This window comes from Phocoena phocoena, chromosome X (assembly GCF_963924675.1).
Source record: "Phocoena phocoena chromosome X, mPhoPho1.1, whole genome shotgun sequence".
NCBI lineage: Eukaryota > Metazoa > Chordata > Mammalia > Artiodactyla > Phocoenidae > Phocoena > Phocoena phocoena.
Window position 1 is genome coordinate 9,541,058 of NC_089240.1, and position 285,955 is coordinate 9,827,012.

Sequence of the window (285,955 nt, forward strand, 5' to 3'; positions counted from 1 at the left end):
CTTAAGAAGACATTTCTTGCTCTAATCTCTTCTAAAAGTCATGTGTGTATTGAAAACAGTGAGATTTCTGGATGAACTCCACAATACTGTAAGATTCCACATTGCAATTAAGAATAATCACATGATCATGGGCTATAGCAAATTAAATGTCAAAGAGTGGCTGGAGGGATATTTTGCAAAGGAAAATGACCTTTTGATTATCAAGACCAGTTCTGCCAACATAGGTTTTACAACAAAAAAAGAGAGAAGCAAGCCCACGTGAGGAGTTATTTTCTAGACGCATCAGTGAGGGTTTCTAATAGAACTTAGATGTTGAGCTTTGCTGGTGATTATGGGGGATACATTCTTATCCCTCACTCTGAGTTGATCCATCCAGTATAATGCAAGACCTCCTTTTTCAGAGACAGTAAGATTCAGTGAGATGAAAGAAAGCATAGGATTTGGAGTTAAGATGTCAGGTTTTCCTATCAGCTCTGCCTATTGGACCAAACTTCAAGAAGCCACAATTCCCCTGTCTTTTCAGTGAAGTATCATTAGCCTACCGATCTCACTGGGTTGATGCAAGGCCACAGAAGTTTGTGAAGTGAAAAATATTTATAAACTCTGTAACATTCTGCACATTGTCTTATTATTTGATTAACACTTGCTACAAGGTCATTTACTGGAAGTAATAAGCGGTAAAATTTATCTCATCAAAGGACACAAGACCGTGATGGGTTCCCTTAAATAGCTTTGAACGGTTCATAACTTGGATGGAGCACTTCCCCTGTGCAAACTATTGTGTCTTGTGCTGTACATGTGGTATATTATCTCAGCCATTCCTCATACAACCCAGCAAATTAAGAACTGCATTTCTGAGGCTGCGAGAGGTGAAATAACTCGTGAAAGTTAGCTCAACTTGTATGGGAGAGGTATATTTCCAACCTGGGCTGTCTGACCCCAAAACTTGTGCCCTTAACTCTCACCACATACAACAGATCTCTTTATTGTATAACTTTTACTAAACCATTTTGTATATAAGATGCATGTCTCTTTCATCTTTGAAACCCTGTAACTGTCATCTTTTGTGAAATTATGCCATGGTAACAAAAAAAAAACCCCAAAGTTTCATTGACTTATAAAAACTAAGATTGTTTCTCACTCACATCCAAGACATTGTGGATCATCTCTGGCTTTCTACCATGCTACCTTCATTTTGGGAATCAGTTAAAAGAAAACAGAAGGAAGGTAGAACCACCTGATGATGGTTACACATTTTTACTAGACAGTGTTTTGTCACTTCTGCTTATATTTCATTGACCAGAGCAAGTCATTTGTCCAAGCCTGACTCCACTGGGGCAAGGAGATAAGTCTGCCCATAGAGAAGGATAAGGAATACAATGTTCCAAACCACTCCCCCATATTTTGTAGATAATAGATAATCTGTTTAAGAATGAATGAATAAATGCAAGAAAGAAACATTAGAAGAATTAGAAGTAAATTCAAAGCAATATAGCCCTATCAGCCATCAATTTGAACCAGGTGGTTGTTTTCATAGAGAAGAAGCGATGAGAACGGATATCATATTTTTTTTATTGTTTCATGCAGAAACTGAAATACTGAACCTTTAGAGAATTTATGGGCCCTGCTCTGGTTGAGATCCTTATATTTGACCATAGGATTAAACTCATCATGACCAACTTGCTACAGTTACAGATCCTTTAATGCCGTTCAGGAACATAGTCAAATATTTGCCCACTTTCCATATTCCTATCATTCAATAAACCTAAATAGACAAAGGCACTCTCTTAAAGTGGAGTTTTCTCAGTGCACTCAGTCATATCTGGGTTTCAGTGAGTGAAACATTTTACTTAAGTGTACGTCTATTAGAAAATCAAGTTCAAGTTGAGATCATATCTAACAGTTCTCAAAGGAAGAATAGTGTATTTTCTCTGTTGCTATTATTATAAGCCAAAAGAGGTTAGGTAGTGCCAAACCCGAAAGCACCCTCCATCCATAATCAACAGGCAAAAAAAAAATGAATTCTAAGAATTTGATGAACTGAGAAAAGGATCAGACAAACCATTAAGAGGCCTCCTGAGGCTGCCGTTTCCTGACTTCCTTGTTTTCAGCCCCCTCTCATTACTGCTCACTAAATCCTGAGAGTGCGTATAGACCAGCTCTTAGCAGAGTTTTCTGGAAGGACTGCTTGACAAGCACACGGCCTGCAGTCAGCTCGAGGACTCTTTCGCCAGTACTTATTTACCTAGTAGCGCTCTACTTCCCAGTCTATAGCCCTTCATGAGCCAAATGTGTTCCTTTGCCATCATTAAATAAATGATGATGATGAGACACGGAATATAAAGATGATACAATTTATTCCAATACTAGAGTAACACACGCCCTGAACTTGCTGCCTTATCTTTATTGCATCGTCCAGTAAGCGCCTGTTTCTGCCCAGGCACCGCAGCCACTGTACAACGATCACATTTTATCACGCGTGCTTCCTTCGTGACTGTTGTCAAAAGACGTTGAGCGGTGCCTGGGCCTGCTACATCAGATAAGGATGTGAGGGCAGGTCGTTTATTTTGGGAGGTGTTTGGAGGAAGTGGGAAGAATGAGAAAAGCAAGCAAAACAGAGCATTAGGTTTGCAGTGTGGGCATCTGGGGCTCAGACACACTGGTGAATTTCTAAAACTTCATGTAGAACAGAGGTCAACGAATTATATCCTGTGGGCCAGACCTGGCCTGTTTTTGTAAATAAAGTCTTATGGGCACGCAGCCCCACTTACTTGTTTACTTTTCAGCTATGGTTGCTTTTGTGCTACAAGGGCAGAGTTGAGTATTCGTGACAGAGACCACACAGCCTAAAAGAGCTAAAAGTACCTAACAATGTCTAGCTCAGTACTGACAGAGTGTGCTTACGCCTGGTGTAGAACTTAGCCCCACCTTGTCCTGATGGATGGAAGCTGGAATATTTATTCACTGACCCCTTCCTATAGGTGAAGGGTTTGCCCCTGCAGCACCTGGACTGCATCTAAGCAACTTAAAAGAAATCTCTGATGCAGAAAACTGGGAGACCACTCAACCAGGACCCTTGAAGTGAGACCACTGGTGGACATCGAACTCCCCCTATAACTACACCACAAGCACATGTTGGCCAACGAGGACATATCAAAAGCAGCTGCTACAGTGCTGGTACCCCGCAGGGATTAGCTTTTTCTCACCCACTAATATTTGTTTTCCTTTGATCTACAAGAAAGCTTCACTATTGTCCCTTTCCCATCATCCAGAAGGTTCTGTTTATCCCAGACATTTCAATTTCAAAAGTTACGGGTGTGTATGTGTGTGTGTACATGTGTACAACTGTGCCCCAACAGTCAACAGAGAATTTAACCCAGTAGGAACCCCCAGTAGACACAAAGGGACAGAGCTCACAGGGGCCCCCCTCCAGCCAATGTCTTGTAAATAATGTCTGTAACCTGACAGCAAGGGCAAGCTCCATGGAGCTGAATGTCTCCTGAGAAAACCATTTGCCATTTGATGTTACTTTAGATGTTCCTGATCAGTAATTATGTACAAAACTGTAACTATTTCCATAATCTAATTAAGAGACATTTTAGAATTGAGTTGTATGAGAATGACAGGTGTGGGCTTCCCTGGTGGCACAGTGGTTAAGAATCCACCTGCCAGTGTAGGGGACACGGGTTCGAGCCCTGGTCCAGGAAGATCCCACATGCCAGAGAGCAACTAAGCCCGTGTGCCACAACTACTGAGCCTGCGCTCTAGAGCCCGTGAGCCACAACTCCTTAGCCCGCGTGCTGCAACTACTGAAGTCCACACGCCTAGAGCCTGTGCTCCACAACAGGAGAAGCCACCGTAATGAGAAGCCCGCGCACCGCAACAAAGAGTAGCCCCCGCTCGCCGCAACTAAAGAAAGCCCACACGCAGCAACAAACACCCAACGCAGCCAAGAAAAAAAAAGATGTGTACTTAAGATTTAATAAAATTAATAATTAAAAAAAAAAAAAAAAGAATGACAGGTGGTTTGGGGCCACAGTGCTGTACCGGGACCAAAAATAGAGGTTGTCATTGCAAAGCAATGGGCCCAAAACGAAAAGTGAAGATGAAATTCAGGAAATGGAGCTCCCTTCTCTAACATCACCCCAGATGAGAGTCTCCCGCCAATGATCTCTTCACCACATCCTTGACTGTAAGTCATAACCACTTACGTCATTAAGTGTACTGTCCATTTCCCAGTAGTAAGTATTTTGAGTCTATATGGACAGCATTTCTTTTAAGTGATTGCCTCTGAAAAAAACAGAAGACAGAACCTAAGGAATCTAGGGTTAGAAGGACTCTGTCACATACTCTAACGCTTTCCGCCTTTCTAAAGTTTTCCAGCTTTCGTTCATCCACCAACTCTAATGGATGAGCAGAGGAGTAGCAAAATGTGGTTGATTTGGAAAAATTATATAATTCCAAGCTTGGAAGCATTTCTACTCTTAGAATTGATGATTGAAGGGAAGGATGTAGTGAAATGGTCCCTGATTGTATTTTGCTTGGGGGTTAGTGTCCTGATGGCCACATGGCTCCCAGCTCAGCTGTACTGAGGGCTGAAAGTTTCGGTGACAGAAAACAGAGGGGTGGTTGGATTTTATTGTAAAACACTCGAGAAAGAAGCCTTCCCAAACCCTAAAATGAATGTCCCAACACACAGCTTTTCAATGCCCTCTGTGCCTCAAAACAAATGTTCTGTTGGATTTCAGTTAGGTTTTCTAAGTTCACTTGAATCATCTTTGATGCTGTACTTCTGATATTTGAAGACCTAAGTTTTAATAAGCATTTGCTTGGCAGAGTTGTGAGCTTTAAGCTTAAATGAAGGGATAGATTGAGTAATAAATGCAACGCCTAGAATACGTGATTATGGCGGGTTGTGTAACTGTTGAGAACAAGCCAAAATAAAGAAAGAAATATTTAGTGTAAGGAACAACTTCTGACAATAAATCATTCCTGCCACATCTATTTGAAAAGACAAAAAGCATACAGAGTATGGATATCTTTTGCTGTTAGATGGAAACCCTGGGTCCCTTGCCTGGGTTGAGCCATCAGCTTCCCTGCCCTCATGCTTTCCCTGGAGAAAGGCCAGTAGACAGTTGCATTTTCTTCCTAAAACGTTTTAGGAATCTATAAAACATTTTGAAATTAGATTTTCTGTGGGACTTTGTGTGTTTTTTTGCGGTACGCGGGCCTCGCTGTTGTGGCCTCTCCCGTTGCAGATCACAGGCTACGCACGCGCAGGCTCAGCGGCCATGGCTCACAGGCCCAGCCGCTCTGCGGCATGTGGGATCTTCCCGGACCGGGGCTCGAACCCGTGTCCCCTGCATCGGCAGGCGGACTCTCAACCACTGTGCCACCAGGGAAGCCCTGTGGAACTTTTTGACTTTTTATTCCTGAAAGAGATGGTGGTCCCGGTTGGAAGAGGTGGATGTCAGGGAAGCAAGAATGGTAAAAGCCTACTTCCAGGCTGAATATTTGGGGATTTATCAATACAAATCTCATTCATACAAGTGGAGAATTAGGAGTGAGAATAGAACCCTTTTTTCCCCTGAGAATAAGGCTTTTGGGTTTGTGTTTTCAGAAATGCCTGTGAGACTAAACAATGAAAAATGAAAAAAAAATGGTAAGGATCATACTTTTACAGCGTGTGATTAGAACCTCTTTTGTCTCTCCAAATGCAGCCCTGGTCTTCACTCAGCAGGGCTAACTGAGATCTTCCAATTCTTCTTTTTAATTTCCATCTCTCCCAAAAGTTTTCTTCCTGTGATCTGTTCTTCCACCCCTCTTCTGTGATCTCTGAAAACACGTTGGTTTCTTTAGAACTTCACGAGAGTCAAAAGAACTTGCATTTCTGAATCCCTGCAGTCTTCACATCACAGGGGAAGGAAGCAAGAAAAGAGCAAGAACCCCTGTTAGCGAGGGACGCGGCGAACCCAGACTTTTGCGAGTGCCTGAGGACCATGCTTGGGGGGATGGACTGTGAGGGCCAGATCAATGTGCAGAGCTGTTGCCTTCTTCCTAAAGGAATAGGTGGGAAAGAATGGCTGGAGTTGAGCAAGAGATGACTCGGTCGGCATTTGGGGGAAGGTAGGGTCCATTTAAGGAGCATTGAAATGTTTTTTTAGAAGTGTGGATGTATTTGAACCACCTCATTTCTGGAGGGTTCTAGTTAGTTCCATCTTCTCTCTCTTCCTGTATTTGTCTCCAAAAATGGGGGGAATTATGTGTGTTCATCTATGTGTGTGTGTTGCTATGGAAACTTTTACGTGTGCCTGCTACGGGGATGCATGCTTGATTGCTTGCTCAGAAATATTCATGATGCAGCCCTAAGGCAGTTAGAAATATCAGTGTGCAGACTTCTAGTCTTACCATCGCTATGTTCTGGGGGGTAAAGAGAAAGCAGTACCCACAGCCCTTGGCCAGTTCAAGTATCTACGAGAGTTTTACCTCCAACACGCGGTCCATTGTCCCTGGCCAACTTGTGCCGTGCAATATAGCTTGTTAATCAGATTTCCAACATGGTCTCCCTTTACGGCTGAAGACTGCATTTCATCTCAGGCTGAAGGCCTCAACGAATGAAACTCACATTTTGTATAGCTTTATGTGGTGTCTCCTAAAAAAGGTGTTTATCTCCTAACAATTGTTCCTTCACATTTTAGTAGCAGACCACTCTGATTGACATTTTAACTGCTTTTTCCTGTTGGTCCAGGCTCTGTGCTGGGAAATTGTCCAAATGTTAGGGCTTCATTCTCACACGAGAAGTAGCTGGTCCACAGCTCACATGGACCCAGTCTGACTTTTCAAAATAGATTAAGATAAAATTGTAGTTTATGAGCCATCAGGAAAAATTATCTGTTTACTTTTGAGAAATGGAGATGGTGTGTTGAGTTTGAGCCAAAAGTCTAGCACTACTATGTTGTAAGGTGACACCTCACAGGTTTTCATGCAACATTAAGTGAATCTATTCCAATTTAATGCAAACAACGGGGAAGGAAAGCATGCATGCTTATTCTACATAGGGTCCTTTCCATGGGTAGTGTCTAATGGAGGGATCTGATTTTATACCGAGTGAATGGTTTAAACTGACACTAGTCTCAGAGACCTCTGGGACAACATTAAACGCACCAACATTCGAATTATAGGGGTTCCAGAAGAAGAAGAGAAAAAGAAAGGGACTGAGAAAATATTTGAAGAGATTATAGTTGAAAACTTGCCTAATATGGGAAAGGAAATAGTTAATCAAGTCCAGGAAGCACAGAGAGTCCCATACAGGATAAATCCAAGGAGAAATACGCCAAGGCACATATTAATCAAACTGTCAAAAATTAAATACAAAGAAAGCATATTAAAAGCAGCAAGGGAAAAACAAGAAATAACACACAAGGGACTCCCCATAAGGTTAACAGCTGATCTCTCAGCAGAAACCCTACAAGCCAGAAGGGAGTGGCAGGACATACTGAAAGTGATGAAGGAGAAAAACCTGCAACCAAGACTACTCTACCCAGCAAGGATCTCATTCAGATTTGATGGAGGAATTAAAACCTTTACAGACAAGCAAAAGCTGAGAGAGTTCAGCACCACCAAACCACCCTTACAACAAATGCTAAAGGAACTTCTCTAGACAAGAAACACAAGAGAAGGAAAAGACCTATAATAACGAACCCAAAACAATATAGAAAATGGGAATAGGAACATACATATCGATAATTACCTTAAATGTAAATGGACTAAAAGCTCCCACCAAAAGACACAGATTGGCCGAATGGATACAAAAACAAGACCCTTATATATGCTGTCTACAAGAGACCCACTTCAGACCTAGAGACACATACAGACTGAAAGTAAGGGGATGGAAAAAGATATTCCATGCAAATGGAAACCAAAAGAAAGCTGGAATAGCAATTCTCATATCAGACAAAATAGACTTTAAAATAAAGACTATTAGAAGGGACAAAGAAGGACACTACATAATGATCAAGGGATCGATCCAAGAAGAAGATATAACAATTGTGAATATTTATGCACCCAACATAGTAGCACCTCAATACATAAGGCAAATGCTAACAGCCATAAAAGGGGAGATCGACAGTAACACATTCATAGTAGGGGACATTAGCACCCCACTTTCACCCATGGACAGATCATCCAAAATGAAAATAAATAAGGAAACACAAGCTTTAAATGATACATTAAACAAGATGGACTTAATTGATATTTATAGGACACTCCATCCATAAACAACAGAATACACATTTTTCTCAAGTGCTCATGGAACATTCTCCAGGATAGATCATATCTTGGGTCACAAATCAAGCCTTGGTAAATTTAAGAAAACTGAAATTGTATCAAGTATCTTTTCTGACCACAACGCCATGAGACTAGATATCAATTACAGGAAAAGATCTGTAAAAAATACAAACACATGGAGGCTAAACAATACACTACTTAATAATGAAGTGATCACTGAAGAAATCAAAGAGGAAATAAAAAAATACCTACAAGCAAATGACAATGGAGACACGACGACCCAAAACCTATGGGATGCAGCAAAAGCAGTTCTAAGAGGGAAGTTTATAGCAATACAAGCCCACCTTAAGAAGCAGGAAACATCTCGAATAAACAACCTAACCTTGCACCTCAAGCAATTAGAGAAAGAAGAACAAAAAAACCCCAAAGCTAGCAGAAGGAAAGAAATCATAAAAATCAGATCAGAAATAAATGAAAAAGAAATGAAGGAAACAATAGCAAAGATCAATAAAACTAAAAGCTGGTTCTTTGAGAAGATAAACAAAATAGATAAACCACTAGCCAGACTCATCAAGAAAAAAAGGGAGAAGACTCAAATCAATGCAATTAGAAATGAAAAAGGAGAAGTAACAACTGACACTGCAGAAATAAAAAAAATCATGAGAGATTACTACAAGCAACTCTATGCCAATAAAATGGACAATCTGGAAGAAATGGACAAATTCTTAGAAATGCACAACCTGCCAAGACTGAATCAGGAAGAAATAGAAAATATGAACAGACCAATCACAAGCACTGAAATTGAAACTGTGATTAAAAATCTTCCAACAAACAAAAGTCCAGGACCAGATGGCTTCACAGGTGAATTCTATCAAACGTTTAGAGAAGATCTAACACCTATCCTTCTCGATCTCTTCCAAAATATAGCAGAGGGAGGAACACTCCCAAATTCCTTCTACGAGGCCACCATCACCTTGATACCAAAACCAGACAAGGATGTCACAAAGAAAGAAAACTACAGGCCAATATCACTGATGAACATAGATGCAAAAATCCTCAACAAAATACTAGCAAACAGAATCCAACAGCACATTAAAGGATCATACACCATGATCAAGTGGGGTTTATTCCAGGAATGCAAGGATTCTTCAATATACGCAAATCTATCAATGTGATAAACCATATTAACAAATTGAAGGAGAAAAACCATATGATCATCTCAATAGATGCAGAGAAAGCGTTCGACAAAATTCAACACCCATTTATGATAAAAACCCTCCAGAAAGTAGGCATAGAGGGAACTTTCCTCAACATAATAAAGGCCATATATGACAAGCCCACAGCCAACATCATCCTCAATGGTGAAAAATTGAAAGCATTTCCACTAAGATCAGGAACAAGACAAGGTTGCCCACTCTCACCACTCTTATTCAACATAGTTTTGGAAGTTTTAGCCACAGCAATCAGAGAAGAAAAGGAAATAAAAGGAATCCAAATCGGAACAGAAGAAGTAAAGCTGTCACTGTTTGCAGATGACATGATACTATACATAGAGAATCCTAAAGATGCTACCAGAAAACTACTAGAGCTAATCAATGAATTTGGTAAAGTAGCAGGATACAAAATTAATGCACAGAAATCTCTGGCATTCCTATATACTAATGATGAAAAATCTGAAAGTGAAATCAAGAAAACACTCCCATTTACCATTGCAACAAAAAGAATAAAATATCTAGGAATAAACCTACCTAAGGAGACAAAAGACCTGTATGCAGAAAATTATAAGACACTGATGAAAGAAATTAAAGATGATACAAATAGATGGAGAGATATACCATGTTCTTGGATGGAAAGAATCAACATTGTGAAAATGACTCTACTACCCAAAGCAATCTACAGATTCAATGCAATCCCTATCAAACTACCACTGGCATTTTTCACAGAACTAGAACAAAAAATTTCGCAATTTGTATGGAAACACAAAAGACCCCGAATAGCCAAAGCAATCTTGAGAACGAAAAAAGGAGCTAGAGGAATCAGGCTCCCTGACTTCAGACTATACTACAAAGCTACAGTAATCAAGACAGTATGGTACTGGCACAAAAACAGAAAGATAGATCAATGGAACAGGATAGAAAGCCCAGAGATAAACCCACGCGCATATGGACACCTTATCTTTGATAAAAGTGGCAGGAATGTACAGTGGAGAAAGTACAGCCTCTTCAATAAATGGTGCTGGGAAAATTGGACAGGTACATGTAAAAGTATGAGATTAGATCACTCCCTAACACCATACACAAAAATAAGCTCAAAATGGATTAAAGACCTAAATGTAAGGCCAGAAACTATCAAACTCTTAGAAGAAAACATAGGAAGAACACTCTATGACATAAATCACAGCAAGATCCTTTCTGACCCACCTCCTAGTGTAATGGAAATAAAAACAAAAATAAACAAATGGGACCTAAGGAAACTTCAAAGCTTTTGCACAGCAAAGGAAACCATAATCAAGACCAAAAGACAACCCTCAGAATGGGAGAAAATATTTGCAAATGAAGCAACTGACAAAGGATTAATCTCCAAAATTTACAAGCAACTCATGCAGCTCAATAACAAAAAAACAAACAACCCCATCCAAAAATGGGCAGAAGCCCTAAATAGACATTTCTCCAAAGAAGATATACAGAATGCCAACAAACACATGAAAGAATGCTCAACACCATTAATCATTAGAGAAATGCAAATCAAAACTACAATGAGATATCATCTCACACCAGTCAGAATGGCCATCATCAAAAAATCTAGAAACAATAAATGCTGGAGAGGGTATGGAGAAAAGGGAACCCTCTTGCACTGCTGGTGGGAATGTGAATTGGTTCAGCCACTATGGAGAACAGTATGGAGGTTCCTTAAAAAACTACAAATAGAATTACCATATGACCCAGCAATCCCACTACTGGGCATATACCCTGAGAAAACCAAAATTCAAAAAGAGTCATGTACCAAAATGTTCATTGCAGCTCTATTTACAATAGCCTGGAGATGGAAACAACCTAAGTGCCCGTCATCGGACGAATGGATAAAGAAGATGTGGCACATATATACAATGGAATATTACTCAGCCCTAAAAAGAAATGAAATTGAGCTATTTGTAATGAGATGGATAGACCTAGAGTCTGTCATACAGAGTGAAGTAAGTCAGAAAGAGAAAGACAAATACCGTATGCTAACACATATATATGGAATTTAAGGGGAAAAAAATGTCATGAAGAACCTAGGGGTAAGACAGGAATAAAGACACAGACCTACTGGAGAACGGACTTGAGGATATGGGGAGGGGGAAGGGTGATCTTTGACAGGGCGAGAGAGGGTCATGGACATATACACACTAACAAACGTAGTAAGGTAGATAGCTAGGGGGAAGCAGCCGCAAGGCACAGGGATATTAGCTCGGTGCTTTGTGACAGCCTGGAGGGGTGGGATAGGGAGAGTGGGAGGGAGGGAGACGCAAGAGGGAAGACATGGGAACATATGTATATGTATAGCTGATTCACTTTGTTATAAAGCAGAAACTAACACACCATTGTAAAGCAATTATACCCCAATAAAGATGTTTAAAAAAATAAAATAAAATAAACTGACACTAAATCCGAGCTACCAAAAAACAAAGAAACAAACAAAAGAAAAAAACCAAAATCAAAATTAGGACAGATGAGTCCCTTGTTTTCATCACAGTAGCATGATACAGTTTCTATTTACTTTTGCACTAAGGTACTAAAAAGCACTGATGTACTCTTCACATTTCTTTATGAAAAGGTCCATTTGTGTAATGACAATCACATCTGAAATTGAATGGTCAAAATAAATGAGTAGAGATGTGAATCAGTGAATTCGTAAGAATGAGTGAATTTTGGTGAACTATTCAGAAATTCCATTTACTAGAGTTACATCCACACATCATGTTTGCCTTTGCGGATGTGTATGAATTTAGTCTCAGTGTACTGAGTGAATTGAAGGAGCATTTGCCTCCTTTCATTTTCAGCAAATGTGTGTAAATTGTTTTTGTCAGGAATAAATAAGTGGTTTGGCTCCAGCTGTATGTACTTGAGATGGTATCAAAGCACTAGAACAAATTATACTTTTAAAAAGGAAGTATTTTTGAACAGAACACAAAAGAGGTAGCATGCAGAGGCAGGAAAAACTAACATCAAGATCGCATAAAATGGAGACGTAACAAAGGAGCTGCTAGGAAGGTGTCATCTTGTAAGATGATGCTGCCATCATTATGCCTGTGCTGAAAGGAGGATTAAGTCGCCTGAAGCTCAGAGCTTATTGTGTGTCTGTGCTCTGGCTCTATGTAGAATCGGCGTGATGGAAGTTCTTGCAGAAAGGAAACTGTTCATTTCGGTGAAGTTATTTAACTTTCAGAAACTGCTCATCTACTGTGGCACATGCATGACTTGAGGTTGACAGGTGACAGATGTGCCCTAAGTGGGGCCCAAGTGAAGTCCTATTGTCACCCTCTTACCATGGGATCCCAAGTATGAGTCACCTTAATACCCTGGACCAGGCAGACATCTGTTCTTTCACTCCCATGATAGGAGTATAGAAATTTATGAACAGACGTTCATAGAGGAGGAAATGTCCTAAGAGCCCTCTTTGATCTTACAAGGAAAGGTGCATTATAAATATGTGTTTGACCCTGCTGCTTTCACACTGCCTGTATAGCGAACATAGAAAGTGAGCATGATCAAATCTAAGTCCTTTAAGATTTGATACACCCTGATGATAGCCTGCAACCAAAATTGGTGGGGGGCGGGGAGCAGTGCCTTGATTCCTTAAGAAAATGTTAATTTTGAAAAGGATTTTTAAAAAGCATGTTTTTTTCTACTTTAAAATTAAATTGAGTTGTGTCATTCGCTTAGAATGACCTGGACAATTGGGTACAGCGTTCCAGACCTAAAATTTTGCTTATCTCCAAGAAATAAGAAAGTACAGCTTAAGGTGCTTCCCTGGTGGTGCATTGGTTAAGAATCCGCCTGCCAGTGCAGGAGACACGGTTCGAGCCCTGGTCCAGGAAGTTCCCACGTGCTGCGGAGCAACTAATCCTGTGCGCCACAACTACTGAGCCTGCACTCTAGAGCCCGCGAGCCACAACTACTGAGCCCATGTGCCACAACTACTGAAGCCCACACGCCTAGAGCCGGTGCTCCGCAACAAGAGAAGCCACCGCAATGAGAAGCCCGCGCGCTGCAACGAAGAGTAGCCCCCGCTCACCGCAACTAGGGAAAGCTCGTGCGCAGCAACAAAGGCTCAACGCAGCCAAAAATAAATAAATATTTTAGAAAAAGAAAGAAAGTACAGCTTAATAGTTTGGATATTTGGAATTAACATAGATTTATTTTTCCCTTCTTCAATCCTTCCTTTCCTTTCTTGCTTTTTTAAAAAAAATTTTCTTGGCAAACTATCTCTCCAGGAAAAAAATCTTATTCCTAGAGGTCATGATTTTTCAGGTTGAGGTAGACTGGCTTTTACAATTACCTTCTTGAAGCTAAGCACTGGCAAACATTCAAGATGAAGCAAGGTGATGAGTATTTCAAAGGCAACCTTAAAATAAGCTAAGGAGGAGAAGAAAAAAAATCTTTGAAGTTGTTTCAAATACATTATCCATAGTTGCCTTATAATTGGATACCCTAAGCAGAGAAATATGAAGTCATCCATTAGGTAAAAATATCCAAAAATGTCTCACCTATTATTGGGCTTCTGTTCTCCCAGATAGTTGACATGGAATATTGGGAATTCTGCTGCCCTTCGAGACAAAGACTATCAGCCATTGAACATGGGACCAGTCATTGCAACATCTCTGAAATGGAAATGCTGATTTACCCTCCTGGGTCTGATGGTTAGGGGCAGATGAAACACTTTTTAAAGAGGAATCTGTGATCCAGGATGCCAGTATTACAAATATCAGTACTATAGTTTTACTCCAGCTACAAAGATGCCATTATTTTGAAATCCAGTAAAGCTCCAGTCACAATGGAGCCACAGTTAAAACCAGTGAGACTAAAGCCCTGCCTTCTGAGCTGTGTAATGACTAGTAAAAATCAATATCTTTGAGTAGGTAGCATTCTCTGTGTCTTTCTGTTTAAACATACTTGGAAATTGTGGTAACATCTATATATTCTTTATTTGTTTACCCCTATGTGATAACCATCTAACTAGTGACCAGTATGCCTTTTTTTAATAGTAAATACGTGCAGTTTCAACCATTAGTGGGCCCATGTTCAGGAGTGCTTAAGACCCAATTTTCGCCTCGGTATTACCCCATCCATTCAACTGCAGTTACATAGAGAAAAAAATGAATTATTCATTAATATTGTTGACTGACTACAATAACTATAATGTTTTTCTCCCAGCAAAAAGGATAGAATGGCCTGAGGTCTTTGTGACTAGGCTCACACATGTTATTTATTTATTTATCTATTTAATTTTTTGGCTGCGTTGGTTCCTCACTGCTGCGTGCCGGCCCTCTGCTGTTGCAGTGAGTGGGGGCCACTCCTCGCCGCGGTGCACGGGCCTCCCATTGCGGTGGCCTCTCCTGTCCTGGAACACAGGCTCTAGGCATGCGGGCCTCAGTAGTCGTGGCTCGTGGGCTCTAGAGCGCAGGCTCAGCAGCCGTGGCGCACGGGCCCAGCCACTCCACGGCACGTGGGATCCCCCCAGACCAGGGCTTGAACCCACGTCCCCTGCATTGGCAGGCAGACTCTCAACCACTGCACCACCAGGGAAGTCCCAGGCTCACACATGTTAAACATGAATTAATTATATCCGTGAATGAACATAAACATGTCACTTTAATCGTAGTATTGTTATAATAATTTGTGTTTATTTAAAATATAATAAACCCAATGAGATAGAAAATTTTCTCCAAAATTTCTTTAGGAAAGTACCATTATATTTTCCTGAGACCTAGTATGAGAGGATGAAGCTGAGTTAATAAGGTCTATCGCTCAGATATTCCTCCCTGAAGATGTTAAATGTCTCTTCTACGTCTGTCACATTAGATAGGTCTTCTTCCTCATCAGAATGTTTCCATAGCTCTCTGTTACTACTGAGAACAAATCCAGAAACCTAGCTTTAGGCTTCTAAGACCTTCATTGGTTACCCCTCTCGTGTGTGTTTATCCATCCAACCATTTAAGCAACAAATATTTATTGAACATCTAATGTGTTCTGCTAGATACTTTCAAAGACCCTAGTTCAAGGCCTCCTCCTCTTGTTCATGTTTTCCTCATAGAAACTGTTCTCCCCTGTGCGTTCCATTAAAGAAGCTGCCAATCTCCCAATTAACTCAGCACGTGGACCCTCACAAACATTCTCCTCAACTTTTCTTTCCATGTTTCTGTGGGTAGAAAGATATTTCAGGACCCGAGTGAATCCGACCTTCCTGACTATGAAAAGAGCGTAGCAGAAGCAGCCTTGTCAGTGCCTGAGCAGAAGCCTCTCTCTGTCACAAATCACATGCCATCTTAAAGAAAGATGCTCAAGAATTAAGAAACACAAAGCCTGCTTTTAAGGAGTTTATAACTAATGGAGCAAGGATAAAGACTATGAGAAACACATACTCTCCAAGGACATCTGAAGTGAAACTAATACAATTTTAAAGAACTTTAGTAAAGCACACAAGATGGGTTCTGTCATAAAGTTAGGTGACTGGATATCAGGGCTGATCGAAAAAGACTCCGTAAAGGAAGGGTGATGCAAGCAGGGTTTGGAATGGTAGGGGAAAGGGCAAATTGGATTTGGCGGTTCCTAAACACAGATGAGAATTGAAGCAAAGCCCAAAGCACATATGAGCAGCAGATTCGCTTGGCCGGAGGAGCAAGGAGGTCCGAGGAGGGTGTGTTTGTGGTGCTCGCTGTTGGACTTTTATTCAGGGGAATCGTGCTCACCCCTTATTTGCTATCACCGGAACCCTGGGAGGTTGGAGATGGCAATGCACATAGTTGAGGACACATTGCTGTGGTTTCATTGACTACGAAGGTTGTTTACCCTGAAAGTAAGGGAAGAATACCTATCTCTGTACTTGGCGTTGTTCATCTCATTTAATTCAACCACAACGAAAGGAGAAGGGACTTGTCACTTTGCAACAAGAAACTGAAGCTCAATTACATGCCAAAGACAGAGCCCAGACTCAACCTCCAGTCTCTTGGACTCCCAACTCCCCTCTGTCTACTTTTTTGTGCCCTCTCTTTAGAGCAGGGCTTCTCGGTCTTGGCACACTTGCCATGGGTGGCTGGATCGTTCTTTGTGTTGGGGGCTGTCCTGTGCACTGTAGGATGTTTAGCAGCATCTCTGGCCTCTCTACCCACTAGGTGCCAATGGCAGCACCCTGCGCACACTTGTGACAACCAAAAATGTCTCCAGAAATTGCCAGATGTCCCTCGGATGGGAGTGGAGGTAGGGACAAGCAAAACCATCCCTAGTTAAGAACCGCTGCTCTAGGGTATTGTTAAGAGTTTTGAAAATTTTTATGTGAACTTTTATTCTCTTCCACTTTTTGCCACACTCAGAAGTGCAAAAGAGAACGTGGAAACCAGTGTGAAAGCTAAGTTGTACAACTCAAAATTCTTAAGACCATCACTCAACTTTTTTCCCCAAACCTAATCGTGATAACTTGGAGGTGCTCTTAAAAGAAGAGTTGCTGCATGTAAAATATCTGTTATGAGCTCAGCATGGAGCCTGAGAACTCAAGTCACAGAGCAAAGCCAGGCACAGGCTTCTCCTGGGGTCTTCCTTCATAGAGCTAAAGAAGCTGCTGCTTTAGCCATAAATGATTTGTAAGCCCCTCCTCTCTGGGGGTGTAAGAAGACCCGCTGGGCAGGCATCAGTCTTTTCAACTGAGTTGTTTCTGGCTGCCTTGCTGAATACAGAGGCAAATTCTGATTACTGAAAGCTCCTTGTGATTAGGGACCATGTGTTAGACACAGTGGGGTTATTTAGAAGCACAGCTCATCATTAGCAATCAATGAGTCAGTGATGCAGTCCTCTGCCAGCAGATATTTATTCAGTGCTCCCGCCTATAGGTGTAATAGTCCAATGGGTGTGGATATTCCTGTTCAACGTTATGATTATTTGATTACTTAGCTACAAAACTTTTTGCTTTTGCTTTCATGGTTATAGAATAAACAGAGTTTGTAAAGTATTTTCAGGTTAAAACAAAATAATTAAGGAGGCAACCCTAGAATGTTGCCCCAATCTCATCCAACCCAACTCCTGCTACATAGAATTTGCCACATATGGTAACCAGAGTGGGCTGGCACCGTCACTCCGATCACACCTAAAACATGCCGAGCAGAAGAACAGTCCTGTATTTCAGCCCTTGGTAATGGGTAAAATAAGGGGCTTGAACCATAAAATTTATAAGGTGTCAGAGCACACTTTTAATATGAAAATACCTCATTAAACTTGCCACCTTAACGTGTTTCCCCTCTTCAGCAAGGGGTAATTAGAAAATGGTGGTGATGCTTCTTCAGAACGTAGATCTCGAAAGTATGGCATATTTCTTAGTTTTGGTCATATCTCAGAGTCCTCATATGTAAACTAGAAAATAGTAGTTATGTGCTGGGATTGGTTTCATCCACTGGGTTACAACGTCCACTAAAATACCGAGCCTGGGCTCCCTTTGGCAGTGTTATGAACACCCAGGCTTAGAATGCTGGCCGAAGACGTGTGTTTAAAAGGACTTAATTTTCTGCAGTTCTCTCTTGCAGATAACCTGCCCGTAACTAATTATTGAGCTATTACATCTTTCAGGGAATACTGCCCTTGTAGATAATTCCAGGGGAGGCTGGATGATGAGATAATTAGATCAGTAGGGAAGCAAAATTTCTTCTTTCTCCTTCTCTCTTAAAGATTATATGAAAACTTTTCATATTTACACACTTCCCTTTTTACTGCATTGTTAATAATTATTGGCCATCTCTTATTTATAGCAGCACAGTGGTTAATCTTCTTTATATGAAGTAACGTGTGTGCATATAAGGGGCCTTGTTTACAGATTAAAGGGGCCAAAAAGGGTCTTGGGGGACTTGTAGTGTTTTCTTTGTTTTGTTTTTCCTGTCTCCAAGCAGAAACCTAAAGAACTACACATTTGCATTCCCAGTAGAATGCTAAAAAAGTTCCTGCCCTAGGGAACCTCCTGAAAAATTGAAGCACTCAGCAGCCTGTGGCAGGGTAGGGACAGGTGGCACAGGAAAATGTCCCCAGACTCTAGGCTTCCCATGTGCTCTTGGCAACACCTGGCCCAGAGAGAATGTACTGGCAGATCGTGCCTCTTGGGAGCATGCATTTCAAGTTTCAAACAAAATGGTGTGCATGGCGTGTCCCTTGACGGGCATTTCCTGCTCACAGGAAGGTCTCCAGTAGGCAAAGCTCTGAATTCCCATGGAGGGAGCCTTCCAAGGTCAGGTGCTTGCAGGGGGACAGGCTGGGTGAAGGGGGCGAGGGAGCAGGGGGAGGTGCTAATCCTTTTCTTTAGTGTGTCAAGAAAGAAACAGTTTAAAAGAAAAAAATTGGGGCTTCCCTGGTGGCGCAGTGGTTGAGAGTCCGCCTGCCGATGCAGGGGACACGGGTTCGTGCCCCGGTGTGGGAGGATCCCACATGCCGCGGAGCGGCTGGGCCCGTGAGCCATGGCCACTGAGCCTGCGCGTCCGGAGCCTGTTGCTCCGCAACGGGAGAGGCCACAACAGTGAGAGGCCCGCGTACCGCAAAAAAAAAAAAAAAAAAAAAAAAAAAAAGAAAAAAATTGTAGACCCAGGATATGAATTAGACAAACCTACCTTGAAATGCTGGCTCTGTCCACTTAGTAGCTAGATTACTTTGGGGAACAGATCTAGCAGTTTCCTCATTTGTGAAATGGGTATAGGAACAACCTTATAGGGTTGTTTAAATCATTAAATATAAAAATTCTTCCACCAACAGTGCACAAGTGTTCCCTTTTCTCCACATTCTTGGTAACACTTGTTATTCCTTATCTTTTTTTTTTTTTGTGGTACGCAGGCCTCTCACTGTTGCGGCCTCTCCCGTTGGGGAGCACAGCCTCCAGACGCGCAGGCTCAGCGGCCATGGCTCACGGGCCCAGCCGCTCCGTGGCATGTGGGATCTTCCCGGACCGGGGCACGAACCCGTGTCCCCTGCATCGGCAGGCGGACTCTCAACCACTGCGCCACCAGGGAAGCCCTCCTTATCTTTTTGATAATAGCCGTTCTGACAGGTGTCAGGTGATATCTCATTGTGGCTTTAAATTGCGTTTTGCTAATAATTAGTGATGTTGAACATCTTTTCTTGTGCCTGTTGGCCATCTGTATGTCTTTGGAAAAATGTCTCTTCAGATCCTCTGCTCAATTTTTTTTTTTTTTTTTTTTGCGGTACGCAGGCCTCTCACTGTTGTGGCCTCTCCCGTTGCGGAGCACAGGCTCTGGGCGTGCAGGCTCAGCAGCCATGGCTCATGGGCCCAGCCGTGCCCCAGCATGTGGGATCTTCCCGGACCGGGGCACGAACTCGTTTCCCCTGCATCGGCAGGCGGACTCTCAACCACTGTGCCACCAGGGAAGCCCCCTCTGCTCATTTTTTAATCTGGTTGGTTGGTTGTTTATTGTTGAGTTGTATGAGTTCCTTGTATATTTTAGATATTAGCCTCTTATCAGACACATGATTTGCAAATATCTTCTCCCATTTAGTAGGTTGCCTTTTCATTTCCTTCGCTTTGTGGAAGGTTTTTAGTTTGATGTCCCATTTGTTTATTTTTGCCTTTGTTTCCCTTGCCTTTGGAGTAAGATCCACAAAAGCATTGCTAACACTGATGTCAAGGAGGTAATGTTTTCTTCTAGGATTTTTATGGTTTCAGGTCTTACATTCAAGTCTTTAATCCATTTTGAGTTGATTTTTGTGTATGGTGTAAGATAGTGGTCTAGATTAATTCTTTTGCATGTGGGTGTCCAGTTTTCCCAGCACCATTTATTGAAGAAACTGTTCTTTCTCCATTGTATATTCTTGGCTCCTTTGTTGTAAATTAATCGTCTATATGTGTGTGGGTTCTTTTTTGTGCTCTCAATTCTGTTCCACTGATGTGTTTGTTTCTATACCACTACCATATTGTTTTGAGTACCATAACTTTGTAGTGCAGTTTGAAATTAGGGAGTGTGATACCTTCAGCTCTGTTCTTTCTCAAGATTTCTTTGGCTATTCAGGGTCTTTTGTGGTTCCATACAAACTTTAGAGCTTGTTTTCTAAATAGAACTATAGTTCTATGAAAAAAGCCATTGTAATTTTGGTCAGGCCTGCATTGAATTTGTAGGTTGCTTTGAGTGTTCTGGTGTTCCTTGTTCTTTAAGGCTCAGGATGCAGCTGTTTTACCCTCTCATGTCTCTACTAGGAGATGAGTTCCTCCTTGCAGAGTTTAGGGTAGATTGATGAGATTATATCTGCAGAGTGGCTTTATTTCTTTGGGTGAGGCCCCCTTTGCAAGTGCACATTTTCCTCATCATGACTATTTGTGCCTCTATGAAATACTGCCAAAGGGAACAAGAGGAGCCTGCCAGAAAGAGAAATTTCTTAGGGCAAGAGATGAAAAAGAAATGGAGCAAAGGGTAAGATTTTTAAAAAAAAAGAAGAAAAAGAAGGAAGAAAAGTAATTGCAAGAAAGAAATTAGAACAATTATATAAGCAGAGATTGGCTTCAAGGACACAGGGCTAAAATCCCAGACTCAGAGGAAGGCAGGCCGTGGGTGAGAAGAAAAACACAACAAAACCCTCAGAGTTAGAATGGCAAATTCTCCAGGGGTGATTGGAGAGGTTCCAGAATAGGAGCTTTAGGCAGGCTACATTTAAAGAAAAAAAAAAAAAGAAATGAAAATGGAAAAGCAAAATTCCCGGTATGCCTTTGCATTTTTGACTGTATCTCCCAGAAAAGAGTTTTTAGCCGTAAGATATTGGATATCAATGGGAGAGTAATACACATGCAATATAATGGCATAAATAGAATATAAATAGTAATTATGGATTTTGCAGCCCACTAAAGAAGTTTATTATGTTTCTTTTTCTTTTTTAAGAAGAACCCTGAAGAACCTTTTTTTAAAAAAATTAATTATTTTTTATTTTTGGCCGCATTGGGTCTTCGTTGCTGCACATGGACTTTCTCTAGTTGTGGCAATTGGGGGCTACTCTTCATTGCGGTGCGCGGGCGTCTCATCGTGGTGGCTTCTATTGTTGCGGAGCCCAGGCTCTAGGCGCGTGGGCTTCAGTAGTTGTGGCGTGTTCTTGTATGCAGTTCCTCTTCCTTTTCAACTCATTCCTGTGTGCTCTAGACAAAGCTACTTTCAGCTCACTCCTTCTTTTCACTAAAATGAGAGTGGCCTGTGTTAAGTTGTCTTGTGTGTCATGATTGATGGCTGGCATCCTTTCTGTGAATAAAGCCTATGATCTTAATGACTTCAGGAGTTCACATCAGAAACATGTATCACAGCGTGAAGCTAACTTAGACTTTGAACTTGCAAGTGATGATGAATTCGACAACTGGGTTTGCAGTTAAATGTTTTTTTAAAGCCTATGAACAAAACATGTTTTGATGTGGATGTTTTCATTAAATAAACTGAGCAGTTGATCACTATGCACTTTTTTGTTGTGGGTATAAATTAAGTTTCTGTTTTTCTATAAGAAGCATCTTGAGATCACAGAACAGGTGACTTAGGGGTCCTGAGGCACTGTTATGGAGTTAGATGGTCAACTCAGGTAGCAATACCGAGTACTTTGGGGGCAGTGTTGCTTGCTTACTCCTTACTATCTGGAGGTGAGAGAGAAAAGAGGGTGTCTCTGGAATCAGCCATTCCTGAATGCTGGCTTCTTTGGGAGCTTCCCAGTGGTGTGGCGTGTGGTGAATTTGCCCAGCTGCTTTAGGGAGCTTGCCAGCCCCACTGTAGCTATGTCTTCTGCTCCCCTCACCCTCCCACCTACACCCCCAGGCCTTGCCCTGAGCCTCTCCCCTCCCAGGAGAGAGGTTCTGCATCTGTGCCTGATTTAAATATCCATGCTAGATATTTGCAGTCAGTGAATGTAGAAGGGCCAGTAGGGACACGCTGGTGTAATTCCCACACCAGCCATGGCCCAGGGACTGCAGCTCTGGTCTCTTGATTCTTAGTGTAGTTCTTGTACTTGTTCAGCAAACATGTGAGTACCTACTGGACATCAGTTATGGGTATAATACTCAACAAGACCACGAATTTCATGCTTCGGGCAGCCAACGGAGCCCAGAACATATGGACAAGTCACCAGGCAAATTAACAAAAAGAATGGGGGGTATAAAGAAATCTGGGAGGAGCACGTGATCCTGTCCCAAGGGTCTGGAGCAGTCCAACAAAAAACTATAATGCGAGCTACATATGTTATTTTAGTTCGCCTGCTAGCCATATTTTAAAAATAAAAAGAAATTGTGAAATTTAATAGTATATTCTGCTTAACCCAATATATCCAAAGTAGTATCATTTCAATATGTAATCAATTTTTAAAAATTATTAATGAAACATTTTATATATTTCTCCTATTAAGTGTTCGAAAACTGATGTGTATTTTACACTTACAGCACACCTCAATTCAGACTCGCCACATTTCCAGTGTTCAATAGCTGTATGTGGTGAGTATCTACCGTATTGGACAGAGCAGATTAGTAGGCTGTTTCTCGGAGGATGAACCATTAAGCCAGAAGGATAATAAGTCAGCTGGGAGAATGAATGGAGAGCTGGAGAAGGCGTCTAGGCTTCAGGGGCAGAAATCTTAAACCCTCCAAGAGAAGGCAGATATCTTTCAGGAAATGTGTGGAATTCATTGCAGCCTCTCTTGGAGTACAAGGGTTGCCATGTATAGGGACTCAGAAGTCAGGCACAGGAGTAGGTTGGAGAGAATGAACATGAGTTCAGTTTTGGATGTGCTGAGTTTGAGTTGCCTGTGGACAACCAAGTGGAGGTGTGAGATGGTAAGGAATTCAGAGACCTCACTGTGGACTGGACTAGAGTGCAGAAGCTTCCAGAAGGAGGTGAGAATGTAACCAGCATTTTAAAGGATGGCTAGAGTCAATGCCTTGTACTCCACATGGAGTATAGGTTCCACTGAGTTGGAGTTCTCAGTTTTTGTCATTCAACACAGAGGAGCAGACACAGCAAAGTTCATTATTAGAACCATCACAAGTTTAGGCGCACCAATTCAGCCTGTATGTTTCCTTCACACCTCATTATCTTCCATAAACAAAGTAGGGCTCCTTGTCATGCTGCAATGGCATTTGGATGTAAGATACCAGAGCCTTTATTGGAATATTTATATTCTAATCTTTCATGAAATGAAGGTCAGTTCCCCTGTGCTTTAGGGGAATTGTGTAAATTTTAAAGTTTTAGGAAAGAACATTCACTGAAATGCACAGTTTTTACCGTGTAGTTTTGTGGTCCATGCCTAAGTCAAGTATACTGAATTTAATCACACTTATTAGTCTTTTTCACCCAAATTGTTTCTAAGTTTTTTTTTTTAATCCTCTAAATTTACATATAAACTTCTGATACAGAATCTGGTTTTGGGCAAAAGTACAATTTTTTGATTTTTTTTTTTTTTTTAGTGGGAGGAAAGTAAATAGCATGCTATACCCATAAAAATTAAATACATTTATTTGAAAGGGCCAATGACTCACCAGCATCTTGGAAACTCCTTTCTGCCATGATCGTAGCAACTAGTAGGAGTGGTATGGACTCACAATTGCAAAAGTATGGAATTCGTTGCGCCGGTAGAATGATAGTAAATGAATGTAATGCTGAGCATCAGAACTTACGGTGGACGAATATGATAGTTTGGAAAGGATTTGACTTAATCTCCTTTCCAGATGCAATGACAGAAGGTGTATATTTTTATTCCATTCTTAAAAATTGATGAACCTAAGGGATGAAATTTTAAAAGAAAGAAAGAAGTTAATTGCTTACAAAAGGCAATTACTGCCTCTTCCTGCTGGGTCCTTGGAGCCCAGCTAAGACTGTAAAATACCAGATGAGTGGGGCTGCTGGGGCAGAAGGAGAAATACACAGCCCGCCCATAAACCTGCGTGCCAATGGCTGTGTTTCTGGGTTGTTTGCATTGGAAAGGGCACGGACTGTGCTCTTTATCTCTGCTATGGCTTGGAAGTAAAGATTCACCAAGGATTGGTAGTGCTAATATCATGTATTTTATGGCTGCAATTCATTATGGAGCCTCTTGTAAAATCCCCGTCAAGGGGCTTCCCTGGTGGCGCAGTGGTTGAGGGTCCGCCTGCTGATGCAGGGAACGCGGGTTCGTGACCCGGTTCGGGAGGGTCCCACATGCTGCGGAGCGGTTGGGCCCGTGAGCCGTGGCCGCTGGGCCTGCGTGTCCGGAGCCTGTGCTCCGCAACGGGAGAGGACACATGGTGAGAGGCCCGCGTACCGCAAAAAAAAAAAAAATCCCCGTCCAACAAAATGGCTGTAAGAGCCACTTTTCATTTTGCTGCCAAAAGGACCATTTGGTTTCTGCTAATTTCGTTACAGGTATAATCAGATGATGTTTCCTTATTGCTCTTGGTAATTTCACTGTCCTAAATACCAGAGCTTCAACTGTGCCCTAGAAAAACTCCAGAGTTGAGTTTCATTCAACTCTGTTCATTGAGCTCCAAGTTTAGGCAAATCCTGTGCTGGTGGTCCATGACTTACTCGGATATAAGGAAGTTTGGAACCTGTGAGAGAACTGTATCCCTGTAGGATACAGGGTCACTTATGCCATAAAATGAATGACGTCAACTGGACTTGTACTACTCTTCGTACAAGTAGGGTCTCCAGAGAGACCCTAGAGATCTCTCTCTCTTTCTCTCTCTCTCGCCGCCCTCCCAGCCTCCCCACGCCCCCATCCCCCATCTAGAGTGCACTGTAATATAGGAGCAGTAGAAGTGATGTCCGGAAGGTGCTCATTACTCTGGAGCAGAGGTTGGCACGCTTTTTCTGTAAAGATCCAGATAGCAAATATTTTAGAATTTGCAGGCCACATAGTCTCTGTCAAATTATTCAACTCTGCCATTTTCACACCAAAGCAGCCATAGACAATACTTCAATCAATGGGCATGGCCACGTTCCACTAAAATTTCAATTACAAAACAGGCAGTGGGCCGAGCCCATGAGCTGTGGTTTGCTGACCACTGATGTGGGGAATAGAGGGAGCAGACAGCACCGCTGGCTGTGAGAGTCCAGCCTCCTTTGGGAAGGAGGCAGCAGAGGAAACGGTTCTAACAGGATGGATACGATTTCCCTAGGGATACCTGTTTTCAATCTAGTTTGTTCTTGGTTGCTTTCAAATTATTTTATGGATACGTCTCCTATCATCAGCTTTTGTACATGTTCCTGGAGAACCATGACCAAGTGATCGTTTTGTGTTCTTACAAAGTTTAGGTGAGTTCTAAGGCACAGTATGTGCTCAGTAAATCATTTTGGAGGGAAGTAGGGTAGAGGCTTTGAGGAAAGTTTCCCAGAGCTTTCAAACTCTGCTCTGCTAAAGAATCAATATCTCAGACAAAGATTAGGGCCAAGCCATGGCTTGTGTACCTTGTCTGGAGTTGTGGCTGCTGCTATGGTTTCTAAGATACTGACCCCAGGATACTGCCAAGAGAAGGGAGCCCTTTGATTCCAGATCGTAAGGGAGGCTCTCTGCTCATTTTGAAAGGAAAGGAGTTACAGCTCCATTTAATGGAGATGACCTTGAATGTGAGGTGCCACCTTTGTTCAGGGGACATACTTTGTTATATTTTCCTCATTCAGACCAGTCCGCATGGACTCTTTTGCCTTGATCTGGGTCTCCCAAGGTCAATGTCAGATAAGGAGTAGGTTCTGACGTCCATCCAGACTGACCTCAATGGCGTCACAGACACCTGTCAACTGCTATCCATCTAGGAGCCCCAAGTTGAAACCTCCAACAGAAATAGTTTACTTCCTGTTTCTAAAACATGCTAAGGCTCACTACTCAAAGTGTGCTCCTGGGACCAGCAGCATCAGTACTACCTGAGAGCTCTTTAGAAATATAGACTCTTGAGCCCCACCCTAGCCTTGCTCAATCTGAACCCGAAGCGTAACAAAACGCTCAGCTAATTCGTGTGCACCTTAAAGTTGGAGAAGCTGTTTTTTAAGAGGCACTTTCCATCATAAAAGGCTTTTCAGCACTGTTCTAATAGATGTATCATCTAGTTGCTAAAATCTCTTTCCTGGAAATAGTAACAGTTGTAGTATTTATTATCATTGTCAGAGGAACAGATTTTTAAGACTTGTCTAATAAAAACTTAGCGTGTCCGACATGGTTACAATATAGATCTTTCCCACTTGCCAGTCTGCATGCTTTGTAAATAAATGTCTTCCTTGTTGTGGAAGTAATTACTCCAAGATATAGAAATACTGAGCGCTTACTGTCTTCCCAGTATTTTCAGCTCATTTCTTCTCTATGACGCATCTTGGGAAATACATGACGATTTTTGTCCTACTTTATAAAATGATTGTGTTTGGACATAAATATGTAGCAGAGCTTACATGTGGCCATTATTTGAGTTAGGCAAGGAGTTTCTGGATCTTTCTCTGTCTTCAGTGATAACATGCCCACCTGTGGAGCAGAGGAAATGAAAAATATGAATGAACTCCAAGTGGAAGCTGGGGAAGATGGACAGAAACTAAGCAACCCTAGTAGTGTTACTCGGCACCATTTAGAATATGTTTTCTCCTTCGGATCTTCCCAGTTGTTTCAAGACCAAAAAAACAGTAGTAGGGTGGTGCCGAGTGGCAGATAGATCTTTTCAAGTGTATCTCTTCATGTCCTCTATGAGGTTTCTTGTGTTCTCCACCCTTATACATTTTGGATGCCCTTGAAAATGTGTAGATATTGAGAAATCTAGGGAAATAATGAATTCCCCTTTGATATCTGGGCAGGGAGTATTTTAAAAATTTAAATTTCTACAGTTTGCATCATGTACACAAATTTGTTGCTTCTGTATTAATCACTGAGGAAAATGAAGAGAAGCCATGAAACTGCCTGATGCGTTCAGACTTGTGACAGGGCGAGGCGATGGTCATGTAAATGCGGGAGCAAAGCCATGCGTCTCTGTATGAAATAGCACTAAATGAAAAGCCACCAGAAATCTTCCTAGAATTAGAGAAAAATAAAGCATACTAGGGAATTCCTTGGCGGTCCAGTGGTTAGGACTCTGCGCTTTCACTGGCAAGGGCCCGGGTTCCATCCCTGGTTGGGGAACTAAGATCCCACAAGCTGTGCGACATGGCAAAAAAAAGCACACTAAGACGATGTGTCTTGTTGATATTATAAATAACCCATTAAAAATATCACACATGCAGTCTAGCTCTGGGGAAGGGAGCCAGACAACACATTTTCGCATTCCAGCATGCTTAGGTGTGCCAGGGTGTGCTGTAACTCTCTGGCTTCCCGTGTTAAGGGTGTGAGCAGGTGCAGTCTAAACATCTGTTCTTTAAGGATTAGAAATCAGCAGTAAAGGAAGAAGTCTCCAGCAGGCACTGAAATAGCAAACCAAACTCAAGCGTATTTTCAATGGAAAATGGACACATTTTAGCTTGGAAAATGAATGGCCTTTGGTGGTTTAAAAATGTGAATAAGGCTAAAGCAGTGGTAGATATTATTAGGCATCGTACATCTTGATATTAAAACCCTCTTATAGCATCACATTTGAAAACCCTAAGAAAAATCAGCTCCTGATACTCTTTCTACAAGCCCCCCAAAATCTTGATTTGAATTTTGGAAAGCAGCCACTATAGCCAGTTTTTCATTACGATTTTAGACTGCCTACATATTACATATTTGAAACACCACTCATCCAGATAGTGACCCTATTTATAAGACAAGATCAATGGTTCACAGGTTTAAAACTCCCCATAAATACTCAGCTATGTGATGGATTGAACTATAATGTTCTACCTTTGGGTCAAATGCTGTGAAAAATACGAATTTTGCGGAATTTGTGTATCTGGGTTTCTTTCTGTCCTGTTAAAGATTATGGCCTTTTAGAAAGAGACCTGTTTAGCTGATGGAGGTGAACATTTTGGAGCTTGAAGGGACCTCAGAAATCATCTAGTCCAGCGCCTTCATGCTACAGATCAGAATCTCGAGGGACAGAAATATAAATGACTTTTCCAAGGTGCCACTGTAAATCAGGGGCCAGCAAACTGTGGCCAATGAGCCAAATACAAATCTTGGTGGGCGGCGGGTGAATAACGTTTTCTTGGAACACAGCTGTGCCCGTTAGTTTACACATTGTCCGTGGCTACTAAAGATCCAGCGGTAGAGTTGAGTAAATACCGCAGAGACCACACGACGCTTGAAGCTGAAAATATTTACTATCGATTCTTTATAGGAAATGTTTGCTGATCCCTGCTATAAACGGTAGACTTAGAACTTATTCTCATGCCTTCCAGGCCGGTGTTCTGTATTCTTTTTCACTTTTAGTTCCCCAAAGGTACATATATAGTCAATGCACTTTCTTCTTCTCTCTCTTCACTTTTATAATCTGTTTCCTTTTATTCCTGCTGGTACCTAATTGAGGATAATTTTTAAGTAATATTTAATTATCTTACTCAGAATGAGAAAGAAGACTTAATGGAATGAGAGATAGCTCTTAGGTACACTTTTAACATAGGATTCTAAAGTCATTAAGCGAGTCTAAGAAGATTAAGAAAACTACAGTCCATATAAGTACATACTTTATATGTTAATCCATAAAAATTTTAAAATGATCAGAATATATGTGCATGTCCCCAACAGACAGTGCAAATATAATTTTCACAATGGAGAGCTAACTCAGAAAGTGTTTGAATTGTTCGTATATGGTTCATGAGGATGTTCCCTGGGAAGCCAGTTGGACTTGGCTGAGCTGGTGAGTAGCAGTATTAGGTCGTGAGTCATCTATAAAATAAGTCAAATATGAACATGAATGCTGCCTCTCAAAATGATGTGTTTGCAAAAGCGTTTTCGCAACACATTTGAAAATTAGATTAGGCCATTTGGTAGGTGCAGCCAATGCTGGGTTTCATTACTCATATAATCACTGTTCAGTTTTATGACATGATGCATTTGCTGGGTCCTGAGGGTGTGTTCGGGTTCCATATTACAGCTCAGAGCGAAAGACTGGGCCCGAGGTGAAGGAGGAAATGTATTTAATGGTCAGTATGGATGAAATGGTTGTCCATGTGGGCTAAATAGAGAGTTGTAAGGAAGACTTCCCTGTTTCCTGATGCCTGAATTTCCCAATGTGGGACTCCTACCTGAGGAGTTTCAGTGAAAGCTCAGGACAAAGCCCAGTGTCCAGACCGTGCCTAGGTAGGGTGAGCCACGAGGCCAGCCTTCCTCATCAATGTTACCAACTCCTATCTGCTTGTCACAGCTCTAGCTCTGCACCAGGACTGGCACAAAAGTCTTCAAAAACATGTTTTGAATGATTGAATGAATGAGTGAATGTAGTCTCATTAGGGCACCTGGTGCTTGGAAAAGAAGAAGAGTGCTCAGACTACATTATAGCGCAGAGAGTAAGAACTCTACTCTAGGGTTGTGACATCATACGCAAGGCCGACCCCAGAAGCTTGCAGAGAGGAGTCCATGCTCAGTGAATGTTTGTTTATTGACCTCACAAGTCTCTCTTTGTAGAGGCTTGGCTGTACAATGCCCTTTGTGTCCACTCGGAATCCTCTCTTCATCTGGATGGGCCAATCTTCCCTCCAGTAATTAGCTCAACGCAACTGTCCTGTTTTTTCAAGAGATTCCTTTGCCATCTCAGATCCCTTCTGGTCTGGCGTTCTCCAGCAAAGGTGAACAACCAAGTCCGGCTGTGCCCAGGCTCCTGGCACATCAAGACATCTGTGAGGGGCTTTTTAGCTGGGGTAGAATGTTCTTTGATGTCAAAACCCTCGTTGCGATGCCTGCTGTGTGCCCGTGCCGGCTCCCCCTTGCCCATCCTGCCCTAACAACCAGAGAGTGGGAGCCTCTCATCTGTGACTGGCTCGTTTCCTCATCATCAATTCTAGGACCCTTTTTGTTCTTTCTTCTGGTTGCTGCTAAGTTATTAATTTGTGTTCCCATCTTGAACTCTGCCCTTTGAAAAATCCTAGGAGTCTTTGGGGCCCAGTTCCAGCTGCCTACAATTATGGCCCTTGGATAAAAGATTCTAAGGACTTGTGTGTCACCTCAAGTCACACACAGTATCTGGTGCACAAGTACCATTGCCAGACCCTGTGTGAACTCCTGGAGTCACATTTGAAGAGGCTCTATGGTGTGATTTATATACAGTGACCATTATCGATGGATTTTAAAGCAAAAGTTTGCATCATCGTTTCTCGAGTCTTAAATTTATGATAATGTTGCACCTTTAAAACATGATTGAATAAAGAGACAGGATAACTGAATGCACAGGGTAAAGCTTGATTGGATACCAAATCAAATCCCCCAAAAATCTATGAAGGAAAAGTATTAGGATAATTGGGGAAATTTGAATATGGACTATATATTAGATAATATTGTATCAATATTAAATTTGAGTGCAATATGGGATTATGGTTTTAAAGGGGAATATCCTTTTTCTTAAGAGAGAGTTGCTGCAGAATTTGGGGGTGAAATGTCCTGATGTCTGTTGGTTCAAGTAAACATTTCACATATATAAACGGAGACAGAGGGAGTGGACAAAGGAGTGAAGGGAGAGGGGATAAAACCAAATGTTGAAAAATACGAGTAATTGATAAACCTAGGTCGTAGTTTCTCTGCCTCCACATTATTGACATCTGAGGCTAAATCATTGTTTGTTGCAGGGCCGTCCTGTGCACTGTGGGATATTTAGTGGCATCCCTGGCCTCTACCCACTAGATGCCAGTAGCACACCACCACCCCCAGTTGCGACAACCAAAAATGTCTCCCGTCACTGCCAAATGTCCACTGGGGGGCAAAATCGCCCCTTGTTGCGGACCTCTGCTCTAGGTGATGAGCACAAGGATGACTGTTGCCCTCAACTTTTCTGTGACTGGATTTTACAGAATGAGAAGTCGGGGGAGCACACAATCCTGGTAATGATGGGGAGCTTGTCATCGGTGAAGAGCCGTTTCCAGCTACGGAAACCTTGAACTAGAAAAATGAAAACGACCTTCTATCAAGGACACTGATCAAGGCTTAAACATTTGGCGTTAGTGAGGTTTAGATTTAAGGCCTTTGATTTTGATCTGGGGCCTCCAAATTGCAATTTTGTCTTCACAAAAGCAGGAGGCTTTCAGGAATGCCGAGGCAGCATGTTCCTATCTTGGCGTTGCCTTCTGGGCTGCAGGGTCCTGTCTGTTGAAATCCTGGACCTGCCTAGTCACACTGTCATATGGCTCCTTTTGGAGGATGCTCCAAAGTTTGACTGCTGTTCATTCATTCATTCGTCTATTCAAACAAATGCTATTATAAAACAGTTTCCGTGTGCCAAATCCTGCCCTCAGTTCTGATGTAAAAAGGGACTGTGGTTTTGGATCCAATTACGTCGAGTGTGGGCTTGTTGGTCATGGCTGAATTCCGTGAGGCAAATCCCGTGAGTCCCACGTCTGTACATTTTCATCATGCAGAGACACAGATTCCCCCTAGCCATTCAACAATAGAGGGTGACATGCAGAAGTTATATTACTGCTTCCATGCATGTATGTGCCCCATCGAAAGCAATGATAAAATTCCTATTTCTGTACTACTTCATAGCCCTCAGTAAACCAAGTATAACAGGACACGTCAGTTAACAAACAGTATATGTTGCACACCTACCATTGCCAAATGTGGATTCCAGGGATCTAAACATGAAGGAGACTCGCCCCTGTCCTAAGGAAATCACAGTTGGGTAAGAGAATCACAATTGGCAAGAGAGAATTCCAATTGAAGGTGGCAAGGCTAATTAGAAGAGTTCAAGTTGCAATGACTGTATTAACAAATAAGTGTTTGTTGAGCACCAACTATGTGCAGTAGGTAGAATTTTGTAAAGTGGTATTAACGCTCAAGAGCTTACAATCTAGGAAGACATGTATTCCCAGTTATCGGTAATTATACAAGGTAGATGCTACCTCAGTAGTGCAAACAGTCGCTTCCCACGAGCATAGGGCAACAAGGTAATGATTTTAGGGCAGGGGGTTCAGGGACTGCTTTCTGCAGTGGTAGCATTTGATATGCATTTTGGAAGATTCATCATTTTTGGACAGATATGGAGAGGTCAGGGAGTTGGAGTGGGGGAAGGAGAGCGTTTTAACCAGAGGGAATAGCATGAACGAAGACCTGGAGATATGAACATGGGAAACATGCGTGTTCAGGGAATATAGGTGAGTTAGTTTAAAAGTAGCAGCATATTCTTAGCAAAATTAGTGGGTTGCTCGGCTGGAAAAGAAGATCTGGGCCAGATGATTGAGGGTGTTTATTTTCTGTGTTGACGTGATATATTACGAGCACCTAGAACAGCACGTGATACATACTAGGTGCTCAACCAGCATTTGTTATATGCGTTGATTAGGCAGGGAGCTATGGTGGGGTTTGTTTTTGTTTTTGTTTTGTTTTGTTTGCCGCGCTGCGCGGCATGCATGGGATCTTAGTTCCCCGACCAGGGATTGAACCCGTGCCCCCTACATTGGAAGTGCGGGGTCTTATGCCTAAGATTCTAGGCCAGGACCATCATGTACCTTGGATTCCTTTATGAGTGCAGTTTCCATTGAACATCTCCTGTGTGCTGACACTAGTCTGAGTAACAGAGATAGAAAGATGGAGGATACATGGTCCTGGCCTCACGGGGGTGCACCGAGTGTAGCATCTGTACCTGGCATCACGTGCTTACCCGGGAGCCACACCTACAGGCTCGTGAGCACATAGTCCAGCGTTCCAGTGAGAGGGGCTCCAGAGCATTGGCTGACTGTTCCCACATTTAGCTCTGTAATACCTCTCAGGGCATCCCTGGCCAGCCCGGCCTGTCTGCATCTATTTTCTCCTGTACAATACAGGGCTAATTATAATTGTCCTCCCAGATTCACGGTCGGCTGTGTATGTGGCCTCAGAGTCTTAGGATGTCTTGAGTGTGTCACCGGCTTGTTTACAGAGTGAGGCTCAAGTGTGTATGTGCAAATTTGGAGAAGGAGAACCAGTTAGCTTAAATTTAATTCTCCTGGTAATTCTCCCACATACGCAATTGGGAAACAAGTAATTCAGCAGGCTGGTGAGAGGTTTGCAGTGAAAACCATGGATATATAATCGCACAATTAGTTTTCTTGTGTGGGTTGGTAAATTATTCAACCAAGCAGATGAAAATAATCAGAAAAATGTTTAAATTTGGTAATGAAAATATACATCCAAATGTTTTTACTGTAGTTAAACTCCTGATTAATAATACATTTCTGCTTGACTAAAATGATTTTGTAATGAATATATTTTTAAGTTTCTGCTTTTATGAGGCTTAGTATTAATATGTAAATTAGTTTTGAATTGCCTGCTTTTCCCCCTTTACTGTATTTTCCTGTCCTCCTTGTCAAAACAGAAGTGAAATCTTCACAGTAGTTGGTGGGATGATTCTGTCTTCTGTGTGTGCAAGGCCTTGATGTTATTTTCACCCTATCAACATTGCTTTCTTCACGTGCACTTGCCCTAGGAGCTGCTAATAATGGGCTATAGGATGGAAAGCTGTTACCTCTTGTATAAGATTGCGATGCTGTTAGTACTGTAGTAAAGCCTGATTGCATGAAGAGGTTTAGTTCTGAGACGGGAGAGAATACACCTAATTCAGAAGGTGTCTGTGTCTCAACGGCATGATTAGCTGGAACCAAAAGGCTGGGGGGCGGGCGGATGTCAGTCTGTTCCTCACTGATCCATGGGGACAAGAAACCTTGAAGAGCAGGAACCCCTCCAGCCCCAGTGGGGCCCACCAGGCTGGTCACCAAAGGAACAAGGCTGCCACCAAATTTGGAGTTTTTAAAATTCATCCAGAATCATCTTTTGTTCATTTTTCTCACTCCTTCTGCTTCCTTTACCTCAACCCACATTGCACGTCAACCTTGAAGGTCATCTGCTTGCATGCTGTGTGAAGTTCTGAATTCTGTAGGTTTTCGGGTACCGTAACCCTGCCACCATTTAGAGCAAAATAAATGAGGAAGTGCTTTAAGTCTTGTAATACCATATTTAGCACTCTATAACTTGGGTTATTCTGAAAATCATCTTTGTGAGTCCAAAGAGATAAGGATAATCAAATTCTGGGTCACGTTTTATTTTACTGGATTTGTATAGAGTCATTCGATATCGGGGATGAATAACTGTGGCTTAGGTTTTCTCATACATGAAACGGACCTGAAAATTCATTTCTCAACACCAAGTTCAGAGGACGCAGCTTCATCCTGGCTACTGGTCCTAAGTATTACCAGGTATATGAGGAAGCCCATGAGTTGAAGTTACACTTAATTATGATACAGTGTGATTTAGAGGGAATTTGAATCAGGAAGCCTCAGGGTTCAGTCCTGGATACCCTTTGCATCAGATGAGTTTGGATGGCCTCTGCCCTTCTCTGCCCGTTTCCATCCCTCGTACATTCTATGTGAAACACGGTGTTTGTCTCCCAGCAAGATCGCGGTGCCTATTTCCCCCAGTGAAGAAAAGCTGGTAACTTCACCAAACGCTGGACAAGTTATACCTTCTCTCTGCGCCTCGGTTTCTTCCTCTTTATAATGGAAACACTAATGCTTTATCAGGCATTTTGTTACATGTTGAGACAGGCTTGTGAATATCTAAAGAAATGATGTATATAGAAGTGCTGTTTAAACTATTCGGTCAAATACAAAAGTTATTTCCATTACTATTATGACTGCCACTTATAACACAACATACCATTTATTGAGACTATTGTAAATGAGTCAAGCACTGCAGGGCTGTACGTATCTCATCTCTGCATAACATCACCATGAGGTGGATATTATTATTTCCATTTCACATGCAAAACCAAAACCCAGAAAGGCCAAGTAATTCACCCAAAGCCGAGAAGCTATTAAGTGACTGTGAATTCTGATGTAAAGATGGATTCTCTGTGATGTAAAGATGCATTCTACTTATCGTGATTAGGCTTTCAGTGGAAACATTGAGAAGGCTTTTTTTCCCCCACTAAAGTGTATTGAGCACCTACAAGAACCGTGCTAAGAACTGTACATTCATCACTTGGTTTATTCTTGGCGGCAACTCTATGAGCTAAGCAGGGGCACATTTGTCATTTGTGATGGGGCCATCCTGTGCATTGCAGGATGTTTAGTGGCATCCTCAGCCTCTACCCACTAGATACCAGGAGTACCGCTTCCCCTGGTTATGACGACCAAAAGTGTCTCCAGATGTTGCCTCGTGTCTCGGGGGGGAATCATTGAGTGAGACCAATTCTGTTTTACATGTGAAGAAAATAAGACCCAAAGAATTGAGAGTCCAGAGTCACAAAGCTAGTAAGTGGCAGAATTTGAGTCTGTCTGACTTGGGAGTTGGGAACCGGACCTCACATTCCTTCTCCCCTACAGCATCCCTTTATCTGTTACTGAGGTGTGTTTCTAGCGGCCCGCGGGTGGTTTCTAATAAACTGCTTCTCCCAGAGAAGATTTGCCATCAAGATTTGGCCCAGGATTTAGAGGCATGCACGCCGGAAGTGACCATGGGTTGCTTCCTCGAATGGTCTCAGCATAAAAAGTTCTGTACCTTTGCCTGTGCCCTTCATAGCTGCTCTCACTTCTTATGAAATATAAAGACCTTTGTTGTCCAGGACAGTTTCAATCTCTTGCAAACATAACACAAAGTTGCAAACCAGTTCAGTCAGTTGTTGGGAGTCTCCGGAATGACTTAAATAGCCCTGCCAATGTAGGTCGCTATTTTTAAGGCTGAGCTAAGCGTTTGAAAGTGGTTCACACAGCCATGATCTCAGGTTGAAGTCACAGAACATGAGAGTTGCAAGGAATCTCAAAGCCTGGCCTGAGACAAGTGGAAATTGACCCTCGGCACCATGGATCCACACACACACATGATTCCTGGTTAAAAAACAAAACGAATTTCTGATATTTTCTTCTACTTCTGCTGAACTCATCCACTTCTTAACGTATAGGAAGGTGTAACTGTTTGCTTCAGCCCCTTCCTACCCTGCTCTTGCCAGACTGGAAAAAAGTAGATGACTGAGCCTTTCACCCTTCTGCTGTTTTGAGAATGGATGAAGCCATTTATACTTGTGTAACCACCCCAAGTCTTATATTCTCTTGAGGGTTAGGTAGAGATTTACTTAGCAGAGAATTTATAGCACATACTATAATACTATGTGGCGGGCAGCATACTGAAATCTTTACAAAATGCATTTTGCCACCCCAAGATGCGGTCCTATTACCACCATTTTACAGAGGAAGAGCTGGACTGAAGGGTTTAGAGAGGTTGAGTAACGCACTCGAGATTATGAAAAATAAATGCCTGAATTGAAGAGAGTCTGATTGTAACCCGGTGGTTCTCAAACTCAAGTGGGCGCCGGCGTAGCCTGGAGGCTGGTTAAACCCAGATTGCTGAGTCAGCCGCATCCCCAGAATTTCGGGTTTAGTAGGTCTTGGATGGGGCCCAAGAATTTGCATTTCTAACAAGTTCATGGGTGATGCCGCCACTGGTCCACAGACCACACCTGGCAAACCTCCTGCTCCAGCTTGCGTGCTCTTGACCGCCACAGGCTGCCTCTCCTACGCCTTGTGAGCTAAAAGCAATGGTAGAATGACTGGGCAGTAGCAGCCGTGTCGGGCTATAAATCCCTGAGGCCTGGCCTCATCCGCACATATTCTGACTCGAATGGCGTGGCCTTGGTCCCAGGCATCTGTCATTTACAAGTTCCCCCATGTGGTTCCAGTGTGTGGTGAGGCTTCACAGGCTTTGCTGATTTAGGCAGCACTTAGCAAACTTTAGTGGGTATATGAATCACCTAGGGCTGTTTACTGAATGCAGATTTTACATTTCACACAGACACCCAGGAGAAACCCGTGCTGCTGGACTTCAGCCCAAACTTGGAGTAGCAAGGACTAGTATTTCCCAAACCTCATGCTTGCCAGGTAAAATATAGGATGCCTGGTTCAATTTGAATTTTCGATAAATAGCAAATAATTATTTTTTAGTATAACTATGTCCCAAATGTTGCATGGGATGTACTTATACTAAAAAGTATTTGAAATTCAATTTAAGTGTGCATTCTATATTTTGTTTTGCTTTTTGCTGAATTTAGCAACCCTACTTTAAGGTAAGAGTCATCGGGATTACTTGTTTCAACACACACACGCACACACTCACACAAACGCACACACTCACTCATGGATTCCTGGTTGTAATTCAGACCTGCTGAATCATAATTTCTAGAGCCTGGTAATCGTTAACAAAAACTGCAAGATGGGTTCTTGTCAGCTCAATTTGGGAAATACAGAAAATGCTGGCTTTTGACCACTTGTAATCCTCATGCACCCCCAGACGCATATTAGGAGGTTGTTGTCTGTTTTGAATCTAGTCAAGTAGCTGAGGGTACTTCTTTTCACATTTTAGACTCATTGGTAGCAGTATTCAGTCCTGCTACTAAGGTAAAGACAAATCAGAAAGACTCTAGGCTAAGATATTTTAGCCTCTTTGATACTCCTAGAGAATCTGGGTGCTCGTTTATTTGAGGGGCTGGAGTAGGGTTTGTAGATAAAATACAGGATACCCCGTTAAATTTGAATTTAAGATAAATGATGAATAATTTGTTCAGTGTACGTATTCCTCGATATTATATGAGATACACTGATGCTAAAAAATTGATATTTGTGTGAAATTCACATTTAACTGGGTGTCCCGTGTTTGTAGTTGCTAAATCTGGCAAACCCTAGGCTAGAGGGGTCCTTTCAAATAATCTCCATGGGGCCAACCTGCATGCCGGCGGCTGAGCAGAGCTGCAGGGTTCCTATTTACAGGACAGTCTTTAGCCTCCACAGAGGGAGTCAAGAGAACCTTTGAGGCTAATAGGTTTTTGGACAAGAAAAGTAAGACCTCATTCAAAGAGGAGAAATTTGAAGAGGCCTCAGCCCCTGGGAAGGATGCCCAGGAACTCAGAGTGGACCTTTTCTGAAATGGGGGGAAATAAAGGGCATGCATCTCACACTGGGACACCGGGTCAGTGTTACAGCCAGAAGTGAGGAGTTCTGCACAGGACTGTATTTTCATAGCAGCACCTGGTCCATCCTGAGGATAACCTCTGCATCTGAGGCGGCTCTAAAGCAAAAGGCCCAGAAGACTCTACATTTATGTGCACTGGCCCTGCCGCTGCTCTCCAGGGGCCAGGTCTTTGCACTCCTGGTAGAAAAAAACCTGTCTTTCCGTTGCACTGGGGTGGGGGGCAGTTGGGAGTGGTAGACAGTTTGGTGCAGCCACAGAGATGGGAGCCAGGAAAGGAGGTCCCCGGAGCATCTTCCCAGTGGAGAGCAACTGCCTGCTTCCAAGGTTGTATATTGGGGTGAACTTCCCAGTAACCACACCACACAGACATAGGAGCCAAACTCCTCCTTAATTTTGACCTTCGTCGTTGATTTGAGGATGTATGCTTAGATACTTAGAAAAGAGGTTTTTTGGGTTTTTTTTTTCCTACTGGCACTTTAATTTGCTTTTAATTTTAATTTGCTAAGTTCTGTGAATGTCATTCCGACCCATGTATTTTATGTCAACATATTAACAGGTAAACATGTAGTCGTGTCTGATTCTGATTATTCAGTGATTTGTTTTATATCAGTTGATGTCCCTTGCCCCGAATTAACTCAGTGAGTGTTTTTTCCAGTATTAGCACTGTATTTGGTGTTTTATGACAAAAGGCTTTATTTGAAAACATCTTGCTGAACTGTTGTTTTTTTTTTTTTACTATTTCCTGAACACACCTTACGGGACAGAATGTAGTTTATAATAAAATTCAGGCTCCCTTTTGCTCATTATTATAACCCTGTATTTTACATGTAAATTATATTAGGAAGCCAGCATCTTTCTTTTAGTGATTTAGACTTCAGGGGGAAAAAAGAGAATGAAAGGAAAGAAAAGAGAAAAGAAAAGACAGTTATATTTGTTTTTAGTAAGTTCGCCCCCTCTGGGAAAGATGAACATTCTGATACTGGACGTAATTTAGTTATCCGGAATAAATTGTTGCATTCTCTATATAGGCCTCCTTTCACTTACAGGAATGTTCTGTGCATCATCTCTTACTGTAGCTTTGCTTTTGCTTTTGCAAAACGTTTTAACAACAGTATACACTGTGTTCATACCACGAAGGGCTTGGTCCGAATGTGTCCTCTGCTGCTGTGGAGAAATTGGCGGGCTTTTGGTAGAACCTCAGGGGGACCAAGCCATGGGCTCTCGCTGCAGGCAAGCAGCTCGCTCTTCAACACCACCAGGGGAGACTGCCACTGCTGGCTTGGGTGTAGAGAAGAGGAACAAAAACTTGGCATGTCTGTTCGTGTAATGGTCCACGGGTGGGAATTAGCCCTGTGGTGGGCCTCTAAGTTGGCGGGACCTGTGTTAAATTTGTGAACTCTTTTGCTCCCCACGCTTTCTGAAGGATGTGGGAAAACTGAAAGGAAGTTAAAGAAAGGCAACGAAGGTCATTAAAATTCTGCAAACTAGTTCCTCTCCAGAAAACTTACGGGAAGTGGGGCTGGTTTCCGTTGAGGAGAAGCATCGGTTCATGGTCAGCTGTGTGAGTTGGGTGAGGGTGGAGGTCGGGGGTGGGATGCCCTGCATCCTGGGAAGTTCAAAGCCTCCCCTCCTCACAGACAGGTTGACACCCCTGATTTGGATGTTTGCTGCAGGAGGGCTGCCATGGACAGTTGTACAAGCTGTGCATGTTATGCCTGGTGCGGGGTGGGGGGGCCTCTTTCTAAGGGCTCCCAGGTTCACTATTGAGATGCTGACTGTGAGGCCCTGGAAGTGTCCTCACTGCCTCCCGAACACACACATATACACTTTGGTTCCTGTCTGCAATTTGGAACCGCCTAGAACATCTAACAGGCCATCGAGAGTGGGGAACTTCACCTGGAGCCAAAGGACAAATGACGGCGGATGTTGCTTGAGCCTAAAATGGCAGCATGTATTTCCCCCCACGGTTGAGCTTTGAAGGAGTCTTTGGTGCTCATGAGAGAACACTGCAATTTCTGCAGGTCCCAGGCCGCAGAGCAGCGGCCAGGATTCAGCAGTGTTCCAGAAACTGGGCTTAGGCCTCTGGATGGGCATTGTCACTGTGCAACGCTGCCCATCACAGCTGCTTGTCACGTGAAGTCACTCCCTTTTTCCTCTTGTTCTTGGAAAGGCTTCTAGAAAATTCTCCTTAACCTACCCTTTCATGTTGCTGGCGAGTCACATTTCAGGTGTGGACTAGAAACTGTAAAAGTTAATGTGTGGATTTTCATTGCCGCATAAATGGAGAGTTTGTCTAAGGTTTTATGACCAGTCACCTTGACTGGAGTATGGTTAATATGAGTGGAAATTTTGTATTTTGGTCACAGGAGTCCAGAAAACTGAGGCTTGGGGTTATTTGTTTAAGATCCATAAAAACAGGAATCTATTTTCATTTGTGCATTTGTATTGTGGTGTGATATCTGTTTATATGCCAAACCGTCTTAATGTCTGGTCCCAGGAATGCCTAGTGTCATGGAAAGTGTGCTAAACGTTTGTTCAGATTTGGCGTCTGTGTCCTCAGGAAAGTTACCTAAGCTTTGTGAGCCATTCATCGTCTCCTCATCTGTAAAACGAGATGAGTATACTTAGCTCACAGGGCAGCTGGGAACAGCTTGCAGGATACTATAAAGAAAGATACTGAGCATGCTACCTGACACAAAAACATTCTAATCGTTCATTTTGTCAGCTGAGGACACAGCCCGTAACGGAGACGAGCAAGTCCTGTGCCCCTTCTGGGGTTTGTCTCAGAAGAAGTGTTCCGGAGTCAGGTGTAATGATGCCTTGCTTTTCTTTTTTCCAGCCACAGGACAAAGTCTTCAGGCTGGCCACCTCCCTCGGGAACCTGGGGCTTGAACCAGGTGCCGCCCTATGGATGGGAGATGACGGCAAACCGGGATGGACGAGACTGCTTCATCAAGTAGGTTGAACACACGGCATAGATAGTTTAATCTTTGGCTTTGGGGATGTCTCTGTTTGGACCCTTAGCTCAGGAGAATTAGCATACTTAAACTGAGGACTCCTAGGCACTTGGAGGCCATGACTCAAGCAGGTGATCCCCTGGGCCTTCCATATCTTGTGACATGAGGTTGCTTTGTTCTTGGACATGCGCCATTTTAGGCTCAGAATTCCCAGGGTATCAGGTACTCCTGGGCCAGAGCAAACATGTATGTTATTGAATCCTGGACCAGTTGTACTGATTGTCCGAGGCTAGTAACTAAAGTTTGACATGGAGGAGGGTCATTTGGAAAGCCTTGTAGAAATGGTTAAGACAGGAATGTTACTGGCTCATCTGCAACTAGAAGAATCAGCTGAAAGGATTATGTGCATTACAGGTTGTACTATAAATTGGTCCCACTAACATTGGCTAAGGTTTTGGATTTTTTGTGGTGCTCTTTTTTTTAAAATTGTGGTAAAATATATATTACATAACGGTTATGTTATTTATGTTATATATATAATGGTTCTATTGTATGTAACATAATGGTAAATTTTATATACCATCTTAACTGTCTTTAGATGTACAATTCAGTGACATTAACTACGTTCACAATGTTTTGTAACTCTCACCACTTTCATCTTCCAGACCTTTTTCATCTTATGCGACAGAAACTCTGTCTCTATTAAACAAGAGTTTCCCACTCCCCCTCCCTCCAGCACCTGGTACCTCATATAAGTGAAATCATACAGTATTTGTACTTTTTTATCTGGCTTGTTTTACTTAGCATAATGTCCTCAAGGTTCATCCATGTTGTAGAACATCCATGAATTTCATTCCTTTTAAGGCTGAATAATATTTCGTTGTGTGGATAGATTACTTTTTTTTATCCATTTATCTGTCAGGGGACATTTGAGTTGTTTCCACCTTTTTGCTCTTGTGAATAATGCTGCTGTGAACGTTGGTATACAAGTATCTGTTTGCATCCCTGCTTTTAATTCTTTTGGGTATATACCTGGCAGTGGAATTGCTGGGTCATACGGTACTTTGATGTTTACTTTTTCCAAGAATGACCAAGCTGTTTGTCACAGAGGCTGCGGTGTCTGGGTTTCTGCAGTTGTATGAAAAAAGGGCTTATATTGCACCTCTCAAAGCAGCAAGAGTTCACACTGTTTGCTTCTCCAAAGTGAAATATTCTTAATTATGAGAAGTTAGTGAAACAGATTTGAAATCAGGAAGCATGGTTGGCCTACCCTGATACAAGTGAGCAGAGGTTGGAGGCCACGGGGGGAAAAATCTTTCAATACCACAGGCTTGATTCTTTATTCCAACCAGGCTGACTATGGACTGATAAGCAAATATAGGATCTATGTGATGTAGGGGATCATTTTTATAAAAATAGAAATATCTGCCAAGATTGATTTTTGAGTATTTGGTCTTTCAGACAGCCCAGCACCTCTAAATTAGGACTGTTGGAAAGTAGCTAGGGAAAAACTCACGTGAGTGTTGTCAGTGGTTTCTTTCCTAGTCTCTGCAGCCCAGATCTCTCCCCTTCCTGGATTTGCAGAGGGGAGAGGACCTCTCTTAAGAGTACAGTTAGTGGCTGAGGGGCTTGTTTCCTGGGTCCATCCTGGAAAGATTAAAGTTGACCTTGAATCTGATCCGCTCCAGGGAGCCTGTGTGAAGTGACCCTCTGGCTCTTCAAGGCTTTCCTGAGGATGTGCTCATAGAGAAATTATGGTGGAAATCTTGGCAGTGGGGATAGAATCTCTCAGAAAGCTCAAAGACATGGAGAAAGGCCAACCGTTTGTTTACATCCTAGATTCTGATTCGTTAATTTTACTTTATTGTTGTTATTTTTAATTAATTTATTTATTTTTGGCTGCATTGGGTCTTCGTTGCTGTGTGCGGGCTTTCTCTAGTTGCGGTGAGCGGGGGCTACTCTTCACTGCGGTGCGTGGGCTTCTCATTGTGGTGGCTTCTCTTGTTGCAGAGCACGGGCTCTAGGCGTGCAGGCTTCAGTAGTTGTGGCACGTGGGCTCAGTAGTTGTGGCTTGCGGGCTCTAGAGAACAGGCTCAGTAGTTGTGGGGCACGGGCTTAGTTGCTCCACGGCATGTGGGATCTTCCCGGGCCAGGGCTCGAACCCGTGTCCCTTGCATTGGCAGGCAGATTCTTAACCACTGCGCCACCAAGGAAGCCCTAATTCATTCATTTTTTTTTTTTTTTTTTTTTATGCGTTACGCGGGCCTCTCACTGTCGTGGCCTCTCCCGTTGCGGAGGACAGGCTCCGGACGCGCAGGCTCAGCGGCCATGGCTCACGGGCCCAGCCGCTCCGCGGCATGTGGGATCTTCCCAGACCGGGGCACGAACCCGTGTCCCCTGCATCGGCAGGCGGACTCTCAACCACTGCGCCACCAGGGAAGCCCTGATTCATTCATTTTAATAGTTTGCCTAAGTCCCTCATAATGGTAGAAAGATGATATTATTTGATATTATATTGTGCCATCTATTTTGTAACATGGTTATGAATTTACGTAATTGGCACAGTTGAGGTGGCCTAGATGCTTTAAGTCAAAACAATAAAAATTTCTGCCAAAGAAATGTAGTTTTAAAAGACATGGATTATGAAGTTAGGAAGGTACAGCTCAGTCTTCTCTGATTAAGATGGATTTTTCCTTGTCCCTGGTTGGATTGAGGTTCCTGTGTATTCCAAGCCATTTGATCAATAGCCAAAAACCCAAACTATGGCCCTATTGTTTAGAGATTCTGGGATCCCCAGCTAGCTCTACAGGTATGCATTTCCATCAATGTCATTGACATTTTTAGGGGCCAGCCCAAGTGTCAATTTAACATTTACACTGGCCGGATGCCAGCTGTTGCAACATGAAAGAGCAGATCAGCAACTTCATAGAGAAACCTGCACTGATTACTAAACAGCAAGTTTTAAAACCAAAGTCACTGGTGTCACTTTTTTAAATCCGTGGAGCTTTTTTACTTGAAAAGTAAATTTCCGCAGTCCTGTCAGAGACACTGTTTTAAGATGTCAAGAATGGTACTTCTGGTACAAGTGCTTGTTGTTTCTTTGTCACTAATGAGTTTTATAAATAATGAGAATCATTCTGATTTTTTCTCTTACCTATTGAGCGATGTCCGTTACAAAGAGATACTCTAATTACCAAAGTTTCCAGGGAGCCTGGTTTGCGGTATGGAGTATATCTCTACTCATTAGTTGTAGAAGTTAAAAGAACAATTTGGAAGCTAATCTGTGGTTGGTAATTAGCACCTTTGCATTTAATTTCCCACTCTTTTACATTTTCTCTTTGAAAGAGATGTCTTCTTTTTTTATCTTGTCTTAAGATCTAAATGATAACACACATCAGACAATTCTTTCTGATGGAGGTACAGCTACTTTTAAGTGATGGACAAAGCTATGGGAGGAACCAGGGTCCACCTATTCAAAGTTAGAGTGTCAGAGTTGATAATGAGATAATTCTATTGTTATGAATCTTTCAGAATATGACCCAGGGTAGTTCAAAGTATGTTCAAATTTCATCTTTCCTCTCCTATCCCCAGTTATTTAGAGTAGGGCTGGATAATCTGTCTTCTATTGAGTTACTAATCCATAGGGTTAAAAAATTTTTAAATGCCATTATACACATGATAATGTACATTTGTATGATTTTGTATAGTCTGCAGACTAGTGATTCTCAACCTTGGCTACACATTGGAGTAGCCCAAGGAGCAGTAAAATATCGTGATGCCTGGGTGTCTCAGTCCATTTGGGCTGCTATAATAAAATACCAGAGACTGGTGGCTTAAACACAGAAATTTATTTCTCACAGATCTGGAGGATGTGAAGTCCAAGATCACGGTGCTAGCGTGCTCGGCTTCTTGGTGAGGGCCCTCTTCCTGGCTTGGAGAGAGCTGCCTTCTTGCTTTATCCTCACATAAAGAGAGGATAGGAGAAAGAGAAATCACCTCTCTATGTCTCTTCTTATAAAAATACTAATCTCGTTATGAGGGCTCCACTCTCATGACCTAATTACCTCCCAAAAGGCCCCATCTCCTAATACCATCACATTGGGGATTAGGGTTTTAACGTAAGAATTTGGGGGAACACAAACATTCGGTCCATAGCACTGGATCTGGGATAGAGCCTAGGAATAGAGTTTCAGAAACTCCTCAGCTGATTCTAATGAACAGCTACTGCGGCTGCTCTGAAGCACTTTTTTTGCATTAATGCGGAATAATTACCCCATTTTCTAGATGCTAAAACTGAATCTCAGACTAATCAGAAGGCTTTCCCAAAGTTTACACACGTGTACCAAGTCGCAAACTACTGCTCGTTCAAATACACTGGATTCTCCATTAAGAAAGGACAGGTTTTGTTGGTATTCTTAGAGAAATACAAATTACAGTTTTTTGAGGAGCAAAGAACATTGTGTAAGAAACATGACAGATACAAAATAAAAATCTCTTGGTCCTTATTATTACCAGTTAAGAGAGCAGAAGAAGGGAAGGGAGAGAAGCAGATGGGAAGAGAGAAACTACCAAGAGAAGAGTCTCGGGAAAGAGAGTGTCCTGGTGAGAAATGGCTAATAGAGGGAGCAATGGACGGCCAGAGAAATTAAGAGAAAGTGAGGTACTCTGAGATGGTTCTTATAATAATAGCATCAATAAATAATAGATGGAGGTGGATATAGATATAGTTGTAGATATGAGAAGAGATACAGATGTAGATAAAGTTATGGAGTATAATTACAGAGATATTGATACAGATATAGATGGCTATAAATATACAGAGTTGTAGATATAGATATCAATGGATATAGAATATAGATAGAGATGGATGGACAGACCAGTGACCGTACAACCAGCTTTGCCCAGGAGGGTCCTGGTTTATGGGTGTTGTTCTCACATAATTACTGATGGCACCTCCCTTTGCTCTCAGAGTGTTCTGATTTAGATAACATAAGGTAACTCTATATATCACGCTACCAACGTTTAGAAAATTCTTGCAAGACGTAAGCTTGCATTTAATCTTGACAACTGTCCTGTGAGGTAGTTAAAGCACATAGAGGAATCTCCTTCTTGAAGAAGAAGCTGAGGTTCACAGAGGCTGGTATCTCCATGTCCTTATGGGTGGTCAGACCCGTGTTTGCACCACACCGTCAGACTCAAAGGCCTCGGTTCTTTTGGCTCTGTTACGGAGCTTAATCCGTAGTAAGCTTTGATCACCACCCCTAGAATTCCCCAGCCCAATCAATGTATGCTCAGCTCTGCTCATCTCCACCTGTGTCTGCCATCCCCTCCCCTCCTCCGCATCCTTAGAAATGGCCTGGGCAGCCTGGTTGTCTGGTCATGCGCAAAAGCACTCCTTGGTTACACCTAACGTGTGTTCCCCCCAACATTTACTGAGCACTGCTAAGTGATGAAGTTACCAAAATGAGCAAGATACAGTCTTACCTTGCAGGATCTTAGAGTGTGGTGGAAGTGATATATGAAATAATACAATATGCTGTAGATACAGGGGAAGGCCCCAAGGAGGAAACAATCCTATCCTTTGGGAGTGGGTGTGAGGATGCAGGTCGTTGCCACGGGCCGCACACTACCACTACTAACCATTATTCTCAACCAAGCGATGTCTTTTTTAAGCTCTTTATAGACACATAGTATGTTTCGTAGTCAGAGAATAGGGAGCGCCGTGAGTTCCTTATTTTCCATTTTTGAGTTCAGTGGAGTAATACATGCTTACTTAACTGTGGAGGTGGGTAGAGTTAATGCAAAAATAATGTGCTTCGTAAATCTGGAAATTCGGTTTTTGTAGATTGAAGAAAAATTTAAACGTGAGCAAAATAAACATCAAAACACTACCTGGCAAAATACATGATTAAGATGAGCCACGTTGGAGTCTGGGGAAAGGGATGGGGGTGGATAGTGGGAGCAGAGGCTGGAGGGTCATTTCCCAACCACATGTCCTCGTTTGTCAAGCTCGAAAATGAAGAGGCTTTTTGTCTTTTTTGGCCTGCTGGTTTTCTGGCTACTTTCACCCTGTAAGTCCACAAATGTAGTCCTGCGAGCGTATTGGACAAGACACACTGTTCTCTTATTCTACCAGCAGTTCCCACGGGGGGCAGTTGAACCAAGTCACTATCTTCTTAATGCAGAAGAGTTCAGTTCTGAAACCTGAATATTGGGGATTAGTAATGAGGTGTGGAAACTTCCACTTTGTTTTGGGAGATGTTTAGCCATTGCTATCTGCCCATCAGTTCAGTGGCCAATGTGAAATGTGTTTTTGGCTCATCTATCTCCAGAAAAGAATAATCTGAAGAAATACAAGCACTGTATGTGCCTTTTTATTAACCAGAAGACAGTCAAGTCAACGTGATAGGATTCTGTCATCATGAAAATTACAAATGACAAAACCTTACATCATCCTAAAGTGTGAGCCTCTAAGTATTCCCTCCAGGCTTTATCTAGTCCAACTGAAATGTCCCAAAGAGGAAAGAAGTAATTGATTATTTTCAAATATTGTTTGGTAGTTCTAGGGCCTAGTCTTTGCTACTTTTTTCTTGATTTTTACCCCAAGGTTTCATAAGAGAGTCTTACTGTTATTCTGTGGATGAGTCCAGTAATCAGTTATTCTGTGATGAGTGCCCTTGAACTTTTCCTTCTGTAAAAATTAAAAAAAAAAGTCAAGAAGAGTTAAGTTATAAAGTTGGATGTGGGTATTGTGGTTGTACCACCCAACCCCTGGGTTAATTTCATATTTGAAGCAGATGTCAGTTTCCTGCTTTATCAAGCTTACATTTTTAACTCACATTCAACAAAGGACAAACGAATCTGAGAGGTTACTCAAATTGTGACCCTTTGTTTCTGGTAATAAAACGGCAGAGCATCGTTGTAGAAATCAACAGTTGTGACAATAAAGGCAATAGGAGAGATCTATTTGAGGTGGGTTGCTTTGTTATTTTGTGTGGTTTTAAATATCCAAAGAGTTAAGAACTAGCCTTATATTAGAGAAGAGGCAGTCTGCCTCATTTTCTGTGTTTTTGATGAAGAATTCTTAGATAAAATGTTTCACTTCCAAGTGCACACAGTGAATTTTGCATAAAATGCAAATAATTGCCTCATTGCAAGAGCAAATGCCATTTAGGTAAATGAGTTCCTTAGGATCCCAAGCACCCAGTCAAGGGAGGGAGGTATATTATAATTTTGGAATTGGAGGAACAAAGTAAATGTGATAGTATCATTACATGAAATGAAAGGTAATTATGTCATGTCAACGCAGAAGCTTCCCAGGCTGAACATTAGGGGCTGTTTATTCCCTTCATTGAAGCAGATTTGTTTTCTTTCAAATCTGACAAAGCACCTCTCCGCTGAGTTAATAATCACTGCTCCCAGCTGGAAGGGAAGTTTGCAGAGCTGATGGAAGGGCTTTTAACAGGAAAGCTCTGAAATGACCCCTCCCTCCCAGCTCTGACTTAGCACATGGCACACCGGACTGTACTCAGCAGACTTCTCCCTTATTGGTGGTGGTTTCATTTTCCCTGCACATTTGTTTTTGAAGCTTTGCTGGTGGACTTAATCTGGCCATCATTCTAGGACAACTCCCTAATACACTTGGCGTATTTGTCCAGCAGGCCAAGGTATCTGAAGGGATTGTAATTATCTGAAGTTCCTTGGGCCACTTGATTCCAGCAGATATGGGACATGCACATTCAGGCGGAGCTATAGACAGCAGGTTAGCTGCTGGACGGGGTGGGTTCTGTCTTCTCCTGAGCTTTTATGTAGCCCCTGGGGATGTACATGAGGTGGGTCACAGAGTCCATTTGGAATCACAGGAACAGCCAGCCTGTGAAAATGAGAAGCACCTGGATGACCAGGTTTCCATCACAGCCTGTAATTAAAATACTAGCTTGGGGCTGCCTACCACCCCTTGGTTCCTTTGAGTGGCCTTTGCATGTCTTCTTTCTGGATTGAGCCAGCCCTTGCAGAGAGCAATTTTGATATGATCACCTAAGGCTGGGACACAGGCAGGAAATTCTGGCCTGTCCCAAATGCCAAGTGGGGCCTGTGGGTATTACTGCCAAGTAAATGGGCTGAACTGAAGAGGAAAAGGCATCACCTTTGCGGCAGGTGTCCTTTCATTACTGTCTGCGCTGCTACCTAAGAGGAGTGGCAGAAGGCTGGTGACAGAGTGCCTTACTGTGCTCCACCAGAGGGTAGGAGACAGCAGTTCCCTCCCAAGCCCTGTCCTCTACTTCCTTGCAAAGCTTGAGTAAAACCTTGCTATCAATAGCCACTTTCTAGGGAAGAGTCTCTTCAATTGCAAGGATGAGGGATGGTGGTCCTTTTTGTGGCAGTGGACGCTCAGATGGGCACGAGTCAAGAGTAGCCGTGTCCCATAGCTGTGTCACAGGGTGCGCCACTCAGTCGTTGCCGGAACACAGGTTTGGTGATAGCAGTTCCAATGTGGAAGGCCGGGAGAGACTCTCAAATCTGTTGGATATTAAAGGATATGGCTAAATATGCAGGGCCAGCTACTGAATTTTTGGTACCCATTCCAGAATGAAAATGCAGGCCCCTTGTTCAAAAAGCAGGATAAAAAGTGCTCATAAAGGTACTAAAATGTAAAGATTTTCCCTTTCTTCTTGTCTCTCTGTCAACATGTCATAGTCTTTTATATGCTATTGAATGCCATTCTAAGTAATGAAAAACTAAATTTTTCAATTATTAACATGAATGTTACCAATCATTTATATATTGTGCAACGTGGGTTTTAGATGCAAATATAAGAGCATGTAACTCATGAGGAATTGCCGAAATCACACAATTGTGTTTCGTAAGGTACACATGTATATGTGTTTCATTCTTAAAAGAAAAGTAGAAATGTTGCACAAAACTAACTCGGTAGTTTTTGTTTTACTTCTTTTTTTTTTAAATAAATTTATTTCTTTATTTATTTTGGCTGCGTTGGGTCTTCGTTGCTGCACGCAGGCTTCATCCAGTTGCGACAAGCCGGGGGCTACTCTTCATTGTGGTGCGTGGGCTTCTCATTGCGGTGGCTTCTCTTGTTGCAGAGCACAGGCTCTGGGCGCTCAGGCTTCAGTAGTTGTGGCACACGGGCTTAGTTGCTCCGCGGCGTGTGGGATCTTCCCAGACCAGGGCTCGAACCCGTGTCCCCTGCATTGGCAGGTGGATTCTTAACCACAGCGCCAGCAGGAAAGTCCTGTTTTACTTCTTGATATGAGCACACTCTACCAAATCTCCCTACCTGTGGCTTGCTGATGGATGAGAATAACTGAAAGGAAAGGAAATTACGTGTGCCTCTATCTTTCCCTTGCCTTCTGTGTCATCACTTTGAGTGTCAGTGGATGACCAGTACAGGGCGGTAACACGACTAAGAGAGTATATGGCAGGATTTCCTTGATCATTCATGTTTCTAAGAGGGCTACATCTGTTAAAAACTAATTAGCCTTCGGCCTTCACCTCCCAACCTCACCTCTTGAGGTTTTTAAAAAACATTTCTCATGTGGCTTTCTCAGTAAAGGTCTAGCAAAGAGGAAAGTTTGCCTCTAGCTATTGGCTCCCCCGAAAGCAATCTCCATGCCCTGTCAAGGATGGCTTTTGTCACCCTAAGATACACACTTCCCCTCCTCCCCTACCCCCAGCCCTTACTTCTCTGGGCCAGGTCAGCAAACCTTTTCTATAAAAGGTCGAACAGCAAATTATTTTAGGCTTTGGAGGCCGAGTGGGTTCTCTTGCAAATCAACACAATGCAGCTCTGCCACTGTATTGAGAAAGAAGCCACAGGAAATGTGTAAGCAAATGGACATGGTAGTGTTCGAATAAAGCTTTATTTACAAAAATTGCCTGAGGGCTGGATTTGGCTCGTGGGCTGTAATAGTTTGCCAAACCTTTCTCTAGAGCATCATGCGTTTGACCCCATTCTCATGTTTTTATTTCAATAATTAATAAATTTTCAAAACCCTCCCGTGGAATGGAGAGCTGCCACTTATTTCATATATGTAAGAAATTAGAAAAGAAACCTTTTCTGAGGTTGCACTCTGAGTCATGCAGGGAGTTAAAAAAGGACTCCAGAGCCCCATTTTTTCCCTAGTTGTTGCCAGAAAGCTCTATGATGTATCTATTGTCAGTAAGAGTTCTTGTACAGCTCTGACATTCATGACCTACCTCTGAAAGGCATTCTAGGAATAGCATTGTTAAAATCCATGAGAAAAGTAGAACTTTTATTATGTGAGTATCACGATTCCCTGCCCCCCACCTTCAGCCAACACCTTCGTGGGAGGAAGATGGAGGGACAGGAAATGACAGCATTATGAGGCCCAGTCACAATGGAATGCTGAATGCAAGTACAAATAATTATTAGGGAGGTGAAAATTACATAGCAACTTGCTCATACTAATGGTCTACGGAGAAAGAGCCCCATTGTACTTTCAAAACGTTAATTGTCCATAATGTTTTAAAGAAATTCTACTCGTTATCTTTTTGGAATTTTATAAAGCTCCCATATAAAGGTCCCCAGTTTATTTTTGTTCTGTTCTCCGCGGTTCTCTTGGCTTCCATGACACCATCCCCCTTCCTTTGTTCCAAACTCACTGAGGATTCCTTCTCATGTCTCCTTAGCTGGTTCTTTTTCAGCTCAACATTCAAACTTTAATTTCTCACATATTCAAGCCTATGTTTCTACGTAGAACCCACAAAAAATAAAAAGGGATTCATGAACTTAAATATGTTGATACCATTTGGTTTGAATCCAAAAATTGCTGGAGACGCATGACTGTTCCACTACAGGAGATAAAAGAGGTCAACAGGGGTTGCTTTGCACTGCCCAGAGTATTGTCTGGGCAATAGCAGGTGGTCAATAAATGTTTGTTCAATAAATATTTAGATGTGTGTATGTATGAGTAGGTGGATGGATGCATTATTGGATAGATGAATAGACCTTTTCCTAAAGCATTATATATTCAGTACATTGTTAGGAAAGATGCTGATATACAAGTCAGTGAGTGAAAATTATTTCTCTTTAACTTAATTGATATAGAAATTTCACTACCAAAATTTGGTCTTATTATAAAGTTCATCGAGGCCTTGTCAATGATCCATATCTTAGTGTGGCTGTTTATAAGAGCTCCAAAATTCAGGATATAATGAAGGTACCTTTCTGGGGTAGTTTGATTGCAGTGTTTCCCAGCAACAGGTGGCACAGAATCATAAAGCACGGAGATTAAAGAGTAAAACCACTTGGGCTAGGATTCTAGCTCTTAGTACTAGCTGTGTGATGCTGGGTAATCATTTGGACACTATGGGCCTCACTTTTCTCATTATATAAAATGATCTGTACTAGAAAACTGTGTCAGCTGGGAATCTTGTGAGTTACAAGAAACAAAATTCTTAACCAATTTATCTTAAACAATAAAAAGAATATCTTTTGGGTTTATGTACCTAAAAACTAGTGGTAAAACTGTCATAGCCTAAGGAGACATGACGATATTATAATCAATGTGACAAACAGAAAGGATTATACAATCGGATAACCCAGAAGAAGTAGATTAATTCCTAAAAACATACAAACTTACCAAGACTGAATCGTGAAGAAATAGGAAAATCTAAACAGAGCAATAACTAGTAAGAAGATTGAATCAGTAATGAGAAACCTCCCCAAAGTGAAAAGCCCAGGACTAAATGGCTTTACTGGAGAGTGCTACCAAACATATAAAGAATTAATCCTCCTCAAAGCCTTCCAGAAAATTAAAGAGGAGGTGACAATTCCTAGCTCATTCTATAGAGAATTCCTGCAACTCAACAACAAAAAATCAAATAACTAAATTTTTTAAATGGGCAAAGGACTTGAGTACACATTTCTTGAAAGATGATATACAAATGGCCAACAAGCATATTAAAAGATGTTCCACATTACTAATCATCAAGGAAATGCAAATCAAAACCACTATGAGATAATTAGGATGCCTACTCGCAGAAAATGGTGGCCTCATAGACTGTGGAGAAAAGGGAATCTTTATGCATTTCTGGCAGTATTGTAAAATGATACAACCACTGTGGACAACAGCATGATGGTTCCTCCAAAAGGTAAACATAGAACTACCATATGATCCACCAATCCCATGTCTGGATATATATCCAAAAGAATTGAAAGTAGAGTCTCAGAGAGCTATTTGCCCACCCATGTTCATAGCAGCAGTATTCACAATAGGCAAGAGATGGAAACAACCCAAATGTGCATTGACAGGTAGGTGGATAGACAAAATATGATAAGTAAATACAATGGAATACTAGGCAGCCTTAAAAAGGATGGTAGTCCTCTGACATGCTACAACGTGGATGAACCTTGAGAAAATTACTCTATGTGAAGTGAGCCACTCACAGAAGGGTAGATACTGTATGATTCTATTTATATGAGGTATGCAGAGTAGTCAAATTCATAGATACAGGAAGTAGAATGGTGGGTACCAAGGTCTTGGGGGAGGGGACAAAGGAGAGTTGTTTTTTAATAAGTATTAAGTTTTAGTTTTGCAGGGTTAAAAGGTCCTAGAGACTTGTTTCACAACAATGTAAGCATACAAAACACTAGTGAAATGTAGACTTTAAAATGGTTAAGATGGTAAATTATATGTGTTTTTTACCACCATTTTATAAATACCCAGAATGCCAGGGACAGCTTCAAAAGAGGTTTAAAGAGCGTCTCCGAGTCATCAGAGCTCTGCTCCATCTCTCTGGGCTCCCTCTGTTCTGCCTTCCTCCTCAAGTTTCGTTCTTCATGGCTGCAGCCCTTCCCATCCTCACACTCACCATCCAGAAGAGAGAGAAGCTGTGTCCCAGCATTCTCAGATTCAGCCCCTGGGTTCTCACTGAACCGACTGGAGGCCACACAGCCACACCTGAACCAATCAAAATGGCCAAGGGTCATGGGAGGTGCTGATTGGCTTACACCAAACAGAGCCTACCCCCAAAGTGTGAGTTGAATCATTTTCATTCCTACCTGGACCACTTGGGAGAGAGATGGTTTCCCAACAGGAATAGGGATCAGCAAAGTTTTTTTGTAAAGGGGCCATATAGGAAATAGCTCAGGCTTGATGGGTCATATGGCTTCCACTGCAACAATTGAACTCTGGCATCATGGCATAAAAGCAGACATAGACTTTTTTTTTTTTTTTTTTTTTTTTTTTTGCGGTACGCGGGCCTCTCACTGCCGTGGCCTCTCCCGTTGCGGAGAACAGGCTCCGGATGCGCAGGCTCAGCGGCCATGGCTCACGGGCCCAGCCGCTCCGCGGCATGTGGGATCTTCCCGGACCAAGGCACGAACCCGTGTCCCCTGCATCGGCAGGCGGACTCTCAACCACTGCGCCACCAGGGAAGCCCATGACTTTATTTTTTATTTTGTGTGTGTGTGTGTATTTATTAGTTTATTGTCTGGGTCCCCAGTTGGGTGGCAGATTTCATGACAGTAAGGAAAGCATCTGTCTTGTTCTCTGATGTATTCCCAGCATCTAGCCCAGGACCCAAATGGAGTAGGTGCTCAGTTGACACGTGTGGAATGAGTGAATAAAGGAGGTTTATTCGTCCACTCTGTGAGGTTGATGCCATTAGCTCAGAGTGGTTTAGCGACTTACCAAGCAGCCGTAGACTTTAAATGAATGAGCATGGCTGTGTTCCAATAAAACTTTGCAGACACTGAAACTTGAATTCCATATAATTTTCATGTATCACAAAATATTATACTTATGTTGATTTTTTTTTTTTTTTTGATGTGGACCTTTTTTAAAGTCTTTATTGAATTTGTTACAATATTGCTTCTGTTTTGTGTTTTGGTTTTTTGGCCCCAAGGCATGAAATCATCTTAGCTCACAGAGGCTGGTAGGATTTGGCCCACAGGCTGTAGTTTGCAGATCTGGTTCAAAATAATCTCTCTTAGCTCAGTGATGATTTTTCTTCATAACTTTACCTGGGTCACCTTCACTCCTCTTTTCTGTAATACCTGTAATGAGATGACCCTCGGCTCAAAATCCTCAACCTGTCTTGCAAAAAGGCATTTGGAAAGCCATGCAGTCTCTTTTTCTTTTTCCGTGGGTCCTAGTAGTCATAATACCTTGCTTGCCATAGAATACTTGGGACATACAGGACAGTATACTGTTAAATATTCAAGATAATTACTCTTTCCCTCCACCATTATTAGAAATTAAAGATGCCTCCACATCTGCAGTACAATTTGTAGAGGGGTTAAAACTCCGTCATGTTGCTAAGCAATTAGTCCCCTATTTTTATTCACCTTTAGCTCTGTCTCTTTTTTTCTAGGTTAAATATTTATTAGACTAGAACTGTCTCCAGGATGACATATTTCCTAAAGGCTTTATTTTCCAGTCATTGGTCAGAGTGCTATTATGTAAATGATTGAAGTAAGTATTAAAAATATGGGTTTGAAGATCTCCAGGGTCAGAGGGTGACCCTGGGGAAAGAGGGATGGGAAATAGAACTGAACCATAAAGGAGCAAAGGGAGGATAAAGTAAAGGAAGCTTTTAAATTCCTACAAGGAGAGGAGGGGTTGACTGGATCTCTGGAGGAAGATGAAAAGAAAACAGGCTTGGGAGAAAGTAAAATGCATGGGAATAGCGCGGGGCTGTAGGAAGGCAGTGATCTGTTTTATAACTAAAATGCGCAACAATGGAATGATTTGTTCAAATGTATTTTGGCAGCCTTTGAATTATAGTCCAAATACCTTTAGCGCATATGATAACTTTTAAAATATGTTCATTGTTTGCTTGTGATCTGCCTACTTCTTAAAAAACGTCTGAGCCTCATATAGCCTGTGCAGCTCTTATGTGAATTACAAATGGTACCCGCTTTGGGCTGTTGTGTCCCAGCCAGTGGCATCTTTGTGCTGGGTTTCAAGGGTCTCAGAGCTCTGTGAGGCAGCTAAGTTTCAACCCCCATTCGGCGTTTTCACCAGGTCCCACACACAGCCATTTGCACTGGCCTGGGTCTGAAGTAGTTTTTGATAAGACACCTGATGGGGTGGCAGTGCATTCGAATAATTGTTCCCCAGGTGGAACTTCCAAACATGGTCCAAGGACCATTTAGGAGAGAGGGCTATGAGGGACCAGGGGAATTCACCTGCATTGACACTAATGCATATATCAAATTCAGGGCTCATTTGTCTAATTCCTCACAAAACTAAATTATTCTAATACTGGCAGGCTAAAATTATAAACTCTAGAATTTTATTGTAGCCATTGGTTTAATGGAAAGATTTCCAAATGTACGATTCCCTCCTTTTATGCTCTTGAGCCACACTCCAGGTTCAGAAGGGAGGGTTCCCTTTGGTCCTCCTTCCGAGCAGGTCCATTTTGCCTTTGCTGTTTGTTTGTTTTCTGTCTAGGGTCTTGTTGTTGTTTTGTTTCTTTTCCTTTCTTTTGTTTTCTAAATTGGAGGACTACCACATGGCAAACTGCTCGCTTCGAGCTTTAAATCTGCCTTCCAATCATAGCAGCCCCTTCCCCAAATATCTTACTTCCTCATTCCCTTTTAATTCATACTTTATAATCTGCTCATGACCAGGAAACCAGTTTACTGAGATAAAAGTTAATCAACTCTAAGCAAGGGCCTCATGTTCTCTCATGAAACATACGAACCTAAGTTTTAGCGCTCAGGTTGTGTGATACCTCCTTGAGATGCTCAAACACTCTTTTGGTTAAGATTACCCATATCCCTTCTAACACTTGATTGTTGTGTTCCATATGGGTGCATTTACAGGAAAGTGTCCTCCAAATAATGTTATGATGGAGGAGTTTTATTACCTGTAGAATAAAAACTAAGGTACAGGAAAGCCAGGTGGTTAAGAGTGTGAGCTCTGGATCTACACTGCCTAGAGTTGAATCTTCTGTGTCATTCCCCAGTCACATTATGGAGGGCAAGATGCCTAACCTTTTGTGCCTTCTTTTACTCATCTGTAAAATGAACATAAGAGTAGCACCCACTCTGTTGAATTGAAGAAGGGTTAAATGACTTATTCATGTAAAGTGCTAAGAACAGGAAGTACTTAAGTGTTAATTATTTTATTTATTATTATTATAGTTATTAGGAAGAGAAGGAGGAGGAGAACAAGTTAGGAAGCAAGCTCTCTAAACAGACTTCAAGTTGAATTTCATCAGTGGGACTGGTGCGTAGAAACAGATGTGTATTTTCCATCCCTCATACCTGTCACTTTGAAATGTACACAGTTCTAGGTGTGGCGGTGTATTAGTCGGGGTTCTACAGAGAAGCAGAACCAATAGGGTATATAGAGATATATGTAAGAAGACATTTATTACAAGGAATTGGCTCACAGAATTATGGAGGCTGTCCAAGGAAGGACAGGAGAAGAAATGGATATTCCCTGTCAAGCAGAAGGAGCAAATTCACCCCTTCTCTTCCTGTTTGTTCTATTCAGACCCTCAATGGATTGAATGTTGCCCACATTCATTGTTGAAGGTGATTGATTTTACTGGGTCTGCCAATTCAAATGCTTACATCTTCTGGAAACACCTCCACAGACACACGCAGAAATAATGTTTTACCAACTATGTGACCATCCCTTACACTCAAGTTGACACATAAAATGAACAGAGCTGAGAGGAGAAATGGACAGCAATTCAATGATAGTAGAGAGCTACAATGCCCCACCTTCATCAGTGATCGGATCATCCAGACAGGATCACTGGGGAAAACAACAGACTCAACTAACACCGTGAGCCACGTGGACCTAGCAGACACGCGCAGAGTGTGCCATCCAGCAGCATCAGAGTGCGTGTTCTTCTCAGGCACACATGGAGCATTCTCTAGGATAGGTCATGTGGTAGCCTGTGGAACAGGTCTTGACAAATTTGGGAAGACTGAAAACATATCAGATGTCTTTTCCAACCACATTGGTATGAAATCAGTAGCAGTAGAAAAATGGGAAAATTCACAAATGTGTGGAAATTGGACATGTTCCTGGACAGCCAGTGAATCAGGGAGGAAATAAAGAAGATCAGGGAGTATAATGAGCATGGATATATACAACTATAAAAGATGTTTTTATTCTACTTTTTTGAGGTGTAACTTACACACTATGAAAGTCACTTGTTTTGAGTGTATAATTCAGTGCCTTTTAGTAAATTCACAGTTGTGTAACTGTCACCAATATCTTTTTCTAGAACATTTTTGTCACTGCCAGCATAATTTTGTGCCCATTTGCAGTCGCTTCCTGTTCTCACCCCCCAACCCTGGGTGTCTACTAATCTGCTTTCCGTCTCTATGGATTTGCTTTCTCTGGACACATCATCTAAGTGAAATCATATAATATATGGTCTCTTGCAGCTGGATTCTTTTACTTAGCATAATGTTTTCAAGTTTCATCTATATTGTAGCATGTATCAGTAGTTCACTCCTTTTATGGTTGAATCCCATTTCATTGTATGGACACATCACATTTTATTTATCAGTTCATCAGATGGTCGACATTTGGGTTATTTCCACTGCTTGAACACTCCTGTGAAAATCTTTCTGTGTGAACATATGATTTTATTTCTCCTGGGTAGATACCCAGGGGTGGCATTACTGGATCATATGGTAACTCTGTGTTTAACTTCTAAAGAAGTTGCCAACTGTTTTCCATTTTACATTCCCACCAGCAATGTATGTGTTCCAGTTTCTCCGCACCCTCATCAATACTTGTGATTATCTGTCTTTAATTGCACTCCCCTAATGGCTAATGATATTGAGGGTCTTTCCATATGCTTATTGACCACGTATCTATCTTGTGTGGAGAAATATCTATTCAGATCTTTTGCCCATTTTTAAATGGCATCATTTATCTTCTTAATAATTTGTAAGAGTTCTTTATATATTCTGGATAAAACATCCCTTATTTATTTCCTGAAACATTTTGTAGTGCATGTTTTTCTGTCTGAGAGTGCTATAGAGGAGATGGTTTAATGTTCTGGGGCCTTTGAGGTGCCTTGTCGCAGAAGCAGCCCTGAATAACAATTCCCACAAGCATATAGCCCTCTGTAGGCTACCCTGCTGGGTCACCTCCCTCTGTGCGACCAGTTCATCAAAGTGTAGTTTGTCTGTGTCAGTCTCCCAACAGCGAGAGCTGGATCTAACATTAGCAGTCATGTGCCCTGAATTGTAATTTTGAGCACCTTCGGTCTTAATGTTTGCTCCTGAAATCTAGAGCAGCCAGAATGAGTGACAGGAGCCTATACTGAGATCCTATCCTGGTGTATGATTCTTCATACAATCCCAAGTTTGCCTCTTGGTTCACAAAGAGCCCCTTGGGGCAAGTGGCAGTGTTAGCTGTTGAGGTGAGGTGTGCAGAAACTGCTGACTCGGAGAAGTCCATTTCGAAAGGACTTGAGCGTAACCCAAATGTCACTCGCACTCCTCAGATGTCTCTCTCTGGACCCTTTTCCCTGGCCCTCCAGTGCCAACCTTCATAACACACTCTCTGTATCTTCCTCCTGCGCGAGCAGCAGCCGTATGGTGGTCAAATGAGCCTTAGAAGTGCCTCTGACAACATTGTGGAAATTGTAACCGGTGAAGCACCTTGTGTTTTCAAGAGAGATCATCTATGGGTGACAATAGAAAGGTTTTAAATTTCCAGAAGAGGTTATCATATGAGAAAGCAGTCTAATTTTCTACTGAGCCAAAAAGATTTCTTATGCTTTAAAATAATATTGTTGCCTTTTACATCAGCGTACATATTAAGAAGAATTACTCACAGGTGGCACTTCTTAAATTCTTCATCTTTCACAACACATTTGGTTGTTAGTGCAGCTCCTGAGATTCAGTCCTAGAATTAGATGTCAAAAACCATGGAAGAGGGCTTCCCTGGTGGCGCAGTGGTTGGGAGTCCGCCTGCTGATGCAGGGGACGCGGGTTCGTGCCCCGGTCCGGGAAGATCCCACATGCTGCAGAGCGCCTGGGCCCGTGAGCCGTGGCCGCTGAGCCTGCGCGTCCGGAGCCTGTGCTCCGCAACGGGAGAGGCCACAGCAGTGAGAGGCCGGCATACCGCAAAAAAAAAAAAAGGAAGAATGGTTTTTCTGATCTACAGTCTGTCTTCATCTGCTACATACAGTCAGCTTCATGGGTTATCATATAACCAAGATCAAATTTTGGAAAGGTAGGAAGAAATAGTCAAGCAAACCCTGAAGAAAAGACTGGCCTTAGTTGATTATTTTGCCTTTTAAATTCTAAACTCATAATTGGTACATCTCTTGAGGGATTAATATCCGTTGAATAACTACAGTGGTCCCGGATACCTCATGGTGCTTTATTAAAGCTGTTCGTGATTTTTCACTTGCTGGAAAATGACATGCTAGTGGCACCTCTCTGGTTGAGTCCTCGCCTAGAGAACTCACTAGAGGTATTTCCACTTATGTCACCTTGTATTTAGCTTCATTTCTTCCTTTGTTAATGTTTATCTTAATGGTACTACTTCTGTTACTGTAAATGATCCTTGTTAATCCTTGTGCTTAGGGCTTGCAATATTAACTGGCCCTTACCCAACATCAGAGATCTGAGTTACAGTTTGTATTTTGCCTTCCTTCTTTGTGAAGTACAAGAAAAACACCATGCCCTTGGAATCTGGGTGTTTTTTTGTTTGTAGTTAGTTGGTTGATTTTCCCTTGCATTTCTGAGAACTCTTCCACTCAAGAAAAATAGCCTTCTCCCATTTTAACTATCTCCTGTAGGACAGTCAGATGTAGATTAAAGCCTAACCTTCATTGGGTCAATACACCTGAAATACCTACGCAAAGATTAGTTCCAAACTGTCTAGAATGTATCACCACAGTGCTTTGCTATATTTATTTGTTCTACTGGTCAACTTCCTTACTGAGCTGAGATGCCATGGTTGGGATTTTTCCTAAGGTGTTAGATGAGGCTTCTCAAATTTTCATTCCAAAGAAATTTTAAAGCATCATAAATCTCTTTGTCTTAGTGGGGAAATTGAAATGTTTTCCCATGTTATAACTTGTGGCATTTAAAAACTTTTCGTTGTTACCCAGCAACCTATCAGTCAACAGGAATTTATTAGGCAATTACCATATGCCAAATGATGTGTTAGGTACCTCGAGAAGTAGGAAAAAATATGAAATGTGGCGCTGGTTTCAAGAAGCTTAAATTTGTTCATCTATTTACTTATTTATTCATTCAACTAATGTTTACTAAACATCTAGTGTGTCCCAGGCACATAATCTAGTTGAGGCAAAATAATCATAGCAATTATATCTAAGAGCAGTGCAGGAGGATATCAGAGAGAGGACAGAGCCTCCAGGAGGAGGTAGCAGACAGAGCTAAGATGTCTCATCTGCCTCACAGTAATAAATCTTCTGGTGGCTTCTGTCACTTCTGATATGATTGCAAAGCCTCCATGACCTGCCCCAGACTGCACTGGGCTCCTCCTATTAGAAACACTTAACCAAGGTGAGAAGAAAGATAGCAAGTGTTTCTAAGTGGAAGATTCCTCTTTGAAGTATCCTGACCTTTGTTCCAAGGGATTATTCTTTATAGCATGGATACATTATGTATAAAAATCCAGCATTAGGAGTCCTTAACTAAATCTCACCTTAAAAAGACTCTTTTTCATACTCACTTTTTTAACCGAGCATCCAGGATCATCCGTAAGTATTCTTTCTTTTTTTTTCAAATTTATTTATTTTATTTTTGACTGCGTTGGGTCTTCGTTGCTGCACGCGGGCTTTCTCTCATTGTGGCGAGCGGGGCTACTTTTCGTTGCGGTGCCCGGTCTTCTCATTGCGGTGGCTTCTCTTGTTGCAGAGCACAGGCTCTAGATGCACAGGCTTCAGTACTTGTGGCTCGCGGGTTCTAGAGTGCAGACTCAGTAGTTGTGGCGCACAGGCTTAGTTGCTCCGTGGCATGTGGGATCTTCCCGGACCAGGGCTCGAACCCATGTCCCCTGCACTGGCAGGTGGATTCTTAATCACTGCGCCACCAGGGAAGCCCTTCGTAAGTATTCTTGAGTCATTATTATTTATCAACCCACCCAGCTCACTGTATTAGTTATCTATTGCTACAATAACAAATTACCCCAAAACTTAGCGGTTTAGAACAGCACACATTTCTTATCTCACAATTTCTGTGGGTCAGGAATTTAAACATGACTAAGGTACGTCCTCTGCCCCAGAATCTCTCAAAAGGCTGCAGTCAAAGGGTTGGGTGGGGCTAGGGGTCTCATTTGAAAGTTAGACTGGGGAAGGATGCACTTCCAAGCTCATTCAGTGGTTATTGGCAGGATTCAGCTCTTCCAGGTTTGATGGACTGAAGGTTTCGGTTCCTCGTTGGCCGTTTGCCTGAGACTATCCTCAGCTCCTTGCCATGTGGGCCTCCCTAGCAGAGCTGCTCACTTCATCAAAACAGGCAATCCAAGAAGTCCATAGAGACAGTCTGCTAGCAAGATGGAAACCATACTTTTTACAAGCTAATCACAAAAGTGATATCTCCTCAACATTGCCATATTCTGTCAGTTACAAGCAAGTTGCCCAAAGGGAGATTACACAAGGCAGCTAATATCAGGAGACAGGGATCATTGGGGGCCATCTTAGAAGCTGGATTCATAATTATTTTCTTCATCAAACATTTATCAGTTATGATGTTTTCAGTAGAGTGCAACTGTGTTGATAAGTGGCCCTTGTCTTTAAGGTGCTCACAATGAGCTTGGGAACATGAGTACATCAACCTTTAACTCTAATTTGACATAGAAAACCTTATAGTAGAGTCAGATTCAAAACCCAATGAGAATATGGAAAAGAGGGATGTCTTTGTTCATGATGGACCCCCCAATGGGAATGCCACTTTCTCTCACAGTTAAAAATAAACATAATGTCACTTATTCTCTGGAACTTTCTGTGACACTCAGAGAAAGTTCTTTTTCCCCAACTTAATTCCCAGAAAAGGTGACATTTGAGTTGAATCTTAAGAAGTAAGTAGGAGTGGCTTTCCAAGTGTAAAGCACAGCGTAATGAAAAGCATAGGGATGTGATGCTGTGTGATATATTCCAGGAGCTATGGCTAGAATGTTGGAGATGTGGTCAGGGATGGGGAATTGTTGTGGGAGGAAATGAGTCTAGAAAGATGAATTGGAGTCATATTAGGAAAAGGAATTTGAATGCTATACCACAGAGCTTGGGCTTTACCATTTGGGAATTAGAGAGCCCCTGGAAGATCTCTGATTAGTGCAGTAATGCGGTGAGATACATGCCTTAGAAAGGAACTGTGGAAGCAGGTAGAGAATTGGCTGGAGATATTAGATAGAGGCTAAGATAATATCTCAAGGAGAGTTGATAATTAGGTAAAATAAGATACAGAGAAAAGAAGGCCATGGTGATGGAAAGTTCAAAATCAGAAGATGTTTTCGGGGTAGAATTGACAGGATTATCAGAGCCAGGTAAGATCTGAGAAATGAGGGAGGGATGTGGGAGAGCCAAGGATTTCTCTGTAATTTCTGTCTCAGGAGAATAAAAGCCTCTTAATAGAGGGACAATGTCTTATTTACCTTTAGAATCTCAATATTTTAATGGTGCCAGGTACTTGATGGTTGGCCCTTAATGGATTGACGAGTGAGTGGATGGATGGGTGGATGGAAGGATGGTGGGTGGATGCGTGGGTGTGGGTGGATAGGTGGATGAGTGGTTGGATATGTAGATGGTGTGGTTAAACATGCAAGGGAATGCAGGATAGAAATCAGTTTGGGACAGAGGAGAGAATGGGTAGAAGGAAGTCATAAGACCCTCAGATGGCTAAGGTGACAGTACAAAGAGGAAGGCAAGTAGAAAATTCACTCGGGTTTTTTTTGTTTTGTTTTTTGCGGGACGCGGGCCTCTCACTGTTGTGGCCTCTCCCGTTGCGGAGCGCAGGCTCAGCGGCCATGGCTCACGGGCCCAGCCGCTCCGTAGCATGCGGGATCCTCCCGGACCAGGGCATGAACCTGTGTCCCCTGCAACGGCAGGCGGACTCCCAACCACCGTGCCACCAGGGAAGCCCCCCACTCGGGTTTTTTTTAATGATATCCATGGCTTTGATGGTTTTCGTCGGCAGTTTGTTATTCCACCTGCTTTAACGTTAAAATTTTAGGAAAGAATAGTTTCTTTAGAGAACAAAACTCTTTGTGCAAGTCATATCAACATTTTGGAAACCTGTTAGATTTCTCAGCGCTTTATCCTAAGACATTGTGCAAAGCAACTACTAGTCTGGCTATTGAAGCCATTTAGCATCCCTTCAATTGTAGTAAGGGATATGGGAATATTTAAAAAAATGTTCCCAGAAACTCAAATCAAAAAGTAACTTCTTTTCAGATCCTACATTACCCTTACCTTTAACTTTCTATCAATGGTACAATCATACTTCTTGGCAATTCTCAGGTTTCTTGGACTTCAGATTTTCTGAAGCAGTGCTTCTCAAACTTTAAAGCGGACCACCTGGAGATCTAGTTAAAATGTGGATTCTTGTTGAGGCCTGGGCTGGGGCTTGAGAGTCTCTATATCTAATGAGGTTCCAGGCAATTCTGCTGCTGCTGACCCATGGACCACACTTTGAATGGCAAGGCTCTTCAGGTGTCATTCAATATCAGTGACTTGGCTGATACCTCTGTTGTTGACACAGTCACCTTGTCCGCCACCTATATCAATCCAGAATTTCATTTACCTCCTGCCCTTGTTCATGGCATCCCTGGGTGACTTCTTATTACCTTTCCCCTTCCGTAATGCTTCCAACTCCTCCAACTCAATAGTAATATGTGAGGAGAGGCCAGCCTGCTATCTTTCCCTTCCTCCAGATCCCTGATGAAGCCATCAAAGCTGACCTTCTCACCACACCCTTCTGCGGCCCCTCACGTTTCTTAGCTTAATGCTTTATTTACATCCTCAGATTTAACCTTTAGTCTCTTGTTCCTTAAGGTCTTCAAACATCCACAATCAATTAAGGCTCACAGGTCAGGGATCAAGTCCAATTTTTGAGTAGGAATTTCAGGTCTGATAATTGGCAGTGTGTGGAAGGTCGGCAATGTATGTAACAAAAACAAATGAGAAAAGCAGTCAGCGTGGGTCACTGGGGGATGATGGCTTAGCTAGAAACAAGGCAGCCCAATCCCAAGCCTTCTGCTAAGCAACTGCCTCACCTTGAGGAAACCACTTACCCTACCTGAGTCAACGTTTGCTGTAATATAGCACATTAAATTAAATGATCTCTATCATCTGTTAAAATTAATTATGTACATACAGGCTGACTTATTAGTGTCATATCTTCATTATATGTCTCAACTAGAAGACAGGTTCCCAACATGAGGTTCATGGATCTCCAAGAACTCTGTGGCCAGAATTCACACACTCCATGAACCTTCACTGGGGCGAGGGGCTGGGGATGGCAAGGGGTGGAATTCCGTTTTTACTTTCATTGACCTCCGACTGTCAGTGAGCATTTTCTTCAGTCAGGAATATAAACAGGCTAGAGTAGTATTTGCAGTGCCTGCGACTTGGTCACCAATAGAAAGCACAAATATATCTGATGTCACATTAGAGTTTTTGTAAATATCAAAATGTCATGATGCTCGCCACTGCTTCACAGTTTGGGTGCTTCTTAGACCCTCCACTATATCTTCTCATTGAACCTGCTAACGAAGTAACACATCTATTAATAGGGCAGTAGTTGTCTGTAAGGGAAGATCTTGCCCCACAGGGCACATTTGACAGTATACGGAGACACTTTTGGTTGTTGCAACTGGGAGGGGACCTGCTAAACGTCCTACAGTGCACAGGACAGTCCCCTCCCCCAAGAAAGAATTCTCCAGTTCAAAATTTCAATAGTGCTGAGACTGAGAAGCCTGCTACAGGCATTTTTAAAATATATTTTTGATGGCCATATTTTAGTATAATTAATTTCCTTTGTAATTTTGTGTATTTTATGTATTTACAAACTTTGTTCTTAGAAGGGATCCCATAGCCTTGCTAGACTATCAAAAGGGTCCATGGCAAAAAAACGTGTTTAAAAACTCCAGTATGAGGAAGAGGTAGTAAAGGTGATCGGAACTGAGATCTTTTGGTTTGTAGACCGGGAAACTGAAGTCAACTACCTGACACCCCAAGGCAACATGACATCATGGAATCGGACAAGGTTCACGTGCCTGTTCCACCCTTAATGCTTATAGGACTTTGGCCAGATCATTTACCTTTTCTTTGTCTTACTACATTTGGGCTTCTATGAAAAGTACCAGAGATTTGGCGGCTGGAACAACCAAAATGTATAATCTCACAGAGCTGGAGACTGGGAAGTCCACAGTCAAGGTACTGGCAGATTCGGTGCCTGGTCAGGACCTATTTTCTGGTTCATACACAGCACCTTCTCACTGTGTCCTCACATAGTAGAAGGAAGGTGTCAGCTCTCTGGGGTCTCTTTTATAAGAGCCCTAATCCCAATCACGAGGGTAATACCTTCCTGACCTAATTGCCTCCCAAAGGCCCTGTCTCCTAATACCGTCACCTTGGGGGTTAGGATTTCAGCATATGAAATTTGCGGAACAGAGACATTCAGACCATAGAAAGTTGAAATTAGTTTTCTCATCTGCAAGATGGGTAAAATTGTCCTTCACCTACAGCAGGAGTCAGCAAACTGTGGCCCAAGGGCCCAGTCCAGCCTGTAGCCTCTTTTTGGCAGTAACAGTTATCTTGCAACACAGCCATGCCCGTTTGTTTACACATTGTCAGTGTCTGCTTTCGCTGTATAATGGCCAGATTTTGGTTACAACATGGCCATACAGCCCACAATGCCCAAAATATTTACTCTCTGGCCTTTCACAGAAAACTGTTGTTGAATCCTGACTCAGAGTATACCTGTGAGGATAAGAGACACAAAGTGTGAAGATTCAGCTCATTGCCTGGTCCAGGGTGAGCCACCTAGTAGGACTGTTATCCCCTTTCACTTATCGATATAAGGTCTTTCTGCCTCTAAGGGCATCTTTTATTTCCAGAAAAGACTCTTTAGGGGGTTGTTTTATATAAATAATTATCATTCAATGCTTTACAGTTTAAACTGCAAACTAATTTCCCTCTGGCTTTTGAGTTGAGTTTCTAAGTAGAGTATAGGGTATTTGAGCAATCAGTTTTTAGTAGCCTTTAAACAATATTGGTCCAATTTATTCACTTCAGTATTTAAATATCTTCAATAAGTTAAAGTATTTAATTTTACATATACAATTATATATTTTTTTATATATTAATTATATATATATTCTATTTACTCTTTAAATGCATGCATTATCTGAATTTATTAACAAAACCTTCCTGGGTTCAAAATAAATCTTACAAAGCTAATAAACTAAACTTATCAATATGGTGAAACAGAGGTGTGTTTTAAATTTTTTGAATATGCATATAAATTTATTTAGATTTCAACCTAAAATTAAAAAGCTAAACCAGTCATTCAATTGTATACTTTAGCTGGGAGTCACGACTATCTTCTTAACAAGCCCAATTCTCTTAACTATTACAAGACAGACAGATGCCTTAACCAAGAAATAGTGATAATATGGTGGTTTCCAATCTCTCAGTTATTGCTGCTCTCAGTTCTAAAGCCGCTCAGGGTTGAAAGATGCTCAGGCACTCAGGAAGTCAAATGCAGTGTCAATTACTGAGATGACTTTTGACCAGAGATTCTAACTGGGGTGTTGAAACTTGGAATGGACATCCAAGGTGGTTTTTCTCACACTCACTGTCATTTTATCCCCTGAAATCTGGGGGTGGCCTTCTCAGCATGCTGGAGATTTTGAACCAGCAGCAGTATCAGCCAGGAACTCACCAAGTCCTTCTCAGGAACTTTAATGGGTTGTCCCAGCGCTGTATGGCGAGCTGCTGCTGGTTGCTAGGGTGCAGTCAGGTAGCCCAGCTCCCTGCAGTTGAATTATACAAGATAACTAGTCCTTTCTTCAGAAACACTGCAACCACCGCCGCCCCCACCCCCACCCCGCCATCATTCATCACATGACTGGATTTTGCATAGTTTTGCCTCTATGGAAGTATAAATACCCTTTCTGTGTAATTTTAACATTTTTGAACTTGGTAAAATATTGCTTCTTTCATATTCTCAGGACACAACCTGTTCTTGGATATTGAAATCTGATCCGATTGAATTCTCTACCTAACCTGTCTGGCCTGTCACCACAAGTTGTAAGGCTCTTGTATTAGCACACAGAATCACAGACTTTTGTTGATTCAAGAGGTGTTCTCCCCAGCTCCTTCAAACTCAGCCATTTCCCCTGGATCAGCTGCAGAATAAGTGCTTTTTCTCATTTCTGTTTTCCTGTCATCAGGACCAAAGTATAAGATACATCAAAGCCTTCCTGGATGGTGGGTGCCCTAGGGCAGTAGCAGAGAACAACATTCAAAGAGGATAAACCCCCAAGATTTTCCAAGATTAATTCAAACGGGCCTAACTCCCTTGGAAACTGTGTGGCATGAGTTGCCCTGCCGGGGAGGAAGGAGGAGCAGTGGGGAGGAGTTGGGGGGGGAGGAGTGCGGGGAAAGTGAGTGATAATGAAAGAGCTGTCCAAATTTTGGCATATCGTTTCCTAATGAAGTTTAGTTATATCATAGTCATCATTTACTGAAATATATTGTATCCCAAATTGTGAGAGTTTTATTTCTTCCCAACTGTCTTTATTCCTGTTCTCTCAATAGCTCACAAGGCAGCTCTATTGTAGTCTGTTCTTATGGCTAGAATGTTTCCCAGTTATTGGTTTGTAAGCCAGAAGGTGGAATATGGAATGTACTTCGCCATAGAAATAATGTTAAAAGTGGTGGCAAAATTCCAGGCTAGCCCACAAAAAGTATTTGGTTGCCATATAATTTAGCTGCAGTTGGGAATACAGGGATTTTTTTCCCCCTGTTTTTCCCATGCAACAGTATATTATGATCCATTAATTTCAACTCTGCTACTCCAGGGGGGAGAAGTAGCAGATGGGTCCCCCCAGCAAACGCCGTGGAGCTGGGTCCAGCTGAACCTTGACCTGCTGCTGACCACGTCCTCCACTAAAACACTGGTGCCTGACTTGTATGATCGTGGTGGAGTTTACATGTAAATATGGCAAGACCAATGATTAAAAACAGTTCATATTCTTCAATTAAAAAAAAAAGAAAAAACCAAACAGGGGCTTCCCTGGTGGCGCAGTGGTTAAGAATCTGCCTGCCAATGCAGGGGACCACGGGTTCGAGCCCGGGAAGATCCCACATGCCACGGAGCAACTAAGCCGGTGAACCACAACTACTGAGCCTGTGCTCTAGAGCCTGTGAGCCACCACTACTGAGCCTTGTGCCACAACTACTGAGCCTATGTGCCACAACTACTGAGCCTGAGCTCTAGAGCCTGTGAGCCACAACTACTGAGCCCACGCACCACAGCTACTGAAGCCCGCGTGCCTAAAGCCCATGCTCCGCAACAAGAGAAGCCACTGCAATGAGAAGCCCGCGCACAACGAAGAGTAGCCCCCTCTCACTGCAACTAGAGAAAGCCCTCGCGCAGCAACGAAGACACAACACAGCCAAAAATAAAACTTAAAAAACTTAATATTTATTAAATGTTTATTTCGTATCCTTCATTGATCAAGTCACCCTCACAACAATCCTCCAAAATAGTGATACTTCCCCAATGCTGTTAAGTGGCTTGCCCAAGGTCATACAGCTTGCAAATGGCAGAACTAATTCAAACCCAGGTCGTCTGATTGCAGAAGCCGTGCTCTGGATCGCTGCAGCGCAGGGGCCTACAAACGACATCCCACCATCTGTTACTGTAGGTGTGCAAGCTAAGAATGGTTTCACCATTTTTAAAGGGTTGGGAGGGAATGAAGAAGAATATTTTGTCACATATTTTGATAAGAAATTTAAATTCCAGCGTCTATAAATAAGGTCTTATGGGAACACAGCCACACCTGTTTGTGTGCTTATTGTCTATAGCTGCTTTGGGGCCAGGATGACAGAGTTGAGTGGTTGTGACCCTATGTTCCGCAAAGCTTAAAATACTTACAATCTGGCCCTTTTCAGGAAGTTGGCTGATCTCCGCTTTAGTGTGCAAAAAGCTGTCAGGTCCAATGTCTATCTTATTGTAAATCCTCAGTAAATGTTGGCATTTGGAAAAACAGATTCGTCTTGCTCCCAGTGCTGGGGCTGGTGCTATAACTCTGGGGTGCCTGCTGCAAAGTCAAGGTTCTCCCATTCAGAGGATGCCAGACAGCCCAGTCTCCAATTTCACGACCCCTGTGACAGCGCGTGCTTATAAGCCCCCAGCAGCCAGCTAGGTCAGGGCTCTATCAAAGGCTTTGTCCTGGAGGCTTTGCTTGTGTACACGTGTACACGTGGAAGCCAGAATGGCAAGGTATTGTGACATGTCAGTGTCACACAGACATGTCAGTGATGAGGGCTCCAGATAGACCAACAGCATCTTCCTGGGGCACTGGAGGGGCTCGGAATCCAGCAGCCTGGAGGGGCTGAAGGTATCAACGGCAAGGGACACTTGGGACCCCTTCCTAACCAGAGTGTTTCTCCCCAGCCTGTAGGGATCGCTTCTCTACAATCGAGGGATTTGACATCTAGCAGAAGAGGTATGTACAGGTGAGAGGCTCTTGCACAGGTGTACTAGGAGATTGCACAAAAATATTCAGAGCAGTGTTCCCATAGCAAAAACTTGGGGACCACCCAAATGCTGATGGGCGGGAGAATAAATCAATAAATAAATGAGGCTCATTCCGTTGTCTTCTTCAAATGTTTACTCAGTTGATACATTTCCAAAGAGACCTACCCTGTCACACACACACACACACACACACACACACACACACACACACACACAAAGAGGGAAAGGAACTAGCTGAAGGCGCACTATCAAATACATGACTCCTGTGCTCATTCCCACTGGAGGCCTCTGGAGCCAGGGTAGAACAAACCTCACAGTTATCCGACCAAGGGGCAGGCATGCAGGGCTTTTGTCATGGATTGAAGGATGACTCCCAGGGAGCGTTAACACTTTGACACCTTTTTGTACTGTTCTCAGGCCAAGGTGCCCCTGTTTCCAAAATAAAAGCCCTCAGGCAGAAAATTTTAGGTCTGTAGGGTGAATGCCCAGGGACCCTGTGTGGAGAATAAGCAGTGATTGCTACCTTCCAACCTGAGGCCATGTTGACTGGCCCCTTCACCTCTGTTCAGCAAGCTCTCTGAAATGTAACACACTAAGATTTCATGTCAGATGTAACTTGCCTCAACCAAAAATGTCTCAATGAAATAGCACTAAATGCCTGAGCTTTGTGTATTGCCACTCTCTGCTGGGCTCCCCCTCTTCCCAGGTAAACTTTTTTATAGTGCTAATCAAATAAATGGTTCAAGTCGCTTACATAGTGTAAGCCGATTATCAAGCGTTTTGAAAACTTTGTGGCCTAAAATTATTGTTTTGATACTATATGAATAAAATATATAAAACATTACAACTAAAAGAAAAAATAATTCATTCCCTTTGGCCCAGTAGTACTACTTCAAGGGATATATCCTCTCGGTATAGTCAAGAATGTAAAAATGATTTATGTATAAAACTAAATTATTGGAATATTTTTAATAATAGAGAAAACTGAAAGCAAACTTAATACCTAACTTTATAGTAAACATTAAATAGTGTGGTAGACCTGTTACAAGCTGGTTTTCAACCATTGAAATTATTCTTATAAAGAATTTTAAATTTTATGACAAAATATTTATGACATTAGGAAGTATGATCCCACTAATTTATATAAAATGTTTAAACATAGAAAATAATGGGAAAATACTCTAACAAATTTTAATTTGGCTGTAGGAAAATGAGTGATTTTTTTAAAAAATCTATATTTTCTACCTTCTCTGCAATGATCAAGTACAGTTTTTGCGATAACAAAAGCCAACTTTAAAAATTAAGTAAGTTGGCACAGGATAGGTTAATTTGTCAAAAAATCAATAGACCTTTAATGAAAGATTCTAGGATCAGAGGTTCTGACTACATTATGTCCATTTTAATGACTTCTGGGTGTAAATCACTGTTGAGTACTTAAAAATAAGACCCATAATTATGATCTTCATATATTTCTCAGCATCTTTATTTTCCATATATTTTTGAATTCTAAAATAGGGGAAAATACAGACTTAAAATTCTGTTTGTTGTGTCACTAGTTAGTTCTCAATGTGTATATCCTCAGGTGAAAATTTGCCCCATGGGTTATACTGCCCTGCTACATTACTGTTATTGAAATGCAAGGTGTCTGCAAGGTATCGCTTTACTAAACTGTAACTAAAGATGAAGGGATCTCATTGATATCTGGGCATTGTAAGATGGGGGGAAAATGAGTTTAAATGGAAAGGGGGCTTTATAACCTTTAAAATGATTACAAAGAGGGCCTTCTTTTTCTAGTGTACAAATCCAGCTTTCTGCATTATGCTTTCACACCTTACTCCAGTCAATCATTGCAACCTGGTGGTTTAACACTTTCTGAAATCTGAGGCTCAGAAAAGCTTACTTGTTCAAAGTCATGCAGCTGCTAAATGCTAGAGTCTGGCATTATATCTCATTCTATAGAAAACGTGATTCTCAACATGCCAATATGGTGATCAGACAGAATTCTACCCACTCCTGTCTGTTGGTTCTCATTAGAAGTTGTCACTAATTCATGACATCCCTGTCAGCTTTTTCTCCACCTCTCTGTGGCCTGCTTGAATGAGAAATAATATACTGGTAACTAGTAAGGAGCTAGGCAACTAGTCTAGAGCATGGCAGTCAACAATTGAAGGCATGGTAGACAAGCTTAGGTCTTGTCTGTTTGGGCCAGGCAGAAGGTATATGCTTTAATTGTGTCAGGCCAGGCATGGGTTGGGGAAGGCTGGTTTTAAAAAAAAAAAAAAAGGCAAATAAGGCCTAGACAGCTAGGGGACTTGACCCTTCATCATGATTTTTCAAGGAGACAGCTCAGAACCATGGACAGTTCCCACAAGAGTAAATGTTTCTGAAGCACACTTTGGTTCCTTCAGAGTCCCGGGTTGATTTTTTTGCAGCACTTGTACTTCTTTGAAAAACTTCCTGTTCTCTCCTGTGTCCTCAGAGATCTTCTGTGCAGCGTTGGGAGAATGCTGTCACCAGCAAAATAAGCTTTCTTCTGAAGATGTCCACACACATAAGATTTCCCAGATTATTAGATAGAAAAGCCATCACTTCTAGCCAGTACGACAAAGGATTCCATCATGGGTTGGGGGGATGGCATATGGTCCCCCCAGAGCTTTCCTCCTCTGAGTCAACTCAGAAGTACTAACAACCCAGCCTAATTCCAAGTTTTTGAGAAGAAAAATTGTGATTTATTTCACAAATCTGATTCCTACAATATGCACATTCAAAAATTCTCTACTTCTTATATCAATATTAAGTGTTTTTAAGTTCCCATAAAATTAGATTACTCAAATTGTAGATACTTTTCCTTTATCTTCTATCGCTGATATTAATGTGCCTTTTCTTGATTAATTCTTAAAATGAGTGTGTATTTTGTACAAGGTCTCTAATACAAAAGCCCAGAGTGTATCTTCATAAATGGATTTATTCTTTACTCTAAATTTGCCAACTTCTGCATCTGGTTCAGAAAATGGAAGTTCTGAATCGGAGCTACAGAAAGATTTAATGGGCATCACGCTGCTGAATCTAATTACCTGTCGTTGGCAGTATCCAGGCACCAGCAGACCGGCATTATCCTAAATGTTTTACTGAACACTAGTCCAGCAAAAATCTGTGAAAGGAAGTGATTCCAAGGAAGACAAGTTTGGAAAACTCTGCCTTACTTTTTGCCTTTTTTTTTGTTTTTGAGAATCACAATGCTCATTAGCATGCTATATTCTGAGTGAAGAAAGCATTTTCATGCTTTTCAGCCCATCATTTTCCAAATTCTTTGAACCACAGAACCCATGCCTTTATTTTAGAAGTAATGTCCTTGATATATTATTTATTATAAAACACCTCTAGATGTAGTCCATTTACAGGGGACACAACTGCATCTCATACATAAAATTAATTAGTGAGGTTTATATCTCCTAACCTAAGGATCTATGATTTTTTTTGTTATCATAGCTTAAATATTTACATATGTGATAGGGCAATTTTAGTGAGAATCAAAAGATTTAATTTATGTCTTTCTTAAATAGAGCACTTTGGACCTTGGAGAAATGCTTTTCTAAGAGGAAAGTAACAAGCTATAACTACATATTGGACAGTGGCTGGCGTGTAGTAGAGGCTTCAGATTCATGCGTTTTTCAAACCATAATTAAAACCTATAAAATTAATAAACAGTAAGTTCTGTTAATTAATAAACAGTAAGTAAATAATAATAAACAGTAAGTTCTAGAGTAGAGTTCTATGTTAGGTATGGGAAATAACCAAGCCAAAGTGTTAAAAAAAGTTCCTGGACTGAAATGATGTGTAATGACCTAAAGATTTTAGCATCTTCTCTGAAGAATAAAAGTCTCATGAATATTTAAAAAAATGAAGAAGAGCGTTATATCTGATATCTTTCCCCAGAAAAGAGGGGAATGACTTATTTTGCGTTCACTGAGGTGTACTATTGAATATTTCAGAATAGCATGTCAAGTGCAAGACCCATAGTACCGTGTTAGCAGCTTCAAATTTGAAAGCAGTTTTCCAACTCATTTATTAAAGAGCATTCATTTTCTAAGGCAAATGATGTAGCAAAAACAATTGTTCTCTGTATATACACAGCACTTCTTTTCCTTTGGGACTTTGGGTGCAGAAGATTGATTTAGTAATATTCCTCATCTCATAGAACATTAATCATTTTTGATCCATATAAGTCTCCGTCCTGATACAAATATATATCTGTATACGTCTATGTGTTTATATTCTCTCTTTGAAAGCTTAAGTATATATGAATATAGTACATATATTCTAATATATTAATATATTCCCTTTTATATTATATCAATATATGGATATATATATGGTACACCTATATCTCATATACATATGTATTTATGTGAATATATGTATATATATATACATATTTCATTTTATTCTGTCCTAGGAAAATACTAGAAATGTTTAGTCAAATTTCTGTGCTTTAAATCTACTTGAAATGTTTCCTTTCTTTGCACATATGCCACTAACTCAATTCACAGATTCCTTTGTTTCATTATGCTTTTATTTATAAAAATTCCTTTTTAAGTGTAATCTTGTTGTATAACTATTTAAAATGTCTACCTGGTTCCAAAGTGCTATCTACAAAATAAGATGTATACAGAGACGAAACTTTCTCCCTGTTCTCTCCACCTTGTTTAGCCTCTTACTCATAGGTCATATTTTACTTTATTTTTTTTCCTACTTTTTATTCTATCCTCCCATTGTTTTTAAACATAAGCGGGCATATGTATTCGTATGTTTATATGAAAATACATAGAAGTGTACAAAGGATGCTTTGCTCCACCATGTTTTTCACTTCACAATATATTCTGGAGATCACTTTCTAGAGATCTATAGGCACAATCCTCACTCCATTTTGCAGCTACAGAGAATACTGCTGTACATTTGGGTTGTCTCTTGTCTCATGCTACTAGAAATAGTGCCGTGCAACCCTAACTTTGTGAGATCCATCTATATTCAAAGGTATATCTAGTCCACTGCTTTTAACTGCAGCAACATACTCCATGTAGTGTAGACACCACGTTTTGCCTCTCCTCCGGTCCCTTCCCCTCAACACTAGCCTTCAACCCCCTGCCACTTACCCAGGTCCGCACCCTAACCCTCCAAAGCTGTAGTTGGCATTTGTCTGTACAGGCCCTGGTCCTGCTAGATCGTATAAAAGACCAGCTCCATTAAAACTGGAGTCTTAGTTGTGTCTATAATCTTGCCCAGCCTCCTCATGAAGAAGCATTTCAGGAGAAACTTCTGTGTAATTTAAGTGTTCAGAGTAGCTGCTCGTCTCATAAATGGTCTGAGTTCATCTTATGGACAACGTGAGTTATGTACATAGCTAGATTTCCCTCAGCATTTGCTTCCAGAAAGTTTAGTACCTAATTTATGATGCACTTATAGCAAGTATATAAACCTACATAGTTACACTTTTTTCTTGTTTTTTTAAAACGATTTTTGAAAAAAATCAACATTATGGTAGATATCTTTTTTTTATTATTATTGAAGATCAAGTCATTCTAGTTCTACAAAGCTGAAGTCTTGCTGCCACACACCTATTCTGTATCTATTCTATGTCAGCATTCTAGAAGGACACATGCAAACACACCATGTTATTTCACTTAACAGGACGTTTACAAACATCAGTGCCTTTGAAAAATGTTTCTGACTGTAGCTTTCCAACAGTCTCTAAAGCATATTCTTTACCATGATGACATATTGAGGGGATTCCAGAAATAGTGACCTGACCCCAGAAGCTCTGGCTTCAGGGGTTTGATATGGGAAAATCTGAGCCACAGAAGGCAGAACCTTGCTTCGTAACTTTATATCTCAGGGCGGCAAAAAAACAGAAGTAGTTGTCTTTGGGTTTCTTTCTTTATTGTGAGTATGTGCTTACATTTGTGTATTTGTAAATCAAAAGACATATTAAGAGACATATAAGCAGATTTCAGAATTTGGCAAGGAGTCAATTCCGCTATAAAGAATGCATTCCTTGTAAGAGAAAAAGATTATTTATATGTACATGTATGTATATTTAATATTATGCTTTAATTTTGTTTATTTTCATATCAAAAATATGGCAGAGGAAAATCTATGTGTAATATAGTGTTTTATACAGACTTTTGTCATATACAGACATTATCTAGCATCATTGCTAAAATACCATATCTGTGGAAGATTTCCAAAGGCTGTCTGGGTCTTTTTTTTTTTTTTTTAAAGAAGATATTGGGGGTAGGAGTTTATTAATTTATTTTTGCTGTGTTCTGTCTTCGTTTCTGTGCGAGGGCTTTCTCTAGCTGTGGCAAGCGGGGGCCACTCTTCATCGCGGTGCGCCGGCCTCTCACTGTTGCGGCCCCTCTTGTTGCGGAGCACAAGCTCCAGACGCGCAGGCTCAGTAGTTGTGGCTCACGGGCCTAGTTGTTCCGCGGCATGTGGGATATTCCCAGACGAGGGCTCGAACCCGTGTCCCCTGCATTAGCAGGCAGATTCTCAACCCCTGCGCCACCAGGGAAGCCCCGGTCATCATTTTTTTCAGAAGGTAGCCATGACCTGTTTGTGACTCATGAAATCAATTCATTAAGTCACAACAGGCCTTTAAAAATATGACTTAGATTAAAATAGAAAAAAAAAAAGAGTACATTGTTTCTAGTATCAGTATTGTTTTGGAAAGCTTTTGTTTCACTGTAAATAAATATATATGTATACATGCATACTAGGTCAGAAAAGAAAATGTATTTCTTCTTGTGTTCTTGAGGGTGGCAATCAAGAAAGTCAGGAGGCCCCCGCTCTGGGTGGCTGTGAGTCACACCCGCCCCACTCCCTGACAGGGATGCTCAGCTTCGTCTCAGTGTGGGCTGTTTTCTCGCAGGGCCAGAGCTCCATCCAAAATATCCACCAGCCTCTTCCCTCTTCTTATTACTTTTCCTCTTTCTTTTAAAAGTTGTAACTTATCACTCTTGATTTGGGATGAGAACAGATGATCTTCTCATCCTGTCAGTGAGCCTTCACCTCCATCTTCAACTCCCATATAACTGGTGAGTCATAGAGGTCAGAGTGGATTTAGGGCCCTTTGGGTCTTTTCTACTGTGTTTATCAGTCCACACAACTAAAAGCCTCCTTTTTCCTCCCTCTGTTATAGAACTCAGGTTCAACTACTCATCACTCAAAAGCCAATAAATCGAGAGGCAAGTGTCAATAGAAAGGAAAATTGCTTTAATCAGAAAAGCCGGCAATCTGGGGAGAAGGTAGACTCATGTCCTGAGACCAATTTCTAAGATTCTGCTCAGCCAGGACAGTTTTTAAAAGGAAAAAGGGGGAAAGAATCTCAGTGAATCATCAAGGCAGGAGGTTGGGTTCTGCATCATTCTCCACTGCGCGCAGACTGGCTGACGCTTTCTTCAGATGTTAACTTGCCTGCGTGATCTGCCAGCAGGATTGCTAAGGGGACTGTTGTGGGTAGAGACCTAATCATTCTTTAACTACTTAATTCTTCATTCTTACTTCTTTTAGTCTATGAAAAGAAATGGCAAGGCATTGGTGTGCATTCAAGAGAACGTAAGTCAGGAGTTTAAATTGCCTAGTGATTTCTTTCCTGTAGTTAGGTTCTTTCAAGGTTAGAGGGGAACAGAAATGGGCAAACAGGAAAGGGGCAAAAGAGCTGCTTTTACTTTCTGGTTTAAATCCGGCTTTATGGTATTATGAATGTCAGGAGACTTCATTATAATATTATATATTTTTTGAGATTGAATATACAACTTCAGTAAAATATATATCACTCCTTTCTTAAAAGTCAAAGTGAAATATACTGGAAAAACATATTGTGTGTGGCTTCAGACAAACTGATAGATTCAGAGGCATTCCTCTCGTAGGGGAGGAAATATCATTTTGCCTGTACCCTCCTAGGTCCTTGGCTGAGACCCCCTGTGATAAAAGACAGATTTACAGGAGAAAAATGGAAGTTTAGTAACATGTATATCTCCTGTATACATGGGAAATACCCAGGAAAACTGAGTAAAACTCCCCAAGTAGCCCAAGCCATCACCTTCCATGCCATCTAAAGATAAAGACCAAAAAAAGAAAAAAGAAGTTTAGGATGAGGGAGGCCAGTTGTGGGCGGTGACCAGGAAAAGCACAGTAAACATGGGTAAGATTGTTATGCAGATTGAAGTCCTAGCCTTCTGGTTCAGGTTGTGATTTACAGTCACCCTCCACATCCTGGTACAGAGAGGCGGGCAACCTTACAAGTGGAGATTTCCCTTTAAAGGTAAATGTCTCTTACAAAAGAGTAACTTCTCTGCTTTGAGAGCTTTTCTTTGTCTGCTGTCTCTCAAAATAATCCTTATGCCAAAGAAGCATATTTTGGGGTGGCATATTCTGCTCCCCTTTGTTAAAAGTTAGACTGAGGCATATTAAAATTTTTAAGAGTCCGTCTGAGCAAAACTCAGTTCGAATCGGGCAACGCCAGATCAGAAGTTCCTAGGAGCGTGCCACAGACAGGAGCCAGGGTAAAAACTTATATAGAGAACATCCAAAAGCAAAGCAAGGAAATCATTCATTGGCTGGAGCTTAAAGACTAGGTGGCTGTTTGTGACTGGTTGTCCTTAGGTTTTGATTTTGTAAACTTGAGGCCTTTACAGGCTTAGATTTTGCTTTGCCTACATTGGCCTCTACCTCATTAGAGCCACTTCCATCTAATGGCCTCCTTGTTTCATTAATTTAACGGCTTCTAGGGACTTCCTTGGTGGTCCAGTGGTTAAGACTTCACCTTCCAATGCAGGGGTACGGGTTCAATCCCTGGTCGCGGAGCTAAGATCCCACATGCCTCACGGCCAAAAAAACCAAAACATAAAAAACAGAAGCAATATTGTAACAAATTCAATAAATACTTTAAAAATGGTCCACATCAAAAAAAAAAAAATTTAACGCCTATCTCATGAGCCAGGGATTTTACCTGTTTAGCAGGCTAGACTTGGAAGGAGAAGATAGTAAAGTTAAGTCTTCTGTAGATCCAGTTCTGTAACACAGAGTGAACTCATCTAATTTTAACAGCATCTTCTGGGTTAGGCATCATTTGCGCCCTCCCCCCCCCCCTTTTATTTTTAAGGAATGAGACAACAGGACTCAGAGATGAAGTCAGTTGAAGTCATATGGTTAGTATATGGTAAACACAAGATTTGATTATAAGTCTGAAGGATTCCAAAATTCCAGTCTCTTGCAATTAGAGATGAACGGTACATCAAGCTTTACACATTCTTCCCCAAAGTCATCAACTAACGGCCACCATTTGTACAGCCCTTTATGGGATGTAATGAACCTGTATGTCTTTCATTTGATATTTCCAAGGTTGATTGCTCATGCAAAGCTGTCATATGCTTTCCCCTTATAAAAAGTTGAAGGTACATTATGTGGAATTGAAAAAGAATGAGGTCCTGCCAAACAAGTCATTGATAAAATAGGAACAAGAAAAGAACGACCTAGAGACATCTAGATGACTGAAGTTGTCGTTTTGTAAACAAGACACTAACAGTGCATATTATCTGTCTCTGCAACTGTAAGGTTATAGTGAAAACCAGATATTGTGTGCTTTTCATTTAAGACATATCTTCAGGAAAAGTGCTCTGTCTTTAAAATATAAACTGTATTTGCTAAATGATGTCTGTTATAGCACAATAGATATCAACTTTTTTCAAAAGTCATTTTGTTTTAAAAAGGAGATAGCAGAGGGCTTCCCTGGTGGCGCAGTGGTTGAGAGTCCGCCTGCCGATGCAGGGGACGCGGGTTCGTGCCCCGGTCCGGGAAGATCCCACATGCTGCGAGCGGCCGGAGCCTGTGCTCTGCAGCGGGAGAGGCCACAGCAGTGAGAGGCCTGCGTAAAGCAAAAAAAAAAAAAAAAAAAAAAAAAGGAGATAGCAGAGACAAAGCACGGAAGCAAGAGCAGTGTCTTTCAGTAAATAGCAGCCTTAGTGACTAAATGGCTTATTTATTCATAGAAGGAAAACATTAAAATAGCCTCCAAGAATAAAAAGGCCAAGTTCAGGGCACGGTAACTATTTTATAGGTCTTATGCTTGAATTTTATACTGACATCCAGATTTGAACAAGGAGGAATCAGTTAAATGTTAGAATTTCCAATTTTGAAACTGCCCAAAATGGCCTATCCACTACCCAAGGTAATTCTTAAGCACAGAAGGGTTATTTGGGCTCCACATCCTGTACCCTGCCACATTTAGGTTGACAAATCTTTTATTGGTTAATTGGCTCATTAATAAACATACCTTCTAGCAAATCCGTAGTGCTTCTGAGAAAACAAAAGCAAAAGAGAACTATTGGAGGAAGGGAAAGAATTATTATAGAAAGGATTATTTAATTGGGAAAAGTTAACAAGAAAATGGGAGATTTGGGAAAGCAGTGAAAGAACTTTTTAGTTAGGGCCTAATTGTACACTATGTGGAAGTCTTCCTGTAAAACCATCTTATCAGGGTTTGGATGCCAGTTTCTTTTGTAGCACAGAGAGGGGAAGGAGATAAGGAAGTAAAGTAAAAAGTCCATAAATTTTGCAAATATCCCCAGGAATGGCCAGCCTCCGGGAGGGGATGTGTTAATTTCTTCCTTCTTGCAGCCATCCACAGGTGGACAGGGTCTGGATATACAAAGGCACTTGGTTTAACATTCAGGGGCAGGGTTCCCTGAGGCAGGCCATTATGTATGATTATAATAACAAAAGCAAGGAAAAGCAAAGGTTAAAGTCAAGGAAGCAGATCGAACATGGAGTCCCATTTAGCTCTTCCCTGTTACAGTTGAGCAATTATTTTAAATTGTAAATTTAGGGAAGAGAAAGTTGATGTCTACAAAATTAGGTTTTGTTCTCTGAAGAATAAAAATGTCTACTCTGTTTTCAATACGCCCTCCCTGTTTCAGTCCAGGAAAAATCCAATATTTACTTGAGAAAAAAAAAGTTTTCTTTTGCAAAATGCTTTGCGGTTACAGAGTGCATTCAAATTTATTGAGTTTAAGAAATGACAGAATTTATTTAGTAATAATTCATGATACTTTTTTCAAAATCTACTGAAGAAAATATCGATTTAACTCTCACGGTAAAATTTCAGACTGTATACACACAATTGGGAACTGCTCCCCTTTGAATATAGAAGTCTGTGATTCCATAATTAATATTTTTCCCCTTGTCAAAACCTATATTCAAATATATATGTCTGTTTTCTTATCAGAAGTTCATTTCTCTTAGAAATACCAAAACCACAGAGTTGCAAACCCAGAGGTTTGCAAAAATGAATAGCCTTAATTGATGGAGGGAAAAGGAAATCAGAAAGAGAGAATTTAGAAGGGACTCCCCAAAAAAACAAAAAACAGAAACAGAGTCACCTGAGGGGCCTCAAAGGAGGGTACTTTTTATTTTTTACTTTTTTTTTTCTTGAAGTATAGTTGATTTGCACTGTTGTGTCAAAAGAGGGTTATTGACAAGGCTTTATAGCAATTTGACTCCATAATGACTCAATTCTAAGAAAAAAAAGTAAATAGTTCACAATTTCTTTAAAAATGCAAAAGAGCAATGGTATACCGTCTGGAAATTACTACTAGCAAAACAGGAAAATAAAATAAAAATTTGGAGCTAAATAAATTGTTTCGTTAGCTGCAAATGTTGATTATGTCCAGTGAGTCTCAATAGATTATTGTTGCATCTTTATAAACCGGGCATGCCATGTGTCTGAACAATAATTGGTGTGTATATATATAGTTGCCACTTCTTAGCATCTGAGAGTAGGTGTTCTCCCTAGTGTTTGCATCTTCCCTCATCTTTTGAAACAGCTTTAAAATTAATTTCTCAGTCAAATGGAAATTGTGAATATTACTCACCTACTTTTCACGGGCCTTGAGGAAGTCAGCAAGTATGAATATCTAAAAATCTCTTTAAATATTTCTTTTTCAATGAGTTGAAGACTGAAAAATTCAATATATCATTCACAATTGAAACAATTTTTTATAAATACGTCAGTCAGTTAAAACATATTTTCCCATTGAATCCCATGTTCCCCTTGGATGTATATCCCTAGAAAAGTTTTTTAGCTACAAGTCATAATAAATTACAAACTTCAAAAATCTTGTATTTCAGCTCAGAGAATTTTCTGCCTCTGTCAAGTTATATATCGTAAACACATTTATCTGTATTTAATTTTCTCGCAGGGTGCTAAATGAGCAATCAGTTCACATGATATTTTTGACACAATCATGTACTATTCTAGGTCCCGTGAAATATATTTTTAAATAACCTTTGGGGACTTACCTGGTGGCGCAGTGGTTAAGAATCTGCCTGCCAATGCAGGGGACACGGGTTCGAGTCCTGGTCCGCGAAGATCCCACATGCCGCGGAGCAACTAAGCCCGTGCGCCACAACTACTGAGCCTGCGCTCTAGAGCCCGCAAGCCACAACTACTGAGCCCGTGCGCCTACAGCCCCGTGCTCCACAACAAGAGAAGCCACCGCAGTGAGAAGCCCACGCACCACAATGAAGAGTAGCCCCTGCTCGCCGCAACTAGAGAAAGCCCACGCGCAGCAACGAAGACCCAAGTCAGCCAAAAATAAATAAATTAAAAATTTTTTTAATTTCTAAAAAAATAAAAATAGTCTTTGTTCTCAAAATGCTTAAAATCTAGTTATCCCCAACATAAATTAGCAACGTAAAGCAGTGTGTGATGAATACCAAGTGCAGAAGAGTGGCAAAGTGTTATAGGAGTTTGAAGAAAAGATCATTATGATTATAATAGTTAATATTTATCTGTTCCAGGGCCCATCCTCCCAACAGCCCTGAAGGATAATTTTGTTAGTCAAGACTCTTCTGGTTGCAAGTGACAGAAACTCCAACTCCAACTGGTTTGAGAACAAAGAAGGCTTTGTTGGCTTGTCTTCAGGGGTAGAGCTGCATCCAAGTACTCCAACATGTTATGCTCTCAAAATTCAGTCATTTCTTGCTCTTTCTTATAGGTCTATTTTCCTCTGGGCTGGCTTCATTTTCAGGCAGATTCTCTTGGCCACCGTCAGTCTCAGGCTCACCTCTTACAAGCTTTTGGACTGGTAGCAAGAGTGCTTCTCTTTCCTAGTAGTCCCTCCCACACAAAGTGTAGGTCTAACAGTCATCTCTATTGCTTGTGTGTCTGTTCCTGAACCATTCACTGTGGCTGGAAGTATGAGATGTAGGGCCAGCTTCATGGGTGTGTGATCTGCGCAGCCTCACAGGGCCCTGCACGTAGAAGGCTCCCGTGCTTGTTTGAATCCTCTGCTGCTGTCACTTTGAAATTCTTAATAATTTTTGAACAAGGGGTCCTGCATTTTCATTTTTCACTGCATCCCACAAAGTAGGTAGCCAGTCCTGATGGAATGTGATCACTGGCCAGACCTAAGTCATACGCCTCCACAGGAGCCAGGTTATTGGGCTCACCTCAGTATGGACATAGGCTGGGGGGTGAGGTGAATGGCTCCTCAAAAGAAAACTGAGAAGGAGAAATGTCCCTGGCAAAATCAATAGCTATTTACTGCATAAACATTATCGTTATCGCCCTTGCTCAAAATCATATATCTCATCACGGTGGGGTCTAAGCAAACCCACCATCTACTCCAAAGAATGAACTCCTAAAAATTATGCCATGCTACTAGTTTATATTTGCCTGAAGTGTGTCATGGAAGAAAAGGAGAGTTCCAAGGGGAAAAAACTACCTCGCCAAAGCTGACGATGCTACGAATCAGCTGCTGAGATAGAAATGCCTTGAGATACCTTGAGGAACAGTGAGTGAAAGAATCTACTATCAACTTCATAGAATTGCTGGAGTTTATGGTTGTGGCGGTGACTTTGAGGCCAGAATATTGGGCAGTGTCCCTGATAAACTACCAGCTTGGGTAGGATTAGAGCTGGAGTGAGCGGAACCTGCAGGCAGTGGGGCAAGGCCGAAGGATTTGCTTGGGACCCTGTAGACCATGTACTTTCAGTGGACGCTGATGTCACCCCTAAGTGGGCAAAAATTGCTTCGTAGGGGACAAGCTTTGTTTTACTCGTTTTATGTATGAAGCTTATATATGACTATAGTACATAAACATCTATATGGTAAATCTTTGATGTTGAAATTTCTTGGCGTATGGGGGGTTCTATTAGGAAAAAAGGTCTAAAAGTCTCCTTAGGGATGATAATGAAATTAAGGTTGGAAAACATTGCCTTAGACCACAAGTCATTAATTTGGGTCTGATCCCCTTTTGGAGAATCTGATGACAATACTGAACCTGCCCCTAGACTATGCATACATAGGATTTTGCATATTGCTGTATAGGTTCATCCGCTCACCACTAAGGCTGGAGGCACTGGGTTGGTTTGAGGTTAAGCCTGGTGAACCTCAAAATCTTTGAGCAAAAAGTGGTGCTTTCATGGTTCTCACAGCATTCCCTTGCAGCACATGTTTTGAACCTAAGGAAGTGGTGTTTGAAAGGTGAACATTGGGGTGATCCATAGCGCAGATCAAAAGTAAGGGGAAACTAGGAGGACTTACTAAATGGCACATTATATTTGAAAAGAAAAATCAAGACATAATGCCATAGGTCTGTGAAGGTCTCTTACACTGAAAGCTCTCGTTGACTCTATGACAATTAGATGTTAAGTAGCCGTCAAGCCAGAGGGTGAGTAGACCTCCCCAGGTGTAGTAGGTATGTAGAAACTGGGGAGACATTTTTTTCTCTGATCGACGTCAACCAAGTCACGTCTACAGATCCCAGTCCCACATTCATTTATCAAATATCCAGTTCAGTCTCTTTAGGTAAGTGAAACAAAGTTGCTCACGGGACTCCACTTCATTTTCCATTAATTTAATATATGTGATTTAGGCTTAAAAACCTACCTCCTGCTTAGATGAACCTGTGTATGGGGGCGGAGTGGGCTGGTTGGAATATAAATCTTTCTGTAACTTGAAAATATTATTTTCTTATGGTTCTTTTTACTAACTCAAATGATACAGTGAACCCTTCTGAATTTTCTCCATTGTGATATCCAGGAAATGGACCCATATTGCTGGTTTCTGATACTGGCCATAGGCAAACATATCTCTGGCCCCGTTTTCTTCATCTGGACAATTATGAAAATACTTGCAGTCTAACTACCTCAGAGACTTCTTTCTTGATCTCTGAGGAACTCAGTGTGAAGTCTTTCTAACTCCTTGGGAGGAAAAAATGTGCAAAAGAAGTACAAAGTGTTATGATTAAATCCTTCATTCTTTTCAGATGGTGTTAGTTGAAAGAGGAAACAAAACGAAACACAGGAAATTGAGTTGAAAATTCACATAAACACATGCCCCATGAACTGCCCTTGCATGCTGAGACCCAGAGCAAAGACCCATTGAAAGAACAGATTTGACTAAAAGCTGTCGTGAGGCTTGTCTGGGCAGAAGTAAATCTTGATCTCTTTTCTCTTTGCATGCAATAAGGAAAAGACATTTCCCAGGTGAAACCTTAGAGCTTAGTATGTTTGGTGTTTCTCATCAGGGGTGATATCCAAAATATTTTAACTACGTTCATAGTTATGGGCACAGGCAAATCAGGGAGATAACAGTCAAAAATAACAGGTATCACCAAACCAGTGGGTGCTTATGGAAACATAGCCTGGTTTCCTTGGACTCTTGGTGCTCAGGGTTGAGTCTGAAATTGTGAAAGGTCTGAAATGTTTCTGTCGGTCTAACAGATCACCCTGTCATAGTTGCATGTATGTAAGTGTACACACACACACACACACACACACACGCACGCACGCACGCACACACACACACACACACACACACACACACACACACCCCAGACCTCTGGGTCAGAGACAGACTGCTCACAGAGAAGCTTTTCCCAAAGCCTCACTTCTTTCCAGGGCAAACCAGTGCAAGCCAGATGTGCCTACCTGTATATCTGGGCTTTGCATCACAGGAGAGGAACTCCACAATTATGAAACCCAGAGCTTATATAGGACCTTCTGCCTCATCTATCCAATCCTCAGCACCGTGGAATGTAAACACAGGGCTCCAGGGAGACACAAGACTTTATCACTACCAAGGCCTCGGTCTTGAAGTTTGCTATTCTGTCATCCTTTAACCCAGGTGCCAGTGCTGACCATGGGGAAACATGAAAATATTCATGGAGCATAATTTGTTGACACACAAATTTAGCTGTCCAATGGAAATCTCGGGGAACTTGGCTTTCTCCTAAATGCTGTCTGGTCTGGAATACTTCCCCAGTAATTCTGACCCCATCGTGTCCCGACAATGGCGTTGTGAACCACTGCTGCAAACTGCATTTTTAAGTAACGTTAGATGTGGTTAAGATCTGAGTTGTAATACGGAGGTATCTTCAAGATGCTTGTTGGATGATACTGTGTTGTCTGAGCATCACACTTGCCCTACGTGGGATTTACTCCCAGATTCGAATAAGTGTGCTGCTTCAAACATTTACAACAGCGGACATTAATTGGATGATAATTTTTTGAAATCTAAATGGCTCAGATTTCTATTTTATGGTAACACAATGACAAAATTGGAACATGGGCTGGTAGAGTTTATTCCATCTGACAAAAAGGAATTCTTCAGCCAGATGTTACTGTGTGCAGACACTGTTTAGTTCTAAGTATTCATGCTATATAAGTACAAAATTTTTCCCCAACAGGCTTGTCTCAGAACCTGCATTTGCACAATTTAGTATTCAGTTTCACTAAGTAGGTACTTATGGAATATAGTAAGTGAGTTTTATATTCAATGTCATTGTACTTGGAATCAGTAAGTAAGATCAACTTTCAAGTTAAGGCACATGACTCCTATTAAGGCCCCTCTTATACTGAGTATCCCATTTTCCAATAAAAGGAAGCAGGGCTCCTTGGAGAAATGGCTGGTTTGGGGATCAGAATGGGAAAGTAAAGCCTATAGAATCTTGTAGTGCTAGAAAGTAAGAAAATGTTAAAAGAGGAAAAAAAAAAAGGACAAGTCAGAGGGACACAGAAGCCAACCTAGAAGAGCACCCATTGGCCAAACCTGGAAACTTTGAGCAACAAAATCATCACATGGTATTGGGTTTTGTTTTAACTTTACTGATGTAGAGTTGACTTACAATGTTGTGTTAATTTCTGCTGGACAGCAAACTGACTGAGTTATACATATATATATATATATATATTATTTTTCATATTCTTTTCCATTATTGGATATATCAGGATATTGAATATGGTTCCCTGTGCTATACAGTAGGACCTTGTTGTTTATCCAGTCACATAGTACTGTGTTACAATCCAATGTAAGTCTCGACTAGACGTGAGTCCATTTATTTATTTAATAAATAAATTAATGAGAGAGGAGGAGGCAAATCTTCCTTACAGAAGAATTCCAAATAATTGATGTAAATACTTCTTCCCTCCAGGAGGGAGAGCTTAGCGGCCATGCCCTCTTCCTTGAGTGTCAGCTCAAAGAACAGAGTATGTGAAAGGGTAAAAAATAATAACAACTTTCCAGCGGAGAAAGTTGGCAAGCACCACCTTGGCCAGGTGATCAAGGTTAACATCACCAGTGATAAGTTATTTTGAGAGCAGGTACTGCTGATATAATAGAATAAGAGAGGCACATCACCTCAGTGACATTCTTTCCCCGAATCTATAACCTAGTCTCGTCATGAGGAACATGTCAGACGAGCCCAGTTTGAGAGACATTCTATCAAATACCCAACCAGTATTCCTCGCAGCTGTCAAGGTCATGAAAAATAAGGACAGATTGGGAAACTGTCACAGATGAGAGGAGACTAAAGAGACATGACAACTGAAATGCATCCTGACCAGAAAGAGGACGTTAATGGAAAAACTGATGAAATCCAAATTCGATCTGGGGTTTAGTTCATGCGTACGTACCGTTGTTGGGTTTTTACTTCGGGAAAATTGGGTGAGTGGTAAACAGAAACTCTGTTATCTTTGTGACTTTTCTACAAATCTAAAACATTTCCAAAATTAAAAATGTATTAAAAGAATGAAGTGAAGCTTTGCCCCATTAATTCTGAAACACAGTTTCCTTCATCATATCAGTCATTCCACGGGCAGAGCACTGAGCAGTTGGAGGCAGTGAGGGTGTATGAACCGCGGGGGCCTCGAAACAGTTCCAAATGTAGAGCAGTCGACAGAGGAGGAGCTCTGGACCACCTAGAAGGCAGGGACTGAAAACTGTGTCTTCTGTAGCACGACCCAGTGTCTTACGCTACAGAACTCAGTTATCATCCAGTAAGGGGTAATATGAATACAGTGGGCCCTTGAAAAGGGAAGGGAATGGAATGTGGCAAAAGCAGGAAAAGATTTGTCACTGGCTTCAGGTTTGAGTCTTTGCTGGTCCTAGACCACCCCCAACCTCCGGCAAACCCTAGGGATGACTCAGGCCTCCCAAACAATTTGAAAATTCTTGATACCATGCATTTTGTTTTCTGTTTGTGATTTCTAATCTTACTATTACCCGAAAACTGAGTTTGCCTCTTGGTGGGTTATCAAGCCAAAAGATTCAACCAAGCCAAAGATCGGAAGAAGGAACGGCTTATCACTTGCAGCAAGTAAGGAGAACACCAGGGATCTTTCCCAAAGCTGTGTCTCCCCAGACAGCAAAATTAGGCAAGTTTTAAGCTAAGGGTACGTGCATATTCATGAAGGGGCCTCAGCCGAGGGAATTCAGCATAGATTCGGGGCAAAGGTTGACAGAGTCCAAGCTTTAGTTGATTGAAGTCACAAGGGTCAGAAAAGGTCAACGTCATCATTCCTTAGGTGATCTGGCGGTGGAGCCCTAGAAAGGGGGTTGAATTCTGCAAAACCCTGTCAATAAAGTGCTTCAGGCTAATCTTTACCATTGAAACAGAACTGGGAGTCTTTCCAGCTGATGTATTATCTTTGCTGTTGTTACTTCTCTTGCCTGGTAACAGCAGCGTTCATTCCTGCATTCTTTTGTTTTCTTAAGACCATTAATTAGACCTGTTCAAGGACAAGCATTGTGGCCAGGCTTAGATCACAAAATGGCTTAGGCCAAAAATGGCTTCTCTTATGTCAAGAACGCCATGCCTGCTTCTCTTTCCCTGGGGGACCCCTAGCCTATCTGCTTACATTGCCACCGTGACTGCCTCCTGAATACTTAATATGCTTGCATTGTTCTTACAAAAGAGTTCACTTCACAATAGCACAAGCAAATATATAATATAAATTTATATACATATAAATTTAAATATATGGATTTTCTAGTGTACGATTATTTTTATCAAGCTGACAGGAATGAAATGACGGGAAAATAAATATTTTCCCATTTAACTTAAAGAAATCAAACAAAAATGGAGCACTAAAATGAACTGCCTTGAATTTCTAAAACTTGGAGATTAAAATGGGTAAGAAATTATATATTCAAAGTTTTTCTTTCACCTTCCTCTTGAGGTGGAGGGTGGGATTTTTACATAGCAGATGGTATCAGTAACTGCCCACTGTTCTTTGGATTTAGGAATTATGATTCTTTGGGCAACACTTTTGTTTGAGGAGTGTTTGGGGATCATTTAGAAAGTAGCAAAAAATAGTTTCCCCAAGATCTCACACACCAGACTGGCCCTCACAAGTCAGCTCTGAGTGATGAGAAAGCCCCCTTTCTTTTCACACTTGCAGTATAAGCATACTCTATTCTTATCTTGGCTATAACCCAAAGATCAGTGATGGAAAATAGGAATTAATGCCGGTTTTCTTCATTCTGTTTTAGTATATTCTTCCCGCAAAGATAGGTAAGCCGTTATCCATTTCCTTCTTTGTCCTGGTTTTAAAAGGAAGTACTTTTTTTTTTCCTCTTCCCTCAGCTGGTTTCCATCATGCACAGCTATATTCTGAACTGCCACGGATTTCCATTGTCTGAGCTATCACAGTAAATGACTGTGTTCTTACTTTTCTGGATTTCTGAGGAAGGTGGACTTACACTACTGCCGCCTTCAAGGGCAACAGATTTGCACAATACCAACCAGGAGCCCTCCACTTACTGGCTGTCCCAGAGCCATTTGGGTTTAAGATAAGATAAGGGTTTTATCTGAAGGGAAATACCTATGTCCCCTTGTGATGTTTCTGTGACATAGAATTGTTTTTTCTGAGAAAATAATACCTCAAAATCCTAGCTCTCTTTAACCATTCATTCATGCATACATGCATTCATCCATTCTTTAAACATTTAGGGGCTACTGTGTGCTAGGTCGTAGGATTAAAAAATCCAGTAGAGTTTTCCAGGATAGAGGAAACCCTACCCTGAAGACGTTAAGTGGAAAAGAATAGCTTTATTGCTTTGCCAGGCAAATGGGGACACAGCGGGCTCCTACCCTGAAAAACTGTGCGTCCCAACCCGGGAGGATTCGCTGAGAAGTTTTATAGCAATGGTTCAAGGGCAGGGCTGTTCATAAGGATCAGGGTGTGTGCAGGGGCTGCACTCCTTTAATCTGGCCTCAGGTGGTCTCTTGATGAGCTTCTTGAGGCTATCAAACCAGGCCCTTCTCTCTGGAATGAAGAATGCTAACATCTTCCATTTGCTGGAAGTTTTAGTTCGTTGGATTTTAGTTCTGTAGAAGAGCTTAAAGATATTGTTCTGTGCATCCCTTGAGGTGGAGCCAGGACCTGCCCCGAGGCTGCACTATTGTGTCCTGACTGCTCCTCCCTTGTCTCTGCATCTCCTGCCTTCCCTGATTAGCAACTGTTTGTAAGGCTTCCTTGCCCAGGAGCCCCACAGGGTTCTGCTTAGTTTCACCATGACAGGGCTTAGGTGTTCCCTGTGCTAGGATTGGTGGCCCCTTTGGGACAGTTCTGAAGGGCTTACTTTGCCACACAGAAGACACTGGACTTTTTTTCCTCTGTGGCTTGTGAAACATGGGACATTTTTAACCAGTAATGTTACATGGATAGTCTCAGTTTATAATAATATCTGCCTACTCTTGACTGTTTCAAGAATGACCTAATTATGTATATTTTAAAAGTTATCAGGGCTTCCCTAGTGGCACAGTGGTTGGGAGTCTGCCTGCCGATGCAGGGGACACGGGTTCGTGCCCCGGTCCAGGAGGATCCCACATGCTGCGGGCGGCCAGAGCCTGTGCTCTGCAGCGGGAGAGGCCACAGCAGTGAGAGGCCCGCGTAAAGCAAAAAGAAAAAAAAAAAAGTTATCAACATTGCTAGAAGGATTGTCTAAAAATCTAGCCATGACAGCCACAAAATTGAGAGGCCTCTTTGCTGCCCCCCAGAGACCACCAGGACATAGTGCTTTTGAAAAAATAGCCTTGAATCTGCACGCACATTTTATTTTTGTTTAGGAAGAAAATATTAGCAGTAGGAAAAGTTGAAGATAAGCACATCAATGTATAGCAACTAGAATGATAAATCGTTACAGAAAGGTACTATATGATATTGGTAATTCCTTGCATCTCAAAGTCTTTTAACTTTTAGTTCTGTAGTTCAAATAATTTTCCAGCATGCTTCATTTACCTAAGAGACTCAGCATGCTTTATAAGCCTTAAGCTAGCAATAACTATTGTGAATAACAATCAAATAGATTAAGGCTCAATACCAAAAGAATCCCTACTACTAAATGGCATAAAATAATCTCTCTTCCTTCCCCACATCCTTTCCTCATCTAAATCCAACAACTCCTTTGTAGTTCTGTGGTTTTGCCCGCGCTCTCCAAGCTGCCTTAGGTTAAAACCAGGTATCTTCTAAAAAACAGTAAATTTAAATTGCTTTAGTTATCTGTTTGAGTGTTTGCCTTATACTCTTAATTCATGTTTATATTTTGTATCACTTTAAAAATTGAATAGCACTTTGTAGTTGGCCAAGCACTTTTACATTGTTAGTTCATTTGGGTACGTGTAAATTTCCCAAGCGTTGCCTGTAGGTGAAGCCACTTGCCCTAAGATTTTAGATCAGGGCCTCTCCCATACAAATCACACACACACACACACACACACACACACACACACACACACACACACACACACACACACACACACACACACACACACACACACACACACACACCCTTCCCACCAGCCCCTTAGGGCAGTGTCCCTTTGGTAATCTCTGAAAAGGTACAACTCCTCGCTCTCGCGCGCGCGCGCGCGCTCTCTCTCTCTCTCTCTCTCTCTCTCTCTCTCTCTCTTTCTCTGAGCTTTACAGATTAAACAGGTTCCTACTTTCAGCTTTTTCTCCCCAGAACCACAGTACAAAACATAGAAGTACTGTTATCTCAGTAAATAAAAATAAGCACCATTTGTGTTTTCCATGTCTCTAAGTAATCTATTATACATCCAAACCTCAACTTTGAGTACAAGATTCTCTACCCAGCCGTTAAGCCTGACCTTAATTTATTGAACTGTTGAGCTCTCTTCTCCCACAATGAATAATACAGTCTTCAGCCAGGCAAGGCTCTGTGAAAAAATTAAATGAAAACTACACAAATGATCACAACAATAAAACCCTTGCATAGAAAACATATTTATGCTAGTTGCCGATAGGTGTTGCTATGGCAACGGGTTTTTTTTTAATTTTTGAACCTTTAGCACATTAAGTGAAATATGGACTGTGTGTAGTTTTTTTAAGTGTGCATTTACATGAAATTGAACTTGACAACGGCTTAATGGGAACGAAACAAGGGTGGGTTTTCTTCTCTCCTTTTCTGACTGTTTCTCCTTTCTCCTAAGAGCCATTTCAGGCTTCCTATTGTGATGAACTGTGTCTTAGTGATTGGAGACTGCAGCTCAGAACAGCAATTCTGTGCCATAATTATAGCTGATAAATTATAATTCCATTTTGTAATCACCCATAATCAGGCCATGTTCCGGCTTTTCTGGAGCACTCCATTAGAGACCCATGGCCTTCTCTTTCTTACCTTTCCAGCGGAAGCTTCTATTCCTGACTCATCACCATCTGAACAATTGTGTGTATAGTTACATGATTTGATACGCATTCCTAGATTTGGAGGACTTTGAAAAGGGATTGCCTAATTACTGTTGTTCACTCGATGGAAAATTTTGAAGCTCTAAAGCTATGGTCTGTTCATCATGAGGTCACCGAAGCTTTAATTTGTTGCAAAAAGAGTTATTTTGTGTGGTCAGCAGTGAACATTGGTATAAAATAATAGTGATTCTATTTCTATTTCTTTTCAAAAAAGGGGCTATTTTATAAATTGAAGAAAATAGCAAGAAAAAATCGATATGATTTATTGGATTTTTCACTTGACATATATAAAATCCTGAAGTGACGTGCTTTGCCTTAAAAAGACAGGGTTTCTCCAAGTGTGTTCCTCATTTACTCCTGCTCAAAGGGCTCCCTAAAGAAAGGAGTCCCTGGTCCCCAAGTGCCAGGCATTGCATTTGAAAATGGTTGAGGGAATTATCAATTGATATTGCCCATTGCGTGCCTACAGTTTGGTCTAGATTTTTAAAACCTCTGGTGACTTTTGCAACAACAAGGAAACACTCTGTGCGGTTTACTTTTACTTTTTTCAAGCTTGGTTAACCCATGGCCTCCCAGATAATGGTGAGTCCCTCTTTTCAAGTGACATATGTTAAACTGAGCATATAATTCCCTCAACCATTTTCGAATCTTATTATAAACACATTAAGATAATCATGTTAGGGTTCTAAAAACTCCTTAAGAGATATGATTGAAGGAGAAGTGATTAGGATCCCATTTAGAATAGATGCTGCCTTTAGAAAAAGACATGCCCACATTCTAAGATCTGAAAATTAATGTCATTCTTTAGAGCAGGGGTTTTCAGCTGCGACACTATTTTTTTTTAATATTTTATTTATTTATGGCTGCGTCGGGTCTCAATTGCGGTACGTGGGATCTTTCATTGAGGTGTGTGAGCTTCTCTCTAGTTGCAGTGCATGGGCTTCTCTCTAGTTGTGGCGTGCGGGTTTTCTCTCTCTAGTTGTGGCACGTGGACTCCAGAGCACGTGGGCTCTGTAGTTTTGCAGCACGCGGCTCTCTAGTTGAGGCGCGAGGGCTCAGTAGTTGTGGCGCGCAGGCTTAGTTGCCCCGCGGCATGTGGGATCTTAGTTCCCCAACCAGGGATCGAACCCACATCCCCTGCATTGGAAGGCGGATTCCTTACCACTGGACCACCTGGGAAGTCCCAGCTGCGACACTATTGACACCTGAGGCCAGATGTTTCTGTCATGGGCTCTGTCCAGCAGCATCTGTGGCCTCTACCCACTAGATGCCGGTAGCATTCCCCACCCCCAGTGTGACAACCAGAAATGTCTCCAGACATTGCCACAGGTCTCCTAGGGAGCAAAATTACTCCCTTTGAAAACCATTGCGTTCAAGCTTCCTAACAGTGAGTAGCTAACAATTCATTTTCTACATGAAATATTAAAAGTTGTTCTTGACTCCCAGCAGCATCTGATATTCAAGGTGGAACAAAATAAGACATTTGAAATCAGTTGCTTAATACAGTTGAATGGCAAGGCCAGGAAATTCTCAAGGCGGACACTGACGAAGTGCTTTGACTTTATACCTTTAAAGCATAATAGTGCTCTCCCTGTTTTACTTATTAAAAGGGACCTAAAAAGGAAATTGGCTTTTATTCCTAGGTCACTAGTTAATGGCTGCTTAAACACTCTTCTAGCTTGAAAACTCTCAGAACAAGATGAAGGATAAGAAGGAGACCAGACCCATGTAGAAGGAATCGTGGAGAGAGAAGGCAGAACAGCCAGAGACTCCCTGGGAGACCAGAGCCCCCAAACTGTTGCTGCCTCTTACTATGTATTTTAAAGACTAAATTCACTTAAAGTGCTAATATTTTGGAATCATAGAATAAAGCTTCACTTTTTCTCTGGCTTCAGCCCCAGCACACATTCTCTGCAGCCCATTAGTTTATTTGTCATTTATCAAGGGACCATCTAGTACTAACCCCCTGATGAATAATGTATTCGAGCAGCGGTCCTCAAAGTGGGGACCCCAGGGAGTGCCGAAGGCCCATCATGGGGTGCGTGATATCAAAACTATTTTTGTAATAATACTAAGACATTAGTAGCCCTTTTCAGTCTCATCCTGTCACAAGGATACCGAGGCATTTTCTGGATGTGTGATCTCCCAAGAGATTGAATGCAGAAGCAGATATGAGAATCCAGCCATCTGCTGTACGCCAGGCATTAAAGAGATCTGTGAAAATGAAAAGCAGTACCACTCTCCTCATGTATTTTTCTTGTTTGGGAAAATATAGTTATATTTTATAAATGTTACAATATAATGGGTATATTATTATTCTTTTATTGAATTAATAGGTAGTTTTTAAATTTCTCAGTTTTTATTTCCAACATGGTCAACATCAATTGACATTAGCCCATCTAAACAAAAGCTTTTTGAGGTTGCCAATAATTCTGAAGCATGTAAAGGGGTCCTGAGACCAAGAGTTTAAGAAGTGCCGTAGTAGAGATGAGAATATTCTGTTGGGTGCGCTGGGACGTGGAAAGATCAGGCTAAACTCAAAGAAACCTACAGCACGGAGGAGCATTTTAAATACACATTGAAAGGTAGCTGGAAGTCTCAGAGCTGGGATTCATTAACATCTTCAACCCAATAAAATGCCACATTAAAAATTAGGTTTCCCTTCTGACACCCTTCTATCTCCTGAGGGTACTCATTAAACAGGAAAATCTATCAAGACAAGTCTCCCTTCCTGACAGCTTTTGTATCAACATTCACCTTCTGATAACTCGTAAGAATTATAAAGAGAAGCTCTGATTTCTCAAGAGCTCAGCTCAGCTGTCTGGCTCTCCTCCCGACCAGATCCATCGTTCCCTGCTGGAAATGACATATCAAGGGGGTCCCTCCAGTGGTGCCCTTCATCGAGAACCTAATTAATGTGCATGATTATTTGAATGCTGAAAGCGTACTGGTTCATCAGGACTGCCTCTCAGTCTTCCATGAATCTGGCAGATCAGCTATCCTCGTTATCCTCCTTTGTTGAGTCAGTTATAAAAACCATCCAAAACACTTTCTCTTGATGAGCTAAAAAAAAGCAATTAATTTTTCTAAGTAAAGACCTATTTTTTCAGACCATAGCTCATCTCTCTGTGCCCCTCTTTATTACTCAGTCCGGATAAAGTTGAGGCCCAGGTAGATGAGCTTAAATCCTTTACCTTGGAGCATGTCAATAACATTCGTAGAATCAAACTATGTTAGAGTTTCAAGAAACCTTTTAACATCAAATCCAGTGGTTCTTAACTTCCCCCTTGGGAATCCATTGACCGCAGGTAACCCCTTCCCCCCAGGCAGATGCATTAGATTAGCTGTCCAAAGAAGTCCCTGCCCTAATCCCCCAGAAAATGTAAATATGTTACATGAAATGAGAAAGGGGAATTCAGGTTGCAGATAGAATTGAGGGTGCTGATGAGCTGACCTGGAGACACGAGAATAGGCTGGGTTACCCAGGTACGTCCAGTGTAATCACAAGACTCCTTAAACGTGCAAGAGGGAAGCAGAAGGGTTAGCGTCAGAGTGATACAATGTGAAGACGACTTGACCAGCCATTTTTGCCTTTGAAGATGGAAGGAGGCCACAAGCCAAGGAATGCAGGCAGTTTCTAGAAGCTGGAAAAGACAAGGAAACAGATTGTCCCCTAGCCTTCAGAAAGGAGCCAGCCCTGAAGACCCTTTGATTTTAGCCCAGTGAGATGCATTTCAGACTTCTGACCTCCAGAACTATAAAATAACAAGCATGTGTGACTTTAAGCCACTAAACTTATGGCAGTTTGTCACGGCAGCAGTAGGAAACTAAACAGTGCACATCTGTGCTTATAGACCCAGCCTCGTGTCCAATTCTGGGGAAAACTGACCCCAAATATGTTCCCAAATCTCATTTAATGGATGGCAGTAGACCCCAAACCCCTAACTTCCAGTCACCAATGCTCTTTCTTTCTAAAAGTAAAACATTTACCTTCTCACTCACCGCCAAGTTCAGAGTGAAAATAAGTGCTTTGACTTCAACTTGGATGGAGTTTTTTCTTAATGCAATCAAAATAAGGAAGGAGAGTCAATCCAGACATCTAATTAATCATTCTTAAGTTGAGGAAGAAAAGCAAAACAAGATTCTTGCTCTGAACAGAGCCCCCCATTCATGCAGATTCCTGATACGTGTGTTGGTCTGCAGGGTGACGGGAGGCGGTCCTTCTGTCCAGGGGAATCTCTGTTTATACCACACCACATCCTCAGCTGCTTAAGGCCTGCAGGCTAAATCTGTGAAACTAGAAACCTGTCTGTCCCTTCCTGCACTTTGGCGGCACCCTCAGGCTCTCTTCCTTAGCAAGTCAAGCAAGAAAAACAAATCCGTTGTCAGAGGTATAGGATGAAGTGATTGGAAGGCGCCTTCTCCATGGTGTCCATGGGACCCTGTGATGGAGCTCTTTCCATACCCTGGCTCTCTCCAACCCACTGCTTTGGGTGTTGGGTCTGAAAGTTTAGAAATCAGCTTCAGCACATTGTTTGGAAGCTGAAAAGGAAACTAAGATCTTTTACTTTGGAGAATTCACCACTTTGTAGCCACTTTCTGTCTGTAGTAAGAAAATGTGTAGGAGCGGGCATTCACTGTGAGGCCAGTTTAATGAGCTGTGTCTGTCACCTGGACTGGCCAGAGGTCTCTGAGGGACCAAGGATGGCCTGAATTCCATGGTAGCTCTCACTTTAAGCCTCTGATTCTTGTGAAATCGTCAATCCTTAGCCTTGTCTTAAGACACCTACTGAACTCTAAACCCCTTGAAGAAAAGAACCACATCTCAGTCGTCATCCTTCTGTTCCCACAGAAGCAAAAGCCTCGTACTTGGTGGGTGCTCAGTAGGGTGTTTATTAGTTACTGGGGAGAGATGACAGTTTGGTTTTAATCCACAACAGTTTATTCATTCCAGGCACTGTGGTAGGTGCTCTGGAGTTCTGAAATAAATTACCAGAAAACAACCTTCTCTTCCAGAGAGGCCTACACTTCAGTAGAGGAGAGAAGACCTTTATTCAGACAGCTGTCATGTGAGCAAAATATGCTAAAAGTGCAGTGGGAGAAGTAGAAACAAAGTGAGGGGGGCTTGCGGAGTGGGGAGGCATTCTTTTTAGAGTGAGGCTTAGGAAGGCTTTGGGGAAGAGGCTCCGTTTGAGATGGGTGTTGGTGGTCCGTGGGAGTTTATTTCAGATGAAGATGGTGGAAGAGACGTTCCACACGAGGGCTGTGTAGACAGAGAGATGAGACAGTATGGAGAGCCTGAAGCCATCAAATTTCACCAAAGCTGAGGCGCTAGGATGGGCGAGGAAGAGGGAGTCATTAGTCATTTAAACCCAGTACCACATAGGAGCGCTGCTTCGATGGGAGTGAGGGCTGCCCACTCTCTGGCATTGCTGATGAGATGAGATTGCGTTGAGATCCGCCCAGGATGTGCCTTAGTGACTCGTCTTGTGTGGTTTTATCCACTGCGTGAAGTGGGTAATTAGCAGATCTAAGTTGGGGCATGGCTTTTTTTTTTTTTTTTTTTTTGCATTACACGGGCCTCTCACTGTTGTGGCCTCTCCCGCCGTGGAGCGCAGGCTCAGCGGCCATGGCTCACGGGCCCAGCCACTCCACGGCATGTGGGATCTTCCCGGACCGGGGCACGAACCCGTGTCCCCTGCATCGGCAGGCAGACTCAACCACTGTGCCACCAGGGAAGCATTTTGAGATGATCATCATATTGAACTGACAGAATCACACAAAATCCCAAACTGATATAAAAATAGTTATAGATATAAAATCTCTATGTATCTATCTATCAGTTGATTGTATAATTGTAAATATGTTTATACCTAGTATGTATTCAGAAATTCAGAACTACATACATACGTACATGCATATAGAGAGTGTGTATGTTTGTATCACTGTTTCTTGATTTTTTTTTTTCTATTATCTCCCCCGCTGAAGGGAGCCTTTTTAGAAAATTTTTCCCTAATTGCCCCTCAATGAAATTTTAATACCATGGACACTTATACTTTATATAAGTTTATATACTATACGTATATTGGTGCTTTATATATAAAAAGAGTAAGATTTTTGTGCCTTTTCCCCCCAAGAACCAGTTTTTACCCTCTTGGAAGTGATATCACCCCTACAGAGAATTCATGATGTATATGTATATGGCCATGTGTCTATGTATACGTGTGTCACCTTGCTGCACAAAAGAATTAGGATGTCAAATCAGATGTTATTTATTCATTCACAATGAATTCCACCTTTCAAGGAGTGAATATCCCCAGGTTCCATCCAGGTACCAGGAAAACTGAAGTAATAGGGGGAGGAAAAACTGCTTGAAGAGTATTGACTCAAGTAAAATAAAATAAATTGGATAGTCATGGAAATATTTTATCTAATGTATAGAAATGCCTGATGAACTATCCCTCACTCTAACACAGAAAACCTTACTTAAGTGAAGAAATATATCTAACTCTATAATAGATAAAATATTGCCATCTCTTTGACAATGCTGAATGAAGTCTCAAAATCTGTTTTTGCCATCCGGCTTTATTTAAACACCCTTCAGACCACCGTTCCACCCTCTTACGGTAATACAAAAATTGTCTCATACTTGTTACAGTGCAGTTGAGTAGTTGATAGCCCTTGAGAACCATCTTAGTTTTCTTAATTGGATTAGACTGCAGAATCTAGTCTCCTCCGGGATACATTTCAGAGCCATCTACTAAGGAGCGTTACTTCAGCAGATCTATTTGTTGTTTCGAGTAGTTCCAGCTTCAGGAGCGACCTCTTTCTGACCTTGCCTGCAAATCCTTGCGGTCCCCCAGTGGGGCCCGGGTGCAGTGATCGTGAGTCGGGGACTGGATTGGGCATGCTGTGTTCCACCTGGCAGCTGATGTTTAGCTCTACGTCTTCATCCTTATATAACGATGCTTTTGATATTTCATTTTTTAAATTTCATGGATTTTGTAGACAGAAATCAGTTTTCAACCCATCAAGCCCCCTCACACTGCAGGCTGTGACCGTCCTCCTCTTCTAGGTTGCCGGAGCCGAGAGTTGACGAAATACTGGAAAACCAGCTTTGGCCAGATATTCAAAGAGCTAAAAATCCACTTGGAAGCTAAGCCCAGTCACTTAGAACCTCTGCCAACCAGCTGGTTTCAGGCAGTCATCTTTCAGTCTCAACCTCTCTTAAAGCTTGGTCTTTGCTGTCATTTAACCCGGGAAGTATGGATCCGATGCCAAGGAGATAGTTTCCTATGGTTCCTCACATAAAGTGACATCTTTGGGATCTGACATTTGCATCTTGGTCTCTTACCATGCCCTTAGTATTTACTGCAGAGTTGAACGTTCATCAGTGCTGGGTGGTGCCTGCAAGTTTGATCTGGATCAGTGGCCGATCTTTTTTAATTGAGCTATTGAAACTATTAACCAGAACTTGGAGACATAGACTTTAGCTGTCACTTGTTGTCTCAATGATACAAAGAACTACAAGGACGAAAAGCTAATTCCACAGCAAGGAGTCTGCTGCTCAGAATCACAAACATGATTTATCAGACCAGGAACCTGCCCAGACATTATTGCAAAACCTTCCACTGGCAGGTCGCACTCATATCGTCTTTTCTTCCAGATTCTTCCTTCACAGACACCCTACTCCCTCCTCCTTCTCCCACTCCCTTCCTTGGGAAAAATCATGTGCATAATGGTTCAGGAAGTTTAATGCTTGTACTTTGCAAGGGAGCTGTCATTTCTTTTTAATATTATCCTTCCTCCCAGGCAAAGCCCCATAGGAGCCCAGAAGGGAGATTCAAGGAGAAAATTAGTCCCTCAAAAGGAAATATTTCAGTGCATTTTTTTTATTGTCGTAAAATACGCATAACCTAAAATTTACCACTAGTGACATTTAGTACATTCATAATGTGTACAACTAAGATTCTGCAACCCGTTCCACTGTGTGGGAGTTCTCCCCGCACAGCGAGTAATTCTCCGACACCAGCTGGGTATTTCATTTGAACCTTTTGTTGTCTAATGATAATATTTGTGAAATTGGGCAGCGCAGTTATCTTTCCAGAGATCAAGCCACCATCCACTCAGCAGCTCCTTCCCAGATTCTCAGAATTCCAGGAAAACGCTGTGGGGACAGAAACCCAGGCACACAGGTGTGAACAATCTCAGATTTTAATATATCTGAACTTGAATACAGAAAGGGTTGCATTCCGCTTTGCAGTAATAGTCACACACAGAAAATATTTATCTTTTCACGCAGCATAGGTAAGGTAAAAAGTATTAGCAATTATATTATTATTATCTATAAACCCCTAAATTCGATATGAGCCGAGAACAAGTGCTCAAACCCTTTGCCTACCCGAGCTCCATTTTTGTGCAATTTTACCCCATGAAACCCTTTCCGAGACATGGCTATCAAAAGTGAGTCATGGCCTTTTCATGCTTAATTTGCTTCTTAATTGTGCATGATTTTATAATGCTCATAAAAGAATACTGATAGGCGTTAACATTTCAAAGGCAACACTTTTCAGAAAAGGAGAGGTAGAATGATCTCCAGATATTTCTACCAAACCCACAGTTTTCAGGGCTCAATTTGAGACATAATGAAAGTCTACTTTGCATAATTATCATGTGAAACGATCTATAATTAAATGATGAAATATGATTATGCTCCAGTGTGTAGACCGGGCTTTATGTGAACTGAAACCATAGAGGTTTATTTCTTTGCTTTAACTTTGATCTGGTGTTTGTGGGCGTTATACAAACAAGCAATTCATTTCCGACAGTTTAAATTCCCATAGGATTTTTTTTTTTTTTTTTTTAATTTCAGGAGAGAAGGCAATGTCTTGAAGAATAACAGGAAACTTTAGTATGATTGCCTCTTCCATGGTCATAGACAGTGCTCACAAACTTTCAAAAGTGCCAATTATCAACAATTACATTTAGAGTTTTGTCTTAAAAATATTTTTAACAGGTTTTTAAACATTTTTAATAGCTTTCACATACCTGTATGAAAAGACCTGTTATTCATCATGAAATTCTAAAGCCTGAAAGGAGCCTTGCAAAAATTTCTAACCTTAATTCATAATCTTGATGGATAGCTTCTCTATTCTTCGAACTAGATAAAGCCAAGTTGACTATAGCAAGTTTAAAACTAAAACCATGGTTCTAAAATTTCAAATGGGGCATGCATGACATCTCTGGAGTTCTTTGTGAAACCCCATGAAACATTGGTACATGAAACTTAAAATAACTGAAATAACTGAACAGCTATGTTGGGCTACATTATATTTGTATTTTCCACGTATTCTTTGCACACCAACTCTGTGCTCTCTACTGTGGCAGAGACTGAAAATGAAGAGATATTACACAGCCTTCCAGGGGTTTAGAATTGAGCAGTATTCGATTCTAAAATTGCCAGGAGGAGGCACTTATCAGTGATTTACCTGGAGAGATACTGGATTAAAGCTTCAATTTTAAGTACATTTCATTCATTGACCTTTCCTGTCCTAAGGATTGGGGAAAGGCTACCATTGTTTAATCTTAGTGGAGCATTTGTGCTTTTGACATGACTTTGAGAATCAAGAGAGAGGATTCCTTCTAGGTGCTAAATGAAGGAAGTGTTCATCTTTAAGGTGTCCCTAATGATAGTTTGGAAAATTATGCTCTACTGTATTTGTAAATGTGGTGATTTCCCATGTATATCTAGATCTAGGCCCAGCAAACTATGGCCCATAGGCCAAATCTGACCCTCTGCCAGTTTTTATAAATAAAGTCTTATTGAAACACAGTCATACGCATTCTTTATACATTTGTCCATGGGTGTTTTTGTGCTCCAGTGGCAGAGTTGAGTAGTTGTGACAGAGACTATATGACCTGCGAAATATAAAATATTTACTCTCTGGGGCTTTACAGAAAAAAATCTGCCAACTCCTGATCTAAATAATATGCTTGTACTGGTATTTGTAGGATTACCAACTTTAGACCTTATCTGCTGTTGCTTACTCTGCCAGAGAAGAGCTAGGTCACACTGTCCCCCACCTCCTCACACACCTCTTTTTCCAGTGTAGTTCTACCACTGATTTTAAGTGATTGATTATACTTTTATTTCTTTTTCCTTCTACTGAAAACAGCATGTTCTGATGCTAGTAATTTTCATTTAGTAGATGAAAATGGAATCCATGCACTCTTCCTGCTTACTCCTCCTAGCCCTCCCTTTTGTCTTCCATATTTTGTCTTTAATAATACAAAGGTTGGAAACATTTACAATTGTCCTGTAACCATTAATGAGTCTTTTGGGCCTTATCTATAGGTTGATTCTAAATTTTAAAACTCAGTGAAGAGTTTTAGGGCTTCCGTGGTGGCGCAGTGGTTAAGAATCCACCTGCCAACACAGGGGACACGGGTTCGAGCCCTGGTCCGGGAAGATCCCACATGCCGCGGAGCAACTAAGCCCTTGCGCCACAACTACTGAGCCTGCACTCTAGAGCCCGCGAGCCACAGCTACTGAGCCCGCGAGCCACAGCTACTGAAGCCCGCGCACCTAGAGCCCGTGCTTCACAACAAGAGAAGCCACCGCAATGAGAAGCCCGTGCGTCGCAGCACAAAGTAGCAACTAGAGAAAGCCCACGCACAGCAACAAAGACCCAATGCAGCCAAAAATAAATAATAAATAAATAAATTAAAAAAAAAACTCAATGAAGAGTTTTAATTTTTATTACTAAGAAAAGATTATTCATTGTTTAGCTAATTATTGCTGGTTATATTGCAACTATTTTACAATTTTTTGTTTTTCTAGCAGTCTCTGACTTTTTTTCATTTCCCCCCTTGCATGTCCTGCCTTAAATACTTTGTCCTTCTCAAGAGTAGAGTCAAATCTCTGAAACCACCTTCTTTCCCATTCAACTCCTTCCTCAGTTTCTCCTCCTGCTCTAATCTGAATTGGTGGCTTCCTAGGCCATTACAGACGTCATTCTGTGACTTTTCTTCTTTCTTATCCCATGTAGCAGCCATGGTTTCCTTGATCCCATGTCTTTCTCTCTCTCAATTTTGTTGGAGCACATCTTCAGATAACTTGCTTAGAAAAGATGTGTGGGAAGTAAACTTCCTAAATCTTAGCATGTCTGGAAATATCTTTATTTTGCCTTCTCACTTGACATAGAAATCTAGGTTGAAAATGATTTTCCCACAAGATTTAAGTCAAGTTACATTGCCTTCACGCCTCCAGTCCTGCAGTCAGATAATGATCTGCTTCTCATCCCATTATCCTCAATGTGTCTTTTCTCTCTGTGGCTCTAAAGATAATATTTTTATCCTTGGTATATTAAAATTTCATTGTGATGCATCCAGGTGTGAAGGTGCTTTTATTGTCAGGCTAAGGGCTCTCAGGCTAAATGAACTATTCAGATTCATTTATTCGATAATTCCTTTCTCCCATTTGTCCTTTCTATTTTCGAATTTCTTTTTTTTTTTTTAACATTTAGAGAAGAGTTAACACCTATTTTCGAAATTCTTATCATTCGTATATTGGATCTTCTGAATTGATCATCTGTAATTTTTTTCTTCTCTCTTCTATTTCCAACACTTTGTCATTTTGTTCAATTTTCTGTAAGATTTTTTTAAAAAATTCATCCTTCAAGCTTTCTATTGAATTGACTATAAAATTACATATTCAATTTCCAAGAGAACTCCTTTATTCTCGTGTTTCTATTTTTTCTCCCCAGTAAAGTGCTGTAGTGCATATCCTTGGGCACATAGCTCTACCCAGTTACCGTATAGGATACAGACCTAGAAATGAGATTGCTAAGACACATATTATATGCATTTAAATTTTGAAAGCTTATGATGGCCCTTCAGAAACAGGTTGTACCACCTTACAGTTTACTTCAGGGGGGAAAAAAGTGGTATATATTTATTTTACTTTGCATTTATTGGTGATAATGAGTGTCTTTCAGAACCTTATTGGCTGTTTACATTATTTTTATCTATGTGCCTGTTCATATACTTCACCAGTTTTTTAAATTAGGTTATTATCTTTTCTTTTTGAATTGTACAAGCTCTTTTTCTATTATGTATATTATATATTTTTCTGTCCTATATGTTGCAAATGTTTTCTTCCAGTGCATTGTCTTATAAATTTGCTTATGTTTTTACCTTTTTAAATTACAATGTAGTTGAACCTGTTTGTCTTTTCCTCTGTAGCTTCTAGATTTCACATTTTTACTTAGAAATGCCCTTCCTACCCCAACTCTAAATGTGTTCTTTAGTATTTTCTTTTAGTACTTTCATAGCTTAAATGTTACTGCTCTGTTCCTCAGTGTCCTCAACAATGATTGATAAGAATACTGCACATCTAGTAGGTTTGTTGTGAAAATAAATGTGCTAATACATATATATCATCGAGAACGGTGTTTGGCAAGCTCAGTGCATGTTAGCAGCACCTGCTGCTGTAATGGTACTGGTTGTCTTCTTCAGGGCCTAGCACGGTGCCTGATTTTAAAAATATGACTTAAAAGTTAGATAAATAAATGTAAATTATTGAAGAGAATGGAAACCACTTGCGAGGAAGAGAGAAGAGCATAAAGTTTTAATGCCCTTTTTTAAAAGCAGAGAGGGATTGGGGCAAAATCTCCCAGAGTTTTATCCTGGGTCTTTGATTTCTTTCTGGCTTGTGTGGCTCAGAGAATAAGTGTCACATTAATAAAGGTTGAAAGTAGTTTTCAGTTAAATTGAATTAAATGGATACTATTGTGACAATTAGGCATGCATAAAATTGCTAAATATGTGTCATTGAAAATGCCTATGTTCCATATTTTGTTAAACGTCACTTATGATCATAAGAAATCTGCATCTGGTAAAATGGATACTGCTGACACATATGAATTATTCTGGAAAATAATTGAGCTCTTTAAAAATTTCAATATGCCATTAAGCATGCATGGCCTCTGAAAGCCTGAGATATTTTGAGCTTATTCCAATGAATCTAACAACATAAAATGAAGTAAAATTTTCCCAGAAGTTCTCTTAGTGAGACAAAAGGCAAAGGCAAATGGCCACAGCAAAAGGTCTATAAAGTGAACTTGGCTTGGACTCCAGTTGTTCAGGTAGGAACGTTCCCAAGTCCCAGCAGCTCCAGTCTGTGTGGGAACAACACAGGAAATTAAAATAAAGCAATGAAGAGCTGTTTCCTTTGTCCACAAGATGTTAGTACATCAGTTATCAACAGTGCAACAGAAGAATTTTAAAACATATGCCTCTAATCTGTATGTTTTCCAGTCCTTGACAGAGGTCTGGATTCATACCCACATAATGGCAAATGTCTGTTCAAGCCATCAGATTGTTTGTCACCAAGAATTGCTATTGCCTCCCGTAAATGCTTCTCCATTTGGGAACTCAGATTCTCAAGAAAGTCACTGGGAATCAAGATAATATAACAGAGGCCAGCATTCCCACCAGTGAGTGGGGAGCTGCAAGGTACAAGATATATGGAGGTTGGCTGGCTGTTTCATCTCTTGAGCTCTCTTCCTGGATGTCTCCCACTAAGCCAGGGCTTTTCATTTATTTATTTACTTTTAAATTAATTTTTATTTATTTATTTATTTTGGTTGCATTGGGTCTTTGTTGCTGCACGTGGGCTTTCTCTAGTTGCGGCGAGCGGGGGCTTCTCTTCTTTGCAGTGCACAGGCTTCTCATTGCGGTGGCTTCTCTTGTTTTGGAGCACGGGCTCTAGGTGCACAGGCTTCAGTAGTTGTGGCACACGGGCTCAGTAGTTGTGGCTTACGGGCTCTAGAGCACAGGCTCAGTAGTTGTGGCGCATGGGCTTAGTTGATCTGCAGCATGTGGGATCTTCCGGACCAGGGCTCAAACCCTTGTCCCCTGCATTGGCAGGCGGGTTCTGAACCACTGCGCCACCAGGGAAGCCCTAAGCCAGGGGCTTTTCAAAGTGTAATCCTAAACCGTGCACCAGAATCACCTGGAGTGCCTTTTAAAAACACAGATTCCTGTGTAATGTTAGATTTTAAAGTATGATTTAGGTTATCATCTAAGTTGGGTCCAAAAACTAAAATATTTTTAAGTAAATAGCATCAAAGTAGATATCATGGAAAATATCAGAACATTGTTACACTTTCTTTAATTATTTTAACTTTAATGTTTTTGTTTCCAAATGGAGACAGGTGGTGGGAAATTGATTCTCTTGGAAGATAATGATCATTCTACTCTCAGTGACTGTTGTCTTCCACCTGCTGAAATGGAAGGCCTTCCCTGCTTGAATGGGGTCTGAGCAATGAAATACTCTGGTTTCCTCCCAGCGCTTTTCCCTGAGGTTGAACTTGCTCACCAGCACTTCTAGTCTAGCTGGAGTGCTCTCTTGAAACCACAGGACTACCTAACAAATGTCATGGAAGGACCATTGACATGATCTGAAGATCCATGCGCCTGGGTCATACCCAATAGCTCAGAAGTCAGGGTTGAGAATAAAAAAGCTTGGGCTTACTGCTAAATTGTTTTCTAATGTGGTTGTACCAATGAATTCTCCGGAAATTTCCCTAGTGGTATTTGAAGTACTCTATAGCCTTCTCCCGAATTCAATTCCCATTAACTTACACTCACCCAGATCTCACACTGTTCATATTGATTATTGCCAAACAGAGCATATGATTCCGAATGTTTATTATGTGGCTACCTGCCTAGATTACCAGTCTTTTAAATTTTTAATCAGCAGTAAATCTCAATCTAAGGTTGAGTGTTCTTGGGAATAATGCATATCTGGAGTTGATGGTGAGAGGCGAGATTGAGAGCTACAGGCTCTGCTCAGCATCTCAGTCAACCCAAGGATGTGACTTGACTGTTACTGCCTCTGACACATTAGAGTGTCATTAACATAAAAGTCATCTCTTAAACACATTGAATTGAACTCAATTAATGTAATTGATTACCAGCCTAGCTGGAGGGATTTTGCAGCTTTAAGGAAACTGACAAACATTTTGCCCTTTTAGATCCTACAGTTAGATTCACAAGGCACAGTCAATAAGCATCTGGCAGGCGCTAAATTCATCATCAAACACGGACAAAAATCTCTCTGAGTAGATGAACTGGATGAAAGACTAGTTGAAATGGTTTTCAGTGGTGGTACTGACAAATACTACTGAGTCCTTGAAGGATAAATTTGATCATGAATTAGTGGAATCTATTTTGGATGTTAATTTATACAAGCCCTAATAGATCCTTGATTTATTGCATCTCATTTGCTAAAGCTGAAAGCATGACTGGAAAAATTTATCAGTCTGGGTTCTGTTTTAAACTCTGTGGTCCTTTGAACTGTAACCATCAAAATGAATAATGGTCTGATTCATAAATAAAATTAATAATATGTGGGTTCAAGTTAATATTTAAGGACTATGTTTACCTTATTCTCTAAGATATCCTACTCTTCATCTTCTAGAATATGGAGAGAATTTCAGGATTTTTATTCCCTCAACTCATTGCATACTAGATCCTAATCATGTGATAGATTTTAGAGCCTCTGACCTTTCCAGGAAGGATGTGCTCTTGTGTACATAAAGGGTGTATGGCTGATATTGGACAGCATTCCAACTCTGCTACTAGTTTTCCTCTCTAACCTCCTTTCTCCTCGATACTGTGCTCTCTCCTAAACACTCTGCCCCATTACCCAACAAGCAACACTTACAGTTGTCCCAACACCAGTTTCTTTTATGCCTCTATGGCTTTGCTTACTCTTCCCTTGGACTGGAGTATAACTCCCTTCCCTTTGGTAGTTACCGCTTCACATCTCTAGACTCATGTCATAGGCATCTTGTGTGTGAAGTCTTTCCTGGTCCCCATTCACTGCCCTTGGGTTAGACTGATGACCCCCACGGTTTGTACCCTCACAGTATGGGGTGAACCCTTCCATCACATTTGCCTCTAGCAATCTGTTATACTCAGATGTTTATGTATCTGGCACCTCTTAGGGGTTTGGAGTTTCTTTGAGGGTAGGGAATTTCTCTGAAGGCATAGAACCAAGGAGAACTTCACAGTAAGCTGACGCTCACTAAAGCTTCCTTGAATAAAGGAACGAGTGCGTGATTAAAACAATGGCCTAGAGACTCCTCTCTCAAGGTCGTTATACATCTGTTTATTCTGCCTGGGATGTTTTTCTCATGGGTATCCCCCCAGCTTAGTTTCTCACTTCATTCAGATCTCAAAAATAGCCTCCTTAGAGAGGCCTCCACTCCCATCTTGTTAAAACAATCCACTCCCTCTTTCACTCTCTATCCTGCTGTATTTTTCTTCATAAAAACTACCAGCCCGTGACAGTATGTGAAATAGTTCATGTTTATTTGATTTTTATTGTATCAGTCCTTCCATTAGAAGAGGGGTTAACAATTTTTTTCTGAAAAGGACCAGATAGTAAATATTTTAGACTTTGTGGGCCAGTCTCTGTCATAAGTACTGAACTCTGTCATTATACCGTGGAAACAGCTGCAGTGCATAAATAAATGGGTGTGGCTGTGTTCCAATAAAACTTTATTTACAAAAGCAGGCAGAGATCACATTTGGCTCATGGGCTATTGTTTGCCGATACCTGAACTATAATATAAGCTTGTTGATCTAAAACATAGCCACATCCTGGGCACCAGGCAGATAGAAAGCTTTTATTAAATAGTTGTTGAATAAATGGTCGATACATTTGATCCACCATAAATAACAAAAGGGACTGGTTTTGACTGAATTTGAAAACTCAGTTTCTGCCAACTTGAAAGAAAATGGTACACGAAATCTTCAAATGAGCATATCAGCTCTTCTAAAACATAAAAGCATTAGCCAAGATCTCATCCAGCTCTCAAATTCAGTGATATTCTCTTCTTGCAAATTTGACTGTATGTAATGTCAACCAGAGATAAAAGTTTACTCAGAATACTTTGACAGAGAGACAAAGAAAGCATTCCTCAATTAAGATAAAAAGAGTTCGCATCTCATTTAAATTAGGCAAATAGAAATGGATTCCACAGTGGTCAGTACATGAATTCAAAGTCTTCACTGTCTTTAAAGGTTTATATGTGGAAAATATGTTTCATTCGGAAAGAAATGTTTTTTCCATAGGTATTTTGGGGAGGGTTTTTGTTTGTTTTTGAGAACCATTGGTGTAAATTTAAGTATGGTTGATGCATTATAAATAAATATTAGTTGGATAATTGATCTCAATGCTGCTCTCAAAGCAGACGTATTTATTATGTCTTGGCTAAGAATCAAAAAAGAGGCTAGAATTATGTTTTTCTCTGGAGGCCAGCTCAAGGAGACTCTATCTGTGCCGTCCAAGGGGCAGGGTTTGTTTCCTGGGACTTACAAGGTTGCTTCATGGAAGAGTGAGGCACGGTGCCTGGCTCTGGCAGGAAATGGATGAGTGTGGGCTCAGACAAGGAAACCAACAAGTCCCATGAAGGCACCCAGGGCCTAGCAGCAGCTGGGACCTGTTAGCACCACTGGGCTCAAGGGGCCTGGCGTGGAGCATGCTGAGCCTTGGAGCCGTGCAAGGGGCCTGATGTGACTGCAACGGTAATCAGAGTGGGTGAAGTCACTTCAGACCTGCACCAAACCAAGGACGGAGGAGGGGGATGAAATACCCTGATCTCTTTCTCCTCCTCACCTCACATTCCCCTGCCAGCACCTCCCATTGGTTGAACCCAATGGAAGCCAGAGGGCAGCGGACCCACATGTTGCCACCTACAGGATCAAAGCTCCCAGCACACAGGACACGTAGAAAAGGAGCCAGGCGTGGATCTAGGGGGTGCGGAAGTGAGGTTCAGTTCTTTTGTTATGGGGCTTAGAACAAGGGAAACATAAGCAAACAAAACCAACCCAAAACAGAAAAGATGTGTAACCTTGGGCAGTTATGTAGTTTTTTTTGTTTGTTTTTTGTTTTTTTTTTTTGCGGTACGCGGGCCTCTCACTGTTGTGGCCTCTCCTGTTGCGGAGCACAGGCTCCGGACGCGCAGGCTCAGCAGCCATGGCTCACGGGCCCAGCCGCTCCGCGGCATGTGGGATCTTCCCGGACCGGGGCACGAACCCGTGTCCCCTGCATCGGCAGGTGGACTCTCAACCACTGCACCACCAGGGAAGCCCAGTTATGTAGTTTTATGTCTAAGAAAACTAAATACTCTAGGTAGGGGGTAGGAATAATTATTTTAATGAAGAAGAGATTAAGAGATCACAAGTTTTTAATTAACACAGGACTGTTATCTTAAATCTTTGATACTGTGATTTCCTTACCAATGCCATTTAACTTCCATCAGAAGTTCTTAGTCGTCAAAGTGAGCCCTTACCACTTAATCACTTTTTGAAATCTTTTGTGTAAAGATCAGAAGATCATGAAATTTATAAAGCGCGCCTAATCGTCTCTCTAAAAATACCTCTTTTATAAAGATCAATTCATGTTTTAAAATATTATCTTACATCAGGGTTCCTGTAACACACGCTCTTACAGTTTGAATTTATAAGAACCATGGGATCGTTTTCACTTTCTAAGTATAAAATTATAATATAAATTTTCAAAGAATATGTGTAGATCACAGGGATGTACAACAGCCCCTTGGGATGGGGAGGACACCTCCTTTGTCTTCCCCCCTCCCCCCTCCAAGTACTGCACTAAAATATGCGTAGAATCCAATTTGATGGAGAAAAACTCTCAGACCTAAAGAGAAAGGCTTTGCTCATCGTTATCAAGTCTTTTGTTCAAAAATATATTTTCCTATAGGTCAAAAAAAAAAAAAAAAAGGGTAGTCAATCAAGAAGAAAAAGTCTGCCCAGCCATGCAATATTTTATGCTCTGTAAGCAACAGATATCCATGAAATCTTAGATTTGTGGTGGTTGGATTTCCAAACCCCAGAGGGTTCAATCTAGTGGAGCCCAAAGCAAGAGCACATGTAAGAACCATCAATTTGTCTGTCCCTTAGTCACTCAAACCTGGGGCCACTGTCTCATCTTGGTGGCTGGGGTAGGATCAGATAAGCAGGATGGAAAGGCACCGTTTCCCATAAGCAGCACGCTAACTTCAATTTTAGGTTTCTGAAAATGCCACTGAATGTTTCTGAATGTGAAAGCTGGACTTTTCATGAGTTGTGATGAGCTTTGTGATCTCAGCAACTCTGTCCATCATGTTTGAGTATATAAAGCATTCTTTGGGCCCACACCCTGAGTCAGGAACCCCCTAGATCATACAGAACAGAAATGTCCACATTTGGTGCTTTTGTATGCCTATTAGTAAAAATTTTAAACACGTGCCCCCTTAATATAATTTATTCATACTGTATATATATAAAACATATGTGGCTGTAAAGAATAGATGTTAAAATGAGTTGAAGGTGAAATATACATTTTAATCACTTGTAAACATTTTTGCTATCACTGCTGCATTAACAATTATGATATTTTAAATGACAGCAGAGTTATTGAGGGTGCTTATTTATTTTTGAGCATCTTGGTTTACCACTTCATGGATAAATCTTGAAGGTCTGGTTGCAATTCATCTTATTTCTTTACTTGGTTTCAGTCATTGTCGTTGGAGAAAAAGGGAACTGCAGAAACATATGAAGAGGCAAATGGACGAAGTGTTTCACCAACTTGCTTATTAGATCAGGAAATAGTGTTTTTCAATTCCATCCATGCAAGGGATTTTGTTGAAATTCAGCTGGAGGGTTTCCATATTCCTTGATGTCCTTCAACTGTTCTCACAAACCAAATGGAAGATGTTGCCATTTATCATATTTAACGAATGAGTCCACAGTTCACTGAAATGCTTTATTTGCAGGTTTTTTAAAACAGGTTAGAAAAATTCACTTTCAAGTTTTCAAAGGCTGCTGTTTTGATAGATACAGATTTGCATAATTTTCAGTAAAACAAGCACAGAATGGTAGAATCATTTCCAAACATCTGTTTCCCAATATTCTTACCACAATCCAAGTTTCTTTTACAAAATAAGTTACTTTCTCATTCATTATTGTAATATCTCCTTTACTCTGAAGAGACGACACTTTTAGTTCATTGTTACCAGGTAGCCAACAACCCCTGTGTAGGACAAAAGATTTTCATAGTCACTCTACTGTACTTTAATGGTTTTGTTTCAAAAGCAGCTGTGTTGTTGACATGCTAAAGCACTTCACTTTCTTTGGTGCCAGAGCTTGCATTAAATTCTTTCAAGCGGGCATTCATCTCTAAATTTACCGTGGAACCTTGTTTTGTCGTAGTCACAGCTGCTACTCCATCATTTGATACTTTTCTGTTTGTCCCGGTATCTCAGTATCTTGTAGGGCTCGACAACCAGAGTGTTGTTCTTGTTCAGAGTGTTCTTTTATATTATCATATAAAATTTAGAATTCTCTTTGTTGGATTCCTTAAAAGGACTGTTGGTATACCTTTATTAGATGGCATTAAATCTATATATTAATTTGAAAAGAACTGAAAATTTTCATATTTAGTCTACCCATTAAGGAAAAATTCCGTTTCTTTCAAGTCCTCCTAAAATTCTCTAACAAGTTTCCTCCAAACATTTTGCGGTTTCTAAGTTTAAGCATTCCGGATTATCTTGGCCTTTTAAGTACTATGTAGGTTTCCAAGCTTGACTAAACAGTTCTTAAGTCTTTAAATGCTCCTGATGAGGGGAGAGGAGGGTAAAAAAAAAAAAAAAAAAAAAAAAAGCTCCTGACATGTTGTGGGAATTGACTGACAGTGGCCTGTGGAATTGATTAGTGAAGGTTAAGTTCCTCTGAACCCATAATCTGCATATTCGCGAAGGCAAAAAGCCTGAGACTCACTGTGTTGTGTGACCTGGAAACACATCATGTCCAGTTATCTCTGTTTATATTAAATTTAACTCATCTTCACTGGTGGGATTTGGTTGGGCTCTTTTGATCCTAAAGGACAGAGGCTTGCTGGGATTTGTTAAAAAAAAAAAAAAGGAGCGGGGAGGGGGAAGGGGGGAGTTGAGTATAAAAATACGTACTGTAGATCCTAAGAGAGATGGAATCTCATGGACATATGAGAATGGAAATGCCGCATGGCTGAGCCTCCTAGCCTCATGGGAAGCAGCTCTAGGAGGTAGTTCCAGATTCAGAGAAGCTTCAGGACCCTCATTAGCAGGACTTCCTGGATCTCCTTGCGTGACGTCACTCCACAGTATGATTTCTCTTCCAACTACCCTTTCTCCTTTCCTTCAAAGACGCTGTTTACTCATAGTTTCTGTTTTCTCACAGAGCCAATGTAAATCCTACCCTTAAACTCGTGTGTGAGTGTCATCGTATTACATTTCTGCTGTTTGGCAATTGGAATATAATCATGTCGAATATTCAGAAGTCCCCGGAATATCTGCAGAACAGAAATTCAAACAGGCCTTTGTGTCCTTCAGTCCTAAGATACCGGCGTCTGAGCCTGCACGGTCCCCTGAAGTTCACTGACTTTACCATTTCTTTAGGCTCAGCCTATGCATCTTGGTGCTTTGCTACACTTACCACCAAGCTCTCTCTCCTGAACTTGCTGCCACCTCACAGGGGTCCTCTGCCCTTGACTCCTAGGCCAAGTTGCTCAGATTTTCATGAAACAAGTCAGGAGAGAGGCTTTCTGCCATCAGCTTTTTCTCTGGGCCCTGGTAAATGCATCTTCCCTGAGGCAAGGGACTGAACGAAGCCTATCTTACTAGACCTGGGAGAGGAAGAAGCTCAATGAGAACAAAGCAAAAATTCTTTTCAATATGTTATTTTGCCACACACATCATCGTAATTTTGACTTGCTTGAAACCAATCTTGGGGTTTCTAATCTACCTCATAGTCCCTCTCAGTTGTGACCTATCAAGCTCAGTGATTCACACTTCTGCTTTCTTTTCCTTCCTACTTAAATTCTTATTCTGGGGAACTCTAGTTTGCCTTGCACAGCACTTTTGCTCAGAGTCTTTCTTTCTTTTTAAATAAATTTATTTATTTATTTATTTATTTATTTTTGGCTGCGTTGGGTCTTCGTTGCTGTGCGTGGGCTTTCTCTAGCTGCTGCGAGCACGGGGTACTCTTCGTTGCGGTGCGGGGGCTTCTCATTGCCGTGGCTTCTCTTGTTGCGGAGCACAGGCTCTAGGCACGTGGGCTTCAGTAGTTGTGGCACGCGGGCTCAGTAGTTGTGGCTCGTGGGCTTAGTTGCTCCGCGGCATGCGGGATCTTCTTGGCCCAGGGCTCAAACCCGTGTCCCCTGCGTTGGCAGGTGGATTCTTAACCACTGCGCCACCAGGGAAGTCCAGAGCCTTATTAAGCCCCTTCACAGGCCACAACAGGGCTTATGAATTGTTGGCTTGGGAGCCACGACTACCTAAGTCCAGTTCAGAGATATGAGAAAGTCATGAAGAATGGATCATGAGGTGCCTGTGGCTGCCATGTCAACTGGGATAATAAGGGGAGAAGTTTCCTTTGGAAGTGTCGATAGTGTTTTTGTAAAATGTAGCACATTTAACCATAAATGGTGTAGAGAATAGGGGTGGTAGAGAGAATCCTTTGGGGATGTGGCATTTCAGGGTTTTTAAGTACTACTGAAAACACTAATTACAGATTGTATGAGTGAGCTTTTGGTGCATAACAAACATCCCCCAAATTCAGTGTTATGAAACAATCATCATTTGTTACCCCTCGTTCAGCTGGCTCATCTAGGTTGAGGTGCTGGACAGCTCTGCTCCACTTGGCTCCTCACTGAGTTGCCGGCTCTGGTCTGTTCTACATGTGTCCATTCCAGAGCCCAAGCTGAAAGGGTGGCAGCTGCCTTGGGAAGGTCTTCTCATGGTGACAAGAGAAAAGCAAGAGCTCGTGCCCAGCTAAACAAGTGTGTTTTGCTTGTCACATCTGGCCTCAGCCATGTCACATGCTTTGGGCAACGAGATGTTAGCAGAGTCAAGGGGTGGAGAAGTACGTACTGTGTCCAGTGGGAAGGCACTGAAAAGCAGTGTGGCGTCCAGTGGCAAATCACATCCTGGGGAGCAAATGAAGAATAACTCAGTCTGCAACTCACACCAGGGCTACCAAGATGAGAATATTATATATTGATGCTTAATGCTCTCATGGAATCACAGCTGCCCATCCCTGAAAGGTCACACCAACAATGACCTTCTCAAGCAGAACTGAGGCATGTATGTTTATTTATACTCCTTTTCATTCCAGTCTTAACTACCCAGGGGTCCCACCTGCCACCATCTTCCTAGATTCTTTAACTCTACACCAAAGGGAATGGCTTCTAAATTTGGTTCTTCCTTCCAGAATCTTTCTACTCAGCACATATTCCAAAAAAGGACCTCACTGGCTCTAATGAGTGCATGGTAAACTGAAATTACTTTACGTTTTCTTACAGGGCACATTTTACTAGTCAAAGTAATTCTTTGTGATACATTGGATGTATCAGTCTTTTATTTCTGCTGAGGAAGAAAGCCTCCCAGAGTTCAAAGGAAGCCCTTTCCTTTTGTCGTGGGGAGTTAGGCAGCAGGATTCCCATCATTCCTTTTGAAATGAATCTTTCAGAAATAGCGAGATTGCTCATTCGATCTCAATGGACACATTTTCCATCTCAATTAATGCACTCTGGATTTTTAGGTCAGAGATTTCTGGCCGATCTGTGTGTGTTTGTTGGAGAAGGTTGGGGCAGGGGCTGAAAGTTTGTGTAGCTCATCAGCTGTATTCTTCAAGGCTCAGCATCAGAATTCACTGAAGCATGTTCAGCAGGTAAAAAAAGGTTGCTTTTTCAGCTCATTATAAAAGTCCTCAAATGTTTATAAAAAATATTGCAAGGAGAGAGCCAAAAGGTACTTGCCTAACACAAAGAACAGAATGATGTTTCATGGGGGAACATTTTAGTGTGGATCCTTTCTTACTGGAAAAGAGACAGGGATTGATTATTTTTAGATAATGTATTCTGAAAATATAACCTGTTTAGCAAGAATATGATAATGCCATTGGAAGGTTATCCTCAAAGTGCAAGCAAAACAAAAAGAATTAAAAAACCATAAACAAAAAAGAAAATATTAGAACAGGCAGCGACCACATCATACGCACGTGCTTGTAAGTCTCAAACCTGTTGGGGTGGGAAAGTGATATGGACCAAGGGCAGATTCTCTGTTGACACAGAGGACGGCAGCACCTGAGGTGAAAGGGCCTGCTCCTGGGTCTCACTCCCTAAAAGGGATTTAGTGCTTCTCACTTGCCCCATGACCCGGGCTCATTCCCCAGCCCTAGACTCCAAGGTCACTTAATAGTCTTTGAAACATGGCGGAGGAAAACTTACTACCCGTGATTCAGTCGCTAGAGAAGCCTAGATTTTATTCTTCTGTATTCTGGTACTGTTTTGCCTCGTGCGTATCAATATCTATTTGCGTTTCCTGTGTCATTGAATTTGACGTGATTCTTCAGATTGAAGTCTCAGAGCTTACCTGGGATTTGTGAGGCATCTCACCGAGAGTGGGCTATAGGCAATTGAAACGTTGAGTTTGTCTTCATATTTTAAGGTTGAATGGGTTCATAATGTCTGAAACATATGCCTTTCTGTTCATTGCCCTCAAGAGATGAAAATAACAGCTAATGCTTTTTGAGTGCTTCTTACATGCCAGAGAGTTTGCTACCTGCTTGACATTTTATTCTGAGGAAACTGAGGTGCAGGATGATGAAGTTATTTGTCCACATCACACTGCTGGGAAGTGGTGGGACCAGGATTCAAACCCAGAGAGTCTGGCTCCACAGTCTCATTCCAGACTACCACACCAGTTCTCGTGTTGGCCCCATACCTGGGCATTTGTGTGTTTCCTGTACAAACCGTGAAGCATTAGCTCCAGAGAAAATGTCTCCTGCAATTTGGATCCATCGAGACATGGGACTTGCATTAGATAATGTGCTTAAAGGTCCATCTCCCTGGGACCGTCCTGTGTGTGCAGGAAGAAGGTTCCAGAGTAGGAGTCCCACCCCTGCTCTGTCAGAGTGGCTTCCAACTATGTTAAAAGCCCAATGATTTCTTGCCATATCTGCCCTCACCCTGGTCCAAGCCACCATGATATTTTGTCAGGATTGACGCAGTGGGCCCTGAAATGCTGTCCCTGCTTACCCGTGCTCCCTACTGTCTGTTCTCAGTATGGCATCTATCACATCACTTCTCCACTCAGAACCTTCAAACAGCTTCCTGTTTCACTCACAACAAAACACAAAGTCCTTCTAAGAGCCTGTGTCATCTTCAGCCCATCATCACTTCTTTACCACTCCCCTCACTGTCTCCACCCTCCCCCCACCACCGGCTGCCCGGCTGTCCCTTAGGCATGCTCTCACAGGCATAGCTCACCACAGGACCTTTGCACTGCCGAAATGCCCCTCCCCCCCAGACATTTCCTGACCCCTAGCATGATCTCACAGTACCCTCGCCTGGCAGCTCTCCAGCCTTCCTCCCTGCATTGTATTTCTCCTTAGTACTTAAAATACCTGATATGCCATATGTTTTACCAATTTATTAGGTTATTCCCTGTGTCTGCACACTGGAGTGAATATTTTATTTTTTTATTCTGCTTTTGTTCCTGTTGTACCCCCAGAACTGAGAAGCCAGTGGGGATTCAATAAACATTTGTTGACTAAATGAATAAATGAATGCATTATAGAGTTGTTTTGGAGAGTTAAATGAACTAACATATGGAAAGCATCTCAAAAAAGGCTTAGCCTGAAGTTAGTGTTTAATAAATGTCATGTATTAATAAAATAATATTGTAATACTCATTAAGTGAATGATGAATTAAAAATTGGAGACCCTTACTTTATCATGTAGTGGAAAGAGGATAATCTATCTAGAGATGCTTTGAATATTTTAACTTACATTTGCAATGGATGCTAGGGGAGGTAGTCAGGGACATCAGTCAAGTCCCCTTTTCCTGTTGTCCAGAAGGCACTAGAACACACTCTTCCCTGGGCAGGTGAATGATCCCCAAACATTGCTGCACTTTGGAATCACCTGGGAAGTCTTTTTAAAAAATTGATCCAGGGGCCTCCCTGGTGGTGCAGTGGTTAAGAATCCGCCTACCAATGCAGGGGACACGGGTTTGAGCCCTGGTCCAGGAAGATCCCACATGCCGCGGAGCAACTAAGCCCGTGCGCCACAACTACTGAGCCTGTGCTCTAGAGCCCACGAGCCACAACTACAGAAGCCCGCGTGCCACGACTACTGAAGCCCTCACTCCTAGAGCCTATGCTCTGCAACAAGAGAAGCCACCACAGTGAGAAGCCCTGGCTTGTTGCAACTAGAGAAAGCCCGCGCGCAGCAATGAAGACGCAATGCAGCCTAAAGTAAATAAATTAATTTTTAAAAAATTGATCCTGGCTTCCACCCCTAGATAGTCTCATGTGATTGGTCTGGGATGAAACCTGGGCATCAGGGCTTTTTAAAGCTCTCCAGGTGATTCTAATATGCAGTAAAGTTTGGGAACCACTACTAGAAGCTTTTCACAGTACTGGCAGCAGCATGGGGACTCATCTTCCCTAGTCCGGCTCTACAGTTGGAATTGAGAGTTATGCCAGCCAGAGTTTGATTCTCTGTAATGCAATTCCTACTACCATTAGCAAGTCACATCACCTCTACAACCTTCATCATTCAGAATGGCTTCTCTGGATTCTGGTGCAAACTCAGAGCACAGGGCCAAAAAAATGTGGATTTCCCCTCCCTTTTTTCCTTTGTTCCCTCTGGGGAATAAAAGGAGAGACTCATTTCCAAATGTAGCTAGAGCACAGCACACTCTTGTTACTGAGTCCAAGCTCGCACTGCTCACCACACGACAGGCCAGTAGATCAAGAGAGGAGTTGTTGGGGCAAGGAGTAGCGACTTTATCTGGAAAGCCAGCAGACCGAGGAGATGGTGGACTACTGTCCCAAAGGACTATCTTACTCGAGTTAGAATTCTTCTGTACGAAAGGCGGAGGGGGTGCGTCTGATTATTGCAAACTTCTTGGTGTGGTGTGAGAATCCTTTGTTCTTATATTGGTCTGGTCACAGTGTTCCTGTAAACCTCCAACAAGGCATTTGTTGTTTTCTGTTCTGCAACTTTTAATCTGGATATAAATGGGAAAGTGTTGTACCTTTAAAGGTCAGAGCCTTGAGAATGGGCTGTCCTGTATATTTCAGGCTGTAGGCAGCATTCTTTTACAAAGGTGCAGAGACAGCATGGCTAAGCACAGACAACAGAGCACAACGGTTAGAGCTGAAGGAATAGATCCAACATGGAGTCAGTTTGTTCTTCTCTGTTACACTCTGAGATGGAGCCGTCTTACAGAGGAGACAAGAGAACAGAACAGTGTCCACGACCCCCCAGGTAGCCCCACTCTCTCTCAGGCATACACAGCCGGGCCTGTTTTGGGCCTGTTTTAGGCCTGTGAGAGATCAATGTGGAAGGTCAAGTTCCGCGCAGCAGGGCCCGCTGTAGGAGTATGAGAGGTCCTCCTGGTGTCCTAGTTCCCAGCCCTGACTGCCCCACCTGTTCCCTGTGTCTCAGTCCCTCCCGCCCAGGGCCCCATCTGCAGCTCCTACCCTGGACGCTGGGGCTCACCCTACATAGGTTCTGCTGGTTTAATCAGGGTTTTGAATTCTTTCCTTCAGACTGCCAGGCCTCTCCATGTGACCTTCTGCCCACCTGAGGTCTGCCCACCTCCCTTCGTCCCAAGTGCATGTGCCACCATGGTAGCCATGTCTACTCTCTGGGTCCAGACAAACGTCTACAATTTCACAGAAGACAGCCCCTGCCCTTTTGGCCCTATAACACCACCACTCTGAACCTGGATGTTTCTAGAATGGTGGTGAGACATTGGGGATAGCACCCTACCAAGGCCAGCTTCATGGGCTTGTGACCCATGCAGTCACAGAAGGCCCTGGGCTGGGTTTCACCTTCTGCCGTCTTGAAGTTCTTAATCATGTTGGAAGGAGGGCCCCTGCATTCTCATTTTGTACTGTCCTTGCAAATTATGTAGCTGGTCAAGCACGTGACACAGAATCAGAAGACCTGGTGTGAATCGCACCTGGCTTACACCTGAGAAGCGTTTGACCTTGGCCCAGTTATTCTTCCTCTCTGGGCATTTACAAAGAGGAGGTGGGCGGGGTCAAACTCCGTCTATCTCAGCGGCTGTGAAGATGAAATAAGGTAACAGATGAGTGTTAGCACGTGGCACACAACGGGTTCCTTAGCAACTAACACTTCTCTTTTTCCTAGTGTTCCAGATCACAAACTGCTAAATCTAAAAGACATTTCCTTCCTTTCTGTTTCAAAGGGATTTTAAACTTTTATTTTCCTATCCAGCGATATATGCCAAAAGGACAGATTTAGCGGGTTTTCAATGATTTTTCTTAACTCTTACTCTTTACACTGGAGGACAATAGGATTCCTCCTTCTCTGTCCTTCTTCATTACATTTGAACAATATGTTGTCCAGATGGCATATGGGGTAGCATCTTTCAAGGTATTTTAAAATGATCTTCTTTTACTTATTGAAGAAGATTAGTGGGAAAAAAATTGAATTAAGGCCGTGTCATTGAAATAATCTTGGCTTACGTATTTAAGGAGATTTCTAGTGTTCAAACTAATAACTCTTCCCCCAAAGAAGTCTGCCTGGATGATGTGCATGAGTGAAGACTTCATTAAGAGTCACCGAAGTTGGTTTTCAACCCAACTCTCTGGCATACCAACCATGGGCCCTGAGTAACAATAAGCCACTGTTTTGATCTCAGTTTCCTCCTTGGCAAAATGCAGATAATAATACCTGCTCCGCTGCTTCGTTCTCAAGGTTGTTTTGTGGATCAAATGAGCTATTCGGGAAGCATTTTGAAAATTTTTGAGTGCTGTACATTTTTCAAGTTTGGATTATCGATAAGACTTCCGAAGTTTAAGTGTTAACAAAAAGATTCATTTAAATCATTTGAAAGTCTCTCTGGAACAGAAATGCCAAGAGTTAGTTCTTCAGCTTCTTTGGAAACGGGGACTGTATTTGACACCAGGATAACCTGTTGCCACCAAAACGATCCCCATCACTTCAATTTCACTGGAGCCAAAAGCCGTATGCGTTACCCACTAAATGCCCAGAACCCTCTGAGGTTCTTTCTCAGCACATCAGTTATAATTTGATAGTTTTCCACAAAGAAATATCTTTTTCTCTGTTTGATTCAATTATTTATTGAGAATCCACTACGTGCCAGGCACTGTTCTAGGCACCTGGGATAAATCAGTGAATGAAACAAAATTCCTTGCCATCACAGAGCTTACCTTCTAGTATGGAGAGCAGAACAATGAAAATACGCATCAAAATAAGTAGGTTCCACAGCTCGTTAGCAAGTGATTAGTTCTATGGGGGAAAAAAAAGTAGAAGAGGGTGAAGGGATCTGGCTGTGGGGAGGCAAGGCTGCGATTTTAAAACATGTGGCCAGGATAGTCCTCTTTCAGAAGCTCACATTTGAGCAAAGACTTGAGAGAAGTGAGGGTGGGCCATACACACATCTGCAGGACAAGCATTTCAGGTTGGGGGAACAGCCAGTACAAAGGCCTCAAGCAGAAGTGGGCCTAGAGTTTTCAAGGAAGAAGGCAGCCATTCTGCCTTCTTCCTTGAAAGAAGAAGGAAGCATGACAGTGGGTCTCCCCACACTCTACCAAACAGAGAAGAGAAGGTTTTACAACTAGAGAGGATGCGGTCGCCAGGCCATTGCCAAACACGTACACTGATGCCGAGTTTCTCTCCTATGTGCTTTTCCCACAGTCACATGACACAGGCAATCCCATTTGACGACCCTCGGTTGGAGAGCTGCCAGATCATCCCTCCGGCTCCTCGGAGGGTGGAGATGAGGAGGGACCCCGTGCTGGGGTTTGGTTTCGTGGCAGGGAGTGAAAAGCCAGTGGTCGTCCGCTCAGTAACACCAGGTAAGCATGCAACCCCAAGGCTCGGTCTCTGGGACCATCCACCACCCCCTGCCAGCATGACCACTGTTCCATTTCACAAGCTTCATACTGTTCTGTTTCAGGCTGTGGAGTCTAATTGAGTTTTCCCATCACCTGGATAGAGCCAGACCACCAGAGGGACAGAAATGGCTCTGCAAACGAGGTTTTAAACTTCCTAATCCATCATATCGCCAGACTTAGGAAAACACTGATCCATCATTTGTAACCATGGAAATGACCCACTTCTTAATGTCTGAATGCACACGTTAAGAGGCAGGCACGGTGCTGTTTTCAGTAAGCTCCCGACGAACTCCTTAGTGAAAAAGCAGAAGGTTGTGTTTAAGTTTCTCTAGGATTTAGATCAGCGGTCCCCAACCTTTTTGGCACCGGGGACTGGTTTCCTGGAAGGCCGTTTTTCCACGACGGGGCGGGGGCATGGTTCAGGCAGTCATGTAAGCCATGCTTCAGGCGGTAATGCAAGCGACGGGGAGCAGTGGGGAGCGGCAGATGAAGCTTCACTCGCTAGCCTGCCACTCACCTCCTACTGTGTGGCCCGGTTCCCTACAGGCCGCGGACCGGTACCAGTCTGCAGCCCGGGGGTTGGAAACCACTGATTTAGATCATTGGGGTGGTTGGATTCTTTTGCAAAGATGTGCTCCCCTCCCTTTCCACTAGAGGCAGAATGTATTTCGCCACCCCATTGCTGTTGGGCTGGACCAGGGGACTGACTTTGGCCAATGGCATATTAGCAAAGATGACATAAGCAAAGGCTTGTAATATGCTTGTGGAGTTGAGCTCATTTCTTGGGTTTCTGCCACGGCCATAAGAAGAGTTTCCCTGAAGTGGCTGTTACCCCTTCACAACCCGAGCCCCAAAATGAACACGTGGGGCAACCAGCCTGCAGTCTAGAGCTAAGTACAGGCTGACCTTCAGTGTACAGCACAACTGCCCAGCCAAGCCTGCCCTTGATCAGCCAATCCACAGTCATTCGAAAGACCCATAAGCGTGAGAGGAAACCCTACTGGGTTTTGGGGGTGTCTTGTTATACAGTAAATGCTGACTGATACATTGTGTGGCACATCTCTTAAATTCTACCATACGGTCAGATAATTAATGTACTTGTTCTCAGTCATTCTCAGTATATAGATGTTCCACCATCAGCGCAGCCGAATATAGTGGACTGTGATGCCGTTGCCTGACGTGGGCCCCTTTGCCTTCCAGAAACAGTGCTCTAATATTTATTTATTATATGTATTTATATACTTATTTTAATGGACTTGTACTGGATTTCTTTTCAGACAAAAGGAAAGTATCTTCTATGCTGTCTTTCTCCGGGATTTTGCAAATCAGTAACAGAGTTCAAAAATAAAACGCTGTAGTCAAGAGCGCAGACTATGGCGTCAGACCCCCTGGGTTTGATGGACTTGAATCCTGCCTCTGCTCCTTATTAGGTTTTTTTTAGCTTCCGTGATAACTCCCCTACATTTCAGTTTGATGTAACTTCTCTATATCCTTTGGATAATGAGGATCATAGTGTCTACCTTCTAGGGCTAAGGGAGGGAATGAAATGCATTGGAAGGGTGCCAGGTACATACTTAGTCCAGGAATGTTTATTATTATTATTATTATTAAACTCTAAAATATTTGGCCAGTTGAGTCTGTCAGTTAAGGGAAATGAAAGCCACCTAGTGAGCTAGTATAGATTATTAAAGTTGATTCCATTTTTCCTCATTTTGACACGCTCTGCCCGAGGGCAAGCACTGCAAATACAGTCAACGCCTTTAGGCTTGTGCAGAAAAGCGTAAGTTCCCTGTTCACTCCTACCACTGCCTCACCACACAACTTCTTACTTTGTCTGCTGAGCTTTTTATTTCATTAGCTATAGATCATAGTTGTTGAACTCAGTGCAACTGAGAATTTTATTCTCAAAAATAAAAGAGATTTGTTGTTTGTTATAATAATGAAATAATCCATATGCTTTCCTGAAAAAAAGAAACAATGTAGACAGTATAGAGGATAGAGTTTTTTAAAAAATCACCTGAGTTTCTACTACTGAGAGTTAACCATTATTAACATATATAGAGAGAGCATATATATAGTAGACAGTTTCACGCATACATTTGCATATAGTATGTATCTCATATACATATAATGTATTACATGTATATATATGTATATGTGTGCGTACACATATTTTTTTCCTAAATGGTGTCCCATTTAGCGTGCAGTTTTGTAACACTGGGACACTTTAACATCTCTGGTTATGGGATTCTCCAAAGTGTATGTCCTCCCCAGAGCTAACTAGAGATTTGGGTCTGGTTTTTCGCTTTCTTGTATTTATCGCGTTACTATTCCTTCATCCTTTTCCCTTCCTTGCCCTCAACTTTCCTCAGAGTCAGACTCTCTCACCTACTGTTCGACAATTTTGAGAAGAATAGAAAAAGTGCAAACTAAGGTCAAAGAGCACTGTTTTCAGTCATGTTTATGAGTGAAAATGCTGGTCACATAAACTGTGTCTATCATAAAATGACTCTACTGAGTGATTCCAATGATAAGTGATTCCAATGGTAAGACCAGATTTTTCTATAGTAGACAAGACAGCTTTCAGAGTAAAGGGCATGAGCGTTCTCTGAAGTGTGCCCCTGTTTCATGTTCTGGAAGGAACTGTGTGTTGCTTCCTCCCATAATTCTTGCTCAAACGAGAGTATTTCCATTTGATCAGAAGCATAGGTCAAATGTAAGACTAAACCCTGTTCATCTGCACATGGTTTTCTCATCAGAGGACTAGTTAACGTCACTCTCCAAACAGTTAGTTCAGACATTTTTCTGTATTTGACCAGCATCTGACGTCTAACCATTTCTCTGACTGAATTTGAGTCATTGCTCATATGTAATCCAATCGTCATCAAAACTCCCTCAAGTGATTTTCAGTATTCCTTATGTGTGCAAACACTGAATCTCAGTTCCCTCATCTTGAAATGAATATGAGTTCCATATTCTGGCTGTGAAGTGTTCGTTTCAATTACTAAATGAAGTAAAAGTGATAATATTTGAAAGATAACATTTCAGCTGTGCCTCTTACCCAGATAGACCTCTGGAAATAAAATTAAAATCCCAGTACCATATAGCACCAGATCAGTATCTGGGGAGTAATTCCATTAGACATGTGAAGGTAATCCATATTATCGAAGCATTTGTTTTTAGGTCTTATTTAATACAGATGTGTGCTTCATGCAGCTGTGTCTTTATGTGTCAAGAGACCTGGCAGTGACCAGTTTTTGAGTTATAGGAGCAAGTTCAAAAGAGATGTTGGCCACCTTGAACTAGGAAGTGTCCACACACCTAAGCTGACATCCAGTTCAACCCTTCCAGGCAATTCTTTCCCCTTTGTGAGCCTCAGCTATGTCATTATATGGAAAGGATTATAGCATTTAGAGAGGTTACTAGTTAGAACACTTAGCCTGTTGCCTGGTACACAATACATGCTCAACAAATATTCGTTCTCTACCTCCTCCTTGGAAGAACATTTGGAAGAGGCTGTGACGGATCAAGACAAAAACATGAGTCCTCTGTGGTCACACGTGAGCCCCGCCACAAACATCCCGGCACAGTCCAAATCACAGAAATGACCAACGCCCTCATCTCCTAGCTGACACAGGGGACTGCTGCTTCTTTACCAATGCCAGCTTCCTTCCTCCCACCTTTTAGGCAAGAATTATTAAAATGCTCATGATAGAATTACCCCCACTTGCTGAGAGCAAAGCCCCACTTTCTTGAACCCTCCTCCCCAAGCATGTAAGTCAAGACCCAATCCTACAAGTCCTTCCTAGCACCCTCGTGTTCAGCTGCCTTACGGGCCACCACAGAGTGCCATTTCCCTGGTTGTACAGAGTAAGTAAATGCAACTGTGTTCAAATCCAGGTGTGCTCAGGTGGTCGCAACTCTGGCTACCTGTCGGGGGAATACCTTCTTCTAAGGGTCCCGATACTCAGGGTGTGGTCAGCTGGCTGGCAGCCTCAGCAGCCCCTGGGATCTTGTGAGACATACATTATGTCACCCCGCACCCCTCCTCACCTACAGAATCGGTCTGCAGGGCAACAGGGTCCCAGGTGATTGATTCATAAGCCTGTTAAAGTATGGGAAGCACTGCCAGTCTCAGCCTTACCTGAGAAGTTTGAGGGGAATGTTGATACCTGAGTCCTACCTCCGGAGCTTCTGATGTCATTGGCCAGGGTGCAGCCTGGGCCCCAGGAGCTTCTGCAAAGCTCGCCCCTTCCCGGTTCTATCTAGTGTGGAGAAGGACGATGGAGAGAACACCCATTCTCTGGGTGGGTTTTGTTTTTGCTGAGAGCACCCATTGCTCACAAGGAATCATGACAGGGAGAGGAGGCTACAGATGGATGGATGACCAGTGGTCTGTCTTCTCACCTGCTCTTCACTCTCATTTGTCTCCAGGTGGCCCCTCCGAAGGCAAGCTGATCCCGGGAGATCAGATTGTAATGATCAACGATGAGCCGGTTAGTGCCGCGCCGAGGGAACGGGTCATCGACCTGGTCAGGTAGGCGACTCACTCACTGGGGCCCCGTCCGGTGTCTGTGCAGCTCTGAGACCTCACCCCACAGAGGAAGGGCTTCCCATGGGCCACTTCGGGGCAGAAACACCAGCTGACACGTTCATCTTGAAAGTGCTGTTGGCACTGCCCTCTAATGTAAAAAACCAGGCTAAGTAAACAGAGACACGTACTTGCCCGCTCTTGTTAACATTCGGGGTACATAGGCTGAATGAAACAGTCCTATTTCCATTGCTCCATCCAAGGGTTGCGTTTTGGTTTCCTTCCAAAATTACTAACACATTGATATTCCATAATCAAGGAGATCAGCATGCAGTACTTTTCTAAACATAATCCCATGGATACACAAACATACAGTTCACCGATTTTTCATACTTGACTGATTCATTACTGAATTTTGAAATCTTCAACAAAGGAAAAAGGATCATTAGGTCAAAAGTAGGACAGTTTTGAAAATGTGCTTGGTTTATTGGTTTAGTTTCAGCGTAGATGTACATCATTTGTTATGTGATATTCTTATGGGGGCGCCAGAAATGTATTTTATGTGATGTTAAAATATTGGTCAAGAATCGAAGCCCACCAGAGTTATACTCCCATGGTGAATTTAGGACAAAAGGGGTCTTTAGAAGTTTTCCAAATGAAGCTGTGTCTGTTAGATGAGTGGACCCCCTCATGCTGCGGGCACTGGGGGATACTGACTGGCTTGCGTGACATCTGTCTTTTATAAATGGATCTTTTGAGGCGAGGTGGAATCAGAAGTTAAGGCTCTCAGAACACTTCAAACCGAGAAGGGGATCTTCGAACATTTATGCTCTCTCATAACAAAAGGTACCTCTGTACCCTGAGAAAGGCAAAAAGTAGAGTATTTCTGGGGTTTTCTGGAGAAAGTTGCTTTCCCAAGCCTAGTTCAGCTTCTGCTTTACACTGAAGTGCTGGATGGTCACACCTCCTGGGAAGAACTGGGACAAGGGTGAGAAGACAGAGAAATAGAAATAGAGAAGGCCTACTTCCAGGGTAACCGACCGTCCCAGTTTTAGCAGCGAAGGGCCCACCCACATCCTGAGACGGCCCTCCGCCCCCAGATGGTGGGCCTGGTCACCCTACTTTAGTGTAGGCTCCAGAGAGTGGAGCCCTCGCAGCTGGCTGGCGAAGTGCCTGTCCTCATTGGGGCATCCAAATCTCTAAAGGAAGTTCCCACATGGGAGCGGGCCCTGCGCCTCGTGTTGGGCACCCGGGGGCACTCACCGCCATTCTTCCTGGGGACCAGGAACACAAGGGTCAGGAGCGATGCCGCATTTTGTGCCCTTGGGAGGGAGCTGCAGTGTGACCCACTGGAACCACTTCTCTCTTGAGATGCGTGTGAGATGCGTGTGGGTGTTCCCGCTGACACCCACCTCGTGCGGGCGGGCTCTGAGCCTTATGTGGGCTTGCATCCTGGAGCGCCATGCGGGGGCTGACGACAGGTTGCACGGTCATCGTGTTGTCCCCTAGGCGCACGCTTCTGTGATCAGTCCTATTGATTTCTGTGCTCAGAGGATGACAGAAGAAATAAACTATCTCTGTTTGTGTTTGCTGTGACTGAATTGCTGGCTGCAGGACAGAAACGGAGAAAAAGCCATCTAAGCATGTGATCATGTCCTAGCCATCCTTCCAGGGCATTTAGACAGATTTTTTTTCCAAAGGAGATTTTCCCTTCTGGTTTAACGCATTGTGGAAGAAAATGGCATCTCTGTAAACAGAAGTCTCTATCGGACTTTTTATGTAATGGAGCTCAATGAAGATTTGTTGGATAGATGAACCAATTAAAAGAAGGGAGAGCAGACAACAGCTTGTGGTCCAAATCCAGCCTGCCTGCCACCTGTTTCGGACAGCCCAGCAGCTAAGAATGGTTTTTGCAATTTTTAAAGAGTTGGGCCAAAAATAAGAGAATATTTTGTGACACAGAGAAATCATATGAAATTCAAATTTCAGAGCCCATAAATAAAATTTTCTTGGAATCCAGCCACACCTGTTCATTTACATATGATCTAAGAAGGCCTCCTCCCTGCCGTAGCAGAGCTGCGTACTCGCGGCAGAGAGCTGGGGCCCGCAGAGACGGAAATGTTGACTATCTGGCCTTGCCTGAAAAGGTATGCTATACCCTGCTTTAGGAAATATTAAGGTAACCAATCACATTTTCTTTGGTTAAGTCAGATTTAGATTAAAACCCCAAATCATATATACACAGAGAATTTCTCTCCGGATGGGGTTGTGATTAAAACAAGATTCCCACATACTTGATGACGGGGTTGTGTTTGAAATGGGTTGGCGTGGAAATCATGCATGCTTTTTAAGCAAGTACAGAAAACTCTCTTGCCCTTGTCACAACCCGTCCCCTCCCCATCCCCGGAGTTGGGGAGAGAGAGCTGAGCACTCTCTGGGTGAACTGTGGCTTCTCTGATTAGCATTGGCTGTCGCCTCCCTTCACGTCCCCAGTACCTACGTGCTGGCTCTTCTGTGAGGCTCATCTGTGGGTTCTTTGGTGGCAGGAGAGGAGGGTACCCTCTTGGCACTAGCTTTCCTACAAGACCTCTTGGGTACGGCACCAGCCAGACCGGCTATTCTTCAGGATGTCCACTTGACCTCATCCCAGAGGGGACGACGTGAACTCTCATGGCCTTGCAGCCTTCTCACAGCTCCATGGTTCTCCCCAACCCTTTCCAGAAGGAGAGGGGGAGAGGAGGAGGTGGCTGGCAGTAGCTCATCACTTTGGGCCTCCTCTTAGAAAGTTCTGGCGAATCCCATTTGTTTGCAGTTGACTTTAGAATGTGGTCTGAGTGTCCCTTGGCTGGTGTCTCACTGCTAGATGACAAGGACACAGTTTGAATCAGGAATGATGCTTGATGTTGTAGAATCAGGTGACCTGGATCCCGAGTTCCGTGAGAGCAGAGAGCTTGTCTGTGTTGTCCTCTGCCATGTCCCCACAGCCTGGCCCAATGCCAGGCCCATAGGAGGTGCCCACTAACGATGTGTTGAGAGCGAGTGTGCTCTGAAGAGCGCTCTTCGGAAATGACCGATTTAGATGGTTTTCCCCAAGCCCTCCTACAGCTGTTCTGTGAGTTTGAATGTCAGCTAATGAATCCATCCCTCAGAAAAACATTCATTTTATTCACCGGTTTATCACACGTTCTCCGGCACCTACTATAGATGCAGGCCACCAACCTAGGCACCCCATCCACGGGGACAGGTGAGCCAAAGCCTTCAGGGAGCTTACGTGACACCTGTTCAGGTGGGACCTCTCAAGACGGACAAGTCCCCCATTGGCCACTTGAGGGAATTGTCAGATTTGAAAGGATTTTGCTGGTGATAAAAACACATCGGCCCAGATGCTACTGAGATGGTGAACACGTCATCCTAAAACTTACTCCCTTTTAATCTCAAGGCAATAAATTTAACTTTATAAAAGTAACAGGGTGCTTTATTTAACCAAATAAATCTAAGTCCAGTGATACAGTGCAACTCACACAGGTGAAATGCAGCTGGTTGTGGAGTTATTGTGTTGAAGAGCAGATACCTTCAAATTCATTAAACCAGAATTTTGAAATAATGTATTTCTTCTCACTAATGAAAAAGTTAATCCATTAGAAAATTTTCCTGTGCCTTCCCATCAGTTTAGTCATCTATCTGTCGTATGTATACTAACCTGAAAATTCAGCTCTTGTAAAATAATCTCTTTTTTATTAGGCTTCTCAGCTGATATTAACATCTGTATCTTACACAAGATAAATTCCCTTTCTGTTTGAAAAAATATCTCGTTTTCTTAGCCACCGAGGGAATTTGGGAAAACACTCATCATTTTAATAACACTATAAAATTCTCCCTTTAAAAACTGGCATCCATTTACTTGCCTCCGTGGTTTGGTCTTATTTTGTTCTTTTTTTTTCCCATTGCCACATCTGCTCATGGATCATTTTTTGGTTCCAGATACATTTGTGTTTCTTTGTGGATTATTTTTCTTATCATTCGGCTGCTCTATTGTAAATTTTTTTTTCTTGAGAAAATGAAAGAGTTTCTTGGAGACCAATTTACTGCTATAGTAACCACATTTGGGTTTTTTCATGTATCCTCAAAAAGAGCTATAATTGCTGCACTGAAATTAGATGAGTTCCGTTCATTTCATAGTTTTCTAAATTTTTAACTCTAACTCATACTTTGTAGTGGTGGAGGAGTGAAATCTTTGAAGAATTCATGCCCTTTGCAAATTACCATATCTTTCTTCTTTAGAAGTATCCAAGGATAATTTCCCTTGGCTTTTCACTAGACAGGTTAACTTAAAACAGTCTCCAGAATTTTATTTTTAAAAACTATAGCGTATAATTGCTCATGGACATTATGATTCATGCTCCATCCCCCAAGGCTAGCCAATCTAATTAAATTCATTTTTTAAATTTATTTATTTAATTAATTTACAGTGCTCACAATTAGTGAGCATTACCAAGTAGCAAATGTCATGTAGAGTACTGGGAATGTATAAATACCTAAAACATGATTCCTGCCCTCAAGGAGGAGACTTCTAGTTAATTGCACCGTATTTGGGGGGCGGGTGGTGTTGGGTGGGAATGTTTGGTAGGGGTGGACAAGGACACGCAGGGATGTAGTGATGTGGTAAAGGGTAGCCGCTGGCCCAGCGTGGAAGGGCAGGTTTATGCATGGAGAGAGGGTCGTAAAGTAGATCTTCCCCTTGTCTCTGGGAGCCCCAGACCCTCCTGAAGGACACTCTCTTTCCAGCTGGCAGACATGGAAATATCCATTGCCCAGATGCCGTCCTGGACCACAGTCTCAAAATTTCCTCCCGCCGTCCCTCAATCACCTCATCAAGGCAGCAGCAGAAATCTGGCTCACGTTAGGTGGGAGGTGCTAGTCTCGGGATTCGGGAGCCACTTGAGAATCTGATAAACACCATGGACTTTTATACCTCCACCCAGAAAAATCCACATGTCTACATAGTCTTGCGTGTAATATCAGAACGTTCCTTGACCACCACCCCGCCCCCCGAGGCCAACCCCAGTTTCAGAGCCCTAGCAGCTGACTCTGGAAATGCTGGCTCCGTTTCCATTGTAGCAGTAGAAGCTGAGGGCTGCCCACCCCATAATAAGAAGGCCCAAGGCTTGAACTGGAAACTAGTTCCGCCTTCTCCCCTCCTCTGAAATGGGGCAGCTAATTATTCCTCCATCTGTGTTCTCTCATCACCTAAGCTGACTATTCCAGCTGATCTAATTAATGAGCAGTGCTATAGCTGTGGCCCCATCTACACAAGGTTGCCCGCATCTCTCACGCCTTCTCTACTAATAACCCGGAATTGGAGAGCTTTTCTGGGGAGCAGTAGGGTTTCTCCGATAAGAAAGTAACTATAAGAAATAAAAATAGATGATAAATTACTGATCACTACTTAAATTCACAGAGGATAAGAACGCTAGTTTTTAGTAACATTCCTTTTACCTAAGTAACTGATATACATAAACACATGCCAACCAATGTGAAATATTCATTTTAAGACCAGGAAGATTATTCGGGAGGACTTGTATTTTCCTGGAACACTTACATCCCTACAAAAGCAATGAGCCAACTCACTTCTACAATCAAGATCAAAGCTTTGTGTATAACTGTTAAGGGTAACTTTTTGACACTTAAAAATATATATTATTATAATATATAATATAATATAAACTAATTTAAATATAATAATAATTGTTATTATCCCAACTAATAATGATGATGAGATTTAACATGTCTTAAGTCCTTGTTATATGCTAAACCTTCTGCTAAACACTTTTCCTTAGTGTTAAGACCAGCTATACGTATGTGGTATATGCTTACCATGCCCTGTCCTGAGTACTTTCTGTGCATTAAAACTCATTCGATCCTCACGATGGTGAGTGGGTACAATGCTTACCCATTTACTCTAATTTAAAGATGGGAAAATTGAGGCACAGGGAGGGTAAGGGATGTTCCCAAGATCCCATGGCTAGTAAGAGGTGGCGGGAAACCCAGTCTGGCTCCTGAGTGAATGCTCTTAACCCGGCCATCATGTGTAGTCCTCACAGGAGCGAGCAAGTACTGTTAATTGTACTCACACAACAGAGTGTAAACTGAGGCTTAGAGAGGTTGAAGGACTTGCTCAACCTGGGCACTTGCTCAGGGCCTGGAGTGGGGCACACAGTGGGAGTTGAAGAAAGCCAATACAACTTACTGGGACCAAGCTGGCTATCTGGCATATCAAGTCCTTACTTGGTGGGCCCAGCAAAGAACAGAGCTGGAAATGAGCTCTAGAACCTGGGTCTTAGTGCCTTCACCCCATAGACAGCTCCACTCCAATTTTGGATTAGACAAAAATAGCCTGTCTCCTATTCCAGGTTGGCCAAACATTTGCCTTGATTTTAGTAGAAAGCACTCAGGAGTACCTGCTCGTTGAGGTCAGCGGGAGCCTGGCAAGCTTAAGAGTGAAATAAGCCATTTAGAAGGGACCCATCTAACAATGAGATCTGTCTTTTTGTCAGTCCCTCCTCATCAGAATGATAATGGAAAGTCAAATCAGATCGTGTTCCAGGAGCACTGTGTCTGCAGGAGAATATATTCGGAAGGTCACCTTCCTGTATAATTTCAGCTGGGCTTAGGTGCCTCACGGTGCTGCGTAGTAAAAAAACAAAGCAAAAACATCTACGGGGCATCCTGCACATAAAATATGCATGATGATGTATGATATAATAAAGCCTTATTATAGTAAAACCAGCACGTACTTTCCGTGGAAACACAAAGGAACAGCCCCTTGGTATGCTGACACTACAGATTGTGGTCTCACCTAATACAGACTTGCAGCATACACATTTTCTGACAATTGGAAATTACAGATCCTGGGGAGAAAGAAGTCGGCGATTCTAGAAGATGCAAAGTGTGGGAAAACGTTCTAATATGGGTAGTGTAGAAAAAAGGATTTGAGTCCATAGTTCATACAGGTTATGACATATAATGATGAAAATGAATGAGAAAAATGACTTCACCCAGATTTTTTTAATGTCCCTTAGATTTTCATAACCATCTCCCACTCTCTCATTAAATCTCTCCATTACTGTAGATACTCTTAGGCGACTCATGTATGGAAAATAAATGTTGGAGATGGAAGAAGCAGAAAAAAATTTAAACTAGGGCATGTTTTCAGTTATCTCATATGGTTGACACTACCGCATGTCTTACCTTGTATTAACTTAACAAGTACCTTACTTGTATTAAGAAAAAAAATGGAGGAAGATAATTATTGGCCTTACGCCGTGTTCCTTTAGAACTACAGATTTATAAAGTCTTCCATGCCCTTTGTATAAGTAGCTGAAAAGAAAAAAAAAAAATATCTTGGTGAGCCTGTGATCAGAACATGCTTGGGATCAAGGTATAAGCCTCATTCCCTAGAGATTTTAGTAGAAGGTCTCAGGTACTAAAAGCCAGATCCTGTTTTTCCGTTTGTTTGTTTGTTTTGTTTTTTAATTATTTATGTATTTATTTTTGGATGCTTTGGGTCTTCGTTGCTGCGTGTGGGCTTTCTCTAGTTGCGGCGAGCGAGGGCTACTCTTCCTTGCAGTGCACGGGCTTCTCATTGTGGTGGCTTCTCTTGTTGTGGAGCATGGGCTCTAGGCACGCAGGCTTCAGTAGTTGCAGCACTCGGGCTCAGTAGTTGTGGCTCGCAGGCTCAGTAGTTGTGGCGCACGGATTTAGTTGCTCCGTGGCATGTGGGAACTTCCCGGACCAGGGATCGAACCCGTGTCCCCTGCACTGGCAGGCGGATTCTTAACCACTGCACCACCAGGGAAGCCCCCAGATCCTGTTTTTTTTTTTTTTTTTTTTTTTTTTTTTGTACACGGGCCTCTCACTGTTGTGGCCTCTCCCATTGCGGAGCACAGGCTCCGGACGCGCAGGCCCAGCAGCCATGGCTCACGGGCCCAGCCGCTCCGCGGCATGTGGGATCCTCCCAGACCGGGGCACGAACCCCCGTCCCCTGCATCGGCAGGCGGACTCTCAACCACTGCGCCACCAGGGAAGCCCCCAGATCCTGTTTTTACAGGCAGCACAGTGGAGGGTGTGGTTGGCAAGAATCTCAGGCCATATACTCAGATGTGCAAGAAGTGTATTGTTATTTATCTGTTATCTGTAATAATCCAGATTTTATTTCAAATCCTTATCCTAGTGTATGGTCAATTCATCCCATTTTCCATGGTGCTGAGTCTACATTTGGGGGGAGAGGGTGTAATGGGAGGAGGCACTGGGAGAGGTGAAGCGTGTCCCCTGTTTGGCCACATCGTCCATCTCGCTAGAATTCGCTGAGATATCTTTGTGCCCATCTGGTCCACCTTTGATCACTCACATAGGCAGGGAGCTACTGTGTCATTCCTTGTCCACTGCTGTCAACCCTTCCGAAGCCATGTCTCTGTCATCTTGGGTGCACTTGCCCCTCCTGAGCCATACTGGGACACTGAATAATTCCAGGGCTAATTCCTTCCAGGATCTTGTCACCTTCCGGGTTCTGACTAGGAAAGAAGACACCGTCGTTATGCTCTTTAATCCCACAAGGCTTTGTGGAGGTTCCTAAGTGACTTTTCCCAGAGGATCAGCTTCTCAAAAGAGGGGGAGCACGCCTGTCCTTTCCCAGGCACCCACAAGTTGTTGCTCTTCTGCTCGCCCCAAGACTCTCTCCATCCCCCCCAGCCTCTCACTAGTCCCCGTTCTGGAGAGGAGGGAGCTTCACTCTCATTTATCGAATATCCTTCCTAGCCCTGAGCTCCTGGAACCTATGTATTTCTCTACTTTCTTCTGTAACACCCCTGTCCTGCAGTGATGAGTGTTTTGTGGTCTGGCTGACCAAATGGTCAAAGAAGTAGAGCTGACCAAGCAGAGCAAAGAAATGGGCCTGGAGGTGAACAGCGGTGAATACTTCAAAATATTGTCCTGCTACGCATTGAGAAGACATATGGTGTAGAGATCAGGAGAATCTGAATTCAAGTCCTGCCTCTGCATTAGATTAACTCTGTGTGACCTTGGGCAACGACTTAACTTCTATATCCCTCAGTTTCTTGACCTATAAAATGAAGACCTACCTCATAGCATTGCTGTGAGAGTTCGGTAAACCACAGTGAGTAGAGCTCTTAGCAGGGTAAGAGCACATGAGGAACTCTTCGTAAATTTGAGTTACTGTTGTCTTTGTGCAGGTCACCATCAGCATCATCGCTTAGAATTTGCACTTCTAAGGCTTTGTCTAAGGGTCGAAGGAGGTGATGTACAGGGGCGCGCTTTGTGACTTGTCACCAGCTGGTCTCTGTGTGTCAGATGCCGTCATTGCTGTTCCTGGGAGATTGGAGCACAAACCCGGAAGTCAACCAATACCAGAGAGGATCCTGGGTAGAAATCTCATCTTTTAGGTTAAAGATAACTTGGGGAACAATCAAAAGCCCTGAAACTCAGGGTTTGCAAGGGCATCCAGGGCTCATCCCGGGGGTGCTAGAACCCAGCAGTGATTGGCAGTGAACTTGACTTGGGACCACACAGGTGTGCAGCAGTGGGATGAAGTGTGCAGTGTGTTGTGGCGGGAACAAGAGTATCATGTCAGATGGGCGCAGGGGGTGTGGAAAGATGCAGGGCTATTGGCATGTGCCCTCCTGAGGCTGACATTAGGTTAGGAATGACCTAAATCAGGGGTCAGCAAACTTTTTCTGGAAACGACCAGATAGTAAATATTTTAGGCTTTGCAGGTCATGGTCTCTGTCACAATTCAACTCTGCCATTGTGGCATATAAGCAGCCATAAATAATATGCAAACAAACAGGCATGGCTGTGTTCCGATAAAACTTTATTTACAGAACCAAGAGTGTAGGCCGGATTTAGCCCATAGGCTGTTGTTTGCCAACCCCTGACTTAAGCCAGTGAAACTGAAAGAGACTTGATCTGAAGGTAAGAGGGCATAGAGGCAGAGAAATAAAGCAGAGGGTGCTGGACATTTTTTTTTTTTTGCCAGCAATAATAATAAAGATAAAGCAAATGATATGAACTTCCTGGGCACCTAAAATCCTTTTTGGATGGTAGAGAGAAGGGAAAAAAATAATGAGACAAACAAATAGATAAACATCAAAGACTTCTGTGATGCTTTTCCTGATCCTCCCTAATCACCCCCCCAAAGTAGTTAATTACTCCCATGTCTGTTTTTTTTTTTTAATATCTTTATTGGGGTATAATTGCTTTACAATTGTGTATTAGTTTCTGCTTTATAACAAAGTGAATCAGCTATACATATACATATGTTCCCATATGTCTTCCCTCTTGCGTCTCCCTCCCTCCCACTCTCCCCATCCCACCCCTCCAGGCTGTCATACTCCCATGTCTTGATGCACTGAGGGGTGTGTGTGTGTGTGTTTTGGGGGGGGGGGGCGCTGCACCACACAGCTTTGGGATGTTAGTTCCCCGGCCAGGGATTGAACCCAGACCCTCAGCAGTGAAAGCGCAGAGTCCTAACCACTGGACCACCAGGGAATTCCCCTGTACATATATTTTTATTATAATCTGTACCACACAGTGTTACCGATATATGTAAACTTGTCTTTATCACAAGTCTGTGTGGGTTTTTTTATGTATATAAATTTATTTATTTATGTTTGGCTGCATTGGGTCTTCATTGCTGCGCGCAGGTTTTCACTAGTTGTGGCGAGCAGGGGCTACTCTTTGTTGTGGTGCATGGGCTCTAGGTGCCCATTGTGGTGGCTTCTCTTGTTGTGGAGCATGGGCTCTAGGTGCGTGGGATTCCGTAATTGTGGCACATGGGCTCAGTAGCTGTGGCTCGCGGGCTTAGTTGCTCTGCGGCATGTGGGATCTTCCCAGACCAGGGCTCGAACCCGTGTCCCCTACGTTGGCAGGTGGATTCTTAACCCCTGCGCCACTAGGGAAATCCCAGTCTGTGTGTTTCTTAATGACAGGCACCAGGATTAAGGTAGCACTAGCTGCTGTAACAAATACAAAGCCATACAAAGGTTCAGTCACGCTAGGAATTTATTCGTCAGTCACATAAATTCCTGATGGAATGCGTACTCCTGATTGCTGGATAGCTCTCCTTAAGGGGGTAATCTGGGGGCCTAACTCAGACCCTCTCCCTTTTGCGACTTTGCCATCTTCAACACCTAGCTCCTGGTTTGTCCCCGTCAAAGTGCAGAAGGGGAAGAGGCTGGAAGGACCTTGGAAGATTTCCTCAGGTCAGGCCCAGAATGGGGTACAGCACTTCTGCTCCCCTTCCTATGGCAAGAAGGCAGCCACATGGGTGAATCTACCTACACACATTTCAAGCCAGAAGCAGGTCCATTGCTTGTCTCATGCTTTTGCGTACTGTGTTGATTTTAGCCTTGACACATCATATGTTCCAAACATCTCCATCACTCCATCAGTAGCATTTACTGTATCATCTCTGTCTGCCTCACTTCTACTGACTTCACTGTTCTCAGTCTCCTCACATCACCTTAGTCTCCATTCACAGATTTGAAAGAAGGTATTTGGTAAGTGGTTTAAATTCTCCTTTTGGAATAAACCTGCCCCCCCATGTCTTAATCAAGTGTCACGTCATATACCGAACATAACCAGAATCACATTTATGTCCACACTTAAGATGATCTCTAGTTTTACGTTAAACTCAATAACTTGTCTTTCCTCTGGGAAAATCAGTGTTTGCTGCCCTTCTGTATGGGGTTCTAAGGGTTATATTTCTGCCCTATGTGATCATTTACGTATGAACTTGAAGATAAACATCCTTCTCCTTTTGTAACTGAATCAGCATCCATGCTGTGTACTATCACCGTGCCCCCTTCTTGTCCTTAAGATGCAGAGTGTGGTAGTGCAAAATAGACCTGCACCTGGGAGAGAGATCATGGTTCTACACCAGGCATCTCCCAAGCAGCTCTGTCAATATGAGCGTGTAACAGCTTGAGAGTCCTCACCCCTCAGAAGGTGGGGGTGGGGAACCATTGGCGTCCCATCTGAGACCATTTTTCATTGTACAGCTCTCTCTGTCTTTGAACGGCAGGGCATTTAACCTCTGCGGCCTCTTATCCTCTGAATCCTGGCGGTAGTCCCCAGTCACTGGGGGCGCCCCTACCCCACTGAGGACCACTGCAGGTGATTGATATGAAATGCTTCCAGCCTAAGCGTACTGTGATCAGTAGTCAGCACATCTTACCTTCTTCTCAAGAGGGTGCAATTTTCAAATTCCTGCAGGTGAATGGTTCCAGTGGGTGGAAGGTTCCAAGATGGCAGAATATCCATGAGATGACTGAGAAGAGAGGAGAGAGGTAATGAGGCAAGTCCTGTCCCTGTTCCCAAGCAACAGAGCAGGGAGCAGGGACCAGGGAGGTAGCAATTATCAAGATCCACCCCTCTCCCTGCTGGGAACCCAGCTGGTGTGGTAGCAGAGACCCCCATGTTCATAAATAAAATGGTAGGGCAGTGGATTTTAGTTATAAATAGGATCTATTAAAATGTACTGGCTTACAAATCTGAGGCAGAAAAGGATTCTTTGAACAAGTAAGAGATAGATTTTGTACTCCCTTGACACTCTTTTGCTACCTTGTTTTTTCATGCAAACAGAAGCTGCTGAAACAGGCACTTGAACTGAAATTAAAAAAAAAAAAAGAAGGAAAAGGGAAGCAGCCACCATTTACTAAGCCCTTTTCTGGGCCACATACACAAATCCTGGCACATCTCTGTGACTGGGGGTAATTGGACTCAATTTATGGTTAAGGAAACAGGATTAGACAAGTGCTAACTGAATGCAAGGCTCTGTAGTCTACTAGAAAGTTCTGTGATTTGGTCAAGGTCAGTTGAGCAATACCTGAAGAAGCCAGGAAGTCAGCCCAATGTCCACTCCCTGTTGCCGCTTGTTGTCTAAGGGACCCTTAGACACTGAGCAGGCCAGTCTGCAGTGGATGTGTGGATTCAGCCAGCAGAGGATCTTTCCTGGATAGTGAGAGCTGAATAACACCCCCAGGACCCTTGCATGACCCAGGCAAGAGGGGAACTCTCCCAAGACAAAACTGAGAATGTTTCCCACCAGCCAACTGGGCAGGGGTTCAGAGTAAAAGTACATTATTTAGAAATAGAAAGAAATGGGATATTTCTTACAACTAGTGTAAACTACCTAGTCTTCTGTTTTAATGTTGGATAAAATGCAGAAGCAAGGAAAGTGGGGACTTTCTTTAGTGCCATTTGTCCACTCTGAAATACTTTTCAATTCCACATGCAAACATATGAGCTCATGTCTCTCAAGTTGGCCTTAATTTCAACACCTTTGCTTATTATTAGTATTCTATGTGTTTTAAATCAGTCTTTATTAAGTGTGCCAAATTATATACCACCATGTAGTAGACATTAAAAAGCAGTCAAGAAGCCATTTGGTAACACCTGAAAAGATAAAATATAGACTCATTTTCTCCATGTGATATATATGGTTAGACAAAAAAGTACCCCCAAACTGTAGATCTTGTCATTTAGACAGAAGCAATTGTAATGTGTTATGATTCCAAATAGGATTTCACTTTTATTTCAACATCTTTGCTTTTTTGTATTCTGAGGATCTCCAGCCTAAACAACCAAGGTGAAATTTGTTACCGATTCTAGGTTAAATAATAAAGGACCTTGAAAACAAAAGGTTTGTTCATTTTTCCCCCATGTGAGAACTTATCACTGTTAAACATCCTTCTTTCCCTTTTAGCTCCTTGCTGCTGTTTTATTTATATTTTTATGCACAAAATAGTCTACATCTCTGTGTCTAATAAATGGGATTGCTTTGTGGGCTGAGCATTCTTGGATTTTTACAAGTAGCATGTCGGAGCTGAGTTTTCATCACACGCTCCAAAACCCTACCCCAGGGTGTTTTCATTTATATTTAATGTTAAATGAAGGATATTAGAGGTGGAACAGACTGTTCTTCATTCAACCCAATCAGCCACATCAGCTCACTCTGAATTCCGGAAATAACATTTGGAATGTTCTTTCTGATAGAGCACTTCAGGGTATTTGGGTAGCTTAGAGCTTGGTAATTTTAAAACTGAATAGCTAAACACAGTAACAAAGGAAACCTCTTTGGGGATTTATAATAAAAAATACCACGTTTGGAGAAAGCTTCTAAAAGTGCGAAGATTTAAAAAAAAACAAAACGCACATTTCTCACCCTTTAATTTCCTGTGTGTATTATGTTTCTTAACCACTGTGAGTTACCAGTTTCCATTATTTGGCAAAGCAATAAAATATGTGGGAGGGCCTTAAAATTAGCCTTCCCCTGTAATTTGTTTTCTTTCCCCGTGAAGTCCCTCTCCTTAGGCCCTCAAATATACAGTGTGTCCTAAAAGTAGCATAGCTGTGATTAATAAGAGCCTTTCAGGTAGAAGTGGAATGTAATTCAAACTGGCTTAAACAAAAAAAGGGAATCTGCTGGCTGGTGGGACTCAGAAGGATGTGGGGTGCAGGTGATCAGGCACAAGGGAATTGGGAATCCTTCGCCCTCCATCTCTTGGCTCCGCCCACTTCCTGCCCTGGCTTCTTTCTCTGGAGGGCTCTCTCCCAGTAGTGGTAAGGCTGAACCACAGCTCTAGACTTGCATGCCACTAGCCTAACAACCCAAGTGGGTGAAAGACCACCATTTCCTACTAAATCCACCCACACTTCCCAGACGGGGCTTTCGCTGGCCACGTATGGTGACACTCCAGCCCTAAACAAGAGACTGGCACTCAGGGAGTGGACTGTGCCTTGGCTGGGGGGCGTTGGCGGAGAGGGGCTAGGTCCAGGTCATGCAGTGGGGATGGGATCAGCCCTACCTGGATTATCAGTATCTAAGAGTGCGGAGGTTGGTTCTGCAAAGGAAATCTGGTGGCTGTTACTATAAGAATGGAAACAACTGCCACTACAACTAGTCACTCGTGGCTGCAGGTTGTTTTGGACACATTTTATTGTGGAAGATTTTGAACGGGATCCTAAGTGTAGAGAATAGCATAGTGAACCCGTGTTCCCATCACCCAGCTTCATGGCCAATCATCCATACCCAAGACACTTCCCCACCCTGGGATGACATTGAAGCAAATTGCAGACATTGCATCATTTCATCTATAGTAATGCAATATGTGTCTCTAAGGAATAGCATTCTTCATAAAAAATAAAATCCCATGACAGCATTATCACACCTTACAGACTAACAGTACTTTCTGAATCAAATATATAGTCAGTACTCATATCTTCCATGGTCTCATAAAATAATTTCTTATTGCAGTAAATTTGAATCAAGAACCATATAAAGTCCATATTCTATGATTTGTCAGTATGTATTTTTAGACTCTTTTAATCTGTAGTTTTTCCTTCCATCTCTTTTTATTGTCTTTCAAAATAATTTATGTATATTTAAAGAAACAAATTTTTTGCCCTGTAGAGATTCCCAGAGGCTGAATTTTGCTGACTGTGTCCCTGAGTGTCACGTCACATGATCTGTCCTCCGATGTTTCCTGTAAGAGTCTGATCTGCTGTCTTACGGAGGATGCTGTGTATTTTCTTTTTTTTTTTTAACATCTTTATTGGAGTATAATTGCTTTACAATGGTGTGTTAGTTTCTGCTTTATAACAAAGTGAATCAGTTACAGATATACATATGTCCCCATATCTTTTCCCTCTTTCGTCTCCCTCCCTCCCATCCTCCCTATCCCACCCCTCTAGGTGGTCACAAAGCACCGAGCTGATCTCCCTGTGCTATGCGGCTGCTTCCCAATAGCTATCTATTTTACATTTGGTAGTGTATATATGTCCATGCCACTCTCCCACTTTGTCCCGATGCTGTGTATTTTCATCCTCTAGAGGTGCATGGTGTCTGACTGTATCTCTTTCTGTGATGTAAGCAACCGTTGATAATCTTTGCCGAGATCTGTCAATTCATGAATGATTACAAGAAGGTGATACTCTAATTCCATCATTTCTTCTTCAATTATAAGCTGAATAACTCTAAAGACAAAGTGTTTGGCTATCCTGAGGAATAGTTCATATGGAAGGCAGGACAACCAGTTGATTCTGTCCCGTTATTTACCACTTTTCAAAACCAGTTTTCAAAACAGTTAGTTGTTTCATTGGCACTCCCAAAAACCAGGTTGTTGTTTTTTATTTTTTGGGTTTTTTTTTTGCGGTACACGGGCCTCTCACTGTTGTGGCCTCTCCCGTTGTGGAGCACAGGCTCCGGACGCGCAGGCTCAGTGGCCATGGCTCACGGGCCCAGCCGCTCCGCGGCATGTGGGATCTTCCCAGGCCGGGGCTCGAACCCGCGTCCCCTGCATCAGCAGGCGGACTCCCAACCTCTGCGCCACCAGGGAAGCCCTGTTTGTTTGTTTTTTAAGTATCATTATGAACTCATAGATTTAAGTATATTTTATTATTTAAATCCATTGATATTCTTCTTCTTCTTGAAGTTCAGTTTGTCTCCTCTTTGGTGAGAGCCTATTCCAGAGTGCTATTGAGTCCTCTCAATAGGACCCTAATAGTCTCTTTTAGTGTTTTGACTTTCTGATAAGACAAGATACTCAAGGTCCTGCTTGTGTGTTTGTTGCCCACATCTGAAATCTGTCATTTCTCCAAAGAGCCGTGACTCCTTCTAGTGGGAAATTATATTTAGTAATCTGAGTGCTAGTGTGCTCATTGACAGAACGAAGACATTTGTTTACGCTTTTCCAAGATAAAATACATCATGAGCCCATACCAGTATGTCTGATTCAAATTCAGGACAAAAGGTTTTTATGTAACTTCATCTGTCTTAAATCTTTGTCTCCTTTTTCTCAAACTGTGTGTCCCAATTCTCATCATAATTTCTCCACACACCAGCCTCAGAATGACAGCACTACTACAAATAACCTGATTACCGAACACATTTTAAGATATTTTTATTGCAGTTCTGTTTGTCTTTATGGCATATCCCACATGGATGTTCAAAATACTGTTTTAAAATCATTTGAGATAGTTCCTGTCTGTGTCATTCTTCCTCTAACTGGATTCACGGGTACAATTATTTCATTTTACTTAGAATTGTTAGGAATGGCTCTTTTGTTTGATTTTGTTTGAAAATTATGTATAACTATAACCATGACACCAACTGGATACACAGGCTCTTTATTTCACTTAACAAACAATTTTTAGGGATTGTCTTTAACTTTGTTTTATAATTATGTGTATTTGCATGATTCCCAAGTTAAATCTACAAAATGTATATTCAAAGAAGTACGTGTAAATTCTGTCTCTGTTCCCTTCTCCCTGTTTCCTTCCACATATGTAACACTTATTTTTTTTTTTTTGTAACACTTATTTTTAAATTTTATTTTGTGGTTCATTCTTGCAATGTTTAATATGAGCACATACTCTAATCTATCTCCATTCTTAGAAACGGTAGTAAACTAGACACACTTTTATTCACTTTGCTTTTTACACTTAGCTCTGTCTCCTACCAATTGCTACATCATATCATCGTGTTTTTAAACACACACACACACACACACACACACACACACTCTAATTTGGAAGATGTATATTTTTGGTCTAATGGCTGTCGTTAGACTAATGCCTTTGTATAATAGCCTAGTTCCCCATCACCACCACCTACTCACCTTTTAAATTTTCTGGCTATTGTCTGTTGCTCTCTTACTATGGACATTATTGAAATTAGCTAAGTAACCTCTTTGCCTTTTTGCTCTCTCCCTGGACATTTGGTTTGAACTAGTATCGTTATACTCGTGATTCATGATAATGCCTATAAGACCTACCTCTGCTCTTCATAAACTTTCTAATTTCTCCCCCCATTTGTTGTGGATCGATGTGCTACATCCGCCTTATCAGAATAGAGCCAATGTGGATGCTACCTCTCGCTCTTACAGGATCAGAGTGGCAGTTATACAGGGAACTATGTGCTTGTGCCTCACTGCTCTGCCTTGGTGGCTGTCACTCTGTTCATGAGGGGTGTCTGCAGCACATTCCCCCTGGTGTGGATCTCCAACTTCTTGTGAGGACCTGTAGGCACTCCGGGGTATTTCTGGTTTCCGAGGCATCAGCGCCCCTTTCCCTTCCCTCCATGGTCTCCCACAGAGATGCCTTGGTGGTTTATCTCCACCAGCTCCTATTTGGCGCTCAGAGAGATGTCTCCCCACCTAGTTTTGCTGGGGTTATTGTCACTCGGTTCGGCTTTGCCATCTTCATTGCTTTCTCTCTTACAATGGGAGAACTCAAGGATGTTCAAAATCTGTTTTAGCAACTTTACATAATCCTCCAGTGGCTACAAATTTTATCAAAAAGTTTTAATTTTAGAAAAGTACATGTAAACATTCAGTATCTCTTATGGTCATATAATACTTTCGTTTGAGTAATTCTCTAGCAGACCTAGCAGACAAGTATAAACAGAGAGTAATTCTCCCAGGCTCAGGTAAAATCCTGCTCTCTTTTTAATAAAGAGAAAACAATCATATATTATGGAAAAATACAACATAGCTGCTCTGTGGAAAATAGAACGTTTATTTTTTTTCTCTTGGAAGTGAATAGCAGACCACTTTTTATGATATATTTGTGATTTGCTATATGAAGTTCAAATGTTGAGAATGTTACACTTTTGGACATCAAAGCCTAGATTTTAAAAATTGACTTCCTACAAAGTAAAGTATCTTAGAGTAGTGTGGGAAATATTTGACCCACTGAAGGCATTGCTTCTGCCAGTCTTATTTTCATGCTGTTATGTTCTTCCGTGATTAATATATATGAGTAAGGGTGCCGTTCACCTTCACAAAACGGTGGACTAACAGGAAAGGTTTTCTTGATGCTCTGAGGCTATAGAGGCTCAAGGAATGTAGTATTTTCCCAGAGCCAGTAACTAGCAGAGCCCAGGGTTGAACATGGATGCCAAGTGAACCGATTGAGAACCGTTGTACCAGACCACGCAGAAACCGTGTAGCACCGTTTTCAACACAGGAAGGGATTCTAACCATTACCACTGGAGAAGAAAACTTAGACTTTTCATTTGCTCAAAGGATAGGGAGGAGAGGAGACAGCAGGAGAAGGTATTACAAGGCTTGTGTAGCGTCAACATTGCAATGCAATAGATCTCATTTTTTTCTGCTAAGTTTTACAAGCTGTAATTCAGAGAGGCACCAGGGCGGTATCTGCCCACCTCTGGATTGAAAAAGAAACACAGAATCAAGGCTATTTTAGGCATCTGTCAGGCTGTAATTACCTCTTTGCTCAGAGAAATCTTTATGTAAGACTAATGCAGATTGGCATTTCTTCAGTTTAAAGGAACATTTCCAGTCATTCTTTTGAAAGAATGATCCTTATTAATGATGGTTATTTCAGTATATTTTGATAGAGAGCAAATGTTCCCAGCATGACCTTGCCATGGAGATTTTGCTTTTAATCTGGTCTGTTTCTGATTTACTTGCAAGCTCCATACTTTGAGCTTTGTTCTCCTGCTCTTTCTAGTTCAGAAATTGTTGGATGGCATTCATCTAAACTCTTCAAGTAAGCCGGACTTGTTTATGTATACCTTCCACAAAAAGTTCACCCAAAGTTTCACCACTAAGACATGGGATTGAAATGACAATTTATAGAGAAAGTACCAGGTTTTCATCATTAAGCACTTGTTCACTGTCTTAGGTTGGGCTCGCAGAAGCTGACCCTGAGATGAGAATCATGTACAAGTGACCTAAAGGGAAGTTCCCGGGAAAAATAGGGGAGTGGGAAAGTAAGACCTGGAAGAAAAGGAAGCCCAACAAAGTTGCCACAGCAGGCAGAGTCCCAGGCAGGTAACTTTGGCTCATTCCACAAGGGAGTTCTGGGCAGTGCCTAGGTCACACCTAATAGTTGTCCCATCAGAGGCAGACAGACAGAACATTTGTAACTCTACTCCACCACAGGACAAGTCACTGTTTAGGGACTGCCCATTGGGAAATGTAAATTCCCAGGTACTTCTAGCTCACCACACTCCCTCCATGCTCTCGGGCAATGACTACTCAGTAGCCTGAGGGTATTTCTTGAACAAAGAGTCCAGTCCAGATGCTGGATGTTGGGAGTGAAAGCCCTTGGGATCCGCATGTGTGCTCTGTATACTGATTGCCTCTGGGGCTTTCACTCTCCTTGCACTTGATTTATTCCTGCTGCTTCCATCAACACATCCTAGAGTTCCCAAGCACACCTTAAGCAGACAAAGGTGCCTAAGAAGTTCAAGTTCTGTTGTATCCTCTGGAAACACATCAAATCAAATATCGGAGACCGCCTGTACCTACTCCAGCATTCATTTCTAGCCCAACATTCCACATTCACTGACAATTATCTCTAGAATAAAGAGGTGAGTGAATGAATTTAACTATAAAAATACCTGCTATAAAAAGAAAACCATGCTTTTCTAATCTTTAAAAGTGTATCTGTGTAAAAGAGAACCAAATGCAAGGGGAATGTGTGAGTCCAGGCACTTCCCTGGGTGCTTCACATATTTAATCAACACAGCAGTCCTCTAAGGCAAGTACTGTCACTGCCATTTTAGAGGTGAGGAAACTAAGACTCAGAGACATGAAATGTATTCATTCAGTAAATATTTATTAGGCACCCACTGTGTGCTAGGCATGGCAGTAGGTGCTGGTTATGGAGTGGCAAGCTGGTCCCTTCCCTCCTCAAAGCACATGGTCTAGTGAGGAAGATGGACAGTAAGAGGTGAAACAAACAAACACATAGATAATTACAAATGATGTCATGTGCCAGGAAGGAAAAGAACAGGACACTGTAAGGGAGAATGATGGCATAGGGATAGGAGACTCAGGGAAATCCTCAATGAGGCTGTGACATTTAAGTTGTGACTGAGAGGTTGGGAAAAGTCAACCAGGCAAAGAGTGGAAGGAGGGAAAGAGCTTAGAGTGTTTGGAGAAGAGAAATAAGAACATCCTGGCTGTCCTTGGCCCACAGAGGGAAAAGTGGTGTGAAAAGACAAGAGAGAGAGACAGGAACTGGGTGGGTGATGGAGGGTCTTCTAGAGTAAGAGTTGGCAAATTGTGGCCCACGGGCCAAATCTGGCCTGTTTGCTGTTTTTGTTTGCTTGTTTGTTAATTTTTTATCGAAGTGTAGTTGATTTACAATGTTGTCTTAGTTTCTGGCGTACAGCAAAGTGATTCAGTTTATATATATATATATGTATATATATATATGTATCCTTTTTCAGATTCTTTTCCCTTACAGGTTATTACAGAGTATTGAGTAGAGTACCCTGTGCTATACAGTAGGTCCTTGTTGTTTATTTATTTTATATATAGTAGTGTGTATCTGCTAATCCCAAACATCTAATTTATCCCTCCCCCACTTTTCCCTTAGGTAACCATAAGTTTGTTTCTAAGTCTGTGAGTCTGTTTCTGTTTCGTAAATCAGTTCATTTGTGTCATATTTTATTTTATTTATTTATTGTTTGTTTGTTTCTGTTTTTTTTTTTTTTTTTTTTGCGGTACGCGGGCCTCTCACTGTTGTGGTCTCTCCCGCTGCGGACGCGCAGGCTCAGCGGCCATGGCTCACGGGCCCAACCGCTCCGCGGCATGTGGGATCTTCCCGGACCGGGGCACGAACCTGCGTCCCCTGCATCGGGAGGCAGACTCTCAACCACTGCGCCACCAGGGAAGCCCCGTTTGTGTCATATTTTAGATTCCACATATCAGTGGTATCATATGGTATTTGTCTTTTTCTGACTTACTTCCCTGTAAGTAAGTAAGTAAGTAAATCTGGACCCTTGCCTGTTTTTGTAAAGCAAGTTTTATTGGAACATAGCCACACGTGTGCATTTACATATTGTTTGTGGTTACTTCTGTGCTACAACTGCAGGGGGGCGTAGTAACAAGAGACCACCTGGCCCACAAAGCTTAAACCGTTGACTATCTGGCCCTTTCCAAAAAAAGGTATGCTGACCCTTGATCTAGACCGTGAAAAGAAGTCTGGATTTTATTCTAGGAAAAAGAGGAAACCATTGTCAAGTTTTAAACAGTTGAGTCACATCATCCAACTTGCATTTTAAAGTATCCCTCTGGCTGCACTTCACAGAGAATGGAATAAGGGAGACAAGGATGGAAACAGAGAAGCCATTAGAAGTTCTTGGAAAAGACCAGGTGAGAAGTAACAGCCAGGTGACTGGTCCAGAGTCATCCTGGGTGTAGAGCAAAGTGCGTCGTACAGGAAGGGTCACTAGGGCTCGGCAGTGTATTTGACGTGGAGATTGAGGGACAGTGAGGCATAGAGTATAAGTCCCCTAAAACTTCAAGCTTTTGCTCTGGGTCAGTGATGGTGTCAGTCAGTGAGATGAGCCAACTGGAGTTGGCGGAAATAATTTCAGTGAGTAGATAAGCTTAAGTGGCTCAGAGTTCTCTGTTATTAAGTCATGGACTCTGTGCTGAAGACCATGTCATCATGCTGTCAGGATAAACAATGTGGCCTCCCATAGTAATCATCACATGGGTTTAACTCTCAATTGAATTAGTGCCTTTCACACAAAACCACCGACAATAAATCTTTTCACACCAATATGTGGGGCAGTTGTGTAATCAGGCCACAAGAAAAGGTCAAAATGATCTGTTTTAGGAAGATATGCCTGCAATTGTGTAGCCTGGTTCCTTATATTTGACAAAGTTTATATTTAATTAGTATTATGCATAAAAATGAGCTAATTTTGAGCTTCATCTTATAAGAAACCTGTCTCAGGCCACTGATTAAAATCTTTCAGATGTGAATTAAATGTGTATCTACATACACTATACAGAGAGCAGTGCTGGGGACATACAGTATAGGATTCAAAATAGTTGTGGGGCTCTTGCTGTCACCCTAACATTTATTTTGTCTCAGGTATCCACGGGGGACCCACTCACCAACATTTCTCAGGTCCTGATTCAAAATCAGATTCTAGAACTGCACTTAGCCATAGACAGGACGGCAGTGCTCTGAGGGGCCCAGGCTTGAGCGAGACCTCCCACACCTGGCTCATCTTCACATCTAGGTAGCTGAGAGGGCAGCAAGGGGCTTCCCCTGGTGCCCTCGCTACTCCACTCAGGCAGAATGCAATCTTTTTTTTTTTTAATAAATTTATTTTGTTTATTTACTCTTGGCTGCATCGGGTCTTCGTTGCTGTGCGCGGGCTTTCTCTAGTTGTGGCGAGACGGGGCTACTCTTCATTGCGGTGCGTGGACTTCTCATTGCGGCAGCTCCTCTTGTTGCGGAGCACGGGCTCTAGGAACGCGGGCTTCAGTAGTTGTGGCACACGGGCTCAGTGGTTGTGGCACGTGGGCTCAGTAGTTGTGGCTCATGGGTTCTAGAGTGCAGGCTCAGTAGTTGTGGCGCACGGGCTTAGTTGCTCCGTGGCATGTGGGATCTTCCCAGACCAGGGCTCGAACCCGTGTCCCCTGCACTGGCAGGCGGATTCTTAACCACTGCGTCACCAGGGAAGCCCTATTGTATGAGTTTCAAAGGAGCCATTAAGGTCTCATCTGGGCAAAGAAAATGCTTTTTTTGGTGCAGGGGTGGGCTGCACCGCGTCTTTGCTGCAGCGCGTGGGCTTCTCTAGTTGTGGCGCACGAGCTCTAGAGCACACGGGCCCAGTAGTTGCGGCTTCTCTCCAGTTGTGGCGCACGGGCTTAGGTGCCCCCATTATGTGGGATCTTAGTTCCCCGACCAGGGATCGAACCTGCATCCCCTGCATTGGAAGGTGGATTCTTAACCACTGGACCACCAGGGAGGTCCCCGAAAATGCATTTTTTAAAAGAAATCCTAATGTGTGTTTATATAATCATGTCTCGTGGTAATTTTAATGTTGCTACTGTTCATCAAATATGAAAAACAAAGCTTTATAATATTATCAAAGCAATGTTCACATGGTAATAGTCTCCTACCTAGTTTATATTTCCTGCTAATCCCTTACCATTGTTTCCAACATATTATGATCCATTCAGACCTTGCCGTATTTTGTTTCATATTGTTTTTCTATGCATAGTATTTTTGTATTAGGCATCAAGTAATTTTGGAAACTCTCGCTCTTTAACTCAATTTTATATTCACCTTTTCTTATCCCCTCACCACCCTATGGGACTTTTTTACTATTTTGCCTAGTTGAATATTGATTCCCCTTGGACATTAATGAAACTCAAGAAGAAAAAAAAACTTAGTTTAAGAGACAAAAATTTGTTCGTGTTTTTAAAAGATTGTTGCATATATTTTTCATTTGCATCCTTTTTAATTCACTCTGGTTCTGGACATGAAATTACGCTTCCATTTGGTGGCAGGAATGGAAAATATGGGATGATTAAAAATGGAGATCACCAACCTATACCTTCTCTGTTCTTCATAGCCTTGAAAGTAGAAAGAAGAAAAGACAATGATACTACAAAAACTCTAATCTGTTATTATTTGGGGACATGTGGAGGGAAATAACCTAAGCTATGCTCTTAGGTTCTATAGCAAGGAAATGATTCCCCCCACTACTTCTCTTTGCTTGTTTTTTTCTTTGTTCTTAACCCCAATGGATATCTGCTTTTGAAAAGTTATCTTTATATGATTCTTCATGTAGTAATTGGAGAGCTTTTGTGAGTGAAACACTTTCTTCATATAGTCAGCCCAAGTGCACCCTAGAAACCCTGTTAATACAAAGTAGAAAGGTCTCAGAATTCAGTTGCAAGGTTAGTGCGGTCCAAGTTCACATTCAAAGCAGTATTTCCCAATAGACAGGAAAACGGGATTTCTCTAAGCCTTGCCATGGAGAAATTACAGCCATTGATTAGAGTAAATTGTTTTCCTAGGTTGAGGGTAAATTCAAGCATGGAAGGCACGCTTCAAAAATTTAATAGAGGTCCCACAACCTCTTCCCATCAATGAAAATATGATTGTGGTCGACTGAAAATCTGTCAACTCTCAGAGGATTAGGGCATTGCTAGGTTTCGTCAGATTTGGGGTGTTGTCTTCAGGTAGCTGTGTTTGAGCTATGTACCTATTCTTCCTTAACCTGATTTTTCCTCCTGGTAAGAAGGTACATTTTGTCCTGTAGCTGTTTACAAGCTGTCTCTGTACGTGCCATCTTTGAATTACAGCTTCTTTAATGGCATCATCTCTATTCCTTGCCAGGGTTAGAAATAACATTTCTCTATTTTATACTTTCCCCCCTCCCCTAACATGCGTGTAAAAGTTATCAGTTGGAACAAGAGCTCAGAGCCCTCACCATTGCCTTCTTATTGTTTTCTAATCCTTCCTTGGTTGACTTTTTTTTGTTGGAGTAGAGTTGATTTCCAATGCTGTGTTAGTTTCAGGTGTACAGCACAGTGATTCGGTTGCACACACACACATATGTATTCTTTTCCATTATAGGTTATTACAAGATATTGAATATGGTTCCCTGTGCTATACAGTAGGTCCTTCTTGTTTACCTATTTTATATACAGTAGTGTGTATCCGTTAATCCCAAACTTTTAATTGACCACTCCCTGCCCCCGCTTTCCCCTTTGGTAGCCATAAGTTTGTTTTCTAAGTCTGTGAGTCTATTTCTCTTTTGTAAATAAGTTCGCTTGTATCAGTTTTTTAGATTCCACGTATAATTGAAATCATATGGTATTTGTCTTTCTCTGACTTACTTCATTCACTTAGTATGATCATCTCTAGGTCCATCCATGTTGCTGCAAATGGCATTATTTCGTTCTTTTTTGTGGCTGAGTAGTATTCCATTGTGTATGTATACAACATCTTCTTTATCATTTATCTTTCAGTGGACATTTAGGTTGCTTCCATGACCTGGCTATTGTAAATAGTGCTGCTATGAACATGGGGGTGCATGTATCTTTTTGAATTAGAGCTGTCTCTGGATATATGCCCAGGAGTGGGATTGCAGGATCATATGGCAACTCTATTTTTAGTTTTTTGAGGAATCTCTGTACTGTTCTCCACGGTACCACAGCCTGATTATTGATATTCAAGTACAAGTTCAATCCCAGCAGAGCTCTGCAGAGTTCCAGTTCTGATACGTGTGGGTTGGGAGGTAGTGGCTGTGATCGCTAACTGCTAGGAACACCTGGGAGCCCCAGCTACTTCTGGCACCAGAACAACCTCATTTGTAGTTTCCATTTCGCTAATTCCATCTGTGCCTTTTACCTTTTCATTCGTAGACATCATCCAGAAGGATAGGCCTCTGGACACAGGTTTCCTTCAAATCGTTTTTATATCTCCCTTCCTCTTCGGCTCCATCGCCACATCTTTAGTTTAAGCCATCATCCTGCCTTACCTGGGATAGGACAATGACTTTATCACTGAGTCACCTTCTCCCCGACACCCCTGACATTTGCCTGCACTGTTGGCTGGGGGAACCTTTCAAAATAAAACTGCTTCTATCAGTCCCCAACTTAAAGCAGCCACCTCAGGGTCACAGCCATCTGAGACCAAGTGCACACTGCTTACATAGATTCAAGATCCTCTGTGATGGGGCCCACACTGCTGGTCAGCCTCATGCCCTGCCTGTCCTCTGCTGTGGCTTTACCAGACTTCCAGCAGCCCCCAAGTGCACGGTTTTCTCTCCTACATTGTTTTCTTTGGACTTGTTATTCCCGCGGCCCGAAAGTTCCTTCATTTCCTTACCCGCCTGATAAACTCCTCCATCCCTCAAGATCAGTTGAAGCATCTCCTAGTTTGCAAATTCTTCCCTGGGAAGGGTTGACCGCCTCCCCCTTCATGCCGCCATGTACCCATATATGCTTCTACATGACACCTTCATTGCAATGATATTAATCTTTCAGTCTAGATTGTGGGCTTCTTGAGGACAAGGAACCTGTTATGTTCTTCATTTCCCTATAGCCTAGCATGGTCCCAGGTACCTAAATGTTTGAATGAAAAGAAAAGTGAATGAATGAATAAATGGATGAATGAGATCCCTATTTGGCTGCTTGGTTTTGAAAACCTTTATTCCGTGTCTGGCTTCCTTCTGAAAAAATGAATGGGTTTCCTAAATTCTAATAGTAGCAACAGGCATTTTAGAGCTTTCTTTGCTGGTAAGACACGCACTAAAAACACAAACTGCACTCCTACATTTAAATTTTCATGTGTAATTCCCGTTGGTTTCCTATGCACAGGATACTTTGCGCCGGCTGTTCCCATTTGACGGCATCCTCTCCTTCTGTAATGACTCCCCTACTGAAGAGTGGTTCTCTCTAGGATTCTTCGCATCAACAGGGTCTTGCTCAGCTCTCCCCAGCCTTCCTTTTCACCTCCTCTCTCTCTCAAGAACCACCCACCCATCTTGTGTGCTAGTTACGCTTAGAAATACACTCTTCCCTAACCAGACCCAAAGCATTCCTACCTGTAGAACTGTTTGCACCTTCAGTGCTCCTGGGAACCCCTTTCCTTGTCAAGCTCTTACCCATCCATCCAGATCGAGCTCCAAAGCTGCCTTCCCTGTGGCTCTCCACCATTTGTCCTCCTATTTCCCGCAAGCTGGAGCTGCTCTTTCCCCGTTCTGTGTTTCCAGGACGTCGACAGAAGCTCTGCTTTACAGCTGTCAAATCCTGCCCTGCTGGGTACCGTGGTCAAATTGCTTAGCCTCTCTGCACCACAGTTTAGTCAATTACCAAATGGAGGAAGTGATACTTACCTGTCAGTGGCATTATGGAGATTAAAAGACATAATATGGGAACATGCTCTGCAGCCTGTCAAGACGAACACAGCATGTATCTTTAGTGGGCAGCTCAAATGAGCCAACAGAGAAAGGCAAAACTTTGGGATGTGGGCGCTCTGATTACTGATAATGACTTTACCAAGGACAAAGGGAAAGGACGTTGGCGCAGGTGGCCTGGGTTGGATTCCTGGCTGTACCTCGAATGAGCTGTGTGGCCTTGGACAAGATGCTTAACCTCTTTGAAGAGAGCCTGTTTTCTCACATGTAAAGTGGAAATAGTGAAACCTACCTTGCAGAGTGCTTTCAAAGATTAGAGAGGATGAGGGTCAAGCAGCTCAGCAGAGACCTGGTGCAGTCGGTGATAAATAATAAATGGGAGCTGACATAGCTCTGATGACTTGAATTCAGATGGTTTCCAGTGTTCCCTTATCGTCTGCCACGTGAACCATACTGATGAGGACGCACACCCAGGCAACAGACAGTGTTACGCGACTGGACAAGGCCTGAGAGAGAGCGATCGTCAGACCCGGGAGACTGAAATCCATCCTGGGAGGCTGCCGACCTAGACAGGTGTCAAGATCCTGCTTTAGAAACCTGCTTTGTAAAGCGTCACACTCCCAGGCTACCCAGACTCATGGCTGACAGCAGTTTAGAGCATCCTATCTGCTCCTGCAGGAGTTATTCTCGGATCCTCAGGGATGATGAGCTCAGACAGAAGCTCCGAGAACATGCAACGTGCACGGGGCGGGGAGGCAGGGAGCAGTGCTTTACACAGCAGTGAAATGAGCCGACTCCGTCACTGGGCTAGACTCTCCTCTGTATCTTCTGGAATGTTCTCCCTCAGGGCTCTGGAGATAGGAATTACTCATAATAACAATCATGGTTTAATAACAACAGCAGGCAGCAGCGTTTGCGAAGACGTGTGGGTCAAGGCATCTTTCATCCCTCATCCTCCTTCATCCTGCCACTTGTGACTGGTCTGCCCAGTGTGGAGCCTGCCGCTGAGTCTCTAGCAAAGACCCTCCTCCTGCAGCAGGAGTAGATGTGCTTTGATAAATTAGGATTTTTTTTTTAAATTTCTGGCTCCTGGGCTCAAAGTATTTTAATTTCCAGAGCCTCTGTATCTTCATCTCTAAATGAGAACAATAACACCGAATCCCTAACATACCTGAAGGGGAGTACATGACAAATATTGGGTGTGAAGTGCTTTACACAGTTCCTAGCATACAGTAGGTGTGAAATAAATGATCAGTGGTTGTCCCCATGTAGATCCTGACCATGCATCTTGAAACCTTCTGATAAAAGCAGTCCAAGCCATGTGACTCCAGGTAGCCAAGCAAGCTATTTCTCCCCTTCCCCAATTTTCTTTTCTGTCCCCTCTTTTCTTCAAGGAAAAGCAGAGTCCTCCCGCCCCTGCAGAGTTGTCCGTGGATGTTGAAAGGTTACCATAGACATCAGTAGGCCTGGAAACAGATGGGGTAATCTGGGAAGACTTGAAAGGAGCGATTCCTGGAGAGTGTCCGGAAGAAAGAGGCTGGGGTATCATTTGTTGTGGAAGAAGAGGGTGCAGGAAGTGTTAGGTGAATGACATTGAACAAAACAGCTTGATTAATATAGGGGAGTCATCCACTGGATGGGTAAGCAGCTTTGAGTCTCTAGGAGAAACCCATGTCATTTGAGGTCCGGTCCAGTTTCTGTATCTTCTGGATGAGAATACAGGTGGCAAGAGGTGGAAGGGGCTTGCCCAGGCCACTCACAGCCAGCTAGGGCATCCTCTACTAAAATGCCTGAGTCCCAGGTGCTTTCACAGAGTGACAATCCCAGACAGGCAGGGATTCTTTTCTTTGTTCACTAGTGTATCCATATAGACTAGAACAGTCTTTGATGCATAGTAGGGCATTGTCAAGCATTTGTTTAACGAAGTCCAGTGGTCTTTAAAACTGAAATATAAGCGGAGTATCCCCTACTGGGAGAAGAATATTGGGAATCTTATTTGAATCTGAGATGCTATTGGAAATTTTGAGAAGGGAAATGGTGTGATCAACATAATACCTCAGTAAGATGGTTCAAGATTGCTTCCAAATAGACCAAGGAGAAAGGAAACAAGAGGCATTCTATTTCTTTTTTTTAATCTTTAAACATGTAAACCTTTATTTCATTCATTTGGCTGTTCCATGAACCTTCACTGAGGAACTACCAGGGGGAAGTCACACTGTGAAACATCAGGCCTTTATCAGTTTGGCCAAGTAGGAAAGGCAAAGGATAGAAGTCCAAAGACCTGCTCTTAAGTCCCTGATAGCTCATTTAAGAGCCATGCGACTTCACATCACAACCTCTTTTTTAAAACTTTTTTAAAAAATTTATTTATTGATTCATTTATTTTTGGCTGCATTGGGTCTTTGTTGCTGCACGCGGGCTTTCTCTAGTTGTGGCGAGCGGGGGCTACTCTTCCTTGCCGTGCGCGGGCTTCTCATTGTGGTGGCTTCTCGTTGTGGAGCACGGGCTTCAGTTGTGGCACGCAGGCTCAGTAGTTGTGGCTCGCGGGCTCTAGAGCGCAGGCTCAGCAGTTGTGCACGGGCTTAGTTGCTCCGCGGCATGTGGGATCTTCCTGGACCAGGGCTTAAACCTGTGTCCCCTGTATTGGCAGGCGGATTCTTAACCAGTGCGCCACCAGGGAAGTCCCACAACCTCTTGAGTCTCACTTTATTCATCTGCGGGTTGCGGAGGGCCGTGGCGGCCCGTTTCAATGAGCCTCAGTGCTCGTCCGACTCCTCACGCTGCTTCCCCTGCCACTGCCATCTCGAGGCATTCTATTTCTTGATTAAAAAGTCATTTTCCCCAAATACGGTTATTGAATGAATTTAATTTTTTACCTTTTTTAAAACCATTTTTTAAATTGAAGTATAGTTCATTTACAATGTTGTGTTAGTTTCAGGTGTACAGCAAAGTGATTCAGTTACATATATATAAATATGTATATGTGTATATATAATCTTTTTCAGATTCTTCCATTATAGGTTATTATTGAATGAATTTTTAAATTTTATTTATTTTATTTATTTATTTTTGGCTGCATTGGGTCTTCGTTGCTGTACGTGGGCTGACTCTAGTTGCGGCGAGCGGGGGCTACTCTTCGTTGCGGTGTGCGGGCTTCTCATCACGGTGGCTTCTCTTTGTTGCGGAGCTCGGGCTCTAGGTGCACGGACTACAGTAGTTGTGGCTCACGGGCTCTAGAGCGCAGGCTCAGTAGTTGTGGCGCACCGGCTTAGTTGCTCTGCAGCATGTGGGATCTTCCCGGACCAGGGCTCAAACCCGTGTCCCCTGCACTGGCAGGTGGATTCTTAAGCACTGCGCCACCAGGGAAGTCCCTGAATGAATTAATTTGAAAAACAGTTCATGCCTTGGTTGTCGTGAAAAACATAAGCTTCTCGTTACCATCTCACATGGCAAAGTCAGCCATCTCCATGGAGTCCGAGATAGGAATTTAACTTCTCTCGCCGTTGATTGCAACAAGCTGCTCTTCAGCCTTGCCTTCTGAAATGCTCAGTTTCAAACAACAGTTGCACATACTGGCCTTTGCACACTAACTGTCCTCGAGCACCCAGTATCCGTGTCTGCCCTTGGGACCCGGCATTTATAGTTCCCTGTGGGGAATATTCTCAGTCAGTGCTAAAAACACAGGGCACAATGATGGAAGTGAAGGCAACAGCCATTTCAACAAGATAGAGAAGATGCCCTTAGAAAAATGGATGTAAAATCTAGATACTTCCTGGCCAGGAACAAGAGGTGGGGAAAGAATCTCGCAATCACCCCACCTCCTACATAGCTGTGCGACTAGGTGGATGAAAATTATTAAAGCCAAAGCGATGGCCAAGTAGTACTTCTGTCACTTGCTTCTTTAAATTATTTTCTCTCCCTTTCCTCCCTCAATCCCTGCTCTCATCCACCCACTAGGATCTTTTTTTTTTTTCTTTTCTTTTTTTTGGCAGTCTTTAAGGAAAAGCAGTTAAAAGAAAAAGAACTGGAATTTGCATAACACCTTTCTTCCAAGATACTAAAAGCAGTTCCCCCATCTATAATTTGTCCTCACAACAGTCCTCTGAACAGACCTATTATGATTATTACCGTTATGATTATTATTATTTCCATTTTGCAATCACATCATTTGCTGCTGGGACTTTTGGCTACCACCTCATTTTTTGAACAATCTCATGCCCCTCAGCCTATGTATAAAAAAGGTTTCAACTGCCACCTCCCATTTATGATTGTGCCACGTATTCCATCACAGTCTCTGGCCCTTTGTTTAATTTTATCATTTAAAAATATATTAAATTCTTGTATTGAGCGAGCACCGCAGAACTGGTGAGCAGAAGGTGGAGTCAGCGCTGAAAGAGAGCAGAATCAAACATAAATATCTTCGGAACTAAGAGGGAAATGGAAAGCAGCTCTCAAGGCAAACTGACTTGAATTGCATAAGAATGTGATTTTTTTTTCAAGAATTGTCTCGGGATATGAAGTACACTTTCTAACAGCTTCAACTTGGCAGATGACACTACCTGTCTCTTTCTAGTCTCTCCCAAGCTTGCAGCCTCCAAATTTGTGTTGGCTTCAAATTTTTTAATGTTTTCAAAGTGTTTCCAGCTTCCCGAATTCCTCTGATCATCTTACATAACCCATGACAGCAGCGCCTCCACGGCAATGACCCCAAGATGGCATAATGCACTGGTAAATGGTCTCTTGTAATTTTCCCAACAGTCTGTTCCTTCCATGGCCCAGCCCCCAATTTATTTTTAACATGGAGAGATTTCATTTAGCAAACCAGATGTTGAGTCTGATATTTTCCCCCTCTTTCTTCGTCTCTTACTCATATTCATTGTCCCATCAAACTCTCATTGTTCTCTCTACATAATAGCTGTCATACTATTAGACAGAGGCTATATCAGTCAGCTATTGCTTCATAACAAATAACCACAAGATCTCAATGTCTTATAACAACAAACATTCCTATTTTTTTATCGTGGTAAAATATATATAATGTAAAATTTGCCACATTAACCACTTTTAAGTGTACAATTCAGAGGTATTCATTATTCTCACAGCGTTGTGTAACCATCACTACTACTCATTTCCAAAACTTTCATCACCCCAAACAGAAACTCTGGACCCGTTAGGCAAAAACTCTCCATTCCTCTCTACTCTTAGCCCCTGGTCACCTCAATCTACTTTCTGCCAGTATGAAACTGCCTATTCCAGATATTTCATAAAAGTGGAATCATATAATATTTGTCCTTTGTATCTGGAAATAAGCATTTCTTTCTCATGCATCTGAAAACTGGTTGGGGAGGGCCTGCCTGGAAGAGGCAGGATCAGTTCAGGACTACACCGCAAGTCTCTCATCCCCTTTGGACCGGGGGCTAGCTTGGGTATGGCATGCACATGGCAATGGAGAGCATGAGTGGGCAAGAAGGAACACGCAAGGCCTCTAAAAGTGTAGGCTCTGACCTGGCACTCTGTACCTCCTTCTATTGGCCAAAGCCAGGCATTGGCCAAGCCCCAAGTCTAGGGTCAGGGAAGTAAATGCTACCACTTTCCAGCCATGTGACTTTATTAAAAGTGCTGTAACCTTTCTGAGCCTCATTTCCTTATCAGCAAAATGAGGATAATAGTATTACCTAGCTCCTAGGGTGTTGTGATTATTACTGAGTTGCTCTACATTTGCAATATAAAATTGCAAGCAATATTATTGTCATTCTTAAAACATGAAGAATAGAAAAGCAACAAAATCCAATAAACCTTTGTTCTCTAAGTTAGACGAGGATGCTGGACACCTTCATGGAACTCAAAATTGGATTTAGAATTGCAAACTAAGGCTTATTGGAATTTGATGAAGCAGTAGCAATCATTTTATCCATTGGTTTTCCTATTGCTTTTAGCAGTAGAACCCTTTCTTCAACAGAAACCTAACCCACAGTCCCCATACATAAAGCAGTGGAGGATTTCCGGTTGAAAAGACACAGGAGTATCCAGAGCTCTTCCCACTGACACGTGTCCCTGTCTCAGAAGGATTGCATGGAGCACAGTTTAGAAACCACTACTTTAGTCCAAGCTCCCTCCTCTTCCAGATGAAAGAAGTGAAGCCCAGTGGGGTGATGCGATTTGCCCCAAATCATATGAGAAATAGAAGCTTCTTATAAGTACTAATAATACCCATCACCCTCAGAAGCATTACCAGGGCTGCTGAAATGCCACTCTGGTGCCTTCTAAGTTCTGTGCTTGTAGATCCGTATCAGAATTTCCACAGAACAGCTTAACAATTAAGGACATTGGATTTAGAATCTATGTTCTGGTTCTGCCAGTTACTGAGAGTGTGAACTGGGACCTTTTAAGTGATCTCTCTGAACCTCAGTTTTCTCGTCTCTAAAATGGACATGACAACACCTTCTTTACTGGGTTATTGGGAAGCTTGAATTAGGGAACACAAGTAACATAAGTAGTACAATGTTTGGCATGTGGTAATCATTTAGGACATATTAGCTCTTAATTTAGTTCTTATTTTATGATTGTTGGTGTTATTCAAAGTTTTTGCCAGTTTTCTATGCACTTGGGCACAGTGAATACATTTGGGGAAATACTGAAACAGTATTACTTACAATCTTTAGAAACCATATTATTTTAGAAAAATATAGTATTTCTTAATTTGAGGGGTAAACTAGAAAAAATTGTTTTCAAGAGACTGGGCTGCTGCAAGGTTTGTACAATGTAATTTCTTGTCCCTGGACACCATTTCTATCTGTTTGCCTTCCAACAATCGGATCCAGCTGGCCAAACTGCCCCCTTCCTTTAGAATAAGGTAGGCAGCATGCTAAAATTTTGGAGGAGGATCATCTCGGTAGTCCTTGGGGAAATATCTATAGATAAGCATCCAGAAGAGCATTGTCCAACAGATAATTCTGCAGTGATGGAATATGATAGCCTGTAGTTGGGGCGATTGAGCACTTAAAATGTGGCTCGTGTAACAGAAGAATTGGATTTTAATTTAATTTTATTTTATTTAGTGAATTTAAATGTAAATAGCCATTGGTTTAGAGAGTTCTTCACATGTTCTGAGCCAACTAGAGTGCTTTTGAAAATTTTGGTATTGGACTCTTCAAATAACACATCCCTGAAGATATAGACAGGCAGGAATAGGATGGGAAGAATGCTTTCATACTGGAAGCAAGTCAAGCAGCCAGAAATGAATGAGAGGATGTAGATTAACCCTTTCCTTTCCAAAGACGTCATGGTGAGCTGTTACCAACCTCTCACCAGGACTTTGGGACTCCCAATACTTTTAATAGAGTTTGTACTATTTAGCCTGGGCCTGTTGCAGGTTGCATGCTTGTGCCTTCTTGCACCCCTCACTCAGCTGACAAAGCTTTAACTACTTCTTAAGTAACTTTAAGACATTCTTCTCCAAACCCTCCTTTGTGAGACATAAATTGATCGCCTATTCAAAGTGATGGCTTTCAGTCATACTGGCACTTTCTCCACATGCCCTCAAGAGTATGTGTGTAGATGACAGCATGTATTCATGGATTGCAGCTTGTTCCAATAGCCGGCAGAATAGAAGGAGCTCAGTCAGACGCTGAGAAAGAGTAAAAGAATAAGATAAAGGAAGACTATTAGAACCAATAGAATTAAAGAGATACAGATATCACGAGATCTGGAAGGAATGATGTAGCCACATAAAACAGGGTGTTGGCCTGAACACATGCATACCCTATGACCCGGCAGTTCCACTCCCAGGAATATGCCAAACAATAATGCATACACATATTCACCAAAAGACACATACAAGACTGATGTTAATGGCAATGCAATTCTTTACAGCCTCCAATTGAAAATCACCCAAATGTCCATCAGTGGTAAAACGGATGAGGAAATTGTGGTACATTCACACAGTGGCACATGACGACTTGGATGTATCTCAGACACAACGCTGAGTAAAAGAAGAAAGGAAAATAAATAGTTTACGCTATGTCATTATATTAATATAAGTTCCCAGTGGGGATCGAACTATCCTATGGTGTTAGAAGCCAGGATAGTGGTTATCCTTGGGGGCAGGGGGTATTACATCTTATGTAGCCCAGGGTTTCTCAGTCTCAGCATTACTGACATTTGCGCAGAAAATGTTTTGGGGGTCTGTCCTGTGCGTTGTAGGATATTTAGCAGCATCCCTGCCCTCTACCCACTAGATGCCAGTAACAGCCACCCTCCAATTGTGACAACCAAAAATGTCTCCAGACATTGCTAAATATCCCCTACGGGGCAAAATCATTCCGCATTGAAAATCACTGCTGTATCCCAAATGCCTTTCACCTGCTAGATACTCAATAAATACTTATTGAAGGAATGTATGAGGCAAGAGCTGTTTAGTGTCACACAGGTGTATAAAATAATTTAGTTTTTATCTCAAGAGTTCCTGCTGCCCTTTATGAATCTTAAATATAAGTACCAGTTTCACCCATTAGGTAAAGAGTAAGTAATTCAAAGGCCAGAGGCAATATTCATTCAGCACAAAAATGAATTAAATGGACCAAAAATTAGGTCAAGCCAAAACCAAATATTATATGCCAATAAAACTCTCTTAGTAGCAGTTTCTAAATCAGAGTGCCTAACCTGAAATTTTACTACAAAGGTTTAAAAATACAATAAAATAAAGGGCTTGAAATGAGACACTTTCATTAAAATGTTAATTTTGATAATCACTGCATCATTTATATGGATTTTAACCAAATAGCTTAATATTCTTCACAAAGAAAACCACAGCCTAAGCCTTAAATGCATTCAGTAAAATGTGCATTAGACTTTTCAAAGAATTTTGGTCTCTCCCTAGAAGTTTATATTCAAGTCATTGGTTGTATGTAAGCTATTTAATTCTACACCTAAAATTACAATGTGCTTTAATCCTTCCTCTACAAAGTTCAAATACATACCCCCGAAGGCACCGCCAGTTGTGCTCTTAACATTCTTCTTTGTAGTGAAGCATTTTTGGTCCAAGACTCTGAGCAGGTCTTTAGGTCTTTTCCTCTCCCTTAAGTTTGTAGTTCTTTTCCCCGCCACCCCAATCTCCAAAAGCCCATAATTAATGTTACAACTGTGCTAGCCCCACCTCTGGCAGTTAGAGCGTCCTCTTCCACACTTCCACATGTCTGTATGACAGGTATTTTTTTTAAGTGTGGGTATCCATTCCAGTATCCTGGGGAATCATAAGGTTGGATACTTTCCCTTCCTCGATAAGGGAGACGTGTTCAATTTCAAAACCATTTGACTCCTTTGATTGCCTGTTTTTAAAAAACATAATTTTCAGACTCTTTACGGACAGAGGATGTTCCAGTTTTCTACTGCCACCCAACAAATGTCATGGCTTAACAAAATAGTTTCTTATATCACGATGCTGTGGGTTGACTGGACTCATTCACATGGTTCTCACTGCTTTCGCTCATGTGGCTGCAGTTCAGTGACAGCTGGAGCTGGAGCCGTATAAAGACTTATTTGGACTGGATATCCAAGGTGGCTTTTTCACGCGTGTGTTGTCGCCTGGACTTAGACAGCTGACCCCACTGCAGCTGGCCAGGCGAGTCTCCCTCTCCCCATGCTGCTTCTCCACAGGGCCAGCTTCCTCACAACATGGTGGTCACAGGGTTGTTGGACTTAAATGGCAGCTGGCTTCTTGCAGAGTGAATGTTCCAAGATACCCGTGTGGACACTGCAAGGCTTCTAGATTTCTTCTAACCAAGGCCTGGAAGTCATGCAGTGTCACTTCTACAATATTCTATTTGTCAAAAGTAAGTCACAGAACTAGTCCAGATTCAGCCGGAGAAGACTACACAAAGATGTGAGTACCAAAAGGTATAATTCATTGAGGACCATCTTTGGAGCCTGTGTATCACAGATGGGAAAAGATGAACCATATGATCATACAGTTGTTCAGGGTGAACTCTTTAACATATTACTTAGTAAGTAATAAATTCTCCTTTCCTTAAATTCTCATCATTTTCTCTTTGGCTACCAAACTTGTCTCACTTCAGATCTGTTAGTATTTGCTTAACATATTTAGGTGCGTATATATTTATGATTATTATATCTTCTTAATGAATTGACCCTTTTATCATTATAGTAACCGTCTTTGTTTCTTGTTACCATTTTGGCCTTAAAGTCTGTTTTGTCTGATATGAGTATACCTACCCTGCTCTCTTTTGGTTTCTATTTGCACGGAATATCATTTTCCCTTCCTTTACTTTGAGCCTATGTGTGTCCTTCAAGCTGAAGTTCATCTCTTACAGGCAGCATATAACTGCATCAGCAGTATCACCCCTCGCTCAAGGGGAAAATGGTAGTGGGAGAGACCTCGTCTGTCCAATAGGTAGAAGGCAAGCCAGTGCTCCTGGACAAGTGAATTCTTTTTTTTTTTTTTTTTTTTTAAACATCTTTATTGGGGTATAATTGCTTTACAATGGTGTGTTAGTTTCTGCTTTATAACAAAGTGAATCAGCTATACATCAAGTGAATTCTTTGATTCACCTCCTCTGTCTTTTGCCCTGATGACTATGGTGGCTTCGTTATGCCCATTTTCTTTCTCAGCATCCCTTGAACCTAAGTGAAAAATGACAAATAACCCTGTTCCTCTTCTTTGCAGTTATGGAAGCAAAGCAAGGTTCAGCAACAATGGGGAGAGTGCTAGGAATGTTTCATAAAGTCCATGGCAGATCACACTTAGCCTTAATGTGTTGACCTTGTTTGCATGCTTGATTGTTTGTTAGCTGTTTCCATTCTCTCCGGCTGATGGCTTCAGTACCTGTTAGGAATCGATACAGTGGATAATTGCAGTCACTGTTTAGAACAGTGGAAAGGTCAACTGTATTAAACCTCCATTTCAAGTAGTCCTGTGGTGACTTTTCTAAAAAGGAGGGGCAACATTCTTTCCTCCAGCTTTGCCAGCAATTGGCTAGGCTGACTTTATATTATTTCTAGGCACCAGAAATCTCTGTGTTCTTTTCACATCTCCAGGTTCAGGTAGGAAGAGAAAATAGAAGGCGTCCCAATGGCTTCATAATACCTTACGATTGAAGAAAGGTTCTTCTGAGCAAAGAGTCCTTGGATAAATGCTGTTAATCTGTTCTTATTTACATAAACAGTGGCTGTCCACCAGCAGAGAGTTTAAGGGCTGAAATGCACTAGCTTTCAGAAAAGAATATTCTTCTAATCTCTTCTAATCTCTTTGAAGAACTCTGAAGTTCAGGTAGAAGAAAGACCCTTACGTGTGCACGCATTTGCCTTAGAAGTGGGAGTTCAAACACCCTTTCACTGTGCCTTACCACCTTTCTTTCCAAATAAAAATACCACACATCAGTCTTTCGAGTTATGTTAGGATGTCATTTTACAGTTCACAAAAGTCTTTCATATATCGCCCTAAATTACCTCTTTATTTTGCCTTTTAAAAGCCTAACCTTTCAGCCTTCATGAATTGATTCCTTCTACTTGTGAAGTTTAAAATCATTTTGTTAACTTGTTTGGACTTTTTTTAAAGCAAGACTCTTGAATTTTGACATAAAATATATTCTTTTTATTTTAGTGTTTTTTTGTTAATGCTTCATTTTGTTCTGTTTTCCCAGTCTCTAAGGAAATCTCATTGCTCTTCACAACGTAAATTCATATTGATCTCTGAGTTAGTCAGGGGAATCTGTTTAGTCGGTCTAGAAGGGAAGTATACAATAGCGCGTGCCAATGTGATTATGTATTGCAATATTAAGATCATGTAAAGGGCTCCCCTGATGGCGCAGTGGTTAAGAATCTGCCTGCCAATGCAGGAGACATGGGTTCGAGCCCTCATCCGGGAAGATCCCACGTGCTGCGGAGCAGCTAGGCCTGTGTGCCACAAGTACTGAGCCTGCGCTCTAGAGCCCGCGTGCCACGAATACTGAGCCTGTGTGCCACAACTACTGAAGCCCGTGCTCCTCAACAAGAGAAGCCACCGCAATGAGAAGCCCGCGCACCGCAACGAGGAGTAGCCCCCACTAGCCGCAACTAGAGAAAGCCCACACGCAGCAATGAAGACCCAATGCAGCTAAAAATAAATAAATTTATTTTTTGAAAAAAAGATCATGTAAATATGAAGTGGGAAGACCAGTTTAAGAAAGGTGCCAAGCTATCCTGCTCTAAAAGAAAGCAAACACCAACTTTAGCTTCATTGTTGAAAGGGATTTTAATACTGAAAGCCTCGTTAGAATCTGAGGTTATTCTTTTGCTACAACAGAATCCCATCCAATGAAATTTTAAAATGGGATGTGGTGCCGAAGAATGCCCTGCAAGCCCTGATGCTGAGTGTCCCAAACATGTTTCAAGGGACTTACCATCAAAAAATAAAAGACTTTTGTTAAATGAATGAAGAGAGAGGAATTAAAGGCAAATTTGATAGGAGTGGTTTAGGGTAGGTTAGACTGTATCTTCCTCTGCAGGTCAGCACTGTGATACAGGGATTAAAATGATGTTTTTCTCAAATTCAACCATTTAAAAAATATTGGCACTCTAATTTGAAATTACTCTTTAGAAGCAGAAAATTCACTTGGCATTTATTATGAAATAATACTTCTCTAAATGTGCTTCCAACTGGATTTTTTTTTCAAGCCCCTAGCTGTTTTCAGCCTTCATAAAAAGAAGTTATCTGATGACTTGAATGTGCCATCTTTCATTCTGAAGTCTGATCTTCCTGCTGAGGCTATTTGTAAATGGCTTAGGTCTTCTTTTTTTCTTCCTAGGATCTTAGGGTTAGGAATTCTAAGGAATCCAAGTCATTATGGAGTTAATTGTTCTCCTCTGGCAGGTTATAATTAAATAATTATAGGCGAGAGAAAACGGAAGAAAAGCATATCCCCAGTCCTAATGTTAAATAACATTGGAATGTTTTATTTCACTTCAGATAACTTCATTTACTCCTTAAGTGGTAAAATTAAAATCAATACAGGTTATGTTTCAGGCAAGTTACAGGGAATTAGTATAGACACAAAGAATTTAAATGCTGTAAATATAATAGACGTATTTTGAAAAATGGTTCCCATTTTCAAATTAACAAGGTATACTGTTCAATACTTCTTCCTGACATTCTTGACAGAAAACAGTTCTGTGTAAGGTGAAGTCATGGGTGGACACTACTTTTGAGATACTTGTAGGTTAATTGGCTGTGACTCTTTCCTTGTTGGTGTGGCACACAGAATCTAAGATGGCCCCATGGATGGTCCCTGCCTCCTGCTGTTCATAACTTTGTGTATTTCCTTCTCTTTTAATATGGGTGGGACCTGTGACTTGCTTCTAAGCAACAGAATATGGCAAAGGTGATGGAATATCACTTCCATGATTATGATTGTGTTACCTAAGATTATACCTTCCATCTTGCCAAAGGAGTCCCTCTCCTTTGATCGTTTTTTGAAGCAAGTTGCCATGTTGAGGGGGCACATGTGGCAAGGAACTGAGGATGACCTCTAGCCACCTGCCAGCAAGGAACTGAGGCCCTTGGTCCAGCAATCCCAAAAGGAATTTAATCCTGCCAAAACCCACAGGAAATGGATCCTTCCCAGCTGAGCTTTCAGATGAGCCCTGGGCAACACTTGATTGTGGTCTCATCAGAGGACTTGAAAAAGATGACCAAGTTAAATCATACTCATCTGTCTGCTTCATAGAAAGTGTGGGATAAGAAATGTGTGTTGTTTTAAGCTGCTAAGTTTATGGTAATTTGTTATGCAGCACTAGATAACTAAAGAAGCTAGCTTCTGTGATAGGACAGAGTAATGATCCCCTAAAGACGTCCACATCCTAATCCCCAGAGCCTGTAACTTTGCAGGTGTGATTCAGTTAAGGATGGAGCAATTTTCCTGGATTGTCCAGGTGGACCCAGTGTAATCACAAGGGCCCATATAGGTGAAAGAGGAAGGCAGGAGAGTCAGGGAGAAATTTGAAGATGCTACTTTGCCTGGGTTTTGAAGATGGAGGAAGGGGCCATGAAACAAGGAATACAGGAAGTCTTCAGAATCTGGAAAGGGTTCCAGAATAAATGCAGCCCTATTGACACCTTGATTTTAGCCTAGAGAGGCCCGTTTCAGACTTTTGACCACCAGACTTGTAAGATAACAAATCTGTGCTGTTTTAAGCCACTAAGTTGTGGTAATTTATTACAGCAACAGTAGGAAGCTAATGCAGTCTATGCTTATTTTGTTAGCATCTAAGATGAATAATGAGTCCTCCTCCAGGGGCTTGTCTGCTCCTAACAGACTGCACTGGAGCTATGAATATTTTCTTCTTTTTCCAGAAATGAATAAATAAACACGGTGCCGTTGAGCATTGCTGTAGGGAAAATGAGAATTTTTTCCACAGCCTTGTGGGCACATCCATCCTACCACCTCATACCCCTCATTCTTGCATTTACCTTTTCACCATTTCTTCTTCAGGTTCTAAGCACGGACTGTCTTAGTCAAGGATCGTTTGGACTCAAATAATGTGATCTATTCAAGTCAGTTTAAGTAAAGAGAAATTGGGGATAAGTGTAGCAAGTAGGTCTCAGAGGATGGAATCGTAAAGCAACTGTTCTTTTCCCCCATTGCCCGTTCAGAAGAGCTCTCCAGGGCCAGGTCTTCATTAAAATCTCAGGCAGGTCTGCAAATGTATTGAGCAGGTTCAGAAAATTTCTCCAGTCACTTGGACACTTGTAATCACAACAACCTGTAATCTGTAATTAAAATGTTCAATTGTCATGTAATAGTCAAAACTGCCAACTCCACAGAATTTCTCCCTTGCCCCTATTTCCGGCATGGGAAGCCTGCGCTGGGTTAAGGGGCATTCCCCAACATTCTTCTCTAGCTTTGGCTTCTTCCACGTTGAAATGAGGCCAGGACAGTGAGGTAAAAAGCAGGAAAGTTCTCACTCGATTGGCACTAAGGTAATCCGACATTGGTTTCCTCTGTCCATGGAAGATCGTGTAGGTTGACTCGTGGACACATTTGTAGATTTCTGGAAGACTTCTCTGTTGAGTTGTTCCAACTGCAGTTCCCTTGAGTCAGATGGTACCCAACGGCTGGCTGTGTCCAGCACTCCTTAGCTTCTACATCTTTCTACTAAGGCCCTCCTGCCCCTGGAAGAAGCTCAGTTGAGCAATGCCTTTATTAAATGACCCCAGGGCACCATTTCTGCCGTGTCTTCCAGATATCGTCCACAGGAATTGCACACTTAAGGCCCGTCTCAGTGGAAGGGTAATAATTTTGCAAATACAGCCTCTGCTCTTTGGGCATGTGCTGCTTCCTCAGGCCTCTCCCTGTTACCATTTTTAAAAATTAAGTCATGATTAAGACCCCAAGATGAATAAGAGTCCCAAACTGTGCTTTTTAATACCTCCTTTGAAAGTATGCAGCACTCTGTTTTGGCATGTGGGGGTGATTGGCATGAGGCCTCAGCTGAATCTGCCCCATCATCGTAGCACCCTGTAACATATGAACACATGTAGCTTCTATCTTTTTTCCCTTCTAGGATTGGAATCCTAAGGGACCCAAAGCATCATGGCATTAATTCTCCTTGTCTGGCAAGTAATAATTAAGTACTTGTAGATGAGGGAAAAGAGAGATAAAAGCCCATTCCCAGAACTGATGATACATATCATACTGAGATATTTTACATTAGCTGTTTTACTGATGTAAAATGGTGAGCAACCAGCCCTCAGGAATGGTGGGAACCAGGCCTGCTCAGGGGACCCCTGGGTTCTGTAACCTTTATTCTTTCTTATTCAGTCATGAGTGTGACTCGGCTCCCAACTCTCTTTGTCTGTGTCTCTTAGTTCTGATTCTGGAGAGAGGACATTTGATGGCCTCATTCCAACACTCGGGTCCAATCAGCTGTGCCCTGACGATGAGTTCTGGGCCCATTGCCTGCCGCTGAGGGCTCTGGGGGCAGACTTGGGTAGAGCAGGCCAGGCAGGACAAACAGGCCCACACCACGGCTGCCACACTCTGATTTCTCCTGCCGCATCTTTCCACGACACTCCATCCGTACATTCACGTGCCCACCCTCCTAGTGCTGGCACCGGCCTTGCCTCCAGTGCTTCACTTCCATGCATTCCACGGCAGGGAACATCCTCACCCGCATTCCCTTAAAGGCTAGTGGCAGAATTTCTTTGTGATATAAACCAGAGTGGAGTGGCCGGGTCATAGTGCTCGTGACGCCGAAGTTTGCCTAGGGGTGCCAGATTGCTCCCCAGAACTGCTACACGGGGCTCCGTGGCCACCAGCAAAGCAAGATCATTCATCCCAGCCACTGGGAATTCTCATTTGATTACACTGTTGCTCTATTAGTCCTTCTAACGGGAACACTGTCTGCCACTCCGATTATTGGGGCTTTCCGCCAGCCCTTGGCAACTAAGAATTGATGGGATCAGACAGACCCTCCCCACCATCGCCATCAGTTCTGATTCGATTCTTCCTCCAGTTCTTGAATTCTAGTCCTCTTTCTCCTCTCCACTGATTTCTCTTCTTCGCTGCCCCGACCGACTCCTTCCATCAGGGGCCACCCCTACCGCCGCTGGGGCAAGTCACATCGTCCTCCCCAGGCAGTGGGCTTATAGTAAGGGGCTGAAGAGCACTTAATGCTAGAAATGCAATTTGTCGTGGCTTCTCCAAGAGAACAGCACTGCTACAGATCCCCTTCGCTTTAGTCATTTGGGCAGGAAATCACAAAAGCAGGTAATTAATTACCTCCTACAGTAAAAAAAGTCAGCTCCACCTCAAGAAAATGGCAAGTGACCTTTCTCCTACTCAGGATAAAAAAGGAACAAAGGAAGGAAGGAAGAAAAACTATTATAACCCATAATATGGTCTTTCCCCAAGGGTTCCAGTTATTTGAAAGGTTTGGGTTACTTGGGGGAAATTAAATAAACCATTGTATTACATTGTTCTGCTTTTGGCCACACAGTGTTCCCTATGGTGAACAATATTTCCCAATGAGCGCCCATCTGAAATGTTTATTGGCCCAAGGTCGTAGGCATTGTTACTGCAGCCTTAGAAAGCCACATGGTATGGGAAGTCACATTTACTGGGATACTGTTTTTACATAAGAAACCTACAGTGACATTTTTCTTTCATGATGCTAAGAAGATACTGACATTCAATGAATTGATAGAATTTTTAAAACTCTATCCCCTTCCAGAAAATTACACAGACATTTTAAGCAGCTAAAGGAAAATCGGAAGGGGAGAACCCATTTTGAGAGACTGAGTTGATGCTTTTAAAATCCAATCTTCCCTCAGCGAGTTTTATTTTAGGGCTCTGCTGTTTGGTGTTGCAGATAATATCACCCAATATAAACCGAATAGGAAGCTTTCCACTGGCTGAACATTTGATTCCAGTTTTCTCTGTGGTCTGAAACCCCACTTGTGAGCCCTTTGATTCTCTGCCCTGGGAGCCCAAGGAACATTCGCCAACATCACACATTTTGTTTTAAAAGAGCACCGTCACGGATAGAGTCCAGGCTCTGCGCATATCATAAATATTTTGTTTTCTCTCTTACAGAAGCTGCAAAGAATCGATACTCCTCGCTGTCATTCAGCCTTACCCTGTAAGTGTCCTGTGAGTAAAAGTGCATCTATAAAAAGATAGGGGTTACAATAGACTTTCACACACCATCTCGCACTTCCAGTCTCCCCCTCCCATTCCACTCCAGTGACTAACAGCAGAGAGAAATAACATGCATTCACAGGACCAGTTCCAAAATCTTGGTTATTTGTATTTTGTACTCCATGACAGCAGATCCTTCATTGGACAGAAAAGAAAGTGGTGAATTTCCTAAATAACTTGAAAATCAACTTTTCAGTCCCATGTGCCTCTCACATCTAGAAATGGCACAAAACTCAAGAATTTCCTTGTGATTCTTAAGTTTCCAGCTTAAGCATCACAAGTCTAAAGGGAATATCTAATTGTAGGAAGTTGAAGCATGGTTGTTTCTCTTACCCCCATTTAAATAATTTGGTGGAGACATTGGACGTTTCAGCGGCCTTGTCAGGAAGGTGGGGAGTGATTAAAATCGTACTGCTTTCAGTTCCCATGATTCTTTTAAAAACAACTTTATCATGGTGTAATTCACATATCGTAAAATTCACCCATTTCAAGTGTACAATTCCGTGATCTTTATAAAGTCTACTGAGGTATGCAACCATCACCACCATCCAGTTTGAGAACACGTCCATCACCCCAGCTGGATTCCTTATTTCCATTTACAATGAATCCCTTTTCCTACCCTCAGTCCCAAGCAGCCACTAATTTACTATTTACTTCTTTCTATAGATTTGCCATTGCTTGTGAATTTCATACATGGTCAGTGAACTAAAAAATACCAAGGCAAATTCCTTCAGACTTTTCCCCAAACGTTTACTGTCAATATCTTGTGTGGCCTTCACATGGAGCGGCAGAGATTCCAACCTACTTAGGCTTTTATTTTCTTCCCCATAGAGATTTCTACATCAATTCAGAGGTTCTGGCATTTGCCGGTCTCCATCTTGTGACCAAACTCTTCATCTCCCCTGTCCTGGAATTTTCCTTCTAAGCACTATGGGCTAGTCATTTTAGGCAGGAAAAAAATACGTATTCAAGTTTGTGATAAGATCACAAATTGAACTAACCAAGACCACAAGTTATGCCATGTAGGGTCACTACTACATATGTTAAAAGCACGGTTTAATATTGAATGTTACTTTTAGTCCCAACTCTTTGACACAGCTACACACGCACACACACACATTTGGATTTGAAATCTCAGGAGACAGCAGGAGGTAAAAGAAGCAAGACTTGAGATCTAGTTCCCAACAGTATAAAAGGCGACTCCCACACCTGCTCTGGACCCCAGTTTCCTCATCGGTGTAAGGAGAAGGTCAGGTGGCATCCCGTCCAAGGGCCTTCCTGCTTCACCACCTCGTGACCTGGCGATTCTTTCCATATGAAGTACAGCTCATCTGATTTTAGATTGTTTCATTTAACCCAGTTGTCACTCACACCTCCTTCAAATCTATGCACACTTCTTCATTTCTTTGCAGTGAACAAATGCATTTGGGTAAAGCCAATGTGAATGTCTAACATACGCAAGTGATGGACCAACTATAAATTCCTGGCGGAACTACAAGCTTGCATTGTCTTTCCTGAATTCTCTCTTCCTACTTTATAACCTATTAGTAATGCAAGATCAGAACCATTTTACTCCAGACCAGGTTATTTTTCCAATGTGGGGTCGCATGTTACCCCCAAACAGTAAACTTAGAGGAGTTTTGCATTTAAGTTAAGGGTTTTGTCTTGTTGCTTTGCTTGCTTTTTTTGCCATTTGAGTCTGCATGACTTGTTATTCATATGAATACTCATTACTGTCCGTGAATCATGGAACTTCCTCTTAACAGACAACCTGGAATTTTCTAGGAGTTCAGCTGACTCCTGCTGTTGTGCTATATTGAAAGTCAACGTTCAGGAGTGTTGCTTGTTCTTATGGCCAACGGTTGCACCTCTGTTCCCCAGAGTCACTGTCTCCCAACCAGTGATGAATTCTCAACTTTGACCAGCCCGCCTTCCTGAAATGCCCATCACATACTCCACCCGCCACCTCCTCGGCTCACCAAATCCTTCTCACCTTTCAAGTCTCAGCACAAATTCTGAATGCTACCCCAGAGTTTCTCAACGTCAGCACTGTTGGGCTGGAGAATTCTCTGTTGGGAGGTGTGTTTAGCAGCATCCCTGTCCTCTACCACTAGATGCCGGTAGCATCCTATCCCAAGTGGTGACAACCAAAATGTCTCCAGACACTGTCAGATGTTCCCTGGGGACCAAAATCACCCCCACTTGGGAACCAGTGTCCCACACCTAAAGTCTTCCCTTCTTGATCCAGTCCAAAGTGACCTTTTCCTCCTCTGAATTATAAGAGTTGAAACCCCAAAGTTACTTAAATAGATACATTAAATGGAGAGAGGGGTGCACATGGGAAAAGAGACTGTGAAGTTTTACTTATATTTTTGTGTTTGGATTTTCCTACAAGCAAATGGCTTTTTTTAAAGGTTTTATGTATTTGGTGAACATTCTCTTGGCAACCAGAATGGACATACAGAAACAGAGGACCCACCAGACCAAAAGAAAGTCTATAAATTCTACTTTTATTACAGACAATAGCATTCAGCATTTTAATTTCTTTGCAGCTTACTGGTCAGCATTTTTTTATGTTGTGTTTCTTCTGCATAATAAGATCTGGTCAAGACAGAGAGCCAGTGTTTACAGCTTTTTGCCATACTCCACGTGTTCCCAGGGCACCCCAACATGACCCAGCCACAGAAATCAGTCTCCAGTGAGGCCCAGGTCAAGGGAGCTTGGGAGAAAAGTCTTAGGATTCCCAAAATTCTTTGATAAGAAATAATTCTTAACAGGTTTTTGCCTTCTTATTTCAAGTATTATGGAGGACTCTCTCTCCACCATTTTTACTTTATTTCTTAGAGAAAAATTGTGGAAGTGCAGAAGGAAATACAGAAGCAGAAAAATATGTGTTGGCAATACTTATCCTCAGAGACAACCAGTGTAAACATTTTGGCCTATTTCTTTCCAGTCTTTTTGTTCTAATGCCTTGTCAGCAGTTGAGATCATATTACATGTACACTTCTATTCTGCATCTTTTACTTAGTATATCAGGCATTTTCCCGTGTCATCAAGGATTCTATATAAGCATTATATACATGGCTGTAAAACATTACATTGAACCAAGATTTCCTTAATCAACACCCATCATTAAGCCCACTGTCTCTAATGTGTTTCTATTATAAATAATTCTGCAGAGAACATCTTTGTGTATAAATCTTTATCTGTATTTAATAGCTTTTCCTCAGGATTGAATTTTAGAAGAGGAATTTTTGGGTTACTCGTGGATTTTATTTGTTTTTTTCTGACACACCATCTTCTTCCCTTATGCTGTTACTTTTTTTTTTTTTTGCGGTACGCAGGCCTCTCACTGTTGTGGCCTCTCCCGTTGTGGAGCACAGGCTCTGGACGCGCAGGCTCAGCGGCCATGGCTCACGAGCCCAGCCGCTCCGCAGCATGTGGGATCTTCCCGGACCGGGGCATGAACCCGCGTCCCCCGCATCGGCAGGTGGACTCTCAACCACCGTGCCACCAGGGAAGCCCTACTGTTACCATTTTTATTCCATATCTTTCTTGGCCAGCTGCTCCCCTCTTTCCTTTCCATAGTTCCCAAGTCTAGAACTTTCAGAGCTTTCCAGTCCAACATTACCTGAGACAGAGAGTATTTGAAGAGTCTCTGTAACCTCTCCTCATACAACCCCAAGTCAGTGGGACTTGGGCTAAGTCACTCTCAGTTCTGACATCCCTGAGCTACCATGATTCACCTTCCCTCAGGTTTCTTCTAGGCCAAAAACTTGAGAGACCTGCTTGCCTGCCTCTCACTTCCTGCCTACCTTTCACTGTGTTCCACATACCTGAGGGAGGTCACACACCTCCTCATGGAAGCTCCAGCATAGTAGATATTGTCAGAACCCAGAACATATCCCCTTGGCATGTGTCATGCTGAGCATGCCGGCCCAATTTCCAACTGAGAGCACCAGTGATTCCTTGCCTGTGGGTTATTTCTGGCCACAGGGCCATGCTCATGGAGCAGGCCAGAAGTGCTCTTTGAGCACTCCACTAGGAATTCTCACTCTCAGAAGAGCAGCCACTTCATCACTGATCGACAGGAGCTGGTGGATAAATACCCCAGCTCCCTCTCTCCTCAGTCAGTGTAACTCTGAGGCATACAGCCTGCCTTGTTTTCCAGACATTCCCAGCAGGGTTAAACGCCAGTTGCTCACAGTGGTGCCTGACTTAACAATGAATGCTTCATTGGCTTCCTCACCCGCCCTGTCTCCCTTCCCCTGCTCACCTACCCATGCTCCCTGGGAGCATCTCCCAAATCAGCTACCTGCTTGTGAATCCTGGTCTTAGGGTCTGCTTTGGGGGAAGTCCAAACTAAGTCATCCGGTGATAACTGTGGGCTAGTTAGTCCTCACTAAGTATGTACTCAGTGCCTACTATACAAGTGTCCTTTAGAGCTACAGGCTTGGCAAATTCAAGACCTTACACTTAGCTTCAGAAATTTATCTCTTTTTTTTAACATCTTTATTAGAGTGTAATTGCTTTACAATGGTGTGTTAGTTTCTGCTTTATAACAAAGTGAATCAGTTATACAATATACATATTTCCCCATATCTCTTCCCTCTTGCATCTCCCTCCCTCCCACCCTCCCTATCCAACCCCTCTAGGTGGTCACAAAGCGCCCAGCTGATCTCCCTGTGCTATGCGGCTGCTTCCCATTAGCTATCTATTTTACGTTTGATAGTGTATATATGTCCATGCCACTCTCTCACTTTGTCCCAGCTTACCCTTCCCCCTCCCCGTGTCCTCAAGTCCATTCTCTAGTAGGTCTGCGTCTTTATTCCCATCTTGCCCCTAGGTTCTTCATGACCATTTTTTTTTTTTAAGATTCCATATATATGTGTTAGCGTACGGTATTTGTTTTTCTCTTTCTGACTTACTTCACTCTGTATGACAGACTCTAGGTCCATCCACCTCACTACAAATAACTCAATTTCGTTTCTTTTTATGGCTGAGTAATATTCCATTGTATACATGTGCCACATCTTCTTTATCCATTCATCTGTTGATGGACACTTAGGTTGCTTCCATGTCCTGGCTATTGTAAATAGAGCTGCAGTGAACATTTTGGTACATGACTGTTTTTGAATTATGGTTTTCTCAGGGTATATGCCCAGTAATGGGATTGCTGGGTCGTATGGTAGCATATACCCTGAGAAATTTATCTTATGTCTGTAGTTTTGTTTCAAACTAAGTTATAATGACTTCTAAGAGCATCAGGAGCATGTCAGCCATCTATCGTGGCCATCTTAGCAACAGCAAATTTGGAAAGAGGTGTAAATTTGGAAAAAGGTGATTAGAGGCCTTTTAATCTTAAAATTAATTAACAGCCGGAAAATCTGATTATTCGAAATAGTAATTATTTGTCATTTCCACCACAGGATATGAAGTGCTTGTGATCAGCACCTATTGGTCGGCAGGTTGCCAGGAATTAACGTATCAGGTTTTTGGGTGGTGCACATTGTATATTTTTTAGCGACAAAGAGAGATCTGAGTCAAAACTGCAGTCATGACTGGTTTGCATACCCCATGTACCAGAGGTAACTCCAGCCAGTGGAAGAAGCCATTACTTTACTGATTCTAATTCAGTAACCTTCAGACTTGTAGAGCTAATGTTTTTATCATCAAAAAGTAATTTTTAAAATGTATGTCCATTATATGAAATAGTCACAAATCCAGAACAAGAAAAATGCAACTTGTATGGATTCTTAGATTCTTATCCCAGGTCTGTTGACTTCAAAATATGTATAAAATAATATTTACTTAACTACCTTGGCTATCTCATTTTCTTTCTGGTTTTCCTAGATTACCAGGTTTGTCATTAGGGCATGGGAAATAAATTCAGGAATGAGGCTCCAAGAAGCAGGCATGCAATAGCTACAGACAGAAGAGACAAGCATCCCCAGCTTGACCAGTTCTGCTCTATGGGACCACTTTAGGGGCAAATAACCCTCTGTACTTCCATAGGAACATCACTGCATCCTGAGATTATACATCAAATGAGATGCATAGAAACTACATTCTGTTAAATATATTTTTTATTGAGGCAAGGAATTATGTAACATTTTAGAAAAATAAGGTAAAATACCACATTTAAAAATTCAGATGCATAGAGGAATGAACCTCAGTATCTGGCACACTGAACACATGTGAAATACATCATTCCCAGACAACGCTGGGGAAGTGGGGTGTTACTGCATTCAAATATCTCATCTAATTAGCAGTGTCTGTTCTGGGTAGCTTTATTACAGCCGCTTCACTTGAGCTAAACGCATTGTGCCAACGTAAATAGCCCCTGCTTAAAATCATTACGGGAGAATAATGTTTTCCCTTCAGCTAAAAAATGGCATATCAAAAGCAAATGAACTCCCTACTGTATGATTTGCTCATTCATCATGACTAAGCTTGGCCTGTAATTACGGTACTGAAGAGAACATCCCTGTCCCATGACTTCAGCTTTGTAGTAGGACTTTTAAAAGTCACATTGAGCATGTTCAAAGCTATTCTTTGGAGGAGCCATTCAGAGTTTTTCTGGATTTTTGTTTCATTTTGTTTTTTAAAGGGCAGCCGTTCTCTTAGAACATCTTGCATAAGTGGAAGAATTGAAACTCTGGAGGCCAAAGCATCCATCTATGCTGCCCTTAAGACACAGGGGAACTTTTGAAATAACAGGATTTTCTGAGCATTAAGGCAGAACTCCACCCAGGAATACACATCCACATGTTTTATCATGTGTTTTTCCAACAATGATTGTTTTATTATAACACATAACGTAAATCTACCATTTTAACCGTTTTTAAGTGTGCAGTTCTATGGCATTAAGTACATTCAGAATCCTATGCAACTATTGCCACTATCAAGTTCCAGGACATTTTCATCACCCCAAAAGGAAACCCCATACCCATTAGTCACTCCACATTCTCCTCACTGCCGTCCCCAGCCCCTGGCAACCACTAATCTGCTTTCTGTCTCTATTCCATAGAGACGGAATCTTCCTATTCTGCACATTTCGTAGAAGCGGAATCGAATCATACAATGTGTGGCCTTTTGTGTCTGGTTTCTTTCACTTACCATGATGCTTTCGAGGTTCATCCATGTTGTAGCGTGTATCAGAGCTTCATTCCTTTTGTGGCTGAATAGTATTCCATTGTACGGCTAGACCACATTTAACTTATCCGTTCCATCATATTGTTTTTTTTTTTTTTTTTTTTTGCGGTACGCGGGCCTCTCACTGTTGTGGCCTCTCCCGTTGTGGAGCACAGGCTCCGGACGCACAGGCTCAGCGGCCAAGGCTCACGGGCCCAGCCGCTCCGCGGCATGTGGGATCCTCCCAGACCGGGGCACGAACCCGTGTCCCCTGCATCGGCAGGCGGACTCTCAACCACTGCGCCACCAGGGAAGCCCTTCATCATATTGTTTTTAAATTGATCTCCAGTATACTTGTATTTGACAAAGATGGGAATCCTTTTATTGTTTTCATTTTACTTGAAATTCAAAGTATGGGACACCCTAACTGGCTTCTGTGCTTTGAGATTAATGCAATACACAGGAGGATGACCCTCTGTGTTGACTCTAGAGTCAATTACTAGAATTCTTTACACAACAGCCTCAATCTCTTAGAACTGTATAGTATGAAAAACGTTAGGCTGAACCGTGTGCCGTTTCCAATATTTGACCATTTTAATCTATAAAATTGCAGTTGTATGATTCAAGCTAAATATTTACCTCTGTATTAGGTTCAATAGAGAATGCATTTCTTTTTCAAAATAAACAGATGGTGCCTGCAACATGGTAGGGAGCTCACCTACCACATGAGTTCCCTTCCCCTCACAGGCTTTGTTAAAACAGTGCAGTGAGGCTGATTCTCAGATGAAGGCAGTTGACCAAGATCACAGCCTCTAAGCAGGTTTTATCATTGTCCTTCCTATTTCTGAGGGAGACCAACTGAATCCCTCAGCCCCTGTTTCCAATGAAAGACAGTACAGAGGGCCTAGAAGATGAGGCAGAACGTGAAGTCGACCTTTCTTTGGATATTATTTCTTATTTATTTATTTATTTTATTGAAGCATAGTCGATGTACAAGGTTGGGTTACTTACTGCCGCGCAGCAAAGCGATTCAGTTGACTTGCACTCCTAAGTCAAGATCTCCTCTCTACCTTTCACTTCTAAGGGTATAGGATCACAGGTTACCAGTAAGAGGCTGAAACTCAAGTTTTGGGCTCATAAAGCGTGGGAGCTTTTGCACGTGTGCGTGTGTGTCCCCTTACCTGCTCACGTGCCCATACACCATTAATGTGAGTAACAGTAGGATTATCAGTCATTTTAGAACTATCAGTGGCTCTTCTCCACCTTGTTAAAATACATAACTAATGAGCAACTTGTCATAAACCCACCATGAGATTTGGCTACCACCTAACCTTCTGCATGGTACTCAAAGCTCCGTGTTGGAAGCAGGATTTATGTACTTCCACAACTGTCATTTTAAAAGGTCTTTGGAAATGTGCTCAGTAAGAACATGGAACATGCTGTCTATAGTTCTGGTCTGGTGGCTAAATCAAACTTATTGCTTGATGAACATATCAGGGTTTCAACTGCATCCATAATTTGTATTTAGTCCTTGAATTGGGCACGCACCAAACACTTTTTAGCAAAACTGTTAAATATCTGGGAGGATAAAGATAGGAAACAACTCTTACAAGGTTGGCCTTACATTACCAATAATCAGATCAAATGTTTTCTTATTTTCTAGTCTCCCAAATCAGCATTTATTAGTGCTGCAAAAAAGGCAAGGTTAAAGTCCAATCCAGTCAAAGTGCGATTCTCCGAGGAGGTCATCATCAACGGCCAAGTGTCGGTGAGTTGACAGACACCCGCTGGTGACTCAGAGAGAGGCCTTGAGGTGTAGGGGCTTTGCACTAAGCAGAGCCAGCCACCCCGCTGGAATGATCAGTTCAGAATTGGTTGTTGGATTTCACAGGGGTGTCGAATCTCAGGATTGTAGACGGCTTGAGAGATCGCCAGGCTGTGCCAGCTGTATTCCTTCTTACAAACCCAGAATACATAGTAGTCCGGTATTTCCTTGAATGCTTCCAGAGTTAGAGACTTCACTACTTTACAAAGGAGTTCGTTTGATTTGAGATCACTTGACATTGCCTCATGTTGAGTAGAATATGCCTCTTTGAAGCTTGCACCTATTTCTCCCCATTCTGCCAACTATGCATTCTTCCATGTAACAGCCCATTCTATATTTTGAGAAGGGTTTCCCCTGAGGTTTTCCTTATCCAAAATAAAATGTCTCTGTTCTTTCAACTAATCAAAATGGAAAGAAGTTAAAATGATGGGAAAAGTTTCCTATGTGCAACCAGGAGTGAAGAAGTACTGCCCACACCTCCATCAATAGGTCTTGATAGGAATCATGATTACTCAGGCACATAATTGACCTTCAAAATGAATGATGCAAACACTGATAGGATGCTTATTTTCAATTTTCCCCCAAAATATAGCCTAGTGTTTTTGGTTGTCAGCAAGCTACCGTCCAGGGTGCTCATATTTTTTGGACCTTTGAAATGCCACCTTTTGTTGTCGAGGTTTTGTTGTTTAAATAAACTCAAAGGGATAAAAATCTCATCCATGATATACTTGCTAAGGGCCACAGACTCTTCCCTGGGTGGTCCTGGATTTGAATTTGCAGATAGAGGCCTGCATATCCTGGGCAAGGCACTCACGGTGCCAAGTGTCTTCTGGCCAAAACTTGCTGACCTGCGTCTGCCCCACTCGGAATCCAGGGGCTTAACTGGCCAGTCTACCAAACTGTTGTGATGTTTGTGGGATGGGGCCGAAGGCTGTGCTGCCCCATGTACCTTTTAGCTGTGGCCTTGTCTTCCCAGTGGCCATGTCCCACCCCATCCCCTCTGCCCCCTTTCACACCACGGTCTATTCTGTTCCTCTCGGTGAATCCCCATCACTCTGGATGCAGAGTTACCATAATTATCATTTCAGAGTAAGACTGTCCCAGTTTAAGGCTGTTAGTTGCAGTCCCAGAGGAATGACTATGACACAGAGGGTCGTGGGAAACGTACCTCATCTTTTCTCAAGCTTCTGAGCATGAGATTGGGCAATCAGTTTACGCATCTTTAGAGAGAATATGATTCCAGGAGCTGCTGTGGCAGCTTCCCCTCGTCCCTGGATAAAAAGCAGCTGGTGTGTGGGGACAGCTCTGGGGGTCGATCATCTGCAGCATTCGCGGCCTCACCACAGGCCTGAGCGTGGCGGGGACGTTCGGTCTGCTGTCTGGCCCTCAGCCTTTGTGACCGGCTTCCTTTCCAGTCTCCTCTTGCTTTTCTGAGTCGTTGTGTGGCCTTCCTTCTGGACTTGGAGCTGCACTAACTCAGTGAATTGGGCAGCAGGAAAGTCGCGCGTGAAGCCCTCAGGAGTAGAGAGGAGGGGAGGGGAGTCAGAGAAAGAAGCAGGAAGCGGAAGGCGTGAGCCTGTTTCGGACATACTTAGGGACTGAATTCTCATGGACCAACTGTAGGACGGTAGCAAATCTCTGGCCATCTCCTCTCAGTTTCCTCATCTGTAAAACAAGGGACTTAACGCTTTCATAATTGCTGACTTCCCCTCCACTCTTGTGGCTTCATGACCAACCACGTGTTCATGGCACTCACCCAACTTGCCTTCCTGCTCCCCCTTTCGTCTCTCCCCACTTCCAGTTGAAGAGAAAATTCAAAGGAATGTGTGTCTTTTGTTTACTTTTGGTTGCGCTTCAAACATCTCTTTTTGACTTATTTTTAAGTTATCTGTTTGTTACAGACAGTGTTTTATTCTTTTAACACACTAACCCGTTCCTCATATATCCCCTTGGAGTTTGAGGAACATCGCTAAATGGGTTAAAAATCATTTCACAAAATTACTTTAAACTTGAAGCTTGTTAATGCTTGTGATTCGCCATCATGACCCCTGCCAACAGGCATCATGTGAAACATCGTCATTGCTGGTCCTCTTTCTGTTTAAGACACGCTGCTCTGCTGAAGTCTGGCCTTGTGGTCCCAAACATTGTGGTCTAATTACAAAGGTGTTATTTCTGTCATTGCGTTTTCTAGTGGGAAACCTTGATTTAAATTAAAAAAAAAAAACTCATCTGATCGATCTTCTGACGGGAAAAGTTCTTTTAGTTGATTCAGCTGAGTTATTTGTAGCTAGAAGAGAAGAATTTTGCTATGAACAGCTCAGATATCACCAAAGGGATACTTTGCTTGGCCTTAGGGAGTTTGATTTTTTTATTGTTTTATGCTGTGATTAGAATAAATTGCAGATACATGCTGCTTCTACAAAGGGCAGAATCCTAATTCAACTGATTTACAACCCCTCCTCTTTTTTTTTTTTTTTTTGTTAAATAGGAAACTGTTAAGGATAATTCACTTCTTTTTATGCCAAACGTCTTGAAAGTCTATCTGGAAAATGGGCAGACCAAATCGTTTCGCTTTGACTGCACCACCTCCATAAAGGTAAGAGGACCCGCTGAACTGTGTACCTGGACACTGCCAGGTACGGCGTGGAAGTCCCACTGTGACTCTTGTGCGGCTATACCTTCATTCAGAACTATCTGTTTATTTCTGAGATTTTTTTGGTTGTTTCCAAATAAGGTAGTGTGAATACTTAAACACAAACCCAAACAAAAAATTTAAACTAACAAGGTTCTGCTCTGCGTGTGTGTGTGTGTGTGTGTGTGTGTGTGTTGCAAAACAATATAATATGCTATCAGTCATGAGATACTAGGGCTAGTCATTTTAATACAGCTGAAAATTAATTAAAATAGTGTGACTGTCACCAAGAAGGCTTGGCACCCTGCCCAAAGCCAGCATGATTTCTCAGCCTTGTTATCCACGGAGATGATTAAGATGTTAGATGTTAATTGAGTATCTGCTACTTTGGTGTCCAGCAAAAAACAAGGGATAGAATAATGTAAAGGTAACATTTACTTTCAATTGCTGTAACCAATTTCATGGAAATGATACATAAAAAGGCAGAAATGAGGTGTACTTTTAGGAGAGGGGAGAAAAGGAAGAGTCACAAAGCAATCCTGTTATTTCAGAGCCACAGGTGAGTTCTACCTAATGAGTTCTCACCTGGTATAACAAAGCGTATGGGTTCTTTACCCCCATGTTTCCTTACTGGGGAAGAAAAGTGCATATTCTCTATTTTATTGGGCAAAGGTGTGTTCAGAAATTGATTGCCCCCTAATGTTCTATCAGCCTAAAATAGGCTTTCTTCAAATGGCACAATAAAAAGGGTTTTATTGAGGTTAAAAAAAAAGGGGGTACCTAGTGATGATCTGTACAATAATGTATCAAGAGAATATCAACTTTGTATTAAAAAACGCCTACCAATAGTCAACCTCTAATTCTCTTTCTTTTTTTTTTTTTTTTTTTTTTTGCGGTACACGGGCCTCTCACTGTTGTGGCCTCTCCCGTTGTGGAGCACAGGCTCCGGACGCGCAGGCTCAGCGGCCATGGCTCACGGGCCCAGCTGCTCCACAGCACGTGGGATCTTCCCAGACCGGGGCACGAACCCGTGTCCCCTGCATCGGCAGGTGGACTCTCAACCACTGCACCACCAGGGAAGCCCTAATTCTCATTTTTTAAAAATTAATCAGCATAGGCCTTATGAGTGGAATTATTTCCACCAAGGCCAACTCGCTGTGCATTCTTATTGCCATGATACCACAAGCAGCTTGTTCTGAATTGCTTGAAATAGGTCGTGATTTAGCAGGTAATAGAGCAGACAATATTAGATTGATGAGGGACCATTTAAATTATCCTTAAATCATTCCAGATGAAATATTAACTTCCTTTGTACAAGACTGCTAATTTTAAGTGGTGATGACTGAAAAAGCCCTTTTCCTTTACTCCTACTCAAAATCAATTTATAGTGAGATGTTACTCCAAGTATTGATCAGCTAACTTAGTGGTCAGCAGAGTTTTCCTGGAAAGGCCTGTAGAGTAAATATTTTACGCTTTGTGGGCCATTTGCTCTTTGTGGGCCAGTTGTTGTCTCATGAAAGCAGCCAGAGGCAGGGGGTTCAGGAGGTCCTTAAGACCACCCTGAGCTTTAATAATTCACTCGAAGCACTCACAGAACGCAGCACGTTGGTATCCTCGCAGTTACAGGCAGAGAGCCCCCAGTCATCGTCCCCCCGGGGAGTCATGCCGACACTGCTTATTTCTCCCAGCACTGATGTGTGACAGCGTGCACAGGGTACTGCCAACCAGGGAAGTTCGCCCGAGCCTTGGTGTCCAGAATTTTTATTGCGGGTTGTCCACTTAGACACAGCTGCCCACCTGTGTGGCTGACCTTAGCACCCTGCCCCTCCAGAGGTGAACTGATACCACATGGTCCATGGTCCCCACCATGAATCCCATCGTTAGCATAGACTATCCAGTGTAGCCCAAGACACCTCACGCGCCACCACACAACCCCCCCCCCGCAGTGAACAAAGATACCTCTATCAGGCAGGATACTCCAAGGGCTTAGAGGTTACCTCCCAAGAGCCAGGGGCAAAGAGGCAAACCTTCTTCAGGCAAGACTCATCCTTTACTGTACAGATAATATGTGAATGAATGGCCTCGGCCAGATTCCAAACGAAGGGGCCAGGCTCTAGTTTGAAGACCCCTGACCTAACCCAAAAGAGCTACATTGTTTCAACTCCCTCTGGTACTGTGGCTTGTTCTGTGGTACCAACTGGTCAGAAAAGCTCCTTGCCATTGGAGCCCTTACCCATCTGAAGATATAGGTAAAGACTTGAATGCATTTCTTAACAGAAATAAATCTAAATTTAAAAGAGAGCCCTGTTGTTAATTCCCTCTGGCCTCTTTATTATAGGAACCCACCCCAGACTAAGTTTGATTTCCCTGAGGATGGCAGATGACAATGACAAGATGGGGAGCAATGCAAAGCGTCCACATGAAATTAAAGCTATCTTAGCTTGTGCCTCACAGCCTCATTATCACCAGAGATGCAGACTGGGAGGCGTAAACTGGAAATAGTATAGGTATGAAAGGGATATGATGCTGTTTAATAAAAATTGCCAAAATTCTTGCTTACAGAGGCACAATAGGAAAACACTATTGCTGGCACATGTCCTCCCTGGTGATTCAGGAGAATGTTTTATAAAATATGTGTCGCCACACAGAGGCTGGTTTTCTTTTCTGTCTTCTGGGTCTTGAGCAAAAATTATGAAACAGAATCTTTTTATGAAATTCAGTATAGTCACGGAATTTCTGTTGAATGATTTTTTTTGGTGGTGGGTAGGTATGGGGATCTTTGTTTTAAAGGAGCCAGAGGAAATCGAAAATGGTCCACGGGGAAGAATCAAAACCCCAGAAAGAGCAATTAAAAAAAAAACTTCTATGTATGGCCGGGTTTCTCTCCCTTGACATTGTCAATCCTTTGGACCAGAAAATTCCTTGATGCCAGTAGCATCCCCAGCCCCGTTGTGACAACCAAAAATGTCTCCAGAAATTGCCAAATGTTGCTCTGTGGGATTTTAGCATCTGAATATTAGTTATCTTAGAAGAGAGATCACTTACTAGTTTTCAAGTACATGAAAAAGGTAATGGTTGAGGACATTTGTTTACATTGCAGTCCACTTGTGCTTGTGTATAGAACACCTTTCTGATCATAAATGTTTAATCCTGTGAAGGATTGCTGACAAAGCTTGCTCATTTTACCTTCCTCGGAGACTTAAAATAAAAGCTGATATATGTATATCATCATTGTCGACAAAAATAATCAATAAACAATCAATAAGAAGAATAGAAAAGAGTTTTATTTCAGCCAAACTGAGGACTATAGACCGGAAGCCAGCTTCCCAGATTACTCTGAGAAACTGCTCCAGAAAAGCATGGTTTTCAAGCACAGTTTTATATCTTGTCAGAAAAAAAGAACATTAAACAAGTCAGGAGTACATTTCTTGAGGATTTCAAAAAAACTAGAGCAGCACGTACACAGCGAGTCAGTATGACCTTGGCACCTGGGAAGGGAATCTTATCATCGAAACAGGACCAGCATTGGTATCCCAGGAAGGGAGCCATTTAATCTTTATTTTTAACGTGGACATTCTTGACTTACTTCTGGTCAATGTGCCCTTTTCTTTAATAATTAAGGCAGGGCTTCTCTGGTGGCGCAGTAGTTGAGAATCTGCCTGCCAATGCAGGGGACACGGGTTCGAGCCCTGGTCTGGGAAGATCCCACATGCCGCGGAGCAGCTGGGCCCGTGAGCCACAACTACTGAGCCTGCGCGTCTGGAGCCTGTGCTCCGCAACAAGAGAGGCCACGACAGTAAGAGGCCTGCGCACCACGATGAAGAGTGGCCCTCGCTCGCCGCAACTAGAGAAAGCCCTCGCACAGAAACAAAGACCCAGCACAGCCAAAAATAAATAAATAAATTAATTAATTTTAAAAAGAATAATAATAAATAATTAAGGCAGATGTACAATGTTTGATAGGCCACAAACGGACTGTTTAAATTAGCATAAAATTCAAGTTAACTTGGGGCTTCCCTGTTGGTGCAGTGGGTAAGACTCCGGGCTCCCAATGCAGGGGGCCCGGGTTCCATCCCTGGTCAGGGAACTAGATCCTGCATGCATGCCACAACTAGGAGCCCGTATGCCACAACTAAGACCTGGTGCAGCCAAAAAAAAAAAAAAAAATTCAAGTTAACTCATGCATAAGCCAGAATGACTTCCCCATACCTCATTATGTGAAAATTTCTTTTATCAGTATGGTGCCCTAACTGTATGCCAAGCAGTGCTGTAATAAATGCTGTCTATGTATGAACTCATTTAGTCCTGGTATCTATTCTGAGGCAGGTATTATTATTATCCCCCGTTGACAGGGACGCTAAGGTGCCTAGAAGTTAAGTAACTTGCCTTAAGCTGCCAGCTAATACGAAGTAGAGTCAGGGCAGAAGCCAGACTCTTTCCGGAGCCCACGTTCCTCACCACTACCACGTGCTCTTACAGAGGGGTGGGCTAGGGGTCGGCAAACTTTTTCTGTAAAGGGCCAGATAGCAAATATAATAATTTAGGCATCACAGGCCACACAGCCTCCCCTGCCACCAAGTTCAGGTCTGCCCATGCAGAGCACGAAAGCAGCCAATACGTAAACAGATGAGCGAGACTGGGTTCCAGTAAAACTTATTTTACAAAAACAGGTGGCGGACTGGATTTGGCATGCAGGCATGTGGACCACTTTCAGAGGTGGTTTAATTGCCACCCCATTTAGAAGGAGGGGAACTGAGCCGACTACACTGCATAATCTGTTGCTAGGCTCTATAAAGGGATTCGGTTACATATATATTCAGACTCTTTTCCCTTATAGGTTATTACAAAATATTGAGTATAGTTCCCTGTGCTGTACAGTAGGTCCTTGTCGGTTATTTTATACATAGTGGTGTGTGTATGTTAATCCCAAACTCTTAATTTATCCCTCCCCTCTTTCCCTTTTGATAACCGTGAGTTTGTTTTCCATGTCTGTGGGTCCATTTCTGTTTTGTATATAAGTTCATTTATATGTGGAATCTACAATACGGCTGCCTTGATTTTGATCGCATCTTGTCTGTTTCCTCTGTAAGGATGTCATCCTAACCCTTCAAGAGAAACTCTCCATCAAAGGCATCGAACACTTCTCCCTCATGCTGGAGCAGAGGATGGAAGGAGCCGGAACGAAGCTGCTCTTGCTTCATGAACAGGAGACCCTAACTCAGGTGTGTGAATTATGCCCCCAGTGCCCGTGCTGCCCCTGACAGCAGAGGCTGCCCTGCCCAGAGCTCCCCTGTCCTTGAATCCTTTAAATACCTTCCCCACAGCCCTGGGCAGCCCCACTATAGGAAGCGCCGGCATGCATAACGGATTTTACACCTCAAGGTGATGTTTCCCTTTTGTCAGTTTTTCATAGACTGTCGTCAGTTGATCTGACAAACAGAATTGTCAAAGACTCAGCAGTGACTCGTTGGGGATATGGCTCTGCAGAATTGTATTTTATGTTATGGTAGTGACTTGTTCACCTGTTTTGATAATTGATCTCTAGCAACTATTAAAAGGAAATGCTTTCTGCAATTATTTAAATTAAGCCAAAATCATATTTCGTTCTTTGAAGTTCCGGGTACCTACCTCAGACTGTTTTTGGAAGCCTGAAATCCCTGCCCCATCGTGCCCACTGTAAATATGTGACCCACCAATGTGTCCCAGCTCCTGCTCACCAAGATGCCACCCCCATCTGTTCTCTGGGGAGACAAGCGGGTTGCTTGGCTGCTGAATTCAGCACAGCGCCCTGACTTTCCTTGCGATTCCACACAAGCAGGGTCTTTGTTGGATGTATGAGGGATTTCAACAAATTCCTCTTATGTAGGAGAGTTCACTGAAGAGGGGAGCTTATGGAGGGGGGCGTGAGGGGACACCAGGAGGAGAGGCAGGGAGTCAAGTCACCCCCAGACGGATGGAGTAGCGGAAAGTGTCATCACGCTCAATTGCCTTTTGGTTGTCGCACAATTAAAAGCTACACGTCAGGTCCCGCAGATATCCCTGACTCTCTCAATGTAGTAAAACTCGATGCAATGAATTCGTTACGAAGTTATCATTTGTGTTCATTTCCTATCTCTAAACTTGACCTTTTATTTTTATCACGTTTAAATCTGCCTATTGAATTTTTTTTTTTTTTTTTTTTTTTTTTTTGCGGTACGCGGGCCTCTCAGTGCTGCGGCCTCTCCCGTTGCAGAGCACAGGCTCCAGACGCGCAGGCTCAGCGGCCACGGCTCACGAGCCCAGCCGCTCCGCGGCATGTGGGATCTTCCCGGACCGGGGCACGAACTTGCGTCCCTTTCATTGGCAGGCGGACTCTCAACCACTGCGCCACCAGGGAAGCCCTACCTATTGATATTTTAAATCACATCTAATTGTTTATTATGTTAACCTGTGCCAAAACACGCTTGGAAACAGATGAGTTGTTTATTCTTTGTTATAGGGGAACAGCCCCTGATACACAGAATCCCACATGTGAAAGGTCAGTGTTTGGCTCCGAGTTCCTCCAGAAGCCAACCTTGAGACAAGGATTTGGATGTCAGTGGTTTATTTGGGAGGCGATATCAGGAAATACTGGGAGAGGAATGGGAGGGGAAATGGGAAAATGGGGACGCCAATAAAGAGTGTGTAATCAAGCCAGTTTCCACTGTGGGCAGCTGGAGCGCAATCCTGCTGGGGACACAGGGAACCAGCAGAGAACGTGCCTCAGAGGTATCCCACCCGAGAGCGAGGGGGCTGGGGCTTCGTACGCTAACATCCTGTCCATAGCTGTGGGTGGGCTTCTCCTAAGGACAACTGCTCCCTGGCTCTGCTGGTTTGCCCTGTGCTGGCAGATGGTCACAGGTGTTTGCAGTAAATAGCCTTTTGCTTGGAGCAGTAAATGCCAAGGGGATGTGGGCAGACAGCCAGTTACTATGAGTCTAATGAAACCACCCACAACTTTTTGATATTTCTATTTCTACTTTCCCCCTGAACTTCTACCTACCACCCAGCCTTTATGGGAAAGCTTCATGCTGATTTAGCTGGACAGAGATTCTTTCAAAGTCTCTTCTGATGCTAGGTAACCATAACTTCTCATTCCGGATTGATTTCCAATTTTTAGACTTCTTTTAAAACATTAGAGGAGGAGTTTCAACCCCCGGCTTCCTCTTCCATCAGGACTTTTGGCGCTGGCCACCCTCCTACTCCACGGGCAGCAAGGTCGAAATTCCTTTTCCCTAAGGGCCAAGAATAAACCCCAGGTCTTTTTGCTTTACCTCCTCCAGTATCTCCTACTCAGAGCTTAATTTACTCTCCCCTACTGGCCTTTTTAATTAGCGTGCTGGTGAAGCCCACCTGCAATACTTTTCCCAGGAGACCCTGGCTACAGGCTCCTGCTGCAAAGCCTGCCGGGAGTTGTAGTCCCTCGAGTCCAGGCCACGCGTGGGAATGCGTGGGGCTGGTTGAGGCGGGGGGACGGGGGCCTGGTGTGGTAAGACTCATAAAGGGCCAAAAATAAATATAATGATGCCTTCAAAAAAAAAAAAAAGCATTAGAGGGATTCCCTGGCAGTCCAGTGGTTAGGACTCCCCGCTTTCACCGCAGTGGCCCGGCTTCAATCCCTGGTCAGGGAATCGGGGCGGCTCCGCCAAAAAGAAACCCAAAAAACAAAACAAAACAAAAAACTTAGAAGGAAACAAAAAGCCTCTAACAATGCTTCTTCCCTTATCTTTCTAGAAGAGGCTTTGTTTTGTCTTTAATCAGAACGAAAAGCAAAGTGCTAAAACTCAAGTATTGTCTCTAGAAAACTGATTGTTTAAATATCCTGAAACAAACCAGCTATATGCCTTTGAATTCAATACATATGAAAAATTTGACCCATGAAATATTTATAGGCATGATAGAACTGGGGAGTAAGTATAAGGAATTTGTCCAATAACAAAAATTATTTTAAAATATTTAACTGTGATGAAAACTGCCAAGGAACTTTTAAGCGACTCTACCTGAATTTCTGGCAGTTTGACACTAAACTTCTGTCTAGAAAGTAACGTTGTTATTACATACTACTTAAAGTTTCCAAGAAATTGGTTTTTTGCTTGTTTTAGAGACTGTTATTCTCGTGGACTGCCATTTCTAATGAGTCTAAAGCATGTTTTTGCATTACATTCATTCATTTCCCAAAACTAGTGTAACCTACTAATGATAAAAATAAACTCAAGGAGGCTTATGGAAAATTCAGGACAGATTCTAACCTGTAATTAAAGGAGCCGGAGATAAGATGATCTCTGACTTTCTGACATCAGACAGGACCTTCTGACAAAACACCATTATGTCACTGTGACACTCACCAGCAGCCCTGCCAGCACCCCAGGTCTCTTAGAGTCCCACGCATCCTTCTTCCTGGTTTGCTTTACCGTCAGCCAGTGATGAGCAGCCCGGATCCCATGGGCTCCGGACTTCACTCAGCTTTGCAATCCTGCCCACAGACAGAAAGCTGGTTCAGTGTACTGCTTCTCAGGATGCCCAGTATACCTTTAAACGTGGGATGTGTTTTCCCCTTGAAATTCTTCTATATAACAAAGTTAGCAATGTAAACTCTCAGAATGTGTGTGTGCATGCGCACTCTGATAACTCAATAAAGCTATTACTATTTTATTTTGATTTTTTTTTTTTTTTTTTGACTGCACTGCGTGGCTTGTGGGATCTCAGTTCCCTGACCAGGGATTGAACCTGGGCCACAGCAGTGAGAGCCCAGGATCCTAACCGCTAAGCCACCAGGCAGCTCCCTATTTTGAACTTTTATATTGCAGTTCACGAACATTTTTATTTTGTCAGGTTTGTCCCCTGCATAAAAGTAGTTACAAGTACATGAAACTGCATGCAAGCGCATTAAAAAGTACATCCAGGGGCTTCCCTGGTGGCGCAGTGGTTGAGAGTCTGCCTGCCGATGCAGGGGACACGGGTTCGTGCCCCGGTCCGGGAAGATCCCACATGCCGCGGAGCGGCTGGGCCCGTGAGCCATGGCCGCTGAGCCTGCACGTCCGGAGCCTGTGCTCCGCAACAGGAGAAGCCGCAACAATGAGAGGCCCGCGTACCGCAAAAAAAAAAAAGTACATCCAAGTGCACAAAACTACAAGTAGAACAACTGTGTGGGTTCCTGCTGCGTGGTTTTAGTTTTATCGCACTGACCTCTTTAAGGGAAATTGAAGAGCTTTCACCTTTTTTTAATCTTTTTTTGTTTGTTATTTTTTTCTTTTACCTTCTTTCTTGAAGTCCAGTGTCTTTCATTCATTCAGCTGTGTATGAAGCACCTACCGTTCATTGATTGATTCCCCTTTGTTGCAAAAAGAATTAAGAAACTAAGACCTAGTAGTTGGCACGTACTGTGCTGGGGAAAAGAAAAGCGACTCAGAATGATCCATGGTCCTTAACCCTGAAGGACCCGTGGTGTATTCTAAGCCCCTTTGAACAATTTGGACAAATCATGATAGCAGAAGTTTGGGTAGTTTGGAAACCTGAGGACTCCAGATTTAGTGAACGGGCCAAAACTTCTGTCCTCCTGCGTTCCAGTTGGATGTCATCCAAGTTGCCACTGTCATGCTTTCATTGCTACCATCCTTCTGGAGTCTAATTGAGGAAAAAACCCACAGCAGTGTTACACAGTAATAAACTGTAGTGACCAGTCTCTGTGCTCCTATCCCCGGGTCCCCTTCTGCACCCCCTACCCCTAGCCTTGCTTGAGTGTGTGACTGTCACGACAGCCAGCATCTGCAGATCTTCTTCAGAGGACTGCCCTCAGACTGCTGGCGCCCATCCTGTCCATACCTGGAAAGTCACAGCCCCCGGGACAGCCCGAAACCAATGACTTACCTGTGATCCCAGAGGCTCCGTGGTGTAAGTTTCCCACCAGAGTCTCCCTCAGGACAGCCTGTAGCCACCCCTGCTGGGCTGACCTGAGCAGGTTCCTCTCCTGTCTGACCTGCTTCCCCCACTCCCTCACTGGCCTCTCCTGGGAGCAGTTCCTTATTGAAGTCCCTCATTTCAGGGACTGCTTTGGGGGAACGTGACCTAGGTCACAGGTATGTGCAGTGTTCAGGGAATGAGTATGTATGACAAATACTAAAAGAACCTCAACCGCTTCCTTCCTCAGTGTCCAAAGAAAGCTGCCTTTGCTTCTGCCCCTCAGCCCTTTCTGCCGGCACTGAAGGATTCTTGTCATTGGTCTGCTCTTCTAGGTGACCCAGAGGCCCAGCTCGCATAAGATGAGATGTCTTTTCCGAATTAGCTTCGTCCCAAAGGATCCAATTGACCTTTTAAGGCGAGATCCAGTTGCTTTCGAGTATCTGTATGTTCAGGTACGTGAGAACCAGGGCATGTTTCATATTAACATTGTGGGATGAATTAACTGTGGGGTTTTCCCCCCTGAATTCTTTCGTTTGGGATCTTCTCTCTCTTCGTCCCTCAGCCCAAGCTCAATGTATTATAAAAGAATTCCATGGTGCTTTTTTCTTATTGTAGTATAGTTGATTTACAGTATCATGTTAGTTTCAGGTGTACAGCACAGCAATTCAGTTATGTTTTATATATATATTTTTTTTTTTTTTTTTTTTCTTCAGATTCTCTTCCCCTATAGGTGATTACAAAATACTGACTGAGGTTCCATGGTGCTTTTTAAATTTTCACTTTTGATTTTGAAATAATTTCAGCCTTATGAAAAAGATGCAAGAGTAGTAAATGAGCTCTTTGATATCCTTTACCCAGATTCACCAGTTGTTACCATTTGACTACATTTACCCTATCTTTAGTGTGTGCACACGTCCTCCCCTTCCCCCATCACACACGATTTTTTTCCTAAACCATATGAATGTCAGGTACAAAAACCATGCTCGTTTACCCCGAAATATGTCAGTATATTTTCTATTTATGAGAACATTTTCTAATATAATCATCATACAATTAACGAAATCGGGAAATTTAGCACTGATCCATTTCCATTATTGGATCTACAGTCTGTGTCCAAATTTTGCCCATTGTCCCAAGAAAGGTCCTTTATATCAATTTTTTCTAGGATAAGATCCACTCCAGGATCTCACTTTGCATTTAGTTGGCATGTTACTTTAGTCTTCTTCAGTCTGGAGCATGCCTCAGCCTTTCTTTGACTTTCACGACCTTGACAGTTTTGCAGAGTGCTGATCAGTTATTTTGTAGAAACCTCTCGATTTGGGTTTCTCTGGGGTTTTCTCATGATCAGATTGAGGCTCTGCCTTGGGGGCAGAAGAACAACATGAATGACTCCATGCCCTCCTTAGTGCATCGTATCAGGAGGCATGTGATGTCATTTTGTCCCCTTCGTGGTAAGGTTCACACTGACTCTTGTCGACATTCATACTAATTGATGTTCTCCAGAAGTTACCACTTTTCCTTTTATAGTTAATAAGTAATTTGTGGAAAGTCACTTTGCAACTCTCATTATCCTTTTACCTGTTCATTTTAGTATTCGTTGATGATTCTTGCCCAAATATTATTGCGATGGTTGAAAATGATGATTTGTCTAATTCCATTATTTCTTCATCAGTTATTTGTTGGCATTCTCCTGTAAGAAAGAGTTTTCCCTTCTTCTTTATTTACTTATTTTGTTTATTCATTTATTTGGTGCTTAGATTGTTCTGAAATACCGTGATATTCATTGTAATGGAATTATTCATTTCAAGGCAGTAAAACTTTAAGAAGATATCTCTTTTGCAGACTGTCTATATCTGATTCTGGGATATAATTTTCAAAAAACAAGACTTCCAGAAATGAGACGCTTTGCTGTTTATCCCAAAGGGAATTTATCTGCTTGATATTTAGGCGATGTTCCTATATTTCTCTATAACTGCTTCCCATTACTCTTACTTAAATTCCCAATATAATCACATCAAACAGTAAGAGCCCACTTACCTAATGCTTAAGCATCTACATTAGAATTACTCAAAGAGGTTGTAAACCTTAATGTAACCTTCCCCCACAAAGAAAGGAGAAAACACGAGAGTAAGGCCAAGAAAAACGCTCTCTTTGGCTGGGGGATATCTGTATAAGCCAAAGGTTGCTGGAGCCCTAAGTAAGAAATAAAAAGCAAAGAACGTAGGAAAAAGAAAAATAGAAGAAACATTTGTTAACTCTGGGTAGTTGATATGCTGGTGTTTGTTTTACTATTCTCAGTATTTCCTTGTATATTTCAAAGCCTTTGTAATCTTTAAAAAGTTGGGTGTGAAAAGAAAACAGAAGATGGCAGAGAGATGTAGACAAGATAGATGGCAGAGATTAGGAACAGTGACATAAATTAAATGGCAATAAGCCCTGGAAAACAGAAATTCAGTGGGAGGAGAAAGAAGCAGAACATACTAGAACATTCCAGCAGATGGGGGCACTCAGGGAAAGGCCTGTTAAATGTTCCCCACCTCAGTGGTCTTTGGAGGAGACTGTGGTATTTACAACTCAGAAGGATGATTAGTGTTTATGAAGATAACCCGGAGTCATCCGAAAAAGGCAAATCGTGCCCATATACCCTGTTTATCAAATAAAGAAATGTGCACTACACTTCACTCCATTTTCTACCCAGAACAACGAACTTAAATGTTAAACTTTTGGTTACCTGGGTTACAATATCCCCTGTTCCCCAGAGGCCAGGTAACCCAGACCTGACTGCACGGGACAGCTTGATTCTCAGCTGATCTATTACTGCCATCTTCCCATATTCCTTCTGAGAACCAACCCGGGGCTCTGCCACGGCAACTCATGTCACGTGCTATGTTTTTAGCTTGTTAGTTGCAAATAAGTAGTTACAGGTGCCGATCAGCGTGTGGCTGTAGAGCGCGAGATGCATTCAGTTGTCATTCTCTATAATTATACACTCATCCCACTAACAAGATGATGCTTTAAAGCCATTTACTTGGCTTCTGTTTGCAACATCACAATTCCGTTGCATTTCTAAAAGAAGAGCCCGGTTGCGTTTGTCCTGGGGAGGAGAGACCTTTTAAGTAGCCCAGGAGTAGTGCTAAGCACTTACGGTGTTTGCTCAAATCTAATGCAGTTCATGGAAATCTTTCTTATTCAAAAGACACATCTTTTCTACCTGTGGGGCTGTCCTGAGAACAGGAAAACCTGTCCAGGGCTCTTGCCCTGGGACTAGCTGAAGACCAAAGACATTTCTGCTTTCCCCGCTTGGGTGTTGCACAGGTGGTAGATTAGCTATCCCTTCAAGGAGTAGCCAGCACTGGGGGAGGAAGGGGGGAGCCATGTTACGGTGGGCGATAGCGGCCAAAATTAACCTACCATCATCTCATATATCCTCCACTGAGAATAGGAAATGAAAATTTCTTGGACTCAGACCCTCTGTCTCAAAATGCCTTGTATCACAGAACGTGCAGTAGGTCTAAAATTACATATCTGTGTAGCATATGTCAATGGGCCTGCGAATGGTGCTGTGTCCGAGTGTTGATTTTAAGGTACTAAAAAGATGCAATAAAATTAGCCTGGAGAACAAGAGAGGAAACAGAAACAATGTCTATCACGTTACACAGACAAAAATCAATTCCGCCTAGTGGGCTCTTAATGAGGGCAGTGGCCATTGACAAGCCATGACAATGACCACAGAGGTTTCGATAGTGATAATGTATAAGAATCTCCTAGCCATTAATGGACCATGAAGTATTTTACAGATTTCAGCATATATAATAACAGTAAACCCTAATAATCCAGACTGTTCTATTTCATAATTATAATAAGCTATGCTGACATTTAGCTGTCCACTGTCTATTAAAACAACGATGGTTAAACCAATTGGTAAACAGGATGATAAGGCTACAAAATGTTTTCAAACACTTTAGCAGTACTGGTTTCCTTTTTAATATCTCACATATTCATTATAAATGAATTTTTGTAGGTCTAAAGCGGAGTCTGTCGAGACCTCTGTTTAGCAAACCAGTGACCGCCATTTGTGTGTATAAGTATATTTTAAATAATGTACTTGAGAGTAATAAATGCATAATTTGTACCAAAAATATATATAAGTCAGACATCACACTAGTTCTCCGGGATCAGTCTGAACTAATTATATAATGTAATTAAGTGACTAATCACCTTGACAAAAGAATCCACTCAGAAGTCTGGTTTTAAATACAGGGTATAACAGGGTGGGAAAAAACAACGGCAGTCACAACTCTGAGGACAACTGATAGTGATGAGTCACCTTTATAAAGCACATTCCATTTTATGAAACTTCCTTGCAGGTATGCTAGCAATCTTGAGAGTTAGCTGTTGTTAGCCCATTTTTTTTTCAGATAAGAAAACTGAGACTCAAGAGAGATGAAGTGCCACATCCAAGGTCATTTGATTGGTAGTTGACAGAGCCTAGGATCCAACTTGGAGCTTTTGTCTCTAAATTCTACGCTAAAATCCTGTTTCAAATCTGTCATGCAATAGCAGTCCTAGAAGAAAGTGATCTGTCAAAATGGTTTACCGAAAAACTGGTTCTTCGAGTGCGTGTTATGGCCTGGCACTTTGCCAAGAGACTTGCCCACCCTCATCCCTCACGAGACTATAAGATGACCCTATCTGGACCCTCAAATCCCCGGTACCCCATTGTGGACAACCCTGGGCTCCTGGAAATAACTGGTAAACCCAAGACTAGCAAAACAAAATGGCAGCTTCCCTCAGAGCCACCCTGTCTCCTGCCTCTAATCAGACCCACTTCCAACAGGAGTAGAGTGCAGTCCCGATAGATGTAGGATTTTAAGGAAAAACGAAGGTGGAAAACCACGTGAAGGACGGAGGGAAGGAAATGTGGCTTCACTCTTGGGGCTGAGGGATGGGCTGAGAGGCAGGCACCCAGAGCAGGCAGGTAGGGTCCCAGGGGGACGTATCCGAAGGGCAAATACTGTATGCAGAAACCGTATGGGGCACATGTTCCCATTTAGTAGAATCAATACATGAAGTGGTCGTAAAGGTACTTATCTCAGAAAGGAGCCAAACAAATCCTGATACGGTTTTTATTTGAAATCTTTTGAGGACAAGGCAAAGAATAAAGAAGGGAGAAAGAGGCTAAATGTATTTTCTAGCCCAAGAACCTAGTTTCCAATAACGAAAATAAGTAAACACACATGCAGAGTATACTTAAGCAGCACCGTGCTTCCCATCACCATTCGGCTCAGTGTTTGCTCCGTGCAGGAGTGAGAATGGCGCCCTCAGACCCTTCACTTGTGGTCCTGGAGGGCTTGACACGTTACAGTAGCCTCTCAGCCCCTCTTCAGTCTGGCGCTCACCCCAAACCCTGCGAGGTAGGTGTCACCCTTTTACATGTGAACAAACTAAAGCCGAGAGACTCCCTCAAAATCTCAGTGGGGGCAGTCACCACTGGAACGGACTGACGATTTCAAGAGCCACCCTCCACTGAGTGCGCCAAGGCGCTGTGGCAAAGCGTGCATCTCACCTCATCCTCACCACCCTCTCCACTCCGGCCAAGTCGTTGGTATGAATCCCCATTGCACAGATGAGTAAACTGAGGCTGCAAGAGCGAAGTAAACTGCTTGAAGTTTATGCACAGAGGTAGCCATTGGTAAAGCCAGGACCCCGAAGCAGGTGTAGGTCCAGAGCTGCTGCTCTCCATCACCTTGCTCATTCTACCTCCCCGAAACCGCTCTGGATGATAGCAAGAGGGTGACATTGATGATGACAGCTCTAAACATGTATGAGTGCTTCCAATTTACCAGATGGAATTCTGAGGGCTTGTTAACTCACTTAATCCTTGTCACAACCCTGCGAATGGGAAGTATTATCCCCAACTTAAAGAAGAGGAAACGGAGGCACAGAACAATTAAGGGCCTTGCCCAAGGTCACGCGGTGAAAGTAGGGAAAGAGGATTCTTTCCTCTTAAAGTGGAAAAAGAGAATTGGAACCCAGGATTCCAATCCCGGCAGCCTAGCTACAGAAGCCACATCATGCTACTAGGGCTTCACGTGTTCAGTCGTGGCACCTGTGCTTGGAAACTCCATTCCTAAATTTCTCATTATTTTTACAAGAAGCTAAATATTTAAATAGCAGCTCGCTCGTGATGATGTTGAATGTGTGTTCTCTGTGTTTGTGCGTGCACTTAAATACTGACTCGGTTCCAGGCAGCGGTGAAAATGTTTCCACATTTAGCCCCTTGCCTTGGAAGTGAAGGTGGGACAGTGGGGAACGCCTGTCACCTGTCCCTCTAAGGCAACGCAGTGCATCCTTTGACAAGCTGCGCCCTCTGCTGGTCTCTTTTCAGAGTTGTAACGACGTCGTTCAGGAGCGGTTTGGGCCGGAGCTGAAATATGACATCGCCCTGCGGCTGGCGGCGTTGCAAATGTACATCGCAACCGTGACCACCAAGCAGACGCAGAAAATCTCCCTCAAGTACATTGAGTAAGTGTTGACTCTCGGAGCCATTTCGGAGACAAAGTTGTTGCCTCCTTAATGCCCAAGGGTATTTTTGATGTGTATGTCTATTTCCAAAATTGATGTTGTTTGTGGCAGAGCATGTGTTAACCAGAGGCAAAATATATGAATACTCTGTTCATGTTCGGTGGAAGACACCATTTCTTACCTAGTCCACCTTTAGAGAATTGTGGTTAAATTGAGGGTCACATTTAAAATGAAGCATACATTTTTAAATTCCTGAATGAACTTGGTTCTAAAGCAAGCTTTGGCCTCAGCACTCTTCAGACATTAAGCTGTTTGATTCCCAGAACCTCCCTATGAAGTCGGTAGGAGTGTAGCTCCGTTCGACAGATGAGCCAGCGGAGGCACAGGTGGTTAAATAACTTGCCTGAGTCACACTGGCTATTAACTAGAGGGGGTAGGATTCGAACACAGGCGGTGGGACTCCACATCGCGCTATAGGTTGTGTGATCATTTGAAGACCTGTGTTTAGAAAGTGGTGTGCATAACCAGAGATTACTTTTAGATGATCAAAATGCAGTATACAAAGTAATTCTTTGAGTCCTAATCAGGAAGGATGGTAGTTGTAATAAAGAACTGCGACAGCGTGGGAAAGGATGCCACACAAACTTTGTTTCATGAATCAAATGCTGTTTGGAAAATAAATGCCTTCTCTTGCTGAATATGGCATTTACAACAGCAGTATACTACCTCTTTAGCCAGAAAAGATCCCCTCTTCTTAGAAAAAAGCAGTTTATGTTGCCTTCAGTTGATGAGCTTATATAAGAGTCATCCTTTAAAAGAGAACCCTCTGTCTCCCGGTCTGTATGCTTCCTGTTGGAAGGTGATCCAACAGCCTAAAGCAGCCACCATTTTCTTAATCCTGGCAGCTCTAATGCTAAGAAAAAAGAAATACTCATGTTTCAAAGTTTATGGTGGGGCTGAAGCCTCATCTCCACGTAACACTACAGGCCTTAGCGTCTGCTCTGTCTCCACCTCCAAGTGGCATATGGCTGATTAAAACTCCACATCCCAGAGAAGCTTCCCGTGGGCTGCCTGTAAAGCCTTTCTGGGTTCCCCAGCACCAGGTCGTCCCCCACGGAGTGAAATGGTTTCTTCTCGATGGGTTTGCGAGCCTGCGTTTGGGAAGATGAGAGCTCCAGGTTGCTGACCCCCAGTGCCCCTGATCTTGCCACGCTCCATTCTCCTGTCACTGCCTAGGGACAGATCCTTGTGTGCAGTTTGAGAACCCCAGGCCTTCCAATCTCAGTGCACTCCTTTTTGCAGATGGTTTGTCTCTTTCTCTCTTGCCACACATGCCAGGACTAGAGCCCGAGAGAGATTTGGCTCACAAAGAGGTCTCGCGCTTGAGTGGATCCATTCACACCCTCATCCATTCCCCTTTCTGAGGATCTTAGGAACAGATGAAACTGGATCCCACTTGAAAAGGTGGCCTGCACAACTTGAGATGATTTTCAGACAACCGAAATGCATTTCTGTTCCTACTTTCTGTACCCACATTTTACCAGGTTGAGCGTGGTACAATCAAAAACTTCCAGAGATAACTAGCTTGCCTAAGAATCTTGCAGAGTCTATGATGATTAATTAATGTTCTCATTCATTCATTCATTCACCCAACAAACGTTCATTGAGCATTTTATGTGATACAGTAATTCCCCTACATACAAACGAGTTCCGTTCCGAGAGCGCATTGCTAAGTCCAGTTTGTTCGTAAGTCCAACAAAGTTAGGCTAGGTACCCAACTAACACAATCGGCTATATAATACTGTATTATAATAGGCTTATAATACTTTTCACGCAAACAATACATAAAAAACAAACAAACACAAAAATAAAGAAAACAGTTTTAATCTTACAGTACAGTACCTTGAAAAGTACAGCAGTCCAGTACAACAGCTGGCATACTTTTGCGGCTGGCATCTAGTGAACAGGCGAGAAGAGTTAGTGACTGCAGGAGGGAGAGGAGGTGGGAGATGGTAGAGCTGAAGGATCGTCAGCAGTAGGACACGGAGGGCCAGCTGCCATTTCACTCACGCCTGACGTTGATGCAAACACATGTTCGCATCTTTGAAAGTTTGCAGCTTGGAGGTTCCTATGTAGGGGACTTACTGTCTGTATACTAAGAGAAAAGAAAATATTGTAAATTATAATCTTAACCTTTGAAGAATTTGTGATCTGATTATAAAGACAAGACATAGAATGAAAAGTAATGATGTAAAATAATGATACAAGTAGAATTACAGGGTACCCCATAAGGAGTGCCAAATGATGGGTAAAAATGGTAAGTCCAAGTTGAGGAGAAGGAAGAAAGCAGTGATCACAAAGAAACACCATCTTAACTAGTGAAAAGGGTGTGAATGGTCAAGTGGGGGAAAGCTGTCTTCCTACCCTTCTTTAGAGAGGATCTGGAGCCGGAGAAATAACCAGAACCTTCTCGAAAGTCTTCACATAATTTAGAAGATTCTGGTTGGGCACATGACCAATCAGGATAGATTTCCTAGAATTCAAAATATGGAATCTTCCTAGGATAGGGTTGTAGTCACTGTTGGGAACATGGGCTCTTGGCAAGAATATACTAACCCAGGCCCATTTGTTGGTTTTTTTCCTTGTATATCCACACCTATGAGTGATGTTTGCATCTCTCTGTCAGTACCAGACATACTTAAGGGTCCTGAACCCTACCCTGACTCCATACCAGCAACCCCCTCCCCTCCTCAGCAAGAAATGTTGACGGAAGGAGTTAGATAGATACTATCTGGGTGGGAGAAAAGAGAATTGTGTGTTTCTGGAGAACACCATTGATGAGGGAGATGGGGAGGAAAGAATAGTTTGGGAACATGAAGGAGTTACATTCATCCTTCTAAGAGAAGACAGAAAGACAGAGCATGGGCAGACAGGGAGAGGTGACAATGGGAATAAACAAAGGGATGGAGAGAAATTGGTGTTGGAAGTACAAACTCAGATACGTGAATGAACTCTAAGAGACTCAGAGGTGGGTTGGATAAAGTGTCTGTTCAATTTCCATTGGCACCAAATGCCTCAGTAGCCTTCTCTCTGGAGAGTGAAGAATATATTTCTTTTAAAATGCAAACATATGGATTAATGATCAAATAGTATGTTTCCTGAATATAAATTAAAAGTTGCTTCCATAATTGGGGACTTGTCTCCATTCCCTGCCTTACCAAGAGTTCATTTGTTCCAACAAACATCAGAGTGCCATTTTGTCTTAGATATCTAATCATCACAAGAATGTGAAATTAAAGATATGCTCTTTATTGCAGAAAAGAATGGGGATTAGAGACTTTTCTTCCCTCTGCTGTGCTGCAAAGCATGAAAGAGAAGAACATAAAGAAAGCACTTTCACACCTTGTCAAAGCAAATCAAAACTTGGTACCACCCGGTAAAAAGGTATCACATTTGCATCTTAATAGAAAATGGATTTTAAAAAGTGAGGCTTGCATACATTTTTTAAAATGTTTAAAATTAGCCCGTGCATAAAATACTTAGCACCAGATTTGCAGAGGATGTAACACTATATAACCTTCTTTTTTTTAACTATTAACATGTTTCTAAGACTAAATGAAAGATAGGTATTCTAACGGAGGCCTATTTATTCCTTGTAAGCTACAGACTCCTTATTGTACGGATTGTGTGTGCGTTCACGTGTGCATGTAGGAGAACCTTGCAAAGCCTCTGAGACCTTGGGATTAGAGGATAGAATTGCAAAATATTTTCATATTTTCGTCATATTTTTGCTTACTTACCACTCAGACCAGCTTAAGTGCACAGCAGCCAGTAAGGGTTCCTGCAGACTAGATGCCACATGAATTAAACCAAGGTTTGTCTACCTTGGCTCTGTTGACGTTGGGGACCAGATCATTCTTCGTTGGAGAAGAAGGGCTGTCCTGTGCATTGTGTGATGTTTAGCAGCGTCGCTGTCCTCTACCCATGAGATGTCAGTAGCGCCCACCCCCTCAATCGTGACAAACAAAAATGTCTCTGGATTTTGCCAAAATCACCCCCAGCTGACAACCACTGAATTAACTCTTAACTTTTAGAAGATAAACTTAGTTGTGTCATTCACCATCATTAGTGTTAAAATCTCCTTTTTTTTAATCAAGTAAAAGAGATACAAAGGACATTTTAAAATATACTGTTGGTCAGAATAGAGAGTTACGTTTATTGGTAATAAAAGCACAGGGTTTCAGGAACCAGAAAGAGAAGGAGCCTTAAAATCCAGGACCTATAAAATTGGAGGCAGTCTGACAACCCAAGAACAGTTTCTCAGTGATATCAGCCATAGAAACGTGTGTGACTCTAATACAAATCATTTGTGTGGCTAGTTCTTTGGTCTTTTAGTATCTGATTTTAAGTCCTTTTTACTGGCTAACACATACTTATTTCCGCTCCCTCCTCACCCCCAATGACTTTTTTAAACATGTGATCAGCTTTGACACACTATCAGCCACCTTTGACTTACTTCCCAGTTTCTGTAAGCATTCAGCTTATGGAAATATAGCAGGATGTCATGGGTCAAGATGTTCTAAGTATCAGTTCTGACTTGCCCAAAGCTACTTTCTTTTAATTGACTTGGTGTGATTTTCTTCCAAGCCTGGCCCACTGGTTTTGTAATAATTTGGATAACTGCTCTAAGGTCAGTCTATCTGTCACTGTCCTTCTATAACGGTCATTTTTTTTCTAGTTAAGAGTGAGTGGTTTGATTTCAAATCAATTTGCAAAGTGCTTTGGATTTTTGAAAGAAGTCGGCTGGATGATTGGTTCTAAACTACAATTATATAAAGGATAGCACATTGAGGTACGGTTGACAAATGAGTTGGCAAGTTATCTGCAATTGAAAACAGAGTTTTACAGTCCTTGCTACTTGATGTTCTACACCTCGTTGGAAAATTTCACCTCTAACAAACTTTCCTGGCACATTTGGTATGAAATGTGGACTTTTTTTCTTTCTTTCATTTTTTTAATTAAAAAAATTTTTTTTGAAGTATAGTCGATTTAAAGTGTTTCAGGTGTACAGCAAAGTGATTCAGTTATACATACATACGTGCGTGTGTGTGTGTGTGTGTGTGTATATATATATATATATATATATATGTATATATTCTTTTTCAGATTCTTTTCCATTATGGTTTACTATAAGATATTGAGTACAGTTCCCTGTGCTATACAGTAGGACCTTGTTGTTTATCTATTTCATGTCTAGTAGTTTTGTATCATATTTTAGATTGAAACGTGGACTTTTTTCAATCAAGTACTTTTTTAGGATATGGGAATCTGCATTTTTAAGTCTTCATAAAGATCAATTTTACCTGGATAAAATTTCATTTGTCAGTCATTCATGAAACTCAATAGATTCTTAGAATTGAATCAATGGATTCTTGGAATTGAATTCTTAGAGTCATTTCTTGGAACTGACCTAGATAGTGAGTTCAAACATTTCCACAATGATTGGTGCTCAGAAAGTTCACTTTCCCTGGAAACTTGCAAAGACTGGAAGAAACAAGATGGGAGTGAAGAGCCCATTTAAAAGGCTTTCTATGGATTGCAGGTGTGTATTCAAAACAGCTCCCACAAACTCTGCACGCACCCATTGCAGTGGAGAATTCTATCATCTCATTCTGACTTGTTGAATGCTCTGGCCCAGCAAATCCATATTTTTCTCCCAAAACGAAAAGATTTAAATCTGGATGTCCTGTTGCAGCCCTTGATCAGGAAACCAAATACAGAGCAGTTTACTTTCATTCCTCATGAAGAGCCCTTGTCACACCCCATCTGTTGGCAGTAGAAGCATCCTTCTCGTTTGCCCTTGTTTTCGGCTGGTGTCCAGCCGGAACACAATCACGCCCGATGGAGTGAACACCTGAGGTTTCTTTTCTCTCCTCAGCTCTCCGCACTTCAAGCCAAGGTCCATTATCTCAAGTTCCTCAGTGACCTTCGACTGTATGGGGGCCGTGTGTTCAAGGCAACATTAGTGGTAATTTCTTTTCCTTGCTTTTTCATGGAAGCCACAGAGGCCTGCAAAATGTCACTGTCTAGGCTGTCTTGAATGAGCTGTCTGATGACAAAAGCAAATCAGCTGTGAATCTTTTCCAGCCCTTATTTCTAATTGACTGCACCCCAGTGTGAAAATATCAGAAGAAACGTTAAGCTAGATAATGCCACTGCAGAATGCCCTGGAAAAAGAAATGTGGAGAGCCGAGAGAATGCGCTCGCACAATGGCCTCCTTTTAAGTCACTGGGCCAGAATGATTTAAAAAATCCTCATTTCTAAAAGCTTCTCATGATAATGAATATATGTGCTATGATAACATTTACTTTCTACATTATTCATAATTTTATCAGAGCCTCGCTGCAACCATATATCTGGTTCTTCTAATTGGATGATTTAGTACAATGTAACCCAGGAATACTTTCTAAAGAAAATGTAATCTTATAAAAACAGACTCTCAGGTTCAGCTTTGCCTGGTGCTTCAGAGGTCTAGTATTTTTATTTTTATTTAATTTAATTAGTTTACTTATTTATTGGACGCACTACTACGCGACTTGCGGGATCTTAGTTCCCCGACCAGGGATTGAACCCGGGGCCTCAGGCAGTGAAAGTGCGGAGTCCTAACCACTGGACCTCCAGGGAATTCCCAGAGGTCTAGTAGTTTTCATATTTTGTCGACGTCTCTTTCTCAGCAGGCAGAAAAGCGCTCAGAAGTGACCCTCCTGGTGGGGCCCCGCTACGGCATAAGCCACGTGATAAACACCAAAACCAATCTGGTGGCTCTTTTAGCTGACTTCAGCCACGTCAATAGGATTGAGATGTTTACTGAAGAGGAGAACTTGGTGAGGGTGGAGCTCCATGTGCTGGACGTGAAGGTAAGTCTTTCAGACACTGACACGTGGCCTCGAACGTGGCCTTGCTTCCTGATAGTGCTGCAGATATTTATAAAGAGGCAAAATGTCAACATGTGCAGTGCATGGAAGGCGCCACGGGTGCAGAAAAAGTCCACCCAACTCAGGTGTGAGGGCTCGAGTCCTCACTAGACAGCTCTGTGGTTGGGGGACGAGTCACTCTCTTTCTCTGGGCTCCATTTCTTCATCTCTACGTGAGAAAGCAAGTGAGTTCATTTCTAAAGTCCCTTCCGGCTCCAGAGTGCATGAACCATACATGGAGAGTAGGGGACACGTCTCCCTACTTACTGTCTAGAATCTGTGGCTCTTCTATAGAGTCCGGGAGATTTTTCCCAACTTTGTTCAGAACCCCCTTTCCCTTTTGTTAGGTTGCATCCATATGTGCTTACTCTTTTGGAAAAACTGAGTATTTTAGTCAATCTGTCTTTTCATGCTATAGCAATTAGTGCTGGCTGAACATCTGGCCCCTTTAATATCACGGCCATTTCATTTGAAACAACTATCTGAGATTGTCCTCAGAGGGCAGACATTTCCTCCCCAAACAGAAGTTGACAGGAAGTAATCCAGGTCCCCTGTCCCTACCTTCTTGTCCCGGTATGTAATAGATGAGTCATTAGATTTTGGCAGCGTTAATGTATCTGATGTTTCTAGAGAGAAAAGGCACTGGATCCAAAGAGACACAGTGAGTCCACAAAGGAAACAGGGTGACCCAGGACGAGTGCTCTGAGAACTCCCCCTACCCCTAACCCGCTCCCAGCCTCGTGCCCACCAGGGCGTGGGAGGGGCGGATTTGAGAGTAAAGGAGAACGTGGGAAAGGGCTTCTGCATAGCCAAAGGGAAGCCTCAGTGTGCTGTGCAGCAGGAAAAGATGAGCGTGAAAGGGCGAGCGTGCCGCTCAGGAGCGCTGGCCGTGGCCCATGGCGTTCCGTGGGCTGAATCCAGGGCGTCGCCCTTGACTTGATGGCAAAGAAAGTCCAAGAGGAGACTTGGCGTGCCTGTCCCAGTCCATAACCGAGGATGCTGAGAACAATAGCCTGTCATGGAAAACAGGCGGAAGAAAGGGTATATCGGGTGCAGTCATCACAGACCTGATGACAGGGATAATCTGTCTCCAACAGAAATGGGTGACAAGACCCTATGGGTGGTTTCCTGCCTACTGAAAAGAATTGTGAGGTGGCTTGGAGGGAGACCACAGTTGAAATGGAAGGAAAAGGCAGCACATCAAGTACTATAGGGGCTTTGGGTGGAAATTAGGTTTCACCAGCCAAGGCCAGGGTGCTACCCATGGCAGTGAAGGCAAGAGGCCTGTCATCTCGCTGTTTCTGTGCCTCTCCGGGTGTCTGCTTGTTCTTTGCTCCCTTATTTCCCTCTCACTTTCTCTCTCTTTCAACAAGAACACACCAGCAAGTCCACCCTTCCTTACTCAACGAGGATTATTGCTTCCCTATATGCCCAAGATCCACGTCCAGTTATATGGTAACCTCATAGTTTCCAGAAAGTTCTGGCAGGGCCTTTTCTCAACTCCCATGTCTGTTTTGCCCTCCTCTGAATTTACAGTTTCTTTTAGAAGCGTCATTTTCCTGGATCTCTTTGACACTTTTCATTCAGTCTTAGCAGTAATTTCCACTTGATTTTTACTTTGCTTCAACACGAATTTTCACCACGAACCCAAACTTAATCTTCCTGTGATTTTTTTTTCAGATGGCGGGTTCACAACTAGTAACTGACTCCTTAACTATGACTTTTAAAAATATTAACTATTTGGAACAAAGCCAGTCTTTTTTTTTTTTTAATCCATTATGACTTGGGAAAGGTTCCAAATGTCTAGCCTTTCAAAATGTTGTCACCTGAACGTTTTTCAGTCAGGCTCTCTGTTATACCTGTCCTTTCCCCCATTTGCGTTTCTTCAGTGAAACAGTCGCTCCGAAACTTCGTTTGTTCACATTCCATAAGCACAAACGTAGTCGTTGTCCCTTGAGGGAGGTTATTAAGGAGGGATGGTTTTAACCAAAACATTCTCTTTTGTGTAGCCCATCACGCTCTTGATGGAATCTTCCGACGCCATGAACCTGGCCTGCTTAACGGCTGGATACTACCGGCTGCTTGTGGATTCCAGGAGGTCGATATTTAACATGGCCAACAAGAAAAACGCAGGGACCCAGGAGACAGGTATTCTCTTCCTAAACTCACGAGGCACCGACCTCCCGTCCCCACACCACCAGACAACAGTGAAAAGGATATTTCTTGAAAAGTTAAAGCTGTACACATAAAACCATCTAGTGTCCAAATTTAACACAAAACCCTCCAATTACTTCTGATTTGGTCTAGATTTTTTTAATGAAGATGTTGATTTTTCCATCCTATTTTACACATCACTTGGCAATGCTGGGTGCATGCTTCCAAAGCAGTGATTGAATTATTGTGAAGGGTGTAGGCCTCAGCCTATACGGCTAAGTTTTTACTGCCTCATTCTTCTAGAGGTGAGTCAGGGCACAGAGAACTAAGGATGGAATGCCCAGTAGGGGTTGTGAGCCCCCAGCTTTAGGGCTGGTCCCTCGTTAAGGTTCCAGGATTCTGGGAGCCTTACAACAGGAAGACTTGAGAATTGCCCGGCCCTTGGACTTCGGGCTCTAGAAGGGACCCTGGAAGCCCTTTAGCTTTTTAGCTTTTTAGCTTTTTAGCAGAAGCGTCAAAATGGCAAAGATCAAGTAATTCATCTCAGCGACTTGACAGGTAGAAATAGTTCCAAAGTGAGGAGAAGCAGGGCTGCAGCTGTTGAACTGATAGTCCCTTTGAGGGTGGACGGTTTTTATTTATTTTAGAACTTTTCGTTTTGGAAGTTTATTTTATGGAAATAGAGTTGATTTACCGTGTGTTCATTGCTGCTGTACAGCTGTTATCCATATATACACATTCTTCTTCATACTCTTTTCCATGATGGTTTATCACAGGATATAGAATATAGCTCCCTGTGCTCTACAGTAAGACCTTGTTGTGTATCCATTCTATGTATAATAGTTTGCATGTTCTAGAACCTTTTTCTTCAGTGTTTGAACTTTTTCCTCCATCTGTAGTGGACCCTCAGGAAATACGGCTGATGGACAGACCCTACCATTCAAGCCAGAGCTACTGACCCATGAAAAAGTATAATCAGGGGCTCCATAATTAGGGTTTCTTTTAAAAGAAAGGGAAATTCTTAAGAACAAATTTTGTTGTCGCTGTTACTGAGAGAAAAGGGGGAAAGGAAAAAGAAGGGGAGGAAGATCCCCTAGTTTTAAACTTAGCAGAAGACAGAAATTATTCCATGGATATATAGTAATATGTAGCTAGGCACACACACAGACAGACTGGCATGCGGTTTATTGTGACGGTTGGTTAAGTGGAAACAGTTGCTGTCAAAGGGTAAAGGAAAACCAGAGAGAAAGAGAGGTGAGCAAGGTGTGCTGGACGGCAGCTGGGACTTGCGGCTAGATTTCATCCCACCCCACCTCGAAGTGTCTCTTGCTTCTAAGAGACACAAATGGTTAAAAATGAGTAGGTTCAAAAAGGAGGTGGTAAATATTTTTACGACCACATGTTTTCATTGAGCGAGGAGATTTAGAGCAACTGAACGCTGACGCTTGAAATTCTGAAGAGCAGTTCCACAATTTAACACAATCCTTTCACATTGGAAAATCTTAAATCTTAAAACCGTAAAGTTTCTTGTGAAAATCAAACCTTTTCTCCATGGACCGTTAAGATTGTATGGGTGCAAGTAGAAAGCCAAACCTACCATTCTACAAATGGTTACAGAACCGAGGGCCCTCAGTTCTGTCCACTTTATATATAGTGACTCACAATGTGATGTTGAATAAAGTTTCAAGAGGCAAAAACTTAGTTCCAAAAAGTATTATATTACTGTGGAGAAAGACTGGAACTTCAACCTTTCGGTAATTTCTCTCGGTTCGACAGTGAGAATGAGGGTGAGGGCACATGTTCCAAATAGCACACGCAAGCAGGAGTACGTGTGTGCTTGTGCGTGTTTAATAAGGGAGGACAAGTGCGAGAGATGGCACACTCCAAAAAAGCAACTGGTTGACCCAAGCAGAGCTGCAGCTCGGGACTTAGCATCCTCTCATGGCTGAAAGGGCTCCCTTCTCCTCAGAAATTCCGCAGAGATCTCCTGAGACTCAAAAACTATACAGAGCAAAGTCTGTTGAGGCCAGCTCATCCCTAGAAGGAGACATCCTTCTGTGTTTCCAAAATCATTCCAGGAGCCAAATCAGTACACCCTCCTGGAAGGAAGCCAAGAGTGAGTATGTATTTTCTTCTTGTCTCAAATTGATCAAAGGCCTTCGTCAAGCTCTCTAACCAGGAACAGTAAGCCCCTATTTCTTCTTCACTATCTTGAAAATTAACCCTTCAAGTACTTTCAAAACCCCTGCACCCACACAGCTAAGCATCTCTGAGCCTTAGGAAAGTCTATTAACTGTGCCCTTTAGCCTGCTCACCTGTTCAGTTTTCTTGTTGGTCTAAACCAGGGGTGGGCAAAGTATGGCCCATGGATCAAATCTTGTTCTTGTGAGTAAAGTTTCATTGAAACTTGTACATTGTATTAGGTTCCTGGGGCAGCCGTAACAAAGTATCACAAGCTTGGGGACAACATAACAGAAACTTGTTCTCTCACAGTTTGGGGGGCTAGAGGTCCAAAATCGAGGCATTGGCAGGGCCATGCCCCCTCCAGAGGTTCCAGGGAGAGTCTTTCTTTGCCTCTTCCTGTTGCTGTAGTGGCCATCAGCATTCCTTGTAGCTGCATGACTCTAGTCTCTGCCTCTGTCTTCCCACGGTCTTCCCTCCTTCTCTGTGTGGCCCAAATCTCCCTCTGCTTTTCTCTTATAAGGGCACTTTCCATTGGAATTTAGGGCCCTACACAGATAATTCGGGGTGATCCCATCTCAAGATCCTTAATTATATCTGCAAAGACTCTTTCCAAATAAAGTCACATTCTTAGCTTTTCGGGGGGGGTCACCATTCAAGTCACCACATCCACTTGCTTATGTGTCATCTGTGGCTCCTTTCGTGTTACAGCAGCAGAGTTGAGTAGTTGCTCAACTGAGCTGTTGGCCCACAAAACCTAAAATATTTACTATCTGGCCCTCCCTTTACAGAGAAAATTTGCCAAGCCCTGGTTTAAACCCAGAGCTGTCTCACAACTTTGCTGAACTACTCTCCCTCCTCCCAACAATCGACACTCGTCACACACACACACACACACACACACACACACACACTCACTCACTCACTCACTCACTCACTCACTCACACAGAGCCAGTCATAATCCATGTCATTGTTAATAAAACAGTGCTGAACCCTGACAGGTGTATCTGTTATAAGGTAGCTCGTAAGTATGGCTGGTGTGTAACTCAGTGTCTTCAAAATTTCATCTTTACCTGCTCTTCATAAAAATATATGTATTGAATAAAATGCCTCGGAACATTGCGCGGCATTGAGTCCATTGTATATTTGGGAGAGAGCCAAAACCTCTTCAGTAAAACTGATTTTTTTCCCGTATCTCTTGTATATCTGATTTCAGTATTATTCAAACTTGGGCCAGAGGGCAATTTGAGAAAACAAATGGGACAATTTGTGACCCTAACATTTCCTCAAAATGTCACCTCTGGAATTGACAAAGCAATATTGACACAATGACTTGCTGCCCTGTCTTGGTAAATATCAGAGCAAAATCTCCACAGCCGAATTCTCTATTGGAAGACTCTTGAAGATCAAACAAAACAATGAGATTTAAATTAGAGTTTTGCAGTTTTGAAGAACAACAAACAAATCTTCAGGAGTTTTCACGATACAAGTAAAAATGGAAATTCATCGAAGTATTAACTATGCGTAGAAATAGCAGAGAGGGTGCATTACCTGCGAATGCTCCACCTTGTACATCCTACCTGTGTGCGTGTGTGCTTACAGGCACGCGTACTGGCATTTATGTGTAAAAAATACGCACACCCACAAGGACAGGAGAAGGCTAAAGAGAGAAGTTTTGGTGCCACCATTGCAATATGTAGTATTATAGTTTTTATTAATATACATTATATGTATATATTTATTATTACCTTATCGTTACAGTATTTCCTAAAATACGTGGTAGAAGTATGAGGATCCTTGACCTTCTCTTAACTCAATGAGGGAAAAGTCCAACATCTCCCTATACAAAGCGGGAAATGTTAGCTCTCACTTTACAAAGAAAAGGGCAATCTGTTTTCTGGAATAACAGCCTATTGGACTATCGCCTTTAAGGATTTTTAAAGGCATGTTGTATATTCACATTTATAGACATAAATGAGGCCTTTTAATGCTAGAATCAGAGATCAGATGGAAGTAAGCTGTAGTTCCCTACTCTCGGATGGTATTCTGTTTTATCAAATAGCAATTGTATTTTCTGCAGTATCAATTCTCCTAACCAAGAAATCCTTGCACCTGAAGCCTAAATCGACCGCTACCGTATTTTGAAAGCTGAATGACAACCGTATTCACAAAAGTGGTGCTACAAGCCATTAAGTTAAGAAACAGAGACAAGGCCCCCCAGAAACCAGACAGCACAGTAATGTGTCTTTGCATGACTCTTTCTCTTTAGGAACTGAAAATAAAGGAAAGCATAACCTCCTTGGCCCAGATTGGAACTGTGTACCCCAAGTGACCACATTCATTGACGAAGGGGAGCAAGAAGCACAGATAACATATATAGATGCGAAGCAGAAGGCAGTTGAGATTCCAGAAGGCACCTTGTGTCCAAAAGACCACCACCGGCACTTGTACATGGACAACACCTATAACTCAGACGAACTCAGCCAGCAGCTGACCCAGCCGGGAGATGCTCCGTGCAAGGCAGACTACAGAAGTCTAGCTCAGCGGTCCCTGTTGACTCTCTCAGGACCAGAAGCTCTAAAGAAAGCACAGGAGCCTCCAAGAGGAGCTAAAGTGTCCTTTATTTTTGGAGATCTCGCCTTGGATGATGGTATCACTCCCCCGACTCTCGGCTATGAAAGACTGCTGGACCAGAGTCCAGATCTGCTGGAGAAGCAGAGGAATCTCTACATCAGCGGTGCCAATGACACGAAGAGCCTGGATCTCACTCCAGACGCAGAGGGCATCCAGTTCGTGGCCAATTCTGTGTATGCAAACATAGGCGACGTGAAGAACTTCGAGGCTGCCCAGGGCATAGAGGAGCCCCTCTTGCACGACATCTGTTACGCAGAGAACGCCGACGACGCGGAGGACGAGGATGACGTGAGCTGCGAGGAGGACCTCGTGGTGGGAGACATGAACCAGCCGGCCATCCTCAACCTGTCTGGGTCAAGCGATGACATCATTGACCTCACGTCCCTGCCCCCGCCCGAAGGGGACGACAACGAGGACGACTTCCTGCTGCGTTCCTTGAACATGGCTATCGCCGCGCCTCCACCTGGCTTCAGAGATAGTTCCGACGAGGAGGACTGTCACGGCCAGGCCGCTCCCTTCCTGGGGGACAAGGAGGCAGGCGGCACCCTGCAGAACGACGAGATCCCCGTGTCCCTTATCGACACTGTGCCCACCAGCGCCGAGGGCAAGTGTGAGAAGGGCCTGGATAGCGCCGTCGTTTCCACGCTGGACACTCTAGAAGCTCTGTCCGTGTCAGAAGATCAGCAGACCAGTGACAATTCAGGTTCTTTCACGATTGTTACATTTATTCACTGATAGCCATATCATTTCATCCTTGCAAGCCATCCGCCCTTGGAGTCCTGTCATGTGTCCTTCATGTCACGCATGTCCCGTTTCCTAAACGTGCTGAAACTACCATCGTGGGGTTTTTGTGTGTGTGGTGTCCTTGGTTGTTCTTTTTTTAAAACACGTGGCACGTTTTTTCCCCCCATTTCCGGAACAACTGTGCAATAAACTCAGAGTCCTTTTACTGAAAAGGGAAAAAGTTGGGTTTTTTTTGTTTTTTTTTTTTAATAATAATGAGCCCCATTTTCTTACATGTCTCCTAGTGCCTGTGATGCATCCATTAACCGGCTCTTGTTTTTTACGGCCTGCAGGTGTAGCCATCTTGCGGGCTTATAGTCCCGAGTCCTCGTCAGACTCGGGCAATGAAACTAACTCTTCGGAAATGACGGAGAGTTCTGAACTGGCCACGGCCCAGAAGCAGTCAGAAAACCTCTCCCGCATGTTCTTGGCCACTCACGAAGGCTACCACCCCCTTGCGGAAGAGCAGACAGAGTTCCCCACCTCCAAAAGCCCACCTGGGGCCTTGCCTCCGAAGGCCTCCCACGCCCTCACTGCCCGTCCAGTGAGCGACCTCCCGCCCAAAGTTGTGCCTTCCAAGCAGATCCTTCACTCGGGCCACGTGGAGATGGAGCCCGAAACCATGGAGACTAAGTCAGTCACTGACTATTTTGGCAAACTGCACATTGGGCCGATGGCATATTCCTGCACCAGCAAAAGGAAAAGCCAGCCGGCCGACGGGGAGGGGAAAGCATCCCTTAATGGGAGCATGCCAGGGAAAAAACAGCAGGGGACCAAAACGGCAGACGTGGAGGAGGACGCCAAAGGTCAGTTTGCTAGTGTGTCTTCAAGGGACAGTCAACACCTGAGCACTTTTAACCTGGAGAGAACTGCCTTTCGCAAGGACAGCCAGAGATGGTATGTGGCCACTGAGGGGCCTATGGCTGAAAAAAGTGGGTTGGAAGCAGCAGCAGGGATAACCTTTCCCAGAGCTTTGGCTGTGGGAACCACAGAGACCGAAGGGAAGGATGATGGGGCTCCTGATGGAGAAGCCGTTGAGGTTTCAGGACTTGGCCAGCGGGACCACTTCTTAACAGAGGTGACCTGTGTGTCTTCAGCCAAAGACTTAGGTAACCCGGACGATGCTGACCCGTCCACCTGTGACCATCCTTCCAAGCTCCCCGAGGCAGAGGAGAGCGTGGGCCGCCTTTGTGACTACCACTTGGCCAAGCGGATGTCGTCGTTGCAGAGCGAGGGCCATTTTTCTCTGCAGAGCTCTCAAGGCTCCTCGGTGGACGCAGGCTGTGGCACGGGTAGCAGTAGCAGCACTTGTGCCACTCCGGTGGAGTCCCCGCTCTGCCCCTCCATGGGGAAGCACCTGATTCCTGAGGCTGCCGGGAAAGGCGTGAGTTACCTTCCTTCCGAGGAGAGAGCCACCGGGCTTCCCAGCCATGGAGCCGCCTTTAAGGAATTACACCCACAGACAGAAGGGATGTGTCCGCGGGTGACAGTGCCTGCCCTGCACACGGCCATTAACGCCGAACCCCTGTTTGGCACTTTGAGAGACGGATGTCACCGACTCCCCAAGATTAAGGAAACCACAGGTACAGCAATGACGGATTTAGCGCTCTGCGTTACCTGCCAGGAGCACGTAAACCAAATTTACAGCAAACCTAAAAATAGAAAGTCTGGAGGAAAAAGAAAAGGGTTTTTTAAAAAGGCTGCAGAACTGTGGCCAGGTTAAGTGTCAAATCATGGTTCCCCCAGTGTTGAGTAAATACTGACGCTTCTAGGTCTGGACAATAGTGGAAATGGCATTTTTGGCCTTTAGCTTCCTGCTCTGTCTTGCTTTTAGAATCTGATGGAGCAACATTCTTTCCCTAAATTCTAAATGTAGACTTTTAGCAGCGCCCAGTGCAACTTTTAGTTATAAGATCGTATTGCCTAGAATCGCAAAAGTTTGATTTCCTTCTCAAGACGTCGAATTTCTCATTTTGCCATTTCCTTTTTGAGAGGCAAGGAAGGAAAATAGAGAAGGGGATCTGGGAGGCGGGAGAGGTTGGGGAAGATCCTTTGCCTCTCAGCAGTACTTCAGAGCCCTCCCTACTCTGTAAGACTCTCCTAGACAAGGACTCTGAAGTATCTGGCCTACCGCAGTGTCTGAAAGGTTTGGGGGGGGATGCACGATGAGCTGCTTTATTTTCCCCCAAATAATAAAATATAGACGCCGGGTAGAAACACGAACACAGCCACCTTCTGTGCCCGCCTTCACCATTCTGCCACCCAGTGGGCACCTATCCGTCTCCGAGATCCGCTTGGCCGGCCATCCTGTGGCAAAAGCAGACAGTATTTCATACTTTGCAATTTCAAATTATATCCTCAGAAGTGTCTTTTCCATATAGATCAATAGATGTTAGTGAGACCTTATATTGGTCAATTTCCATTCCCGCCGTTTTAAGATTATCCCCTTTCTCAAAACTCACCACTGGCTTCACCTGCCTTGGGAAACCCATCTATGAATGTTACTAAACTCATCTCCCAACTAGCATCTGTACCTCTAAACTCATTAAAGGACACTTTGCAGTTCACAAAGAGCTTTCACCTAACCTATTCCTCTTGTTTCTCACAAAAGTTCTGTGAGGTGGAGGCCATTGTCCCCACATGACAACTTTTCTGGGACTTTCCCAGTGTCTCAACTTCAAACCCTGTACCAGGCGAACCTCATGGGGTCCTCTTCAAAAGGCGAAGATACCTAATTTGCATTAATTAAATTAGGCCACTTCTTTTTAGGAAGGTAACCGATGCCAGGATTAACCTGACTCCTTGAAATGGAGCTTAAATGTCGTAAACACGGTTGAATAATCTGTATGGAAGACGTGTGTTTGCTCATTATGTGTCTAAGCTTTAATAGATAAATATCGGGAACAAGGCAATTCACAAAATTCCACTGTCTCCCTCAAAATATTTGGGATTTCTAGACAATGCCAAATGAATCAATCGTTTCAGGAATAAGAGATTCTAGTATTTCTTAAAATATATTAAAATTGAAATCTATTAAAAGATTTCAGGAGGCCGTCTTTGGAAAGCAGGTCGACCCTGGCAGATGGCAGTTCTTCTCGAGTGCATCCTTGGGAGATGACAGACATCGCATAGAGATTTAGTAAAAGTGACCACCCGTGAGGTGCTTAATGATTCTCTCTGTTTTCCTACTACCCCTAGTGTAGCTTTGACAGAGCCTGGGAAGGAGAGACGAGGAGGCATGCCTTCAGCTTGGCCTCAACATCCTAAAGCTGATCCCACCCTGCTACCATCAGACATTCACTCGGAATCAAAGGTGCCAATTCCAAATCAAGACCCTACTGATTTCTCCCAAGCAAACCAGGCCTACGGAGAGGCTGTGAGCTGGTGGCCACTGGATCTGCGAGGGGGGAGCCTCAGGACACCCCCCAGCCAGAGGGCTCTGAGACGTAGCAGCCGTATCCTCTCGGGATCTGTAAGTTTGGAGACCTTCCGGGAGAGAAGCAAAGGTGCAGTCAGCTTAAAGTGTCCAGGTATCACAGAAGCACAGGAGGCCAGTTCAGAAAGGCACGCAGAACTCCCCCTAGGGAAGAAGCTCACCAAAAGTTTTTCCCAAAGCTCGATGCACTTTAGCTCTGAGGGGAAAGTTCACAAAAGGTCCCCAGCAGCTCACAAAAGCTCAAAGCTGTATAGGACATTGCCCTTGCGGAAGCTGGAAGGCAGCAATTGGAGATGCCGGGGACCTTTCAGCTACTGCTTCCTGAACCGAGGGCAGGATGAAGATGGTGATGAGGACGAAGAGCAGAGAGAGGTCGATCACCACGTCTCTTGCCTCTTTCGACCACAGATGACTCAAGCCACGCCAGACCCAAGCAGCCCACCCCTGGCTGTCGGAATTCAGAAGCAAGGAGGGGAGCTGTCCAGAGGTTCAGTTCTGAAGGTCTGGGCCGAAGACTTGAGTGGCCCAGATGATGTGGACTTCAGCAACCTGGCTTTTGATGCCCGGATTGCAAGGATAAATGCCCTTAAGGAGAGCACATATGCAATGCCCGATGGGTTCCTCGCAGCCCAAAATGATGCCAATGAGCTGCTCTGCCTTGTCAGGGAAACCAAGGGGAAGAAAGGGGAGTCACACCTTGAAGCGTATGACCTAACACTTTCTCAGTACAAGCAGCTGTTATCCATTGAGTCCAGACAGTTGGGGAGTGCCTGCAGGAAAATGGCAATGGCCGAGAAAAGTCCAGAGGAGATGCTCCTAGCTATGACTTCCAGCTTTCAAGTGCTCTGTTGCCTAACAGAAGCCTGCATGCGATTAGTTAAAGTTGTGAACTCAGAAACACAGCGGCAGGAAATTGTAGCGAAGATCGATGAAGTGGTCATAAACTACATCTGTCTCCTGAAAGCTGCCGAGGCAGCCACTGGAAAGACCACTGGGGATCCCAATGTTGGACTCTCAATGCGACATTCAACCACCATGGCCGCTCTCGTAAGCACACTAACACGTTCTCTCAAGATGCTTTTAAATAAATAAAGTATGAAAGTCACGTCATAATCTACCTTTGCAAAGCCATACATGAACTTTTATTTACTTTATGTGTACGATGAACAGATGTCTCCTTTCTTCTCTCTGTATATTTTGTTATTTTATATGAAATAGGAGATAAAAGTCACATTGATGAAAAGTTGAAATGTACTAATCCAGATGTATTCTGTTTCTATTATACATATATACACATGTAGAAGAAATATACAAGGAAGTGGTGATATTTGGCTATTTTTCATATAGTCGAGACTCCAGGTATGTTATGTGAAACGTTAAATTCTGCTGTGTTGGAGCAAAACAATGAATCCTATCCCCTTTCCTTCCAAGTGGATACTTGGAGACCATATCATTCATATTTAGAAGTAAAAAAGAAAAGAAAAATCACAATGTATATAAAACAGTACTTATGTTTTAAAACTATGATTTTTAAGCATTGGAAATAGCAAAAAGACATTTAAAATTCAAAAAGCTATTATGAATTATTAGAGAATATATATAATAAATTAATTTTTTGCTCATAGCGTTTGGTTATCTGATGCTTTTTTCCAGGAATCCTACATACTTCATTTTGGCTTACGCCATTTGGGCTAGAAATGGGGTGGGAGTGGATTCTATTGTGTCAACACAAATGCTCTTCATGATGTTTCTAGAATTAAAATACTTCCCAAATAGAAGAACAGGGGGAATGATGGGCAGGTTCCCGGGTAATACCTACTTAGGGACTATCTAATTGCACACAAGGAAAGGAGTTAATAATACCAAAATTAAATTGTTTGATGAAAAGAGAGATCTGCTTTGACTCAGTGTCAAAATATACAAACCAAAGACACCATCTCTCTAGAATTCCCTTCAGGGTGACAGAACATTTAGTAAAGTATTTGCAAAATTATAAAAAGGAACGTTTAATGATCCTCACAAGTAAATGCAGGTCCAGTAACGTAAAGCAAAGAGCTTCGTGCATCACCTCTGCGGGAGCCAATGCTTCCAACCAAATTTGCAGTGACAACCTAACACTGGGACAAAATTTCAAATCTGGAATGTTCCAGAAAATCAGGGAAAGATAGTTACTCTAATATGGAAGCCATACTTAAATAAATAATAAAAGTATTTTTGAAATGTTCTAATCTGGATTGGCTGATAGAAATGTGAAAGCTGAGGGGGGAAAAAAAAGAGTGGTAAACTTGACCGCTTCAAGTGAACCTGACGGAATGCAAAGAAGTTTTTAGAACCATCGTCTCTCTAAAAATGTATCTTTGGGTCAAAGCAAAAGGATGCAAAGTCTGCAATTGTAAAATAAAGTTGATATGTACATATGTACTTCGTGGCTCTTTTAGTGCTCAAGCTACACACACTCCTATTTATGTAGGTGGCTTCTTAGAATATGACAGGAGTGTGCCCAGTGCAAATATTTCCATTTCTGTAGGCATAACACAGTCCCCAGTTGCTGTCTCTCTCGTCAGTTGTTCCGTAGAGACTCAATAACAAAAGCCACACATATTTATAGGTGGTAGCAAACAAAAGGAGTTTAGACGCGTTATTATGATGTTTAAATAATAAAACATTATTTGATTACAGTTATAAATATTGGTGTTTGATAGTGAGAAATATTAATGATGTTTACTGTGGAAATTTTTGGTAAATGTTCTGTATACGCAAATACATATTAATATAGGATTGTGTTCTATGTCAGACGTTGTGCTAAACATATCATATCTTATCTCATTTAATCATCGCGACGATCTTATGGTTTGGACACTATCATTAATTCCCTACGGAGGCAATATAGTTTCGTAGTTAAGGACATGTGGTTTGGGGTCAGAAACTTCTTCATTTAAATTTGGACTGTGCCATTTTCTAGCCCTTTCATCTTGGGAAAGCTAGTCAGTTTTCCTCAGTCTCAAGTTCCTTCTAGTAATATGGAAGTCAATAATAATAAGATCTATTTCCATAGGATTGTCACGAGTCTTAAGTAAAATTATGTGTATAAAGTTCTTACTGCAATACCTGGCAAAGAGTAAGTACTCAGTGTTAGATATTATTATCATCATAAGCACTGCGTTAAATATATTGCCCAAGGTAATATGTAGGGGCTGTTTGTTTTATACGCGTATCGTATCCTGACTCTGTGCAGAATACATGAGTGTATTGCATATGTATAAAAGAAATATACAAGGAAGTGATGATCCTCGTTCGATCACATGTCCAGTTAGAACACCATCCCAGTCCATTTCAGTTCTTCTGGAGGCCTCAGTGAAATAGCTCTGGGTCTTTCTGACCAATCTCCCATTACCTTTGGGTGCTCCAATAAATTTCTGTTTCTTATAAACAAACTCTTTACTACTTAGAGAACCTCAAGAGCCCCCCAATCGCTAAATGTGCTGCTCCTAAGTGGGGTCCAGGCCCACTAGAGTGTAGGAAGAATGTATTAGAATGATACTTGTGTTTATTTTTATCTAGCCTTTTTTATGTTTGTGTATGTTTTATAATGGCATAAGAGTACAGTGGTATATGTACATCATTTTAAATAAATCAATTAATTAATAAGCATATGCCTGATGCATGTGTGCAATAATATTGTCGCAGGTAGGGTTGCACTCACTAAAGTTCGGAGACCACTGAAGCAGAGAACGAAACTTCCTTGTCCCTGAGGTCTTTTACATTTAGTCCCCAGCCTATTTTTCCAGGTGTACCACCTATCATTTTTATTCATCCTTTATTATAAAACTTTCAAACATGTATAAAGATAGGCACGATCATATAATGAATCAATATGTACTCATCACACACCCATTCATGCCCAATCTTTTCTCTGTTTCTAGGCACCTCCTTCCAAACTGTATGTAGAAGCAAATCCCAGACATCATAGCACTTAATCCATGAATATTTCGGTAAGCACTTCCTATAGATAAGAATTTTTAAACATAATCATAATGCCATTTTCACACTTTTTAAAATTAATAATTCCCTAATATTACCAAATAAATATGATACAGAAATAAATGATGAAGAAAGTGAAAATTCCTATAAACCCAACCCCCAAAGACAGTGGTTGTCAACAATTTGGGCCATCTGCTTTCAACTTTTTCTATATCTGTGCTATTGTTACCATTATTGTGCGTGTTTAGGAGTTTCACTTTTGACTCAGAGAGTTAGTCTGGACACATTTGCCCTTCTCCTGAGTCTCAGTTCCACCATACTTTGTGTAAGTGGATTGGCTGGAGGGATCTGATTGACACGGAAAGACAGAGGGTCAGATGAACCACCGCCACAGTATTAGGCTTCTAGTAAAATCCAGCAACTAATGCAGTTGCCTTAGACATTAAAATTAACACAGACCCCTCAGCCCAGCTGGTATTAGTCTAATCACAAAAGAAATTTTCAGAAAAAAAAAAAAACTGACAATATTGAAATGACCAGCTACAGCAACATTACAGTAGATTGATTCCTTTTGCTGTGAATTTCATCTTTCATTATAATTCGTCTTAGGAAAGACAATTTTCATTTCTGTTCCTCTTTTATATATTTCTAAATGTCAGTTGTTCTCTGAATGTTATTTCTGAGCTACTCAAGATGTCACACTAATTTATTCCTCCTGGATTACTCTCCATTTGGCAATGGAAAAGTTTGTTCTCTTGGACTGATTATCACCATTCATAATTGTGTTAACTGTTTTTGAAATTGAGAAAAAAGCAAATTAGCTGTGTTCACGTGATTCCTTACCTCTTGCAAATATTTAGGAATCTTCACAGGGATCAGAATACATGGATATTATTACGTTATTTCTCCTCTAACCTGATTTTATCTCTGCCGTGAAAGTGGTTGATTTGGGGTGTGTGTGCGTGTGCGTGTGTGTGTTTGGGTGTATAGAGGTGCCGGACAGGTGTTTGAGTAGATAGGTGTGTGTGTCTGTCTGTGAGAATAGTTTTCAGTTTGGTTTTATGGATTTCAGTGCAAGTTTCCCCTCTGGCAGTCCAAAAACTATGATAAAACTTTCAAGTCAGATTACAGAAATAGCTTCTCAGCTTTGAAAGATCAAAGAGTTGGAGTCTTACCTTTTGAACTGAATTTTTATTCATAACAACTTGAACATCACTCAGTTGGACACTTTTTATTCTACCTATTCCTTAGCCTACCCCTCTCACTTTTTCATTTCAAAAATTGGAAAGTAAACTTTAGAACTGTGTTAAAATTTTTTCATTTTTATTTTATTTTTTTCGCATCTTTATTGGAGTATAATTGCTTTACAATGGTGTGTTAGTTTCTGCTGTATAACAAAGTGAATCAGCTGTATGTATATGTATATGTGCATATCCCCTCCCTCTTGTGTCTCCCTCCCACCCTCCCTATCCCACCCCTCTAGGTGGTCACAAAGCACCGAGCTGATCTCCCTGTGCTATGTGGCTGCTTCCCACTAGCTGTCTATTTTACATTTGGTAGTATATATAAGTCCATGCCACTCTCTCACTTCATCCCAGCTTACCCTTCCCCCTCCCCGTGTCCTCAAGTCCATTCTCTACGTCTGCGTCTTTATTCCTGTCCTGCCCCTAGGTTCTTCAGAACCTTTTTTATTTTCTTAGATTCCATATATGTGTGTTAGCACACGGTATTTGTTTTTCTCTTTCTGACTTACTTCACTGCTTCACTCTGTATGACAGACTCTAGGTCCATCCACCTCACTACAAGTAACTCAATTTCGCTTCTTTTTATGGCTGAGTAATATTCCATTGTATATATGTGCCACATCTTCTTTATCCATTCATCTTAATTGAAAAAATAAATAAATTTCGAAGCCTGTACATAGGAAATCCATGGAAGAACAATCCATGTCTTTATCAACTGTTTCTGCTGCAGAAAATAATGGAATTAATTAAATCCTGCTTAGCTGAGGGAAATAGATAAGCAATTATCACAAGTAGCTGATTTCACCATTCAACTTGAAATTAACCTGCTGCCTTTGGGTGAACTTTCCGTAATCTTTCCACCATATTTATAATTGAATCTCAATTTTATGTTACACATTAATTTTAAAGCATTAAAATAAAAAAATATATATTAAATAAATATATTTTTTGGGGGGAGGGTGCCATGCCACAAGGCTTGAGGGATCTTAGTTCCCCAACCAGGGACTGAACCCGGGCCCTCGGCAGTGAAAGCGCGGAGTCCTAACCACTGGACCGCCAGGGAATTCCCCTCATGTTCCCCTCTATAGTCTAAACCAAAATTCTGGTCCAGAATGCCGTTTGCCCTACCGTCGTGTGCAACGTTAGGCAGAATTAGCTTCGCGGTAGACGTAGGTGGGATTCAGGAAGCTGAGCCTTCTTGGTAACCTCCAACCAAGTAATAGTTCTTCTGTTTTCCTTTTGAATTAGTACCCTTTGCACATCTTGCCCTTTGACTAAACGACTTATGACTTCTTTCTGTCACCCCCTCCCAGGATGAGTCCATTCATTCGTTCAAATAGCTCTTAACAACATCCTAATCTGGGCAGACACTGTGCTAGGCGCTAGAGGCAGGGTACAGTGACGAATATGATTGACATGGTCCCTGCCAAAAAGGGAGTGCCCATTCTAGAATGGATAATCCTTTGTTATTCCTTAAGAAAGGAGGGGTTCGAAGTAAGTATAGGCGGTCTTCACTTTGCATGGTGGTGCAGGACTGTAAAGATGACCATGCAAGCCCAAAATGTGTAAAGTGATCTTAATAATGAGAAAAAATTACAATTGTTCTGTGACTTACAAAGATTTTTGTCAAAATATCATTCTCTATCATTTATAAATGTATAGGGATATGAAAAATATAGTAAAATGCCTATTTATTTAGTACCTGTACACAGTAATTTAAAACATTGGAAACTTTGAGAATTAAAATGGGTCATTTTGTAAAACCTCATAAAGAGTAGTTTGAACAGTGCTTGCCTTTTCTGCATCATGTAACTTACAGTATGCAATGAGCATCTGTTCTATGCTTTGGCAAATTTTCATACTCCTTTCTAAATGTGGATTGGCTTCCAATGTTTTATCATTGGGGCTTTCAGTGTTGTGCAGTATCTCTAAGAGTTCCTTAATGTGAGTGTTTTTTTCCTAGTGTCACTCCCTCGGGGACAGCTTCATCCTTTTCATCACAGACACTCCCCTTATTTATGCCGCTAAGTTCGCCTTCACTGCATCCCTCTGGCCTGTATATCTACAATCTCAAATGAGGGCAGTGATAACATTCGCACAGTCAGCTACTTCTTCTGTTACTCCGTTTACATTTGATTTTAATTTCACTTCCAGAGTAACCACTTTTTATTTCTTTGTTACGCTCTCGTCCTTATTGGCCAGTTCCCTCTTTCAATCATCCATTTTTTATAAAACGTTATATGGCTTTGTCGCTCGGGATAAAGGGAGGAGGCACGACGATGTGCTTTGCTGTCTGTGCATGAACTGAAGAGCAGGTGCTCAGTGACCAATCATTGGCAGACTTTGAAAGAAGTGATATGATTGGTCACTGATCATCATGCACACCTTTTACTTTAAAGTGATTTTTGGATTAAAGAGCTAGTAGCCACCTTGCTATAAAGCAGAAACTAACACACCATTGTAAAGCAATTATACTCCAATAAAGAGGTTACAAAAAAAAAGAAAAAAAAGCTAGTAGCAAAATTTGTACTTTATGCAGTTATTCACAGTTAACATACCATGGCAACCGAAGTTTAAACCATGTCATTGGGGGACTGGTGATTAGCTAAACAGTGTTAATGGAGATTCACGTATATCAGACCCATGCAGAGTGAGGACTGCCTGTACTCAGGTGTTTAAAGGGTCTGAAGCCCGTGGTGAAAATGGCTAAACGGGTAGCATTCAGCGCTGTCCAGTAGAACTTTCTGCAATAATGGAAATTTTCTAAATCGTTGGTGTGCAATATGGTAGCAAATAACCATATGTGGCTATTGAGTACTTTTTTTTTTTTTTTTTTTTTGCGGTACACGGGCCTCTCACTGCTGTGGCCTCTCCCATTGCAGAGCACAGGCTCCAGACGCACAGGCTCAGCGGCCATGGCTCACGGGCGCAGCCGCTCCGCGGCATGTGGGATCCTCCCGGACCGGGACACGAACCCGTGTCCCCTGAATAGGCAGGCGGGCTCTCAACCACTGCGCCACCAGGGAAGCCCTATTGAGTACTTTTAATGTGAACTGAACTTTTAACTTTATACAGTTTAATGAATTTAAATTTAAACCCCCATCTGTGGCTAGTGGCTGCCCTGATGGGCAATGAAGCTCTAGTAGGCAAGCAGACAAAAGGGTGAAAAATAAACAGAATAAAGACAGATTGCAGCAAATTCTAAGAGGGAAACTGGTAGGCTGCTGAGGAAGATTTGTCGAGATTTGGGGGGAAGGAGCTAACTCTGATCAGTTAGTACACATGACACCCATTTCACACAGGCCCTGCTAGAGACATGTAAATGGTGTATGTCATGGAAACAGTAGCAGATGAAGACTATCCCTCGTTAGACCACGAGTTCTGACCCAAATCCCTTCCTCAGCCCCAGGTAAGCCCTAAGTAAAAAGACACCTGAGTGCCCCTGAACAATGCCAACGCGCACAGAGACTCAAACAACACTTGTTCTTAGCCTCTGGGTGCCTTAGATGATGATGTGTGGTTTGCATGGATGACCATCTCTTCCCCAAGATCTGAAAGTCTGCTGCAAATTTTGACTACACATTAGTCGGTGATGATTAACATAGGCACTGGCGTACGGGAAGCGTTGCGTCAGATACTGACCTAACAATCAGCGTGTGCATTCTGTTCTCTAAAATATGTCCCTCCTGAAAACACACCCTGATGCCACAGCAGCCCTCAGTCCAGAGCTGGAACTTTCCTCTGCTTTTCCCCATCTTTCCACCAGTTCTTGGGCCCAACTTCCTTCTTGGTTGCTTGGGTTCGAAGCCTCATCCCAAGGCCACTCAGATATGGCCCAATCCATCCTGAGGTCTAAACTATATACAGAGTAGAAAGGAATAAAGGAAGATGTGAGCTCGGAGTTTGATGAAAGCCAATGTAAATTTAATCTCCACTATCCATTATTTCCTGCCTTTGTCTCCCCTGACACTCCCACTCCACCCTTCTGTATTAGTTTCCTATTGCTGTGTAACAAATTAACACAAACTTAGCAGCTTACAATAACACATATTTATTATCTCACAGTTTCTGGAGCTCAGGGCCACAGCTCAACCGGTCCTCTGCCCATGCTCTCAAAAGGTTGCAAACAAGGTTGTGGCTGGGCTGCGTCCTCATCTGAAGGCTTGGCTAGTGGTGACTCTGTTTCCAAGCTCATTCAGATTGTTAGAATAATTCATTTTCTTGTTTTGCTGGCTGGAGACCAGAGGCTGCCCTGACGTCAGAGGGCCTGCCCACAGTTCCATGGCACAGGGCCAGCTCCAGTATGGCTGCTTATTTTATCAAGCCTGCAAAGTGAATCTCTGACCTCAGGGTTAAGTCAGGTCCCCCCAGGAGAAACTCCCATTTGATCCACTCAGAATTAATTGATTGGGGGCCTTAAGTACATCTCCAAAATTACTTCACCGTTACCATATTCTGTTGGTTAGAAGCATGTCCCAGGTCTTGCCCACACTCAAGAGGAGAGGGCCTTATGGGGCATGAACAGCAGGGGGCAGGAATCACGGGGACCACCTTGGGGTCTGTCAGCCATGCCGTCCAAGGCTTTTCCTTCAGCTACAAACTCAACAGATCACGTATTCCTCTGAGCAGAAGAAATATTGTAGACGCTTGAAATACAAACTTGAAAGGCTTTCAGGACCCGGAGCTCTGACATAAGTCATCAAAGGCCACGTGGACAGCCTTTGGCCTTCTCTGTCCTGACCCTGGCCCATTCTCTAGGTATGTTTCCGTGTTAATATGCCAGATTTCTCTGGGGCTGGAAACTCCAATAATTATGATGTACAGACCTGTGCATCAGTGGTAAGTCCATAGGTAAACTTTCTTTGGCAATATGCCTTTTTTCATTGCACTCATTTTACAGTCAAATATGACTTTGAGGTCAGGTTACATCGAACAATTAAACTGGCAGACGAACTGTAAAAGATGCTGAACTTTAACCAACATAACCATGGCTTTCTCAAGTATTTATGGGAAGGGGGATGAATGGCTCCAGGTCACTTGCTCCTAAGTTACTCATCTAGAAGTGGAGCCTGCACACTGAAGTTCAACTGCCCTCCATGACCACTTGGAACTCCTGGCCAGAGTACCCTGAAAGGATGCTGTTTTCTCCATGTGGCCTTCAGCAGAGATGAATATGGAGCGGGGCTCATTTCTTTCTAGATTCTGTGACCGTTTATTCTCTCCCTTTATTTTCCAAAGCTATGTAAAGCTATATTGTTGAATCAGACTATACTGAAGTACTCCGTCATACTCCCTGGTTTTCTGAGAAAGCTGTGACAAGGCACACACACACACACACCTGTGCACGTGCCTGTGATGTAGATAAATGTAGTGTCGTATAACCCAGAAATACGTGCGTGGACCAGATTTGTCTTTTCTGCTTCCAGTCTGCCTCTGTCCCTCACCACTGAAAATTTGATTCCAATCTGTTACCGGTACGATTACAATGACATTAATAATAACAACACCTAATATTTAATCAGGCAAATGTGCCAGGTACTATGCCAAATGACTTGCATGCATAATTATTGCGTCTATTTCCAAGAACAACCTGTGAGAAATTACTATTATAATCCCTTTTTTATTTTTCTTTTTTTTGCTACATTCCCCATGTGGTACAATATGTCTTGTAGCTTATTTTATACCTAATGGTTTGTACCTCTTGAGGTGTCATACGTTTTTTAAGAAAGAAAACTGAGGCTAGCGACTCCAAATATAGCTTGCCCCAAATCATGGATGTTAGTCAGAATCAAGGTTTGAACTCAGGAATTGCAATTTCGTTCATCAGTTTTTGGCCAAGTAGATAGCTTGATTGTTTTTAATCAAATAAATACAGCATTATTTTTTAAAAGCTTAAATTCCACCAAAGAACTAAGGGAGAAAAAGCAAGCATCTCCTATCACAAACTCTGCCCCTTTGGTCCCAGTTCCAAGAGACAACCCATTTCACCAGTTTCTATTTTTAGTTCTTCTAGTGGTTTTCTCCTTAATTCTAAATAATATAATTTGTTGACTTACCAACTGTTGTTTTTTTTTTTTGCCACGCCACGTGGGTGACTTACCGACTTCGGACAATTTCTACCAGTCACCTCTTGAAAGATAAGGAATTCACTTATTTATGTTGCCCCTCACCTTTCCTTCTTCTCCCCTAACCAATGTCTAATAGGGATATTATTATTGTGTCTATTCTTCATTATCTATTTAACTTTAAATATTATAGTTACATCTCTGCTTCTTGTTCAATCATCTTTAGACAGTCTCTGTTGATTCCTTATCGACGTGGAATGGAGCTAATTATTCCCACAGCTGATCTTTCTTTCCACCTCCCCACTCCTGCACTCCTTCCTCCTATCTTAGGCCATCAGTACCATCACATTGACATCATTCACACTGTTATGAAAAGCAATGTTTGCCGCAGTGTTTAGGGATCAGTATTTTGTCAACCACTGCAGCCTGGAAAAACAGCATAGGCAACCGCTTTTGCAAAAACCATGATGTTGTCCAGAGCTCTTCTAGAAGGCGAAACAGAGAACCCTATACGTGGAAGGAAGGAAGAACTGTGAATTCATTAACCTTAAATCGGTGGTTCTCAAAGTGCGGCCCCTGGAGGAGCAGCAGCGAGCGGCATCACCCACTGGAAACTTAGAGCTGTAGATTCCTGCGCCGCACACAGACCTGCTGACGGCCGCTCTGGGGGCAGCCCACCAACCTGATTGAACAAGCCGCCAGATAATTCTAACGTGTGTTCAAGGTTGAAAATCGCTGTATTAAATGATTACCAACAGATAGAATTTAAGAAGCACGACTCTTTTCTGCACTAAACCTTGTCCTGGGACTGAATCTGAAATGACTTCAAATGTGTTTAAATATTGAAATACAGAGAGGCTGTGATTAATATTTCCAAAAGAGATGACTACAGCTGCATACATATTTAAGAGAGCTCTCACGAGATTGGATTTTCAGCATCAGGAGACATCAAGGGAAGAAGTTTCATAAGACAAGAGAAAGTAGACAGAACACAATTTGAATTGCACTCAACCTGGAGAAGTTCTATAGCAACCAGAATATTCATAGATATGCCTAACAGAAGTTCAGTGTGATTCCTTCATAGAGTCCCTTCAACTAAAGCTGGTCCCTCCTTCTTAAAAGGGCAAGTGTGTCTTACTGTTTCCTCCCAGTCAAGGTTGGTAACACTTTCATTTCTGTCGTTAAAATGAAGTCATTTTAGGTTGGATCTGCAATTTGCAAGCCCGTAATCGGCGTTTGTGTTGTGACGATTTGTTGTGCTAAGAGGATTCCTTTTAGCCACACTCAATATCGTGGCTCCCAAGTCATTTGAAAGAATGTTCAAAGCATCAAAATAAAATAGACTGTCTTTCCTTAAATAGCATTGATTTTTCAAAATCATGTCATATTTAGGTTCCTCTGTATTTACTTTCTAGGTTGTTAAAGTACCCTGAAGTTTCTATAGGTTTTCCTTGTTTCTTACTGATAAAATGAAAACGTGCTGTTCTGAATATCTAGCACTGTGTTAAAAAACACCCCAAAATGTAGGAGCTTAAAGAACTATTAGCATCTCTCCTGGGTCTGGGGATAGGCTCAGCTGGGTGACTCTCACTTGCAGTCTCTCACGCAGTTGCATTCAGGTGGTGACTGAGGCCAGAGTCCCCTGAGGCTTGACAGGGCTTCAAGATGACTTCTTATGCGGCTAGCAACTGGCTGGGAGCTCATTGGAGGCTGTCAAACAGAGTCTTCATGGGACCACTCCGTGAGGCTGGGGCTTCTCACAGCATAGCGATCTCAAGATAGCAGCAGCACCTCTTACATGGCGGTTGGCTTCCAGGCTGGAGCATCTCAAGAGCAAGGGTCCCAAGAGAACCGGGCAGAAGCTTCAATTCTTATGACCTTGTCTGGAATGTCACTCAGTAACTTTCTGTTGGTCAACTGAGTCACCAGACCAGACCAGAATGAAGAAGAGAATTAGACTACACCTCTCAGTTGGAGGAGTGACAAAGAGTCTGCAGCCATGTTTAATCTGTCCCATGTGCTTCCACCAAAGCCTTAACACGGTCTGGCATCTCAGTCGTGTTATCTGTTCCATGGAATAAGCTCTTCCTGGAGGCATCCCCCCTGCCAGAGCCATTTGACTTCCTTTTCTAGTATAAACCTGTTTTTATCTGATTAAATACCATCCTAGGACTTCCCTTCCCAGCTTTCTTAGAATGGACTCCACAGTTTCCTGTATCCAGTATTGCCTAGAGGAATTTTCCCGTAAAGATTACATGGAATGTAACCTTTCCGAATCTTGCATGTCTGAAAATACCTTTACTTTGCCCTTTTGCTTAACTGATCATTTGGCTGCATATGGGATTCCAGGTTCAAAATGACATCCCTTGGATTGATGTCATTGCCCCACTGTCTTTTTAAGTCAGTTTGCTAAATGTTCTTCTCATTCCTTTAGCATATCCCCCATCGCCTTGCAGATCCATTTCTTCTGTTTACTTGCAGTGTGAATTTCACAAGGTTGTGTCTAGGTCTGGAATTTTCTTTCATTCATTCTGCTTGGAATTTAGTGCATCTTTTCCTGCTGAGAGTTCACGCCTTTCTTCAATTCTAGATTGTTTCCCTTCTATTATTTCTGTTTTTCCTCTCAGTTTTCTCTCTAGCCATTATCTAGTGTTCAGTGAACAGAGCAAACCATTCACAGATATTTGTTCAGAGATATCAGGTACGTTGTCTTCATGAACTTCTTTATAATGCACTGCAGAGCGCTGGTTTGACATTTTTCTGATTTGGTTACAATGTGGAGGTCATGGGTGAATAGTACATGACCCGGCCGTGATCTACATGTACACAACTACACGTGTGGGCAATTTCGTTTCTCTACTTTAGCAAACATCGATTTGTATTGTGATTTTTGTATGACACGCCTGAAGCATACATTATTATCTAGAATGTTCTGCAGTCAGTTCCTATGTACCTGCCACCCAGATTTGTCAGATCCTAGCAACTTACCATATGGCTTTGGATCTTTGTTGTAAAGGAATAAACATCAGAGACAGTTGGAATACTCTAAGTAACCTTCCCCAGTCCCATGTGTCTCTCTCCCTTCTCAGATATCATGAAGCCTGATTTTGCTTTTGTATCCGTCTGTCCCGTGCAGTTCTTCATATATTTACCACATGATTACATGTCCTTAAAAATGTGTAATATTGTTTGACATGCTTTTAAACTTTATGTAAATGGTATCATACCGTACATACCCTTCCACACTTTGATTTCATTATTCAACATCAGTTTCGCGAGATCTATGCCTTTTAGAGAGAGAGCTTTCATTCATGTACCCTCATTGCTTTACAGTCATCTATTGCATATTAGAATTTAGATACGGCTGTTAATGGACATTTAGGTATTTGATGATTTTTTGCTATTAAAAACACTGCTGCAATGAACATTCTTGTACCTGTCTCTTTGTGCATACGTGTTGTGATTTTTCCCAGGAGGTATGCTCAAGCGTGGAATTTGAGAAATGCATAGGTATTCTTCCACTTTGCTAGATATTGATTCCCTCCTAGGCAGGCCCAACGATCCATGGCGATTGCAAGAGCAAGATAAGCAATCGAGCAGCAGGCTGTCTAAGATGCTCCGGATCTGCTTTCTCCAGTTCTGCTCGGTTCCTGAGTATCTGAGCTTTCCTTCTAAGCAGGCTACCAAAGCAGGCCGGCTGGTTTCTTAGGGAGAGAGAGATAAGCAGAGAGGTACGGAGATAGAGATAGAAATGCGAGAGATAGAGATCAAAGGGAGATTGATTGCTCTCTCTGCAATAAATTATATATTCCCCAACACTAACCAAACCAAAGGACCCAGAAGTACTCTTGAGTAACTAGGCTCATGTTAAACCTTCTATAAGTTGTTCTGTTCCTCTTCATGACAGCATGACTACAGTGTAGAAAAATGTTGGTCGTGGGTGCTTACTGACAGTTACACACACAACCTGGATAAATCAGACCGAGGGGTGAGAGAGGGAAGGGGAGGGGGAAGGAAGGGAATGGAAGAAATTAAATGATCAATTCAGGAGGCCCATCGTCTGAATAACACGTCTTCTGGTAAGTTCAAAGAAAAATGTAGTGGTGTTTTGTTTGCATGTATCATGACTTAATAAAATGGTACTGTACTATAGATCTTACTCTAATTATTATCTTGATCTTTATTATTATTATTATTATTATTGAAAGATCTCTCCCATGTTGCTATGTGTACTCTTTGGTCAGATCCTGGTTTCTTTCTTTTCTTTATTTATTTTTGGTTGCACTGGGTCTTCGTTGCTGCGAGCGGGCTTTCTCTAGTTGAGGAGAGCAGGGGCTACTCTTCGTTGTGGTGCGCAGGCTTCTCATTACGGCGTCTTCTCTTGTTGCGGAGCACGGGCTCTAGGCACACGGGCTTCAGTAGTTGCAGCACGCAGGCTCATTAGTTGTGGCTCGCGGGCTTAGTTGCTCTGTGGCATGTAGGATCTTCCCAGACCAGGGCTCGAACCCGTGTCCCCTGCATTGGCAGGTGGATTCTTAACCACGGCGCCACCAGGGAGGCCCCCCTGGTTGCTTATTGCTGTAAAGTATTCCACAGCGTACATGCACCACCTTTACTTGTCCATTTCGCCAGGGGTGGACACCTAATGACCTTCGGCTTTCTCCTACAAACAAAGCTGAGATGAATATCATCATACATCCTCCTATGTAACAACAACAGCAACACACACCCATACAGAGAGACACAAAAATACTGGATCATAAGGTATGTGTATACTTAATGTAACCAAAATGGTGGCACCTGTCTACACACCCATAAGACATTGATTCATGTACCCCATCAACAATGTGCATTGTCCAACTTTCTGACTTGGCCTTTTTTGTGGATTTATCTTTATTGTTTTAATTTGCATTCTCTGATTTCTAGAGTTTGAGCCTCTCTTCATAGCGTTGTTGACCATTTGGGTTCTTTTTCCTTTAATTTCCTTTTCATGTTTTTTGCCCAATTTTCAATCGAGTATTTTGGGGGTTTTTTTAATGTTGATTTGCAGATGTTTCTTATGCATTTAGATGTAAAGCCCTCATTGGTTTGGGACATTGCCAATATCTTCTCCCAATCCATCATTTGTAATCTTCGTCCATAGTTTCCTTGAAAAACAGAAAAGCTTAGTATGGAAATAACCAAGCCCACCAATCTTTAATCTTATGATGTATACCTTGAGGGTTTTCTTTAAAAGTCCTTCCTCAATTCTTATGAGAAATGTATCCTCCCACATTCTCTTCTATTTGCTTTGTAGTTTCACCATTCATATTTAGTGTTTTTTTTTACATTTGCTAACATATACTTTTATTTTATTTATTTATTTTTTAAATTGAAGTACAGTTGATTTACAATGTTGTGTTAGTTTCAGGGTACAGCAAAGTGATTCAGTGATATATATCTATATTATATATATATATATTCTTTTTCAGATTCTTTTCCATTGTAGGTTATTGCAAGATATTGAATATAGTTCCCTGTGCCATACAGTAGGTCCTTGTTGTTTATCTATTTTATATACAGTAGCATGTATCTGTTAATCCCAAACTCCTAATTTATCTCTCCCCTCCATATTTAGTTTTTAATCCAGCTGAAATCTACTTTTTTTTTAATATGAAGGGAAGTAGGAATCCACTTTTATTTTTCTCCATGGGTGTAGACAATTTCCTCAGCATCAAATCTCTGATCAGACCCTGTGGAACAAGCAGCATATTTTGAGGCATAGAATGACAAAGGGTGGACAGACTGGGGACGGTGATTTGTATCACGTCAAAGTTATACACACTGTGCCCCTGGTCCACTTGGGACTCCTCAGAGGGAACACCCTTGGCCATGACACAGGTTCTATTGTGGTGATGTGGCATGGGCAAAGGCAGAAGTGCCCTCCACCAGCTCATAGGGAGCAGATCACAACAAGGCCAAACTGAGGCGGAAGGACGTGACAGATGTCACACATTCTGGGCAGACCTGTTGGTGAACTTCTATGAGGTACCATCAGGAACTCCCAGGAAAAAGCGGATGAGACATTAACAGGAAAGAAAAATCTTACATTACTAGGTGGGCATAAGAGCAGCCAAGCCATGGTTAATTTCCATTAAGTTGATCCCTTTTATAACCACCCAGCTGATGGGGTCAGGGGAAATTGAGCAATATATGTAAATTGCATTCTCTAGTGTGTGATGGGGTGAAAGTACCATTTTATTTTCAGGTTCATTAAATAAGAATTACATTCCTGGGAGTAAATTGCAGTTTGAATGGAAAAAATAATTTATTTTTGAAACCTAGCCTGTATATGTCACCCATTCATGTTATAAGTAAAGGATTACTCTATATTTTAGAATTATTTTTCTATTATACAATATTCATACTGTTAAAGGCAAATGGATGTGAAATAAGACATTATAATTATAACACTTAATCATGTAAAAATATCACTTAATCACACTTGAACGTATCTTAAATGAAAAAGCATAATGGAAAGAATAACTAAATCCAGGAAGACATTTTTATGTCTTTGAGAATATAGAGCAGAAGACAGAGCAGTGGTCATGAGTGCCTGAGGCAACCCAGGAATAGGTACAAATTAAAAGTATAACAATGATTGATTTTTGATAAATACTTCTTGAATTTGTAATTACAGTTTTAAGTGACCTTTTCCAAGGAAAATAGCTCTCCATCTTGAAGTCTTTCCTCTGCTTTGTCCGACTAATGAAGTCCTACTTGTTTTTCCAGCCACACCTCAGAGGTCACCTCCCCAGGCAGCCCTCCGTGATTGCACCTCCAACCCTACTCAAGAGCAACACTTCCTTTTCTGAGCTCCCTGTGTCTTGTTAATGCTTTTCTTACTGCCTTACGCACACAGTATTAGTTTTTTGGTTTTGTTTTTCAATCTGTTCTGCTTAGTGAAGTACCTGCATCTTATTCACATTTTTATTCCTGGTGCTTAGAAGAATACGTGGCACACAGCAAGCACCAAATAAATGTCTTTTTAAAAAATGAACTGAAATGCCAAGGGCTTTTTTTTTTTTGTATTACCACAGCAATGAAACAGTTCCAGGGGGCAGGGGGAAAGTTGTATTTTTTTTAAAAAAAGCTTTTAATACAATCTGATTTGTGACCACATTAAAACTCACAGAATTATACAACCTGAACTTTGGAAATGGATGTTATCTAGCCCAGCACCTCTCCAACTTCAACATGCATATGAATCACCTGGGCATTTTTGAAATACAGGTCCTGATTTAGGAGGTCTGGGGCAGGCTGAGATGTTGCAGTTCTAACAAGCTCCCAGCTAGTGTGATGTTTTTCACCCACCAGCCATGCAAGCAGCAAGACCCTAGTCCCCCCTACTAACCAAATGCATGAAATATAGCTACAACATTTGGACAACTGATCAACAAGCAAACAAATGTGAAAGTAAGTGTTCCTAAACTTCTCTAAGATGGTGGTTCTCTGACTTTAGCTCCATCAGTATCACCTGTAGGACCCACCCCCCAGTGTTCTTGATTCAGCAGGTCTGGGGTGGGGTTAGAGAATTTGCATTTCTACCAAGTTCCCAAGTGGGGCTGACATCGCTAGTCTGGGGTCCACACTTTGGCAGCCATTGCTCTAAGAGTCACCTTGAAACCATCAGAATCAATGACCAATTGCCTCATGATTGCCAGAGTCCAAACGTTCCCCAGGTGATACGAGAGGATCAAACTGGAGCACCTTGGAACCATCCGCCACATAAGAGTGAGTTGGTAGCCCATTATATTTGAGATTTGTCCTCACGTTGGTAAGGAGGAAGGAGCATTGGATCAGGCGTACGAAGACCTAGCTTCCAATTCTGCGTCTTGAAGCTGTGATTTACATCCCCTTGGGTCGTTTTTTTTTTTTTTTTTTTCCGGTACGCGGGCCTCTCACTGTTGTGGTCTCTCCCGTTGCGGAGCACAGGCTCCGGACGCCAGGCTCAGCGGCCATGGCTCACGGGCCCAGCCACTCCGTGGCATGTGGGATCTTCCTGGACCGAGGCACGAACCCGTGTCCCCTGCATCGGCAGGCGGACTCCCAACCGCTGCGCCACCAGGGAAGCCCTCCTTGGGTCATTTCTGAACCTCTTCAGGCCTCAATTTCTCTGCCTGAACTTCGCAACTCAGATGAAGTAGGCCCAGCTTTCTGACCTTCCGGATCCCCACCCAGGCAAGTCTGACCTCCCATCTCACTGGACCTTTGTCTTTTACTCATGCGCTGCAATTAAGACTCTGAGTTCCTTGAGGGCAGAGATGAGTTATAGTTATTCTCAAGCAACCAGAGATACCCCTGGCAAAGAGCAGATACTCATTAAATGTTTATTATTGAATGAATAAAAGTAATAAACCGTGGGCTCCAAATAGCCCTTTAGGCCCTGGCTTTCTGCTAATTCTCTAATTTTAGCTGCTTTGAATTATCATTAGAATAGAATACCCTACCAGGTAGCGCTGGGAACAGAGACACATAACTCGATGCTTAATATGACTCTCCAGGGGCAAATCCCTGGCTAGGCTGCTGAGCTATAAATGATTGTTTTTTTAATTTTCAGATTTAATGTTACGTAGAATTATTTTTGCAGGTAAGTGTTTTTACTGCTGCTCTTTATCACAAGCTTTTTTAAGGAAAGTTTTCCTGTAGGGCCTTGCTTTTATAGATAAACCGGGTATTTTATTACTGTAAAAGTTTTCATTAATAAAAGAAATCTTTTTGTACTTAGGTGTTTATTTTGTAGATTTTAGAAGTTATTTTTCAGTTAGAAACACTTTTCCGATTAATAGAATAAAAACTCCGTATTTCCCTTTTTCCTAGCTCTGTCGCATCCCAGCCTTGACTTCAGGTGAGTCGCCTAATGTTTCTGTGCCTCACTTTTCTTATCTGTAAGATGGGGATAAAACAGCTGCTATCGTATAGTTTTCATAAGAAATACATGAGTTCATAGATGTCTTTAGGAGACTGTCTGACCTATAATAAGCCCTAATAAGCGTTAGCCGTTACCGGGTTTTGTTGCAGTTTTATTGAGATATAATTGACATACAGCGCTGTATAAGTTTAAGGCATAAAGCGTAATGATTGACTTAAGTACATCGTGAAATGATGACCACAGTAAGTTAAGTGAATATCTATCATCTCCTGTAGATACAAAAATTAAAAAAAGGAAAAGTTTTTTTCTGTGTGGTGAAACCTTTAGGATTTACTCTCTTAACAAATGTCATATACAACATAAAGCAATGTTAATTATATTAATCATGTTATATATTACATACTTAGTACTTATTTATTTTATACCTGAAAGTTTGCACGCTTTGACCACCTTCCACTAATTCTCCTTCCCCCTGGTCCATGCCTCTGGTAACCACAAATCTAATCACTTTTTCTATGAGTTTGTTTGTCTTTGAAGTATAATTGACCTATAACACTATATTAATTCCTGGTGCACAATATACTGATTTAGTATCTCTATATATTACAAGATGATCACCACTATACTCTAGTTACCATCTGTCACCATGCAAAAATATGAGAGTATAATTGACTATATTTTCCATGCTGTACATTTTATGCCTCTGACTAATTTATTTTGTTTTTGGGTTTTTTTTTAAAAAATGTTTATTTATTTATTTATTTATCCTTATTAGTCATCCATTTTATACACATCAGTGTATCCGTGTCAATCCCAATCTCGCAATTCATCCCACCACCACCACCACCACCGCCCCCGCTGCTTTCCCCACTTGGTGCCCATACGTTTGTTCTCTACATCTGTGTCTCTATTTCCGCCCTGCAAACCAGTTCATCTGTACCATTTTCTAGGTTGCACATATATGCATTAATATACGATATTTGTTTTTCTCTTTCTGACTTACTTCACTCTGTAGGACAGCCTCTGGATTCATCCATGCCTCTACAAATGACCCAATTTCGTTCCTTTTTATGGCTGAGTAATATTCCGTTGTATATACATACCACATCTTCTTAATCCATTCGTCTCTCTGTGGGCATTTGGGTTGCTCCCATGACCTGGCTATTGTAAATAGTGTTGCAATGAACATTGGGGTGCATGTGTATTTTTGAATTACGGTTTTCTCTGGGTATATGCCCAGTAGTGGGATTGCTGGGTCATATGATAATTCTATTTTTAGTTTTTTAGGGAACCTCCATACTGTTCTCCATAGTGGCTGTATCAATTTACATTCCTACCAACAGTGCAAGAGGGTTCCCTTTTCTCCACACCCTCTCCAGCATTTGTTGTTTGTAGATTTTCTGATGATGCCCATTCTAACAGGTGTGAGGTGATACCTCATTGTAGTTTTGATTTGCATTCCTCTAATAATTAGTGATGTTGAGCACCTTTTCATGTGCTTCTTGGCAATCTGTATGTCTTCTTTGGAGAAATGTCTATTTAGGTCTTCTGCCCATTTATGGATTGGGTTGTTTGCTTTTTTAATATTGAGCTGCATGAGCTGTTTACATATTTTGGAGATTAATCCTTTGTCCAATGATTCATTTGCAAATATTTTCTCCCATTCTGAGAGTTGTCTTTTCATCTTGTTTATGGTTTTCTTTGCTATGCAAAAGCTTTTAAGTTTCATTAGATCCCATTTGTTTATTTTTGTTTTTATTTCCATTACTCTAGGAGGTGGGTCAAAAAAGATCTTGCTGTGATTTATGTCAAAGAGTGTTCTTCCTATGTTTTCCTCTAAGAGTTTTATAGTGCTTGGTCTTACATTTAGGTCTCTAATCCATTTTGAGTTTATTTTTGTGTATGGTGTTAGGGAGTGTTCTAATTTCATTCTTTTACATGTAGCTGTCCAGTTTTCCCAGCACCACTTATTGAAGAGGCTGTGCTTTCTCCATTGTATATCCTTGCCTCCTTTGTCATAGATTAGTTGACCATAGGTGCGTGGGTTTATCTCTGGGCTTTCTATCCTGTTCCATTGATCTACGTTTCTGTTTTTGTGCCAGTACAATATTGTCTTGATTACTGTAGCTTTGTAGTATAGTCTGAAGTCAGGGAGTCTGATTCCTCCAGCTCCGTTTTTTTCCTCCAACACTGATTTGGCTACACGGGGTCTTTTGTGTCTCCATACAAATTTTAAGATTTTTTGTTCTGGTTCTGTAAAAAATGCCATTGGTAATTTGATAGGGGTTGCATTGAATCTGTAGATTGCTTTGGGTAGTATAGTCATTTTCCCAGTATTGATTCTTCCAATCAGAGAACATGGTATGTCTCTCCATCTGTTGGTATCATCTTTAATTTCTTTCATGAGTTTCTCATAGTTTTCTGCATACAGGTCTTTTGTCTCCCTAGGTAGGTTTATTCCTAGGTTTTTTATTCTTTCTGTTGCAATGGTAAATGGGAGTGTTTCCTTAATTTCTCTTTTAGATTTTTGATCATTAGGGTATAGGAATGCAAGAGATTTCTGTGCATTGATTTTGTATCCTGCAACTTTACCAAATGCATTGATGAGCTCTAGTAGTTTTCTGGTGGCATCTTTAGGATTCTCTATGTATAGTATCATGTCATCTGCAAACAGTGACAGTTTTACTTCTTCTTTTCCAATTTGTATTTCTTTTTCTTCTCTGATTGCCGTGGCTAGGACTTCCAAAACTATGTTGAATAATAGCGGTGAGAGTGGACATCCTTGTCTTCTTCCTGATCTTAAAGGAAATGCTTTCAGTTTTTCACCATTGAGAATGATGTTTGCGGTGGGTTTGTCGTATATGGCCTTTATTATATTGAAGTAGGTTCCCTCTATACCCACTTTCTGGAGAGTTTTTATCAGAAATGGTGTTGAATTTTGTCAAAAGCTTTTTCTGCATCTGTTGAGATGATCATATGGTTTTTCTTCTTCAGTTTGTTAATATGGTGTATCACATTGATTGATTTGCGTATATTGAAGAATCCTTGCATCCCTGGGATAAATCCCACTTGATCATGGTGTATGATCCCTTTAATGTGTTGTTGGATTCTGTTTGCTAGCATTTTGTTGAGGAATTTTACATCTATATTCATCAGTGATATTGGTCTGTAATTTTCTTTTTTTGTAGTATCTTTGTCTGGTTTTGGGATCAGGGTGATGGTGGCCTCATAGAATGAGTTTGGGAGTGTTCCTTCCTCTGCAATTTTTTGAAGAGTTTGAGAAGGATGGGTGTTAGCTCTTCTCTAAATGTTTCATAGAATTCACCTGTGAAGCCATCTGGTCCTGGACTTTTGTTTGTTGGAAGATTTTTAATCACAGTTTCAATTTCATTACTTGTGATTGGTCTGTTCATATTTTCCATTTCTTCCTGGTTCAATCTTGGAAGGTTATACCTTTCTAAGAATTTGTCCATTTCTTCCAGGTTGTCCATTTTATTGATATAGAGTTGCTTGTAGTAGTCTCTTAGGATGCTTTGTATTTCTGTGCTGTCTGTTGTAACTTCTCCTTTTTCATTTCTAATTTTATTGATTTGAGTCCTCTCCCTCTTTTTCTTGATGAGTCTTGCTAATGGTTTATCAATTTTGTTTATCTTCTCAAAGAACCAGCTTTTAGTTTTATTGATCTTTGTTATTGTTTTCTTTGTTTCTATTTCATTTATTTTTGCTCTGATCTTTATGATTTCTTTCCTTCTGCTAACTTTGGGTTTTGTTTGTTCTTCTTTCTCTAGTTCCTTTAGGTGTAAGGTTAGATTGTTTATTTGAGATTTTTCTTGTTTCTTGAGGTGGGATTGTATAGCTATAAACTTCCCTCTTAGAACCGCATTTGCTGCAGCCCATAGGTTTTGGATCGTCGTGTTTTCATTGTCATTTTTCTCTAGGTATTTTTTGATTTTCTCTTTGATTTCTTCAGTGATCTCTTGGTTATTTAGTAACATATTGTTTAGCCTCCATGTGTTTGTGTTTTTTACGTTCTTTTCCCTGTAATTTCTTTCTCTTTTTTTTTTTTTTTTTTTTTTGGTAGCACCCGGGCCTCAGGAGTTGTGTCTCGTGGGCTCCGGAGCACAGGCTCAGCAGTTGTGGTGCACAGGTCAAGCTGCTCCGTGGCATGTGGAGTCTTCCCGGACCAGGGCTCGAACATGTGTCCCCTGCATTGGCAGGCGGATTCTCAACGAGTGCACCACCAGGGAAGTCCCCCTGTAATTGATTTCTAATCTCATAGCATTGTGGTCAGAAAAATGCTTGACATGATTTCAATTTTCTTAAATTTACTGAGGCTTGATTTGTGACCCAAGATGTGATCTATCCTGGACAGTGTTCCTTGCGCACTTGAGAAGAAAGTGTAATCTGCTGGTTTTGGATGGAATGTCCTATAAATATCAATTAAATATGTCTGGTCTATTGTGTCATTTAAAGCTTGTGTTTCCTTATTAATTTTCTGTTTGGATGATCTGTTTATTGGTGTAAGTGAGGTGTTAAAGTCCCCTACTATTACTGTGTTACTGTCGATTTCCTCTTTCAGAGCTGTTAGCAGCTGCCTTATGTATTGAGGTGCTCCTATGTTGGGTGCTTATATATTTGTAATTGTTATATCTTCTTGGATTGATCCCTTGATCGTTACGTAGTGTCCCTCCTTGTCTCTTGTAACATTCTTTATTTGAAAGTCTATTTTATTTGATATGAGTATTGCTACTCCAGCTTTCTTCTGATTTCCATTTGTATGGAATATCTTTTTCCATCCCCTCACTTTCAGTCTGTATGTGTCCCTAGGTCTGAAGTGGGTCTCCTGTAGACAGCATATATATGGTTCCTGTTTTTGTATCCATTCAGCAAGCCTGTATCTTTTGGTTGGAGCATTTCATCCATTCATGTTTAAGGTAATTATCGTGATGTGTGTTCCTATTCCCATTTTCTTAATTGTTTTGGGTTTGTTTTTGTAGGTCCTGTTCTTCTCTTGTGTTTCCCACTTAGAGAAGTTCCTTTAGCATTTATTGTAGAGCTGGTTTGGTGGTGCTGAATTCTCTTAGCTTTTGCTTGTCTGTAAAGCTTTTGATTTCTCCGTCGAATCTGAATGAGATCCTTGCCGGGTAGAGTAATCTTGGTTGTAGGTCCTTCCCTTTCATCACTTTAAGTATATCATGCCACTCCCTTCTGGCTTGTAGAATTTCTGCTGAGAAACCAGCTGTTAACCTTATGGGAGTTCCCTTGTATGTTATTTGTCGTTTTTCCCTTGCTGCTTTCAATACTTTTTCTTTGTCTTTAATTTTTACCAGTTTGATTACTGTATGTCTCGGCGTGTTTCTCCTTGGGTTTATCCTGTATGGGACTCTCTGCATTTCCTGGACTTGGGTGGCTATTTCCTTTCCCATGTTAGGGAAGTTTTCGACTGTGGTCTCTTCACATATTTTCTCAGGTCCTTTCTCTCTCTCTTCTCCTTCTGGGACCCCTATAATGCGAATGTTGTTGCGTTTAATGTTGTCCCAGAGGTCTCTTAGGCTGTCTTCATTTCTTTTCATTCTTTTTTCTTTATTCTATTCCACAGCAGCGAATTCCACCCTTCTGTCTTCCAGGTCACTTATCCATTCTTCTGCCTCAGTTATTCTGCTATTGATTCCTTCTAGCGTATTTTTCATTTCAGTTATTGTATTTTTCATCTCTGTTTGTTCTTTAATTCTTCTAGATGTTTGTTAAACATTTCTTGCATCTTCTCGATCTTTGCCTCCATTCTTTTTCAGAGGTCCTGGATCATCTTCTCTATCATTATTCTGAATTCTTTTTCTGGCGGATTGCCTATCTCCGCTTCATTTAGTTGTTTTTCTGGGGTTTTATCTTGTTCCTTCATCTGGTACATAGCCCTCTGCCTTTTCATCTTGTCTATCTTTCTGTGAATGTGGTTTTTGTTCCAAAGGTGCCAGATTGTAGTTCTTATTGCTTCTGCTGTCTGCCCTCTGGTGGATGAGGCTATCTAAGAGGCTTGTGGAAGTTTCCTGATGGGAGGGACTGGTGGTGGGTAGAGCTGGCTGTTGCTCTGGTGGGCAGAGCTCAGTAAAACTTTAATCTGCTTGTCTGCTGATGGGTGGGGCTGGGTTCCCTCCCTGTTGGTTGTTTGGCCTGAGGTGACCCAACACTGGAGCCTACCCAGGCTCTTTGGTGGGGCTATTGGCGGAAACTGGGAGGGCTCACGCCAAGGAGTACTTTCCAGAACTTCTGCTGCCAGTGTCCTTGTCCCCGTGGTGAGCCACAGCTTCCCCTGCCGCCTCCTGCCTCTGCAGGAGACCCTCCAACACTAGCGGGTAGGTCTGGTTCAGTCTCCTATGGGGTCACTGCTCCTTCCCCTGGGTCCCGATGCACACACTACGTTGTGTGTGCCCTCCAAAAGTGGAGTCTCTGTTTCCCCCAGTCCTGCCGAAGTCCTGCAATCAAATCCTGCTAGACTTCAAAGTCTGATTCTCTAGGAATTCCTCCTCCCGTTGCCAGACCCCCAGGTTGGGAAGCCTGCCGTGTGGCTCAGAGCCTTCACTACAGTGGGTGGACTGCTGTGGTATAAGTGTTCTGCAGTCTGTGAGTCACCCACCCAGCAGTTATGGGATGTGATTTTATTGTGATAGCGCCCCTCCTACCGTCTCATTGCAGCTTCTCCTTTGTCTTTGGATGTGGGGTATCTTTTTCGGTGAGTTCCAGTGTCTTCCTGTCGATGATTGTTCAGCAGGTAGTTGTGATTCTGGTGTTCTCGAAAGAGGGAGTTCGTTATTGTTTTAAGGTGAAGTAAAATGAATACATTGGCAAGAATATGTGGGCTTTTTTTATTAATTGAAGTATGGTTGATTTACAACGTTGTGTTAATTTCTACTGCACAGGAAGGTGATTCAGTTATACATATATATACATTCTTCGTTATATTCTTTTCCATTACGGTTTATCACAGGATATTGAATATAGTTCCTTGTACAGAAACCTTGTTCTTTATCCATTCCATATATAATAGTTTGCATCTGCTAATGCCAAACTCCCAATCCTTCCCTCCCTCCTCCTCTGCCTTGGCAACCGCAAGTCTGTTCTCTATGTCTGTGAGCCTGTTTCTGTTTCATAGGTATGTTCATTTGTGTCATATTTTAGGTTCCACATATAAGTGATATCATATGATATTTGTCTTTCTCTATCTGACTCACTGCCATTAGTATGATAATCTCTAGGTCCATCCCTGTTGCTGCAAATGTCATTATTGCATTCTTTTTTATGGCTGAGTAATATTCCATTGTATACATGTACCACATCTTGTTTATCCATTCATCTGTCCATGGACACTTAGTTTGATTCCATGTCCTGGCTATTGTGAATAGTGCTGCAGTGAACATTGGGGTGCATGTATCTTTTTGAATTAGAGTTGTCTGCAGATATATACCCAGGACTAGGATGGCAGGATCACATGGTAGCTCTAGGTTTAGTTTTTTAAGGAATCTCCAGACTATTCTCCATAGTGGCTGTGCAACTTATATTCTCACCAACAGTGTACGAGGGCTCCCTTTTCTCCACACCCTCTCCTCCAGGCACGTTTTAAAACCACCACCTGTCAGTCATTTTAGTTGTAAATTACTGCTTGGTTGTCCCAACAGGACAAGGATACAATTGCTGGAAGGATCCCAGTAATTCCTTCAGTGTAGCTGCAGGATATTAAGGATCCATGAGTGTTCCGGCCACAGAAGGAGCCCAGGTGCACCCCCACTGGGAGGGACAGGCCTCACTGAGCTCCCCAGTCCCCCAAGCTGTCCAGCTGATCAAAGAGAGGAGCTCATCTAGGCCTTCCAGAAGTTCATGTTTGCCATTCCCACAGCTCCACTTGGCACCCCCATGACACCAAATGCTCTGGAGCCCTGCCCAAGCTGACCTGCTGTCAGGTGCAAGCTGATAATGGCCCCCGCATATTGCTTTTTCCTCGTGTTCATGGCGAGCCAGAGTGATCAAAGGTCACTTTTCCAGCCTCGCTTCTGCATGTTGACCCTGGCCTCGGGGCTGCCTGTGACCCTTCACGCACCTTCTTATCTCAAATCTATACCTGGCCTGTTTCCCAAGATTCTCAGGCTGCTCACATGATCAAGCCAAAGGCACAGTGGGGTCACCGGAAAATAAAGGGCCCCATGGGAGGGGGACAAGAGGAGTCCGAATTCACGCACAGCTCTAAGCTTCTGGGTGGTGGAGCCAGAAAGGCAAATCTCGGCTTATGTTAGGTTTTTGGGTTTATTTAATTGAAGTATAGTTGATTTACAATGTTGTGTTAGTATCAGGTGTACAGCAAAGTGATTCAGTTTTATATATATATATATATATAAAACTGAATATATATATATATATGTTCAGATTCTTTTGTTGATCCTTTAGAAGTATTAAGGCTGTACTATGCCCTGTTAGGCTGTCTCCTCCAATATTGTATGTCTTAAGTGAGTCTTAGGTTCCTTCTCTGAAAAATTTATTGAGTATCTATCTTCAGTATGTCCAACACTGTGCCAGGTGCTAAAGTAGCTGTCAGTTTATCCTGCAGTCCTCTAAGACAGGACTTTTCCAACTGGAGTGTGCAACACGATCCCTGAGGAGTTAGAATGATGGGCCCCAGCCGCAAGGGTTTTGATTCGCTAGGCCTGGGGGTGGGGGGTGGCGAAGAATTTGCATCTCTAACAAGATCCCAGGTGATACTGATACTGCTGGTCCAGGGCCCATGCTTGAAGGATTCTAAAATACGGTTTTCTGTTTGTTACAGGCTTTAGATGTGAGATTTGAGAGGGAAAGAGGGGTTTATAGCATCTACGTCCATCTGAGAAAGATTAAGAGTCAGGCTTTATTTCCAGCTACATGGAATAGCAGTTCCCTTTATGAAAAGTGTGGGAAATAGGGGGCCCATTTGTGGAGGAGTAGTCATTTTTCTCAGCCAAGAACTTGGGATCTTTTTGAAAGATATATAAGGCCTTAAAGTTGCTGCCAAACAGCATGGAAGGGATGCTGTTTGGGCTGGAGATCATTTGAAACATCTGTTGCCTTCTATGGCTTAGTCCACATAAGAACCTCCGTGTCGCCTCTGTGGATATTGTAGCTTTATGAAGCACATGATCTTGATGAACTTGTGAGAATAAATTAAGTGCAAAATGCACTCGCGTGGGCTAAATGAATTGGTCATTTAAATGGAGCGTCACAATGCTTTTTTGCCATATGTTCTCCAGATCATGACCATGAATCTGTCATTTGCTATGTAGACTTCAAAGAAACACCTTCAACCACAATGAGATATCATCTCACACCTGTTAGAATGGCCATTATCAAAAAGACAATAAATAACCAAGTGTTGACCAGGAGGTGGAGAAAAGGGAACTCTTGTTCACTGTTGGTGGAAATGTAAATTGGTGCAGCCACTATGGAAAACAGTATGGAGATTCCTCCAAAAATTAAAAATGCAACCAATATGATCCAGAAAATCCACTCCTGGGGATTTATCCAAAGAAAATGAAAACACTAATTCGAAAAGATATATGCAGCCCGAAAAGATATATTGCAGCATTATTTATAATAGCCAAGATATGGAAGCAACCTCAGTGCCCATCAATAGATGAATGGATAAAAGAATTCTGATCTATGTATCCATCAATATCTATATGCATATATAATGAAATATTACTCAGCCATAAAAAAGAATATAATCTTGCCCTTTGTGACAACATGGATGAACCTAGAGGTTATGCTAAGTGAAATAAATCAGACGGAAAAAGACAAATACTGTATGATTTCACTTATATGTGAAATCTAAAAAGCAAAACAAATGAACAAATATAACAAAACAGAAAGAGTTATAGATACAGAGAATGAACATGTCATCACCTGAGGGGTTGGGGGGGAGGGTGAAGGAAAGAAATAGGTGAGGTCGATTAAGAAATATAAACTTTCGGTTGCAAAATAAATGAGTCAGGGGTATGAAAGATACAGTGTGGGGAATATAGTCAATAACTACATAATATCTTTGTATGGTGACAGATCTTAAGTATGCTTATCATTTTGAAATGCATAGAGATATCAAATCACTATGTTGTGCACCAAGAAATAACTCTGTAGGTGAATTATACTCTGACGACAAACAGACAAACATGCTACAGAGAAAGAAGTCAGATTTTGGGTTACCACAGACGGGTTAGGGGGAGGGGAAACTGGATGAAGGTGGCGAAAAGATACAAACTTTCAGTTACAAGATACATAATAAAGAATAAGGAAGATACTGTACAACATGATAAATATAATTAACCCTGCTGATTGATACATTTGAAAGTTGTTAAGAGAGAGTTCTCATCACAAGGAAAAATAATTTTTCTATTTCTATAATTGTGTACATATATGAGATGACGGATGTTCACTAAAGTTACTGTGATAATCACTTCATGATGTACGTATGTCAAGTCATTATGCTGTACACCTTACATTTATACAGTGCTGTATGTCAGTCATATCTCGGTATAATTATATGACTTATGTCTCAATAAAACTAGAAGGAAAAAAAGAGGCACAAGGAGTTTGGGGAAGGGGGAGCCTCGCAGTTCTGGGATGCCGCACACTGCAACGAGCAGCGGTCATATGGAATTCTATTATTTTGTGCAAATAGAGCCTCTGGGTATTGTGCAGCTGGATGGCTCTGGGCTCCCGCATCAGAAAGACTTGGTCTGAAATGTTAACTCTGGCAGTCCTGTGGTTAGGACTCAGTGCTCTCACTGCCGGGGCCCGGGTTCAGTCCCTGGTCGGGGAACTAAGATCCCACAGGTTGCGCGGTGCAGCCACAAACAATAAATGCTAACTGGGCCGAAAAAATATATATATATTCAAATAGAGACTTTTTACTAACTTTAAAATTTTAGTATATTTTTTGAGTGCTTAAAATGGAATACTATAGCTAATTTGACTTATTTTCAAAGGACGCTGTGTATGTTTTGAAAAATCAGATTTTCACATTATTAATTTCCTTTGGTCTCTGCTGAAACACACAAAAATCAATTCAGTGACTGGGATGTCCAGTTAAACATGGTCTATTAAAATGAAGCACTGTTCCATTCCAAACCCCCCTTAAGCAAAGAACAGGTCTGTTTTTTTCATTCTTACTGAGATATAATTGACACGTATAACATTATATTGATACTGGTTTAAGATGTACGACATAATGATTCATGTTGCCTGCACTCCTTGGTTCATGGACCTGCAACACCCCAACCTCTGCTTCCGTTGTCACATCTCCCCTGACTCTGGCTTTCCTGGTTGCCTCCTTCACCTGTAAGGACCCTTATGAATACATCAGGCCCACCTGGGTGATCCAGGAGAATATCTCCATCTCAAAATCCTTAACTTAATTGCATGTGCAAAGTCCCCCTTTGCTATGTAAAGTAATATATTCTTGGGGGTTCTGGAGATTAGGACAAGGATACCTGTGGAGGCCATTATTCTCCTCACCACAGGTGGCCCCATCGCTCTCAATGACACCCATGGTTGACAAGCCCCACTCACTGCACAGAGCTACTTTTCTTCTCTTTGGTGCCTTGTCTTAAATATTAGCAGACAGTTTAGATAGCTGAACCTCTTTCCTCATCTCCAACAGCTTGGGACGGTTGTTAAGATTGAGTTAATATTCTTAAAGCACTTAAAAGAGTTTTTGCACTTACTATAGTAAGTGCTCTAAAGATGCTTGATTTTATTATTTGATATTATTGTCAGTGAAGGAAAACTTCTAATGTGAAAATTAGAGAACAAAACAATTAGAAAGAAAAAAGTAACTGGGAAGAAAGATTACACAGGAAGATAAAAACATACCAACAAATCTACCATTCGTAGAGCCTTAGAGAGATAAGAGGAGATATTACATCCATGAAATGAGAAGTGGACACTGTCAAAATGAAGGGAAGCAATCATGAAACAAGAGCATGCTTTGGAAATTTCAAGTATCGGTCTGCAGCACATGAAATTGCCATTGTTAAAGATGGAAAGTCATCCAAACTTTGGCAATTTCATACAGTTCAACCTAATGTAAACACAGAAATGAAAAACTCTGTAGAGGAAACACAGAAACGAAATATAAACACAGAAATGAAAAACTCGGTAGAGGAAACACAGAAATGAAATATAAACACAGAAATGAAAAACTCGGTAGAGGAAACACAGAAATGAAATATAAACACAGAAATGAAAAACTCAGTAGAGGAAAACATTGAAGAAAGCTCTCAGATAGTAGAGCAAAAAGATAAAGAAATGGAAAATAAAAAGATATAAAAAGTATGTCTCCAGGAGACATTACTGTATGAGAGAGAAGTTCCAGAAAGAGAATGAGAGAAGTTCCAGAAAGAGAAAGCAGAAAAAATGGAGGGAAGGAAATCATTATAGAATTAATTTAAGAAAATGCTCCAGGGCTTCCCTGGTGGCACAGTGGTTAAGAATCCGCCTGCCAATGCAGGGGACACGGGTTCGAGCCCTGGTCCGGGAAGATCCCACATGCCGCGGAGCAACTAAGGCCATGCGCCACAGCTACTGAGCCTGCGCTCTAGAGCCCGCGAGCCACAACTACTGAGCCCACGCGCCTAGAGCCCGTGCTCCGCAGCAAGAGAAGCCACCGCAATGAGAAGCCCGTGCACCGCAGTGAAGAGTAGTCCCCGCTCGCTGCAACTAGAGAAAGCCCGTGTGCAGCAACGAAGACCCAAGGCAGCAATAAATTAATGAATGAATGAATGAGTGAATGATTTTTAAAAAAGCAACTGCTCCAGAATTGAAGGCCATAAATGAAAGGATCCACTGAGGGACCGGTACAATGGTGGAAAAAGAACCATGCTATGACCCATGCTAGGATCAAAGAAAAACTCACAGAAGCTTCCAGAGAGGGAAAGTGAAGAAAGAAAGAACCTCATACAAAAACTTCTTGACTGAAACAATGGAAGCTAGGAGTATATCAAACAGAGCCTTTAAAATGACACAAAACGATTTCCAGTCAAGAATTCTACATCCAGCCAAGTTTGAGTTTAAGTGTGAATGTACGCTCAAGACATTTTCAGACTTGTAGAACCACAAAAAATATATTTCCCAGGCCCCATTTCTCGGGAAGCTAGTGGAGGAAAGTCTCCCCCCAAACGAGGGAGCGAGTTCAAAAGAAAGAGAAAGAGGATGTGGTTCCAGGAAAATTCTAGAACTAGTGATAAAGGTGGGGCTAGTGACAGGAAGACTGGGCTTAAGAGAAAAGCAAATGTATTTTTAAACAATATTTTACATATACTGGAAATAACCAAGCAAATCCTCTGGAGTGGGGAGTCTCAAGCTTTAAGCATATCACTTGGATGGCTTATTGAACCAGCACAAGCTTCCTGGGCAGAGCTTGCTCTGTATCCGTATTATTGAGAGATACAGAGGTTAATTAGGGAGAAGAAAGGAAGGGTTGAAAGTGGCCGTATCTGGGGAAGAAACACTGAAGCTGCAGGAGGGGGGGATTGGGGAGCACAGGGGCGTGCAGTGTAGGCAACTGCACAGAGAAGCACTGTGGGCCCTGGCAGGAGAGTATTTGGCCCTTTAAACCAGGGGTCAGCAATTATGGCCGGCGAGCCAGCTGCCTATTCTTACAAACAAAGTTTTATTGGCACCTATTTTCTCTGGCCGCTTCCGCACCACAGGGGCAGAGTTAAGTAGCTGGGTTAGTTCCTATGGCCCGCAGAGCCTTAAATATGCCCTATCTTGCCCTTTGCAGAAAAATTTGCCAGCCCCTGTTTTAAACCATCAGTGTTTAACTGCTAAAAAGTAAAACTCAATTGAAAAAAAAAGCAAAACCAAAAGATGAATGACTGGAGAATCGTAACACGTTCGTGCTGGAAGAGATTACAGTACTTGGAACTACGTTGGTTTCCAAGTGAGAAGACTTAGCTTCTGGGAGGCGAAACAGGTCATCCGGGGTCCGGGGTGGTGGGAAATCTAGGAGAATTCTCCAGGTCACTGATTCTCCTCTCAATCCATACCCACCGCCAAGCTGCTATCTCCCTCTAATCTATGGCTGTATTCAAGTGGCTCTCCATCTAAGTAAGTCATAAAAAGTTACTAAAGTAAGGTATTCATGAATTAAAATTAGCATGTGACTAGGGTTCACCAAGAGTTCTAGTTTAGCATTCTGCAGTGAAAACTGTGAACCGTACAGCTTGCATAGTGCTGAAATTCCCAAACTTTTCAGGAAGAATATTGATCTGAGCACACAATCAGTGTTGCCCTGAACGTGCTTTTCTTTGCTTTCCGTTGTAAAGTATTACTCTAGCTTGTCAGTTACTTTGTCCACCCAAGTATATATATGCTGATGATGCTGATGAGAGACCTATCATCTTCCCTGAGCGAGGTTTAAGGTGCCTAAGCTTGAGATTCCAAATAGGAATCATCCACTTGCTTTTTCCCCCCAACTCTTGTCAATTTGTTTTTAGTTGAGATATAGTCATCCACGTGCTTTGTTATAAGCTAAATTGCTGTAACAAGTAGATCCAAAATGTAATGACTCCCGCTCAGAGAAGTTTCTGATTCACAGAACACTTGAAGGGATAGGAGTTGAGGTGGGTGCAGTGTACGGGGTTAGTGGGGAGAAGGAACAGGGGGCCTTTCAGGGACCCAGGCTGACGGCAGCTCCCCCATCTTCAACACTTGGCTTCCCAGCATGCTCTATCATCATCATTCCAGCCAGCAGGACGTGACGAAGGCCGTGGAGGAGTATCTGAGGTTCACTGTCGCTTCGGCTCAAGTACCACTGGCTAGAACTCAGCCACGTGCCCGCACCTCACAGCAAAGGCCACTGGGAGATTTACAGGTATCTGAAAAGAATCAGGAAACCTCTGATGAACTTATTTTAAAACAATATTTTATATGCATTTTGAAATAACATGCTCAAACTGGTTTTTTTCCAACTTCCAAACACCTTTTCATATGTGGTCTGGCCAGGGCCCCGGGAAGGATTAGGTAGATTTTGGTGGTTTTCACCGTTCCTATGACTAAAGAGGAGGTTTACAGCCAAAAGTGCTTATAAAGCAACATTCACTTGTTATCACTTACGTCTTTTCTCCATTGAAAGTGGGAACGAGTCAGATGGGTGTCCTACAGGCATCTTTTGTCCCACCGAACTGTATCAAAACCACTTTGAGTCATTGCTAGAGAAGAGCGGCTCCAATTTATAACTTGGGGGCTGAAAATTAGGGGGCGAGGATTTTAGTTGAGGCATAAAAAGGACGTAGTCTCTAGTCTCCGCAAGGGGTCAGGCTTAGGGAGAGGGCCTACCTGACCTGAGGCTACAGAAACGGAAGCAGAAAAAGCCATATTCACCTGCGAGAACTGACAAGGAAAAGTCTAGGATGATGGATGGAAATCCCTTTATCTTACATACCTATCAGAGTTCAAACCCGGAGACAGTCCTAATCCCAGCTAAAGCGGCACCTTGGCCCCAGCCAGCGCACCTGATTGCCTCGGGTCGTACAGGCCTGTGGTTCCCTCCACTGATGGGTCAGCAGCATACCCACGTTTCCATCCTCGTTCTACCAGTCACATCGTTGCCTGAAAGAAACTATGGATTGGGAAAAGGTAAAAACTCCCTTTCCTTGGTCTTGCATACATTGGCCTGGGATTGACGTAACCCCCGTGGTCCACCGTTTAGTTTGCGCACTGTGCCGTTCTGATCACCAGGAGAGGTGGAGCTCCCAGCAGAAGGAGCGGACGGGGAGGCACGCACCCAGGTGGGGTCCGGCTGTAGCTGATGGGAGCAGAGCCCCCCAGACATACGGGGGAAAGGGGAGTCTAGAGGCATCAAAGATAAACTGCATTTCCCTTAAAACACCACCTAAGCCTGTCCCGTCCTCACCTAGGGGCCATTGATTTGTTTCTGTAGTAACAATGCTCTGATTTACTGTGGGCTTTGGGCTTAAGGTTCTTGCCATCTAGTGGCCAAAGTAATAGCACATCTTCTCCCTTGAACGTGCCGTTATTTGTGATCTGATTCTTGAAATGCGAGTTTTAAGTGACTTATGCAGAGCAGATGGTCAAAAATATTTGATGCAAACATGAAATGTAGTTCAACCAAAAGTTTCAGGGTGGTACATGGCACATGCAAGGAAAGGAAGGAAAACAGACATCAGAACAATTGATGGCTGAACTCCTTGTCCAGTGTGTTGTGATCCAGTAGGGGTGTATCCCCTCAGAAATCCTCAGGCAGGGAATCATCCTGAGTTATTCTGGTTCCTTCATCATTGTTGTCATAGTCATCCATGCAAAAGGGACCAGTGACAGGTTTGCCTGGAGAAAGGGGGAGAAGTGGACTGTGGCAGTGGGTTCTGACACTTGTCAAGCCACGTGGTGGGAGCTCGGGTGTGGCTGGAAGCGAAGTTTGCAGAGCAGACCTGTTCTTCTTCCCTGCTTGCCCGCACATTAACATCACCTGGGGGTCTTTAAAAAATTCCAAAGCCCAGGCTACATCCCAGACCGAGGAAATCTCCATCTCTGGGAGGGACCCAGGCATCAGAATGTTTGAAGTTCCCCCAGGGGTTCCCATGTGCAGGCACCCATAGGGACCACTAGCTGTGGGTACTTAGCCTGTAATTCCATGCAATGGTGTCTTATGTGAGTATGACACTTCACTGTTTGCAAGAGCGTTCGGCATAGATTATCTCCTCTAATCCGTGTGCAGTAAGCACGGCCATCTCCCTGGCTGCTCTAAGTTTCCGTATAGGAGCCTCTTGTTTCCTTGACGCAGCACAAGTTGCTAGCAGAGGTAGCACTGTGACGACTGAGAGTGTGAGGGTCTGAGTGGGATCTTGGATGTGTGAGTGGAAAGGGCAGAGGGCTCCACGCAGAGCCAGAGCCACGCATTTCAATGGTCTTCATTTTAAGAAAATTGAATGTAGAAAATTGAATGTAGAAAAATATTTTTCTTTTTTAAAAAATAAATTTATTTATTTTTGGCTGCGTTGGGTCTTCGTTGCTGCGTGCGGGCTCTCTCTAGCTGTGGTGAGCTGGGGGCCACCCATCGCTGCTGTGCCCGGGCCCCTCACTGTGGTGGCCTCTCCCGCTGCGGAGCATGGACTCCAGGTGCAGGGGCTTCAGTAGTTGTGGCACGTGGGCTCAGTAGTTGTGGCTCACGGGCTCTAGAACGCAGGCTCAGTAGTTGCGGCTCACGGGCCCAGCTGCTCCGCGGCATGTGGGATCTTCCCAGACCAGGGCTCGAACCCGTGTCCCCTGCATTGGCAGGTGGACTCTCAACCACTGTGCCACCAGGGAAGCCCTCTTTCTTTCTTTTTAAAAATACTTTCTCTGAGGACATTTCTTTTTTTAAAAAAAGGCTTGTTTCAGCTCATCCATATTCAAAAGAACTTCATGCCTGTACTCTTAACATGAACAACTCAGCTAATGGAAAGATCTTGTTTATTCCCCTGAGCATCCACACTGACCCTTTCTCAACCTTCAGCGTCATTCTCGCCTTTATTTTTCTGTGCAAAGACTGATTCTCCTTATTTTCAAATACATGTTTGATCTCTTCGCAAATATATTATCAGTTTTGTGTTTCAAATGACCTTTGAAGTGTGTTTATGTGTGAGCATAAGCCTCCTTCAGCTGGGGATCACCCGGCAATTCCTGGGAGGGAAGGGAAGGAACCTTTCTTGCTGCCTTGGATTGTCTGTCCTCGTGTATAACAGCTCGTAAAATTGATGGATTAAGAACAGAGCAGCTGAGCTTTTCCAGCTTCTAGCCAGGTGGTCCTTTCACTTCTTCCTACAACCAGATCTTTAGTAAATGTGAAAACGCTTCTTTCAGAATCCTGAGTCTGGGGATCGGCCCTCATCCCGCCAGCGTTCCTTGGGGGAGTCACATACACTACTTTGCCTTCTTGGCTTCCTTTGCCCACCCGGAAGTTCTGAGCTGTTTTGGGTTTCAAATGTTCTCTTTGCTATTGGCTTCCTAACATAATTCTTCCAAATCCACTTGCTGTTTTTAATCTTGTATTAGTATGTTCAGTTTTCATCTTTCTGTGCTGCCCCAGATCCCTTTAGGAAGGGGGATAGACTAAACAAGCATATGAATTGGAAATATGCATTTACTGTATTTCCAGCTCTGAGCCTTTGAGATCTGGTCAGGAGGCAGGCGCCAGGGAACCCAGAGGCCAGGGGACCCCTGAACCCAGCTTCCTGCTCATGGAAATGGCAGGGGTGACTAGGGCTGGGGACACAAAAATGCTTTTGTGCTCCTTTTTCTTAACAGGTAGGAATCACGGAACATAAAGCCATAGCAGTGGGCAGGGATGGTGTGTGTTGTAGTTCACTGGACAGGCTCGGGAGAGCGGAGACACGTGAGTTCAAATCCCAGCTCTGTCGCTTGCCAGCTGTCCATCACCTGACCTACGCTCTCTGCCCTGCAGTTTATGCATGTGTAAAATAGGGATAGTAACTCACAGTTCTTCTGCCCTTGTGAGGATTAGTTGAGATAATGAATGCAAACACTTAGCACAGTGCTTGGAGAATGCGTAATATGGGCTTAATATACGTTAAAGCCAAATATGATAAGTATAGTTTTATAATATTGTTTCCAGAAGATGGTTGGAGAACAGTTTGTGACTGGCGATTTTATTCTTCATCATTCAAAATAACAGGCACAATTCAAATTGTTCTCCTTTATGAAAAAGTATGGGAGCCATGGTAAGGAAAACTTCTAGGGAAAACCTTGTTTCTCTCTTCAGAAGTCTCCCCAGTATTTTTCAGAATTTTTCTGTCTTTGTAACTGTAGTCAAACACTAGTTTATTAAGACAGTTAAAGGTCTGATTTGCATACAGTAATCTTTCATTCAAGACAGTAAGCAGCTATTCCTTTGGAGTTTTTTCCCCCACATTTAAAAATTAACAATATATGATCTTAGTAGACATATCACTAAAATAACCAAGAAGTGCAATATTTGTGAATTTCCTTTACTGTTAGAAAAACAAGTTCACTGGAAGTCATGCTAAAATAGTAAGTTCTAGTTCCTTCCCTTCAACATGGTTTTCCATGAGACCAATATACTTTCCATATTTTAGGTTTTCCAAATTATACAGAAAATGCACAATAAAAATGGAAAATTATTACCAAAACAATGATGATACAATAAGAAGGCCTTTCTCTGGAAGAAATTGAAAATATAAACATATTTTTAAAATAAGGATTATTTGGGGAATTAAGCTAAAATTGCAAACCTCGAGCTACATATGCATACAATTCAAAGGGAAAGGAGAATTGCCAACCAACAGTATCTGAAACAAAAATCTAAAATTAGGCAATGCCACTGCTACCTGTTTTCTTAGGGCTGCATTATTCATTTTAAAATTGGAATGTTATTTAATTCTCTAAAAGTACCCGGCAGGGCGCAGGTCTTTTGCCATAAGGAGTGCAGTCTGGGTCTCCGTTCCCCCATCTCAGGCCTGACTGCCAGGCTCTGCTGAGGCTGGTGCAGAATCCCCTGCTTAAGAACAGCCTCCATCTTAAGGCAACGTTGATGCAGACCTACTCGATATGCTCTTTGGGGTTTTTTTCCTTCAACAGTGAAAGCACTTTCACTGTCTACGAGGATAATTAAATTTCTCCAAATGCAGGCTCGTCCTGAGCTGCAGGCCCAGGATAATTGGAGCCAGGCAGCTGTTTGCCCTCTAATTTACATGGGTCCTAAGGCTTCGAGGTAGACAAGCTCAATCAGCCGCCTGCAAGGGCCAAGACAGCAAAGGAAATGTGTGACTAGGGCTGGGCGGAATGACAAACAGGCACAAAGAGACGAAAAGTGACAGCCGACATTTGGCCTCCGTGGGGATAAAATAAAGCCTGCTGGGACGTGGCAGAGAGGAGATTGCTGCCCCCCAAAAGGGGACAGCCTCGACTTGGGGACAAACAACTGTGGCTCAACACAAAAGCAGGGCCGGGGCTTCCCTGGTGGCGCAGTGGTTGAGAGTCTGCCTGCTGATGCAGGGGACACGGGTTCGTGCACTGGTCTGGGAAGATCCCACATGCCGTGGAGCGGCTGGGCCCGTGAGCCATGGCCGCTGAGCCTGCGCGTCCGGAGCCTGTGCTCCACAACGGGAGAGGCCACAGCAGTGAGAGGCCCGCGTACCGCAAAAAAAAAGCAGGGCCATTGTTGCCAGATCTTCTGATTTTTCAAGTGAAGTCAAAGATCTGGCTTTTAGATGAAGTCTCCTCTATTTTAAAAGTCAGCAACTTGTTCAGGTGAAAGGCAACAATGCAGAGACATCGCTATGATGACCAAAGAAAACAGAACCGCAGGACACTGGTTTCCTAACTGTGGCCTAGAGTATGACGTTTTCTTCCAGGTTGCATTTTGCATTGCAATAGAAATTGAGGCAATTGCTATTCTTTCAGAAACTCTTCTCTATAAGAAATATTAAAGAAAAAAAACTACCTGCTGTATAGCACAGGGAACTCTACTCAATATTTTGTAATAACCTATAATGGAAAAGAATCTGAAAAAGAACATATATATATGTGTGTGTATAACCGAATCACTTTGCTGTACACCTGAAACTAACACAACATTGTAAATCAACTATACTTCAATTGAAAAGAAAAGAAAAGGAAAAAAAACTACTCTAAATGCAATGTGATGTCCTGGATCAGATCCTGGAACAGAAGAAAATAACCAAAAACATAATGGTAAAGTAGTGAAATCAAATCAGATATGGAGTTTAGTTAGTAGCATTGAAGCGCTGTTAATTTCTTAGTTTTAAAAAGTGGACCCTGGTTTGTGAGATTTGAACGTGAGCGGAGACTCAGTGAAGGGTTTGTAGGAACTCTATATGCTAGCTCATCAACTTTTCTGTATATCTAAAATGATTCCACAACACAGTTTATTTAAAAATAAACTACAGTTGACCGTTGAACAACGCACGGGGGTTAGTGGCCAGACCTTTCTCGCAGTGGTAAATCTGTATAACTTATAGCTGGCCATTTAGCCCTCCAGATCTGAGATTCATTTCTGTCCATGATTCAATCAACCCCTTACTCTGGTACTTACTATTGAAAAAAATCTGCTTATAAGTGGACCCGCACAGTTCAAACCCATACTGGTTGAAGAGTCAACTGTATGTAAAAGAACATGTGTGAAATATGTCCAATCAACTACTTCATAAAACGCACATTGAACAAGTAAGTTGTCCATGAACATTACTGTAGTAAGTGGCACAAGTGAGAAATAAGGTCTAATATACAACTGAGTTCAGGTGTGGGGAGGATGAAAGCAAAAATTCCAGAAAGAACATGATATCTTAAGACAATTAGGTAAACCAATGTCGGTAGATCAGAGGGTCTGTTAGGGCATCTTGTAGGTGACAAGTTTGGAAGAAAATGAGAGCATACTGGTATAGACCTGAATTCCGTGTTGGCACAGCAGACAGTGGCATCACTCATTTAATTTCTCTTAAGATATATATATATATATTTTTTTGCAGTACACGGGCCTCTCACTGTTGTGGCCTCTCCCCTTGCCGGAGCACAGGCTCCGGACGCGCAGACTCAGTGGCCATGGCTCACGGGCCTAGCCGCTCCGCGGCATGTGGGATCCTCCCGGACCGGGACACGAACCCGTGTCCCCTGCATCGGCAGGCGGACTCTCAACCACTGCGCCACCAGGGAAGCCCTAAGATTGTTTTATCATCACAGGAAGGCTTCTGTATTGATCTCTGGTTTACCAGTTTCCTACCTTCTGAATTTCAATGGATTTTTCTTCACCAAGTTAATCAAACAGAAGGTGTGTACTAGTAAAGATTAAACGCAGATAAAGGGCCAGAAGAAGAGGAAAGAGCTATAGCTGTAAGACACAGCTACGCACACATACATGGCCATCTAGTCTACAAATCCTCCTGGATCAGGATTCGTTAGCCTCAGCGATCTCGGCATTTTGGTCTGGATACTTCTTTGTGGTGGGCTATCTTCTGCATTGTAAGATGTTTAGCTGTGTCCCTGGTCTCTGCTCACTAGTTGCCAGCATTAGCCCCCAAGATGAGACAAACAGAAATGTTTCCAGACATTGTCACATGTCCCCTAGGGGGCAAATGCGTCCCTGATTGAGAACCACTGGCCACGAGAAAAGCATATTTATCAGGGAGTGTATTCTACAGTACTGGCCTTCAAGTTGTTAGAACTCCCAGGTGGAATCATATGAAATAGCTGTTCTTGTAGGTCATAAATGGTTCAGTATCAGTCATTTCATGTTTCAACCTGAAATTGTTGTATTTCTCTATTAATTGGTAAACAGCAAGATAGCAGCTGCTATGACTAGTAAGAATAATTAATAACGTGCATTCTAATATAAACTTAGTACCAGGTTTTGCCAAGTCGTTGAATGTCATGACAACCGATCACTGGGGAGGCTGCGTGACTTGGTAAATTAATAGAGATATTAAATATGTTACTATCCCAGCTAGAAAAAGTGGCTGGAAAATGTTCTTATTAATTTGCTATTGGTTCGTCAAAAGTTGAAAGTGAATTAAGCACTGAGAATAATATGGTTGCTATTAACATACATTCTCTGCTGATTAGGTACGAAATCACCAGACAGTACGGCTCTCTGGCAGGCGAGGGGTCGGTGCCAGTGTACGGTGCCCAGCAGGCTGGAACAGGGGACGTTGGTGGCCCCATGTCTGAAGAACCATAGTTCTCGTGGTCCACGCCATGTAGAAAGCTCTGGTACCCACAGGCTGAGCCAGCTCAGATCTGGAGTACCTAGCCTGGTGACCCCTAGGCTGCAACAAATCCAAGAGCTGCCATTGGGGCCCTAGTGACATCCGTATAAGGGGGACATCATTGGATGAATTAGATGTGGTTCCTTGTGTCAAATCACAGCTCAGACAGGGACATGGTTTAGCTGGTCGTGGCTGCATCAAACAAAAGATCATGTGGACAATTCCTAAAAATCAGGAATGATTTGGAAAGTAGTAGAAAATTAAGGAGCAATGTGGTACCCCTTAGATTACTTGGTAAGCAGTGTTGGATGATACAGTTTAGTTTATTTAGAGCCTAAAAGGGAACATAGTTATAATTTTATTTACATATGATTTTTATATTAATTTTATTCCCGTTGCAGTCATAAAATACATTCATTTCACCAGTGGCCTGTCATCAGATATTTAGCATCCCACTGGTTCCCAAAGGACATCTCACCCGATCCAATATCGAAGAGTGAGCAATTATCTTCTGTGTTTCAGTGTTTAAAAAAAAAAAAAATCAAACTTATACACAGAAAACAGGGAGTTCAAATCCTTGCCCACCACTAACCTTGGCTGCCTTACTTTTTCTATATTAAATTGATAGGATTTATACTTGATGCTTTGTGTTTCACACAAGGTGGGTGTTTATTAAATGTATTTTATTGACTTAATTTAAAGCACCTGCAATTTAAGGGTCTAAATATTCCAGAGGAGTGTGTTGGAACTAAAATTCCTGATCATGACTTGCTGCAGCCTTTCTCTTGCTATGATAGTGTAACCTTGAAGGAGTGCCAATGGAGTTTAATAATTAACTAAGAGTGGCTTTTTCCCCAAAGACACTTGAGCTGAAGCTTTCTCAAGCCTGAATAAGGTCACATTATTCCTCTTTTAAAAGATCAGGAAAATCATATCACGCTTCTGAGAACTGATAGATAGGTAGTTGTTATCATACGTTGATATTTAGGGAAATGAACATATTTTTTTGTTAAAAAGCTGTTGTAGTTTATCTTAGGACAGGGCCGAAAGCAAGCTCATCACACGAGATGAGTTGTGCCGAGGCACGGCAGTAGAGGGCTGCCGCTCGCTCAGGCAAAACAGCGCCGTCTGTCCTGCTGTGGTAGCTTTTATTAAAGCATTATCTAGGTTTACACTTTAAGACTTGTTTTCTTAACATTCCAGAAATGCCAAAGCAGCAGCCTATGTTTTTATTAATTATACAAGCAATAATTGGCTTTCGTGAGCACCTGCCGTGCTTCGTCCTTGAGCGCAAAAGCAGCACAAAGTTCCCACCATTATTCTGATTATACTGAAGCAGCACAAGGACATTTCCTTGTGTTCCCACCACTCTGATTATACTGAGAACATCTCATGGATCAGTGCCCAAAGCACTCAATTCTTCGCAGGCCCCCGGTTTGCCGGGGCAGGGGGTGGGGGGGTGGGGTGCGCTCAAAGCAATCAGGACTGTTTGCAGTTCTGGCTTATTCGCCAGCCCCCAGTTTGCTGGGGAGGAGGGGGGCTCATGGGTCACATCTCCTTTCCATGTCCTCAGTTATTCCACTACAAAAGCTGTGCTTGTAGATCAGATTCTTATATATGATAAACCTTCAGAAAGTACATGCTGAACTCGTTGACATACTTTAGAATTTTATTTTGGAGAAAAAGAAAAAGGTTTCCAAAGGTATTCATTTTATCTGTTTTAAAAAATAAACACTATTTTCAAAAATAAACACTTTTAAAATGAATACAAAGAAAACACTGTTTTCAACATTTCCCCAGTACCTTTGCTAAATTAATTAGGTGACGTAAACAGTTTGTATATTTTTAAATGACTCCTCTGAGCCTGAGGAACAAGAGATCTGTAATATGGGAGCGTAAAGAGAAATCGCGTTACATCACAGCCCTAATGGCGTGGATGATGGCAGGAAAAGAGGATGGTGGTCTACAGAGCGAGGCCAAGAATGAAACAACCACAATTAAGAGCAGATGCACCATTAAATTGGGTGCTAGTTTTGCATTCACTACCAATTCCTCCAAGGAAAAGTGTCTCAGCATTCTGGGGAAAGAGAAGAAAAGGATGGGGCAATTCAGAATCCAGAGGGACAAAAAGTCAGTGATCGAACTGGAAAGATTAAGGGTGTGTTTGTGTGTGTGTGTGTCCAGAAAAACATGTTTTGTTGAGTTATTCCTCATGGCTCTAAGAAGTTTCTAGGGGGCACTTGATACTAATTCCTATTTTATCGCTGGAGTGTTTATGAGAGTGGCTCTGTCTGCACAGCATAAAGAGAAATGGATCTTTAGGAAGATGCCAAATGATGAAGGGACTTTTGGTTGCTGTCTATGTTGATCATGTCAATTGCAAAATAATCACATTTTCATTTAACCATGTGTTTGCTCTCTCCACACACATATTTAAGGAGTATTGGTTGGAGAATATTTCTGATTTTTAAGTTCTTCCCTGCCTGTCTTCTTTATTCCCCCAAAAAAGAAAAACAAAAATGATGAGAATCTGCCAAGCCATGTGCTAGATGAAGGATTGTCAAACTCATAGCCTGGGGGCCAGATCTAACCTGCCCCCCGTTTCTGTACAGCCTTTGAGCTAAGAATGGTTTTTACATTTTTAAGTATGGAGGGGAAAAAATAATATTTCATGACACACAGTTAAATTGCAGTGTCTATAAATGAAGTTTTATTGAAACACAGCCACGTGCATTTATTTACATGTGTGGCTGCTTTTGTGCTACAACTGCAGACTTGAGTAGTTGTAACAGAGACCCTATGGTCATAAAGCTGAGAATATTTACCATCTGGCCAACCCCTGTGCTAGACTCTGAAGATAAATCTGTGACCAAGACTGACCCAATCCCTGACTGTGTTACTTACAGTCTAGTCAATAGGTAATGTGCAACTAAAAGCAGCAAGATGATAATTACAGATTAAGGTAAATGCTATGAAGGCAGCCAACACAAGGAGCAAGGAGGTAAAGAAAAAGTGGAGAGGAAAGAGAATTGTGGTTTGTGGGGAGATTAAAGAAGTGCCATTTATAAACTGAGGCCAGGAGATCAAAGGAGCCAAGCCTGTGATGGAGGAGTCAGTGGAAAGAGCTTCCTGAGAGAGGAAGGCACATATGCAAAGGTCCTGTGGCCAGGAGGGCTGTTTGTGTTGTAGGAAGGAGACAAGAGAAGCTGAAGTTCAGTGAGGGCACATGAAGTTGGAGGGTTAAGCAGGGCCAAATTCCAAGCACAATGAGAAGCCATTGACAGGTTGTAAGCAGGGGAGTGACGTGATATAATTAGCTTTGATTAAAAAAAAAATCATTCTGATTGTTGGCGTGGAAAGGAACTGGAGAGGCAAAGATCTTGGGACCAAATATCACGCAGGAGGCCAAGGCCGGGGCTGACTGGTGGCCATGGAGATGGACAGAAGTGAACGGACTTGAGGTTGAGACTTTGCACACAGAACTAACAGCCTCGGCACAGGAAAAGTAACGGGAAGATCAGAATCAAGGGCTGGGGGGTGGGGGAAAGGGGAAGATACTGGCCACAGGAACATGCTTTCAGCTGTAAGATTAATGAGCTCTGGGCATCTAATGTGCAGCATTAGCTAATTGCTAAGAAAGTGGATCTTAGTTGTTCTCACCACAGGAAGGAAATCATAATCATGTGCTGAAGGTGTTGGCCGACACTATGGTGGTGATCATTTTGTAATATATAAGTGTATCAAATCAACACATCGTACACTCTAATCATGTGCTGAAGGTGTTGGCCGACACTATGGTGGTGATCATTTTGTAATATGTAAGTGTATCAAATCAACACATCGTACACTCTAATCATGTGCTGAAGGTGTTGGCCGACACTATGGTGGTGATCATTTTGTAATATATAAGTGTATCAAATCAACACATCGTACACTCTAATCATGTGCTGAAGGTGTTGGCCGACACTATGGTGGTGATCATTTTGTAATATATAAGTGTATCAAATCAACACATCGTACACTCTAAGCTTATACAAGGTATATGCCAATTATACCTCAATAAAGCTGGGCAGGCTGGAGTGGGGGGAGAAGAAGGCTTCTCATTGAAGAGGCCCATTTTTTTCTGTAAAGGACCAAATAGTAAATATTTAGGCCTTAAAGCCACATGATCTCTGCCACAACTCCTCAACTCTGTCCTTGTGGCACAGAGCAGCCATAGACAACATGTCAATGAAAATTTTCATCTGTATGTGAGTGTGTAAAACTTTCTTAATGAAACAGGCTGTGAACAGAATTTGGCCTTGGTTTGCCCACCCATTAGAGTTGGATGTTCAAGCCTAGCCCTCAGGAGAGAGGTCTGAGCTGGAGATATGAGCATGTAAATCATCAGGATTTACCAGGTCATGGACCTGGATGTTGGCAAAGAGAGCTTGTAGAAAGATCAAAGAAGACAAGAGAGGCCGAGGCATTCCAACAACATCCCAAGAAACGTTGGGTGGGAGGGATAATCTTTATCAAGATTGTGTTACTGTGATATTTTAGAAGCGAGAATTATCATAAGGAAGAAGTACCCTTTTTATACATCACATTGATCTAAAATGGAAAGCTTTCTTCAGTTGCTCCCACTTACATGGTGGAATGATGTAAGAGGCAGTGGGTGCAGTAGTAAAAGCTGCCTGGCTCCACTACATAGATGTGTGACTTTGAGCAAGTTACCTAACTGCTCTGTTTCCCAGTTTCTTTACCTGTGAAATGGCGATGAGAGTCATAAGACCAACCTCACAGGGTTGATGTGAAGGCCTGCAGTGTAGCAAGTGTTACATGCACATGTGACGTTATTATTCCTTCTCTCAGTGGCTACCTTATTCTAGAAAGGGTTTGCAGCAAGTTGCTTTTCTGGTCCTTACTTTAGACCCTTCACTTCTCTGTTTGGCTCACACTAAAATGAAGCTCAATTAACTTCCTCACGTTTCCATCTTTGCCCTGGTTGGGTATTCCTGTGCCGCTTAACTTGCTGGACTCCTCTGCTTGAATTATGTATGCCGTATCCAGCTCCCTTAGATTCACCGAGGGCACCAGAGTCTTTATCTTTGATCTAATTTCCAACCCAAGTGACTGATCCAACCCACGTGAAAAGGAAATTCCCCTGGGCAGCCTCAGATTATATGTAATTACCCGAGAAATCGGCTAATTCCACCTTCACCTTGCCTCTCAAGAAAACGAACTCTTTAATGACCAATTTTCATGGAAAGGAATTAGTTTAATATTCATCTTCATTGGGTCCACGTGAAGTTGACTTCTGGTTTTCATTTTATTGCCTATTGTTATGAACTCGTTGTTTTTTAGATATTTTGTACATTTCAGGCCATTATCAGTCCATGAATTTTGCTGTTCACGCTGTCCCACTTTTGATAAGACGTAACCACGTTAAGCCTGCTCCCTGATCCTGCAGACACACTCGTCCCTGTCTTGGAACGAGCTGACGCAGGGTGTCTTGGCTCATGTTGTCCATCCCCTGCCCCAGACCTTGGACCTGTTAGATCTCCAAGGACCCTGGTTCCTTTCAGTGGGAGATAGCATTTATACCAAACTCCGTACTCTGAAAACTGGTCATTAAAAGGAAGAAAACGAAACTTGTGTCTTGATTTTCTAGTACAAACTATATTTTAGGGTAACCACGTATAGCTGTAGGAGATGAAGGGATGCTCTTCTTTACTGGAGAATTCCAGTGAATATTTGTAGACAGGCAAGGATGATAGAATTAGAAAATCAGCATTTGCGAGGGTAGAAAAGAGCCTTACAATGAAGGAATCAGACCATCACCACCTTAAATCAATATCATCCTCAATATCCCTAACAGCAGGACAACCTGACATAATATATGAGATGTGATCATGGTATTGGAGTCATAAAGAAATGTCCTTATCTTCTAAAATATCTCTTATTGAGATGTAATTCACATGCTATTCAGTTTATTCATATAAAGTATAAAATTCCATGGCTTTTAGTATATTCACAGAGCTGTGCATCCATCTCCATAATCAATTTTAGAACATTTTCATTACCCCCAAAGAAACCCCACACGCCTTAGCCGTCACCCCCTAGGCCCTCCATCCTCCCATCCCCCAGCCCTAGGTAACCCTTAGTTTACTTGTCTATGGATTTGCCTATTCTGGACATGGAATCGTGCAATGTGTGGTCCTTTGTGTTTGGCTTCTTTCACCTAGCATACTGTTTTCGAGGTTCATCCATGTCACAGCACGTATCAGAACTTCATTCCTTTTTATGGTTGAATAATATCCCACTGTATGGAACGATCACGTTTTGTTTATCCACTCCTCAGTTGATAGACATCTGGGTTGTTTTCATCTTTTGGCTATTGCGAATAGTGCTGCTATAAACACTCATGTAAACTATGTCTCTGAGTACTTGTTTTCAATTCTTTTGGCTATATACTTAGGAGTAGAATTGCTGGGTCAGGTGGTAGTTCTGTGTTTAACTGACGAACTGCCAGATTGTTTTCCAAAGAAGCTGCACCATTTTACATGCCTACCAGCAGTATACGAGGGTTCCGGTTTCTCCACATTCTCACCAACACTTGTCATTATCTGTCTTCTTGACTATAGCCAACCTAACGGGTGTGAAGTGGAATCAGTATGGTTTTCATTTGCTGATCATCTTTTCATGTATTTATTAGCCATTTGTATATTTTCTTTGGAAAAATATGTATTCAGATCCTTGGCCTACTTTTTTTTTCATTCTTTTAATGGACTTGACTTTTTTAGAGCAGTTTTGGGTTCACAGTAAAATCAAGTGGAAAGTACGGGGAATTCCTGCATACCTCCACATACGCATAGCCTCTTCAACTATCAACATTCTGTACCAGAGTACTACATTTGTTCCAATTGATGAACCAACAGTGACGCATCATCATCAACCTAAGTCAATAATTTACATTAGGGTTCACTCTATGGGTTTGGACAAACGTATAGACATGTATCTACTATTATAGTATCATACAGAATAGTTTCACTGCCCAAAATATCCTCTGTGCTCTACCTATTCATCCCTCCCTCCCCCTAACCCCTGGCAACCACTGATCATTTTACTGTCTCCGTAGTTTTGCCTTTTCCAGAATATCATACAGTTGGAATCATACACTATGTAGCCTTTTCTGTCTCTTTTAATTAGTAATGCACATTTGAGGTTCCTTTGTGTCTTTTCATGGCTTGAGAGCTCATTTCTTTGTTTCACTGGATAATATTCCACTGTCTGGATGCAGCACAGTTTATGTATCCATTCACCTACTGAAGACATCTTGGTTGCTTCCATGTTCTGGCAGCTATGAATAAAGATGCTGTAAATGTCCATGTGCAGGTTCCTTTGCCCGTTGGCTGGGGGCCACCGGGGCGGACTGCGTTCCTGGGGTCAGGCCTTTGAGAAAGCGACAGGCAGGAGGTTGTGAAAGCTGGCACGAGGACCACCACATCTACCTAAAAATGAGGAATCTGGAGGGGCCTTTGTTCGATCGCACATCACATCGAGAGCAACCTTGCCCCCTCCACCTGGGGTCAGGGCTCAGATGGTCACTGGCACTGTGAATTTTTCAAGAACCCTGGACAGTTCTTTTCTTTGACTAAGGACTGGATGGTAAATAATTTAGGCTTTGAGGGCCAAGAGGCAAAATGGAGAGGATATTATTATGTAGGTACTTATATAACAAGAGAGAAAAAAATTCACAATGTTTTTATTGATGAAATTCAAACTGTAATAATAGAATACAATTTTTTGCAGTACACATGTACTAATGAGAGGAAAGGAGTTCCTTTCTGAAGGGGATAATGTGTCTCTTAATTGGGGTTCAATGGTATTGTAGCTATTATCACATACATACACAAATGTTCAAGTGTAAAATAATGCTTAGCTCTCTCGTACAAACAGGCAGCATGTGGATCTGGCCTGCAGGCCAGCTTGCAGACCCTTGTGATCTGCACCAGTGATCTGCAGTGGGTTTGGGGGTATTCCAGGTTGGGGGTCGCTCCTGGTTGCGAGGCACCTTCATCGCCCCTCCCTCACCCTCCCTCTGTGCCCAGTTAACCTGGTTCATTGACTCTCCCCCGCGAAGCAGGACAGAAAGGTCAAGATTAGGGCCTGGAGCTCTCCCACGGAGCCAGGCCCTCCAGGGTTTCTCATCCTACAGCCCTCGGTGTGTAGCAGCCCACGCCTCGCAGCACCCGCCTCGCAGCACCCTCGGGCTCTTCCTCCAATCCTCCCCCCTCCCTCTCTCGCTCCTCCAGCTACTCCTCCCGCCCCCATCCTCTCCAACACCCATTCCCCTCCCGCCCCTCTTCCTCCCTTTCCCTTCCAGCTCCTCCTCCTCCGCCCCGCTCCCCCAGTTCCGCCTCCTGCAGCCCCTCCTCCGGGGCCTGTTGCGGCACTTTCCCACTCCACCTCCGCCTCCAGCTCCTCCTCCGTCAGCTCCGCCCCTCCAGCTCCTCCTACCAGGCCCGCGGCTGCGTCTTCCTGCTCTTCCCACCCCCGCAGCTCCTCCTCCCTCAGCTCCGCCCCTCCAGCTCCTCCTACCCGGCCCGCGGCTGCGTCTTCCCGCTCTTCCCACCCCGCAGCGCCTCCTCCCTCAGCTCCGCCCCTCCAGCTCCTCCTACCCGGCCCGCGGCTACGTCTTCCCGCTCTTCCCACCCCGCAGCGCCTCCTCCCTCAGCTCCGCCCCTCCAGCTCCTCCTACCCGGCCCGCGGCTGCGTCTTCCCGCTCTTCCCACCCCGCAGCGCCTCCTCCCTCAGCTCCGCCCCTCCAGCTCCTCCTACCCGGCCCGCGGCTGCGTCTTCCTGCTCTTCCCACCCCGCAGCTCCTCCTCCCTCAGCTCTGCCCCTCCAGCTCCGCCTCCGGGACCCGCGGCTGCGCTTTCCCACTCTTCCCACCCCGCAGCTCCTCCTCCCTCAGCTCCACCGCCTCCAGCTCCTCCTCCCCCAGTCCCGTCCCTCCCGCTCCCCTCTCCCAGCTCCGCCCCTCCAGCTCCGCCCCCTCCAGCTCCTCTTAGCTCCGCTCCTGCCGGTGTCTGCCACTCGCGCTTTCCAGCTCTCGCCACAGGGTCCCGTGTTACCGCCGCCTCCGCCGCCCCGCGCCGCTTGGAGCCCCGCGCCTGACCATGCCCAACATCGTGCTCTTCAGCGGCAGCTCGCACCAGGACCTGTCTCAACGCGTGGCCGACCGGCTGGGCCTGGAGCTGGGCAAGGTGGTCACCAAGAAGTTCAGCAACCAGGAGACCAGGTGGGGGCCGGGCCGGGGAGGGCGCTGGGCCCGCGGCTCCGGTGCCGGGCCGGCGCCGGCGCTTACCTGGGACCCCCTCCGCGGCTGCCCGCTCCGCCTTCCGGGGCGGGACGGCCACTACGCGGCCTCCGCGCCACCACCGCGGCGTCCGGGAGAAGCCGAAGAGGGCGGCCCCAGCCCGGAAGAGCGACCTCCGGGCGGTCACAGGGCACGGGAGGAGGTGGGCGCAGCTGGCGGGAACCGCGGGGCACGCGGGGAGGGACGGCCCGGGGCGAGCGCGTTCCTGCCTGGCCGATCCCAAACCCCGTGCGCGCGAGGGAGCGTCCCGCCCACGTCCCCAGCCCCGGCTGCGCGCTGGATTCGCCTGGGGCCGTTGAAAGTGCCTCTTACCCGCCCTGCCCCAGAGATTCCGGTCCGAGGGCTGCGGGGTCGGCTTTTTAAAAGCTCCCAGGTGACAGTCCTGAGCTGCCAGAGTGCAGACTTCTGAGTTCTCCAGAGGCTGTGGTCCTGCAAAGGGTTTAAAGAACCTGAGAACTCCAGGGCTCACGTGCTGGGATCCCCTGTGCTAACATTTCTGCTTCAGAGATGATGGACTTTTTCTTTTCAGCTTCTTCGTCTTCCTGGGACTCTGCTGTGTCCCGCAGCAAGGCCATGGCTTGAATGTAAGTGCTGCCCATGTCTCAGGTCCACAGGAAGCGGTCCCCTCTGTTCAGTGAAGTCAGGCTGGTGGCCCCCTCTGAAGCCGGACCAGCAGCTCCTTTTTTTCCACTTTCCTGAGTCCACGCAGCTCTTGACTAATTTCAAGTTGGTCCCATTTCTCCCCCCACTTAAATATCTTCCGCTGTACTCACTTACTGATCTTTTTTTTTTTTTAAGTTACCGATCGTTTTGATATCTTTGGCAAAGATTCAGTTCAGGCAACATTTCCAACAAGCGGTGCTGGAACAATTGTTGGCAGCTGCAAAAAAACCCAAAAAAGTCCATCCATACTTCCCACCATTTCAAAAATGAACTTGAAATGGATCGCAGGCCTAAATGTAAAACCTAGAACTAGAAATTTCTAGGAGAAAACATCGGAGGAGAATCTTGATGCCCTTGAGGTGGGCAAAGATTGCTTAGATACCGAGGGGTTATTATTATTACATGGAGAGAAGGTGGAGGTTGCTGTTTTCAGCTTGTTAGGATATGGGAAACCCTTATTCCAGGTGGGAAATCACCACTGCACAACCCTGATGATATTATAAGTGAAGAAACATTTGTGAATGAGTATCAGGTGGTGTTACTGCACGAGTCCTTCAGCTAAAGAATTCCACTTGGCAGAGTTTTATCCAGAGGTCTCGGAGGAAGTCCAGGGCTCTGGAGAAGGGTAGTGTATTTATGTTTGAATGCCACAATATCTGGCAGTCCTGTTCAAGTTGCAGTAGCTTTCAGAAGAATGGGATGATAGTTTGTCTCCTGGCGGCGGTGTCACATAAGTCAAGGAAAAATTTTTATTTGGTTTTGAGTATTTTATAACTACCACTCGATAATTAGAAATCATGAGGTGTCAGAAACCACTCAGCCTGAAGTCTGGGAATTGCTATATAGTTACATTTTATGTTTTTAATATCTAGACTATAAAAGGTTAACTTACTGACTTTTCTCTTTCCCATGAACTGTCTAGGCCCAGAGGTTGATTCTTTTATAAAGAGGACTCCCTGTATCAGATACTGCACTAGTGATCCGGTTTTTACCGTGTGGTCCTAGAGGTGAGAAGCAGAAGGGCAAAAGGAAGAGATAATTGATACAATTCATGTCCAGGGGCCCCTTCCTGAACCTCTCCCTGAACCAAGACGAGAAATCTGGTGTGGCGCCTGGTCCTCAACTCCTCCCATTACCCATTTTAAAAACACTAATTGGACACAGAGCCTCACGATTTTACCTTCTCATCTCTAAATTATTTAAGCTCTGCAGGGAGACGTTGGCTCCAGCTTTACAATTGACCACTGAAGTGCCACAGTGATGTCCTAGGACAGCACTGATGATGGTGTCTGAAAGTCTATTTTAACCCATTATGTTGGTCAGTTAACATGCCCAGAGCAGCTAGCTGGATCCTGAGACCCAAAGTTCTGGTTATCTGTTGTGTAAAAAGTCACCCCAGAGCTCAACGGCTTGAAACTAATTGTTTATTTGACTCTCAGACCTGCAGTTTGGACAGGGCTCAGCAAGGAAGGCTTGTTTCTGTCCTGTGTGGTGGCATCTGGGGCTGGAGGGTCCACTTCTAAGCTGGCTCACTCACATGGCTGGTAAGTTGGCTAGCTTTGGCCTGAGAGCTTGGTTAGGAACCTCAGCATCTCTCCCCACAGGGCTGCTGGAGCTTCCTTATTAGAGCGTGGAAACTGGGGTCCAAGCACAAGGATTCCAAAACACAGGAAGTGGCAGCTCCCAGTCTATTAAGGCCTGGGCCCCAAAGTCAGTGCATCGTCACTTCTGTCGCACTGTGTTGTTAAGCACGGAGTCCTCCCAGATCCGGGGGAAGAGGCCATAGACTGCACTTCTTGATGGGAAAAGTGTTAGTCTGTGGCCATCTTTTAATTACCACACCCATTCGTTGGTGGCTCAGATAAACTCATCAGCCTTCTTATTTCAGGGTCAGTAAAGAGCAGTGGATGCTGCCTCCTGGCCACAGTGTTTAAGAGACCTAGAGTAAAAAAAAAAAAAAAAGACCTAGGGTAAAGATCAGTCGTGACCATCTTTATGAGTAGAAGCAGGAATAGCTTTGGGGAAAAGTTGCCATGGTGATTGTATGTATTTTCTGTCTTCCCCTGGACTGCTAGTCATATGGGGATTGAGGTTCCTTAGAAAAACTAGGCCAGAGAAGCTGAAATTCGGGGCTTAAACAGTCATAACACCAGGAGTTGTTGGCAAACCTTTTCTGTAAGGGGCCAGACAACATTTTAGCCCTCGTGGACCCATGGTGGCTCTGCTGCTGTTACGTCTTACAGTTCTGCAGGTTAGAAGTGCATCGTGGGTCAGTGTTCCTTTCTGGAGGCTCTAGGGGAGAATCCATTACCTGCTTTCCCAGCTCTCAGGGGCTGCCTACTTTGCTTGGCTCTTGGCCTGTTCTTCCATCTTCGGGACCAGCCACATAGCACGTCTCTGACCCTACGTCAGTCCTCACATCTCTTTCTCTGACCTCTTTTCTCTCCCTCTTCCATTTTTAAGGACCCTTGTAATCACACTGGGCCAACTAGAATAATCAAGGGTAATCTCCCTGTTTTACGGTCACCTGACTAGTAGCCTTAATTCCATCTGCCACCTTGCTTCCCCTTTGCCCTATAAACGAACATATATGTTCAAAGGTCCTGGGGAGGCCCTTTGGGAGGCCATTATTCTGCCCACCCCATTCTCAGCTCACAGGCTATTATTGACCCCTGAGCTTTATGATACTGTGATTTCCAGATTGACTTCACCTCGCAGTTGATGTGATGTTCACGAAGGGATTACACGTAGCTCCTTGGTACTCAAGCTCGGAGGGAGTATGCAGAATTCGGTCTGTCACATGCTCATCCCGAGGTTGGCATCGTACTCTTTCCATCCATGGCAGAGCACGTGCGAGGTTAAGACCCACTGTTATCAAAACTCATTTTCAGATCCTGTCAACTTGAAAAATGGCATTTTTGTCTTCTAATTATTCTGTTTAAAGTTGAGTAGAAGCTTCCGTTGATTCAGATAGACTGCTATATGGTATTCGAAATGCTATTTGTGTTTACATTTTCTTTAGAAATAATTAGCTCTTTTAATGAAACAATACCATTGTGTATAATGGGTTTCTGATTGTAAGAGAAGGGATACAGGTAACTGTGTGTGTATGCCAGTGCTGTGCTGACTCGTTCTCTTGTTGAACCCCCAGAATCCTGTACCTGAAATACAGAAGCTTTCTGGTAGGCAATTTTCAAAGACTTTAGCTCCTATTTGCTTTCTCAAGAAGCTACTGGAGGATGCCCACCAGTAAAACAAGGAAGTGCACCAAGAAAGGGTACAGAAAGTGGGAAATCGAGGGCAGGAAAGGGGTGGAAGCAATCCCCAGGAGACAGCTGTGCACAGCTGGAAAGAGAAGGCAGCTCAGGGAGAGACTCGGGCAGGCCGAGGAATGGAGATCACGCTCGAGGCCTTTGACGTTGACATTGTGGGATTTAGTTTGTTAGCCAAGTGTTGAGGCTGCCATTTGTATGCAGTACTCGGAAAACTTAGTAGTTGAAGAGGTTGGATAATTTCCTCCAGGGTAAACAGACCCCCAAAAGTTGTGCATAGAAGGGCAATACGAACTTGGTTTTCAGTTTACTGAATGACTCAGCTCTGAATGGCACTGACACAGTTAAAATTGTAGCTCTCAGATTTAGTTGGAAAATGCTGATCGATGTGAGGAAGATGGCAAGATGAGATGGGAAGGCTGCACACGGGTGCGGGCGACGGGATGGGGAGGAGATAGGGGTCAACACGTGACGCCTAGGATGAAAAATCCAGATGAACGGGCTTGCCTGGTGGCGCAGTGGTTGAGAGTCCGCCTGCCGATGCAGGGGACATGCATTCGTGCGCCGGTCTGGGAAGATCCCACATGCCGCGGGGCGGCTGGGCCCTTGAGCCATGGCCGCTGAGCCTGTGCGTCCGGAGCCTGTGCTCCGCAACGGGAGAGGCCACGACAGTGAGAGGCCCGCGTACTGCCAAAAAAAAAAAAAAATCCAGATGAAGCAATACAAACGTAAGGGAGGGACTTTGAAAATAAATATCTAAAGACCATGTCAAGAGTTGAAATTGGCTGCCTCTGCACTGTTTATTTGTTTTAAGCCTTACAGAACGGATTGGAGTTTTTTAAGCAATGTGTTATGTGTAACGTTAACGAAAGTGAAAAACTAAAATACAGTATTGAGCCAAAAAGAGTTAATGTAACAGGCCTGAGACAATTTCTGAAGAGCATATGGGATCCCCTCATATATGAAAAAGGTCCCTTTGCAAGGTGGCCCTTGGCTGGCCTCTGGGAGCTTAGCTTTTGTGAAGTTTCCCACCATTCCCTGTGGGAATAGCTCACTGCTGAACAGTGTAAACCACGTGGTTAACACCGAGTCCCTGGCCCCCCGTAAAACCCCAGGCACTGAGTCTCTAATGAGCTTCCCCGGGGGACAGTGCTTCACGTGTGTTGTCACAGCTCGTTGCCGGGGGAATTCACACGTCCTCTGTGACTCCACGAGGGTAAGGACTCTTGGAAGCTTGTGCCTGGTCTCCCCAGACCTCAACCGTGTGACTTTTCCCTTTGCTGATTTTGTTCTGTCTCCTCTCAGTGGAAGAAGTCATACCCTCGAGGACCACTGCCTGCCAAGTCCTAGGGAATCACAACCCTGGGGGTGGTCACAGGGATGCTTTCCTATTAATGGGTGGCATGTTCCTTCCCCTAGCGTCGAGATTGGCGAAAGTGTGAGGGGAGAAGATGTGTACATCATCCAGAGTGGCTGCGGAGAAATCAACGACAACCTGATGGAGCTCCTCATCATGATCAACGCCTGCAAGATCGCATCATCCTCCAGGGTGACCGCCGTGATCCCGTGCTTCCCCTACGCCCGCCAAGACAAAAAGGACAAGGTATGGGGGCGGGGCTCCTGTTGGAGGAACCTGCTCTGCCTTAACGGCTACATTGATTTTCTCACTTTGTATTTTCTCACTTTGTACCTCTGAATCCCTGGGAAATGCCTGCTCTCTCCTGTCAGGATGGAGTAAATATGCCTTCTCTGGTTGGCTCTACCAAAGGTTTGTCTTTGGACCAGCCATCACGTTAATATTTGTACATATAGAAACAGATAAAGTGTATTTTTGCAGGTATGAAAATACCATTGCTATAATATAAAATTATTATACTTTACATATAATGAAAGTGGATGAAATTATTGTGTACCTTTGTGGTGGTGAATAGAACTAAAGTCACACACACACACACACACACACACACACACACCCTGGTGAGTATAAAACACTGGGGGAAGTCCTGAGCAGACCACTGGATTGTATCCATGTCGGGATCCCAGTTGTGATATCCTACCTTAGTTTTGCAAGATGTTACCGTGAGAAACTGAGGCAAGGTTGCACCATCTCAGCATTGTTTCTTACAGCTGCATATGAGTCTCCAGTTATCTCAAGATACCAAGTTTAATTTATACCATTATCTCTTTTTAACCTTGCAAGAGGAATGAAGTTAATATTGTTGAATTATTCTTTTTGTAACACTAGCACTGTAGGAGGCTTTGTGAGTTTCTAGAAAAACTGAAGAAGATACGGCCTCTGCCTTCAAGAAAAATCAGAGAAGTTGGAGTTGGAGGGGAACTTGAAAGGGGATTGTATTACTTTGCTGGGCCTGCGAAAACAAATGACCACAAACTGGGAGGCTTACTTAGAATGCCAGAAATGTACTCTCTCTCGCAGTCCTGGAGGCCAGATGTCAGAGGTCACGCTGCCAGCAGGCTGCAGTCCCTCTGAAGACTCTGGCAGAGCCTTCTTTGCCTCTTCCTGTTTCTGCTGGCTCCCGGCATTCCTTGGCTTCTGGTAGCATCATGTCCATCTCTGCCTGTCTTCACACGGCTGCCTTCCTGTGTCTTTGTATGTCCTTTTGTCTTTTATAAAAGGACAGTTACTGGATTTAGGGCCCGCCCTAATCCAGAATGAGCTCATCTGGATCTTCACCTTAGTTACATCTGCAAAGACCCGATTTCCACATGAAGTCACAGTCTGAGGTTCTGGGTGGACGTGAGTTTTGGGGATACCATTCAGGCCTCTATGGGGAGCAACTCTTTATTTTTTTTAATATCTTTATTGGGGTACAATTGCTTTACAATGGTGTGTTAGTTTCTGCTCTATAACAAAGTGAATCAGTTATATATATACATATGTTCCCATATGTCCTCCCTCTTGCGTCTCCCTCCCTCCCACTCTCCCTATCCCACCCCTCCAGGCTGTCGCAAAGCACCGAGCTAATATCCCTGTGCCATGCGGCTGCTTCCCACTAGCTATCTACCTTACTACGTTTGTTAGTGTGTGTATGTCCATGACTCTCTCTCACCCTGTCAAAGCTCACCCTTCCCCCTCCCCATATCCTCAAGTCCGTTCTCCGGTAGGTCTGTGTCTCTATTCCCGTCCTACCCTTATGTTCTTCATGACATCCTTTTTTTTCTTAAATTCCATATATATGTGTTAGCATACGGTATTTGTCTTTCTCTTTCTGACTTACTTCACTCTGTATGACAGACTCTAGGTCTATCCATCTCATTACAAATAACTCAATTTCGTTTCTTTTTAAGGCTGAGTAATATTCCATTGTATATATGTGCCACATCTTCTTTATCCATTCATCCGATGATGGGCACTTAGGTTGTTTCCATCTCCGAGCTATTGTACATAGAGCTGCAATGAACATTTTGGTACATGACTCTTTTTGAATTTTGGTTTTCTCAGGGTATATGCCCAGTAGTGGGATTGCTGGGTCATATGGTAATTCTATTTGTAGTTTTTTAAGGAACCTCCATACTGTTCTCCATAGTGGCTGAACCAATTCACATTCCCACCAGCAGTGCAAGAGGGTTCCCTTTTCTCCACACCCTCTCCAGCATTTATTGTTTCTAGATTTTTTGATGATGGCCATTCTGACTGGTGTGAGATGATATCTCATTGTAGTTTTGATTTGCATTTCTCTAATGATTAATGATGTTGAGCATTCTTTCATGTGTTTGTTGGCATTCTGTATATCTTCTTTGGAGAAATGTCTATTTAGGTCTTCTGCCCATTGGGGAGCAACTCTTAAGCTGTTGTCCGCCTTGTATTTTATGAATAGATGGTCGGTTCCGCGGGAATCCTTTCAGTTCCATATAACATAAATCCATAAAACATATATTTATGGACATTGAAATGTGAATTTCAGATAATTACCACGTGCCATGAAACGTTGGGGTGTGTGTTGGGGGGGGCTGTGTGTGTGTCTGTCACTTTGTGACTTGCCTTTAGCTTGTGAGCAGCCCAAACCTGAGGTCCCACCTGCTCCTGTGAAGCATATGACCTCCCACTTGTCATTTATGGAGCTGCTTTTATTCTAAACTTGATTTGCAAGTTTTATGTGTGTTTCAATTTATTTCTTGTGTCGCATCAGTGTAGTCTGTTGTCGTAGCTCTTCCTCCCGTTTGGGTGTTTCTATGGGCTTGTTCAGCATCTTGGTTCTTGTCTGTGTCATAGAGAAGCTCATATCCGGCTACCATTTCTCTTCCATGTAACGGGGTTTAGTAAATTCTGTATTCTGTCATTTGTCATCAGATTTTCCTTTTTTTTCTCGTAGCTTTTGCACTTGGCATGAAGATATTTGATACATTGCTTCTTCTTTGGTAAATTACTCCTTTTATTATTACTTGGCCCTTTCCCACTGTGTAACGATTTGGAACCCTAACTTGTTTTTTGGGTTTTTTTGTTTGGTTTTTGGTTTTTTCTTTTTTTTTTTAAACCCTAACTTTCTTTTTAACTGATACAAATATTGAGACGCCTGCATTTTTTGTTTGCAAGTATTTGATTGGCAGTTACCTCTTGTTCCAATATTGTATTTTCAAACTTTGTTTCTTATGTTTAATCATAATGAAGTCTTTGTCACATAGAGAAACTAGCATGGTCTGCATGGCTGGTGTCCTTCCCCCACACAGGGGATGTGACGGTACTCCTGGCCTCTGGCCTCTACTTGCCAGGATTGCCCTCTGTCACCATGCTGACGAAGAGCCCTCCAGAGCTCTTGAAGCCCCAGTGGGCTTAACTGTTCCCTAAAACCGTGTTGTTCAACTGTCTCTCGATCCATGTTCCTATTGTTGGACATTGAAATGGGTTTTCTTTTTTTTTTGCGGTACGCGGGCCTCTCACCGTTGTGGCCTCTCTCGTTGCGGAGCACAGGCTCCAGACGCGCAGGCTCAGTGGCCATGGCTCACGGGTCCAGCCGCTCCACGGCATGTGGGATCTTCCCGGACCGGGGCACGAACCCGTGTCCCCTGCATCGGCAGGCGGACTCTCAACCACTGCGCCACCAGGGAAGCCCGAGATGGGTTTTCTTTTGGGGGCCATTTTGAGTACCAGTTTCTTTCCTTCCTTTCATTGATCCTTAGTCACTTTGCTGTAAGTGTGTTTCTTGGAAACAATATGGTAGCTGCTTTTCATTTTTACTCCAATCAGACAGTTCCACGACTTTCTGAACTTAACCGCTGATGGAAGAGATAAGATGTGGTCACCATCAGCAACACAGAAGCAAGGCCATGATAGCAGTTGAGAGATGGCACCAGTAGCAGCAGAGGGAATCTGGAGTTCAGAAATGGTGCGCCTTATTGTTGGAGAAAGCTGATAGCAAAAAAGGAATCACAGAGGGCTGTGTTAGTTTCCAATTGCTGCTGTAGTAAATTACTATAAGCTTGCTGGCTTCAAACAACAGAAATGGATTCTCTCATAGTTGTGGAGGCCAGAAGTTGAAAATCAAGGTGCGGCAGGGCCATGCTCCGTCTGGAGGCTCTAGGGAAGGATCCTTCCTTACCTCTTCCAGCTGCTAGCAGCTGCCACGTTGCTTGGCTTGAGGCCGTATCCCTCTGACTTCCGCTTCCATCTTCACGTGGCTTCTCTTGCCTTTGTCGGATCTCCCTCTTTAAGGATACATACAGTAGCATCCAGGGCCCTCTGGGACAATCTCCCCATCTCAGAATCCTTAGTAAAACCACATCTGCAAAGGGCCTCTTTCGAAATAAAGTAACAGTCACACAGGCTCCAGGGGTTAGGACCTGATATCTTTGGGGCCACCATTCAGCCCACTCCAGGGGGCCTTGATAGGTCACTGATGTGTGAATAAGTGGGTATTTAGGGACAGTTCAAGCTTTGAGATAGTGTCATTATTACATCATTTATCATCTAAGTCAGGCTACTTGAGAGCTTGAAAGGGGATTCTGTGAATAATGATGCCAGGAAACAAGTGTTCACCCAGCTGTCCCAGGTGAGTCTGACTCTTGACCACCCTTTGTAGAGCCTGGCTCTTTGGGACTGACCTCGGAGGCGGCCAGGACATGTCGATTGTTCTGGCACCATCATTTCTGACCTATCTCTAGTCAAGCTGACTCGTGTTGCAGTAAGGAGAGAGACTGTTTCTCTCACCATGCTGCTCGAAAGGGAAATCTTTAATTTTGTCTGTCATTTGAGGTGTGCTTTTGGACTTTTTAAATTGTTGCTAATAACTTTTCTAACTATTCATTTCTTTCCCTAGACCAACTGGGCTGGCTTTGTATCAGGAAACTTTTGAAATGAGGGTAACAAAGGATTTAGTAAGCACCTTAGAGAAATGGCCTGAGCCTATATGTAATTCATGTACCAGCCAGGGCTAGTGATGAGGAAACCCAGGGTGATGGGGGAAAACACTTCTCCCCGCTTTTGGCTTCACTTAGGTAGGCTAAAGGCCACGTAGTGTTCGAATGTGATGGGAAGTCGTCGGCCACACTTGTTCTATGGGCTCAGAAAGAAATTCTCCTCCTCAGCCACTGGAGGAGCCCTGGGGAGCCCCACAGACTTGTCCTTTCCTTCCCATAGGACTGTACTGTCTATGGCATCTAAGAAACAATGGAATTCTGCGCAGTCGATCTATTTAGAGTTACCTGCAAAGAAGCGCAGAAAAAGCTAGAGCCTTTTAACCAGATTCAAAGCTTGTTTCATTATTTTTAACCTCACTGCTTGTTTTTAAGCAAGTGCTGCACATCTGTCAAATTTTATTTTTGCTTTTATTTCTATGTGCAAGAAACCAGGGGCAAGTTCTGACAGTGAAGGAAAGGTTTCATGATGACACGTCAGCACAATGTAATACTAACATGGAAAAAAGATGACAATATAGTATTCATTGTAAAAAGTGTGGTGCAGAGTGGTCTGAGTATTGGGGTAAGACTTTGGAGTCAAGTGGACTTGGGTTTGACCTTTAGTGCCATTACTTACTCTTGTTCCGTTGTGTCTTTAGTTTCCTCCTCTGGAAGTTAAGGATGGTATTTGGTACTATTTATAAAGTGCTTGGCACACAAGTGGGCAGACTCTTTCCCAAAAGAACCAGGTGTCAGATTGTTGAGGCTTTGTGTACCACTGGGACTCTGTTGAAATCGCTCCACTTCACCGTTTGGTGTGAAAACAGCCATATTTAATATGTAAACAAAGGGGTATGGCCGTGTTCCAATAAAACTTTATTTATGGACATTGAAATATGAATTTCACATACTTTTCAAATGTCACAAAATATTGCTTTTGATTGGTCTTCAACCACTTTAAAACCTAAAAACCATTCTTAGCTCACAGGTTGTGAAGAAACAGAGCATGGGCTGTCTTGGCCCATGGGCACCAGTCCCCTGACCTGTGCTATAGTGGGTGGTCAATAATTGCTAGTTTCCTTCCCTGCTAAAAACCGTATGATGTGGGCACAGCTGGAAATAATTACTTTTGAGGGGGTAGAAGACTTGGAGCTTTTTTTTTCCCCCCAAATTTTCAAGGTTATGTTCTATTTTCAATGATCAAATAGTTTCTTTTGATTTCTTAACTGGAAAAATTGAGGACAGTTGTACTGACACAAATTTCTACAATCTTGTCAATTTTTAAAGCCTGTGAAGTTTACACTTTTTAGAGGGGCAGCAGCCGATACATTAAATAAAATCTGGACTCTCTGGAGAGTCTTTGTCGAGGTTGGGCTGGCTCACAAAATATTTGACCTTTATCCGTTTTTCATTAGGGGAGTCGAACGTTTTATTTTCGGTTGCTGTACCTTGACTACCTTTGTTGAAATGTCTTACAAATTTTTCTGTCTTGGCTATAAAGTCAGTTGAAACTTGTGGATCATTTTTCCTGCAAGATGCAGTTGGGGGTTGAGGCAAATTGCGAAAAATGGTCCAAAAACCAAATTTGAAAACAGAGTTTGAAGAAGGAGATCAGAAAGTATGAATTTAAAAATTACCCCTGTGCTTTGGCTCTCAGAAGTAAGAAATGCTCAACGCCATGGAGAGAACGCTATGGAGAGCAGAGGACTCTTTTCGTAGGTTATCAGCTTAGAGAAAGAGCCCCAAATTGATGAGCATTGTGAGTCAGATTCCCAGCTATCGATTTGTTCTTTTAATTATCTTGGAATTTTGTTAGACTCAATAATTCTCATAGTTAGTGAGGTGAATGACTAAGCCTCGGAAACTTGTTGTTACAGAGATCCTGTTATTAAATATTTATCGAAGAACTGTCGTATGCAAGATACAGAGCCGGGACTGCAGGTGATGTGGAAATCTCCAAAACCAATTCTTTGCCCTTGAGGGACGCGTAGTCTAGTTGTGAATTATGCATCCTACGTAAAATATCTTCTGATGTCAGTCTTTAAGCAGGCGGCATAAGGTGGTCCCATATGGTGGGGACCAAATGCTGTGTCCCTTTAGAAGGGACAGATCATTTCTCTCTAGATTTCTCGGAGTACCTTAAAGTTTGGAGATTGGAACCAGATCTGGAGGATCAAACACATTGGGTCTGCAGAGATGGGGGTGGAATAAGGGTAAGGTGGGTGTGCAGGTGTAGATGGCAAGGCTTAGAGTGTTCTCCGGAAGAGGGAGAGAGCGGGCCCAGTCCCCACTGCGGGGAGGACCCCTCCTGGAGGCGCAGGGATGGCGGTGGGGCAGACCAGGTCTTAGTAGCTAGAGCCGCGCTGGCGGGAGGGCTTTTTATCCCAAAGGCAACGTGGACCAGAGCAGGGGAGCTAACACGATGAAAACATGACTTAGTTGAGCAGGTTGAACAATTTTTAAAAAATTAGAAAACTGTTTCCCCATAATCTCACTTTCTAGAAACATCTACTGGTAACATTTGGGCTGTTTCCTCTCATTCTTTGTGTGTGAAAAAAATATGTGTGTATGTGTGTGTGTGTGTGTGTGTGTGTGTGTATTATCATCAAGTAATAGGTTTCTTTTTTATAAAAGAATGGTGTTATTAGAGAAAATAAAAATAATCTGTTCACATTATGATATAATTCCTGTGTGTTTTTACATGAATATACTGTGTGTGTGTGTCTGTGTGTGTGTGTGTGTGTGTGTCTGTGTATTTAACAGATCATTTGTTACTATTTTGAATGAAATCTTTTTTGTTTTCAGCTTTGAGATATAATTGACATGTGACATTGTAAGTTTGAATGAAATCTTCTATTAAGCTTACATTTCCTTTTTTGTGGTGTATAGGAATCACACTGTTTACAGCA

At 42.6% G+C, this 285,955-nt stretch overlaps 2 protein-coding genes across 4 annotated transcripts in view; both read left to right on the forward strand.

Moving 5' to 3' along the window:
- The first annotated feature begins 41,380 nt into the window (after nucleotides 1–41,380).
- Nucleotides 41,381–221,512, forward strand: FRMPD4 (FERM and PDZ domain containing 4). Its single transcript, XM_065901015.1, has 16 exons — nucleotides 41,381–41,496; nucleotides 124,075–124,235; nucleotides 128,709–128,811; nucleotides 174,118–174,163; nucleotides 183,020–183,124; nucleotides 185,670–185,777; nucleotides 190,904–191,035; nucleotides 196,064–196,183; nucleotides 202,120–202,256; nucleotides 205,574–205,700; nucleotides 208,195–208,284; nucleotides 208,992–209,174; nucleotides 211,241–211,379; nucleotides 215,837–216,904; nucleotides 217,278–218,567; nucleotides 220,188–221,512. The coding sequence occupies exons 1-16, from the start codon at nucleotides 41,459–41,461 to the stop codon at nucleotides 221,510–221,512; spliced, it is 5,172 nt and encodes a 1,723-aa protein (XP_065757087.1). The 5' UTR covers nucleotides 41,381–41,458.
- Nucleotides 221,513–272,438: 50,926 nt separating this feature from the next.
- PRPS2 (phosphoribosyl pyrophosphate synthetase 2) overlaps nucleotides 272,439–285,955 on the forward strand; it is a 30,136-nt gene continuing 16,619 nt past the window's right edge. The window contains exons 1-3 of one of the 3 annotated variants that reach the window (XM_065900318.1): nucleotides 272,558–272,679; nucleotides 278,112–278,295; nucleotides 279,143–279,151. In XM_065900318.1, the coding sequence (XP_065756390.1) occupies nucleotides 272,558–272,679; nucleotides 278,112–278,295; nucleotides 279,143–279,151 (315 nt within the window). Of the gene's footprint in view, nucleotides 272,680–278,111; nucleotides 278,296–279,142; nucleotides 279,152–285,264; nucleotides 285,271–285,955 lie in introns of all 3 variants that reach the window. The other 2 variants (XM_065900320.1, XM_065900321.1) reach the window with 2 other exon arrangements.

Coding starts and splice junctions, on each gene's coding strand:
- FRMPD4 (XM_065901015.1), top strand. CDS start 41,459: ATGACGGCAAACCGGGATGGACGAGACTGCTTCATCAA. Junction 183,125..185,669: donor TCATCAACGGCCAAGTGTCG/GTGAGTTGACAG, acceptor TTTGTTAAATAG/GAAACTGTTAAGGATAATTC. Junction 202,257..205,573: donor ATCTCCCTCAAGTACATTGA/GTAAGTGTTGAC, acceptor TCTTTATTGCAG/AAAAGAATGGGGATTAGAGA.